Genomic DNA, 288,358 nt, shown 5'->3' with positions numbered 1-288,358 from the left:
AGGTTCCTCTATTTTGTAATAGTGGAATTTGTGTGTTACAGCGTTTGCTGCTGGAAAGTTTATCGATGAATAGAATACCTCTGTCTGCCGATATTCATGGGACTCTACCACGGAAATGACTGTACCACCTCGTGATGTCAGTCCGTTTTCTATAAGTTTAAGAGTTATAGTTTTTCTTATGTTGACCGGAATGAGTATAGCATTCGGGTCAGTCTGTAGGAGACTCATGTCATCCTCTAGACGTCGAGCTGCTGTTCTAGCTTCCTCCCTCTCTTCTTCACTTTCCCCCATTCTACTGGCAGAAAGGTTTTTGTTGCAGATCAAGTTTCAAGGAAACAAAGATTAGGTGCACAATATTTTGGAACACTGTATCCTTCAACGTTGACTAAACCAAAAACTATACATAGGAATCTCTTCCTTTTTTTTTTAAATTATATTTTTATTGCAGAGTTATAAACCACAGGATAAAATTAAACAGCCAGTGCACTTGTGGGCTCCCCCCGTCCAATGATAGTTCACAGTTGTACACAGCCATTCAGCCCGCATCCCGGAGGCCGGGCGGCATATCACATCGCTCGAAAGGAACACATCACAGTGTACGTCCCATTGGGACCCTGGCGGAAGGTCGTTTTGCGTATCTGCTTTTACCCCCCCCACCCGCAACAACATTCCCGTCAGCCATCTCCGTGGAAATCAACGTAATCGCCCCTACCGGGGCCTGCTCTAGGCTATACGGGCCTGCGTACCAGGCCGTTCCACCCAATCAGTCTACCCACCACTCAATATCCCCCGTCCCAGTAGTTCCAAGGCCTCATCCAGCAACCCTCCGATGGCTTCCGGCCCTCCCCAAACCCCCCTACAACCAACCCCCCCAAAGCCCCCCCCCCTCTGGCAACTGCTAAGGTGTGTGCTTCGCTCTATTGAACTGGATGGGTCCACTACAGTGCGTAGTTCCATACTTCTGTGTTCGCCCCGCGGTGTCCGGCGGCTTAGTTCTCGCCGTCCTCATCCTCAACCAAAGCATCACGCAAAGCCTGTACCACTAACTCCCATGCACGCGCCGCATCCAGTGCCTTCTCATTCCCCAACTTTACTGCTTGCTTCATCCGGAGCACGCTCTCGCAGTCAGACCACCGCAGCAACTCATTCTTCCATCTACGCAGTGAGGGACCTCCCCTGGACTTCCAGTGCCATGATATTTCCCTTTGTGCCAATATCAGACCCAGATCTATGAATTTACTTGTCACCTTGGTGTGCTTAGTATGCGGGAACCAGAGCAATAGGCACGCCGCCATGTCGAATTCTACCTCCCTGTCAGTCACTTCATTCAGGAGTTCCCCTACCTCCGCCCAATAGGTTCCCAGTTGTGGACACCCCCAAAACAAGTGGTCCATGTCCGCCCCTAGGGACGAACACCGGGGGCAACAGGCATCCGGCACCCGAAAGTACCGCTGTAGTTTCTCTGGAGTTAAATAGGCCCTATGGAGCACATAGAAATGGACCTGCTGAAAGCGCGCGTTCCTAGTGCCCTTCCACGTGCGTCGCAGGATATGGCCCCATGCCGTATCCGGTATGGGCCGGCCGACGCTCACCTCCCATTTAGCTTTGAGCCCATGGAGTGGTTCCAGCCCTTCGTTTAGCATCCTATTATGGAGGCACGTCACGGCTTTGAATGTACCAGCCGCCATTACCACATATTGGCACGCCATAGTCGTCGCAGGTTCCAGGAGTCCCTCTTTCCAGTGCTTTTGTACGGCAGCCACAACTGCCGCATGTAGGAGGAAGCCCCCCTCAGGCAGTCCGAACTGGTCCCGGAGCACTTCGAACGGCGCCAACGCCCCATCTATGTACAAGTCCCCCACCACCTGCAACCCCGCCTCCTCCCAATCCAACAACGGGGACCAATCTCCTCCGTGCGGCAAAGCCGTCAACATCCCGATCGGGATCTCCGGGGCATAAGGCCGCGACGCCCTCGCTCTCCGAAGGCTCCTCTGCCAGCACAGCCGGAGCGTCCGCTCCTCCATGGTGAGGGCCCGTAACTCGAGCCGTTGCTGCATGATGATGTATGACAGCACGTGGCGCTGTATCCCCCGATCCCGGTCTTCCTCCGGACCCCGGAACACCCTGGCTACGTTCTGCGTAAGGACCTGCAACTGCGCCGCTAGATAATACAGCTCAAGGTCGGGCACGGCCATGCCCCCTTCCAGCTTGGGGCGAAGTAGCGTGCTCAGGGCTATTCTGCGGCGGCCATGCCCCCATAGAAAGCCAGTAATCATTGACCGCAGTTCCCTAAACACCCCCTGGGGAATCCAGACAGGCAGCGTACGGAAATAATAGAGGAAGCGGGGGAGCGCCACCATTTTCAACAGTGCTATCCTGCCCAGGACTGTCAGCGGGAGGGTCGACCAGAAAGACAAGCTGCCCCGCAGTGCCCGGACACAACGGCCAATGTTACCCTCCAGTAGGTCAGCAGCCGAGTGGTAAATGCGGACACCCAAGTAGGTGATGCAAGAGGGTTCCCATGCTACACCCAAGTCGCTGCTAGGGGCTGGCGATCCCGCTCTCAGCGGAAACACGCAAGTCTTCGCCCAATTGACCTTAAGGCCCGACAGCCGGCCGAACTCGGACAACAGATCCATCGCTCCAACCAGTGCCCCCGAGGTGTCAGCTAGATACAGGAGCAAGTCATCCGCATAGAGCGATATATAATGCCATTGCCCATCACTCGCTATCCCCGCATATCGGTCGCCTGACCTCGCATGGACCGCCAAGGGTTCCATCGCCAGGGCAAACAACAGAGGGGAGAGAGAGCATCCCTGTCGTGTTCCCCTGCCCACCGGATACGCTGCAGATACCAGGCCGCCCAATCGAACTCTCGCCGTCGCCGAGGTATACAAGACCCTCGTCCACCTTCGAAACCCGTCGCCCATGCCAAACCTCTCCAGCACTCCATCCAAGAAAGGCCATTCCAAGCTATCGAAGGCCTTCTCGATATCCACGGACAGAACCGCCGGCACTCCCTCCCCATCCAAGATGGCGTCCATTATTCCCACCAGGCGGCGGATATTCATCGCTGTGCTCCTCGCGGGTATAAACCCGGCCTGATCCCTGTGCACCAGGCCCGTCATGTGCGGGGCCAGTCTAGTGGCTAGGATGCGACTCAGGATCTTATAGTCCTCTAGCGTCTCCGGCCGAAGCCGCCATGTTGGTATTACTGAGCGCTCCCTCTGCCACTGAATATGCACCAATAGGGGGTTATGATCGGATATAGTCCTAGCAAGGTACTCCGCATGGGTAATCAATGGGGCTAGGGAGCCCCCGCAAAGCACCGAATCGATCCTGACATGTAGATCATGGAGAGCGGAATAAAAGGAGTAATCCCTGGTTCCCCTGTGCCTCTCCCTCCAGACATCCAGCAACCCCCACCGTTCTTGCCAGTCCTTCCTGTGCGCGGCCAGCCTGCGCACAGGAGAGTCTACTAGGGGGGGATGGGACCTATCCAGAGCCACATCCGTAATCGAGTTGAAGTCCCCCCCTAGCACTATCGGACCCACCAGGAAAGAGGCCAAGGACCCCGAGAGGCTATCAAAGTATCGGCCTTGGTCAGTGTTCGGTGCATAAACACAACAGAAAACCACATCCCGTCCATATAACCTCCCCTCCACCGCTACAAACCTGCCATCCGGATCTACTACCTGATTCAGCACTTGAAAGGGTATCCCCGCCCTCACCCAGATCAGGACCCCCCTAGCATACGCTGAGTAAGTGGTGCCAAAAACCTGGCCCCGCCATCTTTTCTGCAAGGCAGCGCACTCTTTTTTGGTGAGATGAGTCTCCTGGAGCATAGCTATCTGAACCCCCCTGCGTACCAGGTATGCATGTACTTTGTGACGTTTCACCATAGTCCGCAGCCCCCGGACATTCCACGTTAGGCATTTCAAATTAGGTAATGTCCCCATTCCAATTCCGTACAGTCCGAATCAAATAACAACGGTCCATGACCCCCCCAATGCAGTTGCCCCCCCCAAACAGTCCCAAAACTGAAACATTCCCCAAACCCCACTCCCCAGGACAGAGCACACGAACCCAATGGCCGCCCCCATCCAAACCTTGATCCAACTTCTCACACACTTACCCTGTGGTCTCCACCACAGTCGACCTTAAGGGCCTAGGGGGGGTGAGTCGCCGCCGACCCCAGCTAGCGGAGCCCGCGTCCCGCACTACATCCCCTCCGAAACACACAGCTCCCCCACCCGGCAACCCGCCCCCCAGCAACAGGATATCACCCTACCATGAAGTCCAGATCTAGTCCCAATTCTATCTCAGCCGCAGAAAATATCATCCGAAGTCTGTGGGGTTACTTTCGGCCCCTTCTGGCTCTCCGCCTCCGAAAGTTCCTCTCCTGTTCTGCTGCCTTCCCCTCCCGAGTCCGTTTCGGCCCGTTCACTGTTCTGTTGCGACCCTGTAATGGCCGCCGTCGCTGCAAGTGCATCCCTCTTCTCCGCCGCCATTTGAGCCTCCCGTTTCTCCCGCTGGCGCCTGTTGCGGGACCTGATGCGTTGTGACTGCCGCACCCGGGGCTGCTTGGGTTGGTCTCGCCGACTTTGGTGCGTCCTGTCCGTCCCCGCTCTGTACGACTCAAGCCATTGCCAGACTTCGTCCGGAGTCTGGAAAAAGTGTGTGGTGCCATCCATGATAATCCACAGCTTGGCCGGGTAGAGCAAGGAGTACTGGATGCCTTCCTCCCTGAGCTTCTTCTTCACAGCAAGGAACGATGCCCTGTCCTTCTGGACCGCCTGCGTATAATCCGGAAAGATCGTTACCTTGCTGTTCTCCACCTCATAAGGGCCCGACATCCTGGCTCGCTGGATGAGGAGATCTCGGTCCTTATAGTGGAGGAGCCGCACCACCATCGGTCGGGGGGGGCGGCCAAGCCCCGGCGGGCGGGCGGGCACCCGGTGAGCTCGCTCCAGAGTGAAAAATGGAGTAAGCCCCTCCGGCGCCACCACAGTGCGGAACCAGTTCTCCATGTAGGCCACCGCATCCTCCCCCTCAATCCGTTCCGGCAGGCCTACGACCCGCACGTTGTTCCGCCTATTGCGGCCTTCGGCATCCTCCGCCCTCCGCTCCAGAGTGTCCAGTCGGGCCAAAATGTCTGTGATCCTGTGCTCCGCGGTCACCACTGATGGCTTTAGGTCCAGCAACAGTTGGTCATGATCCTTGACCCGATCCGCCAGCTTCGCGTGATCCGCGCGTAGCAGCCCCAGGCCCGTGGCCACCTGGGCAATGTCATTGTGCAATGCCTCCTTGGTGGAGGTGATCGCCTCAAGGATGGCATCCAAGCGCCGGTTCAGCCGCTGTTCCTGGTCAAGCTCCGGGGAGGGACTCTCACTCAGCCGGGTCGATGTCGCCGAGTCCCCCTCGCGGCTCCCGGGCATCGGCCCTCCGATCGCCGCCATGTCAGGGCACTGCGTCACAAGTCCGGTCACCCGTCCTGCGGGTACGACCGTGGGTCCGTGCCGGCCACCGGGCACCGGGCAGTGCTATGTCCCCGCCGACGGTCTCAGGAACAATGGCCAGGCGGACGAGCTCCGTTCCGTCACCCCCCTTGGGCCTGTGGGGGGAGGATGAGTCCCAGGGCGGTGGCCGACGAGCGCCCCTGATCTTCTGGGTGAATCGGGCAGCGTCCCCTGGTCTCAGGGCATCGCGCCGCCCATCCTAGTGCGTCGGGCAGCCGGGTGCAGGGTCCCTCGCTACTTGGCGACAGCCGGACTCAGGGCCGAAGTTCGGGACCGTCCGACCTCCTCGCCGCCATTTTCTTCACACCCCGGGCTACACCTCGGCCGCCTCCTTCCTCGATCTCCTCGGGGCCAGCAGTCCCCCAGCGACTCTCCGATTACGTCCAGCTGTCCCCTTACACTTCAGAGGGCAGGAACGTCGTCTCCGGGTCGCCTAGGGTCCCGAAAAACAGGAGAATTAGCGGGATTCCGCGCGGAGCTGCGAGCTCACGCCGCCATCCCGATCGGCGTCCAAGCCACGCCCCCATAGGAATCTCTTCCTACTAAGTTCCGGTGGATTTTAACCTCTTACCCACTCCAGACGTCTTTTGGAGTATTTAGGGGAAAAAGGGTCTGTGTGAAAAAGCACGACTGAGTTACTCTAACGTCTTGCGTTAGATTTATCGCCTTACCAAACGTTGGGCGCCATGTAGTGTAGTTCCTATATTCCCAATAGGCTCTGCGCATTGGAATAATATATTCAGCAGTGTAGACGTAGGACTGAGGTCGACTAGGTCTCTACTGACTATATTAGACTTAAGGTTTGCCAGCTAGCTCAGAGGTCACTAGAAACTTTCTCGAATAAACGAGGAGGAGTTTAACCTCCCTGGATAGACAAGAAGGGATTAGCTTCTGACAACCATATAACATGGCAACTTTACTCCCTCAGAATAAGAGTGTATCTCTAGAGTCGTGTGAAAACAGTAGACAGCTACTTCACTCAGTCAATCGTGCGTACTTAGTTTCACCAGAGTGCAGAGAAAAGAGAGACAGGCGTTTTCAATAAAAGGTGGAATTTATTGAGCAGTCTTCTTTCTCATGCAAGAGAAATGAATTGCCATAATTGCAATACTTAATGTAAAGTAAAGTGCGTACAGTAAAAGGAGTATTATAAAATAATACTGTAAAAGCATTGATATGGTTTCTTAGCCATAAGATACTTTAAAATGGATAAAATATATACATACATATATACATTGACTAATCGTACTCAACTGGTGCTTCTAACTACGCCTACCCGGGTGTACCTGACCTAAGCCTAATACGTGGGAAGGAGTAAGTAAGTAGCAGTTTAAGTTAAGTTGGTTTTGCCAAGAATCTGACTCAAGAATTCTCTTTAAGAGTTAAGTCAGCTCCATACCTGGGTGATAGAATGCAGGAGGTCTGGTATCTCTCTTTCAGGACTCGATATCCTAGCAGCCCGCGAAGGCGGCTGAGAACACCGGAGCTGGATTTCTCGGCAGGAGAAAAGACAGCGTCTCTCTCAGTGCATCAAAAGGGAGGGGCAGCGTCCGTGGGCTCTTGCATCAGCTGGGCTCTCGGGAAAGTAGATAGCTGCTCGGCTCCAAAACCACCACCGTGTGTTTGCTTAAGGCAACGTTGGTATATTTATACCTGAAAGGTGCCGAGTTTGACGTAAGGTTTGGACATAAGACGTCAATAAAGATGTCACTAAGAACTGACTGTTCCTTTAGTGTTCGCAGGAGATCAATGACAAATCAAAACAAAAGCAAATGGGGATTTCCCAGGTTGCTGGAGGTTTGGTGTGTCGAAAGAACTTGTTGTGCTCTCTAGGAATCTAAGGAAGTAGCTTTGCCGTGCTTTGGACTGCAAGGGCTATTTACTAAATATGGATCTGATTCTTATGCCATTATAGGGATATTATTGATTATAGCCGTACAAGGGCATACAATAGCAAAATTGATTTAGGTTCCTAGATAAAAACGCAATACTGTAAAATAAAAGGGGTGCAGATTGTGAATCTGTTTACCCAGCAACCCCCAACTCAACAAGGAACATAAACAGAATTACCTTGCCTTTGTAGGTACTCGCACCTGATCACTCAAATCCAAATACCTTACAGACTGGAAACTTGCAATTGAAGACAAGATAGTTAGCAAACGCTCAAAGACTTACAAACTATGGATGGGACAGGTCTAGAGACCCCAATAGCAAAAATGACTGAATAATTACTTGGGATTCCTGTTTATGCCAAAGAGGCCCGTGCCAATGTGCTTCATTATTAGCATCCTTTATCTTAAACTAGTCTATAAATCAGTATTTTGTGTTATACCTTCTGTGGTGCAGCTTTTCCTTGGCATTCAAACTGTGCAAATGGTTGAGTTTGGGTGAACAAGGACATTCACAAGGAGTACTGAGCAGCACACAAGCCATCATAAGATCCCACCTGAAGATGATGCAGGTGTGCAAAAAATATGATAAAGACTTTCTAGCAATTTACAGGCAACCATAAAAATGTCAAGATAATTCTGAAAATTGATGGGCCTGCTGCCGAGAGATCTGAGTTTTGTCTAGTGGAAGTTTTGATTCATGATAAAGTAGCGGAGGAGGTTAAAATTAGGGGTGGGTGGAATTTGCGTATTTGCGCTATGCAAAGCTCAGCAAAACGGTAAATAATCTCTGCGAGCACACAGAGTTGGCAAACACGCGGAATTGCTTGTTCTGCCCATTCGCGTTTCTTTTTTCCTGTTAGCAAATGCTGTTTGCATGCTCGTTGGGAAATATCTTGCAAACACGCATTTTGAAAGCGCAAACAAGCAAAAAAATCCACAAAGCCACGGATTGTGGAGTTTTGGGCAATTCCGTGTTCTCCAAAGAAAGCGAAATTCCCCAAATTCTGCAAATTCCACAAGCGGAACAGAATTTACCGCCCAGGCCTAGTTGAAATGCCTGATGCAAAGAAGCTGGTGAACCATGCAGATCACAAATTGCATGCCATGTAAATAGTTCAGTGCATTACTGCTTCTGTCAGACAGCCCCTTTTGTTACTTGTAGTTTATAAGTTTAAATCCCAATATAGAACAATGAGCTATTAACTATCAAAGAGCTGCGTTTTCATTCTTTGCAATGGCAGAAAACCTGTGACAAACCACCGAGCGAATGAGTAACATAGCTTTTGATTGTAAGAACTTAAGGGTGTTTTTGAACATTAAAGAAAAAAAGAAAAAAATCAGCCTTAAATTTACAAAATCAGCATCAAGAAGAATAACCTTTAATCAAGTTTTACTTGCAGATAAGTTGAAACAAAACACAGAACAAGGCACGGTAGGGCAGCCTTTTCAAAGGGAGTTCCGCGTATACTAAAATAGATGCTTTGATCTTATATTGTCATAGAAAACAGTTCAAGAAACGTTTGCCTTTGCCCAAGTAGCTCACTCACCGTGGGGGTTCCTTCTGTTTGCTTTGACTTTCCTGCTGCCAATTACCCCTTATGCTAAGGAAGCGCCACTAATGAGTAACAGTTCTTATGTATTTAAAAGGCATCGACCCACTGCACTTGTTAGTCACACATCCAAGAGGACACACAGGAATTGTAGGCACCTCTCTAAAGAAAACAGCAAAAGCAATAATGTTGTTTTTATTTTACACACGCAGTGTGCTTTAACATGAATAGCAATGCATTTTGGAACCCAAGAGCAGCAGCAGGGCTATAAAAATGACTTCAATGCTGAATATAATGAACACAGAGATTTGCACTCCAGAAAAGAACGCATAACCCATCAGTGTACACAGTTAGACTCTCAGCTGAAACAGCTTTCCCAGGGCACAGAACAATACAAGGTATGACCCTAGGATTATGATCTGGATGTGTGCAATGTGTATCACAGGCAAGCAATTCTCAGAATGCTTGCTGTGTAGATTCAGGTTTCTGTTCTACATCCGTTCTCACTTGAACATTTGGAGATTCTCGTGCATTCCAAGGTATGCTGTTTTTATAAGCGAACAAATGTAAATGTTCAAAACTCGAATTCGCCGCCTGGTGTGGAATCGCAATAAAACTATTGAAAGTAGAACAGAAAATTGTGTAACCCTTTCGGATTTTTTTAAAATGTGGCTTTTTGACATTTGCAACCTTCACAGATGTAGTGTCTTACTAATGTGTTGCATAACCCTTCATTTACTAATGGGGGAAACCTCTAAGCCAATATGTGTTGTAGTCTCATTGAAATAGCCTCATTAAAAGGTATTTAGATGTATAAACTGGAGATCGGATTAAACTATGGCCATTATTGTTTGACCCTGGCAGAGTGAGCAATTTAAATTTGAATTGGATAATACATGATAGAACATACCCTTAAAAGAAATGTAACAAAAATATTAGGAAAACATCCAAATCTATAAAAGATACATTAATGCATATGTAAAAACAATATTTGTTTCTCTATATAAATAAGACCAGTACAGGGGATTCACGAGTTAAACTTTTCCAACATAACACAGACCCGCAACACCATAATGTTACAAAAAAAACAAGTGTTCTTTTGCTTGTAGTGGAAGCATTCCCACACAAAAGTGGAGAAAACTTTACTTTGCAAGACTTGAAAGCACACCAATCAATGTATGAATATGCTTTGGGGACAAATACCATAAATGACAGTGTATTTGTATTCATCATTTTTATGTCTAGAAAAGTGAAAGTTTTTTCTTCAGTGAAGCTTTCTACTTGTTTTTCGGACAAAATGAAGCTCTGGCTTCCAATTGCAAGCAAGTATCCTTTATACCACAGCAGTGGAGTTTTATATCATGATGCGCAGTTTTTAGTGTAAATCCCATGCGCTGGAGTGGTCTTGGTGGCTGTTATGCAGGAAACTGAAGCAGTGGCAGCAGCCTGTAGATGTATAAAGCCGATGTGGGATGGCGGAGAGGACTTAATTTTTTTTTTTTTTTAAACGTGAGGGCATGCCCAATATGGTGTTTGCATCATCTTTGGGATTCTAATCCCAGTGGCCATTTGACTTGACAGTGAAAAACACCATCATTAGATGTAATGTGAAAGCTCTCAACCTTCTCATTGCTTCTGATATCAATTCTCACTATTACTGCTTCTGATGGCTATTAGACCCTGGATTCTTTTGCATTCCTCAGCTTCTAAAAAGGTCTCTACTTCCCCAACAAGAGCAGTGATGTTTGAGATTGAACTGCCTTTATTATAATCTATATTCCACCAACTTTTTAATGCCTATAGATCTATTCAGGAAGTGTTTTTTAACCATATTTGTCCAATTTGCATATTTCCCATTAACGTTTTCCATAAGCAAAGATATCAAAGAATGTGTCCCTATCATGTTTATGTTGAATAAAGCTTTTACATTTTTTCCCCACAGACTATCCATGATCAAATTTGACGAGAATATCGCAAAATTAAAAATGTGAGTAGTAAAGATTTACAATGGCATGTGGGCTTTTCTTTAAGTATTCATGTTAATCACAGCTCATGAAGGAGATGTGATTAACATGAACACTTAAAGAAAAGCACACTGGGCTTGAGGCTTGGGACACTTTCTGCATTTTGCGGTGTGGGGAAGATTGTGGGATTTTGTTTAAGTATTCATGTTAATCACAGCTCGCGGATGAGCTGTGACTAACATGAATACTTAAACAAAAGCCCAAAATCTTCCCCACACCGCAAAATGCAGAAAGTGTCCCAAGCCCCAAACCTCAAGCCCCATGCCAGCCTTACCTGCACTACTGACTCACGTTGGCAAAACGGCATCGAGAAAGTGCCTGTTATCACAACGCTCACTTTTTAAATTGTCCACGCTCCACAAACGGGAGTACATGCTCACAGGAAGAGAGGTGCGCACGTGCCCACCTTATTGAGAACAGTGTTCAGAACCATACACTTTATTCTTTGCAGACAGCCAAATACTCAGTGATTGCAGAGCAAAATATCTGTGTGCCATATCATGAAGCTCCTGAAATAGAACTTTAAATCCTAGATTTCCTATTGGAATATTAAAATACCATCAAGGGCCTGATGTAGATCTTGGTGGAGGGGAACACTCTGTCACAAAAGTGACGTGTATCTCGTCCGCCGTATTACAATCCCATTATGTCCCATGGAGATCGTAATCTGACGGATGGTATATCCGTCATGATTGTGAAGGAGTATTCCATCTGTCGAGATTTAAATAAGGACCTCTGGTATTATTAATTTTGATTTTACTGTTTTTCACCTGTAAGCAGCTTATCTAAATCATACACCTACCTCACACGTGTGAACCTTTCAGATCAGGAATATTTTCAAAAAATATTTGGGAGGAATGCATTTTTCCACATTAACTTCTATTGAAGCAGAGGCCTCTTCAGACAGCAGACAGCTAAATAAACGTCATTTTTGGCTGAAATAATTGGGAGTCTCTCGCCTGAATTGGGTCTGTTGTATGTTACATTTGAACATTTGTACATGCACTTACTTTCAAATGCCTCACATGTGTTGCATTCCCATTACAAGATGGCTACCACCCTACAATTCCTTTTTTCTTCATAGGCAGCTAAAATAAAGATCTCCTTTCCACTTTTTATCAGGCCACCTGTTGAATTGTGCATCATCTCTAATATTCAGCCTGTAGCTAGATAAACAGCAGAGGTATTGCACTTATTTGCTGGCCATTGGATACAAAGAAGAGATTTTGTAATATTTGACCAGCATATAGGTAAATGTTCATTTTCTTCTATTTAATATCTAGAAAAGTAATTGGGTAAATGTCAATCAGGGGTAAAGAAACCCCACTATGCACTGGAAATCCATATGTCTACTTTCTTTTACACTGATGATGTGATATTATTGGATATTTTTACAATTGAGCCATAGGCTTAGATTTGATGCACTAAATACAGATACAGTTGACACTAATCTATTTGAGAAGAACACAAATAACCAAGTTTGGCATACTGAATGTAATGCTAACTAAGACTTGGTCTCTTTTAAACTCAATATTGTCACGGGATATCATCAATATTTGGGGATTCTCATAGAAGACAGGTGTTTATGGCAAAATTTGATTGCATCCTAAAAATTCACCTCCTCTTCTGAAATGGGCACTCTTTTGTGGGTTAATCACAGTTATGGTGGACACAAACGTTTGATTTTAAAAAAATGAATAATGCCTAAGTCCTGTAGTCTCTTGTTAAAGGAGCTGAGGGCTTGTTTTGTATTCTAACCATTTGATGTTGGCAATGTGGAATGACCATTGGGCCATGTGCTTAACAGCTCAGGTGCTAGCCATGTGCTGTCACTGAGATATTTTATGAATGTTTCTAGCATCTTGTATTTCACAGGGTGCAAATCTTGATCAGAGCAGAAGAGTTGCTTGAGCATTCCACAGGTTTGTTTGCTATGATGCTTACACAGTTGGGATTCACGGAGAGGTTTTTTGAACCCTATTTGAAGATGCTAAAAGGCACTGAAAACCTTGCAGGTTGTGTTCATTATTAATTTCCTGGACGCCTCCATCCTTTACTTATAAATTACAGATCCTGGCGGTTTTTTAAGGATCATGAGAGCCAAAAGCCCAAGCATGGGACAGAAAAGCTGTTATGAGAGAGCTGGGTTTGAATTTCCTTCTGGTATCCTTCCCTTCAGCTGAGGCAATTTTCTTCTCAAACTGCTCTCTGCAGCTCATCTTCTGCTCAATCTGTTTTTTCTTGGGTGTTTTGAAGAGACAAACCTCAGGGTGCATATCATGATCCTGGTTTCTGTGCAGCACCAGCACGGAAGTGGTCTGTTCATTTCTTTTTCACGTCTTCGGTGCATTTTTTAACTCAAACAATCACTGAGTTAGTGCATGTTTTGCTCACAGCAAAGCTTGGTAACAAAAAGAGCCAATTATTGTCGGAGCTGCATCATGATCCTGTTTTCTGCACTGCACCCATACAGGGGATATCTGTGCACTTCTTAATTGAGTCTTCAGCACACCCATTAACTCTAAAATTCTCTGAGTTAATGCATACGCTGCAGACAGCAGAACCTGGAAACACAGAAGCTAAATGAAGTTCAAGGTCAAACATTTAAGATTCCTTGCATAGCAGGTTCTTGGCATGGTATCCTAAAATAGGAGAAGCAGGTATGTAAATCTGACACTGAAACCCTCACATGTCATTATCTATTGTCTGACTATGCAATTATGTTGAGCTGTTCTTCTTGACTTGCGTCAGTGATTCATCAATGATAGGGAACTGAAAAGGAAGAGAACATTTTAAATCTACTTATGAACTCAACAAATGCAAGAGTTTGAGAGCTATTAAAAACATTCTTTATCTGTTATTACAATTTTTTATACCAGCATTTCATATAGGTATAAGTATTGTATTTTTGAGACTTTTAAAATATATTTTTTATGTAGCTATGGGGTTGCTTTACAAGTAGCTTCTCTCACTGTAGATATATGGAAATATGAATTTAGAATGTGATTATTGTATCTTTTTACTCAAAAAATTGAGCACTGTCATCTTGTAAGTTATTGGTTTTAAATATGCTAACATTTTAATAAATATAAACACATTTCACAAATTCCTGTTAAATTCAAATATATTATGTACTGTATAATAAATATCTCCAGTTTAACATTACTGTTGGACCTTCTCTATGATGAGAAAAGTCCCAGCCAGTAACTCATCTGCATCTGCTATAAATGAATCATTTGTTTAGTAAACGTCTGGTGCTATGAATCCCCTAGCATTCTTTATGATACACATCTAATTTATATGTTTTGCAATTTAAATGTTATTAGAATTTCTATATATTACAGTACCGTGAGAAATGGGGTTGTTGGTTGAGGGGGATGAAACCCTACTCATGAAACAGTCACAATCCTTGTCAGGTTAAACCACAAACAAATCACAAAATAGACCTATCCATCTGCTAGTTTGAGGCAAAAGAAGTCCGATTTAACTTAGAGGCAATGTAAAGTATGTATACAGTACTTAAACAGTAATATAATAAAAATACAACAGAAGAAAAATCCTGCGCTAAATTAGAAAAAAGTAAAATGTTATAAATTATTTGACACCAAAGGGACAAAAATCTATAGAACCCAAGTTATTATTTCTTAATAGTTTTTAATGAAAACTAGTGTCTAAAAGCTCCACCCCTTAGATATCTAGTCATGCAACACTGCAAAACCAGGGCAAAGCCGAAAGTTATGGCTGACCGTGATGGAGCACGGTTCGGATACACAAGGTAGATTGAGCTCAGTCTCCTCCTACCTTCAAACTTAGAACACATTTTAAATAAAAATGTCTGAGAAGGTGATGCTCTGCGGAGCAATGCAGCCGGCAGTGTCCGAAGAGGAGGCATAGTTATCAGAGAGCCGTTGGACAAAGTTGTGGTGAAGATTTCTACGTTTGGCCTTACTCGGGTTTGTGGAAGTGGAAAATCTCTGGTGGAATAAAGCTTCAGGCTATATTCAATGAGGACACTGCAAGGCCAGATCACACTTCTGAGGTGAGCAGCTGAACAGGGTTTTCTGCTGGAGAGAATAACTTTGCAGGAGCAAGCAGAAGCTACTGCAAAGTCAGGCGTCTAGTGATGCAGCATGGGCAGATCAGCAAACAGGTAGTTCACAGTCTTCTGTCAGTTCTCAGAGCATTTTTTGGCAGAAATGTTTTAAGTTCCAAGTTTTGGATTTAGCTATCTGGCCAGCTTTTAGTACCACTTCCAAGGGTCTAGGACTGAAGGTGTACCACTTGGAGGATCAGGACTCACTCAGTCTGGGTCGAGATTCAGTTTAAAAATAGTTGGAACTATTTCTGTCCCTGAGACTGAATGAGGAAGCCAGTCAACCAGTCCTTGGAATCACGCTAGTGGTCCTGGGTTCAAGCAGAAAAGCAGGTCTCAAGCAGCAGGGCAGTCCACTTCAGCCACAAGGCAGGCTTTAGGCAGCAGGGAGGTCCTCTTGGCGTGCACATTAAGTCTCCTGAAGCACACACAGGCCACAGGCAGAGGACAGTCCTATGAGAGTACTTTGCAGGTCAAGAAGTAAACTGAAGAGTGTATCTGAGGGTCCTAATTTTATACCTGGTGCCAGCTTTGAAGTGGAGGAACCTTCTGCAGTCCCCCCGAAATGGTGTTGGATTTTCCTATCTCCCTGACAAGACTCCACTGGGTCTGGGGGTGACAAAAAGCTAGTTGAAGTTCTTTGTATGTGTGATGAGGCAGCTTCTTTTAAGTGTAGGTGGGGTTGTTCACATCTCCGCCTCCTCATTCTAGCAGGATGGCCTATCATGCCAACAAACAGTACCCATATTGCATGACAGAGGAATACACAAAGACCAACTTCCAACTACATCTAGTTAAGTGACCATCGAAATAGGCTTAGGCACAAAGGGCCATATGTAGGTAATTTGCAAATACCGACTCCTTAATACCGAATCATACCGAATCGGTATTAAGAATGAGGTAAACGTGATGTAGGTAAAAATTCGTTAAACATTACCGATTCGTTGCAAATCGGTATTAAATACCGATTGTGAACAGATCGGTAATAAAAATACATACCGAAAGGCTATTACCGAATCGGTGTTACCGAATCCACACCCAAAATCGGAAATACCGATTCGGTAATTTAAAAAATAGCGTTTTGGTGAATCAGCCAATCCTGATACACCCATTTACTTCCCAAACAGGAAGTTGCCACACCCAGCCAGGTGCACAGGGCCTGGAGCTCACTGTGAGGCAGGCAGGCAGGCAGGAGAGCTGAGGAGCCAGCAGCAACACAGCCAAGAAAAAAAAAAGATAAACCACTGAACAAGCATTGAAATGGCAAGCCAGGACAAGGAGAAGGAGGGAGGTGAAAGAAAAAGAAAACTCAAGTTCAGCGACAAGGAGCTTGAGATCCTGATCGAGGATGTCACCCAAGAGTACCACAAGCTGTTTGGAGCCCAGTCCCACCAAGTGCCAGACGCACAGAAGAGGCAAATATGGAGTGGCATTCGGGACAAGATCAATGCCATAGGTGTGACCCTGCGCACCATAGAGGACATCAGAAAGAGGTGGTACGACCTCAGAAAAACAGCAAAACAGAGGATGGCAGAGAGACATAGGCTGGCAGGGAAAACTGGAGGAGGAAAAAATCGAGCCCCAGTACCAACACCACTGGAACAGATGGTGGAGTCCACCATCCAGCGGGAGAGTGTGAGTGGCATAGGAGACGCAGACAGCTCCGCCAGAGCAGCTAGAAAACAAGGTAAGAAGCATGCCCAGCATGCTGCCCTACCCCCTCCCCAACCCCAACCCCCATAGTGGTAAAAGTGCTCCCACTCCACACCATGTCTTACTGCTTACATGCAATGCATTCTGGGTGATGTAGTCAGTGTGAAATCATGATCAGGACTGTCAGGGCAGCTAACACAATAGCATGGTAATAGAATTGGATAGGTCAGGATAACCACTGCGCACTGTTGGCATGTACTTTAATGCAATGGCATTGCAGACAGAGTATTGAGAATATTTACATTTGTGTCATTTCAGGCGAGTCATCTCGCAGTGCAGCTGAGGGCAGCAGAGGCAGGTCAGCCAGGCCAGAGGGGAGTGAACAGGATGAAGACAGCATGCCTGCAGGGAACACCAGCACTGCGCCATCGCAGCCAGCCAATCCTCCACCACAGACATCACCACAGCGCCAGGGAGGGCCGCAATCCCCTCTCACTCAGTCACCACTGCGACGATCACCAACACCACCACCACCACCACAGTCAGGCAGGAGGTGAACACCCTCCAGCAGATGGAGGTGTCGGAGGAGGAGGGCAGCCAGCGCGAACAAAGTCCTATCGTAGAGAGATCAAACAGGGAGCGGGCTGGTTCTGCATCCGAGGGTGCGAACATCTCATCACAACGCCGCAGGGCAAGGCCGGACAGTCCAGTGGCATTTGAGCAGGGTGACAGTGTGTTTGCTGGGCTGGAAGGCAACATGCTGAAGGTCCAGCGCCTGCAATGGAGGGGAGATGAAGTCATTACGCAGGGAGGTGGCAAACATTAACAGACATATGTACAAGATGGAGAAGGGTATCAGTGCCATAGGGGAGAATATGTCTGCAGGGATGGAGAGGGTAGCAACCTCGGTGGACAACCTCTGCAGCCAGCTGGAGCAGGACCGTGTTGGCATGCGCCGACAGAGACTGAGACTCCAGGACTATACCAAGTCGGTAAACCGGCTGGCTACTACGACATCACTGATGTGTCGCCGGTCCATCGCCATGCAGGAGGAGATGGCGCATTGCAGCAGGGATGTGGCCAGGGGGATGGTGTCCATGACCTCAGTGCTAGAGCTCATGCAGAATGCTAAGGCCTCAAATATGGAAGGGGGGGGACAGTGAGGAGGCTACCAGCCGTGGTAGCATTACACCCTCACCCACCGAGTGCAGGAGGCATAGTGGACGTAATGTCCCAGCACAGGAACGGTCCAACTCACAAGTCTGTGTCGATGGGGAACATGCACGTGCAGCACGGGGACGCAAGAAGTGAAGGACACTGGCTGGCCACATGCATGTGATGGGTGATGTAACCTATGTCCAATTGGACAATGCTCACAATGCTGGAGGTGTGCCAAATAAACACCTCTACATGTAATTTGAATTGCCTCAGTGTCGTTACTCACTCAGAAAAAGTGTGATGTCATCTCTGCCCGTCTATGTCTCCCATCATGTTCAATAGCAGCACCAGCCGCGCTGGGCTCTGGCTGAGGGTTGTCCTCGTCCTCGTCCTCTGACTCAGTTAGTTCCACTGCAGTTCCTTTTTTAGTGGCCAGATTGTGTAGCATTGCACACGTAGCAATAATCTTGCAACATTTGATGGGGCTGTACAGACGCGCACCTCCTGTTTTGTGGAGGCAACGGAATCTGCTTTTGAGCAAACCAAAAGTGCGCTCCACCACGTTGCGTGTGCTCCTATGTGCCACATTGTATCTCCTCTCCCTTCGGGTGGTTGGGTTCAGATATGGTGTGAGGAGATACGGCCGGAGGGCATATGCGCTGTCACCTATGAAGAGAAGTAAGTGGCATTGATTGGTGTGACCAACAGCTTGTGGCAGGGTGTACATCAGGGTGTGTGACATTTACTTACCTAGTATGTATCCGTCAGCAAATTCACCAGCAAGCAGACGTGTATGTATGCCACTGTTCCTGAAGATGTAAGCATCGTGGGTACTCCCGGGGTATTTTGCCACGATGTCTGTTATAATGTGTTTGGCATTGCAGATCACCTGCACATTGATTGAGTGGGTGGATTTGCGGTTCCTGTAAATGTATTCACTTGCTGCAGGTGGGTAGATGGGAATGTGGGTCCCATCGATGCAGCCGATCATGTGAGGGAAGTGGGCAAGTTGATAGAACTCCAGCTTGGTTCTCTGCAGCTCCGCCTGCGTACTGGGGATAGATATGTAATGTTCCATTCTGTCCATCATGGCGTCTAGGAAGGTGTTGAAGAACCGGGATAGGCAGCTCTGTGATACTCCACCCACTGCTGCTATCACACCCTGGAAACTTCCTGATGCAAGGAGGTGCAGGCAGCAGAGTACCTGGACATGGGTGGGGATTGCGTGGGCCCTTGGCGTCTGATGCTCCAGATAGGGTGTTAGGTCCCGTATTAGCTCCAGGATGGTGTCTGGGTGCAATCTGTATCTCTCGTGTATTTCTGCGTCTGTCAACTGGAACAGAGTGATGCGTACTCTGTACACCTGCTCCTCACGTCTCCAGATCCTCATTCCTGCTGCTCTCAGGCGTAGCCGCCTTGCTATGAGATAGAGGCCTGCCATTGTGTTCACACTGATGCATTTTGGGTCTGTTTATATAGACTCCTCCTGATTACCACATGCTCCTGAAACGTGGTAATTACCGATTCGTTATTACCCATTTTGGCCAAAATCGGTATTACCGGGGTTTGCTACATAGCATATTTGGGGTTTTTACCGATTCGTTTCTACCGATTCGATATTCATTGTTTCGGTAATTCCAAGTCGGTAACTTATGGTTTTTACTGATTCGTTATTATCGAATCTATTCGGTATTACCTACATCTCACATGGCTACATATTTGTCGGTAACACCGAAAATGACCCTTTTTCGGTGTTACCGATCGGTATTTGGCCACCTACATATGGCCCAAAATGGTTAAGACAAAGAAATAGCAACTTTCCAAAAGGTTTACATGTCCTAGTAGAGAAAACTCCAACATTTGTGTTCACTGCTGCAAGGCCTAACTCTCACCTAGGATAACATTGGACTACCTTATTACATTTAATGAGTGGTAAGGTTTGTGTAGGAGCAGGTAGGAATTTCATGTTTGGTGTCTGAATAATTGTAATTTAAAACACTTTAATGGCAAAATCAGATTTTAACACCTTTGCTGCGGGGCTAATTCCCCTGTGGTGCTGAGGGGGAGGGGGTGTGCGCACAGCGCCACGATGCTTGTGACGAGCTCGGCTCGTCACGCTGCACGGTGGCACTGTGCTGATGACGAGCTGAGCTCGTCATGACCTCGCCCATTTTTCAGAACGCTCAGCACAGCGGGGGAATTAGCCCCGCATGTGAGCGCTGCACGTGTCATGACGACCTCAGCTCATCATCAGCACACGGCCACAGTGCCTCATGATGAGCTGAGCTCATCATGAGCACGCAAGGAGTTAAGACACAATTCTGAAAATGCCACTTTTGTAAAGCTTTAAGAAAAACAGAGCACGCTTCTCGTGCTCAATACAGTCGCACTGCGAAAAGCGGGAAATGTCCCTTATGTAACCAGTTTCTCCAACTGCTCTTCAGTAAACAGATGACACCATATGTTAATCCAATTTCTTTAAATAAACTTCTTCATATCATCACTACGGAGACGGTGTAGTTGTGCCTGCATACATTTATTCGACTTTTAAACACCAGCTGTATGCCTGTATTTGGCATTGTACAATGGTACGTCTTTCACAGGTGAATCCATTATGGAGTGGATACAATATCTATTAACCCAATGCATTTCGAGCCGTTTACGCTCTTCATCAGGGGTTTCTATAAAAGATTAAAGAGACAACTTAATTTGCATAGGCATAGAAAAGACTAAACAAATGAAATAAAATACAACGAAATATCTCACATGATCCCAACCCATAATGCCCATCCACTTTTTCAGAAAAAACCCAATATACTCCTGTGCCAAGTATAGCGCTCAAATCTTCCCCCTGTTACTGCAACAAAATAACATTTAACCCTCCAGCTCTTAATTACAAATCTCAAAACCAAAATACCCCACAACAGTTTGCAATTAAATTAATTGTGCCGTGTATGTACCTAAACTCTTCTATTTATGTCTGACTAATCGTAAACCCACTCTTCCCTACCTTTTCTTATGCCCTAATTTTCACTTCTGTGCCTTTAAACAAATGCTTCTCTGTATCCGATTCCAACACTGACAGCGCTCTATCAGTGCACTGAATACCTTAACAATACTTGCACCCACCTTTTCTCACTGTATCCTTCACTCGTAATTGAAACCAATTCCTTCTCTGTGCCGTCGCCATCAGTACCTGCTATTTACTGCCTTCCTTAGACTCCACCCATGTGACCACCCCCAACCGTTAATGTACCTATCCCGTGACTATTTCCCACGCAAAACTTCCTTTCACCAAACTAAAACCTACAACTACCACAATGCACCTTGCCCTCCTGTGTTCAAAGCTACCCAAACTAGATATAACTCTTCCCACACTGCTGTTTATCCTAAAGAAACCAAAAATATATCAAAAATGATGAGAAAAGTGTGTGTACTATACATCAATATACAAAAACCATTACATGTATTAACTGAATATTCACTGGACGCTTTCTACATCCCATCGCAAGGAGAACTCTGTTGGCCAGAAGAGATTTACTCACCGTCAGTAGCCGCGAGGACTCCTGCCTGCTAGCACTTTTTGCTTGCTAGCTCTTTCAGCCTTCTAAACTCCTTGCCTCCTTTCACCCTTCTCCTCTGAAAGCGGGGACCGCGAGAGGAGTGGAGGTGGTGGATCAAACCTCAAGTACAAAACCGGAGCGGGGCTGCTGTGGCGCGGGATGCTGTTTTTGAAATAAAATACTCAGAGGAGCTTTCTACATCCCATTGCAAGGAGAACTCTGTTGGCCAGAAGAGTTTTACTCACCGTCAGTAGCCGCGAGGACTCCTGCCTGCTAGCACCTTTTGCTTGCTAGCGCTTTCAGCCTTCTAAACTCCTTGCCACCTTTCACCCTTCTCCTCTGAAAGCGGGGACCGCGGACTGCCTACTACAACATCCATCAGGCAGTGCGGTCCCGCGGGAGGAGTGGAGGGGGTGGATCAAACCGCAAGTACAAAACCAGAGCGGGGCTGACGCAGTGCGGGACGCGCGGACGAAGCCCGGGCCTAGGGTGGGCCCGTCTGTGCCCGTTTGAGGTCAGGCTGGGCCTGTCCTCTTGGTTTTTCGCAATTACTGAATGATGCATTTAAATCGGACTTATCCAATATTGTATCTATCTGAAACTATTTAAATTCATTTTGTACTTGTAACATCTAGATTAGCAGTACTAGCAGTGACTGTATATACTTTCATTGAAATAGGGAGCTGACTCTTACTTATTTATTTCTCAAAGAGATAAGAAAAGTAAACGTAACCTATACCCACGAATATAGCTCACATCCCCTCAAATATGGAAAAGAGGGAATTACCCAGCCCAAAGTTGACGCACGGAAAAAGACCCAATATTGATTCCCAACAAACCCTCTTGGGCTATCTCGACGGAGGGGTGGGGGCTCTAGATAAGCAAATTATCTCTGTGGTAGAATCTCTCGAAGTTGTCTCGACTAAACAAGGATTAGGAATGTCCTGAGGTCTCAATAAATTCTAGACAATCGACCACCAAAAAAAGTTTATCAAATGGGTGTATCCAACATATAGCAGCCAGCATAGTTGCAAGTGATACAGATTCTTTATTGCAACCTTTACAAAAGAAATACAAATCTCCTATACTTGAAGGGAATACTGCTGTTCATGTAACTTCAATCGAGAGTAGTCCAATAATTAATCTAGAAAATACACCTTGTAAACCAAATTTAACCAAACAGGGGAAGATTAAAAGGGGTCCAAGAAAGCAGCCCCTAAAAGATAGAGCAAGGAACAGGAAACCCTCTGACCCACATAATGAGAATGGCCAGAGTCTAACCGTGCTGATCGAAAGATTGGACTTATATCTTAGAGTTAGACTGGATCAGATGGACCAGGGACTATCTTCCATCGAAAAACATTTCGAAGCTGCCAAAGAACAACATGACTCCAGATCCCTATTACAGGGCCCAGGGCGCCCATGCGTCGGTTTGCACCCGATAACAGGGGTCCCTATTGCCCATGCCGTAACTTGTCAACTCCCTCAGGCTAAAAATGCACCTCTAATAGTTGCATCCCCTCTCAACTCAGCGACACGTAAAACAATGAGAGAGCGGTCCCAAAATTCTGAAATTTCATCTCTATCAATATCCACTATCCCAAGAGGACCTGCCCTCGAGCCTAGATTTACCGATTATCAGGGTTCAAGTTTCCATCCTCCTTGCCCTTATCAAACCTATAATCATACCTGAGAGAATCCTATATTAGAGAAGCCTCAATGATCTGCCCCCCGCAGCTACACCACAGATTATTGTGTTGGCTAACGTTCCAAAAAATGACGCACCGGGTCCAGAAGGCTGGGAAACACTTAGAAACAAAGCGCTCTATCTCTTGAATAGGAGAACAGGTATAAATGAACCCCTATTTCGAGAATTTAAGTTGGCCAGAAGGGTTCAGTCGCTGGGTATGCGAGGCAAGGTTTTTGCAGGGGATTTAATAGTTTTAGCCTTTAGATCTCCACAGCTGGTTAATAGAATTCTACAGGAGATTGGGACCCAAGGCCTAGAAGCAGCTGAAATTACCATCTTGCCACTTGGTTTTTTCTATCCACCAACAAACAGGACCTACATGGCCCAGGGGGCGGGAACAAACCGATCTATTATGAATCCTTTTTACGGTATAGTACCAAGTAATAGATTTGATGTTCTCTCGGGAATGGCAGAGACTGACTGGACCTCAAACGTAATAAACCTTAAAAGCCACAAGAGGTAAAAGTTTATCCTAGAAGGCCAATACATAATCGAGCACTTTATATATCTTCCCCCAAAGCGCCGACTAAGCTAGATACTATTGAGAGCAATAAAATTATAGTGACAAATAAAAGGATTACGGTAATAAACCAGGAGATAGGTAATCCCACGTTCCATGACACAGCAGTTTGTAATAGTGGGAACATTCCTCAATCTGAGAAAACCCCCTCGACTCCCCAATTTGGGTGACCTGGTGGCAAGCCCCAGATTAACATACTTTATTGGAACATTGCTGGCCTCCGTTCAAAGGTGGTGAATGAAACCTGAGTAACCTTTGTACAAAACTTTAATATTCTTTGTTTCAAAGAGACGTGGGTTACCACCCCAATTCATATAGAGGGCTATAAAACATATTTCTCGCCTCCATTACCATCACCGTCTGGAAGAGCGAAAGGTGGTATGTCTATTCACATTTCAAACCTGGTAGAAAAAAAGGAGACTATAATAGTTAAACTAGAACCTAACTTTCAAATACTCAGCTTACATATGAACAGAGATGATATTTTTCTTCTTGTTAATTTCTATATTAACCTACCACAGGGAGAACTGGTAACTGTAATTCAATCCATTTTTGCTTCCCTGCAGGAGTTAACTAACCAGACAATGAAAGAGGTTGTAATTGTTTGAGGAGGTGATTTTAATCAACAACTGTGTAGAAACAGTCACCTGAATATATGTGGTCTAGTGGATGAGAACGAACACTCATTACATCATTTCTTGCAGACAACGATAGGAGATTGTCTAAATGAAACCATCTTTAGCTTAGGCCTAGGCCTGGCTAGTGTTGAGATATAAAATGCTATGAACACATAATTGGCCCACTATGTACCATATAACTGTATACGCATATGAATAACCATATAGTATCACGCAATATATGTATGCTTTACGATTGATTCATGCAGGCCTATTTAGACCTATTGATATAACTGTGGCCATCTTGTTTAGTTTCCCTGTGTTCATGTACTGCTTCCAAGAAGTCACGTGAGTTAGTCCTTGGTACTAAACCATGTTGAATTGCTTAGCCTGCTTCTCTGATCTTTTGTGTGTAGCTCAGGGAAACCTAAGGTCACACCTGCCCCTCTTGTGGGATGCTTGCATTCTAGCAGAGCCCGTTCCTGTACTCCCCGGGCTCTAGATAGACAAGAGGGCACCTCACCGTCCTGCCCCCGGAATAGCTCCGGCTTAGCTACTAACAATCAATGGTGCCTTATATGGGTCTTCCTGCTGGCTCACTGACAACTTGTATTCTTCCTTGTAGGGTGTTAACCTGAATGTGTGAAAACGTATATATGCTTTGCATCACTTGTATTTAGGCAGTCTCCTCTGCGCACCTCCATGGGTCGTGTAGACCGAGGCTCCCCTGACAGGGCTTGCATTTGATTGAATAAACGATTCAACCTTCTCCATTGCCGACTGCCTTATTATTCTTTTATGTTATATGGACTCTTGGTAAGTATAGTCCGGCCTTGTAAAATTTCGATTCCTTCAGCTAGTACAATGACAAACTTTCTTGCCATGCCGATTCCAACTTTTAACAGCAGAGGTAGTTCAAGCACAATAGATTTTATATTAATTTCCCATAAAGCTGAATTGTGTGTAATGCAGTGTACGACCCATGATAATGCTATGAGTGACCACCAACCTAATAGCCTTAGTAACAAAGGTAACAGTTTAACAGGAGCGCACAGCGTGTGTAAGTAAGTCAAGTTGCAAATGTTATTGGTGCTCAAAGTGGACAAGAGTCTGTTACCAAGACTCTCATTAGTAGCCGGAAAGTGGCTAATACCAGCAAAAAAGATTCACCAAGCACTCAAATGTTCAATCACAGTCCACAATAGTAAGGTGAATAAGTTTCTTCAGATTTCTTCTTTTTATTCCATCATCCAATGAAAATGAAATTCTTAGTACAGCCAACACGTGTTTCGTCTTAGTCAGTCTTTGACATTCAGACTTCTTCAGGGCTGCAAGTAATTACAATAACCTATGTTTAGGTTACAATAATAAATTATCTAATACATCATCAAGAGTACACAAGTACAAATCCATAGGCTATTAACTGATTCTCAAAAAAGTCACCGAATAACAAGTGAGGCAGAAAGTCGTAAAGCTAGAAGCAGTACCTATTACCAAGAGTGAAAAACTGAATCACCCAAGTGTGACAGAACAACTAGCCTAATTGGCAGTACTAAAGTATGACAACCATAGTAGAACAAAGTAGAACAAAGTAAGTCAATATATATGGAGTAAAATCTTACCCCTAGAGTTTCAGTATTCCATAACCATCGGCGTAAATAATTCTTCTCATCTGTCTGTATAAAACTTAAACACCCCGATCACAAGCCATTCTCATGGGATCAATAATAAGTAAGGAGGCCAAACGTTAATAAAACTCACCCACAAGCAGTAATATATATCTTGTAGCACGTATAAACAATGTCTTCATCAGGTATATAACATATGGGTTGTAAGTTCGAACACCACGTAAATCAGCCAGTAACTGCAAATAAGACGTAACAGTAAGTGACCACACAACTCTCTGGTGGTAACACTATCCCACCATAACTCAGCGATCTCAACCAATGCCTTACCTATCAGTTTAGCAGGTGGAGTGCTCCAAGGTTCGAATTGTAAGTAAATATATCAGTCCATCAACTGCAAAAAAGTAAATATCTAAGTCTCAGTAATCATGTATATTCATGAATCATAACTACAAAACGCAGTATTCTAGTCCAGTCTTCATATAAACTATACAAATTAAGAACAATATTTTACCTGGTATCAGTGGTATCCGGCAATCAGTATTTCCGCGTGCTACGTGGGCGCCATCTTGTAATGCCTATAAATAGTATTTGAAACACGCGCCATCTTGAAGTGATAGTATCGTCCAAAGTACCAAGTATCCCAATAAAGAAATCAACTACAAAGTGAATCAATAACACCAACGCCACATTTGACTAGAAAAACATTTCTCTATTACCTCATTCTCTATTATATATTCATGTCTGCAAGATCGAGTCTGTAAGTTAAAAGGGCTGATAACGCGCGCCATCTTAGAATGGCAAAGTCGTCCCAATAAACCCATTTAAACTGACGCTGTCACCACTGAAAATACAACTGGTAACACCAACTCCACCTACAAATTATTTTGTATCCCTAATAATTCGTCATTAGACATGCGGTCACTAAACAGAGACGAGTCTCGTTCCTTATACATACGAGAGCGTCTCCTACGTGTAAATTTCTTTCTCATACCCTCACAATTACAACAAGTATCGTATATTGTCAATATTGACTAATAAACGAAACTAACAAAGAAATAGGACCACACTGTTTCTTTTGTCATAATACCCCAGTCTGAATGGCTAATTTCGGGGTGAGAGTAATACAACTGAAACCACTTGCTGGCTACTAATGAGAGTCTTGGTAACAGACTCTTGTCCACTTTGAGCACCAATAACATTTGCAACTTGACTTACTTACACACGCTGTGCGCTCCTGTTAAACTGTTACCTTTGTTGTTTGGTTGTTTTAGTTTGGGAGCAGCCGCATAAGTGAGAATGAACCCGAGATAAAGAAGCAGAACAATTGTTTGATAATTTAGTGGCAGGCGGATCTATAGGAGCCGCCATGGGACCCCCAAAGGAGACTAAGAAGGAAGGCCTGAGAGCCAAGTTTGTGAAGCTTGAATCCCTCAAACGTACAGAACTTAATAAATGGTGGAATGCGGCAACATTGAGACAATATTTAAAACTGAATAGGATTCCCCGTGGGCTGAGGTCTCAGATCATACCTACGTATGAAGATCTTGAGCCTGATCTTTACCAAACTTGGGAAAAAGAACTTAACAATAGTTCTAGAAATCTCATTAATATCTTGATAGAGAATGCTGAAAGGAAAATAGCCAAGCTACTAGTTGAGATTCAAAAGGTCAAAGATGAGATTAAGGAGATGAACCTTCCCGAGGCTACTATTAAAAATTACCCTACCTTGGACGAGAAATTAAATGAATTACAAACAGACATTAAGCAAAGGAAGGCTAGAAAGCTTAAACGTGTTGAGCGTGATTACCGCTCTGGGCGTGTGTATACCTTTGCAAGAAAATTCGATTATCTGATGACCAAGACTCCTTCTAGTAAACAAAAGAGTAGCACCGCATCCGCTAGTGACAGTGACCTTGGCTCTAGTAATATTTCAAGTAGTGATAATGAAGACACTCCTGAATCTTCAGCCCTTCCCACACCTGAGAATAATTTTTTAGAAGAAGTGTGCAGACTGCGCCGTGGGAACAGGGATTCAGAAAGGAATCGGGAGTCAAATGTACAAAAACCAGGAGAGGGGGGAGAGGTAGGAGGAGGACAGGGAGGAAGGGTAGGGGTGAGACTGAGATCCTGGAAACCCTAGCTGTAGGAGATGATGCTGGTATTGAGGATATTGAAATTGTGAACCTGTCTTCATTTGAATTGTCTGATGACATGAAGAGTTTACTTGGTAAAGGGATGGGATTTTGTCCTATGACTGTGACTGATTGGTACGTAACTAAAATCGATCTATTTAGATTTGTCAGGAGACTTAAACTAAAGAAATTTTTTGTGAATGTACCAGAAAAAAGCAAACCTGAAAGAATTAAACCACTGAGTAACATCACTATTCAAGAATTGAAAGAGACTCAATTATTACTCTCACTTACTGAAAAGGAAGATGACACGGTAACTCTTTACAAATTGTTGGATGACCTGGAGGTTGATAGATTTTTAAGTGAGGGGAGTGGTTTGAAAGTAAAATCAAAATGGACACCTAAAATCTCATCTGGTAGCACGATTGATGCTTTTTTTAAAGCAGTAAACTTGGACATTGACAAACTTATTGATACGAAATGCTCTAATAGGCTCATGAGATATAAGGACAATCTTACATCTGGTGAAAGGGTGGCACTTAAGGAACTTATGAGCAATTCAGAGCTTACCATACGTAAAGCCGATAAAGGCGGAAATGTGGTGGTTCTTAACACTGTTGACTACAATGAGGAGATTTACTCATAGCTTAATAATGTTAAGTATTTTTAGAAATTACACTGTAATCCCATGCAAGCTCTGGTTAAGACTATTAATGATCAACTTAAGACCTGGTATGATCTTACACTCTTGGATTACGAGGAGTATCTGTATTTACAGGTTGTAGCACCTAAAGCACCATGTATGTACACATTGCCAAAAATTCATAAGTCCAGAACTAATCCGCCTGGAAGACCTATTATTTCAGGTATTGGAGGGCCTACAGAGCGTCTCTCCCAATACGTGGATACTTTTTTACAGACTTATGTTAGAAATTTACCTTCATTTATTGAAGATACTAAGCATGTTTTAAACTTGATGTGTGATCTGACATGGGATGAGAGGATGATATTAGTGACGTTAGACGTCGTATCACTTTATACTAATATTGACCATGAGTTAGGAATCCATGCATTAGACTTCTTTCTTAGTAACAGAGCAGCAGAGTTTTATGATCACAATCAGATGATTCTAACAATGACGAAAATGGTTCTTGATAACAATGTATTTCTTTTTGATGGTAAATGGTTTAGACAACGCCTTGGTACTGCGATGGGTTCCAGATTTGCTCCGTCCTTTGCGAACCTCTTCATGGGGTGGTTCGAGGCGGAGAGGATCTGGGGCCCATCGGGTACTAAATGGATGCAACATATTCACTACTGGGGGCGTTATATTGATGATTGCCTGTTAATCTGGACGGGTACAATTGATGAACTCAAAGGTTTCTTTGATTATTTGAATGATAACAGGCTAAATTTAGAATTCATAACTCACTACGATACCCACAGCATCACGTTCTTGGACATTGAACTGTATATTGAGGATGGTAAACTGTGTAGTCGTATGTATCGAAAGCCTACCAGTTGTAATGCAGTTTTACATGCTAGAAGTTGCCATCCTTCGAGTCAAATTAATGCCATACCCTATGGCGAAATGGTGAGGGCAAGACGTAACTGCTCCAATGACAGTGATTTTGAATCTAACCTCACAGATTTATCTAAGAGGTTTCTTAAACGTGGCTACCAGAGCAAAACTGTTGAGAATGCGGCATTAAGGGCTAAAAAACCTAAGAGATCTAATACTTTAAGTAAAAGAACCTGTGAGAATACCATAAAGGATATGAAAATTCGATTCATTACGAACTTTAGTACTGATAGTGCCAAATTGTACAGTATTACGAATAGACACTGGCATTTATTGAGCATGGACCAAGATATATTGCCGTTTGTTGGAGACAGACCTGAATTAACCTTTAGAAAGGGACGTACTCTGTCAAATTGTATTAGTCCTAGTTACCCTGTGACAAAAAAATGAACCTGATTGGCTAACTGTAACATCTAAAGGTTTTTATAAATGCGGTAGGTGCAGTTCGTGCAGATGGGCCAAACCTAAAGTAAAAGCTTTCAACTACAATGGGACTGGCGAATACTGTATAAATATGTTCATCAATTGCGATACTACTTTTGTAGTTTATGTCATAGTGTGTTCCTGCGGGCAGATCTATGTTGGGAGCACTATCAGGAAACTGAGAGAAAGGATGGTTGAGCACTTTAGAGCTCTTAAAACAGGAGACACTCGCTATCCCGTAGCTTCTCACATGGTCAGAAACTATCAAGAAAAAGACAAACATGTGTTCACTTACCATGGGATTGATCATGTTTAACGTGACCCAAGGGGCGGTAATAGACAATTACAATTGCGACGCAGAGAGGTCATGTGGTTAATGAAATTGAAAGCTGTTGAACTGGGTTTAAATATTGACCACGAATTTGAATATTACTTAGGACATGAATGATGATTATCATGGTGATCTGGTCCTTTTATTCCGATCTCTTCAGAATGCTTATTAGATTTATTAATCTGTGAAATGTATATTGATGTAAAAATGTTTACTGTATTCTTTGTTTTATCTTATTTTATCTTATTTACTCCCTTACACTATTTCCTCTTGCTTATCTTTTCCCTGACTTTTGGTTTCAGTTGTATTACTCTCACCCCGAAATTAGCCATTCAGACTGGGGTATTATGACAAAAGAAACAGTGTGGTCTTATTTGTTTGTTAGTTGCGTTTATTTGTCAATATTTACAATATACGATACTTGTTGTAATTGTGAGGGTATGAGAAAGAAATTTACACATAGGAGACGCTCTCGTATGTATAAGGAACGAGACTCGTCTCTGTTTAGTGACCGCATGCCTAATGACGAATTATTAGGGATACGAATTAATTTGTAGGTGGAGTTGGTGTTACCAGTTGTAATTTCAGTGGTGACAGCGTCAGTTTAAATGGGTTTATTGGGAGTACTTTGCCATTCTAAGATGGCGCGTGTTATCAGCCCTTTTAACTTAGACTCGATCTTACAGACTCGATCTTACAGACATGAATATATAATAGAGAATGAGGTAATAGAGAAATGTTTTTCTAGTCAAATGTGGCACTGGTGTTATTGATTCACTTTGTAGTTGATTTCTTTATTGGGATACTTGGTACTTTGGACGATACTATCACTTCAAGATGGCGCGCGTTTCAAATACTATTTATAGCCATTACAAGATGGCGCCCGCATAGCACGCGGAAATACTGATTGCCGGATACCACTGATACCAGGTAAAATATCGTTCCTAATTTGTATAGTTTATATGAAGACTGGACTAGAATACTGCGTTTTGTAGTTATGATTCATGAATATACATGATTACTGAGACTTAGATATTTACTTTTTTGCAGTTGAGGGACTGATATATTTACTTACAAATCGAACATTGGAGCACTCCACCTGCTATACTGATAGGTAAAAATTAGAAAAAACAATTTGATGGACAGCATGTAGATCAATGTCTTACATTCACCCCAATACAATGATCTGGGCCTAAATCCATCTTTTTTTGCACTCCACACCACCCTGGGTTAGATAATGGCTTTATGCAAATCAGCTCTGACCCTGTGCCCCATGGGAACAGTCCAGTCCGAACTACACAGCCATATCTTTCCCAGACCGGAATCAAGCACCGAGGACCGGACCGGTTTCGAGGTAATACCTCTCATCAGCCCGGCTAGCTTGACTCCAGTGGTGTGGAGGCTCTGGGACCCACGTCTGAGCTACCCCAGTACACTCAGGGAGAAAATTACAAAAAACAATTTGATGGACAGAATGTAGATCAATGTCTTACATTCACCCCAGTACAATGATCTGGGCCTAAATCCATCGTTTTTTGCACTCCACACCACCCTGGGTTAGATAATGGCTTTATGCAAATCAGCTCTGACACTGTGCCCCATGGGAACAGTCCAGTTCGAACTACACAGCCATATCTTTGCCAGACTGGAATCAAGCATCCGAGGACCGGACCGGTTTCGAGGTAACACCTCTCATCAGCCCGGCTAGCTTGACTCCAGTGGTGTGGAGGCTCTGGGACCCACGTCTGAGCTACCCCAGTACACTCAGGGAGAAAATTACAAAAAACAATTTGATGGACAGAATGTAGATCAATGTCTTACATTCACCCCAGTACAATGATCGGGGCCTAAATCCATCGTTTTTTGCACTCCACACCACCCTGGGTTAGATAATGGCTTTATGCAAATCAGCTCTGACCCTGTGCCCCATGGGAACAGTCCAGTCCGAACTACACAGCCATATCTTTCCCAGACCGGAATCAAGCATCCGAGGACCGGACCGTTTTGAGGTAACACCTCTCATCAGCCCGGCTAGCTTGACTCCAGTGGTGTGGAGGCTCTGGGACCCACGTCTGAGCTACCCCAGTACACTCAGGGAGTAAATTATAAAAAACAATTTGATGGACAGAATGTAGATCAATGTCTTACATTCACCCCAGTACAATGATCTGGGCCTAAATCCATCGTTTTTTGCACTCCACACCATCCTGGGTTAGATAATGGCTTTTTGCAAATCAGCTGTGACCCTGTGCCCCATGGGAACAGTCCAGTCCGAACTACACAGCCATATCTTTCCCAGACCGGAATCAAGCATCCGAGGACCGGACCAGTTTCGAGGTAACACCTCTCATCAGCCCGGCTAGCTTGACTCCAGTGGTGTGGAGGCTCTGGGACCCACGTCTGAGCTACCCCAGTACACTCAGGGAGAAAATTACAAAAAACAATTTGATGGACAGAATGTAGATCAATGTCTTACATTCACCCCAGTACAATGATCTGGGCCTAAATCCATCGTTTTTTGCACTCCACACCACCCTGGGTTAGATAATGGCTTTATGCAAATCAGCTCTGACCCTGTGCCCCATGGGAACAGTCCAGTCCGAACTACACAGCCATATCTTTCCCAGACCGGAATCAAGCATCCGAGGACCGGACCGGTTTCGAGGTAACACCTCTCATCAGCCCGGCTAGCTTGACTCCAGTGGTGTGGACATGGCTTTTGTAGTTCGGACTGGACTGTTCCCATGGGGCACAGGGTCAGAGCTGATTTGCATATCGCCATTGTCTAACCCATGGTGGTGTGGAGTGCAAAAAAACGATGGATTTGGGCCCAGATCTTTGGACTGGGTTGAGTGTGTGACATTGATCCACATTCGGTCCATCACCTGTTGTTTTTGCATATTCCGCCCTAAGTGCGCTGGGGATGCCCAGACGTGGGTCCCAGGCACTCCACACCACTGGAGTCAAGCTAGCCGGGCTGATGAGAGGTGTTACCTCGAAACCGGTCCGGTCCTCGGATGCTTGATTCCGTTCTGGGAAGGACATGGCTTTTGTAGTTCGGACTGGACGGTTCCCATGGGGCACAGGGTCAGAGCTGATTTTCATATCGCCATTGTCTAACCCAGGGTGGTGTGGAGTGCAAAAAAACGATGGATTTGGGCCCAGATCTTTGGACTGGGTTGAGTGTGTGACATTGATTCACATTCGGTCCATCACCTGTTGTTTTTGCATATTCCGCCCTAAGTGCGCTGGGGATGCCCAGACGTGGGTCCCAGGCACTCCACACCACTAGAGTCAAGCTAGCCGGGCTGATGAGAGGTGTTACCTCGAAACCGGTCCGGTCCTCGGATGCTTGATTCCGTTCTGGGAAGGACATGGTTTTTGTAGTTCGGACTGGACTGTTCCCATGGAGCACAGGGTCAGAGCTGATTTGCATATCGCCATTGTCTAACCCAGGGTGGTGTGGAGTGCAAAAAAACGATGGATTTGGGCCCAGATCTTCGGACTGGGTTGAGTGTGTGACATTGATCCACATTCGGTCCATCACCTGTTGTTTTTGCATATTCCGCCCTAAGTGCGCTGGGGATGCCGAGACGTGGGTCCCAGGCACTCCACACCACTGGAGTCAAGCTAGCCGGGCTGATGAGAGGTGTTACCTCGAAACCGGTCTGGTCCTCGGATGCTTGATTCCATTCTGGGAAGGACATGGCTTTTGTAGTTCCGACTGGACTGTTCCCATGGGGCACAGGGTCAGAGCTGATTTGCATATCGCCATTGTCTCACCCAGGGTGGTGTGGAGTGCAAAAAAACGATGGATTTGGGCCCAGATCTTTGGACTGGGTTGAGTGTGTGACATTGATTCACATTCGGTCCATCACCTGTTGTTTTTGCATATTCCGCCCTAAGTGCGCTGGGGATGCCCAGACGTGGGTCCCAGGCACTCCACACCACTAGAGTCAAGCTAGCCGGGCTGATGAGAGGTGTTACCTCGAAACCGGTCCGGTCCTGGGATGCTTGATTCCGTTCTGGGAAGGACATGGCTTTTGTAGTTCGGACTGGACTGTTCCCATGGGGCACAGGGTCAGAGCTGATTTGCATATCGCCATTGTCTAACCCAGGGTGGTGTGGAGTGCAAAAAAACGATGGATTTGGGCCCAGATCTTCGGACTGGGTTGAGTGTGTGACATTGATCCACATTCGGTCCATCACCTGCTGTTTTTGCATATTCCGCCCTAAGTGCGCTGGGGATGCCGAGACGTGGGTCCCAGGCACTCCACACCACTGGAGTCAAGCTAGCCGGGCTGATGAGAGGTGTTACCTCGAAACCGGTCTGGTCCTCGGATGCTTGATTCCATTCTGGGAAGGACATGGCTTTTGTAGTTCCGACTGGACTGTTCCCATGGGGCACAGGGTCAGAGCTGATTTGCATATCGCCATTGTCTAACCCAGGGTGGTGTGGAGTGCAAAAAAACGATGGATTTGGGCCCAGATCTTTGGACTGAGTTGAGTGTGTGACATTGATCCACATTCGGTCCATCACCTGTTGTTTTTGCATACTGATAGGTAAGGCATTGGTTGAGATCGCTGAGTTATGGTGGGATAGTGTTACCACCAGAGAGCTGTGTGGTCACTTACTGTTACGTCTTATTTGCAGTTACTGGCTGATTTACGTGGTGTTCGAACTTACTACCCATATGTTATATACCTGATGAAGACATTGTTTATACGTGCTACAAGATATATATTACTGCTTGTGGGTGAGTTTTATTAACGTTTGGCCTCCTTACTTATTATTGATCCCATGAGAATGGCTTGTGATCGGGGTGTTTAAATTTTATTCAGACAGATGAGAAGAATTATTTACGCCGATGTTTATGGAATACTGAAACTCTAGGGGTATGATTTTACTCCATATATATTGACTTACTTTGTTCTACTATGGGTGTCATACTTTAGTACTGCCGATTAGGCTAGTTGTTCTGTCACACTTGGGTGATTCAGTTTTTCACTCTTGGTAATAGGTACTGCTTCTAGCTTTACGACTTTCTGCCTCACTTGTTATTCGGTGACTTTTTTGAGAATCAGTTAATAGCCTATGGATTTGTACTTGTGTACTCTTGATGATGTATTAGATTATTTATTATTGTAACCTAAACATAGGTTATTGTAATTACTTGCAGCCCTGAAGAAGTCTGAATGTTAAAGACTGACTAAGACGAAACACGTGTTGGCTGTACTAAGAATTTCATTTTCATTGGATGATGGAATAAAAAGAAGAAATCTGAAGAAACTTATTCACCTTACTATTGTGGACTGTGATTGAACATTTGAGTGCTTGGTGAATCTTTTTTGCTAATAGCCTTAGTATACAGCTCCAGTGGAAGTTAGATAAATTTAATATTGTCAAGACCTTAGCCCAAAACACATTGACATTAGATAGGTTAAATGGCTTTGCATTAAAATGGGTTAAAGTGGACCCGGTAGATATTACTACAAAAGTAATTAAAACAACTTGACCAGGGATTGAAAAATGCCTAGATCCTGATAAGATATAAAAACAATAAAAGAAGTTTTGTTTGTCAAACTAAAAAATAGACGCCCAAAAAGGAGAGGTTGGTTTAATAATACTTGCACAAAGGCTCAAACCAAACTTAAAATTGCATTACAAAACCCCAAACGGGATCCTTTACAAATTGCTACTCTTAGAAAAGAATACAACCAAGTCATAAAAACTAGGAAAACGGAACTGAAAAATGAGCTGTGGGAGCAACTCCACAAATCGAGCACTCTTAGAGATAGTGCTGCCTTTTGGGCAGTTATTAAATCTCCTTTTCTCTCCGATTCTAGACAGATTCCTAAAATGGATGTTGCAATTGACGAAAAAACCTGGACTGATCATTTTGCTTCTAGTTTTGGTCTTCCCCCAAAGGCCCTTGAAGCAGACCAAGGTCATAACATTAAGGATCCACAACTGGACAGACAACCCTATTCTATAGCTCTTGATATTACCCATGGCAAGGTGGTCTTTGCACTCCAGGCCAGCAGAAATGGAAAGGCCCCAGGCCCCGATGGGGTTTACATTGACTTTTTCAAATTTAATCCCAAACTGTGGTCCCCAATTCTAACTAGAGTCCTGCAGGCATCATGTGTGGTTGGACTTGAGGACTCATGGTCGGAATCTATATTGGTTCCCATCTTTTAAAAAAGGGGACCGCCAACTTCCCTCATGCTACCGACCGATATCTCTGTTGGATTCTCTTGGAGAAGTTGCGGGCCGAGTCATTCTCGAACGTCTTCAGGAGAGGGCGGAAGACAAGAGAATCCTATCAGACATACAATTCGGGTTTTGGGAGGGCCTTGGGACCACCGAACAAGCACTAAACTTAACTTTACTGATGGGTAAATATATCAGCGCTAAGGGCGGGGCTTTACATCTAGTCTATGTTGACTTGTCCGCAGCATTCGATTGTGTCAGTCATTCGAAACTATGGTTAATCTTAACGGAAATTGGGGTGGACCAGCCTCTTGTTGACTTCCTTCGCAAGCTATATTCAGATGCCACAGCCAGAGTGAGGTATGGAGTGGGGGGGAACTAACAGCGTCATTCGGGGTAGAGAAGGGGGTCAGACAGGGCTGTGTCCTGGCTGCCTTCTTATTTACACTCTACACCAATGGTCTAGAGCGGGCCATGGTGAAGGGATGCCAGGACCTTCCTACCATAAATAAACACCCAATAATGGCCCTGCTCTACGTCGATGACACTGTTATACTATCACGTACCCCTGTAGAATTGCAACATGCTCTTGTAAGATACAATTCATTTATGACCAACCTTGATCTGAACATCAATGTCAAGAAAACATTTGTTATGAACTCCAACCCTGGAACAAAGAAATTCAAGTCCATCTTTTTAAATAATGTCAAATTAGAGAGGACCAACACATATCCATATTTGGGAATAGTAATTGACCATAAAATCTCCTAGAGACAGGCCATCGAGTCCAGGAAATTGCTTTTTATGAGGACGACCCTGGCGTTGGTAAATTTTGCACGAAGGTTGGGCAAAAGACCGCCGGTAGAACTTATTGAGATATATAAGGCCAAATGTATAGCCGTTGCCATTTACGGCGCTGGGGTATGGGGTTACGCAAAGATAGATTATTTGCAGAGGCTAGAAAATTAATTTCTAAGGTACCTTCTTGCCGTTCCCCAAGGTACGTCATCTTTCTCGTGCCACCTGGAATTGGGTCTTCCTTATTTGACAGATATTGTCAAAATTCAACCCTTTCTCCTATGGCACAGAATCTGGACGTCAGACAAAACAACCTTCTCCCAAGGGTTTTTACAGGATTGTATCTCCTTAGACTATGCACATAAAATTGGGTGGATCGATTATGTTAAGACCTTCTTGCATGATCTGGGTATGAAAAAATATTTCTATTCTCCTCCCCTAATCATAGAGCTGTCAAGAAAGGCATTTAAATTGCAGGGCTTAATACACTTAGAACAACTGCAATTAGCCCAAGAAGCCACTAAATCGTCAGCCCAACATTCGCTGCAAATCCAAACCACTCTGACAATTCAACTGTACCTAACCTTTAAGCTCTCTGGCTACGAAAGATGTCTACTAATAAGGTTTAGGCTGAATACGATCTATCGTCTAGTAACCTTTCCAAAAATAAACAACTGGGACACAGAATTACCACTCTGCCCATGTGATGATGTTTCCATCCAATCCACAAAACATACTTTTTATTTGGCAAATTCTATATTGATCAAAGAAGGTTATTGTTGATCCCAATGTTAAAAACCATGGGTCTCAGAAGATGTAGACCTGCACTTATCTCCTTACAAAAACTGTAGGAGGAGTGCAAAACGAAAATAATAGTTAAATTTCTAAAACTCATTGTGAGACATAGATCAAATCTAGAGTAGAATTGATCATATCACCTGTGATGTTTTTACACTGTTTTTAAAATATTGTCTAACTATATTGGATGAAGTGTAATATTTTAATGATTTTTTTCTATTTAACTTTTTATTGAGCTCAGTATCTCTTTTATACAACCTGTCATTTGAAAAATATTCTATGTACTTTTATGGTTTTGCATTAATTGAAAACCGAACAAAGAAACTTTTGATTTGATTTGAAGTGTACATTATAAAAAAACTCAAAACTCAGTTTCCATAAATCAACTTGAATTGTTCTCAAAGTATTCAATGATGTAATTAGAATTCCGCTCCATGTCTTTGTCCATCTCTGAGGTGATACTCTTGTTTCATCAATATTCAACTTGCTCAAATTTTAATCCTTTGCGGGTGCAAACTCAGAAAGGGCGATCAATTGCAAAGCCAAACGTCAGGTGTGAGTGCACTCCTTCCCTTGATTAGAAACGTCGCTAGAACTTCTTTAGTGGGTGCGTGCGAACAGGAGCCGTGGATCGCCCATTACCACAGCAAATGTGAAAACATTAAGCAAAACAGAGCACGCTTCTCGTGCTCTATACTGTCGCACTGCGAAAAGTGGGAAATGTCCCTTATGTAACCAGTTTCTCTAACTGCTCTTCAGTTAACAGATGACACCATATGTTAATCCAATTTCTTCATTGGATATCATCACTATGGAGATGGTGTGGTTGCGCCTGCATACTTTTATTCAACTTTTAAAAAGTCAAATAAAACAGCTGACAGCTGACCCTTGTGTATTACTCCCAGGCAGGATCACAATAGAGGGCGTAGATGGTGGCAGGATGGGCCATCCTGGCTTAATGGGGTGAAGCAATCACATACCACAATTGCACTTGAGTGCACTGGCTCAGCTCACATACAAAGGACTTCACACTAGCCTTTTGTGCTCACAGACAGACTGGGACCTAGGCAGGGACTTCAGACACCTTTCTAGGGGTAAACTCCAGAAGTTTATGCAACTTCAAAGTGGCCACTGGGTATAAAAAGGGGACCTTGCACCTACTCTTCCGTACTGTTGTGTACCTGTGGAAACTAAGAAAAAGGCCGCCTTGCTGACTGACCTCCTGTTCTGAGCTTGAGTGCTATGATAAGCTCTAGAGACCTCTCTGCAACTACCTAGCTGACCTGCTGCAACTAGACCTGCAACAGGAGCAGCCAATGGCCTGCTGGCTTTGGCTGGAGAGAGTATTTGTTCCCCAAGAGGTGCCTCTCGGGTCCTGGGCCTCTTGTGTGGTTTCAGATGAGCTCATCCTTGAAGAAAAGAGGAAATCCTGAAGATTTGGTCTGTTTGTGGCCCCGAAGAAGCCTGAGTGCATCAAGATCTTGCCATCCATGTCAAACGCTAAAAACTAAGCTTCAATGAACCAAATTGTTCATGCTCCATCCACCACCAACAAAGACTGGCAACACAAGATCTGCACTTTGCTCTACAGCATATACAGCCACCAGTGACCACCAATGTGAATATCCAGCAATGACTGTCTGCAACAACGGACACAATCTTTGTACTACAGTGTCGACTGTCCGTGACACCCAGCCTTCTCTTTGCCCCACAGCATCAGATATAGCAAAGCTCTCTCTACTCTCCCTGTTCCTCGCGTCCTCCTCCACCACAAACTGAACTTTTTGTACAGGACTTTAGAAGGTAACTATTCCAGCAGAATGAATATGGTTCTTGTATTCAGGCCACACTCCATTGTGGTCGGCCTGAACTTGCGACTTTCACCTGGTCTCACACAACCAAGTAACTGTGCATGGCACTTTTTGCTTTTAGGCACTTTACTTAACTTAAATCTTTGAAATTGCATATCTCCAGGTCTACTGAATGGAGTTTTGTCATTTTCACTTTATTACTGTTTGAATGCTGCATGAATACTTTACACAAACTGGACTGCTTTTGTGCCAAGCTACCAGGTGGTTAAGCACAGGTTAATTTAGTGACTGTTTGAGGTTCACCCACAGAAACATTGCGGCTGTTGCAAGATAAGGGCTCATGTCCTCTCAACAACAATCCAATTTCTCACAGAAAGCATAGCAAACCTGCACACTTTTTAAACATATACAAACAGGGGAACCCTGGGGTGCATGGCTCTTCACCAGGTAATTCTACCCTGAAGCCTTTAGCAATCCCAAACTTTGAATAAAATAAACATTGTCCTCGCATTTCTGTGAGGAAAATGTCTACCACAATGTTCTACTAATCAGCATTCCATAAGTCTCCTGATAAAAATGGTACCTCACATGTGTGGGTAGGCCTAGTGCCCACGACAGGACAGCGCCCAAACGCAACATAGACACTTTTTTGCACTGAAAACGGACACTTTTTTTTGCAATGTGGCTAGCTGTTGATTTTGAGCCCTAGCTCAGCTGGCAACTAAGAAATCCTAGCATACCTGCTAATTTTTTTTTTAAACTAGACAACCAGGGAAATCCAGAAGTCAATTTAATGTATGGCTCTCACCAGGTAGTTTTTAGCCAGAAGCCTTTGCAAACCTCACACTTTGACTAAAAAAACACAAACATTCTTCACAGTTCTGTGAGAAAAACTTCTGGAATCTGTGGGTAGCCCCGAATTTCCTACCACCCAGTGAGTCTCACCAGAAAATTTTAGAAGAAGTCTATGCAAACCTCGAACTTTGACTCAAAGACACTTCTCTTTGTGAGGAAAACCTCTGGGGAGCCACATTTCCTACAACCCTGCATTTGCCTAAGTCTCTTGATAAAATTGATACTTCACTTGTATGGGGAGGCCTAGTGGCCACGACAGGAAGGGCCCAAAACCCAACATAGGCAATTCACATTTCTGCACTGAAAACAGATCCTTTAATTACAATGTGGGTAGCTATGGATTTTGGGTCCTAGCTCAGAGAGAAACCAGGGAAAAACTAGCAAACATACACATTTTTAGAAACAATACAACCAGGGGTGCATGACATGAGGCTCTGACCCGCTACTTTTATCCAGAAGCCTCTGCAAACCTAAAACTTTTACAAGATCACACATTTTCCTTATTTTGCATTTCTGTGAGGAAATCAACTGGATTCTGCTGGAAGCTATACATTTCCCACATGTCTCCAGATAAGAAGGGTGCCTCACTTGCGTGGGTAGGCAAGGAGGCCACCTCACAAAAGGCACTAAAGATCTGTGTTTAGAGATCAGTGATAGAGGTACCTGCAGTATTTGGGCGTACCCCACCAAAACCAATGGAAACCTCCAACCATTCACATTTTTAAGAGCAAACACCCAGGAGATTACAAGGGGGGATGTCTTGCATTGATCCCACAAGATGTTCCTACCCATAATGCACTGCAAACCTCAAACTTTGCCTAAAATCATAAAATTTCCTTACTTTTCGACGAGTAGACTTTCATTAACCTTGGTTTGATCTATTCCTATCGGGGTAACAGGGCCCTGCAACATAGTGGGCCATAGTTTCTATAGGCACAAGTGGGGTAATGCTGGTTGGTATGACTTTTGTGGATGCCTGCGGTTTCTGGATCATTTTAGGCAAAGCGGGAGGTTTGCAGGGCACAGGGGTAGGAAAACCTTGTGGGATCAATGCAAGGCACACAACACAGGAATCTCCTGTGTTTACTTTTCAAATATGTGTATGGTTTGTAGACTCCCATTGGTGGTGACTGAGCACCGCCGTAAATACAGCAGCTACCCCTATTGCTGATCTCTACACGCATGCATGTGGAGTACCGGTCTTATGAGGAAACGCACCATTCACAGCCCACACACAAGACCAGGCACAGGCCCAATCAACACATCATTGCACCCACATCAACATAATACCACCATTCAAGGGCTTATCACATTCATACACCACAGTGCATAATCCTCAATCAAAACAGCCTCTCACACAGTCATCAACCAAGTTAAAAAAAACACACTACAAGCAAACTTCTATAAACACATATGCCCAGACATGTTGATGGTTCAACTGGTCTCGATGTGGAGGCTGCACAGTTCATCTCTGATTTATCCTCTCTCGACGTGCACCAAAAAGTCAGGGGGCCTACACATGTTGCAGGGCACACACTTGATCTCATCCTTACTAATTCAGCACACTTGACCTGTGACTCCTCTAAACCTCTACTTTGGACCAATTACTCACAATTTTTTTTTAGATGCCCACAGTAGAAATGAGTAAAATCATTACTAAAACCTTTAGACCTGCTACTTGGCATGGGTATAGGATCACCCCTGGCTCTTTCATAAATTAATTTGAATCTTCTATCCCTTTTGAAGACTCAGAGGTTGATCAACCTCTATTAGAGTACCATAGAGCCCTAAATCTGACTCTTGATAAGACTGCGCCCCTAAAAACCTGTGCTACTCCTAATCATAGCTTGCATGTGCCCTGATACACTACAGAACCAAGAGCTGAAAAAGATACCTACTAAAAAGTGGAGAGACGCTTGCATTATACGAACATCATACCAGACAAGGAGATCTATAGAGCTTCCTTAACTGTGTATAATTGACACATTAAAAAAAGATATTACATTTCCAATTGAATTGAGCAGGCAGGGAACTCGGTTAAAGAACTAGTCAATGTTCTTAGTGCTTTAACTTGCCCACCAGCTTACTCCCAAGAAGTACATGCATCACAAGCACTATGTGACTCATTAGCTAATTTCTTTGAGGAGAAAATCAATGTGATACATAAAAAAATTCCCAGGGGCACCTGTTCGATAATGAAATACTTCTTTATCGAACAGGTGCCCCTGCAAGTGAGAGGGGGGAACCGCACTCTGAAACTCAGGCAAAAAGAATCTAGACACATAATTAGCATGTGCACTAAATATCCTAAAGGGCACAATATGGATGAGGAGATGGCCAAACACCTGCATGACACCAAATAAATAGTTAGTGCCATTTTGCACCCTATGCTTTATGTGAAATAGATGTGTGAACTGCTTGACAGAAATGTAATACAGCATCATTTGTACAGATTAATGTGTAATGTTCACATTTTGAAATGCTTCTTGTACATATCTTTCTAATTTCTGTCTTTTTCTACTTCTCTCTTCTCTCTATCACAGGATATAAGGGAGGGACTATGCCTCAGGACTGCGGCACTGCCACCTTAATCCTGTTTACCGTTGTCTCCCTATGTATTTCACATTTACTTTTTTTTGCACTGTGTATTTACATAAGTCTGGTTATTTATTGATTACTCTGCGATGTGCAGTTTATTTCTGGTTTTTCTGTGAATATGTGACAGGATGGAAATTCCTATATAGAGATAAGGCACTAACAAGCCTAAACAACATGACTCACTTTGAGCTGTTATTATCTCTTTTACCGATAGTCTTAATGGTAGAGAGACAAAATATCGAAATTAAAATATTGATATACAATAATATCGATGTTTTAATTTCGATGGTATAGAATATCGATGTGCAAAATATCGATAGACAGAATATCGTTTTTATGGTATGTATGTTACTAATATCGAAATTTACTAATATCGAAATTTTGTTTAGTGTTATGTATTTTATTATGTTTGTTAAATATGTTTTTTAATGTATGTTTGAAAATTAGTAATTTTGTTTACATTTTGCGTTTTAGTATCAGAGCGGGTTGTGGGTTTATAGGGGAATAGGGTGGAAAGTTATTTGATAATAAATAATTAATTAATATATGTATTTAAATATTTGTAATTAATACTTATTTGGTAATGAATTAATATTAATTAGTTAATAAAATTAATTAGAGTTAATGTACTAATATATTTAATTGTTTTTTATTGTTAATTCATATTGAATTGGTAATTAATTAATATTAATTAGTTACAATACTTAGAGTTAATGTGCTAATATATTTAATTTTTGGTTATTGTTAATTAATAATTAATTGGTAATTAATTAATATTAATTAGTTAATTAAATTAATTACAGTTAATGTGTTAATATATTAAATTTTTTGTTATTGTTGATTATTAATTATTTGGTAATTACATAATATTAATTATTTAATTAAATTAATTAGAGTTAATGTGCTAATATATATATATATTTTTGTTATTGTTAAATAATAATTAATTGGTAAATAATAATTATTAAGTGATTAAATGATGTGATTTATTTATGTGTAGTGGGTTGTGTGTTTATAGGGGAATAGGGTGTGATATAATTAAATGTAATTAATTAAAGAGATTGTATTTATTTATTGTTATTTATTGTTAAATAATTGGTAATTAATGTGTGTTAATTGGTTCATTTATAATTACATCAATTTAATAATAATTGTTATTAACTGATTAATTGATATTTATATAAATTTTTTTTTTGTATGTGTACTGTGTTGTGTGTTAAAGGGGGAGTAGTGTGTGAAGTAATTTTTACCCTCATTCTATCCAACACTTTCCCTACTGTTGCACCCTCTGGAGTGGGAATAGTAATTTTTACCGCTACCCTATCCAACACTTTCCCTACTGTTGCACCCCCTGGAGTGGGAATAGTAATTTAAACCCCTACGCTATCCAACGCTTTCCCTACTGTTGCACCCTCTGGAGTGGGAATAGTAATTTTTACCCCTACGCTATCCAATGCTTTCCCTACTGTTGCACCCTCTGGAGTGGGAATAGTAATTTAAACCCTTACGCTATCCAACGCTTTCCCTACTGTTGCACCCCCTGGAGTGGGAATAGTAATTTTTACCCCTACGCTATCCAACGCTTTCCCTACTGTTGCACCCTCTGGAGTCGGAATAGTAAATTTCACCCCTACGCTTTCCAACATTTTCCCTACTGTTGCACCCTCTGGAGTGGGAATAGTAATTTTTACCCCTACACTATCCAACGCTTTCCCTACTGTTGCACCCTCTGGAGTGGGAATAGTAATTTTTAACCCTACGCTATCCAACGCTTTCCCTACTGTTGCACCCTCTAGAGTGGGAATAGTAATTTTTACCCCTACGCTATCCAATGCTTTCCCTACTGTTGCACCCTCTGGAGTGGGAATAGTAATTTTTACCCTTACGCTATCCAACGTTTTCCCTACTGTTGCACCCTCTGAAGTGGGAATAATAATTTTTATCCCTATGCTATCCAACATTTTCCCTACTGTTGCACCCTCTGGAGTGGAAATAGTAAGTTTTACCCCTACGCTATCCAAAGCTTTCCCTACTGTTGCACCCTCTGGAGTGGGAATAGTAATTTTTACCCTTACGCTATCCAACGTTTTCCCTACTGTTGCACCCTCTGGAGTGGGAATAGTAATTTTTAACCCTACGCTATCCAACGCTTTCCCTACTGTTGCCCCCTCTAGAGTGGGAACAGTAATTTAAACTCCTACGCTATCCAACGCTTTCCTTACTGTTGCACCCTCTGGAGTGGAAATAGTAATTTAAACCCCTACGCTATCCAACGCTTTCCCTACTGTTGCACCCTCTGGAGTGGGAATAGTAATTTATACCCCTACGCTATCCAACGCTTTCCCTACTGTTGCACCCTCTGGAGTGGGAATAGTAATTTAAACCCTACGCTATCCAACTCTTTCCCTACTGTTGCACCCTCTGGAGTGGGAATAGTAATTTGTACCCCTACGCTACCAAAACCCTTTTCCTACTGTTGCAATATGTGGAGTAAGTATATATATTAGTTTATATGTAGACTTTTTAATTTATTTTAAATGTGTATGTATCAGTCAATATTTTTTAAATATGTTTTAATGTTTCTATTTAATATTTGTAAAATTATATGTATTTTTAATTTATTTTTACATTATTAATACATTTAAAAAAACGATATTTTTAATTTCGATATTTTTGTACAACAATATTTTTTTCGATATTTTTGTACTTACCTTTATGAAGATATAACCCCAATATTTTTGATGTCGATATTTTTGTGTTGATATTTTTGTATGTAGATATTCTGTCTGTCGATATTATGTCATAGATTCAGTCTTAATATTCATGAGTACCAGATGTTTCCATTTTGTAACAGCACATATATGATACTCTCTTTATTAACTGTCTAGATCATGCTAAAACGAACTGTTTATGAAATATTGGGCGATGAACTACGTTAACCAAAATGCATTGCGGCAAACAATTCTCTCCCGCTGATGCATTTTCATTATGATCTGTTGCACCCTCTGGAGTCGGAATAGTAAATTTCACCCCTACGCTATCCAACATTTTCCCTACTGTTGCACCCTCTGGAGTGGGTATAGTAATTTTTACCCCTACGCTATCCAACGCTTTCCCTACTGTTGCACCCTCTGGAGTGGGAATAGTCATTTTTAACCCTACGCTATCCAACGCTTTCCCTACTGTTGCACCCTCTAGAGTGGGAATAGTAATTTTTACCCCTACGCTATCCAATGCTTTCCCTACTGTTGCACCCTCTGGAGTGGGAATAGTAATTTTTACCCTTACGCTATCCAACGTTTTCCCTACTGTTGCACCCTCTGAAGTGGGAATAATAATTTTTACCCCTATGCTATCCAACACTTTCCCTACTGTTGCACCCTCTGGAGTGGAAATAGTAAGTTTTACCCCTACGCTATCCAATGCTTTCCCTACTGTTGCACCCTCTGGAGTGGGAATAGTAATTTTTACCCTTACGCTATCCAACGTTTTCCCTACTGTTGCACCCTCTGGAGTGGGGATAGTAATTTTTAACCCTACGCTATCCAACGCTTTCCCTACTGTTGCACTCTCTAGAGTGGGAATAGTAATTTTTACCCCTACGCTATCCAATGCTTTCCCTACTGTTGCACCCTCTGGAGTGGGAATAGTAATTTCTACCCTTATGCTATCCAACGTTTTCCCTACTGTTGCACCCTCTGAAGTGGGAATAATAATTTTTACCCCTATGCTATTCAACGCTTTCCCTACTGTTGCACCCTCTGGAGTGGAAATAGTAAGTTTTACCCCTACGCTATCCAACGCTTTCCCTACTGTTGCACCCTCTGGAGTGGGAATAGTAATTTAAACCCCTACGCTATCCAACGCTTTCCTTACTGTTGCACCCTCTGGAGTGGAAATAGTAATTTAAACCCCTACGCTGTCCAACGCTTTCCCTACTGTTGCACCCTCTGGAGTGGGAATAGTAATTTATACCCCTACGCTATCCAACGCTTTCCCTACTGTTGCACCCTCTGGAGTGGGAATAGTAATTTAAACCCCTACGCTATCCAACGCTTTCCTTACTGTTGCACCCTCTGGAGTGGAAATAGTAATTTAAACCCCTACGCTGTCCAACGCTTTCCCTACTGTTGCACCCTCTGGAGTGGGAATAGTAATTTATACCCCTACGCTATCCAACGCTTTCCCTACTGTTGCACCCTCTGGAGTGGGAATAGTAATTTAAACCCTACGCTATCCAACTCTTTCCCTACTGTTGCACCCCCTGGAGTGGGAATAGTAATTTGTACCCCTACGCTACCAAAACCCTTTTCCTACTGTTGCAATATGCGGAGTAAGTATATATATTAATTTATATGTAGACTTTTTAATTTATTTTAAATATGTATGTATCAGTCATTATGTTTTTTAATATGTTTTAATGTTTCTATTTAATATTTGTAAAATTATATGTATTTTTAATTTATTTTTACATTATTAATACATTTAAAAAAACGATATTGTTAATTTCGATATTTTTGTACAACAATATTTTTTTTCAATATTTTTGTACTTACCTTTATGAAGATATAACTCCAATATTTTTGATGTCGATATTTTTGTGTTGATATTTTTGTATGTAGATATTCTGTCTGTCGATATTATGTCATAGATTCAGTCTTAATATTCATGAGTACCAGATGTTTCCATTTTGTAACAGCACATATGTGATACTCTCTTTATTAACTGTCTAGATCATGCTAAAACGAACTGTTTATGAAATATTGGGCGATGAACTACGTTACCCAAAATGCATTGCGGCGAACAATTCTCTCCCGCTGATGCATTTTCATTATGATCTTAGTTCTTTTACAGACCGAGTGCAATCTTTTTAGATGTATACATTTACTCTTTGTTTCAGTACATGTTGATTGATACTATGTATTTTACATTTACTATATGACTTGAGTCTGTATACTCAATGATGGCGCCCGTTTTTACTATTCCAGTCCGCTTTTCATGAATGCACTTTTTCTTGTACTGTTACGAGAGTTGTTAAAATGGAGTAACTTTATTTGTCCAAATTGTGTGAACAAGCGCTCTTGAAGTGTCACGTTTATGACTTCAATAAACCAAGATTATTTGACTTAAGGGACGGCCTTTTGTGTGTTATTTGACCTGAGTGCTCGATGGAACCCCGTGTTTTTTGTGATATTTAATACCGGCTGCTCCACCGGCAAACGAGCCACCCCTACGAGGACGAGGGATCCCCCTGAGGAGCACCTAGCTTGTGTGATATATTTATATATGCGCGTGTTTACATTTTTAAAAGGAAGTGTATTTGTTGTATTTGTTAAAATATACATTTAATTATATTTTTTATAAATTATAGTCAGTATTTAATTTTTGTTTATTTTAATATTTTAAATTATATATATTTTAAAATCGATATTCAATACAACTATATTATTGTAAACAATATTTTTTTTAGATATTTTTGTACTTACCTTTTTATATTTTTGTATTCTATATTTTTCCATCTAGTTTTTTCCATCTATATTTTTGTGGCCGATACTCTGTCAGTGGGCCCATGGAATGTGTGCAAGAAGGAGTCTGGCGGGGCAAAGGTGTCAGGAAAGTTTCGGTACTCTAAGGCAGTTTTGAGGCATGCTGCGCCAGTGTTGTTTGATGAATTGAACGTGTGTGTCATTTTGAAGAGAGCTGTGAACGTGGAGTGTTGAAACTGGCACTTTCTGGTTGGCTGAGACAATGCCTTAGCCACGCAGAACCTACCACTCAAGTCAGGAGCGGGCTATAACACTCACTGTATAACTGGGCTCACCCTTGGGTACCTTGGCACTGAGCAGTCAGACTTATCACAGAGGCAGTGTGTTGGAACAGATCTCCCACACAATATATACACTGAGCGAAACAAAAGAGGCTTCACATGTGGTGTATGTAAATAAAGTTTATAATCAAAACACACATTAATTAACACAACATGAATATCATATATCTGTAGAAATTGTATTAGACCGGGAAATATTACCAGCAGTAATAGGCTCAACCATGGTAAAATTACATCAGTACTATGCTCATTTGGGGAACATACTACTTTATTCTTCATTACCCTTATGCTGTGCCACTAATTGTCAAATCCAGACCCACCCTGGCAATTATTAAAATTCAGTACCAGACTATTATAGCGTGCACCCCAGGTCGCAATGCTATCAGACGTATGTATATACATAGAATTACAACACTTGTAAGCAGCACTATGGGCCGAGGCCGCACGAATAAAGCCAATGTCAAACGTGTTCAACTGTTGGCAAGAAATCAACTTGTAAAGCAACACCACCGGGCGGTACAGTAAATCTCGGCCAGTCAGCAGGCAGTCACTCCCTCACACACATACACCCACTTGGCACCGATAAGTGATGCAATGGATATCAGGCTAGTTCATATTGAACGCACTTGCACACAGACGCACACAGCACCGTAATGCAGTGTCAACAATATCCACAAGCTCAATGGATAGCACACTGTAGACCCCCAACTCATCTTACTTCCTTATGCCCACGGGTTGCAAATAACCAGCCATCTCTTGGATACTCGACCACTCCCAAACGAAGGCACACTTATTAACGGTCCCCGGGAAGGAAGTGGGGGTAGATAGCACAGCTAATTAGGAGACAGTCATCAAATGGGAATTGGCCCCCACTTGGGAAGTTAACCCACAGAATGCAAAGCAGAAGTGAGCAAAGGGCGATAGATGGTCACTCAAAAGGGTTCCACAATGTGCCATCCAGCACGAGCCCAGTTCTGTGAAGCACAGGAGGGGTCACTTAGTCTCTTGACCCGCTTATGATCGCTCTTTGCAGCATTCCTTCTACCCAGTCAATCGCTTTCACTGCCCAGGCCCGTTGAGGCAATACTACCTGGCAACATAATGTCGTCAGGGGGAATGAACCAGTGGGGACTTCTCAGAAGAAAGAGGCAACCTGTATGGCATACATCAATCAGAGTCACTCTAGGGCAATCTAGGGACAACGTCTGGTGCAAGATGATACGAGTCACACCAGACAATTCGGGTCACACACAATGAACAGCTGCAAATTCCGTACATCCCTGGAAATGAGGCACAAAGTCTGGTGCACAATGTTATCAGTCGAAACAGAAAATTCTGGTCACATACTCAGGAGCAAGTTTAGCAATGCTACACAATCAACGTAGCTGACCATGCTAGACCCCACAACCGATTAATTTACTCACCACCATCAAGACGCTTAGGCATATTGAGGTCCCCATGATGCAGGGACCCTAACCAATTGATGCGGACACTGCTTTTGGTGCTCCACACAAGGCAATCCGGTCTGCAGGCCCAGTTCTTAGTTTCAAGCTAATGCCACTCTACCAGTTAGGATACAGCAGACTATGTGGGCACTCATAGGTTCACTGTTCTCCTGGCTTTACAGGTAGAGGGTGTGGGTCCCTCGTGGGAGGTCTTTGATGTCCCTGAGACCTGCACAAAAGAACAGGGGGCAAGCCAACAGGCCCTTTGGAGAACACACTTCAGGGTGACACACAGCAGCAGAAAGTCAGCCCAGGACCCACTATTCAGGAAGGGCACACAGTCTCTTTCAATGGCAGTACTCCTCCTTGTGAATAACAACATTCTCAGGCAAAGTGCACCACACTGTTCCACATTCTCCTGTTCTGCGTCCCCACAAGTGTATCTCTGCCCTGCTAATGTAAGGCACCAGTAGTTATACTGTAGTGTGCCTTTGACGTTGGATGTGGTTCAGAGAGTTTCTCTTTGAGCCACAGATGTCTCCCCTAAATTTCATTCCTGTCTGCTATGAGGCCAAGGAATTTAGATCTTACTCTTTAGTGGGGTCATGATCTGACTCCGAGAGGCCAAGTGTTAAAACGTCTCCCTCCAATTCATCCTGCTCAATGGCAGAGGCTTGTTGTTCCAGTTGCATGCCCAGCATTTAGAGCTGACATTGCGGTATTCACATTTTCTCCCCCAACCTCCAGTGTGGAGTTGAACTAAAAGGCATACACAGAGTTTTAGAGCACAGAAATGCCCACTTCTTAGTAGGCAACTATAGAATATTGCAGCTGTAATGCACTCAAGAAACTAGTTTCAATAATGTGATCAATTGAACAATTCGATCCCAAAAGTAGAACAAATGTGTGTGCAACGGGTAAGAGGCCCTGCAAGCCGTCTATATAACAATGAAACAAAACCCAGATAGCTATCTGGGGATACCCAATGCACTACAGGGGTGTCGCAAAGTGCGCTTCAATAACAGTTGCCCAGTGACTTTAATGCCTGTTACACAAAATATACATAATTAACAGTAGTTTTCTTCATTAAAACAATAAATCCAATGAATCCAACGCTCCAAACTCCAAATGAAGAAAATTTGCGAGTAGATTTATTCACAGTCTTCACAAAAAGTTTCACAAAATCAGGAAGAAGATGCTTTCAATCAGCATAAGTGGTCATTAAAAATCCCAATGCATTTCGGGCTGTTTAAGGGAAGCCCTTCATCAGGGGTATCTGTCAAGCATTGAAAACATAATGAACATGAATATTTAAAACAATGTATGATGGGCTTACAATTAAGGGGAGAACGAGCTATACAGGTTATCATGCCAAACACATGAGTGTGCAAACCGATAAAAGTGGAAGAGTTAAAAATTCGTAGAAGACACCAACCCATAAAAATACGGACTGTAAAGTATGGTAAAAAGTGAGGATTGAGAAACCCAGTGTGGTCATCATAATGTGATGAACTTCATCACCAAGCGTCAGGAAAAATAAAGAAAGAACAGTGAAGAAGGACAACGTCACGTCAATCAACCTACCTAAGAAAACGAGATATAACAAGCGCCTAAATGAAGGCCTGAATTCTAACTGATTGCTGGCCCAATGTCTACAACAAGAGATGAAACATGGTGTCACATGCTTGAAAATGAAGGTCCGTCGTGTAAAAAAGCAGAATGAACCAGCCTATTTTACTTCAATCCTGAATGAAGGAAACTGAATCCACAAATGTGAGGGCAACAACGTGTCCTACAAACCATACCCTAAAAAAATTAACCACAGTAAGATAAAATGTACACTAACTTTGCATGTGTTATGTGTGTAACGCAACTTATCAGAATACACTCACCACGAGATTGCACCCACGAAGACATCATCAATGCAATAACCTATAAGAAATATGTAACCTGAACAACATTGAAACAGAAGTTATGCATGGAGAATGAGTACAGGACCTGGGTTTGTTACCATGCCAGTTCACGATAATAAGAAATTAAATACTGACTACTAACAGAATCAAGAAAATGTTTAGAACAATAAGGACTGTTTTAAAATAATCTTTATAAAGCACTGAAAACACCAGCATATTAATGTGAGCACAGTAGATACAAAGCGAGTGGAGAAGACATTGTACTTGATTTTGGGAAATGAAGTGCCACGAAAATGATTGATGAATGGGAACGGTAGAAGTCCGTTTTTAATGCCAGTGCAGAGCTCTTCTCGCACACCTGAAAAAAATAATTCGTCATTATTGATTATGGGCGGGAAAATAAGAGAGAGGATGCCGAGATCATTCAAAAAAACTTCACTTGTACCAGAACTTACGTCACCAGGCCCCAGCTGGTCCATGTGGGACGAGGGGATAGTGCGGATTGCAGATGACAGTGTGGCCAAGTCACCACCTTCATGCATATTCTTTGGGAGTGTGAACAGATTTAAAAGTATTGGAGGAGGATACATGTGGTCATGAGATTTGGCCTTCACAAAGATATCCGCACAGAGATTAAGAGATGTTTGCTTAGACAGGGGCAGACAGACTATGGGTCACCCTTGGAGCCGCTGTCGCAAAGAGAGACATCGCCCAGCAACGGGGGGGGGGGGGGGGGGGGGGGGATGTCATCCCCTACTCTTGCCACGTGGAAAAGAAATCTTGATTGGTGCATGTTTAGGGAGAAAACTGTCTATGTGGCAGGAGGCTGCCCCCAAAAATGGTCCCGCATGTGGGCCAAATGGAGTACCTACAGGGGAAGTATATGTGTCGCACCGACAGCTCCCATTGACGACAAACCTGTATCCCCTTAATATTTTTCCCAACCCATGTGCTGTATTACTGTAACTGCCTAGATTCCCAAATGAATTGCCGTATCAATCAATACCTTGTGTTTTTCCATGTGAAATGCCGATTGCTTGTGTATGTTATAAAAATCAATAAAACGATATTAGAAAAAAATTGTAACAACACTATGTCTCACAGGGACGAGCTGAAAGATAGTGGTAAACAGTCAGCAGGTTTTATGCCTTTAAAATCAATTGCACCTGCGGCAAAAAATTCCCCTCATGAAGTACTAGTTAAATTAAAGCTCAAGTCCATAATGGTCCTAAAGCAGGGCAGGTAAATGTGCTGCCTACCCAAACGAAGAAGCAGCCTAGAATTAACTGTGTACACCAGGTGGTAGATACTCTGTGGGAAATATTCAAGTGTAATAAGCTCTCAAATGATAGTGATACTTTGTTATCTGTCTGGTGAACTGCAAGTAACTCAAGCGAATCAAAGCTTTTTGACATCTCATCACCTAAGACTGGGGCCAAGAGGAAATGTGAGAGTTTACGATCGTCTATGTTAGTGTTATCCAACAATAGGAGTATTCCATTTGGTTCAGGGATATGTGGTGGGGAACAGGTATCGGAGGTTCACCCAATTCTAGTCCCTTTGAAAAGTAAAACCATAAATAATCAACATGGTTTGCAGAACATTGATCAAATAGATAATTTGATGAACTCTGCAGACCTCTCATTCCTTGATAAATATGACGTTTCACCTATACCTGATGAGCTATCTTCTATTGGTAAAAGTGTTGATAATAAGGGTGCTGTTAAATACAATGAATGCTATAACAACTGCACTTAATTTCCATTTAAATGAACTTGAACTACAGGTGGAAATTCTAAACACTTTAGCAGTCCACGTGGCCGGCATTGACACAAAACTACAAAATCTGACAAGTTTGGGGGTTAAGGCTCAAATGGAGGTTAACGATCAGTTATTAAGATGCACATGTTCTCATATTTTAGATAAGGTGTCCGATCTCCCTACAATAGTAGGATCACTTATGGATGAAGTTAGAAAACAGTTGGGAATTCATTTCCAGATAGAACACTAGTTTGTCATAACAACTTGGGAGACTGTGTGCCTTTTGTGAATATGAAGCAGCAACATCCGTAGGTAGATTTGAGTCATGAAAAATACTAGGGTGCCAGAGGAGTCTGGTGAGGTACCAGATGTCTGTCTGGGCTTAGTCACGCAAATTGATGAATGTCATGCTCCTCAGGGAAATAAGAAAAACAAGTCGATTGAGATTAAACCCCATGTCCAAGCTCTGGAGATAGTTTCTGGGGTTGTCCCCCACCATGAGGGCAAGAAAAAGGTCAAGAAGTCAGTCGTTCCAGTAGTTACAGCAGTAAAACCCAGGGACTGCTGTCCCATTTTTTATCAAGTTAATCAAGCTAATAAGAAATGCCTAGTTCAGGACTGTGCCCAAGAAGGTACGGAACCTGTAGGAAGGTAGGATCTGACTGCATAGTTACCCTCATTTTTTCCTGGTGTTTTGCTGGTTTCTGACTAGTTTTACTGGGATCCTGCTAATTAGGAGCCCAGTGTATCTGCTTTCTCGCTAAAATGTTGTGCTATGTACTTTACACTCCAGATTGGATACTGGGTTACCCTTGTCAGTCCCTAGTATATGGTACACATGTACCCAGTCAATCAATCAGGGAATAGTAAACACGCTACTCACCCACGAGTGTTTCAAGGGGCTGAGGGGGAGTCCGCTAATCTGTTTAGCCAAAGAGCCAGGTCTTGAGGGTCTCCCTGAAGGTGTTCAGGGGGGGGGTGCGTCTGATGTCTGCCGGTAGCTCGTTCCAGGTCTTGGCTGCAATGTGAGAGAAGGATCTTCTACCTGCTGGCTCTGTGGATGCATGGGGTTTCGGTCAGTGCCAGGTTGGAAGATCAGAGGTTTCTTTTGGGTACGTGGAAATTGATTCTGTTGTTGAGGTATTTAGGTCCGCTGTTGTGTAGGCCTTTGTAGGCGTGATTGAGGATTTTGAAAGTGACTCTTTTCTCCACAGGGAGCCAGTGGAGACTTCGTAGGTGTTGGCTGATGTGTTTTTTGTCTGGAATGCCAAGGAGGAGTCTGGCGGCGGTGTTCTATATTGTTGGAGTTTGCGGAGTAGGGACTTGTTAATGCCGGTGTAAAATATGTTTCCATGGTCCAGTCTGCCGGTGATAAGTGTGTGTGTGACTGTCTTCCTTGACTCAGGGGGGATCCACTTGAAGGTTTTGCGGAGGATGCGGAGGGTGTTGAAGCAGCTGGAGGTGACGGTATTGACCTGTCGGTTCATCAGTCGATTACGATGCTGAGGTTATTGGCGTGGTCTGAGGGGGTACGTGAGCTTCCGAGGGCAGTCGGCCACCAGGTGCTGTCCCATGCAGAAGGGGTGGTATAGAGTACGAGGACTTCTGGCTTCTCAGCTTTGAGCTTCAGGCAGCTATTGGTCATCCAGACTGCAACGTCTTGCATTCCTTTCTGGAAGTTGAGTTTGGCAGGGGTGGGGTCTTTGGTGAGGGAGAAGATGAGCTGGGTGTCGTCGGCGTAGGATACAATGTTGAGGCAGTGTTGTCGGAAAATGGCTGCGAGGGGGGCCATGTAGATGTTGAAGAGGTTGGGGCTCAGTGATGAACCCTGGGACTACGCAGGTGTTTTTCGTGAGGTCGGAGAGGAAGGGTGGTAGTCTGATCCTTTGGCTTCTTCTGGTGAAGAATGATCGGATCCTATCCAGGGCTGTTCCTTGTATGCCTGCGTCATGTAGTCTGGCGACTAGTGTGCGGTGGGAGACGATGTCGAAGGCCGCTGGTAGGTCGAGTAGAATGAGGGCTGAGGAAATAGAAATTTTCAGGTATCCAGTGTGTCCCCCACTCGCACCCTATCCATGCACCCATGTTCCATGTATGTCGTGTAATTCCTTTCCCGTGCCTGCCATGAACACGCATATGCATTTGCGTCCAACGTTAACATGTCATCTACCAAGCCCTCCATGAATGAAACTATAATTCAGCTTCAAAGCCTATGTTTCCAATGCATTTACGTGGTGCACTTTTAAATAACGCGAAGCACACGTTTTCCACGTTTTTCTGGCTCAGTCGAGCCAGGCCCTTAATTGAGGCTCCGAGTCTCTTCTGTCTCAGAAAGCTGTAGTTTAGGTATGCATCCCTGACCTCTGCCTTACTTCCTGCCCAGCGAAGCGGTGCCCGGCTCGGCCTGGCCTGCCTGCCAAGACAGTATTTTGCCTACAGTTATCTGCTCAGCCTCCGCAAAAACACATTCCAGTCTAGTGAAATAGGTAAACATATTCCCGGCTGCAGAGCAAAGGGCCCGGCCTTCCTGTCTCCTTGCAAGTAATTTACTGTACTCGTTACCATGGTAGGCCCATGGCCCCGCGCATTGCACCAAGACACATATGCACCCACTAGCATTCAGTATTGAACGGCCTCTGCCCGAGAGACCTTTAGCTTCAGACAACACATCCTCCAAACACACGATATCAGATATGCTATAGGTGCAGGTCGTTCTGACATCCCAGACACCAAGACTCTTCTACTAGAGCTAAAGTCAAGCCCCCCAGCTCTCCCCAGTTACACGTCATGTTCAGTTGCGCACGCACACAGGGTAAAGGTTTCTGCTGACCCTGCAGAATTTCTCTATGCATCCACCCACCTATGACACTTCTGTGACTTCTGTGACGTTTCCAGTACACACCTCTGTGTACGCCCCTTACACGCCTTCTTTTACGCCCATGTGTCCTTATCTCTCTCTTTTCACTTGTTACGCCTACTGTATTCATTTCAATTATACAGTTTTACTATATATAATGTGTGATGATAATAAAATGTTGAATATCCCTTCCTGAACCTTAGTGGTGATGGAATCCGATGTCCAGTATCTCGAGATGCTTAATTAAAGCCCGTATGACTCAGATATCACGCACTCTGCCTCTCATTTTATTGAGCTATCCTTATTGTCATTTAATGTATAGAAAAATAGTCCCGGTCATTTTATTTACCACATAAACTGGCGCCCGAATAGGGACCCCTCCCCTTCATCACGCGCCAGCGATGTAACGCAGGCCCCTGACCCCTTCTACAGCCGTGACGGACTCCTGTGCACACCTGCGGGTTTTCCTGCTAACTCCCTCAGGCCCACGGAGGAGACGGAGACTGCGATCTGGCATCCAGACGAGGCGGTGAGGAATGCGGAGAGTCCCGACCAGAGCCCAAGCCGAGAGAGCAAGGTCCGAGGTATCCGGAGGCCCACCTGTTCCGAAGCGCATGCGTAGTAGTCGTACCAGTCCAGTCCAGTCCAGTATCAAGTTTCCGAGGCCTTCAGTTTTGCTTCCCGGTGAGTACCGTTGTTGGGAACGCATCTAGACGGGTTCATTAATTTGTGCCCGGTCAAGACGGGTCTGGGTACACAGACCCGGTCCAGACGTGTTCACTTAGGTGGATACGGTATGACGTGTCTCTTTATGGGGCCTGTATGTCTGTACTGTTTTAGCAGTGCATCTAGTAATCCAGTATTCTAGTATTGTATCTCGAGATTTCAGAATTTATGTTTTTTCTATGTATCAGGTAGTATAAGTCTGAAATGGTTTAATGTGTCTAATGTCGTGGTATGAATGATTGTTTGCTATTCATTACTGTGTTTATTGTGTTCACGTTCAAGTAAGTTCAAATATGCCGCTGTTTTTGAAATTACTTCAGATAGGAACTAGGAAAGGGATACTCGAAGAAGCAGTTCCCGTCCCGCCTAGGGACACTCCCGGACATTTTATGTACCAGAAACATGGCGTAGATGCCATACTGTACTTAGACTTATGGGTTGATTATACAAAGGATCTGGAAGAGAAATATAGATGGCCTGTCTCAGGGACATGGGATGCTGAATGCATCATGAGAGTAGAAGAAGCACTATGGAAAAAGAAAGCCAGACAATCCCAGAAAGATGCCATAGAATTGTGGCGTAAAGAAGCGCATAGAAGAACAGAGAAAGAAATTAGGAAAGCAGAGAAAAGTAGAGAAGACTCTGAAAAAGCTAGAGAAAGAGAGCTACTAGAAGAAGGTGAATGAGTTAGAGCAGAACAGTTAGACAGACAAAGAAATGCCCTTATTACAGGTCTGTATCCTGTTCTCGCCGAGGGCATACCCAAGGCGACCCCGGAAGTACCCAGTAACTTGCCGCCACCATTGGTCCCGACTAAACTCCGTCATAAACAGACCGCAGCGGATATTTTCCTTTCTTCCTACTTAGATGACACTGTTCCAGAATATGCAAACAGAACTCCTCCTCCAAATATTAATCCTCACATCCCTGTTCAAGACTCAATTCCCCCCACTGTCTCTCCTGCCACTGCTCCTGCCACTGGTCCTGGCAATCCTTTTACTACACCTGTAACCCAGGACCAACCTACATTACCTACACCTACTTTACCAGCTACATTACCACCAGTAACAGCACAGCCAGTAATGGTTGACGATCACACTTCAGGAGGAGCAGTAGGAGGTCTCCCTATCACCCCGCCTCAAGTAAAACGAACCACACTCAGAGAAGGAGCATTACAACGCACACCAAAAGTAACTACATACGCAGCCCTTAAACAGCACCTTACTGATTGCAGATATGATCCAGTACCTGGCGAAGACCAGATGATCCTATATTCAATACGTTTGCGACGGGTTACAAACTATTTGACTATTTTTCCAGATATGAGAGAACATTTAGATAACATATATCATTTTATCAGAACTGGAGAGAGACCAGAAAGTATTCACGAGGCCATGGCACACAACAAGGTGGAGACGCAAAATATGTTCTTACAGTTTTTGATAAATTGTTTGATAAGGGAACAAGATCAGCCAGGTAAAAACAAAGAAGAGATGAAAGTCCTGCTAAAATGGAGTGACAACATAGCTGATGGTAAACATAGTAAACAAGGTTGTATAGAATCCATGTACAGAAAGATTCGTAAAGAAATTCTAGACATACACGCAAGGGAAAAAGCAGCAAGAGAAGCCGAGAAAGCGGATGAAGAGGTCTCAGAAGACGATGATATAGAAACTGCGAGTGCAGATAGAATAGCGTATGTAGGTAGGGCGAACCCCTTTGACAGACCCATACGCCCAGAATGCAAGAAACGTTTTCTTTCTCCCATACCAGAACAATGTTCTCTTGAGCATCTATTCCAAGCCACCGATAAAGTACTGAAACAACGAATAGGTTATAGTGAACTTAGTACCATGCATGAACAGGAACTAGCCCGGTCAGCAGTTCAATGGGCTAGCAATTCTAGTGTATATAAAGATGATTCAGTAGCGCAAACATTTTTGAGTTTTTCCCCAGACGAACAGCGATTAGCTGGTATGTACATGATTCAACATCTCATTACATTGTATGAGAGTCAGCATTCTGATCCAGGTCCCCTATATAATATATTGGAAGAGTTACTCCTAAAGAGATGGAGAGGCCTAGGTACCGATTTAATTAATGTCATTCTAGAACAACGACACAAATACAGAACTTTCCCTTACGAGAAGTTCATCCCGTCCGGAAGACAGACGGTACACTTGAACGAGTATTTGTCTACACCCCCTTAACCAAAATGGAATTATTGGAAATGAAAAAATTAGTGCCCTGTCACGATAAAGATCCAGCAGGGTTTCACCGTGAATTAAAAGACATGCTCCGTATGGGGGAGTATACGTATCCCGATATTATTAAAATGTTGAAAGTTCTGTTGCCCGCAGGGATTTACGAAAAACTGAAAGAAAAAGAATGGGAGGTGGGAGAGAAAAAGATTGATTGGGCAGAATTAGAAAACGAAGAAAATACGCGAATCCCTGGTACTGGTCTTGGGGAAAAAGCTAAAGGATTACCAGAATTATTAGTACAGGTCCTGCCGAGGTTATTGACAACTAAAAAGGAAGACTGGGATGCAATCTCAGCCTGCAAACAGAAACAAGACGAAGACACTAGTGATTTTTATTCAAGATTCGAGAAATGTTTCATAATTAATAGCGGCCTCAAGACAAGTAGTGAATCATACCCACATCTTTTTGTGACCAAATTAGTAGAGAATTCCCTACCACAAGTTAAAAATAGAGTACTGAAAGTCGAGAGTACATGGCAAGCAAATAGCCCTTCTCAGATGTTAACAAATGTTACAGTACCACCAGAACCGAAATAGAGAGGAACACGAACATGAACAGAGACGTATTAAAGATACGAAAATGAAAGTACTAGTTGCTCAGTCCGTCCCAGCTGACGGTCAGAAGAAGGGTATGGCACCGTCAGGTCATTCTGCAGCTCCTGTTAAAGGGAACTGCAACTACTATAAACAGCCAGGTCACTATATAAACGAATGTACTGTTTTAAAATACAATATTGCTACAGGCAGGACGAAAGAAAGACCGCGTCCCCCTAGACAAGAACATGTTCCACAACATAGTCCACAGAACACGCAACCTCCACAGAATGCACAACAGACAGTAGCTGTACCACAGCCCCAACCCATCGCTGCCACGCAACATGTCACGCAACAAATGTACCAGTATGCACAGTCAGATTACCCCGATTATCAGCAGTACTCATGAAACAGCCTAGAGAGGGAGGTTGGCTTGCCCCTTATCGAGGTTCCTGTAGATCAAGAGGGTCCCTATGTACATAGTCAGGTATTAGGGAAAGACAGAACATTTTTGATTGACACAGGGGCGAGCAGAACTACCATCAGTCATGACAAGGTTCCAGAGGCACCCCTCTCAGGCTCACAGAATGTTTCCCTGGGATTTTCAGGAAAGCCTATTGTTAACGAAGTGTCAAAGCCAGTTTCCCTAGAAGTTGGTCCATTGTCTCGTACTACAGTCTTGTTACTTACGAAATCATGCCCGGAAAATCTGCTTGGCATAAAAACGTTGAAAGCACTAGGAGCAGTGATTTGTTGTTCTCCGGAAGGAGTGAGATTGTTTTTACGTGATTTTAAAGGACATTATGTGTTAAGAGATTTTGATCCACGATTACAGAATGTACCACAGCATTTATGGGCGCAAGGTCCAACTGATGTTGGTTGCATGCATATTACACCTTATCGTGTTACTCTCAAACAAGGAGTTGTACTGCCTCGAATCCGACAATACAAGTTGCCACCTGAGGCTGTAGCAGCCTTGCTGAAAATTATTGACGAGCTCATTGCTCAAGGAGTGGTTGTAGAAACTGACTCCAATGTATGTAATTCTCCAATTATCCCGAATCTTAAACGAACTGACCCTAATGCACCACCGGTCTACAGACTGGTGATCGACCTTCGAGAACTAAATAAATGCATCATACCCCAGTACCCAGTGGTCCCAGATATTTCTTCCTTATTGACTGCCATTGATTCCGAAGCAGCGTTCTTTACTGTTATCGATCTCAAGAACGCCTTCTTTAGTGCCCCCATTCATCCGGAAAGCCAGTACCTTTTCGGATTCTGTTTAAATGGCCGAAGCTTCAAAATTACATGTGCACCTCAAGGGTTCACGGAAAGTCCTAGTATCTACAGCCAAGCCCTGAAACGACAACTAGACAGTATTCACATGCCAACTGACACTGCCCTACTCCAATATGTTGATGATCTGTTAATTACAGCACGAACAGAACGTGATTGCGAACGTGCATCACTGACAGTCTTGTATTTTCTGGCCGAAAAAGGGCATAAAGTGTCCCCTTCGAAGCTACAATTCTGTGCCCAGCAAGTGGTATACCTTGGACACTTGCTGTCCAAGAGGGGTAGACAGTTGACACCAGACCGCATCCAGTTAATTGCACATCTTCCACAACCCAAGACACAAAAGGAAGTACGGGCCTTCATTGGCCTCACTTCTTACTGTAGACAATGGATTCCCCAGTATGCATATCTAGCCAAGCCACTCATACAGTTGACAACACAGGAGGCAGTGACTTCGACTGTCCTCCCTTGGACTCAGGAACATACACTAGCTTTTGATGAATTGAAGAAAGCCCTATGTCAAGCACCAGTTTTAGCGACCCCATGTTACAGCAAACCTTTTACACTTTTTGTCACTGAACACAATGGCACAGCATTATCTGTTCTCACACAAGATCAAGCAGGAAAACACAAGCCTTGTGCTTATTTTTCTAGTACATTGGATCCAGTAGCCCAGGCTTTGCCTGCGTGCCTAAAATCAGTTGCAGCAACAGCTCTAGCTATCAGACAAAGCGATTCCATAGTATTAGGACATCCCCTGACAGTACAAGTTCCACACTCCGTGGAAGTTCTCCTGAACCGGACACAGACTCAGCACTTGACCATAGCGAGACTGACAGGTTATGAACTGACACTGTTTCAGCCACACATAGAGATCAGACGTTGCAACACCTTGAACCCTGCCACATTGTTACCCTCAAGTACAACTGACCCTACACCACATGACTGCGTGGAAGTCATTAATACCGTAACAAAACCCAGACAAGACTTGACAGACATTGCATTGCCCGACCCAGACCTGACACTTTACGTGGATGGTTCATGTATGAGAACAAGTACAGGAGAGTTAGTGGCCGCATATGCAGTGACCACTGAAACTGAAGTCATAGAAACACATCGTATTGACACACTGTCTGCTCAAGCAGCAGAGCTCATCGCTCTGACCCAAGCCTGCATACGAGCCAAGAACCTGAAAGTAAACATATACACAGATTCACAGTACGCATTCAGAGTCGTACACGACTTCGGTATTCTCTGGCAAGAGAGAGGTTTCCTGACCTCCCACGGTGCCAAGATCCAGCATGGTCCCCTCATTCAAGCTCTATTAGAAGCAATACACTTGCCTACAGCCATAGCCATCATGAAGTGCAAAGCACATACTAAAGTTACTGACACTATTTCCCAGGGTAACGACCTGGCAGATCGAACAGCCAAACTCACAGCTCAGACTCAAACAGACATACCGACTAACACGACAAAGACTGAAGCATCTCTACTGACGCATTGCATGACAGTCAGGGATCCCACACAAGATGTACTCGACATACAGACACATGCCACTCCAGATGAAATCAAGAAATGGACTGAACAAGGAGGGGTCCAGACAGATCAGGGATGGATGACGAAGGGAAGAGCCACTTGGTTTCTCCCCGACTCTATGGTTCAAGTTATCATTAATACAGCACATAGTCCAGCACACTTAGGAGAAAAAGCCATGCTAGACAGCATCCAGAATATTTGGTTCAACAAGCATTTACGTGCAGCAGCAAAACAGAAAGTGCGTACCTGTATGATCTGTTGTCAGTTCAATCCAGGCAAAGGTATCCCCGTGGAACAAGGTGGATTTCATCCTCCTGACCATCCTTTCGAAGTCCTCCAGATGGATTATATCCAGATGGACAGATGCCGAGGATTCAAGTATGTCCTCGTAGTTGTATGTGCCCTTTCCAGATGGACAGAAGCGTACCCAGTCCCAGATTACACTGCCGTGACCACTGCCAAACAGTTGGTCCGTGAATTCTTCCCGCGATACGGCTTGCCCTGTGTCGTGTACTCTGATAATGGACAGCCATTCTCGTCCGAACTCATGAAACAGGTATCACTCCTGTTAGGGTACCAGTGGAAATTTCACTGCGTACGACACCCCGAAGCAGCTGGTCTCGTTGAGAGACATAATCAAACTCTGAAAACACGGTTAGCGAAGGTCTGTGCTGAAAAAGGAGTAGATTGGATGGTAGCCCTGCCGGTTGCCCTCTTTTACATGCGGATGGTAGCCCATTCCAGAACCGGATTGTCTCCTTATGAGATTGTTTTCGGTCGTCCCCCCAATATGTGGGGTACGCCTATGCCTCGTAAGATTACTGATGTTGATAGTAACATGCTGACAGATTACCTGGCTTCCTTGATGTCTGCACTACTCTCTTGTCGTTCACAGGTCGCGGCTGCCTTCCCGGACAACACCCAAGTGAAACTGCATGAAATCGTTCCCGGTGACCTGGTATTGGTCCGCAACTTTGACCGCTCAAGCCCTCTGGAGCCCAGGTGGAAGGAACCGAAACTGGTGTTGATGACGACGCGGACCGCTGTGAAGATTGAGGGAAGGAAAGGGTGGCTACATTCCAGCCACATCAAGCGCTTTCATGGACTGTGTCCAAAGACATTTCCCAAGGACTGCCCCGATTCTGACTCTAAACTCCCCCTGTTAGAGAAAACTCCACAACAGGAGTATAAAACCAAGTTGAGGTCTAGTAAGTCAGACAGCGTTTAATTGTTTAAGTCCCCCTCGGGTGAAGCGGTTAGACAGGTTTCTGACATGTATAAGATAGACCCAAATAGTCAGAGAGATAGGCGAATCGAAAAGAGAGAAAAATATTGCAAAAACCTGCACAGCAGATGCGTCATTACTATAATTTTTATGTTTGTTCTGAGTATATCGATTGTATGCATTAGTTTAATGCTACATGTTTTCTTTCCTCCTCTTGGTTCCCATGTACATTCTTCTTTCAATGACACTATAGAGCACACCTTTAGTGATCTGCCCCCTCACGAACTATCCTATCGTCTAGCACTGCGCAACAACACTTTTATCCGTATGTTACACCATTCTCACCAGACCAGCAATGCCACAAATTGCTGGGTATGTGGCCGACTCCCACCCTATCAGAAATACAAGGGAGCTCTGCCCCTCTTTCCCTACCCGTTTACACATAATGGTTCGTGCGGAGCATGGTTTGCTTTAATGTCCTCCCTAGACAGTAAGTCCACGGTTTCCCAAGGCAATTGGATATGGGGGAACCTGAATACAGACATGAACAAAGTATGTTTCCCAGACAAAGAAGGTCTTCCCCAAAGGACAGGGACCGATCTAGAAAATGAAGTGTATGGATTAGGTAATTTTACCCTTAACCTCATGATTCTGAACGTCCAGTCCGAGACTAATTCGGACTTGCCGTTTATAACAGTTTTACCAGTAAAGGGCGAATTATGCGTTAGAAAAAAGGTTCAGTACATCTAGGACACAGTGATTGTAATACTGTGGTCGAATTCAGTGATAAAGGAAAGTCTACTTTCAAAGCTTCCCGCCATTCCTATTTTATATGTGGTCAGACAGCTTATGTACGTCTGCCATTAGATTGGGATGGAACATGTTATATCGCATTCCTATTGCCACCTGTTTTTCTAGCCCCATCCGATTATCATCAAAATTCACATCTTGTGCATGTAAGACATAAGAGAGACCTTCCTCCTGTTATCGATTATTCTGAGTCAGCATGGGACCAGTATAAGGATTATATTGAAGGATACTTCTGGTTCATAGGTCCCGTCCAGAACAGTAAGATAATACGAAGACTAACCAGAACCCTTGAAGCAGTAGTGAATGAAACTACTTTTGCTTTAGGTAACCTGACCGAAGAGCAGTCTGCTATGAGGCTTGCTGTTCTTCAAAACCGCCTTGTCCTTGTCGTCATCCTGGCCGATAGGGGCGGAGCTTGTAGATTGATCGGATCCAGTTGTTGTATTTTCATTCCTAATAATGCACCGTCAGTATATAAAGCAATAACAAGGCTTCATAACATAGCTCACCAGATGCACCAGAATCCAGACACCTGGACATGGTCCGGTTGGCTCTGGAGTGTGATATCCGCCTGGGGATGGAAAGTACTGTCATTCCTAGGAATAATACTGCTTATAGTATTCAGTTGTTGTCTCTGTCTGCAATGTGGGCCAGCGATTTGCGGCTTGTGCGCCACAGCTTGTATTCCCCGTCCAAGTTCACGTTCCCGTTCCAGAATGAAAAAAGACGAGCAAATGATGTTATACGAACAGATATATGGTCTCATGAAAATAGACATATTCTAAAGGGTGTAGTAGGGGGAGAAGGAGGGAATGAGGAAATAGAAATTTTCAGGTATCCAGTGTGTCCCCCACTCGCACCCTATCCATGCACCCATGTTCCATGTATGTCGTGTAATTCCTTTCCCGTGCCTGCCATGAAGACGCATATGCATTTGCGTCCAACGTTAACATGTCATCTACCAAGCCCTCCATGAATGAAACTATAATTCAGCTTCAAAGCCTATGTTTCCAATGCATTTACATGGTGCACTTTTAAATAACGCAAAGCACACGTTTTCCACGTTTTTCTGGCTCAGTCGAGCCAGGCCCTTAATTGAGGCTCCGAGTCTCTTCTGTCTCAGAAAGCTGTAGTTTAGGTATGCATCCCTGACCTCTGCCTTACTTCCTGCCCAGCGAAGCGGTGCCCAACTCGGCCTGGCCTGCCTGCCAAGACAGTATTTTGCCTACAGTTATCTGCTCAGCCTCCGCAAAAACACATTCCAGTCTAGTGAAATAGGTAAACATATTCCCGGCTGCAGAGCAAAGGGCCCGGCCTTCCTGTCTCCTTGCAAGTAATTTACTGTACTCGTTACCATGGTAGGCCCATGGCCCCGCGCATTGCACCAAGACACGTATGCACCCACTAGCATTCAGTATTGAACGGCCTCTGTCCGAGAGACCTTTAGCTTCAGACAACACATCCTCCAAACACACAATATCAGATATGCTATAGGTGCAGGTCGTTCTGACATCCCAGACACCAAGACTCTTCTACTAGAGCTAAAGTCAAGCCCCCCAGCTCTCCCCAGTTACACGTCATGTTCAGTTGCGCACGCACACAGGGTAAAGGTTTCTGCTGACCCTGCAGAATTTCTCTATGCATCCACCCACCTATGACACTTCTGTGACTTCTGTGACGTTTCCAGTACACACCTCCGTGTACGCCCCTTACACGCCTTCTTTTACGCCCATGTGTCCTTATCTCTCTCTTTTCACTTGTTACGCCTACTGTATTCATTTCAATTATACAGTTTTACTATATATAATGTGTGATGTTAATAAAATGTTGAATATCCCTTCCTGAACCTTAGTGGTGATGGAATCCGATGTCCAGTATCTCGAGATGCTTAATTAAAGCCCGTATGACTCAGATATCACGGACTCTGCCTCTCATTTTATTGAGCTATCCTTATTGTCATTTAATGTATAGAAAAATAGTCCCGGTAATTTTATTTACCACAGGGCTGCCGAGTGGCCTTGGTCCATGAGGGTGCAGATGCCATCTTTGGCGGCGAGTAGGGTGGTCTCTGTGCTGTGGTTGCTTAGGAATCCAGATTGGGACGGGTCTAGGACAGCGTTCTCTTCAATCAATTGTGTCAGTTTCCTGTTGACTGTTTTCTCTGCAACATTGGCTGTGAAGGGGAGGAGCGAGATGGGCCGATAGTTCATGAGGTCAGTGGGGTCAGCTGTGGGCTTCTTGAGCAGAAGTCTGTCTTCTGAGCACTTCCAGTCATCTGTAAAGGTGCCCCTTTTTTGAAGGTGGTGTTGATGTTGTAGTTGTAGTTTGGGTGCGATGGCAGCCGCAGCTCTGTGGTGAATGTGAGGGGGCAGGGGTCGGTGGGGGCCCCCAAGAGCATGCTTTTCATGCTCAAGGCGGTGTCTACGACCGTGATCGTTGTCCAGTTGGAGATGGTGGACTGGCTGCTGTTTCTGGGGGGTGAGGGGCCGTCTGTGGTGACTGGTGGATGGTCGATGAAGTTGTCTTAGAGGTTTTTGATATTGATGTGAAAATAGGTTCCAAGCTTGTCGCAGAGGTCTTGGGATGGGATGGGGTGATCTCTGTGGCTTCGCTTCATGGGTTGGTGAATTCTTGAATGACACTGAAAAGTTTCTTGGAGTTGGAGGAGTTGGCCAGGATTTTGTTATGGTTGGCTCTGATCTGGTTGTGGTAGTCCGTAATGGCATCCTTGTAAGTGGTGTGATTTTCGGTTGTCTTGGTTTTTCTCCAGTTCTTCTCCAGGCATCTGCAGGTGCGTCTGGCTTCTTGGAGAGCGGTAGTGAACCTGGCAGCTTTCCTGGGGCATTGTCTGCCGGGGTTGCATAGGGCCAAGCTCGTCTCGGCAGTTGGAGATCCAGGTGTGGAGTTCTCTGGCTGCGCCGTTTGCGTAGTTTGCGTCAGGTGCCCAGGTGTGGTTGTCTTGGGTGAGGGTGGAGTTAAGTTGCTCGTCGGTAACCTTGCTCCAGTTCCTTCGTGGTGGGCGTGGGGCTGGTTTGGGTGCCTTGGGTTTGTGGATGGCGAAGTGTACACAGTGGTGGTTGGTCCATGGCAGCTGTATTGTGTGGCTGAATTGGACGCTGTTTCCTGCCCTGAAGATGGGTTTGAGTGTGTGTCCTGCTCTGTGGGTCAGTGCGCTGGCGAGGTTGTCACGAAGGATAGTGGAGTTGGGGTTGCTTGGGTCGTTGAGGTGGAAGTTCAGGTCTCCAAAGAGAATGTAGTTTGTTGAGTAGATGGCATGGGGTGCGATGAAGTTGGTGATGGTGGTGGCGAAGGGTGTTTTGAGGCCGGGGGTCTGTAGACGAGGGTTCCTCGGAGTGTAGCTTTGGGGGTGGTCTGGATCTGGAAGTGCAGGCGTTCAGCGGAGGAGAAGTTTTCGCTGGAGGTGATGAGGCGGAGGGTGCTCTTGTGGGCGACAGCAAGGCCTCGACCTGAGTGGTTGGGACAGTTTTTCCTCTGGATCTTGTATCCATCTGGGATGGTGGTGCTAATGTCGGGGGCGCAGGATGCGTTGGTCCAGGTCTCTGTGAAGAAGGCAATGTCGGGCAAGAGAGAGTTGAGTAGGTTCCAGATTTCCTTGGCCTGTTTGTGTATGGAGCGTACGTTGAGGAGGATGCATTTTAGGGTGTTGCCTGTTCTGGCGTCGGTGGTGTTGGAGGCCGGGGTGGTGGTGAGGATCTGGCGGCAGTGGAGGCAGGAGAACTGGGCGTGGGTCGTGTTCAGTGAGGCCTGTTGGCATTCTCCAAGTCTTTCAGGGTTGAGTGCAAGGGGGTTGGTGGTGTCGTAGCGATCGGTAGTGGGAGGTCCAGGGTTCCTGATGCTGGCAGTGGTCCGGTCATGGACGGGCGCAGACAGGCTTGCCTTTGGGGAGCCTATTGCGCTTCCGCTGTGCATCGGCTGCCATTAAGTAGGGGAAGTGGGAGGGAGGAGAGGCTGGGAGGCGGGAGCAGGGAAATTCCGGGTGGGAAGGGCCACAGGGGCAGCAGTGGGAAAAGGCGAAAGGAACAGGCAGGCACAAGAAAATAAAAACAGTGGTGGAATTAGAGCAAGACACAGATGGGCACAATAACAGTGGCACAACAGGGACAAATTAAGAAATTAAAAATGGCTGAGAAAGGTTACGGTGGTTGCAGGCAGTCTGGTGGTTGCAGGCAGTCTGGTCCCAGTCAGAGCAGCCAGCAGGTGCAGGAGCGGGCGGCAGCCTTGATCCTCCCAAGAAAGAGGTCAGGGTCTGGAGGCAAGAGACATCACAGCAGAGCTGTGGGGAAAGAGTGGACCTAGACCAAGGGTATAGGTATTCCAGAGGCCTCCCATGGGATGAAGCATGTGTTATGCCACCCTAAAGATGCCATGCAAAATAGAACTACAGGCCTACTATTGCAGCCTGTGTAAGATGGTGCATGCACCACTTACTTTAGATATAGGTTTACTATATCTACAGGTCACTACACTTAAAACCTATAAGTCACCCCTATATCAGGCCTTGGCAATCCTGAAGGCAGGGTGCTGGGTTTTACATGAGTGGGTGCCCCTGCATGAGCAGAGAACACCTGCAGCCTGCATAGACCATTCTCCCTGGTTGTCAGTGACGCAGCCGACATATAGGTAGAGGTGTATTATATGCTTGAGTAAAATGCTATGCAACAAACCATGCCGTGTTTGTTATCAAACACCTTGGAATCATACCGCCATACCGGTAACCGGTGTGGGAGGTATGATTCCACCTCTCAGAAGCAAGCTTCGCGGGTCGCTGGTCTTCTCTGTACCAGCCTTCTCGACCCCAAAAGCACAAAATGGTTGCTGCCGAATAGAGTCACATTTCTGCCCTCCTGCTGATGAGCCACACTCGAGCAGAGGAAGACAGCACAATAGGCATCCTGTCATAGGGAGGTGTGACCACCTCCCAGACAGGATTTAGTGTATGGAGATGGTTGGGTGCACTTTCAAAGTGCATGAAAGTTTGCCCGAGGGGCACGTTTGGTGTCCCTGTGCTTAGTCCAGGTCAAACTAGTCCTGGGAGCCGTTGGCTTCTGCTCTGGTGCAAAACTGGACAAATGACTTCCCACTGGCCTGACCCTCCCATGGGAGTGTCCCCTGAATCTGTCCAACGCTATCCAGTGGGTACAACAGGACTTACCAGGCTGTAGAAACCAAGATTTAATGTGGACAAGATTCTGAACAAGAAACAACTGACTTTCAACTGTCTAGACACTCTGGACTTCGCTGGACTTCGACTGGGCCCAACTTTGTCTCCCTCTCTTTCCAAAGCATTGTCTGTGCCCATGCACCATACAGGCTCTGTGCAGGACCTGTGGAGCATCAATGACAACTGCGTTTGCAGGCACCATAACGCAACTGACTGGTCTGCTGATCCTGAGCTCCTGCAGACTCCAAAGGCTCCAGCAACACAGGAGGTGGGTTTTTATGTTCCTTGAGGTTTAGCTGTCCTCTCATCAAGTTTGAGGCCAATATCCCTCGTGGGGACAGCATAACCCGAACCCCTGTGAACTGTGTACTTTTGCAAGTACATATGCTTTTTGGTGTTCCCCAACTTTGTGAGTTGGGCTGTCAATAGCCTCAACCACTGTGCACATTTCATATGCAGAACTTTGGCCTCCTCACACTCTCTGCCCTGCGAGCTGTTGTTTTGTGAAACTGCTAGAGGTCCCCATGCTACTCCTGTGCCTTCGGCCTGTGGGTCCATTTGAGGGACAACACTGATTTTCCTGGGCTCCCCTGGTTGCTCCAGGCCTGCCCTGACTCCTCTTGCTTTGGAGAGTCCTCTGGTTCTTGCTGGACCAGACTGTGACCTTCCTCGACCTTCTTCGTGGGTTGCCAATGCCAAGATTTTTTGGTGCTCCCGCTGGACACCGACCCCTCAGCACTCGACATCTTTCATGGGACAGCTCGTATCCGGCTCCTGGTTGTCCTCAATGTCTCCTAGTCCCTGCAGAGGTAGAGTCAAGGTCTCCTTCTTCACACCTGAAGCATCCGACATTGGTAGGCATTCGTCTACCGAGCCCCTGGTCACTCCTGAGTGACCTAGACTCTGTCCCCTCTGCTTTCAGATACCTCCCTTCAAGAATCCACCTGTGGGTTCCACCAAGAACGTTTCTTCTTTCTAGCAGTGGCATTTCCTTGAAGACTCCCTTTGAGAAAGACAGCAGTTTGTGACGCCACTTCAGCCCTATGCACCCGGCCTGTCTGGGATACGTAACTCTGGTACTTTGGTATCTATGGGTGGGTTGGCTCTCCAACCTTCTATGTTCCAAAGGGTTTTCTCGTAATCCACTGGGAAGGGTCCTTAAACTTTAAAACTGCAACCGTGACTGTCCCATTGAATTGTATGTAGCACGCTGTCATGTTCTCACACTGCACCCGTCCTCTGTGGGGTCCCTACTTACTCACCTTGGGTGGTTCCTTGGGGTCCTAGCAACTCTACATCCTCTTCACTCTAGTCGTGGTTCTTATACCACTATTTTAGTAGATTGTTTGGTCTCTCCCGGGAGCCCACTGTGTATTAGTGCAACTTACCATTGTTTTGGTGCTACAGTATTGCGTGCTTTATGTTTATCTGTGTATAGCAGTTACTGTGAGGTATTTAAGGTGTGTTATAATAATAAATATATATTCTTATAACTACTGTGTGGTTCTCCATTCATTTAACCAATCCACTAAGGTTGCATTCTGGTTAAACAAGATGCTTAATATTCCTTCAAAACTAAGCCTGAAGGCTCCTCTCCACAGCTACCACTTGGATAGCTTTCTAAGGTTATGTTTGACCTCTCTAATCACCATAAGGGTTGTTTGGACCGGTGGAAGGTACCCACTTTAATCAGTGGACATCATATACCAGGCCAACTTCTCATAGAACCTCCCTCTGATTTGTTGAAGCATCTAAGTTGTGAGGCTCAGGCATCTGCAGATGGTAGAACAGAGGAAGTTTTTCCTGCCAACGGTATAATGAAGACTGATACAGTAGGCATTTAATAAGGGAGAGGGGATTGTGCAGGGCAGTAAGCCCCAGGGAACTTTGCCCCCATCCCAGATAATTCACATTCCGAATAGGTCATGTGCAGCTGAAATGATGAAGCCCATTGTCACTCAGAGTCTAACACCATTTAAAGTATTTTCAAATATCACTTTAGTTAAATACCGCAAACCAGTCCCATTAAGTTCTTTAGGGTGTAGACAAGATAATAGTAACTGCAATTGGGGAAAAAAGCTAGTACTGCATCCCCTGTGATAGTCTTAACCAGAGCTTAATATTGAAAATAATGTAAACCATTCCTGAATTATCATGATTAGAACTGCTGATTTGGTGTCGGTACAGTTTAAACAAATACAACCAAACTCTTTTTGTGAGTCCACTATTACAACTTAGGCCAAATTTGAAATTGTGACCAAAATATTAGACTCAAGTTTGTATTTTAGGGAATGTGGAATTATGGTTGAGAAATGGACCCCGTTAGATTATTCCCTGATTCTAGAGGCATTGGCCCCTAAAGTGGAAAAGGAAAAAATACTGGCTGAAAATAGTAAACCAAATCCAGTACTTAGATGTGCAACAGGTCCATCAGCTAACCAGTCTTGCAATACAGGCCTGCTGATTACCAACTCACAGTCAGGTAGTCAAATTTGTGAGTGGCTATCCAAAAATAATGTGCGAATGGGGGATTGGTCCTGGCTTCCCACTACCCTTGCGAATGTGCATCAAGGCGATGGAAGTTGAAAGTTTTTAGCTGCAGATGTTAAAGCTGTGCAATTACGACTATGCTCTTGGAAAGTACATGGGCTGATCCATCTACTGTCTGACCCTGATACAGTATTATTTTAAACATCTTTTACAATTGTATTACTTCAAGAGACATGGAGAGAACAAATGACTCCTCCACTTGGGTTCAATGAGTATAGTCTCAGGGCAATGCTCACCAATAAATTAGGCTGTGCAAAGTGTGGGCTCTAGTTCCTCATTGCCGCCAACCTAAATTCAGAAGTGGAAGTGGTAGGTTTTGATTTGGACTGGTTATAATGCCTTGTGTTCTATAATACTTAGTCTAATTATACTTAACGTATATCTGAGTGCAAGGAAAAATAAATCTGAAGCTGTATGTCTTGTGAGATATCTTAAGTACATTAATAATCCAGCACCTTGAAACTGGCCTTATAGGGGCAGATGTATCAAAGCAATTTTTTGTCGCAAACGCTGCGATTCGCAAAAAAAGCAGCGTTTGCGACTAAAAATTTGCTAAACGGTATGTATGAAGGAAATTGCATATCAAAATTAAGGAATCGCAACATTTGCAATTCCTTCATTTTGCGTAAGCATTCAATGAATCGCAAATTGCGATTCCTTAAATGCTATGCATCAAGCATTAAATTACCACCAACTTCAAGTTGGTGGTAATTTGCGATTTCTTTCACAAATGCACTTTTTGGCATTTGTGAAGGTGCCATATGGTGCACATACATGCCCTTAGGGCATGTATGTGCGCCATACGCGCACACCTGTAGATTTCAGGTGTGCATCAGGGTGTCCTTAGGACACCCTTGCACCATTGAAATTATTCTCAATTTGCGAATCCCAAATTGAGAATAACTTCACATTCATTCCTATGGGCCTCCTGGCCCATAGAAATGAATGGAAAATTATTCCTTAATTGCGATTAGCAATTTGCTAATCGCAATTAATTAAGGAACTTTAAGAAATCGCTAAAAAATTGAGATTTTTTATATACATACCATTTTGCAATTCTCAAATAGCGATTCTCAAAAAATCGCTATTTGAGAATCACAATAGGTATTTTGATACATCTGCCCCCATAGTCTCTGGTGATTTTAATTTGCATCTGATTCCGTTTCAATCAGTAAATGGCAAGACTTACGTAATCGCAAAAGAGAGTTGTGATATAAAGCCCCAGGCTGGGTTTCATTTGTTAAAAGAAAAATCTAGGCTCATTCCATCATTTAAAAGTTCAAAACGAGGATCAATTATTGCCTATACGTTTATTTCATATAACCTAGGAAAAAAATTTGTTTAAATATACGGTAATCCCTCAGTTCGAAAGTGATCACAATCCTCAGATAGTAAAATTTAATTCTTTAGTAAATGCAACCCTAGACCTAATAAACTTCCCAACTAAGCCCACTCCTCATATATTATTCAGTGCAAGCTGGGGGATGCCAATATGACCAACAAATGGGACTTCATAACAACATCCCTGGTGGGGAAGTTTGAAGTCACTTAGAAGCTACAATTGAAGCGACTTTGCGTTATTGTCTTTTCGCGATCGGTCCGAACGCCTGCATGTACCCCTTACTGGTGACTTTCTTTTTGTGACTCTCACTAAGAAGTACCGTAGGTAGTAGCAGAGGCATTATTACAATTGAGGCCACATTGCTTTACTGCTTTTCGCGATTGCTATGAACGCCTACATGCATTTCTTACTTTGCTAGTTTTCTTTGGTATTGTAGAAATGCTTAAAACCGAGGGATTTTCTTGTATACTTAGCCGCTGGTTGTACGTCCTAGTTGGCCTCATTTCCAGACATGACCATATTTGACAGATGTAGCGCTTGATATCTGCTCACTTGTGCCAGCATTACATTAGTCGACATGACAGTTTGAGGGACTCTCCCCTGCCTATATGAACATAATGAGAGCAGAGAGGGAGGCGTTTCTACTGTCCTAGTAAATGACAAAAATGTGACATTCCACAGTAATTTCATGAGTTTATTTGAACCAAGGGAGCGGGCGGTCTGGATTGAAAGTGCTCACTTATGGTGCCTGAGGGTATCATCGAGAATCATGTGATAGAAAAGTATGCCATGAGCAAGTGTATCATTGACTTCACTATTTTTTATTACAGAGCGGGCCCCCTTCCCTGAGTAGTTACCAGGTAGAGGTGAGGTTGACACCCAACAGTTGTGGGTAAGTGCATATACTGTATGCACTATATGGATAATTTTGAAAACACATGGGGTTTCACTCCAGCCGTGCCTTTTCAAGAGAGGCCTTGTGTGTGGTGAATTATGAGTGTTGGGACTAGCATTGCTTTAATATATGCATATTGTTTTGCAGGTAACCGATAATCTGTTCCACTGATGCCAAGTTGGATATTATCGGTGGCGTATATGAACTGTTTAATTTGATATATATCACTTTTTGGTTTTTCACTCTTTGAGCAGCAGCTTTATATATTTCTTGTTCAATTGGTCCTGAGGAATGCCCCGATACTGTTAGATCCTTGTGAGGGCAGAAACATGTATACCTAATCCATCGCTTAACATTTGACCTTTTCAATTATTAACACACTGCTTTTTAACCATGACAGGGGCACTCTGAGAATGAAGATGGTATGGAGCTCCCTTAGTCGTTTTTAACACACTTTTTTCGTATTATTTAGTGCTGCACTGTTCATTCCTTGTTTAGAAACCCTCTTCATTCAGCAAGAATATATGTCTATGGGTTTCATGGTGTACTCTGCGGAGTCATTAGCCATCCTCTAGTTTGGAAAACAGCTTATGGTATCTTAGTCAATTTCCTAGACTGAGTACCCGAGCGAGAGGGGGCCAGACCCAAATGATGATACCTCACAACTTGTGAATGGTGGGTTTTGGCAATGGAGTTCTCTCCTCCCCTAATGAGGTGGCTGTCATCCTAACCTGTTGACATATTTTCATCCTAGCTGGTCTCTTTTCTTTGCTCATTTTTCACCTCTCTTCCTAGACCCAAGGGTGTCAAACGCTTTTTCATAGGCCTCAAACTCTGTCTCTTCTGGTGTGAAGAGTGTCCCTGGCCTGTCCAGATTAGATCTCCCCTGGCATATGAGGAATAGCCTGCTGCCAGCATCTGTCCTTTCCATCACTGCTGCAGTCTGCAGATCTCAGGCTGCGATATGTGCGTCTCTTGTAGGAGTGCTATGTGAGTTTTGTGGCGTTTAAGGTACGCATAGATGTTGTATCTGCATGACAATTAATTCAGCCCCCGGACATTCCAGGTGGTTACGTTGGTATGTGGCATACTGCAAGAGAGGAGTGTAGAATTGCGTGTGCCCAACCAGACACTTCCGTATATACACTCACAAGCTGTATACATAGCCAGTAGGAATCCAACACAGCATGTACAATTTGATGTCATAAGGAGCTCTTTTGCTGGTTATGTCCTGCCTGAATAGCAGCCCTCTTTTGTACAGGATTAAGGACTAGGATTAGGCTGTCATCCTAACCTGTTGACATATTTTCATCCTAGCTGGTCTCTTTTCTTAGCTCATTTTTCACCTCTCTTCCTAGACCCTAGGTGTTGTGTGGTATTTGAATTTGCAGTCCAACAGCACATGAAACCAAATAATCAACTAAGATTTTCAAACATATGGTACACTTCTAAGCTACTTAAGTTAAAAAAATCCCCTAATAGAGCTGTTTGGGGCACCTATGCTCACAGATTCCATGAATCCTACACTGTCTATAAAGAAAATATGAAGCTACTGGCTGGATGTAGAGAAGCTGTACAAGACTAAGAAACTCTTCTCCCAGATCATCTTTGCGGAGCGCAGCAAACAGGTACCCCATTCCAGGGTGTCAAACGCTTTTTTTGAGATCTAACACCAGGCACAAGCTCACCCTAGCATAGTGAGCCACTCTGAAGAACCGGCGGAGGTTTAAAGACGTGCTTCGAGTTGGCAAACACCCATTTTGGTCCGTGTGGACCAAGTTCTGAACCAGCGGGGCCAGCCTACACGCCAGCAGCTTGGCCAAGAGCTTATAATCCATATTTAGGTATGAAAGCGGGCAGTATGAACCCAACAGCTCTGCGTTCCTGTTTGGCTTTGGCAGCAACACCAGCAGTGACGCAGCGTATCCGTCAGGGTCCCATACTCCAGTGTGCCGCTAAAAATGGAGAGAAGCTGCGGTGCCAGTGCTTGCTGATATGCCTTTAATATTCGTCCGGGAAGCCGTCCGGCCCTGGAGCCTTACCCGTAGCTAACAATCGTATCGCTTTCTGCAGCTCCAGCAAAATGATCGGTTCATTCAATTCCCTACGCTGGTCGGCGGTGATTCACGGCAGGGGTAGTGGGGAAAGAAAGGAGTCAAGCTCCTCAGCAGTCACGCAACGCACTGATATGTATACCTTGGTGTAATGAGACACAGATTTCTTGTGTACATCATATTGTTTGGTAAGTATTTGCCCAGTGGCTGACAGCAAGTGCAGTATAGGTGTCTGCGCGTGCTCCTGACAGATCATAAGCACAAGCAGCCAGCCCACCCTATCAGCTGTGGCATGCATGTGTGCTGCTTGCGAAGTGTAATTTAGGCATTGCAACCTCTCCAGTCCCTCCATGTGCCTCTGTCTCTGCATGTCTATTGCCAGCTGCTTGTCTCCACAGCTGGGGATTCAGACTCTATTCTAGTGAGGGTGCGCTTGATGCAGCTTTTCTGGTCATCAAGCTGTTTTTAATGGACCAGTTTAAACCCAGACAATGCTCTCTGACGGCAGCCTTACCTGCATCCCATAGTATCCCTGTGTCTGTGACGGAGCCAGTGTTATCGTCAGAATACCTGCCTATTGCCTCGTCTACTGCCTGCCTGAAGGAGGGGTCCTCCATTGCCAGGGGCTGCAGTCTCCCGAGACGGGTGGTGGGTCCCCCTTCTTCGCCCCCCTAGCCGTAGCATGTGGGGAATGCGGTCTGAATGCGTTTTACCAATGTAATCTGCTGAAGCGCACTGCGTCAGCACCTGCTGGGAAGCAACAAAGCAGTCGATACGGGTATGCAGACCATGCGGGTGGGAGTACAAGGAGTAAAGGCACGACTACCGGTTGAGTGCCCTCCATACATCAGACAGCTCCCAGCGGCGCAGCCACTCACCCAACCCTTGCGCATTAGACACTGCATTAGTATGCGTCAGTGGAGGGTAGGACCTGTCAATGGTGGTGTCTAGAACTGTGTTAAAATTGCTGCCGAGCAGCCATAGCACATCGCACCAGCGTGATAATATGTCAGATAGTGTGGCCCAGAAGGCGTTCTGGTTCGTGCTCGGGCATAAATGGAGCCTAAAACTATGGCACTTCCCATTAAGTCTCCCTCTAGACAAGACAGGCCTGTCATAGGCCTCAATCTCTGTCTGTTCTGGTGTGAAGAGTGTCCCTGGCCTGTCCAGATTAGATCTCCCCTGGCATATGAGGAATAGCCTGCTGCCAGCACCTGTCCTTTCCATCACTGCTGCAGTCTGCAGATCTCAGGCTGCGATATGTGCGTCTCTTGTAGGAGTGCTATGTGAGTTTTGTGGCGTTTAAGGTACGCATAGATGTTGTATCTGCATGGCAGTTAATTCAGCCCCCGGACATTCCAGGTGGTTACATTGGTATGTGGCATACTGCAAGAGAGGAGTGTAGAATTGCGCGTGCCCAACCAGACACTTCCGTATATACACTCACAAGCTGTATACATAGCCAGTAGAGATCCAACACAGCATGTACAATTTGATGTCATAAGGAGCTCTTTTGCTGGTTATGTACAGCCTGAATAGCAGCCCTCTTTTGTACAGGATTAAGGACTCATCAATGGCTATATTTTATCCTGGAGAATAAATCTCTGGAAACCTGGCAGACAAAAATTCCATGACGGTAGAATTTCAAAAACCCTGTCAAAGTTTATATGGTCCCAGGGCAACAAAGCTGAATTATCTTTAAAATTCTGCATATGCTGCAATAGCAAATATTGATCTCTACTTATGTATGGTACAAAGATAGGTACTACTCAAACCGTGTGAGTAGACCATGGGACTGAAAGCTTGGTTTGGGCTCTATCCGTACTTTGAGTGAAAGGCCCATACATTTCATCAACTCCTCAAGTGAACAGGGAGTCCACCAGTGTGCCCTAGAATAAGGTCCTACAGTGCATACATGCTCCCTCATTTATCGTTCTGCGTGCCAATTTGTTTGTTACACAATTTCCTCTAGGAAGTCAGCATCCAAAAAGAGATGGATGCACTCTGCAAAATAATTGGTGTATCGACTTAACATACAGCTCCTGCAGTGATCGAGGGAATTTGGGGCTGCCTTAAATTAAGGGGCTGCCATGAGAGCAATCCGTCTGTGCTTGCTGCCAAACGTACCAGCTCTCTGGATTGGTCTACCCTGCTATGGTTGCTCCGCTTCACAGACGGTGCTTGTGATGAGATATGAAGACTTGCATGACTGTGTTTCTCAGAATTGTTGGAAGACAAGTCATCTGATGGAACTCCGCATACTGAAAGATTGCTACTGGATTTTGCTCCATTTTCCTCTTCCCTCAGATGCTATCTCAGTATCTGATCCTGCCACAGACCTGTCTTCCATAACTGGAGTTAAGGCCTGAGCAACAGGCATCCACCAAGATGCCATCTCTGCTGACTGTCTAAAACCTTAATTTCTAAAACACTGTCCTGCGTAGAAGGCAGAAGTATGGTTCTAAATCAGTCGGTGACTGTGTGCATCTGTGATATGTATGCAACAGTCAAATAACTAAAAAAACACTTTGATGCAACTGCACATTCTCCAAAGACACTAAAAAAAGACAAAGTATTACTTCCCCTTGCCACATAAACAGTCCCACAACATACTTCAAACTACAAGGGATGATCCAACGTCATCCACTGTTAATTTATTAGGGCACTTGTCATGTAGCAGAGACAATTCTAGATGGGACCATCCATGCCGTCACTTTGATGAGATCGAGGAAACTTTTCCAGGTTCACAAAATACCTCTGAACCAACAAATGACTGTGGGTGAAGGGACGTATACGGTTTCCCTCACCTGAATCTCAAAACACCGGAGCGTGATACGCGGTACTAGGGGATCTCACACAATTCTATTGTGAGGTTTTGTCTAAGATCTACAAACTACTCGAAGTGAAAATAAAAACGCCTGTACATATAACTAGCTAACCAACAAAGCAACTAGGAACTCTAACCACCCCGAGAGAGAGAGAGGAAAACTCTCTTCACGACTTTGGAGGATTATTGTTGTGCGCCTTTGGTGTAAAACTTCACTTGCCCTGAAGAAACTCCCTGGTAGGGAGTGAAACGCGTTGGCTGATTTTGTTGCAAATTGCACGGTGACTGCTTTTAAAATGAACAATGTCAAATAAAGAACTTTTCTATATATTCAGAATTGACATCTTTTTTGGACTTCTTCCTTGTTCGCCCCCCATTGAAAATCAAACATAGTACCTGTGATCTGGAAAACACAGCGACGCCAATTAGCAGCTGACGTCGGGGGTGGCGGCACAGAACCTTACAAACCTTTGGAACTGGGTCTTAGGTGCGGCATTGTAAGGTCCGCTGCTTGAATCCTTATGTTTAAAAAAAAACATATTTGAGTAAGACGGGCTGAACACTAGGCTTAGGAACAACAATAAGTACCCAACATTAGCAAATGTGAGATTTAACAACTGTCTCAAAGTGCACTGGCATTACATATCGACAGAAGGGGTGGAGAGGGATAAAGTGGAAGCAATTCCATTAGCAAAGCCAAAAGGCTGCTAGCTATTGCTAGACCTATTTATCAATGCATGTTTTGTCATGGAAATGAAAACGTTGACTGCTGCGGGAGCTGCTTGGCCATTGCTAGTTTAAAAATAATTTCCTGAAGGCAAAAATCTCAAAAAGCACGCATCAATATAGCAGCCCATGCAACTTTTTGCACAGTTGTGCTTCTAGTTCAAATTCACTGTGATGTCATTCACAGTGAAGTTAGCCAACAGAAGAAGTATCCAGAGTCATTCTCCCATGATGCACTGTATGGAAGAATAATGTCAGTGACACAACAGACCAATGGTGCGCTTCTGATAAACCCCCTACTAATATTTGTTTTCAATGTGTGTTTTCCTCTGGGGGGGCATAATCGACCACCCAGAAAAACACACTTTTCTAAGAATAAAATACATGGGCCAAACAAAAGTTGACACGTAATGTAGGATGGCAAACCCTGTAATAAATGTTCTTTTTAAATGTGTATTTTCCCCTGTGGGGGTTGGGGGCAATTAGCCCCCGCACGCAAAATACACATTTAAAAAAAATATTTTTGGGCCCAAGTGCAGACCACCTAACAATTTTATTTTTCATTTTTACTTTTTCAAAAATGTATGCCCCAGGGCCGTAGAAAGGAAACTGTTTCAGGGAGACATCAATGGATAGGGGAGGCTCTCCCCTTTTTGACGATGCCTCTCTGAATAGTGGGGAGGCATTGGGGATGGAAAAACCGGACTGGAGTAGGAGACCTGCTGGCTTCTCTGCGTCTGGTGGGGAAACTGTGATGTCAGCATGTCTCAAAGTGCACTGGCATTACATATCGACGGAAGGGGTGGGGAGGGATAAAGTGGAAGCAGTTCAAGTATGCCACCACCCTTTAAAAGAAAAAAAAGGAATCTTCCACTCCCAAGTGTAGACCAATGGCCGATAAAGGCACTGGAGAGGTAGAGCTGCTGTCAGCCTTTGGCATGCTCCTGCACTTATAGGTTTAAAAGGAGAAACGTGAATGTCTACTGTCCTGAACAGCATGCATGCAAACTGGGAAAGTATGAAAGCATTGTGGGTTTTATTTACAAGCCCCTTACGCCGCCGTTGAGTCACAGTTTAAAAGGAGAGATGTTTTTATTTCACCTAACTTTTCCAACATTGAATGCGTGCTGTCCTTTACAACATCAATGCAAACTGGGAAAGTCTGAAAGCATTGTTTTTGAACTGGCAGTGTAAAGATTGCAAGTGCCGAGAGAGGAGCAGCATCATGTCCTAGTAGTTGTGAGGATGTCCTGCTTACCCCCTGTCACTCAATGCAGGGCTTAACATTGACTACCATGATGCATTGCATGCGATATTTGCAAAACTTCTCCCTCGGGTCATGGCGCAACATAGAGCAGAGCAGCCATAAAATGAATTTGTTTAACCCAATAGGTATCTGAGTAAGTGCTTAATTTTCATGTAGTACAGCTCAGAAACAGTCAGCAAGGTTTGTCATTTTTTGTTTCTGAGCATTCTAAAAGTAATGCACTAACTCTGAGAAATATTGGGTTCATTTCATTCACTTCAACCCCGCAGGTGCACAAACAGGTGCTAAACTGAGTGCAATGCAATCATCATAGGGCCCCTCATTTGTCACAACAAAACTGGTTTAGCAACCTTTACCGTAATGTAGAGAAGGTCCATGCTCTATACAACCCTTCCCGAACAATGCTCCACCCCAGCATTCTTTGCATGACAACTCTCATCAACTGAAACCTGCTTTGGATGGTTTCCAGTAAGCTTGGATTGTGTATGGTGCTGCACCTATGCCCCTAAGGTTTCCAGGAGGAGTGTAACAAACTGTAGCTACTGTAGTACATCGACCTATATAGCTTGTGGGAGAGACGGTCAACATTCTTGTGTAGACCATGGCAACACTTTTAACAACAGTCACTGCATGAAATAGTGAATGTCATTGGAAATCATTTAAAATTAGAGAAAGTGATAGTTAAAAGGCCAACCAACTTTAGCTAAAATACCCTTACCTTTATAAAGCCCAGATTAAATAAAATGAGATACATATATAAAATAAACTGTTAAAAGACAGACCAAGTGTGAAAGTGTACAGTTGCGGGCCGTTTGCTGACTGACCTGCAAGTTGGATGCCATGTATGCAAAACATTCACCTATGTTGAGCTTGTTGGATAAATGTCAGATGAGTTCAATTTGTTCTCACTGGTGGTGGAGCCATGATGCCATGGGCCTTAGTGCAGGCAATGAAAATGAGCCCCTCTGCCACCTTGGTTGTATGTTGGTAAGAGTCAGCCATGATTTAGGGTTCTATGGACCCCTCACAGTCTTGTGTCCCAATAACACTACACCTCCTGCATTAATCATAGCTAAATCTTTGTGCAGCAAGCAGTGTTATAAATCCCATTTTCTGACTTGGCTTAATTTCAAATATAATAACTATCCCACCCTCTGTGTCTCCAATAAGTGGACGTGTTCCACATTTCCTGAATGCAGTGTCTTTCCAGCAGGGGTACTCACCAATAACCACACCACTCACAGAGCTTAGTATTACACATCTTTATTCTGCTGCATGCAACTGCAAACTCATCATTCCAAGGCAAGCTTTCTTGGCATTGCACTTTGACACCTACAACACAACCCCACTGAGTCTGGTAGAAGCCAAAAAGGTTCTGTTCTAAAATATCGTAAGACACTACATCTCCTCCTTTGTCAATTTTTTTTTTTTAAATCATCAAACACATATATATGCATTTGGCAAAGTTAGCATGGGGTGAATCTCGTTGGCAACAACTTAGGGATGCAAGTTCAGTAAAGGATGCCAACCTATTTTGGTCTCTAGTCACTAGGGGCAGTAAAATCGGGCACGCCCCCACCACCTGATTACATTCCTGCCCAAGTATGGTATGATCGTTTTCGGAAGCTCTATTAAACCCTGGAGGGCTTGACCATGGAGGTGTTGCCTCAGCTCATTGGATACTATGCAGACAAGGAGCTCTTTTCCTTAGGTGAAATTAAGGCCGCAATAGGTAGAATAGTGCCGTCCAAGGCAGCAGGTCCAGACAGTATACCGGGTCTGTTCGAAGCCATCTGATATTCTTAATTGGGCCCGCTATATTCTTCTACGGCAAACGCAATAGCTAAAGGTACCCCAGTCCCCGGGTCATGGAAAGGAGCAGAGGTGGTTCCAGTTTATAACAAGCATTTACAATGCAATAGGTCTCGCAGCATTAAAGTTTGAGTTATTGGCATTGCGTATGACAATGCGTTGCATAAAATATTTAGCAAACTTTGAATTGGTGAGCAGTGAGAGTGTGTGCAAGAGTATGCTGTTGCTCACAGCTGTTATTATTCACAGAGCTCTGATGATGCACCTCACGCACGGGGCTGACGCAGTTACTATTCACACAGCTCTGATGATGCACCTCAGGCACCGGCTCACAGCTGTTATTATTCACACAGCTCTGATGATGCACCTCACGCACGGGGCTGACGCAGTTATTATTCACACAGCTCTGATAATGCACCTCAGGCACGGGCTCACAGCTGTTATTATTCACACAGCTCTGATGATGCACCTCACGCACGGGGCTCACAGCTGTTATTATTCACACAGCTCTGATGATGCACCTCACGCACGGGCTCACAGCTGTTATTATTCAAACAGCTCTGATGATGCACCTCACGCATGGGGCTGACACAGTTATTATTCACACAGCACTGATGATGCACCTCAGCACGGGGCTGACGCAGGTATTATTCACACAGCTCTGATGATGCACCTCAGCACGGGGCTGACACAGTTATTATTCACACAGCTCTGATGATGCACCTCAGCAGAGGGCTGCCAGCAGTTGTTATTCACACAGCTCTGATGATGCACCTCAGGCATGGGGCTCACAGCTGGTATTATTCACACAGCTTTTATGATGCACCTCAGACACGGGGCTGACGCAGTTATTATTCACACAGCTCTGTTGATGCACTTCAGCACAGGGCTCACAGCTGTTATTATTCACACAGCTCTGATGATGCACCTCAGGCACGGGGCTCACAGCTGTTATTATTCACACAGCTCTGATGATGCACCTCACGCACGGGCTCACAGCTGTTATTATTCACACAGCTCTGATGATGCACCTTAGTCACGGGCTCACAGCTGTTGTTATTCACACAGCTCTGATGATGTACCTCACGCACGGGGCTGACGCAGTTATTATTTACACAGCTCTGATGATGCACCTCAGGCATGGGGCTGACGCAGTTATTATTTACACAGCTCTGATGATGCACCTCACGCACGGGGCTGACGCAGTTTTTATTTACACAGCTCTGATGATGCACATCAGGCATGGGGCTCACAGCTGTTATTATTCACACAGCTCTGATGTCAGTGTAAAGTTCAAGCTAGGCCAGCCTTGTTTCAAAGCTACCCTCTAGAACTGCTACGAGTGACAACCTTGAAATGCAATCGTCCATGCGTACACCGGAAGGGTCGGGCTGGCCACATTTCTTTCGGAGGGTGGTTATAACTTTCTATTGGGAATGAAGTGGACAGGGAGAGTCTTTCGGGAACTCATAACAAATGGCCATATTTAGGCACAGCGCTGCGCGGAGGGGCATGTTCGGAAAGCAGGTGCGGTCACTGCAGAGGGGCAGCTGTGGGGGAGGTGCTGGGGAGGGAGAGGGCGGGTGGGAGGCGGCTCCTCTCAGAAACACACATGCTGTCTGTGTGTGTAGTGGACAGAGCGAGGAGAGCCGAGTGCTGGCCGAGAGTGGTGCAGGCGCCGTGGACCCACCGAGAGGGGTGTGCGAATGGTGTACCGAGCTGTGCCCCTGACACACGGCCCGGGACTCCTCCGGACTTACTACCGCAGGAGTCGGGTGGCTCCCGGCACTTCTGTGTGCGAGGCACTGGTTCCAAGGGAGGAAGGGTCTGAGAGCATCCAAACAACCGCAGCACCGGGAGGAGGCGAGCGGTCTCCTGGGACGGGAGAGCCAGGATCACACACCCAGGTGAGTGAGCGCCGAGCACTGCTTTACCTCGCAGAGCAGCAAAACGAGACCTATCGTGGTCCAGGGAACCCCGTGCTTCTCATCCTTGCTTTACCACCTGTTGCGCAATAGGTAGTAACTCTGCTCACCCTCCACCTCTTTGTGACGGGTGCTCGTTGTGGTAAGAAATGGCACCAGATAATTACAAAGTATGCATTAATAGTGGCAGGCCGTGGTACAGCCTACTTCAAGACTCTGGCGTTGTAGGGGGGCGGCGGTGGGGGGGCTTGGTGCGCTCGTGTGTGTGTGTTCGCACCTGTGTGTATGTATGCGGCGGCGGGGGGGGTTGTCTCTGTATGTGTGCATCCGTGTATGTGCGCTTGTGTGTGTGTGTTTCTGAGTGTGCGCATGTGTGTGTGAAAGCAGGGGGATGTGCAGCTGTGTGTGTGTGTGGGAGCTTTCCAGGAGACAGGAGATGGCCTCAGTGTGCGTGTTCTGGCCCGCGCAGCCCGCTCTGATACGCTTTTGGAAGAAGCGTGTGGCCATCTCTTGTCTCCTCGAAAGCTGCGTCGCTCACAATAGGTCTCCTCTGGCGAGACCGCGTTTTCGCGCGGTTAACGCCACGAGACCTAAAAAGGCAGCCAAAGATGACCCCTCAGATTACAGGCCCATAAGCCTCATAGATGGCCTTCAGAAGGTCTTCAGCAGAGTTCTGCTGCAGAGGATCCAGCTGTGGGCAGACAATAATGCTAGTCCATCTCAGTTCCAGGCCGGCTTTACGGCCAGGACGGGGACTATCGATCAGGCATTCCGGCTCCAACTCATCTACTGGAAAGAGGTGGTGATTGGCAAAGGCAGTATATACCTATTATTTATTGACTTAAAACTACCTATGACCTTGTTCCTAGGAATAAATTATGGTTGGTTCTAAAAGATATTTAGACCCCACCCTTTATTTTTGACCTTATTGTTAGGCTGCATGAAGATACTTATGCGCAGATCCGGTGGGGGACGCAGGGACAGCTGACTGACCACATTTGTGTTAACAGAAGAGTTCCACAGGGTTTTGTTCTGGCCCCTACCCTTTTTCCCTCTATATGAATGGAGTGGTTAGCTTTCTGCGAGATGATCCAGCAGATGCACCAGCCCTGGGGAGGGATAAGGTTCCGACTCTCTTGTTCGCTGTTGCTGTCAAAGACTCCAATGGGGTTGCAGACTGCAGAGTCTTCTGAATAGGGTCCAACTTTTCTGCGAAACAAGAGGGCTGGTATTAACACCTCAAAAACAAAATGTATGGCCTTCAATTCCCACAAGTCCCATGGAGGCAGCCCTTTGCTTGGTGGAACACTCTTAGAAAGAGTGATCACCTTTGATTGTCTTGGTATCCGCCTTGCAGACAATATGTTTTGAAAACAACATCTCACAAAGATGCCTACAAGTTATAAAAGGGTAGAAGGATCATTTCAGAAGGAAACCGGTCGCGCCAGCCCTTCACGTCTACGCAGCAAAAGCAGTTAGTACAGCATTGTATTGAGCTGAGCTGTGAGGATTTAAGAAGACCCACGACTTCTGAAGATCAGAGCATAAATTCCTTAGGGAGCTAGTGATGATGCCCAAATATGTTCCCCCCACCCCCCTTATTCTCGTTATGGGCAAACAATCTATTGGCGATGAAGCAATACTTCGGCCATTGCTTTTTTGGGCTCGCATTAGGCGAACCCCTGAGCTTCTGCCTTACGCAGAAGCCCTATCTGAGGTCATCAGGCTAGACACAAGTAGCAAAATGGGTTGGATTTCTAACACTAGGAAAATGATGTCAGCCATAGGGCTCTGAGCTCACTGGGACAATCAGTACCCACTTAGAAAAGAAGAACTCAAGCGTCTTTACTTGGAATGGGTGGACCAACAAGAATCTTGCAAATAAAATTTGGGGAGACTTACTGCAGGCTTTTACCTTCATAAGCAGCAACGATATTTAGAGCCTTTTTTAAATATAATCCAGGTCCCATGGGACAGGCTCTTATATATCCATTTCAGGTCTGGAAAACTTCCTGTCTATGTAATTACAGCTAACTGGCATGCACGCAATCCAACCCCTAAGGACTGTCCATGCTGCAAGGCTCCAGTAGAAAGTGGTGCCCTCGTTATGTTTGCATGTTAGGCATATTCCGTACTGAGGACGAAGTGGTTAACACCGATTTGCCGACAACTGAACACCCAGGAGCATCGTGTTGCCCTGTGTATTCTTAGATCAGACCCAAAACTGCTTTTTGCCTGCAGTGTGGCCAAGTTCTTAAGCCAAGAATATTTTTGGAGGGGGTGGATCTGCACACCTGTATACGAACAAATAGATATTCTTTTTAACACCTTCGATCGTTTTTGCGTGCACTCTAGTGTGTAGGGTGTGTGCCCAACTCCCTATGTGGTAACAAATATGTAATTATGAGCCCAAGGAAAACCAACGACTGCTAGAGGCACAGCAATTGGGCCTGGGGGCCTTTAGATATTCAAAGCATACATTTAAGTCTCTAGTTCTGTTATGTTAACAAATCACATTTATTTTTAACGTTTGCATTATCATCAAAATCATGTAACAAAGAGGTACATTATTTAGCATCTATATATTGCGCATGCATGAATGATTGAAAATATTCACTTATCATATTCCCAAATCACATACTTTTTGTACTAAAAAATAAATCTCATATATGTAAATACACAAAATTAATGTCCAGAATCCCAATGCATTTCGGGTTACAAAATCAACCCTTCGTCAGGGGATTTATAATGTGTAGATGAAGGTACAAATTTCTTGCAAATGTCAGCGTCCTGTAGTGCAGGTTCTACGGGATCTATAAGACAGCAACGAAGAGAAACTGTATCCAATACTCACATTGGTAATACAATATTAAATATAAAAAGAACTGGGGAGTGCCACTGAGAGAGAGTCCCTTAAAGAAGGAAACTTGTGGTTAAATAGTGACAAATAAAACCTTCCAGTGAGGAAAAAAGGGTGGTGCAGCTTACAAGTGATAATGATGTGGGACCGAGTTAAATTAGGTGAGTTTGGTGCAAAAGTTAAAAGGGCCCAGAGGAATAGGAACTTATGATGTGAGTGAAGATTTGACCGTAAAGCCCCAAACAAGATTCTAAGTGAAAGGCTATATGGTGAATGAAAACATACTTGTACTCTCGCTATAATGCGCTTAAATCGTATTTTCCAAAGTAGTTTCTTGTGATAATGCTCGTACCAATCCTTAAACCTGAACGAAAAACGAGCAAGAATAAGTTGCCCGAAGGTATAAAATGTAAAGAAATCACCGTGCACTGAGGGATGTTTTGTGCTGCTTACCGCCTACGTTGCCAAAAGGCCAAGCCGCTACGAACCGCTGGGTAGTGGACAATCTGTAATAATACATACACCATAGGTGTAAAGTAAAAACCCAAAAGTATAGGCATTACTGAATAGATTTTACATGTCGGACAGTAGTCCGTTCACCGACCTGTAACTGTCGACGCCGACACTCTGATTCACACGGTAGACGCGAGTCCGCCCATCAAGTCACGTGGTGTGGAACTCGCCGGTTTGTAAAGAACAAAAACTGGAAACAGAAAGAGGACTTTCTGTTGTGGAAAAAACCACAGCCTATGTTCACCCTGGCACTTATGTGATTCTAAAGGATAAACAGAACAAACTCTTGGGGTAAATACTAGAAACGCTAATTGTCCAAAGTGTAGGAAAGATCCTAAAGGATAAGAAAAAAGCCTAAATAGAAATGCAGCTCCAATCTATTCGAGTACCTCAAAACGATAGAGTGACATGTGGAGCCTGTAATCTAACATGCCATGAAAAAGGTATACTACCCTAATAATTAAACTGAAAAAAGAGTGAAACCTCGGTGATTGATCTAGTAGAAAAGTGCTTAAGCGTGCAAAAGCATGCAATTAAAGTTCATGCATGAATAGACCAGTGTGGGATGAATCCCAGTGTACTCCCTTACAATCTTGAAAAAACATTTCTGCCTTTAAAGAAAACATAATAATTCATAGTGGTCATTGAGACCTGCAGGAAAAACAGTTCCTAACAACTTTATCCAATGGGTTTCTCTCCTAGCCAGGATAGTATTGAATTCTATGCCTGGAGTGCGTTCAATTCGTTCTAGAACTGTGTATCTCAATTGGGGAATGGTGTGTTTTGCTTCTACCCAATGTTTGGCTAGTGGAGAGGTGGTATTTTGGTTCCTAATGCGACTCTTGTGTTCCACTATTCTTATCTTAATCTTCCTGCTGGTTCGTCCCACATAAACCAACCCGCATGGGCATTTAATCGCGTATACCACTCCTTCTGTAGTACAGTCTGCATTGTGTCTTAGTTTTATGCTTTGGCCTGTATGTGGATGCATGAATTGATCGCCAATGATAACATTACCACATTGTCTGCAGTTATAACATTTCATCATCCCTCTTACTTTTAATCTACCACTTCTCTTGGAAGGTTTCAAAAATTCTCTCAAATTTTTTGTCCTTGTGTGTGCAAATAGTGGAAAACCATGAAATACTGTTAGAAAGTCTGGTTCATTCTCAATAAGTTCCCAGCGGTTTCTGATAATGGATTTGATCTGAGAAGTTTGCACTGAGTTTTTGATTACAAATACTTCTCGTTTCATTGGGGTCTTAACTTTAGGTGTTAAAAGTTCATCACAGGTTATTTGCGATAAGGTTTGAACAGCTTCGTTGAGTATTACATCCGGATACCCACGCTCCTTATACTCTTGTGTTTGTCTTTGGATTTCTCGTTGACATTGATCTTCATCTGATGTAATCCTCTTGATGCGCATCATCTGTGATATAGGAAGATGTTTTTCCAAACTGTATGGATGAGCACTCGTAAAAAAGAGAGCATTGTTGAAGTCTCTGGGTTTCCTGTATACAGATGTTTCTAAACCATTCCTAGTTTTCCTTATCTCAATATCCAAAAAGTGGATTTTATCCTTATCAATGTCGTGAGTGAATTTTATTCTGGGATTCAGCTTGTTCAATTTGTTGATGCTGTCTTCCAATAATTCTTTGGTACCTGTCCAGATGACCAAGATGTCATCAATGTACCGTAAAAATACTGCTGCATGTTTTTGCCAGACTGGATTCGATGTGATAAATTGGTCCTCAAAGTAAGCCATGTAGGTATTCGCATATGATGAGGCTCCTGGAAATCCCATCACGGTTCCAGTGCGTTGGATGTAGAATTTATCCTGCCAACAAAAGTAACTGTTGTAGAGGGCAAAATGTAATAATTCTAGGAGTAAAATGGCTTTGGAGTGATCAATTTCTGAGTGCAGTAACCGCCATTCCACTGCCTCCAAACGTTCCTCGTGTGCAATGGATGTATATAATGTGACAACGTCGATATATACAGTTACTTTTGTTGGCAGGATAAATTCTACATCCAACGCACTGGAAGGTTTTATTTGTCACTATTTAACGGCAAGTTTCCTTCTTTAAGGGACTCTCTCTCAGTGGCACTCCCCAGTTCTTTTTATATTGAATATTGTATTACCAATGTGAGTATTGGATACAGTTTCTCTCCGTTGCTGTCTTATAGATCCCGTAGAACCTGCACTACAGGAAACTGACATTTGCAAGAAATTTGTACCTTCATCTACACATTATAAATCCCCTGACGAAGGGTTGATTTTGTAACCCGAAATGCATTGGGATTCTGGACATTAATTTTGTGTATTTACATATATGAGATTTATTTTTTAGTACAAAAAGTATGTGATTTGGGAATATAAGTGAATATTTTCAATCATTCATGCATGCGCAATATATAGATGCTAAATAATGTACCTCTTTGTTACATGATTTTGATGATGATGCAAACGTTAAAAATAAATGTGATTTGTTAACATAGCAGAACTAGAGACTTAAATGTATGCTTTGAATCTTTAACCCCTTGTCTGCTGATGACGGAACCGCTCCGTCATCAGCTGCGGTGGCGCTGTGCTGATGACGGAGCGGTTCTGTCATGGCCCGCTCGGAGCGCCTGGGTGGCGTGAAATCCGCGCCTGGGCTGAGCGTTCCATTGAGCGGGGCGGGCCATGACGGAACCGCTCCGTCATAAGCACAGCGCCACCGATGCTGGTGACGGAGCGGTTCCGTCACCAGCATGCGGCCGCCCCGCCCCCTTAGCACTGCGGCGGAATAGCGGCGGCAGTGAAGGGGTTAAAGGCCCCCGGCCCAATAGCTGTGCCTCTAGCAGTCCTAGGTATTCCTTGGGCTCATAATTACAAGTTCTTAAGCCAAGCATGGCTAATAAGAAGAAAGTCCCAGGCAGGTGTGCGGCAGACCCCAACAGCATGAGACCCACATGTAGCTGTTGTTGGGCTCTTAAGATGGCAATTCAAGGCTTATTTATACACCTTGCACATGCAAATATCTCCATCTGCTCCATTACGCTAGGAATTGCTTCTTGAGGGTTTATCGTGTAAAGGATCAGGTCGTCCGCATATAAGGCTAATTTGATTTCCAACTCACCAAAACTAAAGGGAGAGATTGAGGTGTCCGCCCTGAGCCAATTGGGAAAAGGTTTATTATACAAATCAGACAAGAGCAGGGACATGGGGCAACCCTGGCTTGTGCCTCTTGTAATGCTAAACCCATCTGTTAAGTCCCCATTCACCAGCACCTTTGCCCTAGGGCTTAGGTATAAATTTTGCACCGTCTTGACCAGGTTTTTTCGGGAAGCAAAAACTCTTTAAATTCGCCCACAGATATGTCCAGTTCACTTGATCCAAAGCTTTGACAGCATCTATTGCAACTATAGTTAATGGAACCTTTCTAGTTTCTGCCATATCTATAGCCACCATTGTCTGGAACGTTAACTTGTTGAGCTGTCTCCCTGGTATAAACCCCCTCTGGTCTGAGTGGACAACCCCCTTTATAACCTTAGCAACCTGTGATTCCACTATGCTTGAGTATACCTTAAAATCTATATTTAATAAAAATATGGGTCTATATGAATCAAATGTCTGCGGATCTTTATTTGGCTTTAAAATTAGCGTAAATGTAGCTTCTAGGTAGGTAGATATTTGCTCATTTAAACATATTTTATTAAACATAGTTTTTAGAATTGGCACCAGTCTGTCCAAAATACATAAATACAACTCCACCAGCAAACCATTTGGTCCTGCTGCCTTCCCCCTTGCCATTTTTTTACACTGTACCCTTACTACCAGGGTTGGACTGGCCGTAGCGGGCACCGGGCAATTCCCCGGTGAGCCGCCAGGATGGCTATAACATCTCCCCCTCTCCCTCCTTCACCCTCTCTTTATCACGTTGCAGTGCCTTGGAACGCGAGTCCCTTTCCATGGACAGCGCTACTATTACCTCTATTTGTTGATTTTGTGCACTCCTGTGCCTTACCCGCTTCTCCGATCAAAAATTCAAGCTGGGCTTCTCACCACAGCACTCACCGCAACTCTTCCTGGGCTTTTCCGCCTCCCTTGCTGGCCAGTGTCTTGTTCTGACACTGCCTCCCCCGGCCCGGAATCCAACCAACGCAGAGGCTGACCTCATCCTCCTCCAGAGGTCTGCTACACACCTCCATATCCCCAGCTGACTCTCGTGTACTGACCCATGTAAACGGCAGTAAGAATTCTTTTCTTTGGGGGGCGGAGCTTGCTGGCTCTGATGGCGGTCACGTAATTCCCGAGCTTTGTGCCGCCGCCATTATAATCCTTTCATTATCCTGCATCGGCTGTCTCTATTGTCTCTATTACAGCAGAAAAGCACCAGCTGGCACCAGCCATACTCCGGAGTGCAGCGGGGTCGAATCGAGGGCCCTGTGGGCGTTTAACATGGCCGGCGCCTGAGGAGACCCGACCGCGATCGAGGCCTCTGATCAGCGAACTTGCGTGTGCCGGACGGCGGGAGACGTGCTACGGCCAGGGGGAGCTGGCCTGGTCCGGCAGACATCGCATCCTTGGAGCTTGGGGTGGAGAAAGTCACGATCCAAGGGGAGGTGAGGCACTCGGCACCCGGGGCATCACCGCAGCTTCCCTCCTCTTACTCCAGCCCCCCCACCCCTGGTTCAACCTCACTTTCTGGAGGCCCCGATCCTTTGGAGGCCCCTGCACACACACGCCCATAGAGCAAAAGGAAAGAGGCATCCCCAGCACTTTCACGCCATCTGCCCGTTCAGCTCCTCACCAGTGGCACCCCCCTGGAGTCAAGTACATTGGCAAGACACGATTCCTGATACTGCTGCAGTGATAAAGTACCCCTCCTCTACATCTGTGCAGTGGACTTTCATCGCCTTGAAGCGCGACGTATTGCTTGGGCTTGAAGACGGATTTTGGCGCGCACACCATCCCACGGCAGGCACTGGTCCTGGCCTGCCATACGCCCCCCAATGGCGCAGTGAGTGGTCTCCGATCAGATTGCGGAAAACACGTGGGGAGTCGGCCTTGCTGACCGGGCCCTGAGGACGCTCGTGGAGGAGGCGTTGCCCCCGGTCCACTGGTGGGGGCCTCTTTCTTCTGCTGGACGCCCTGCGTAAGCCCTGCATTTGCCCTGAGATCTAGGGTATGCCAATAAACTGCCAGGAGTGGGTCTCTACTGGACGCAGCGCGTGCCGTGACACTCGGAGTGTCCCCCACTATCAGACGACGTGCGCATCCCCCCTGACCTTCTGGTACTGGCCCCAGGAACACCCCCAGACCAGACGCCATTATGGGGAAAGAGGACAAGACTCAGAGTAAACTCCCCTTTGAGAATCGCCGAACCAAGCCCTCTGAAACCCAAAAGATGTACCAGGCCCACCAAGCGGGAGACGCAGAGACCTCGGTCTACTCCGATATTAAAACCATGCTGCTATCTATGGAGAATGGCCTGCAAGACAGTATGGCCTCTATAGGCACTAAAATAGATGCCCTCATTGACCGTATGGACCGCATTGCAGAACAGGTGGACAAGCATGCGGAGCGCCTAGACATGTCCGAGCGGCGCTTAACGGAGGTAGAGGAGGCCCAAACGGAACTTGACAATGAGCGCAAGAAAATGGGCAAGCCACTGCAAGTTATACAAGATAAGGCGGAGGATTTGGAGGCCCGCTCGAGATGCTCCAACATATGGATCACGGGGGTTTCAGTGACGACGCCAACTGGCAACATGGAAAAGTTTGTTGAGAAACTCCTGGTCACACTACTGGGAGACAATGCCTTCTCCCCAATGTTCATTGTGGAGTGGGCACACCGCTCGCTGAGCCCTCGCCCACGCCCGGGAGCCCCGCCACGGCCCATCATTGCCAAGCTCTTGAATTACAGAGACAGGGACACGGCCCTCCGTCTAGCCTGAGACAAGAAGCAACTGCAATACGAAGGATCTGAAATCTCCCTATACCCAGACTTTACAGCCAAAGTGCAGGAGGAGCGCAGGCACTTCGCTCCATACAAGAACAGCTTCGCGACCTTGGGCTCGATTATGCCATGTTGTACCCTGCAAAACTGAGAATTAACTGGCAAGGCCACTCACATATATTTACCGACCCCAAAACTCTACAGCAGGTCCTGAAGGTGTGGTCCAAGGAACATCGGAAAGACACCAGCAGCCAAGCGGAAGGTGAAGGGAATCAGAGTTGGCTCGACAATCAGGACTGAAATGGCCAGACAACAAACTAGTTGCGTTTCAAGATGCGCTTACTTGCCTTGATCACCAGAACTGTGCCATGCCCGGAACTGGAATAGTGGCTGGCACTCTGTATGCTCCCATGCTGAGGTGGACAGAGCAACTTTGATTTGGAGTGGGCGACTAGCTTGAACCTACTGTTGGTGAGATTATTCTGTTACGCACGTTATGCATAATCCAAGCCTATGGGGTGTACAGTCAATATGCTTATTGTGATTATGATTGGTGCAAGGGGTATACGTAAGGGCGATGGCTCGTAATATACGCTTCTGGCCTGCGGGAAAACTCAGTTTAATTGGTGCTAGACTGTTCCTATTAGCCGTAGCAAAGATGTTAGGCGGTGGTATCCTGAAGGTGTGGTCCAGGGAACATCGGAAAGACACCAGCAGCCAAGCGGAAGGTGAAGGGAATCAGAGTTGGCTCGACGATCAGGACTGAAATGGCCAGACAATGAACTAGTTGCGTTTCAAGATGCGCTTACTTGCCTTGATCACCAGAACTGTGCCATGCCCGGAACTGGAATAGTGGCTGGCACTACGCATGCTTCAATGCTGAGGTGGACAGAGCAACTTTGATTTGGAGTGGGCGACCAGCTTGAACCTACTGTTAGTGTGATTATTCAGTTACACACGTTATGCATAATCCAAGCCTATGGGGTGTACAGTCAATATGCTTATTGTGATTATGATTGGTGTGAGGGGTATGCGTAAGGGCGTAAGGGTGATGGCTCGTAATGTACGCTTCTGGCCTGCGGGAAAACTCAGTTTAATTGGTGCTAGACTGTTCCTATTAGCTGTAGCAAAGATGTTAGGCGATGGTATACGGGCCAGGTATCTGGAAAGTACTGTACTCAGTTTCCTTACTGACTGCCCGGCAACCTTGGCCCCCGAACTGTATGCTCTTTCAGTCCCTATGGGGGTTTCTAGTTAGTTACCAGGGTTGGGAGGGAGGGAGGACAGGGTTCAACCATGCAAGGCCGTGTTGGGGTTGGTCTGCTGTGGGTGGGGGGGTAGAGGGACTTTGGGGAGGGAATGTTCAATTCTCAATAGGGGAATGTTCTATCTGACTTCTGACACTTTACGCGTATCAGGCACATGCGTGATATTCACACTTAAGGTATCCCACGACTTTTTGAACTGGCTGACCTGACTACTGAGGTTGCATCTCTACATGTTCCTTGTGTCACGGATCCCCCCCTGTAGAGGAGGATGTTTATCCACAGGAGCAAAGATGAATGTCCCACACACTTCCAGACAGCAACGACCCAAGCGAGAAGAGATAACTCGCTCAAAGTCAGTTGCTACCAAAAAGTGTGGGGGTAATTTTCCCAGGGAGTATACCACTCTCCCCCAGCAAGGACGATGTAGCTGCAGTCTCGATGGCAGGAGATGGCTGGAAAATAAACGTACAACAATACTAACCTCACCAGTAGTTTACAGGGTTAATACATAAGTGTTCAACATAGCATTCCAAGTCAGGGCTTTAAGCTAGTAGTCAGTTCAATAGCCAGGAGGTACAGAAGGGAACCTGGATAACTACCAGCAAGGATATCTCCAAGGAAGAATGTACACAATTCCAGTCCTGCTCCTAAACTTAAGACAGAACAAGACTGGGCCACACGAGCAGCTGTTGACAAGCGTGTATCACTTATGGAGCTAAAGACAAAGTGACACGGCAAACTCCCACTTCCAGCTCATAAACTTAAGACAGAGCGGAGTGAGGAACAAATAACACACAACACAAACAATACCCACAATACACACATGACGTCCGACTCTTAAACTTATGACGGAGCGGAGCTGGTGTACATACAACAATACAATGCAAGAAAGACGTACAAGTGTTCCACTCGTAAACTGAAGCCGGAGTGGAGCGCATAAACAAACACACACGGAATCCCTACGTTCACTCTGCAATTAAACGCCAGAGAGGAACGGCGAGAAAATCAGGGCTGAAGCGCCAGTCTCACTATCAGAAACGGGGAGTGATTGACCGGCAGGTAAACAATGCGGAAGGGAGTGAAAGGCACCGAGGAAGGAGGTGCCAGGAAAGGAGAAGTCGGGTGAAAGCAAGGCTTCTGAAAAGGGCGGGAGGTTCAGGTAATGGGAAGGATACGGGTAAGGAAAAGGAATACCGGGAACCTAACAGGGAATCAAGGGCAAATACCACAAGTTCAGAAAAGGAGCAAAACGGGAACGTGAAGGCAGACAGTATCCAAGAACGCTATGGGAACCTCACGGAGCAGGACGCTGAGTAGAGGGGGCGTGGTCACTAACCAAGCAGTAAGCCAAGCAAGGATTCGTGGGTGAAACTCTCTTTTCTGCTAGTTAGGGAGCATCTCAAAATACTGTAACATAATGCAGTAAGAGATATAGGGAATGTCACAAAATGATCTCAGGGGTACAATAACGAATGTGGAAAGGAACACTCTACGCAGCCCTGAATGAATGAATGAATGAATTTGGATTTCTAGAGCGCAACATAGCTGCCCTGAGGCGTCCAAGCGCTAAGCATACCAACTGAGGTTAAAATCAGGAAAAGGAAGTGACAGCTCCACTATTTATGTAGTGAACAAGAGCGTTTTCAGCTGTTTTCGGAAGGAGAGGATGTCGGGATTAGATCTTAGATGCTGAGGAAGGGCATTCCACCTCTTGGCTATGTTGTAAGAGAAAGAGCGGCCTCCGGACCATGATTTCTTTATTTGCTGCATAATGGCTAGATTTGCAGAGGTGGAGCGCAGCTGTCTGGTGGGGAGATAGGGTGTGATGAGAGGGAGATTAATTGCCGGGCCTCGAGACCAGAAGGTCTGGTGAGCAATGCAGAGTGATTTGAAGTTTACTCTTTCCTTTACGGGAAGCCAGTGCAGTTTCCTTAGTCCGGACTTTACTGAGGATCTGCGGGGGATTTGTAAAAGCGTTCGTGCTGCACAGTTCTGTATTAGTTGCAGTTTGCGTAAAGTGAAGTCAGGAGCTCCGAGATACAATGCATTTCCATAGTCCAGCCGTGATTGGATCAGGCCCAGAACCACGGTTTTTCTTGCTTCAAAGGGGAGTAGAGGTAAGATTTTCCTGATGACTCTCAGGATGCCGAAACAGATGGCAGATAGTTTTATTGCCTGTTGATCGAAAGACAGGGACCTGTCGAGCCAGACACCGAGGCTCTTAATGGCGCCTTTGGGAACAGGGGCAGGACCTAAACTGGAAGGCCAGAGAGTGTCTATGGAAGATGGTGTAGTGTGACCCAGGAGCATGAGCTCGGTCTTGTCTCCATTAAGTTTGAGACAAGACTTGGTCATCCAGCTCTTGACCCTCTCCAGGCAACCAGCAAGATCTACACTCGCCGGAGGTCCCCCTGCCTGTGCCAAGGAGACCACCAGCTGAGTATCGTCCGCGTAGGTAACGATCTCAATACCATACGGACGGACGATCTCAGCCAGTGGCCTCATGTAGACGTTAAATAGCGTTGGGCTCAATGATGATCCCTGCGGGACTCCGCATCCCAGAGGCTTGCTAGAGGAGGTGACATTGCCCTCATACACCTGGAAATATCTGTCACTCAGGTAGAACCTGAACCACTCCAGAGCTCTGTCAGATATTCCAGTGTCCAGGAGATGCTGCAGAAGGATACCGTGGTTAACGGTATCGAATGCCGCGCTCAGATTGAGGAGGATGATTGCCACCGATCCTCCCCGATCTACAATTCTCCTGGACTCCTCTGTGACTGCCAGCAGTGCCGTCTCGGTCCCATGCTTGGGGCGGAAGCCAGTCTGGTAGGGGTCGAGCAGTTGGTTTTGCTCGGGAAAAGTTGTTAGTAAGCTGTTTATATATTTCTCCAAGATTTTGGCTGCCCAGGGCAACAAGGAGATCGGGCGGAAGTTGTTGAGGTTCTTAGTGTCCAGATTAGGTTTTTTGACAAGAGCCCTCACCATAGCCTGCTTCCACGCTACTGGGACTATGCTGGTAGAGATCGAGGTGTTGAGTACTCCGAGTAGTGTGGGAAGAATGGTTTGAATAGCAGAGACTAGAACATATGGGGGTGCTGGGTCTCTAGGGGAGCCTGACTTCACCTGGTGCATGAGGGAGGTAAGGTGATCCACCTCCAACTGGGGGAATTCCGCCAGCACCGGAGGGCGGTTGGAAGTATTTTCTTGAGGGGGGCATGAAGATGCTTTAGTCAAAGCAGTCTGTTTTGTGGATTGAAAGGAAGAGTATATGAGATTAATTTTCTGGGAAAAGAAGTTGGCCAGATCTTCAAAGCGGAGCTGAGGGTTCTCAATTATAAGAGGGGGTGTGGGGAGGGTGGTGAGGCTTTTTACTATTTTGTAGATCTCTTTCGAGCTGGAGCTGGCCTCTGCGATCCGGTTTGAATAGTATAGGGATTGCACACTTTTTATGTCTTTTTTGTATGTCCTGATGGCCTCTCTATAGATAGTTTTGTCTGCTTCCGCATATCCCAGTCGCCATTTACGTTCCAGTCTCTTACAAAAACGCTTTTTCTCCCGTAGTTCATTAGAGTACCAGGGAGCTGAGATTCTGGAGGACTGTCTGTCTTTGAGCCCTGAGAAATCTACGTTGAACACTCATGAATGTGGTCAGATCTGACCACCCCTGACAGTTCTCCCCCCCCAAGGCCCCCCTCCCGGGGCCGGGTTTCAAGGGATGCAATCGGTGGAACCTCCTTATCAATCTAGGAGCATGTACATCCTCAGCAGGTTCCCAAGTTCTGTCTTCTGGGGGATACCCAACCCAGTTTACCAGATATTGGAGTTTTCCTCTCTGTCTTCTAGAGTCTAGGATCTGTTGTACTTCGAATTCTTCCTCGCCTTCGATCACTACAGGAGGAGGAGGTTGTTCGGGTTTTAGCAGGGGAATGTATTTCTTGAGTAGGGAACAATAAAAAACAGGGTGAATCTTGATGTGTGAGGGTAACTGCAATTTGAGAGTCACTGGGGTTATGACCTTGTTAATTGGATAGGGACCTATGAAGCGAGGCTGTAATTTCTTGGACCCAGGAAGTCTGAGATTTTTGGTGAATAACCATACTTTTTCACCCACGTTATACTGTGGTTCCTCTCTGCGATGTTTGTCTGCCTGATATTTCATGTTTTCTTTGGGTTTGTTCAATTCTTGAATGGCATTTTCCCATACCATCTTTATGTGTTGATGGTGTTCTTTTAATGCAGGAATTTTTTCAAGATCGTTTGGGAAAGGAATAGGGAGGAACCCTGGATGTTGTCCATGATTGAAATAAAAAGGGGACACTCCTATGGCTGAATGTGTTGAATTGTTGTATGCAAACTCTGCCAATGGTAAGGCTTCCAACCAAGTGGAAGGTAAACTGGTCAGGAGGCAACGTAAATATTGTTCTAGTGTCTGATTAGTCCTCTCAGTTTGTTCATCCGTCTGGGGATGATAGGCTGTGGACAATCTGTGATCCATTTGTAACACTGAACACACTCCTCTCCAAAATTTGGAAACAAATTGAGGGCCCCTATCCGAAAATATAACTGCTGGAGTGCCATGTAAGCAAATTACCTGCTCTAGGAAGATGTGTACCAATTCTTGTGACGATGGTATCTTTTTTCAGAGGGACAAAATGGGCCATTTTGGACAGCATGTCAACTACTACCAGTATGGTATTGTATCCTTTACTACTGGGCAGTTCGGTGATAAAATCCATACTTATGGTATGGCACGGTTTAGGCGGAGCTGGTATGACTTTTAACAACCCTGTGGGGGCGCAATGGGAAGACTTTTGCCTAGCACACACTGAACAAGCTTTAACATAAGTCGTTGTGTCTTTGATAATATGATTCCACCAGAACCATCTCTGACATAAACTAACCGTTTTGGCTGTTCCTGGATGTCCTGCATGCACACTATTGTGACACCATTCTAGGACTTGAGTTTGTAAGGGGGGAAAGGTTATGTACAATCGGTTATCATGGAAATATAATCCTTCTTTGACTGTATTCAACGGATTCTTCATCCAATCTTGTTTGTTGATCAAGGCGTATTGTTCTCTTAGGATATCCAAAAAGGACTTGGAGTGATGTATTTCTGCTCCAATAATTTTATGTTCTGGGATTATAGGAGGTGTGCTGTTCGTATGCTCTATGCTAGAGTTGTTAATTCTTGAGAGAGCATCGGCCTTGCCATGTTGGGCTGCAGGTCTATAGGTGATTATAAAATCATATTCACTAAAGAAGGACACCCAACGCATATGTCTTGGTGTAAGGACTTTGGCAGATTTGAAGAACTGCAAATTCCGATGGTCAGAAAATATTGTGATGACATGTGGAGATCCTAATAGATAATGTCTCCATTCCTGAAAGGATAGTTTTCTTAGGATCCATAAGAATCCCTTGAGGAGATATTACATAACCCAAAAAATCGATGGTATCAGTGTGAAAGGTGGTTTTATCCAACTTGGCAAACAACAAATTCTCGTGCACTTTTATCAACACTCTCTTGACGTGTACAACATGTTCTTCTTCCGTTTGAGAATATATTAAAATATCATCAATGTACACGATGACGAAAACATAAAGACATTCTCGTAGTACTTCGTTGATGAAGTATTGAAACGCTGCTGGCGCGTTACATAACCCGAAGGGCATGACACAGTACTCATATAATCCGAATTTAGTGCGAAACGCGGTTTTCCACTCGTCTCCTGATTTAATTCGAATTAAGTGATAGGCTCCTCTTAAGTCTATTTTTGTGAAAATTGATGCTCCTCGCACTTGATCCACCAAGACAGGGATGAGTGGCAATGGGTATTTGCTCTTTATTGTAATCTTGTTCAATGCCCGGTAATCCAGGCATGCTCTCAAGCCACCCTCCCGTTTCGGGATGAAAAACAAAGGCGAGGACACCGGGGAGGTTGCATGTCTGATGAACCCTTTTTGTAACATGTCGTCCAGATAGATTTTTAAGTATTCGGTTTCGGCAGAAGTCAGCGCGTATATCCTACTGTTAGGAAGTTCGGCCCCAGGTAGCAAGTCAATGCTGCAGTCGTATGTACGATGTGCGAGTAACTTAGTGGCTTCTTCCTCATTGAATACTGCATGGAATTCTGCATAGATGTCAGGTATCCTCGACGCCACCGCTAAGGACTGGACTGTGCAACACAAAGGGTGTAAGCTGTCACTGGCTTCTTGATAGCAATGAGTCATGCAGTAAGGTGATTTCAACGTCACTGTCCTTTCTATCCAATCAATCGTTGGATTATGGGTTTGCAGCCAGGGCACTCCTAATATCGCTCCAAAATTAGGAGTGTCTATCAAGTCAAAGATTATATGTTCTGAATGCCCATTACCACATACCAAGAGAAGGGGAGGTGTTTGATGACTAATCAACCCTGATGAAAGTTCAGAACCATCCACAGACTTGACGGGTCCGGGTTTATTTTTTGTCACGAAGGGTATGTTCATCTTATGGGCTAACTGTATGTCGAGGAAATTTCCAGTTGCTCCGGAGTCTAGAAGTAGAGACATATTATGTCTATCTTGATTGCTGACCACGAGGGTGATATTCAATAGAAAATGTTTCACGGGTCTCATCAATGTCTTTTGATTTTGAGAGATCAAGCTTGGTAGTTTTTCTGAACACTGGCAATCTTCTTAGGAGTATTAGAAGGACGGTTGGGACAGTCTCTGGTGTAATGGCCACTCTTGCCACAATATAAACACAAGTTGTTCTTCCTTCTTCTAGATTTTTCTTCACTGGGATAGGACCTCTCACTCCACCGATTTGCATGGGTTCAGGCATGTCCTTCATCTCCTTCTTGTCGGGTCTCTGTATGACCAACTTGGGGAATCCGATACAAGTTTTTTTTCCTCGTCTCTCTTGTAGTCTATAGTTCAGCTTGACCGTAAGCACAATAAATGAGGGACAATCTTCAGGAGGGTTAACTATTTGTGCCAGTATGTCCTTCAACTCATCAGACAATCCTCTATAGAATAACCATGTTCTCTTGTCTTCAGGCCAGTATGTTTCGGCCAATAACCAGTTAAACTCTGTTATATATGTGAGATCTTTGGACCCCTGTTTTAGATTAAGTAGGGCATTGTCACTGGCTTGCATATATGTGTGTTTGGAAAAAAGACTTCTAAACTTGAGCTGAAAATCGTTGTAATTATATAACAGGGGATCATCATTTTCCACCAGAGGGACAGCCCATTCTGAAGCGTTTCCTCCTAAATAAGAAATAATGAATGCTACTTTTGTGGCATTGTCTGGGAAGGCAGCCGGCTTGCACTTAAACTGTAGATGACACTGCGTCATGAAACTGTTAAACTTTGCACTGTCTCCTGTGAATCTCTCTGGCATGGCTAAGGGAACAGGACTAGGTGTATGGACAGTGACTTGGACAGGAGGGACTAAGTTTGAAGCCTCAACAGGTGAACTGACCATAGGCGTTTGCACAGAAAACTGGGTTGGTTGAATATAATTTCTCTTGGGCACTGCACCTGCACTAGTCCCACCCACAGCCCCTGTCTCTTGTGCTTGTAAGTGGGTTACTTCTCCCTGTAACTTCAGGTTTTCTGTTCGCAACATGGCGACTTCCTGTTGTAAGCTTGTTACCACTGCACTGATCTCTTCCATTGAAGGGGTATGTTCAGTAATACCCGTACTTGGGTCTGTATTCATCTTTGCTCGGGTGGAATATATACTTGGGCTTGGCTTTCTGTCATGGATCCCCCCCCCTGTAGAGGAGGATGTTTATCCAAAGGAGCAAAGATGAATGTCCCACACACTTCCAGACAGCAACGACCCAAGCGAGAATAGATAACTCGCTCAAAGTCAGTTGCTACCAAAAAGTGTGGGGGGAATTTTCCCAGGGAGTATACCACTCTCCCCCAGCAAGGACGATGAAGCTGCAGTCTCGATGGCAGGAGATGGCTGGAAAATAAACGTACAACAATACTAACCTCACCAGTAGTTTACAGGGTTAATACATAAGTGTTCAACATAGCATTCCACTTACCTCACACGGTGAGCGCCAGGGCTTTAAGCTAGTAGTCAATTCAATAACCAGGAGGTACAGAAGGGAACCTGGATAACTACCAGCAAGGATATCTCCAAGGAAGAATGTACACAATTCCAGTCCTGCTCCTAAACTTAAGACAGAACAAGACTGGGCGACACGAGCAGCTGTTGACAAGCTCGTATCACTTATAGAGCTAAAGACAAAGTGACACGGCAAACTCCCACTTCCAGCTCATAAACTTGAGACAGAGCGGAGTGAGGAACAAATAACACACAACACAAACAATACCCACAAGACACACTCCACGTCCGACTCTTAAACTTATGACGGAGCGGAGCGGGTGTACATACAACAATACAATGCAAGAAAGATGTACAAGTGTTCGACTCGTAAACTGAAGCCGGAGTGGAGCGCATAAACAAACACACATGGAATCCCTCCGTTCACTCTGCAATTAAACGCCAGAGAGGAACGGCGAGAAAATCAGGGCTGAAGCGCCAGTCTCACTATCAGAAACGGGGAGTGATTGACCGGCAGGTAAACAATGTGGAAGGGAGTGAAAGGCACCGAGGAAGGAGGTGCCGGGAAAGGAGAAGCCGGTTGAAAGCAAGGTTTCTGAAAAGGGCGGGAGGTTCAGGTAATGGGAAGGATTCGGGTACGGAAAAGGAATACCGGGAACCAAACAGGGAATCAAGGGCAAATACCACAAGTTCAGAAAAGGAGCAAAACGGGAACCCGAAGGCAGACAGGATCCAAGAACGCTACGGGAACCTCACGGAGCAGGACGCTGAGTAGAGGGGAGTGTGGTCACTAATCAGGCTGTAAGCCAAGCAAGGATTCGCGGGTGAAACTCTCTTTTCTGCTAGTTAGGGAGCGTCTCAAAATACTGTAACATAATGCAGTAAGAGATTTAGGGAATGTCACAAAAAGATCTCAGGGGTACAATAACGAATGCGGAAAGGAGCACTCTATGCAGCCCTGAGGAATCTACGTTGAACACTCATGAATGTGGTCAGATCCGACCACCCCTAACATCCAGACTCAAGGCACTCACATGGAACGTCCGTGGCCTAAATGACCACCGAAAAGTTAGGAAAGCTATCAGTTACCTACAGCGTCAACATATAGATGTGGCTCGACTCCAGGAAACTCATCTCCCTATGACCAGTCCTATGCTGCGTTGTAGGGGCATAGAGGGTAATATTGCTGCCGCAGGCTTCACTTCGCACGCCAGGGGTGTATTGACTTGGGTGAGTCCGAAATCTAAACTAACTTTACGAACCCTAGCAGCAGATACTGAGGGTAGATTTGTCATATCAAAGTGCACTGGACAAGGTCTGGATTTAGTCATTATAAACACATATGGCCCCAACTATGACTCACCTGAATTCTATCAGACCCTTGCTGCCAAGGCTAAACAATATGACCCGAACTGCCTTCTGTGGGGGGGAGATCTCAATCTCATCCTGAACTCCGAGCTGGACAGGTCAGCTGGCCCTCATCGTAAACCTCCGGCTGCCGCTTTGGAGTTACAGAGATTGATGACGTGTTTGGGATTGAATGACGTGTGGCGTTCCCGAAATCCACAACAGGGGGGCTACACCCACTACTCTGCTTACCATGATATCCACACTAGGATAGATTACTGGCTTGCTCCTTCCTCCAGGTTGGGACAAATCAGGGACTTCAGAGTGCTACCTAGAACCCTGTCGGATTACTCGCCGGTTCTGCTGGAGATACGTATTCCGGGAAAAGCTATTCCGACATTCCCATGGTGATTCCCACCATACTCCCTACTGGACCCGGTGTTCAGAGGAGACCTTGCTGAGGCGACAGATGTTTTCTTTGAAGCTAACGTGGGCTCTGAGGACAGTTTCCAAGTGATATGGGAGGCATTTAATGTATATATAAGTGGCGTAGCAATGTCCAAACATTCTGGAATACTTAAGTCCATTAGACAGAGACTAGCTGACCTTGAGAGACAGCTGGCCGACCTGGAGGGCAGAAATAACAACGGGGGAAGGTAGAGTAAAAAGATAGGATTCCTACTCCACAGGTACTGATAATTAAACAAAGAGAATCCTACTTCCAGTGTGCACCCCAGGGTGGGGGACACTCAGTGTTGTGTAAAATACCCCTCACACACCAACAGGCCCCTTGGTGTCATGCTTCATCATCGGGGTCTTCGCACCCCGCTAAAGGGATGCGGCACGCTGCGACCTGCGACTACGCGGGAGCGTTAACAAGGTTGATTATGTGTGGTGTGTGTCAAGTGCAAGTGAGGAGATGTATGTGAGTGAAGGGTGTGGTGAAAAATTAAAAAGTACCTGGCTAGTGGGTGGTGTGAAAAAAACTTTAATCAGAACCCCTAGCTGGTGCTATTAAAAAGGTGTGCAAAAAGACGAGGTCAGTTGTCTTAATTATGGACAAAACCTCTGGTGTGCGTCGACATGTTTCGGAACTGGTGTTCCTTCTTCAGGACGGGGCACAACTTCCCAACCCTACTCACGTATTTCTATATGAAAGTGTTATCTAAAAAAAAAATTTTTATTTGAAAAGTGATAACGATTTCCCGGAGGCTAACAATGTGCCTACAGCGGTATTTTTCGGTTCATGCAGTTGCATGCCTCGTAATCACTGTTGTGAATAGCATCATGAGCATATCCTGAACATCAAGGTAGGTAGGTGGATCCACAATGAAATCCGCCTGAATTGGCCTCCTTCTACCACCCTGTGCTGCTCCGCTGTCAATGACGCTCATGCTCATGCTCATGATGCTATTCACAACAGTGATTACGAGGCATGCAACTGCATGAACCAAAAAATACCACTGTAGGCACATTGCCCTGTGCTGCTCCGCTGTCATTGACAGCGGAGCAGCACAGGGTGGTAGAAGGAGGCCAATTCAGGCGGATTTCATTGTGGATCCACCTACCTACCTTGATGTTCAGGATATGCTCATGATGCTATTCACAACAGTGATTATGAGGCATGCAACTGCATGAACCGAAAAATACCGCTGTAGGCACATTGTTAGCCTCCGGGAAATCGTTATCACTTTTCAAATAAAAATTTTTTTTTTAGATAACACTTTCATATAGAAATACATGAGTAGGGTTGGGAAGTTGTGCCCCGTCCTGAAGAAGGAACACCAGTTCCGAAACATGTCGACGCACACCAGAGGTTTTGTCCATAATTAAGACAACTGACCTCGTCTTTTTGCACACCTTTTTAATAGCACCAGCTAGGGGTTCTGATTAAAGTTTTTTTCACACCACCCACTAGCCAGGTACTTTTTAATTTTTCACCACACCCTTCACTCACATACATCCCCTCACTTGCACTTGACACACACCACACATAGTCAACCTTGTTAACGCTCCCGCGTAGTCGCAGGCCGCAGCGTGCCGCATCCCTTTAGCGGGGTGCGAAGACCCCGATGATGAAGCATGACACCAAGGGGCCTGTTGGTGTGTGAGGGGTATTTTACACGACCTGGAGGGCAAACAGAGCAGACTAGTGGATAGCTCGATAGGCGATGAAATTAAGATGCTGCTTGCTGAATATCACGAGGAGGCCGACAGGGAAATCAGGTATATGGGGAAATACGCCACAGCTAGGGTGTACATGGAGAGCGAAAGACCCAGTGCTGTTCTTGCCAGGATATTGGGAGGGCAGAGAGGGCGTCAACATATCATAGAGGTGAAGTCCACGGACAGAGAGGTCCTCACTGACGAAACTGACATAGCGAAGGCATTCAAGGCTTACTATGCTGAACTGTATACATCAAAGTGCGGGGACTTAGAGGATGACATACGTGACTATCTTGGACACATTGAAATTTTCACACTGACAAACATGCACAGGGAATTTCTTATGCTCCCGATAGAGAAAGACGAAATACTGGAGGCTTTATCCACTATGAAATCAGGCAGCGCACCGGGCGCTGACGGCCTCACAGCGGGCTTCTACAAATTTTTTAAAGATCAACTGCTCCCCCACCTCTCTGCTCTCTTTGACGATATTTGTGTGGAGGGCAGCATGCCCCAATCCATGAGGGAGGCACTCCTGGTTACTATATTGAAGCCAGGCAAGCCTCAGGATGAGTGTAGCTCTTACAGGCCTTTATCTCTGCTGAATGTCGATGCTAAACTATTTGCCAAAGTATTGGCCACTCGACTGGCGCTCCTTCCACCTAAGCTGGTGGCTCCGGAACAAGCTGGCTTTATCCCTAACAGGAACCTGGTATACAATATACGGACGGTATTGGGCACGATACAACATGTGCGACAGGCCAGGGAAGCACTAGCAGTGTTCCTCGATATGGAAAAGGCCTTCGATTCAGTAGAGTGGTCTTTATGCGGCTAGTGCTGCTACGTATGGGCCTAGGACAGCCTTTCCTGCAGATGGTAGGAGCACTATACAATCAGCCGAGGTCTCGGCTCCGAATGGGCGACTTGGTTACTGACTCCTTTCCCATCAGTAAAGGCACCAGGCAGGGGTGCCTGCTTTCGCCCCTTCTTTATGCCCTGGTTGCAGAACCACTAGCATGTGCCCTTCGGGAGTACCACGGAAACGAGGGCATAGGCTTTCCAGGATACAAGATTATAGTGTCAATGTACGCAGACGACACCCTCCTATATGTCCGAGACCCGGATAATAACCTATCCTCTGTACTTAGAGAGGTGGTCCGATTTGGGGCTCTGTCGGGCTTGAAGGTCAATTGGTCAAAGTCTCTGGCCTTCCCCGTGACTCCAACTATGCAGCGCACAACTATGGAGTACCCACTACAGTGGACCACTAACACGGCCAGGTATTTGGGGGTCCAACTTCACACTGATGCGGAGATCCTATTCAGAGCTAACTACGGCACTGCCTTTAGCAGACTAAAAGATGACATTGCGGCCTGGTGTAAACTCCCGCTCTCCCTAATGGGACGAATATCCATAATGAAAATGGTCGTGCTACCCAGGTTTTTATTTCTATTTACTACTATTCCGATAGTCCTCCACAAATCTTTTTTCCTACGCCTGCAAGCAATTAATGATTAAACTAGCCTGGGCGGTTGGACCACCACCTGCCAAATGGACACTACTCACGTTGCCCTACGCCATGGGGAGTCTGGGGGCTCCGGACCTAGAATTATACTACAGAGTGGCTCAGGCTGCTCATCTGCATACCTGGATACACGGAGACCGCGACACTCCACATGTGCGCATGGAAACACTCTTTGCCAGCCCTCTCTCGCTTCCGCATACTATCTTCTAACTGACAGATCGTAGGACTGGAGTACTGGACTCAATCACTGCCACCAACCACGCCTGGCACAGCCTTCTGCAGGCTCAAGATGGTGCTCTGCTATACACCCCTGTTATGCCGGTGGACTGTGCACGGTGGCTGCCCCCTCTCCGGGAGAAAGGGGTGCTCCTTGCTTTGCAGAAGCTGAACATCAAAGTTGCGGGCGACTTGTTCAGCGATGGGGTGGCCAAGACTTGGGAGCAGATAGCAGGCGACTGCGAGGCGCCGCCGCTTATAACACGTTTCCAGTTTCATAGGGTTCGCTGCGCTCTATCTGACTTATTAGGCGTAGACATGGCAGAGCCTCCGGAAGTTCCGGAACTCACTTACGTCATAAAGGCCGACTCTCCCCAAAAACTATTATCCAACCTGTACAAGTTATCTCAGGCGCACAAAGAGCACACATACACTAAGGCACGACTGGCATGGCAGACTGACCTGCAAACTGTCCTTGATGACGATATGTGGCGGTACTGCTGCACTAACACTAGGACACTCTCCCTCAATGGCCGACATAGACTGGTTCACTTTAAGTTCCTTATCAGAGTGTACTATACTCCGGCTAGACTATGCAGGTATGGCCTCCGACAGTCTGCGGACTGTGAGAGATGCCATCCCCCTGATGCGGGCTTTTTACACCTCGCATGGCAATGCCCTGGCATGTGGAACTTCTGGGAAAAGGTCTTTGCTGATATCAGTAACATAGCGGAGATTGACCTTGCGCCTGACCCCTTGGTAGCATTACTAGGATATACCAAAAAACTCCCTAGGGCGACGTGGAGACTGGTGGGCGTGGGCCTGCTCATAGCCCGCAGGGTTGTTGCATGCTGCTGGATGAGGGGCCCCATGTCTACACCCAAGCTTTGGGCGCATGACATGTTGTATTGCTGCACGCAGTCGGAGAACTACAGTGAACTCCTGCCCCCCACTAGCAGGCCTAAAAACTTCTGGGGGCTGTACCAGACATACCTGGCTAATAAAGGGGCCACTTGCTCTGCAGAAGAATCCTAGGGTCACTGTGAGTGTTCTGGGTAAGGAGTAATCTACCTGGGATGCTGGGAAACTGATTTATCTAGATATCACGGGGCATGTACATTCTCTTCTTTGATTGTGAAGAACTGTCTATTATGTTGATGCTTACATCATTCTATTTATTTCTTTGAAGCGCCGCGTGCCCGGCTTCGGGTTGTTGGCTAAATGGCTGTGTATACACCTGAGTGAAGGAAGTAAAGCAATTTGCAGTGCTGCCATGTGAACGAAGTCAGATTTGCGGGAGGGGGGACTTAGAATTGTACTTTTTATTTGCACACTGTTATTCTCGTGAAAAACTTTAAAAACAAATAAAATTTTAAAAAAATTAAAAAAATCTTTTCTTTAGAGGCCCGTCCTGTTTAATTATCTCCGTATTATCTGTTTTTGTCCATCTCGTTTTACATCTTTTCCTGGCTGAATCTTTGTTTAAAGATTGCACTTAATTCAGCTCATGCCTCACACTGCTCAGGGAGCTCCCACGACCGGCGTCAGCCTGCCGCCATGTTTCCCCCCTTACGCAATTTCCTATTCCTGTCCAGCAAGCTCCAATTTTTTTTTATTTAGTCTTGCGGAACTCAGACTTGTCTGCAGTCAAAATCAGGCCTGATCAGTCAGTAAGCGACACTCTTGAGTGAGAGCTTTATCATGTACCTTTCGTGTAGCTCTGAAAATTGATTTTCATTGCTATCGTTGAATGTATTTACAATCAGCTTTATGACATGTCGAATGACATCTTGGAAAAGTTCAGCAGTTGACGGCACACTAAAATGGAGTCTTTTATATCAAAATAAACTGACATGTGTAGAATAGGTTGTAATATACCTGCAAATTTCTTTGAGTTCCAACTGATGATAACCATTATTTAAATCAAGATGAGGGAAAACCTTTGCACCATTTAGTTGAGTCATCATGTCAGCAATATGTGGACCTGGATAACTCACTCATTCAGTTGCCTAGTTTGCATGGTGCTTATCAACGCATATGCATACAGCTCCTCCAGTGGCCTTTTTGGGCACTACCACAATGGGAAAAAACCCATGACATTGGACACCCTGACTACTCGATAATGTTGTTTTCAAGTATTGACTTAATTTCCTGTTTAAACAGCTTATTGTCAATGAAAAGCAACTCATATATGTCTCTGAGCAAGAGGACGGGAAACAACCTTTACAACGCAACTTTTACAACGCACTACCATTACAATGAAACTTTTACAATGCAACATCCATTACAACGCATGCATTTACAACGCAACCATTACAATGCATGACACTACAACGCACACCACTGCAATGCATGCCATTACAACGCAGTCATTACAACGCATACCATTACAACGCATAGCATTACAACACATAGTACCCTTACACTGTCTTTCTACTCAACACCAGGTCAGCGGTCAAGCACCACCATGAGCTGTTCGTCTTACTCGACTCCGAGAAATCTGACCTACTGCTCCTGACCGAAACCTGGTACTGTGATACTTCCCTCCCCGTTCTCCTGGCCACCCTACCCCCCTCCTATGTGGCCCTGCGAGCCGACCGGCCGGCAGGCAAGGCAGGCGGTGGGGTCGCCCTGATCGCTCGGTCGGAGTTGAACTTCCAATCACTTCCCTCCCCCCCCATTCCCCCTGCTGACTTCCTGGTAGTCCGCTCTCTTTCATTTCCCCCCCCCCATCACCTGCCTATTAATGTACCGGCCTCCTCAGCCCTCGCCCTCATTCTTGCCGGCCTTTCAAGACCTGTTGGCCAACTTGGCGGTCAACTACGCCTCGGTCTTGGTGCTAGGGGACTTCAATTACTGGCCCTCTGACCCACACGAGTGCTCAGCCTCAAAAGAATTTACAGATTGCCTTTCGTCCCTCAATTTCGTGTCGCACATATCCGTCCCCACTCATTCCCATGGGCACACACTGGACCAGGTCTGGTCCCTCAACCTCCCCGTGGCCTCGGCTACCGTCTCGCCGTGCCCATGGTCCGACCATGCCCTCATTTCCTTCTCTATTCCCCGTAACGTGATGCCTAAAACTCCGCATGCCAAAAAAACCTGGGCACGGAACTGGAATAGACTGGATTATCCCTCCTTGACCTCCATGCTCCGCGACTCTACCCCTACGCTTGTTGGTTTACCATCTGCCTCTCAAGCCAAGGCCATTAACACCTGGCTGGCTGAAGGCTGCGACTCAGTGGCGCCCCTACGCCGCATCTCCATCCGCCGACCAAAGGACTCTAATAGATGGTTCAATGGCCACCTAAAAGATCTCAAACTGAGCGCCCGACGGGCAGAGAGGCAATGGAGGAAAAATTACAGTCCCTTCTCAAAAACCCACTTTATATCAACACTGGACAAATATAAAACAGCAATCCTGGCTGCTAAGACCACCTACTTCTCGTCAAAAATTACCTCTGCTGAAAATAAACCCAGGGAAATCTTCGGCATAGTGAATGACCTGGCATTCTCAGACCGAACCTCGCCCAATATCCCTCCCTCCCAGTCTCTCTGCGACCAGCTTAACACTTACTTCTTAGATAAAATAGCAACCATCAAGATCAATATCCCTCCACCCTCTTCTGCCTTCGTCGATCCCTCCCCCCCTCCCCTCCCCTACCCTCTTACCTCCATCCCCCCCCTCACTCAGGACTCTTTTCTAGAGATACTCCCTAAAGTGAAGTCGGGGTCTCCCGCGGACGTCTGCCCAGCACGAGTCCTGCAGCAAATCTACTCCAGCTGTCCTGACCCCCCCATTGCCTTCCTCAACAGCTCCCTGGCACAGGGCGTAGTGCCCTCTGCACTCAAGGCAGCTACCATAGTGCCTATCCTGAAAAAACCTGGTGCTGACTCTTCTATCTTGGCCAACTATCGCCCCATCTCCCTGCTACCCTTTCTGGGCAAGGTGATGGAACGCCACGTTACCGCGGTGCTCAGCGCCCATGTTGAGGCAAATGGGGGACTGGCATCCCGCCAAGCCGGGTTCCGTCCCAGGCATTCGACCGAATCAGTCGTGGTCTCAGTCTTGGACAAACTCAGAAAGGGTATGGATGAAAACAAACACCAGGCACTGGTCCTCCTTGATCTCTCCGCCGCCTTTGACACGGTGGACCACACCATCTTACTTACCCGTGTCAAGGCGGCCGGCATCGGGGGATCAGCTTTGATCTGGCTCTCCTCCTTTCTGAGGGAACGCACTCAGGCGGTCCGGCTAGGCGACTTCACGGCCACTCCCCTCCCTGTCACCTGTGGTGTTCCCCAGGGATCCTCTCTCTCCCCCTTACTTTTCAACCTTTATATCTTTCCTCTCATCTTCGCACTACAGCAGCTGGAGGTCACCGTCTATAATTACGCGGATGACCTCCAGCTCATCTTTGATCTGTCCCCTTCTCCTCTCTCGGTCTCTAATTTCCAGTCAACTATGACATTCATCAGGGACTGGATGAACCACAACCACCTTAAGCTGAACCCGGATAAAACCGAGCTGGTTCTCACTGGTGGTTCGTCCAGTCCCTGGAACTCTCTCTTCTGGCCCCCCTCTCTTGGCTCTGCACCGACCCCCTCCACCACGGTCAAAACACTTGGTGTTAAAATAAACAGCCAACTCACCCTCCATTCACAAATCAGTTCCGTGGTGTCCTCCTGCTTCCTCTCTCTCCGCACTATCCGCACTGTCTCCCGCTTCTTTTCCCCCAGGCACTTAAGATCATCATGGCCGCACTTGTGATATCGAAACTGGACTACGCAAACGCTCTTTACCACGGTATCCCTGCGTACAGTTTGCGTAAACTCCAGACTATCCAGAACCAAGCAGCCCGGCTGGTGTACGGCCTCCCTCGTTATCACCACTCCACCCCTCTTCTCAGGGAGCTTCACTGGCTCCCTATAAAGGAACGGGCCCTCTTCAAGATCGGCTGCATGGTCTTCCAGGCCCGCCAGGGCACTGCCCCCGCCTTTATCTCCTCATTAATCAAGTCTTATGCACCTGCAAGAGAACTTCGGTCTTCCTCCAAGTCCCTCCTCCAGATCCCTCGCTTCACTCGCAAAAAGTGGGGCGGGGCCAATTTCTCCACCCTGGCTCCAACCTTCTGGAACTCACTTCCTGACCACCTCCGCTCTGCCACTCAGTATCTCCCCTTTCGCAGAGATCTGAAAACGTTCCTCTTCAGCCAGGCCTTCCCCACTTAAACTCCCCCAATATCCCCTTCATTTCTCCCTGGTCTTTTCCCCCTCAGTTGCTGATCCCCCCAGCGCCAAGAAACCGCAAGGTGTACGCTGCGCTCTAGAAATATTTTAAATTAGAAATTAGAAATTAGAAATTACACTATCCAACACTTACCCTACTGTTGCACCCCCTGGAGTTAGAATAGTAATTTTTACCCCTACACTATCCAACACTTACCCTACTGTTGCACCCCCTGGAGTTAGAATAGTAATTTTAAACCCTACACTATCCAACACATACCCTACTGTTGCACCCCCTGGAGTTAGAATAGTAATTTTTAACCCCTACACTATCCAACACTTACCCTACTGTTGCACCCCCTGGAGTTAGAATAGTAATTTTAACCCCTACACTATCCAACACTTACCCTACTGTTGCACCCCCTGGAGTTAGAATAGTAATTTTTACCCCTACACTATCCAATACTTACCTTACATGCAATGTAATGTTATGCGTTGTAATGGTATGCGTTGTAAATGTAGTATGCGTTTGTAACGACCGGATTTTTGGACCAGATAGAATCAGCTCACCAAGACACCACTAACCCAGCCGAAATGTAACCACCTCCCTCCTTAGGATCTATTGACAACAGGTATCTATGTTTCCTACCTAAGGATGGGGAATTAGCAATATACAAGCTTAGATCTTCTAAAATACCACACTCATACAATATAGTCTCCCGACCACATGGGCCCAGACTGTGGGTATAAACACTGTGTCCTCCCAGTGCTCTCACTATTACACAAGCCACAATCCTGTGGGTATATACATCGACCTCAGTCAATGCTCTCATTAACGCCGCTTTCCCTAGAGGCGATCTCATTACACACCGGTTTCCCCCCGGTGCTCTCATTAACGGCACTTTACAACGACAATCACTTTCCTATAAATACCTTTAGCTCTTCATGTTGGGGAATCTCTCACTATCCACTAGAGGTACAATACTACAATATTATGGATCACACAAGAATGGCCGAATTACACGGTGTACAACTTATTCCCTATTTCAAGAGCTCCTCTCTCCCTCATTATTCAGTTACCATTTACCTGGACGGGAGTTGCAACCGTTCACATAACAGCATCTGACTAGAAGAAAGGCTAACTTTACTATAGGAGAACAAGACATACACACTGTTTCATTAAGAACTGGGGTATCTTTATTAATCAATAATATCAACAATATAATACTATACTATAACATATAGCCTGAAAAGGAAAAGGAAAGGTTAGAATGTGTGTGCATGCTAATAAGAAAGGGTCGACGTCACCTTATTAATATGAAGTCTGGACTCAGCAGTCATCTGGGTTCCCTTCTCGTCTGTGCCTTGGCTCGTCTTAGGGTCACACCTCTGCAGTCACGGATACACGTCTGCACCGCTATGCTCTGTCTCCTTCGCTTCTCTCCAAGTCACTGGAGCCTTCCTCTTATCAGCTGCTTTCTCTCTGGCTGTTCTGCACTACTCCTCTCTCCTCTCAATCACGGACTGTCTTCACTTCTCAGCTTCGATCTTATAACTCAGTTCCTGCCACTCTGGTATTCGTTCTCTCAACTAACTGCTTCACTCTGTATGCTCTGATCTTAATGTCAAAGCTCGCCAGCTGCTCCAACTAAAATAACGTCAATCTTTCTAAGAGAATATCAGCTTCTCGGTCTTTCTCGGACTTCAAAATGGCGACTGTCTGCCTTGAAATAATTAATTGCATTGATGCTAACGACTAGCTGCCACCTACAGACTGACTGACTCACTGCCTCATGCTTTCGCTAATATGGAAGCTTGTCCCTTCATGGAAAGTTACGGCCAGTAACCTGCCGCCCACCAAATTCTTGTACCTCCCCGTACCAAGGACACGTTCTCAGCCGGCCGGCCTGATGTTATGTCTTCGACACAGAAAAAAATACAGTCTTTCGATAAGGGCCAGCCTGAGCCGGTTCTCTCCAAGCAAACAACACCTCGTAACTAAAACATTACATTTGACCTAGAAGCATCTCAAGCTGCCGGGGCAGAAAGAAAGATGGAGTCTCTCCCGTTTGAGGCCTACAAGGCCCGAAATAAGCCTAACTCCATCGGAAATATACTAGCACTCTTATAAAAGGACGGATTACTACTCATACTAAGGAATCTATCCCTTAACATAGATTTATAAGCCCTAAACTAAAGAGAAGGGTATGGAATTGTATCACACGCCTTGTAAATAGGCCCTATCTAAGGTTCTAGTCCTCCTATTAGAATGATAGCAGACTAAAGTCACCTCCAATCACCTTCACTCAAGAAAAGGGGCAAAAAAGTCAGTTAGAACTCTTCACCATTGACTTTAGGCTACTAATCATTCGCTAAATGGAACTAACATCCGTAAACAAAACTAACTGATCTATTTCTTAATACCACATCTACAGGTCTGGAGTAAAGAAGGAATGCACTGAATAAAGCAGAAAATAGCTATTAAAATGCAAATAGTAATCAGGATACCCCCTAATATCTGTCGTAAAGAATGTAAGTCAGGCAACCAATTGAAGAGCCAGTCAAACCAGCCCTGGTCAATCTGTTTTCTAACTTCTTTGGTCAAATCATGAAGTTTGTCAATATGAGCCTGAATGGATCTGGTATGATCTGATAGATTGAAACAGCAAAGGCCCTCAAAGTCAGAACAGTCGTGTCCATGTTTGAGCAAAAGATAGTCGATGGCAGCCCGGATCTGCAAAATAGCTATGCGTTCACTCTGGGCGTCTAGTAACATGTCATATAAAATTGTAGAAGTATGATTGATAGATTTAACCATCCAACAGGCCATCTTCCCAATGGACTTGCGTTATAGACTGCTAAGGCAGGGACACTTATGATTGAAAAGCTAAGCTAAGATATTCAGATTCAGAAAATAAATGTAGTGTAGAGTCACAATCATCATGTAACATTACAGCATCACGAACAACACGGGAATGCATATTAGGATGTGAAGAAAACATCAATAAGCTCAGTCTAGTGATGTCACAAGGTCCTCCAGAAATGTTTGCGGGAATGTAGGGCCAGGACGTATTACCACAAGAGAAAAGCCAACCAGAAGGTAAAAGCATTGTACGATAATGACGAGGGGTAACTACTAAACTCTTGCAGGTCATATTATTTTTAACAGAAGTACATGATTTCGGGGATCTTCGGGAACAATAAGTTTGTTCATGAGCTGAAAAAGAAGTGGCACCTTTCAATTTTAAACGCACACATTCAGTAATTGCATTGGGATCGCAGGTAAGGAAAACACATAAATCACCCTGTGTGATATTATACGTAATTATCTGGGAATGAATCGGGGGTGTTGGATCTGAAAGCACAGTACATAAAGGACAGTATTCGTGCGTGGCAAAGTCTCCAAGAATAATATTAGGACGGGCATTTGATATATTAAAAATATGGGCCAAAGTCTCCAACGAAGCAGGGACAGCAACCAAACAGGTCGCTAGTATATCAGTCACCGAACGCATCGGTGTTAAACAGAAATGTGGGGAGTTAGTGACCCTTCGGGCTAAGGTAGTCCAAAAGTTAGATGATGAATCCCACGCAGCAAAGAAACGCGGTACTCGGGTTATCGAATCAACCAAAGTCTGTGGGTTCCCTCCTTTCCCGACGTAGCAGGCCAAAAGGAGTCCAACGCCGGCACATCCTGCAACAGCAGTCCAGAGAGTGATCTGAAAGAAAGTCAAATACAGGGATTATTCATTCCCATAAATAACATTTGTCAGCCGGGACAGCTTCCCAGCTATCTTTCCCTGGTCTCATGACAAGAATTGTATTATCATGACCGGTTGCAATAACTTCAGCTTGTTCAGGGGGATTTTTAGGCGATTGCACCCACACTCTCGCTCCTGGATTATCTGTGGAGCCAAAACATTGTTGTCCTCGTACAGTTAGCAAAGTTGGGGCAGTGCCTTTCTGAATCTCACCACTGAAAACAGGCATGATTAGCAACTGAGAAGTTCGGTCAGTTTTATGAATCGGTAAATCAACCTTACTGCTATTCAGCAGGAGCACCTTAATCTCTCCCTGATAATCACTGTCAATGACTCCTCCGAGTACTTGAATGCCTTTTAAGGCCAGGCCCGATCTAGGGGCAATCAGTCCAAATTTCCAGTTGGTATACAGACACCAACACCAGTTTCAATGATAACTCGATCTCTGCTTTATATGGTAATGTCATTCATGGCATGCAGGTCCAAGACTGCGGAACCTGGGGTTGCTCTGCATGGAGCTAATGCTCCAGGGGAAATTTCCCAATACATTACAGTATTGCCAATGGTGTTTGGCTTTGCATCAATAGCTGGAGGAAATAAACGCATTAATGGAGATTCAGCATTCAACAAAGGACGATTATTCAAAATCAACAGTGCCTGAAACAAATAATCTCTCCAATTTATATATTTACTGTCAGTTAATTTATGGAGTTGCTCTTTTAGCAAACCATTCATTCTTTCAATAAGGCCTGATGCCTGTGGATAATATGGTATATGAAACACCCATTCAATGTTATTCTCCACACAAAATTCCTGCACCAATCTTTCCTTGAAATGGGATGCATTATCAGATTGAATTTGAAATGGAACACCATAATAGAGCATAATCAATTCCAATGTTTTAGTGGTATTCACTTGGGTAGCTCGATTACAGGGAAAGGCCACTAAAAGGCCACTGTATGTATCAACAATGGTGCAAATATATTGGCAATTTTTACTCATAGGGAGTGGACCAATATAATCAATCTGCCAAATTTGAGCGGGTAATTTTCCTCGGTGTAAATGTCCTTTAACAATTTGGGGTACTTTTCGCTGTCTAGAATGTTGACAGATACGACAATGCAATATGGTATCTTTAATCAAATTTAAAGGAATATAAATTCCTCGATCAGCAGCCCACCTGCTAGTGGCTCTCTCTCCAAAATGTCCTGCTTTCTGGTGGGCCCATTTCACCAATCCCGCCAAATGAGAATCTTGCATGTCCACCACTGCCTCAGCAATTTTAGATTTCTCATCTGCAATGTTATGAAAGAATTTGTCAAGGGAGTCTATTGGTGTATGAGCATCCACATGAAAGATTGTCACAGTACTTTGTGGGAGCATTTCCCAAATTTCTTGCCATAATTCTTTACCCCAAAGTTCTTTAGAATGCAATTCCCAATTATGAGAATGCCAGGTTGGTAACCAAACCACCAGTCCATTAGCAGTGGACCAGGAATCAGTAAAAAGATGACATGTACCGGGTAACTCCTGTTTTAAAACTTGGTAAACAGCATATAATTCAGCAAATTGACTACTCTTTCCTTCACCAGTTGTACTCAGCAATTTTTGTGTGATGGGATTATAGGACACTGCCTTCCAATGCCTTTTCTCTCCTATGTACCTCGCTGAACCATCCGTAAACCACACATGGTTTCTGTCCTCCGCGGACAGATCATCAAATGGCTTACCCCATTTAACAGGGGATTCCTGTACTACAGATATGGAGCAATCACTCCCAGTCTCAAGCGATGGCGCCTGCGCCACTTGCTCATGTAATGATGCCACACCTTTCGGTCCCACACGTGCCCTGTCTTGTATGTACCATTTCCTCTTAATCACACTCGCCTCTTGAGCATGTCCAATTCGATGAGTTTTCGGCAAACTCAAAACCCACTGCTTTATAGGAATCTCAGGTCTCAAAATCACATCATGCCCCAACGTCAATTGCTCGGTATCCACCAGAGCCCAATAACATGCAAGTAATTGTTTCTCAAAAGGTGTATAATGCTCACCAGCATCAGGTAACTTTTCAGTCCAAAAACCTAATGGTACTTTATTTCTGCCTTGTTTTTGCCACAAACTCCAATTTGCATAAAGACCTTGCATGGACACATTCAAATCCACATCACCGTCACGCACGGGCCACAAATCCAAAGTATACTGAATCGCTTCTTTCGCCAAATCAAACGCATCCTGCTGCAGTTTACTCCATTACAACACATTCTTTTTACGAGTAACTTTGTATAAAGGGGCCAATATCTGACTCAAATGTGGGATATTTTGACGCCAAAAGCCAAATAAACCAATAAAGCTTTCAGCTTCTTTTCTGTTTCTTGGAACTGCAAAATCAAGAATTTTCTGTTTTACCTGTGGAATCACCTCTCTATGACCTTTATGCCAATTAATGCCTAAAAATTTCACACTTTGTGATGGACCTTGCAATTTGTCGGGATTGATTTCCCAACCTTTTTCGCGTAAATGATCAATAACTTGATCTAACTGGGTTTGAACTTGATCTTGTGTCTCACCTTGAATCAAAATATCATCAATATAATGACACATCTGAATTAGTGGATTTACCGGTACCTCAGATAAATGTTCCGCCACCAGCCGGTGACTGTTGGACTTTGCCTGCAGGGCAGGTTCACCCCTAGACTTTTTGCCTTATTTGTGACCCTGTGTCAGTGATTTTTGGGTCTCTGCGCACTTTCCCCTGGGTCCCAGAGTGAAAGTGCGTGCGTGTAGCATGGCTGGCCTGCCCTCCCATAGGAATGCATGGGGAATATGTGTGTCCCTGGTAGTTCCTGATGCGTGGGGAGTGCAGGCTCGAGTTTGGTATGCTTAAACTCGTGAGAGGGAATGCTGCAAGATGGTGTCTGCGGCATGTATGTGTCTAGAAGGGAAGTGCTACTTCTGGACATTGAGATATGTGTGCAGTGAGGGTGCTGGAGCGTGATTGGCTGGAGCTGGCTGGCATGCCAGGCTCCAGGAAGTCTGGATGGGTCTGCCCGGTGGTGAGTGGGAGATTAGCATGAGTGATGTGTGGGAGGAGTGTACCTGTGTCCTGGATGGGCTGGGTTTTCCCCACACAATGCTGGCTCCGCCCCCCTGTGGTGTGTCTAATAACCCTAGCCTCCCCAGTGAAAGGAATGGGTGGTTGGGCCATCAAGAGTGCTCCAGAACCAGCTGCGACTGGTTTTCCCCCCACCCTGCACCCTGAAACAAAGGATTTGTCAGTATAAGAAGGGGCTGTGTCCCCACTGAAAATGTTCTACCTTTGGATCCTGCCAGAGGGGGCTGTGGCTGCTGCTGGGGCCAGAGGACCGCCACTTGGGGAGTCTCCCTGCCTGGAGACCCAGTGTGCTGGCTCTTGGCCCAGCCTTGCCCCCCTGCCCCTTGAAAGGACTTTTGCTGGGCTTGTTGGCCCCTAGCGCCTGGGAGCGCTTTTGATTGCTGTTTAGCGCTTAAGAGCGCTTTATTGTGCCTGCAGCGCTTGGGAGCGCTGTGGTCACCCCTCTAGCGCTGGGAGCGCTTGGTCTGCAGAGGCCGGTGCCCACCCGGCATTGTCCGCCCCGAGCGAGGGCCACCGCGCTCCTTAATTGAATTGGAGGCCGGTGCCCACCCGGCATTGTCCCCGGATCACCGCCGCAGCCCAGGAGTGTGCTGCCCCCGCCGGGCCGCCGCGCTGCCTACCGCGACCCGGAAGTGCTGGGTCGGCGGACCAATCGCTGCGCGGCCCGGGAGAAGCCGACCGGAAGTCCCGCCCCGCTGCCGCGACCCGGAAGTCAGGCAGGCCGGGGGCAATACAGAGAGGCAACCGGAAGCCGACGGGAGGCCACCCCGCGCTCCGGTGGAAAGAGAAGCCGGCGTCTTCCCGTTTCCTCCCCAGGCTCCCAAAGAGAGGGAGAGCCCAGGGAGGAGTATCCAGAGAGCCCCGAGGAGCGGGAGCTCTCGAAGAGCAGAGCCTGCCACGTCGTGCCTGGGACACCAGGACGAGAGGAGAGGAGCCCCGCCCGCAGCCCAGCTGATCAGCCGGTGAGTGCGAGGGCGGGTTCGGTGTGTCCTGCGAGTGGCCCCAGTGAGGGAGGGCCGCTCCCCTGAGAGGAGCCCGTTCAGCATTCCTTTTGAGCCACGAGGTGCCCCGGGGGCACCAGTTGAGTTAGAGCCCAGCGAGGCTCTTGGCAAGCATCATCCCTTTGGGTCCCCAGAGAGAGGGACCCCACAGCCCAGCGAGGCTGCACCTTTTGTTGCTGGAGCCCTGAGAGGCTCAGCAGCCCCCTTACTTGTGTAAGAGCCCTGAGAGGCTCACCAGTGCCACAGTGGTGGTTCTTTGAGCCCAGAGAGGCTCCAACGTTGCCCTAACTTTCCCTGCTCCAGTTGCCCAGCACTTTGTGGGCAACTGCCACGTTTAGGCCCTGACATTGGGACACCGGGACAGTCACAGGTGGTGACTTGTGAGTTTGGCGCAATTGTATTTTCTCTGCACCTCTGAATGTATTGTTTATGCGTCATGTGCCTTTACACCTCTGAATGAATGTCATGCATTGCATCATGTGTTTTGCTTTTACACCCCTACAGGTAGTGTGACATGTAGGTGGTTGTTTTCTCCCTAGTACAGGTGGTGCTAGAGAGGTCCTGTTACCAGTGATTACTGGTTGTATGCTCTACTTTTATATTGTGTGCTACAAGTGCTATTTTTGAAAGTATTATTTCTAAAAGTGCTGATACCCTTGACAGTGGTCCAAGTGGCCCTGTCCTGTACAAATATCCCTTGTAAATTCCGCCCGTGCCTGTTGGCACAGTGTAACAAGATGTCTGTTTTACCTGATGTATATTTATTATAATACAAAGGCTATTTTCATATAACCTTGTGTGGAGTTTTCCTTTGTGGTGGGCCTTTGGTTGTTGTTGCTGGGGTGCGTGCGCAAATGCTTAACCTACATCGCCTCAGAGTTTAGCCTTGACTGCTCGCGCCACGTTACCTAGAGGGCGAGTGGGGGTTGCCTTGGTGTGTGACTCCCTTGCCCTGACTCTTAGAAATGGCGATCCCTGACTGACCTCGACGCGAGTCTTGGCCGGCCAGGGTCCCGTTTCTAACATTGGCGGCAAGCGGTGGGATAAGGATTTGTGTTTGCGTTGTACCACAGTGGCAACTGGCCACTACAAAGCTCTGCATTTTAGATGACCACATTTTTGGGGAGTATTGTGTTTTTGCTGAAATTCCATTGTTTCTTCTTCTGAAAGGTATCATTGTGCAATTGTGTCCAGTACATTTGTTCCCCTGCCCCGCGCCCAGAGTTTGGTACCTGTGTCACGTGTGGTCAGGTTGAGGAATCAGGGGTGGTAGAAACTGCCTTACCAGTCCGAGGGGGGGGTTGTGTGTGAATGAATGGTGTGTGGCACTAGGCAAGTGAGTGTGTGTTCTCTGAGAGAGGGAACTTGCCGAACCTTTGTGAATTGTGTACTCCTGTGTAAGCTCAGACCCCTAGGTTCCCTGTGTAATCTTTTCACTAGAACGTCCACCAGAATGGAGCCTGCTTTTGATTTCTGTGATCTGTTTGGATACAGTATGGGAGAGTTGGTAAGGTTCTGTGGAGAGAGAGGCATAGGAGTGGATGAGTCAGATACTCAGTCTGAACTTAGGAGCAGCCTGATCCTATGGCAAAAGGGTCAGTGGGATCTTGCGCGCAGTGAGGAAAGGGCCCGGGTCTCACACCATGAGGGTGGTGGGTCTGTGGGGAGCCCTGAAGATTCAGAAGAGGAGGAAGAAGATGATAGCACAGGGACGCCAGCAGAGAGCGAGTACCCCCTAGATAGGGAGTCCCTTGCTGGGTCCAGTGTCAGATGTAGCCCCCCATCCCTTTCCCTGTCCCCAGAGGAGTGGGTGGATAGGAGAGAAGAGAGGGAGCACCAGCTGGCCATGGAGAAGCTCAGGTTAGAGCATGCCTGGAAGATGGCGCAGCTGGGTGTGAATGAGCGGATTGCAGAGGCTGAGAGGGCCTTGGCCAGGGAGAAGATAGCCCTAGAGTGTAGGTTATCCCCTGACCGCAGTCTTAAGTTTTCTGGATCCCCCAGGGAGGGTGGAGTCCAGTGGTGGCAGCTTTTTAAGTGTTGGTGTTGACAGTCCCACTCCCAGTTCCCAGGGTATGGTTCCTGTTTCTCCAGAGGAGGAGAATAGGTTGAAGTTTAGGAACCTTAGAAAACCGCCTCACCAGGAATGGAAGTATTTTGTGGATGACTGTTCAGATGCAATGTGGGACTGGCTGAAGGCTAACTTGAACTATGAGGTGGATGATGAGGTGGACAGTGTGGTAAATATGTTCCTCAAAGAGCAGTTGCTCAGTGTTGTCTGTCCAGAGTTGCGTCAGCACCTGCTGAAGTTGAAGTGTTTTAGTCCTTGGGGCCTTGCAAAGGAAGCAGAGCGCTGGGAGAGTGCCAGAGGTTCTGTAGAGTCATTAGAAAGTGAGTCCAACAGTAGTGGTACAGGGAGCTTCCAGCCCAGCGTGGTGGAAGAGGCTCAGTGTAGCCCAGCTAGGTCCCAGTATAGTGAGAAGGATGGAGGGGCTGACTGCCTGGCTCAGTGGAGCAGGAGTCAGTGGGTGGCTGAGAGCACCCAGAGGCCCGAAGCCCTGTCTCAGAACTTGGGTGGTTTCTTGAGGGAACACCAGGTTAGGGACCTAGGCTGTCCTGTTAGTACACTTGAGGAGGATCTCCTAGTGTCTAGGGAACCTGGAGTGTCTGTAACTAGAGCTCCAGGGGTTCCAGTGTCCGGCAGTGTCGCTCCAGTTGGGAGGGCACAGAAGTCAGAAGCGAGGAGTGATTGGGGGATGAGTTTCCCAGTGGATGCACCAGTGGACCAGAGACTAGCCAGTTGGGCTAGATCTTCTTGGGTGGACCCGGGTGGCGCCACTTTTGTGCTGGGGGATCTTGGCGCACTGTCAGGTGGGCAGGAGGCGGGAGATCTGCACCAGGCAGACAGTCACACGACACATGGGCCATGTGTCAGCCTCAGGGGGATTGCGTGTGAGTCCCCAGAAGTCCTGGAGTGCCAGGCAATTATTCCACCAAAGGTTTTAGACCGGAAGTTGGGAGGCCAGGTTCAGGTTCGGCCTGACCTGAAGGGTAGGACGACTGTAATCAGTGTCCTGACCGGTTCTTCCAGAGGAACTTCTCCAGTTGGGAGAGGGCAGACCTCTGGAAGGGGGTGCAGAGGGTGGGAAAGCCCACCTCTGACCCCGGCGCAACCTGAGGGGTTAAACCCTGGGTTGAAGTGGCGTTGTAAGGGTACCCCTCGCAGGAGGAGGAGGAACCCTGGAAGAAGAGGTAAGGGGAGGAGAGCCTTCCCTGAGACTCCTGGTCTGCCTGAGGTTGTAGACCAAAGGCTGGTGAACCAGTGGCAGTCTAGTCCTGTCTTGCAGACAGGGAGAGTGGAGAATGGACACTATGTGCCAGGGGTTACTACCCCCCGCTCTGCGAATTGGCAAGGACCGGTGGCACCTGGGTGGCCCAGGGCCTGGTCCTGGCCGCGGACAGCTGAGGAGTACCAGTGGGGTAGCCCAGTTGGTCCTTACAGTAGCTTTAGAAGGAACCCTAGGGGTTCACCGTGGCATAGAACAGGAGGGTGTCCCGGCAGTGGCGGGCCTGCGTCCGTGTTCTATCGCCCCAAGCAGGGAAGTCCATCACGGTGGTGATTGTTCTCCCCTGCGTTTTGGCTGGAAGGGGGTTGTGTTGGACTTGGCCCGCAAGGCAGGTTCACCCCTAGACTTTTTGCCTTATTTGTGACCCTGTGTCAGTGATTTTTGGGTCTCTGTGCACTTTCCCCTGGGTCCCAGAGTGAAAGTGCGTGCGTGTAGCATGGCTGGCCTGCCCTCCCATAGGAATGCATGGGGAATATGTGTGTCCCTGGTAGTTCCTGATGCGTGGGGAGTGCAGGCTCGAGTTTGGTATGCTTAAACTCGTGAGAGTGAATGCTGCAAGATGGTGTCTGCGGCATGTATGTGTCTAGAAGGGAAGTGCTACTTCTGGACATTGAGATATGTGTGCAGTGAGGGTGCTGGAGCATGATTGGCTGGAGCTGGCTGGCATGCCAGGCTCCAGGAAGTCTGGACGGGTCTGCCCGGTGGTGAGTGGGAGATTAGCATGAGTGATGTGTGGGAGGAGTGTACCTGTGTCCTGGATGGGCTGGGTTTTCCCCACACAATGCTGGCTCCGCCCCCCTGTGGTGTGTCTAATGACCCTAGCCTCCCCAGTGAAAGGAATGGGTGGTTGGGCCATCAAGAGTGCTCCAGAACCAGCTGCGACTGGTTTTCCCCCCACCCTGCACCCTGAAACAAAGGATTTGTCAGTATAAGAAGGGGCTGTGTCCCCACTGAAAATGTTCTACCTTTGGATCCTGCCAGAGGGGGCTGTGGCTGCTGCTGGGGCCAGAGGACCGCCACTTGGGGAGTCTCCCTGCCTGGAGACCCAGTGTGCTGGCTCTTGGCCCAGCCTTGCCCCCCTGCCCCTTGAAAGGACTTTTGCTGGGCTTGTTGGCCCCTAGCGCCTGGGAGCGCTTTTGATTGCTGTTTAGCGCTTAAGAGCGCTTTATTGTGCCTGCAGCGCTTGGGAGCGCTGTGGTCACCCCTCTAGCGCTGGGAGCGCTTGGTCTGCAGAGGCCGGTGCCCACCCGGCATTGTCCGCCCCGAGCGAGGGCCACCGCGCTCCTTAATTGAATTGGAGGCCGGTGCCCACCCGGCATTGTCCCCGGATCACCGCCGCAGCCCAGGAGTGTGCTGCCCCCGCCGGGCCGCCGCGCTGCCTACCGCGACCCGGAAGTGCTGGGTCGGCGGGCCAATCGCTGCGCGGCCCGGGAGAAGCCGACCGGAAGTCCCGCCCCGCTGCCGCGACCCGGAAGTCAGGCAGGCCGGGGGCAAGACAGAGAGGCAACCGGAAGCGGACGGGAGGCCACCCCACGCTCCGGTGGAAAGAGAAGCCGGCGTCTTCCCGTTTCCTCCCCAGGCTCCCAAAGAGAGGGAGAGCCCAGGGAGGATTATCCAGAGAGCCCCGAGGAGCGGGAGCTCTCGAAGAGCAGAGCCTGCCACGTCGTGCCTGGGACACCGGGACGAGAGGAGAGGAGCCCCGCCCGCAGCCCAGCTGATCAGCCGGTGAGTGCGAGGGCGGGTTCGGTGTGTCCTGCGAGTGGCCCCAGTGAGGGAGGGCCGCTCCCCTGAGAGGAGCCCGTTCAGCATTCCTTTTGAGCCACGAGGTGCCCCGGGGGCACCAGTTGAGTTAGAGCCCAGCGAGGCTCTTGGCAAGCATCATCCCTTTGGGTCCCTAGAGAGAGGGACCCCACAGCCCAGCGAGGCTGCACCTTTTGTTGCTGGAGCCCTGAGAGGCTCAGCAGCCCCCTTACTTGTGTAAGAGCCCTGAGAGGCTCACCAGTGCCACAGTGGTGGTTCTTTGAGCCCAGAGAGGCTCCAACATTGCCCTAACTTTCCCTGCTCCAGTTGCCCAGCACTTTGTGGGCAACTGCCACGTTTAGGCCCTGACATTGGGACACCGGGACAGTCACAGGTGGTGACTTGTGAGTTTGGCGCAATTGTATTTTCTCTGCACCTCTGAATGTATTGTTTATGCGTCATGTGCCTTTACACCTCTGAATGAATGTCATGCATTGCATCATGTGTTTTGCTTTTACACCCCTACAGGTAGTGTGACATGTAGGTGGTTGTTTTCTCCCTAGTACAGGTGGTGCTAGAGAGGTCCTGTTACCAGTGATTACTGGTTGTATGCTCTACTTTTATATTGTGTGCTACAAGTGCTATTTTTGAAAGTATTATTTCTAAAAGTGCTGATACCCTTGACAGTGGTCCAAGTGGCCCTGTCCTGTACAAATATCCCTTGTAAATTCCGCCCGTGCCTGTTGGCACAGTGTAACAAGATGTCTGTTTTATCTGATGTATATTTATTATAATACAAAGGCTATTTTCATATAACCTTGTGTGGAGTTTTCCTTTGTGGTGGGCCTTTGGTTGTTGTTGCTGGGGTGCGTGCGCAAATGCTTAACCTACATCGCCTCCGAGTTTAGCCTTGACTGCTCGCGCCACATTACCTAGAGGGCGAGTGGGGGTTGCCTTGGTGTGTGACTCCCTTGCCCTGACTCTTAGAAATGGCGATCCCTGACTGACCTCGACGCGAGTCTTGGCCGGCCAGGGTCCCGTTTCTAACAGTGACAAATCGTAGGACTATGTACATAGCCTTGGGGAAGACTTCTAAACGTCAATTGACGTCCATTCCATGTAAAACTGAATTGTTCCTGACACTCAGGGGCAATTGGGATTGAAAAGAAAGCATTGGCAATATCAATAGATGCATACTATGTTCCTGGATGCTTTTGAATTCTCTCAATTAAAGTAATTATGTCTGGTACTGCAACAGTCAAAGGAGGTGTATGTTTATTCAATTTGCGGTAATCAACAGTCATACGCCAAGAATTATCACTCTTACGTATGGGCCAAACGGGATTATTCCAAGCAGAAGTAACCGGAGTTATAACTCCTGCATCCACCAAGTCTTGAATTGTAGCACTGATTTCTTCATGGCGACCTGGGATACGATATTGATTTTGGGAAACAACCTGTGTAGCCTGGGGAATTTTTATAGGGGGCATTCTTAAGCGACCAACTCGTACAGGTCTGGATGATATATAACTTTTACTTCCAAATTGATAACAGCCGTCATCTAAATGCAATGTCATTCCTTTCAAAATGTCAATTCCAATTATGTATTCCAAAAGTGGCACAACTAAAACAGAATATTCTTTTTGGGGAATGCTACCTATTTTCATTTCAAGTGTGGTTTGCACTGCTGGAGTTTCCTTTCCACCTAAACCAGTAATTGTAAAAAATTGACCTTTAAATTTCTTTGATTTTCCATGAATAAGAGTGGCCTCCGCTCCTGTATCTACCAATGCTCGGGCCCTTTGGATATTATGATGTTTCCAAAAAATTTCAATATCTACATAGGGTCTATTGTCTCTTTGAGCCCACCTGCGTACTGGAGCTTGACCTATTTCCTAGTCATTTTTATTATGTTCTGATAACCAAGACAAGTCAGGGTAAATGCTCTCATATTTCTTGGACGATAAAATGTCATGTTCATATCCATCCCCATTACGAAATGGATTCTTGTCATCTGCATGGCACTGTGAATTTCGATCGGAAAATCTGTGTCGATCCTCCCTTCTCCTCATCTCGGGGGACTGATCCCTTTCATCCCTATATCTGCTGTGAACACGATCATCTCTCCCCCTTTCTCTTTCCCCCTCTCGCCCTCTCTCTTTTTCACGCCGACACATCACGTTCATGCTGTTGTCCATCACGACGATCAGAATCATCACGATGTCTATCATCTCCACTGTCATCAGAATATTCACGATCACAATCATTCTTTCGCACACGTCGGGCACCCTCCTTCCGATCCAAACCACGCTTGCGAAACATTTCCCACAAGCGATTATTAGGTTCACCATCAATGTCTTCTCTCTTCACGCCATCATCCAACAGGGCAAGAAACATATCACGTCTAGTGAACTTATAATTTCCAGCAGTACGACCTTCAGGTCTGGACTGCCTCTCAGGTTTAAGCCATTCGCCCAGCTCACCAAGCTGACGCACAGACTCAAGCACCATAGACAATGCGTTGCCAGTCTGATTAATCAACAAAGTCATCATAACTTGCTTATAAGCAACAGGAGAAGAACGGATAATGCGATTACGCACAGAAGATGTCAACAAACCATCTAACAACCTGTCAGATGTACTCAGAAAAATCGCAGTTTTCATCACCTCCTCTTTCAGCCGTTGTGCCGCATCGCGCAAAGTGTACCATGGCTTGTCATTCAGAGGCCGGTCAGATTCAGTAGGGTATTTGTGATTACAACCATCAGTCGCTAACTGAAGCAGACTAATTTGACCAACATCATTATAATTTCGGAAATTATCTTGTACAGTGGAATCAGAACTCAAAGAACAAAATTTCAAGGCATCTCCTGCATCTAACATGATACCCGCAGCGCCCAATTCATAAAGGCGTACCATCCACGTAAGCAAGGCCTCACTGGGCCGTTGCCGAAATCGTTGCAAAATGTCACTAACTTCCGGTTGCGTAAAATCTTCTAAACTATCCAAAGGAATACCATTTGGATTACCAGGAGCTTGCTGTAACTTTCGTCGAAAAACTGGATGCGCAGAAACCTCAGGACGAGCATCAGAAGAAGCCCGATCCACAGATTTAGAGGGACAATCAGAATGAGAAATGTCATCGGAATGGAAAGAGCGACCACGGTCGCCGTAATCATCATATTTGTCACAAGAATTAGATTTACAGTCACGTCCGGTGCGAGAAGACTCGCGCTTGTCAGACTCCTCAGCCGAGGAACCAGAATCATTCGAGTCCAAGACATTACCATCCCATTCATCAGGATTCCAATCCAGTACGGCTTTCGCCACGACCAGACGCACCTTCCGTTTACAAACACGACCACGACGATTCTTATATTTGTATTTTGCGATTCGAACAGCAGCCCTTTCGGCTATTGTCTAATAAGTCTCAAGTTTGTCGGCAAGCAATTTATTTTGACATCGTAAAAGAGTATGAGCATTCTGCACTTCAACAAACTTTTCCTCCATATCCGCATATTGTCTCTGCAATTTCGAAAATTTCTCATGTAAAATCCTGTACGCAGTTAAAACAATCCAACCTCTGTGTCCCAAAATAGGAAGCTCCTCACCCTTCACTACTGGCGCTTTTTGCAAACAAGTAATAACATTAGCTGGCTCCGCCAGCTCCAAACAAGGACTCCAATTTTCACTCAAACCAGTAGAATCGGCCCACTCGTAAGGCGTTGATTCCAAGCCGGGAATTTCAATAGGCAATTTGAAAGTAGATTTCGACCTTCTCAAAAACATTTTGACAAACCAAAAAGATATATACAACTATAAACAAATAATATACAAAATAAACTCCGTACGAGCCGAGTGCAAACCAACAAGATAAAAACAATACAACGCACACAGGCTTCGTAAACAGTTCGTGACGCCAGATGTAACGACCGGATTTTCGGACCAGATAGAATCAGCTCACCAAGACACCACTAACCCAGCCGAAACGTAACCACCTCCCTCCTTAGGACCTATTTACAACAGGTATCTATGTTTCCTACCCAAGGATGGGGAATTAGCAATATACAAGCTTAGATCTTCTAAAATACCACACTCATACAATATAGTCTCGCGACCACATGGGCCCAGACTAATCTACTCTGGGGCAGTTCTGATTACTTACCATTACACACTGGCTACAACCAGTGCTCTCGCAAGCCACAATCCTGTGGGTATAAACACTGTGTCCTCCCAGTGCTCTCACTATTACACAAGCCACAATCCTGTGGGTATACACATCGACCTCAGTCAATGCTCTCATTAACGCTGCTTTCCCTAGAGGCAATCTCATTACACACCGGTTTCCCCCCGGTGCTCTCATTAACGCCACTTTACAACGGCGATCACTTTCCTATAAATACCTTTAGCTCTTCATGTTGGGGAATCTCTCACTATCCACTAGAGGTACAATACTACAATATTATAGATCACACAAGAATGGCCGAATTACACGGTGTACAACTTATTCCCTATTTCAAGAGCTCCTCTCTCCCTCATTATTCAGTTACCATTTACCTGGACAGGAGTTGCATCCGTTCACATAACAGCATCTGACTAGAAGAAAGGCTAACTTTACTATAGGAGAACAAGACATACACACTGGTTCATTAAGAACTGGGGTATCTTTATTAATCAATAATATCAACAATATAATACTATACTATAACATATAGCCTGAAAAGGAAAGGTTAGAATGTGTGTGCACGCTAATAAGAAAGGGTCGACGTCACCTTATTAATATGAAGTCTGGACTCAGCAGTCATATGGGTTCCCTTCTCGTCTGTGCCTTGGCTCGTCTTAGGGTCACACCTCTGCAGTCACGGATACAAATCTGCACCTCTATGCTCTGTCTCCTTTGCTTCCCTCCAAGTCACTGGAACCTTCCTCTTATCAGCTGCTTTCTCTCTCGCTGTTCTGCACTACTCCTCTCTCCTCTCAATCACGGACTGTCTTCACTTCTCAGCTTTGATCTTATAACTCAGTTCCTACCACTCTGGTATTCGTTCTCTCAACTAACTGCTTCACTCTGTATGCTCTGATCTTAATGTCAAAGCTCGCCAGCTGCTCCAACTAAAATAAATTCAATCTTTCTAAGAGAATATCAGCTTCTCGGTCTTTCTCGGACTTCAAAATGGCGACTGTCTGCCTTGAAATAATTAATTGCATTGATGCTAACGACTAGCTGCCGCCGACAGACTGACTGACTCACTGCCTCATGCTTTCGCTAATATGGAAGCTTGTCCCTTCATGGAAATTTACGGCCAGTAACCTGCCGCCCACCAAATTCTTGTACCTCCCCGTACCAAGGACACGTTCTCAGCCGGCCGGCCTGATGTTATGTCTTCGACACGGAGAAAAATACAGTCTTTCGATAAGGGCCAGCCTGAGCCGGTTCTCTCCAAGCGAACAACACCTCGTAACTAAAACATTACATTTGACCTGGAAGCATCTCAAGCTGCCGGGGCAGAAAGAAAGATGGAGTCTCTCCCGTTTGAAATAAGCCTAACTCCATCGGAAATATACTAGCACTCTTATAAAAGGACAGATTACTACTCATACTAAGGAATCTATCCCTTAACATAGATTTATAAGCCCTAAACTAAAGAGAAGGGTATGGAATTGTATCAAACGCTTTGTAAATAGGCCCTATCTAAGGTTCTAGTCCTCCTATTAGAATGATAGCAGACTAAAGTCACCTCCAATCACCTTCACTCAAGAAAAGGGGCAAAAAAGTTGGTTAGAACAGCGTTGTAGTGGAATGCGTTGTAAAGGTAGTTTCAAAGAATTCGTCGTAATGGCATGCGTTGTAATGGTATGCGTTGTAATGGATGTTGCGGTGTAAAAATTGCGTTGTAAAGGTAGTCGTTGTAAAGGTATGCGTTGTAACGTCATACATCCCAAGAGGACGGACATTGTCATCAATGTGTAACTTTACTTTCATAGTCTTTAGCGTTTCCAAACCATGAAACAATAAAAGGAATTGACTTATTATTGTGTGGTGAGCATTCAGGTTGTAATTCACAGATGTCAGTCCCATACCAGCAGTCGTATTGAAACTGGGTAGACAGGCACTTCCTGCTGCACCTTGAATCACATGGATGGGTGCTTGCACCTCTGTTTTCTTGTGTTTCAATGTCACTACAGATGATCTTCGACTTTATAAGGGCATCAATGCATCCCAAGTGTACACTTTGGTTTTTGATGGCATAAGGTGAGGTGATGAGAACAATTTATGATATTTATCGATGCACCACTTTTGATGAGGAAAGGCATTGAACAGTATTTTATATTTAATGTTATTTTAGGGCAATGTTTGTATGACTTTGGTGCTTTGGCATGTCGTCTTTTCTTCGACTGACATTTTTCCCTGCATGTGGTCAGTCAGATCAATGCTTTTTTCTCTGACGTAAACATTGACATGGCATAACCGTCTGCCTTGCTATCACTGGATACTGAGGCGGACAAACCATTTGACGATGATGTAGATGGCAAATGACTTTGTTCAGTGTCAGTTTGCCTCAATTGATGTCACTGCTTGGCCTTGTGGGGTTTCACAGAACGGTGCCTTCGGAATGTTATGGCAGCCATTTTGTCTTTGTGCCATGACTCTCTTCCCTAATGCTTTGCCTTACAAACTGTCACATAATGGTTGTCTTTCCCACAGCCTTTACATATCATTCCAATTGCGGGACATTTGCCGTCATGTGGAAATGAAAATCCACATCTAAAACATAACTTCTTTTTACATGTAGAAAGTACTTTGTGTCCTTCAATCTTTTGTTTTGGTTTACTTTCTATGCTCATGACTGATTCACGTTGGGTACCTCGGGCCTCCATGTCAGTGGCTTGTCTTTCAGCATGCTTCTCAGCTCTGGCAGTCATCAACACTTGCTCTAGACTGAGACTTTCTCCCAGGATTCATCATCTGAATGAATCTGACAAGCATCCATCAATAACTCTAAGTCAAATAGATCCTCATCATTAAATTCAATGAACTTACAGTGTATCAAGTCTCTACAAAAATTCATCAATGATTTCACCAATTCTTTGGCATTCTTGATTGAAAAAACATCTTTGTTAATCAATGTTTGGTTCTGGATTGAATTTTAGATTCAGTGTTTCTGTAATCTGACAATATGTAGTATCTTTGTCAGTTCACAGCATTTTCTTTATGACTTTTTTACACCATCACCAGCAAGAGTTTTGAGATACTGGATAATCTTTTGTTATCAGTCTCTTCAAGTACATCAATGAAATCATTAAATGTCTGTATCCATGCAAACCATCCTTTGCCAATAATTTTGGCAGTATTGAAAGGTAGTGGTGGTTTCAGGAATGAAGCAGCATTTTAGACCTGTGTGGAATGTATTCACATGCGGGTCGATCCTTGTGACTTGTCTTAGACAACTCATCTGTGAGACCTTGCGATATGCTGGTCTTCTATTCATCTGTTATCATAGCTGGAAAGGAGACTTTCTTTGCAGTCATCCAAAAACCTTTACTATTCGGAGAGTCACTCTCGGCTCCTTATTTTCCGAAGACCTGTGCAGTTGTTCTGAGCCCCACTCTGCAACTTTGTGAGTAAGCCACTTTGGGTATGGATGGCTCGGTATGCACAATCTGAACACTTCTCCTTGAGTCACCTTCACCGAGTGCAGTAGTATGAGGACTCTTTCAAGGTATTCAGCAAGCCATGTTTCTTTTGTCTAAATGTTAATTTGGTTTTTGTAATACCTGGTTGATCTCCAGCTTGCAGCTCTCATTTCACAGAGTTAACACTCAGTATAATGTACAATGTTATCTTGGGTAGCAGCAAGGTACCTTTATGCATATCTTGACCATCAGGTTCTCCACCAACATAGTGTAAAATCTTTGCAACACTTCCTTTATCTTCATGTGCTTCGCAGCAGCTGGAGTAGTGCTTCAACTGCATGTGCATGAAGTGTAGACTCCGATCTTCGACAGCAACACACGTGGCATGCACAAACAGTTTGCTTGGGCCATGGCAAACTCACTGGGAGAGCAGGGTCATTCTTCAGGTTACTTATCTCTAGCTCTTTGCCATTTATATAATCATTCCAGCTGGGATACCCGCCAACAACCATGCCACACACTGAACTTAAAGTTACATATCTTTATTCTGCTGCATGTAACTGTGAACTCAACTTTTGAAAACAAGCTTTCATGGCCGTGCACTATGATAACGACTTCACAACTCTACAGAGTCAATTTAGAACTAATTGGGTTCTGATGTAAAATGTAGCAAGACGCTACACAGATGTCAAATACCAGTGCCTGATTTGACAAGTCTTTATAGTGGTTTTTGCACCTGAGAACCTACTGTGAATGGTTTCATTCCCTTTATTCTTCTTTCAATGTCCTAAAGATAGAGCGGCCTAATCCACAAAAGTAAATTTACACTTTTTTTTAAACTTCTTTTTATTAGGTAAATTTACACTTTTGTGTAACTTTACTCTTTATTTGGTACTAGCAGCCCGCCCCAGCGTTGCCTGGGGCAGAAAGGGGCTGGGGGCAGCATTTTAATCCTTTGTGCACCCCCCGCGACATTGCCCAGCCCGCTGCGTGACTGGAGAATGCGCAGTGTCCACTCTGCCCCTATTTCCCTGTCAGGCCCTTACTGGACAAAAGCAGCTTTTAGTCATCAGTGAGGTCAACTGCGCGCCCCTTCTGCACTCTTAGTTGGCAATGGCGCCTCAAATGGTGAAAGGCCCGTCAGTGGCGCTACAGCCTCAGGTGGCACCTGCGCGTCGAAGGTGAAAGCCCTGTGAGACACTTGGCACTAAACAGAGAGGCGAATCCTTCAGATGCCGTTCTGAAGCTGCACGTCCCGGCTTCAGTCTGTTGTGCTGGGCGAGCCCAGTGTTCGGCATATTTACACACGCCAGCCTTGATGGAGGAATTCCTCTCACGGCCTCCCACCAGCGCGTGTAATCCCACGTACTTCAGTACGCCGGCGAAGGCCCTTGTCCCAAAGCTTCAGGTAATCCCTCCAGATGCACTGCGCAGTCGAGTGTGAGTGTGCCTCGCGCCTTGAGCCTCCCGCCCCGGCTTTGTAAAACCTCCCCCCCCCCAGGTCCTGACTTACCTCATCCGCTGCTCCTCCCCGCGCTGCCAATGCTCCTCCGCTTCTCACCGCTCCGAATATCCTCCCGGCGCTCATGTTCTCCCTCTTCCTGTTGCTGGTGAACTCCGCTCCTCCCCTCACGCAGACGCTCCTCCCGGCGCTCATGCTACTCCCCTCACGCATACGTCCCGGCCGGCGCTACTTGCAAGGGACTACTTTATTTTTATTTGTAAATATTTTAAACAACGTTTTATTTTTATTTTTATGTAGCCTATGTCCTTCTGCTTGCCCTAAGGTTTTCTAAGATGTCTTGGGTGTTCAGATTGGTGGTGTAGTTTTCGAGTTTACCTGGCTCAAAGGTGCAAGTTCTCTCTTTATAATAGTAGTATAGATTCACTAACTATGGGTTTAATATTACTCATACTAATGTTATGACTGTGGAGACTGTACTCATGGTGGAAACCCCTCACTTAAAAAGATAGGCCTGTCCTATCTTTTTATTTGCGAAGCATTCCACACACATAACATTTCTATTAGTAGAATTAAACTAGTAGTTTGTGAATACCAAGTGAAGAGTAAACTTACACAAAAGTGTAGACAGAGGCCCTTATTTCAAGTTCAGAGGAAAACCCATCACTGTACGTAAAGGCTGTTTGCATATGATCCTCATATTTTAAGATGTGTAGTCATTTTTTGCTCTCACTAGCTGCCTTCTACAAGTGCAATATTTATGCAAAGGCATACCTAGTCTACGTTTTTCCTGTCTGTTCATGCCTCTTTGTCCTTTAAAGTCATGAATAATCCTGTATTCTTGTTAAGTAAACCTTTACTAACGTCTTCAGTTGTTAGCTACCTGAAGCTCAAGAAAAGTGTCTTTACTGCACCTTTAGCGAACTCATTTTCCTTTTGAGTGAGCATATAAACCTTTGAGACTAAGGCAAACATGCTGGGGACAACTGCCTCAGTTCCCTAAAGACCACTTCAAAAACTACTAAAGACTTAGGGGCATATTTTCAAGACCTTTGAGCCGCTAGCGCTTCACTTTTCATGACGCTCCATATTTACTTATATTTTCATAGTAAAGGCATGCATAGTAATGCACATACATATATGTTCATTTTAAACTAATTTATTTATTTATATATATGTTTGTATATATTACACACACAATGATGTGTGTGGAAATATATAAAAACATATATCTACAAATATATATATGTATAATTTTATACAAATGTATATACATATATATATACACACACACACATATAAAAACTATATATATATATATCTATATATCTATCTATATATCTATATCGATATATCTATATATCTATATTTATCTATATCTATCTATCTATCTTTATATATATATATATATATATATATATATTACCTACTGGCGGTCGCCAGTAGGTAGTTATAGTTAGGATTTTTTTCAATGTTAAATCTCAAAATTCTATTTGGAATAACTTTGGCGCCGGTTGACGAATCTGCCTCAAAAGTTCCTCAAAATGGCCTCGCGGTGTTCCGGTCCTTCCCTGAAAGTTCGGGGGGGATTCGTCAAGCGGGGGCCGAGATAAAAGGGGGGTCCCAAAACGCGTTTTCCCCATGTTAATTTCCATAGGGCGGTCGATTTCACTTTTAGCCCGAACGGCTGAATGGATTTCCACCAAACTTGGCAAAATTGTAGGGACTGGTAGCCCGATGTGCCTTTGCTATGTCTCAAGATATGTCCTCCAGTGGATTTTGAGTAATTAAGGTTCAAAAAAATATATATATCTATAGCCGCGCACCGGTACGCGCACCGGGCGCTTACCGCGACTTGCGCGCAGAAAGCTAATTGGCTCTGGGGTGTCTGTAAACATTCTAAACAGTCCGGAGCGGCCGCCATCTTGTGTCTCGGTAGGATCGAGACACGAGAGGTGGCCAAAACAAAGAGGGAAATGACCATAAGGGGGCAGAGTAGACCCCCCTTGACCCCCTAGGTTTGATGTGGGGGCCATAAAAGGGCCCCGCGGAGCAAAAAAAAAATAAAAAAAAATTTTGATTTTCGCGGGGTGAGCGCCCGGTACGCGCACCGGTACGCGCACCGGTAAGCGTACCGGGGAGCGTACCATGGGGAAAAAGAATGACAGTTTTAAAAGTAGCTGTTTAAAAAAAAATGTTTTGTTGTTTTTTTATACATACACATACATATATATAAATGCATATGCATATATATATATGCATATATGTGTATATGTGTGCGTGTAGAGAGAGGTAGAGAGGTAGAGGTGTAGAGGTAGAGAGGTAGAGAGGTAGCGGTAGAGAGGTAGAGATTAGTAGAGAGAGAAGAAGAGAGAGGTAGAGAGGTAGAGAGTAGAGAGTGAGTAATAGAGAGTAGAGAGTGAGTAGTAGAGAGTAGTAGAGAGCAGTAGAGAGAGTAACAGAGAGTGAGTAGTAGAGAGTAGTAGAGTGAATAGTAGAGTGAGTAGTAGAGAGTAGTAAAAGTAATTTACAATCGTTCGGAATATCGGTGTTTGGGCAGATATGATCCAGGGACCCCCAGTATGCAAGGGGAATTAGTCCCCCCTCTACAAACGCGCCAGTGGCCTGCATTGCAGAGAGGTGTAACAAGGGTGTGGCCTCCTTACACTTCTCTGCAATGCAGCTCCCTCGCGCATACTGGAGGCTCCTGGTGGACCAGTTGACCCCAGGGACCCCCAGTATGCAAGGGGAATTAGTTCCCCCTCTGCAAACGCGGCAGTGGGCTGCGTTGCAGAGAGGTGTAACAAGGGGCATAGTCTCATTACACCTCTGCAATGCAGCCCCTGGCGCATACTGGAGGTTCCAGGTGGGCTAATTGGCCCCCAGGGGCCCCCAGTATGCAAGGGGAATTAGTTCCCGCTCTTCAAACATGCACGGGGGCTGCGTTGCAGAGAGGTGTAAAAAGGGTTGTGGCTTCATTACACCTCTCTGCAATGCAGTCCCCTGGCTCATACTGGAGATTCCTGGTGGGCTTTCAGGTCTTATATAGTTAGGAATTAGCATTAAAAAAACCTTTGAAATTCACTGAAAAAACCATAGGTTTCACACCAGTTATAGTTAGGAATTAGCATTTAAAAAACCTTTGAAATTCACTGAAAAAACCATAGGTTTCACACCAGTTATAGTTAGGAATTAGCATTTAAAAAACCTATTAAATTCACTGACAAAACCATAGATTTCACACCATTTATAGTTAGCTGGAAATTTTACTGACATAAAACCATTGAAATTCCCACGTTATAGTTAGTTGGACTCACTATAACTTGCGCGCCTGTAATGCACTGCTGATGACGTCACATATTACATCACTCATGACATGGTCAGTGACATCACTCATGACATCACTAATGACACCATCCTTGTGACAGAGTGACAGACCTAATTTCAGTGTAATGTAACGCTTGAAACACATATTCAAAAATAGAAACAAACATTTTCAAAAAAATGGAGATACCCAAACCAGTAACAACAACCAATTCAGTAATTCCACCATCTATATACACATCCACTCATTCACCAACAGTTCTATATAGTCACTCATATATATACTCACTCATCATATGTAGTGATACACCTATACATCCTGTTACACATCAGCAGTCATCCAAAAATTACTCACACACATACTCACACATGCAAATAAACTATTGAACATCCATTTATTTGCATATACATTTATACACACACTACCACCTTACTTCTAAGGAAACTTACCCATACTTACTCTCTTAAACAATCACTTATAGAAACACATACTTATTTAAACAGGAACTCCTACAATCTCTCACTATATATACTATACTCACTTATATACATCAATACTCACATATACTAGATTAAAACATATGTCGTTACTAATGAAGACACTAGTGAGACAGTCATTCACCCACTAACACACACATATACACACTCATCCACCCATACAGTCCTGCACATATGCTGTCTTCAAAACACATACAAACAGTGAGTCAGTCACCAACCCCTGCAGCCACTTATACACAAAGAGAAACACTGATACAAACATTTAAATATTTAAACAATACTCGCTAATATATGTATTCACTAAGATACACTTAATAAGCCAGTTACCCAACCAATTTTTTTTAAAAAAAACATCCATTTACACACTTATTTAAACATTTATTCTTCCATCGACCTTTACAAATACATATATAAAACAAATTTATTTTTCAGAAAGACACACATTCACTGGATGGTGTCATCAGTGATGTCATGAGTGATGTCACTGACCATGTCATGAGTGATGTAATATGTGACGTCATCAGCAGTGCATTACAGGCGCGCAAGTTATAGTGAGTCCAACTAACTATAACGTGGGAATTTCAATGGTTTTATGTCAGTAAAATTTCCAGCTAACTATAAATGGTGTGAAATCTATGGTTTTGTCAGTGAATTTAATAGGTTTTTTAAATGCTAATTCCTAACTATAACTGGTGTGAAACCTATGGTTTTTTCAGTGAATATATATATATATATGAATATATATATTCACGGAGAAAAACTAAAGGTTACAGGGACGTTATAGTTAGGCTGACAATTTACTTGTACAAAATCAGAGAAATTCAGCCGTTATAGTTAGCTGAGCTAACTATAACTTGCACCCCCGCAGTGCACTGCTTATGCCCTCACATATTACATCACTCATGACATGGTCAGTGACATCACTGATGACATCACTCATCACATCTCAAATGATATCACTGATGACATCATCCAGTGACTGTGAGTGTTTCTAAAAGGTTTATGAGTGTTACAAATATAAATTAAGGAGTATTTATGAAACAGTGGGTGTATCAGTACCTGCATTGATAATTTCGTAGGAACTTGACTGACTGTATAAGTGAGAGATTAGGTATCTCAATGGATGTATGGGTCACTGATTACATTGTCTGATTGTCTGTATCAGCTTGTCAGTTGTTGTGTAAGTGGCTGCATGGGTTGGTTTGTAGCTACATGAGTGGCAGTGTGGTTTATTGGTCAGTTGCCTGAGTACCTGTAAGGGTGCATAAGTGTCTATGTGGGTGGGTGAGAGGGAATGTGACTACTTGCATGGATGAGTGACTGCGTGAGTCAGTGGGTGTATGGGTTAATGAGTGTAAGGGAAGGGTTGTATAAATGACTGAGTGTGTCTATGGCTGTATCGGTGAGTAAATGGATGTGTATAAGGGTGAGTAAGTGGATATGTGAAAGGTAGTATATGTAAGTTTTTGAGTATACCAGTCACTGTATGTGTTAGTGAGGGATTGTGGTAGTAGCTGTATGGATTAGTGAATGGGTGTATGAGTGTCTGTTTGGGTCAATGATTATATGTTGGCATCTGTATGAATAAGTGAGTGGTTATGTTTATAACTTTACAGGTGAGTAAATGGGTATCTGATTGACTCTGTAGGTGAGTGAGTAGATGTGTGATTAGCTCTATGAGTGACTGACAGTGTGTGAGTGGCTGTATGAGTGGATATATCAGTGGCTGTATTAGTGAGTGAGTGGGTGTATGAGTGACTGTATGGATGACTGAGTGGATGTGTGTGTAGACCTATGAATCAGTGAGTGGGTATGTATGTACTGGTATGGGTGTTTCAATGGTTTAGAGAATGGTGGTGTGGAAGTTGGAGTAGGCGTTTGAATGGTTAAATGGAGGTGTGAGTGGATGTGTCAGAGATTCTGTGGATGATGTCATCAGTGATATCATTTGAGATGTCATCAGTGATGTCACTGACCATGTCATCAGTGATGTAATATGTGAGGTCATAAGCAGTGAATTGCGGGGACGCGAGTTATAATTAGCTCAGCTAACTAGAATAGCTGAATTTCTCTGGTTTTATATGGTGAAATATCAGTCTAACTATAACACTTCTGTACCTTTGTATTTTTCTGTGAATTTCTAAGGTTTTTTAAATCCTACTTCATAACTATACCAGCCCTGTATCCTTTGTTTTTTCAGTGAATATATATGTGTGTGTGTGTATGTATATATATATATATATATATATATATATATATTACCTACTGGCGGTCGCCAGTAGGTATATATAGTTAGGATTTTTTCTCTATGGGACTTTTGAAAATTCTATGTCTAATAACTTTGGCGTTTGTGGTCGGAATCGGCTGAAATTTTCAGGAAAATGGCACATTTTGTTTCTGAGCAGCCCCTAATAATGTGGGGGGGTTTCGTCAAGGGGGGGCCGAGAAAAAAGGGGATCCCAAAACGCGTTTTTCCCATTCATTTTTCCATAGGGCTTTTGGCCTCACTTTTAGCTCGAACGGCTGAATGGATTTGCACGAAACTTGGCAAAATTGTAGGGACTGTTAGCCCGATGTGCCTTTGCTGGGTCTCAATATATGTGCTCCAGTGGATTTTGAGAAATTAACATTTTAAAATACAGATATATCTGTGACAGCGTCCCGGGTAGCGCTCCGGTTCGCGTACTTTTCGTGTTACGGAACTTTGCGAAGCGAAGCTGATTGGCTCTCCGGTGTCTGTCAACATTCTAAACAGTCCGGAACGGCCGCCATCTTGTCTCTCTGTAGAATCAAGAGACAAGAGGAGGAGAAAAAACGAAGGGGGAATTTAATGAAAGGGGGCAAGGTAGACCCCTCTTGACCCCCTAGGAATGATGTTGGGGTCATTAAAGGGTCCCTTGGGGCAAATAAAAAAAAATTGATTTTTCGCGGTAGAAGCGCTTCCCGGTTCCCGAACCGGGTAGCGAAACGGGAATTCGCCATTTTGTGTTTCGTTTTAATTAAATTACAAGATGGAGGAAAAACAATGTGAGAAATGGGTATAGGGGGGTACGGGAGACGTATCCTGACCCCCTATGTTTTCTGAGGGTGGCTGAGGATGCTCATATGTTATGTTATGTTATGTTATGCATTTTGTAAAGCGCAAACAGCTGCCCCAGCAACGGGGCGTCCCGGCGCTAGAACCATATCATAACCAGCTGAGTAAAAGAAAAAAAGGAGACCTTCAGGGGGGGAAAGAGATGAGTTTTGATAGCTTTGCGGAAAGCTAATAGGTTGTCGATGCAACGAATGTGGAGGGGAAGGGAGTTCCATAACTTAGCCCCTAGCAGTCTGAAAGAGCGTCATATGTTGATACATGTCTTCCAGCGGCTGCGCGCGAGCGTTTTTTTTTTTTTTTTGCTGCGTGACGTCTGCTAACGTTCGATTCGAAGGAAATCAGGAAGTGTTGACCGCCATTTTGTCACTGCGAGTAAATATATTGTTAAAAATAATTGTTATAAATTAATCCGTATTGATAAACATTGTCTGCGCCATCTTACCTTTTTTCCAATGCCACACTTTTGTCGTGCACGGCAGCCATTTTAGATGCCTTGACCAGACCCACTCTCTGCACGCCGCCGATCCTCAGCATGGCTCCCCACCGTCACAAGCATCTCCCCCATGCACTGGTCACCCCCGCTCTCTCTCTCATGCATGGGCCATAAACCTCCCGCCATTTGCGCTGCTCTTCCCTGAGAATCACACCCTGTGCCCGCCCGACACCTCCCTTTCACCCTATTCACTACCACACCCTCTGACACTCCTCTTCCTCTGTGTCTGATTGTCCAGGCCGGTCCCAGGCTATCACCTAGCCCTGCGGATGTCGTTTATGGCCCCAACTGTAAAGAATCACCCCTCTTCAAAGGAGTTAGAGTAGATCAAGGCCCCCACCCCATGAGCTCCGTCACACCACACGCGTTCCTACTATCTGATAACGATCCTGTATTGTGATTGGGGAGGGGATTCTCACTAAGCAAACCGGGGAGCGTACTTTGGTGAAAAAAAAAATTTGAAAAAGATAAACATTTTGAATGATCAGAGGTAGGGTAGCTCTGAAAAGAGCTATTGGGTTCTGTGGCTAATTTAGGTACCTACAAGTAGGTTCCAATGCACACTTTTAAATAAAGGACGAATATTCTATTCCCTTCATCGGAGAAGTGCACACCATCTCTTCTGTAGATGTGTTGAAAGTTGGAACGCAAGTTTTATATATATATATATATATATATATATATATATATATATATATATATATATATATATATATATATATATATATATATATATATTCACTGAATAAAACATGGGTTATAGACCATATATAGTTAGGAATTAGCATTTACAAAACCTTATTTTACTCACACAAAACCATTGAAATTTCATATATAGTTAGTTGCACTAACTATATATCGCGCACCCGCAATCCACTGCTGATGATGTCACATATTACATCATTCTTGACATGGTCAGTGACATCACTGATGACATCACTGATGACATCTCAAATGACATCACTGATGACATCACTGATGACAACATCCAGTGACTGTATGTTTCTGTAAAGTTAAAATATGTCTTACATATTGAAGAATGAGTGGATGTATAAGTGTCTGGATGAAGGATTTAGTAGGTGCATGACTGACTGTATGAGTGAGTGATTAAATGTGTCTCATTGAGTGCATGGGTTAGTGACTAAACTGTCTTAAATTGTGCATAATTATGTCTGTTGTTCTGTAAACTGCTGCATGTGTTGATCAGTAGCTATATGAGCAACTATATGGGTTATTGATTGTTTGCCCAAGTATTTGTATGGGAGACTGAGTGTGTGTGTGGGTGGCTGGGAGGTGTATGACTCTGTGCATTGATGTGTGAGCAGTTGATTCACTAGATGTATGGGTTCAAAAGTGCATGTGGAAACAGCTGTATGAGCGGTTGACTGTGTGCATGAGTGTATTGGTGAGTGAATGGATATCTCAGTGCTACATGTCAAAGTAAGTACATATGTAAAACACAGTACATGTGAGAGTTGACATATATAAATAACTGTGCATAAGAGCCAGTGAATGTGTGAGTGGCTGTATGGATCATTGTGAACTTGTATTAGGGATTGTATAAGAGAGTAAATATGTGTTAGTATATGTTTGAATAAGTAAGGTGTGTATAACTGTATAGTTGAGGAAATGGAGGTGTGATTGATTCTTTGCATGACTGACTAGGTGTGTGAGTAACTCCATGGATGAGTAACAGTCTGTGAGTGTCTGTTTACACGGATTGTAGCTAAGGTTATATTAGAGTCTGAAGAGGTTCATCGTATTATCACATGAATGATATCATCAGTGATGTGATCAGTAATGTCAAATGAGATGTCATCAGTGATGTCATCAGTGATGTCATTTGAGATGTCATCAGTGATGTCATCAGTGATGTCATTTGAGATGTCCTCAGTGATGCCATCAGTGATGTCATTTGAGATGTCATCAGTGATGTCATCAGTGATGTCACTGACCATGTCATGAATGATGTAATATGTGACATCATCAGCAGTGGATTGCGGGTGCGTGATATATAGTTAGTGCAACTAACTATATATGAAATTTCAATGGTTTTGTGTGAGTAAAATAAGGTTTTGTAAATGCTAATTCCTAACTATATATGGTCTATAACCCATGGTTTTTTCAGTGAATTTTCAAGGTTTTGTAAATGCTAATTCCTAACTATATATGGTCTATAACCTATGGTTTTTTCAGTGAATTTCAATGGTTTTTTAATAGCAAATATCAAAAGCTTTAAAATGTCAAGTACGTGGTAGGTAAAAACATTTTCGTGTTTTAAAGATGGCTCTGGGCAACCGTGGAACTCGGACGCTTGACTGCTAGGGCATGGGCCCCATTCCCAAAAGAGTCACCTCAGCCTTGAAGATTCTACAACAGTCACCGGGACCCCCGACTCCCGTAGACTTCCGGTGGGGAGCGACTGCCATGATTGCTCGCGGAATGGCCACGACGTAGCCACGAGATGGTGGTGCTCTCATGCTGACGCCAGCTTCAGTCTGAAACATCCAAAAACACTGTAGACTACCAATTCGATCAGTTCCGGTGGAGCCCCAACGTGACCCGGTAGAGAAGAACTTGCCCTCCCCTCTTTGACTGATGGTTCTTGTTGCCTGTCCCTTCTGTTGTCATTTAACAGAACTTTTTGGACTGCTGAAAGGGGTTGTGTTCCGACCGCTGGTTGGTGGAGACATTTTGACTATATTCTGGACCTGCGTTGTCGCGTAATGCGTCATATGACGCGCCGCGTTAGCGCACCCGGAAGTGCTCCGGTGTGCGAGGCGCAGCTTCCCGGAAGCGATCCAGGGCGCGGCGCGCAGTGTGTAACGTAACCATAACAGGTCATGTGACTTGTTAATAAAACTTTTCATTGGTTCATTTTACTTTTGTTTTTCTAATGATGGAAGGCTTGGTCATATGGCCTAAAAATAGCACTTTTCATTGCTTTCGAACATTTTTTTTTCCCAAATGATGAAAGCCCCACCTTTTTTTTTCTCACTCTGACTTGTAAAGCAAAGGACCCAGATGCATTTACAGTTTATCACTAACAATGTTCCAGGCTAATGTATTTTCCCGGGAAATTTACAACTGTCCTGCAAGTAAAATATTCCTATTCCGAGAAAAAGGGCGTTTCTTCGTCCCATGAGGGAGCCGTTGAACAAAAGAGGCTCGGCCTGCTGTCTTAGTCGCTGATAGGCATGAATATCGGATTCTTATCGATCACTTTATGTTGCAGGAGTGGAAAACACAACATCCCTTTACCATTTATCTTTACTGCGTTCCTGCGTATTATACCTTTTAACCGTCATGTAATCGGGCTGCTTTATTTTACTTGCCTTTTACTGATTCGAAAACAGTGGCTATTATTCAAAACTTTACCAATCTAGGTACTACAACCATGTTTTGTTTCAAAAACCTTTATTGTGAAAATGTCAGTATACAAATACGGGCCTATAACCACGTGGGCCGGCCACGGAGCAAACTGGAATCGTATATGATGAGGGAACATTTACACTGTAGAAGAACGTAACGGGCGAGCCATTAGGTTGCAAGAACTAAGGTGGACGTACATTTTATAATTAAAGTACGACAGGGCCAGTTACAATAAAATTATCTAGATATACATTTGCGGGCAAGTACCATGGGTGACGTTAATTCGAACTTTCAATAGTACAGTAATCAATAACACATCAGAACTTAATATCAATAGGGATGTCCAAATGTTCAATCAGTACCCGTCCCCACCCGCCACGTGCTTCAAAACTGCATACGTATCTCGTGATATCAAGGTTGGGCAACCAGTACACAACAAGGAGTTACGAGTCCCATTTATACCGGCGCCATTTTGGGCGAGGCCGGGCAGGTCCAGGATATAGTCAAAATGTCTCCACCAACCAGCGGTCGGACCAGAACCCCTTTCGGCAGTTCAAAAAGGTTCCGTTAACACCTTAGCTGCGTGTAAACATTCCTCCCCAGTGCTGCGCTGTCCATTGGAACCAGTGCTGAATGGACGTCCAATGGTCGTGCGCAGCACTGGGGAGGAAACGCTGCTGACGACCATTGGCCGTCAGCAGCACTTAAGGGGTTAAATGACAACAGAAGAGATAGGCAACAAGAACAATCAGTCAAAAGAGGGGACGCTTTCGGGAATGGGGCCCATGCCCTAGCAGGCAAGCGTCCGAGTTCCAAGGTGTCCCAGGGCTATTTTAGTGGACCAGGCCCAAATCCAAAGAGCCGGCCGCCATTTTGAGAGTCCTGTGGCAGCCGCCTATCGCTGCACCGCAAGAGTGGGCGCAATTCAGCTGGATGGCGGGTGAGGCACCGTGCCGCAAGAGCGGGCGGAACTCAGCTGGATGGCGGGTGAGGCACTGTGCCGCAAGAGCGGGCGGAACTCAGCTGGACGGCGAGTGAAACGCTAAGAGGCGCCCCACTGCAGATGAGGTGCCTCCACCTGGGGAGGCGGGAGAGGCCCGTTTGCGCCGCCTCCAACGCCGTCTTTCGGCGCAGCAATGTAGGATGGCCACACCAGTGCGGCAACTTGCTGAACACCACCTCGGTGCCATCCGGATCTCGGCACGTTGTGCTGCCTTCGGCCTACTGTAGCAGCAAGTGCAGGCACAACTCAGCTGGACGGCGAGTGAAACGCTAAGGGGCGCCCCACTGCAGATGAGGTGCCTCCACCTGGGGAGGCGAGAGAGGCCTGTTCGCGCTGCCTCCCCCCCCACGCCCCCGGGCACCCCATGCCGACTTTCGGCGCAGCATTGTAGGATGGCCACACCAGTGCGGCAACTTGCTGGACACTACCTCGGTGCCATCCGGATCTCGGCGCGTTGTGCTGCATTCGGCCTACTGTAGCAGCAAGTGCGGGCGCAACTCAGCTGGACGGCGAGTGAAACACTAAGGGGCGCCCCACTGTAGATGAGGTGCCTCCACCTAGGGAGGCGGGAGAGGCCCGTTCGCCCCACCTCCCCCCCCCCCGGGGCACCCCACGCCGTCTTTCGGCGCAGCATTGTAGGATGGCCATACCAGTGCAACTTGCTGGACACCACCTCGGTGCCATCCGGATCTCGGCGCGTTGTGCTGCCTTCGGCCTATTCGCACATCGGTCTGCTACTGACGCCGCCTCACAGGCCAATGGATTTTGTAGGCTTTTTATAGCCCAAAGCTGCATAACAGGTCATGTGACTTGTTTATAAAACTTTTCATTGGTTCATTTTACTTTTGGTTTCCTAATGATGGAAGGCTTGATCTTATGACCTAAAAATAACACTTTTCATAGGATTGAAACATTTTTTTTCCCGAATGATGAAAGCCCCACCTTTTTTTTTCTCAGCAGTCCAAAAAGGTTCCGTTAGATGACAACAGAGGGGACAGGCAACAAGAACCATCAGTCAAAAGAGGGGAGGGCAAGTTCTTCCCTACCGGGTCACGTTGGGGCTCCACCGGAAGTCATCGAATTGGTAGTCTGGATGTTTCAGACTGAAGCTGGCGTCAGCATGAGAGCACCACCATCTCGTAGCTCCGTCGTGGCCATTCCGCAAGCAATCATGGCAGCCGCTCCCCACCGGAAGCCTGCGGGAGTCGGGGGCCCGATGACTTTTGTAGAATCTTCAAGGCTGAGGGGATGCTTTCGAGAATGGGGCCCAAACCCTAGCAGGCAAATGTCCGAGTTCAAATGTGTCCCAGAGCCATTTTAGTGGACCAGGCCCAAATCCGAAGAGCCGGACACCATTTTAAGAGTCCTGTGGCAGCCGCCTATCGCTGCATCGCCGCACCGCAAAAGTGGGCGCAACTCAGCTGAATGGCGGATGAGGCACAGTACCGCAAAAGCGGGCGCTAAACAGCTGAATGGCGACTGAAACGCTAAAGGGCGCCCCACTGCAGCAGAGGAGCCTCCACCTGGGGAGGCGGGGGAGGCCCGTTCACGCTGCCTCCCCCCCCCCCGGGGCGCCCCACGCCGTTTTTCGGCGCAGCATTGTAGGATGGCCAGACCAGTGCGGCAACTTACTGGACACCACCTGGGTGCCGTCTGGATCTCGGCGCGTTGTGCTGCCTTCGGCCTATTCGCACAACGGACCGCTACTGACGCCACCTCACAGGCCGACGGATTTTGCCGACTAAAAGACAGACCAAAGCAGCCCATTGTTGCTTTGAGATGGATGTTGCAGCAGGCTGCCATGTAAATAGTTGTTTAATTTTTTTTTTTTTTAACGTGTTTACTTTGTTGGAGCGTTGTATATATTTATAAGTTATTTAAGTGTTATAATCCTACTACTTTGTTGGAGTGCTATATATTTTTCATGTGACACATAATTGTGAAGACTTTGATGTACAAAAAGGCATCCCTGGAATCTTCCGCTTCAGGCTCGGTCCCACACACCCTTACAGTGAGAATCCAATGCTTCCAAGCGACTTCCTGGTATCTTCATGCGTGAGCATTTTAAACACTGGTTGTCCTTTTACTGGAGTCAACTGCAGTAGATCTCCAAAAACAATAATGTGTTTTCCTCCAAATAACACATCATACTCTGTTCTAAGAATTTCTTGCATTCTCAAATGCACAAAAGCAAGCATTAGAGTTGAGACCATGCTTACTTCATCAATGATAAGAAGTTTCATTTTCTTCAGGACTCTGGAAACTTCAGAACACGCATCTCCAGATAGCTTGTTGTAATGCAATTTATTATCATGCTACACTGGCAGCATCAGTAAATGATGTAGAGTAAGCCCTTTAATGTTATGTGCTGCCAGTCCAGTTGGAGCGGTTACAACACAAGACAGCAGGGATTCAGTCCTTTTCTGCAAATAAGTTGCAATGGCTTTAATCAGAAAACTTTTTCCTGTTCCCGCTTCCCCACTTACGTACAGTCGACAGGCTTAAATGATGTACATGAGCACTCTTTTTTCTCATGTCTGAATCTATGTTCTATCTGTTCTGTGACTTCGTCATATATCATTTTCTGCTCAACGTTTAGTTGCTTTACCAAATCTTTTAAGTTAACTACATCCTCTTGAGCTTGTTCCATAGCTCTTTCCACCTCATCTATGGCAGTTGCAGCTTCATTTTGGATAATTGGTCCTCCTAGTGGATCCTGACTCAATGAAGTAGAACTCTGACTATCTTTAGAACTGTCTCTAGCAATCTCTTCAGCAATTGTGGTTTCTTGCTCTATTTCTTCGTTCAACATTTGCAGATAATTTGGAAAAACAGGGCATTCTATGGTATCCTTGGTTGCATTATAAGAGTCTTCATAACAGAGAAAATCTCCAAGTAGTTCCTCTTCTGTACGCCATGGCTTAAAGAGTTGCAAAAGAGCTAAATAGTAAAATTCTCTTTTGTCTGGAGATTCGCAACTCAATTTTCGATGATTAATCAAATGGCCTTTTCTCTGCTTCACTAGACATCCTTCATACCCAATGACAGCATATTTCCATTATTGATATCTTCTGTGATGTTCCTCTTATAACTGTAGTTTTGCAGAACTTCATACAAACAAGTGTTCTCAAGGTGAGTACTTCTATTTGGATAGTATGTATCCAACATGTTTGTCTTCAAAATATCTGTACTGTTTGGTTCTTTCTCCGCCAAATATTCAATTTCTTGTACAGATTTCAAAACTCGGTTTCGTGTTGCAGCAAGACCTAGACTCACCCAAATTATTGTTCTAGACTTGCTGATGATACTTGCTGACGATAACCGAGACTTGCTGATGATAACCGATCAGAACATTTATATGCTCCAGTTTCTCGATGCGACAACATCTTCAGACTGAAACTGTATAATTTTTTACTTATACTATTTTCTTGTGAAATGTCTTCCCACATTTCCTTCAGTTCAGTCCTTTCTTTTTTTGTGATGTAAGACGTCACATATCGAGCCACAGCAATAGAGTTCTCAGCAACGAACTCAATATCCATGTTAGCATTCCACATGGATAAAATCACTGGGTTGTAGTCGTTGATGTACTTGGACTCTTCGTTTCCTTTTAATTTGTATGTATTTTTTGGTGATTTTCTTGTCACAGTATGTCGCAGAGAAGACATCAAATTATTTACTCTTCCTTTAGAAATTACTGGTCGTGGAAACGCGAAACAACATTTCGTGTAGATTTTCTTCTTGTTTTTAAATTTTCGACGACAGTACTTTCCACAACAATGAGATTGAAAACGTAAAACTTGTTGCCTTAAACTGTTTTGTTCAGTAGTTTTTGGAACAGCACATGTTGAATATTCTTCAATGAAACTCATCACTGTGTCATCCGAATCAGTTCCAAACTTGGGTGCATCTTTAATCCATAACAACATATGTATGTGAGGAGGACCTCTCGCTTGATACTCCTTCCTTCAAAAGAAATCCAAAACCTCTCCAAGGGGAGGATTTTTTTTTTGTTGGTAATAAAAGACATCATAGCTTCAAATCTATGATTAAAGCAGGGGGGCGTGGCCGAGCGCGAAGCGAGATGGCCGCTTAGGCTGTGAGCTCCGCTCGCCACGGCATTAATCCTGGAATTATCCTGCCTTCCCCCGCTTGCACCAGCTTGGCGCTGATCTTCTGCGGCGTCGGAAGGTCCGGGGAGTAACTGGCTGAAACCTTGGAGCTCGACGAGACCGGCATCCCCCTTCTTTGCTCTCCACCGCTTGAGCCGTGACCGAGTCGGGCAGCTTACAGAGGGGCCGGATGCGGACGCCGGCTGTAGATGGTACCGGAGACCGCGGCTGTGCAGGCCGGGACGTCCGGAGGTCCGACATGCTTCAGATGGCATTGGAGCCAAACAGATGAGCGCGGAGACCGAGCGCAACACCAGAAACAGACGCACACATTGGGGAGTCCACTATATCGGCTTGTGAGGTCGTCCCTTTGTTCTCGAAGCTGCTTGTACAGCTTGACTAATCGGAGGTGGGACGCCATTTTGGAGCAGACCTTGCGTTGTGTAACTTGTTTTTTGGAGCAAGCCCTGTGCTTTGTGTGTCCTGGATCTCAGTGGTACGGGGATCGGTAATCCTGCATTGTCTATCCTGAGCATCACGACCCCGTACCATGAAGCGCGACTATCGCCGGCGTCTCCCATGGAATGCTCGAGGTTTAAATGCCCTGCCTGCGGCCGTGGTGGACATGGTGAAATGTATCCCATGACTATGTGCTTTGTCGGCCCCTTTTTGATGCATCCCCTAGGAGCTTTTTGGTTGGGGGGCACCGCGTCAACATCTGGCGCTGTCTTGTGAGGACGCTACTTTGCGGGGGTATGCGCTTGGTCTGTCCTCGCGGGATGGAGCCCTCGATTCAACACATCCTGATTGCATTGGACTCCCTCCGTGCTGCTTGGGTAAGGGGAACCGAAGACCTTGGTAGACGGCTGGACGCCATTATAGCTTCGCCGATGGATGAGAGCCCTGCTGATCGGACGGTGAGTGGGGCCACAGACAGCGTTATGCAGGAGATGGGAGAAGTGACTATGCCTTCACGGGTGGTCCTATGGGGGACCCTGGCCAGCAATGGAGGTGGCTTCGGACTGCCCGACTGCTTGAGTGTGACTTTGGGACTTGAACCTGTGCTGCAGGCGGATCGCTTTCACGGAATGGCTCCTGTGACCATCGAATCTGATTTGCCCTTATTGTGTTGCGACTTGGTGAGGTGGCCTGGTACTTTGCTGATGTTCTTACACGTTTGGAAATATTGGTTTCTCAGCCTCTGGATGGCGAGATCACCCGTGCGGCCGGTTCTGCCTTGCTTGCCTTGCCACCCTGATCTTTTGAAGTACTGCATTACTAACTTTCAGTGGCCACGCTTAGATGGAAGGGTTAAAATGGGTCAGGGGTGACCCCTCCTTCTGTGTTATGAGGACGGATCCCCGGACGTCTAGTGTGTTGACCTTGCCTAATGCTTTATGTAGCGGCCCGCTATTGCCTGTTAACAAGCTGGCTTCACTATGATCGACCCTGAGTTATTTTGTGCGAGTGGGGGGTTCCAGTGGCTACGTCTCGACGGAAGGGTCAAGCTGAGACAGGGGTGAACTCCTCCTCTATGCATCGCAGGACAGATGCCCGGTCACCCATCATGATGTGGACGCTTTGCTGACCTATACTGCGACGCCGCCATTGCTTGTCGACCTGTTAGTTTGTTTGTGGTCGCGCCTGAGCTGCTTGGTGCGGGTGGGGTGGGGCGGGAGTCTGGTTGTGTTGACTTTCCCCCGTCTTTTCCCTTATGTGGGTATTTCTGGGGCGACAGGCACGTTAGTTGGGGGGGAGGGCCGTAGCCTCTTCGACGTGCAGGGTGGGGGGGGCTGGGGCTTGATTTTCGTTTCTTTTTGTTTCTATGGCCTCTCTTTTTTCTTGTTCTTTCTCTTGTATCTCTTCTTCTTTCTTATATAACTTGGGTCAGACGGGGGATCTGAGTTTGGTTCTTTCCGGGACGATTTTTTGCGCTTTGCGTCTATGTCTTTATTGCATGGTTTATTGATTCTATGGCTAAGATATCGATTTTAATGCATAGTTACTGCATTATTGCATATTCTGCTTTTCCTTCCCTCCTATACTTCTGCTTGAGGGCGCATATCCTGTCTACGAATTGTCCCACGTAATATATGCCTTTATGTAGGTTGTCGGATCCTTTTATTGATGCTATAGAATGAACCCTCTTACATCCTAGTATACCATAGACAATGCTAGATCGCAACTCCTGAGATGATATATTGATTGGGCAGGCGCTAACTGGGGCGACATGCACTTCCGCGCTAGTGTAACCTGTTTGTAATGACCTACGCCAGTATTATGATAACGCTGTTTCACTTGTGGATACCCTGCTATGTGGCTCGCCCTCTCAGCTACCCGGTCTGAGTTTAGGACGATTCGCCAAAATTACAAAATGAAACCCTCTTTATCCTTTTCCAGTAGTTCCTTGCCAGTACATCGTAGTGTTGTTATTTCTGTCATTTATTGCAGCGCAAGGTACCTTGGAATGTTTTACAGTGTCATAGCGGCCGGCCCGCAGTGGTTGTAGGCAGACGCTGTGTACTTTGTTTACGATAAATAAAGGTTTTCAAAAAAAAAAAAAAATCTATGATTAAAATATCTGCAAACATTCACTGGATCCAAAGAACACAGTTCTCCAGGTGTTTTCAATTCTATATTTTGTATGTTTCCATTTGCCTCTCGTAGAAATTGAAGTAAGTCGTCCCATGCATACTCAGCACAGTTAAGAGTGAGGAACCATGTAGGAGTTCCTAAGTTTCTTAGCATACATTTCAATTCCCCATTACGGCGGAACCAATACTCGTTTGTTCCACACTGACATGCCATGAGATTGATTAGCTGAGATTCCAAAATACTGTCTTGCAAATTGACTTTCTCCATAAAGTCCCTCGCCGAAACATTTTGCAGATGAGCTCCACTTTTCAGTATATGATTAACTGCATAAGAAAGCCCAGACAAATCACTTTCATACAGTAGATGAAACAAATACGGAATGCATTGACGAAAACTTAGATCTTCAGCATATAATCTTAAAGTCCGGTATTCAGCTGCAGGAATTTGAACTGGTCGATCGTCATATCGTCCACCTCGACCTGTTGGAAATAAATGTGGAAAACAACGAGCTTCCAAACTTTCTTCCCATACACTTATAGGACTTCCTTTTGCTGCTTTCATTTGAAACAAGTCAATTGCATTCCCCATTACTTCTTTGGAATGCAAAGGATGAACAGTTTAATGTTCATATATTTCTTCACTTCTGGAACATCAACTTTTTCAATTTGTCATCTTCTGTAGCGGTTTCCTCTGCTCCAACACTTACATCTTTGTAGTACTCATTGTTTTTGACCAAATACAACGTTGCCTTTTTGACTTTCCTAACATCCACTAAATCTTGCCAGATTTTCTTACTCTTTGTCGGAACCCCATTAACTAGAATAACCAGAGGATCCTCTTCTACTCTTTCTACACCAATTGTATCAATATTTTTCCTGACATCTAGAGGCAAATAAACAACTCTTCCCTTTAATCCTCTTTGTAAATCTGTAGGAGGTAATTTCCCTATCTTAGGCGCCGTGCGAACAATAGCTTGAAAAGGATGGACACATTGAATCAAAATTGATTCATAAGTATTTAAATCCATCAATTCAGTAGGAATATCTATCAACTGAAGATTATTATGAACAGCTCTAGCAGGCATTCTATTTTCATTTAATTTTTTCAAACAATAAGTACAAATACATTGATCAAAACTCAAATCGAAAGAATTCTCCACCAACAAATAACTTACAAAATCCTTCCATTCACTATTATTTTCCAATTCACATTTTGCATACAAATCAACTAACCTAGTCTGAATCTTATAATGAGACCGTCGACAACACACACAAGTTAAATTAGGCCTTTTACTTGATTTCACCTTAAACTTGGTAATTTCCTCGTCAAACTTTTCTATACTTGAAATCTGTACATTGTCTTCCACATTACCATCCATTACTATATCCATTTCTACACTGTCCTCTTTGTTCCCAAAATAACAAAACTCAATTTCTTCACAAATAGTCTTCACATCTACTTCAGATCCATGCAAAAGAGCACTGTTTAACTGTTTAAGCTTAAGTGCTGGACTTTTTGCATAATACAACCTTCTTACTAATTTCCTCACCTTATTATGATGCACTGCTAACATCCTAAAATGGTGAAAAACACTCTGACATACTTTTCTAGAAAGACATGCCAGTGAATGCCCATGCAAACCTGTGTTTTCTCTCACTCTGCAAGGATCTAACTCTTGCAAGATCTTCACTTTCTGTTTTACACTTATCTTACTACATGTACGTAAGAAAACTTCATCTGCTAACACCTCTAACACCTCTTCTGCATCTCTAGACAGAAGTTTCTCTTTTTCCAACAACCATCTTTCACCTCATATGCTCGACCACTGGTGTCAACTGCATGCACCAAATCATTTTCCCGAAAGTAACTCTCCTCATTAAAAAATGGCTCAGAACTTGAACTATGCATTAATTCTCCAGAAAATACTTCACAAAAATTAGTCCGATTAATTATTCTTCTCCATCTACTGTTCGATTTGAAAACATCAATTGCCTTGTTAAGTATCCTAATTCTATTGATTACTAAAATAAATATTTTTTTCTTAACTTCAAAAGCCTGATCAACAATCTTCTCTACACCTTTCTTTTAAAAAGCAGCTCTCTGTTTACCTTTCTTTTCATTTTTTAGCAAAATTAAAACTACCTTATTGCGAAACATTCATCTACGAATGTCCCTAAATACATTTTGCCTTCTATTGCTATCCATACTCTTCTCTCCTGCTCCAGTAGAGACATTCTTTGAGGGCCTCTCCTTCCTTTTCAAATTTGCTCTCTCCTTCTGGATCTTCACATTAACGTTAACATTTGTTTTTGTTCTACATCTGTTGTGAAAAAAAGACTTAGTAGTCTTACCAGGAACTTTTTTGGTGTTTTTTGAAGTATTTGTTGTAGAGGATTCCTTTAATTCCATTGCTGATTTTGTTCTATTCCGTATAGTATTTTTTCTTCTCCTTTGCCTTGACGGCATTTTTGCTTACTTTTCAAATGTTGATTTCAATCTGTGGTAAAGAAAAAAATAACACATTATAGACCACTATTAGCAAACAACAAAGCAATGACAATAAGCAAACAATATAAACACTAATTTGCAACATATCTAAGTTTATACCACAGCAACTATATAACTAGGAGTAAGACAAAGAAAAACAGCTAGAGGGAGTAACACAAAAACACAGAGAGACTCAGACAAAGAAACAGGTAGAGGGAGTAAAACATACAAAAGGACTAAGACAAAGACAGTGTATTATATGTTGAAAGACAGAAAAAGGATGTAATAGGGAGAGGGAGTAAGTCAGAAAAAGGATGTAACAGGGTGTAAAACAGAGAGAGGGTGTAACACAGAGACAGGATATTACAAAAGTAGGTCAGACAATTCATGAAGTATTACCAAAATGATTATATTATAAAATGAGACTTATAGTATACTGTGCAACTTTTTTGTGTTACATAGTAAGTTTGCACAAAGTTACTACCTTTCTCCCACTATATTATCTCCTATGTGTATTTTACATCTCTTTTTCATCATAAGGGAATGGGATAGACTACCCATGATCCCCTAGGACTTCTCAGGGGTGCTTAAAGGATCTGTTTCTGCTTTCCTGACAGACTATGTTATGGATTCCATATACCACAATAACTTCTATAACAACATGCAAGATATCTACAGAGGAGACGGTGTACATTAAATTTAAGTCTCTGCTTCGGTACCTACATGTAGGTACTTAAATAAAAAATAAAAAACAACAAAAAGCACATTTCTTTAAAACAGCTACTTTTTTTTAAAACTGTCATTCTTTTTCCCCATGGTACGCTCCCCGGTCCGCTCCCCGGTGCGCTTACCGGGCGCTCCCCCCGCGACAATCGAAATGTTTTTGTTTTTTTTCCCCGCGGGGCCCTTTCTTGGCCCCCACATTAAACCTAGGGGGTCAGGGGGGGGTCTACTCTGCCCCCTTATGGTCAATTCCCCCTTTGTTTTTGCCACCACTTGTGTCTCGATCCTACCGAGACACAAGATGGCGGCCGCTCTGGACTGTTTGGAATGTTTACAGACACCCGAGAGCCAATCAGCTTTCCGCACGCAAGTCGCGTAGCGCGCCCGGTATGCGCCCGGTGCGCGTACCGGGGCGCTGCCATAGATATATATATTTTTTTTTAACCTAAATTACTCACAATCCACTGTAGCACATATCTTGAGACATAGCAAAGGCACATCGGGCTACCAGTCCCTACAATTTTGCCAAGTTTGGTGGAAATCCATTCAGCCGTTCGGGCTAAAAGTGAGTTCGACCACCCTGTGGAAATTAACATGGGGAAAACACGTTTTGGGACCCCCCTTTTATCTCGGCCCCCACTTGACAAATCCCCCCAAACTTTCAGGGAAGGACCGGAGCTCCGCGAGGCAAATTTGTTGACATTTTCAGGCAGACTCGTCAACCGACGCCAAAGTGTTTCACAATAGAATTTTGAGATTTTGCATTGAAAAAATCCTAACTATAACTACCTACTGGCGACCGCCAGTAGGTAATATCTATATATATATAGACTCGAAACGCGTTATGCCTAAACTTTTACCTTGAATAAAATATATAGACTCGAAACGCGTTATGCCTAAACTTTTACCTTGAATAAAATCCATTTGGACGAGTATTGCTGGTGTGGCCTGGATTGCGTCGCAGAAGCAGCGCGTGATGTTGTATGCATTGCAGAGGAGTGTCTGACACACTTCAGGACCAGGCCCACGATCCGCGAGGGTGAGGCGCCCGTTTGTCAGGACAAGGACAGAAGCGAGGAGCTTTTCTTAAGGGTGCCCCCCGGCTGCAACAAGTGACAGGAGACTAACCTGATGGATGAGGCCACCATGTGAGGCCCGCCTTGGTCGGGCGAATGGAATCTGATGCAGCTAGGGTATGCGGAAGAATTTTTCTCTGAAGCACGGCTTACTCGACGCTTGAAAAGACCTGCTACATCAATGGTCCCAAAATCATACAAGCACAACGTGGCCGAGACATGGAAATTTTCCCTTTTATTGCGTGATTCGCACTCGGCGCACAGAGTGTTTAGTGGAGTTTTGCCAATACCTACACTGGAGCCCGGTAATGTGGATGGGACAGGTGAGGAGGATTCTGGTAATTGCAGTCTCAAAGAACTGAACAAATGAGACTAGGCTGCAAAGGTAACCTTACATGAATGAATATTGTGCAAAGCGTTACTATGAACAATTGAACAAGGAAGGTACTAACCTCTGCAGCAGAGACAAACTGTGGAAATTAAAACCATCATGAACTTTGATGCCTGTCCCCTTTAAACCGGAACATTAAAGACTGTGGTCCCTCTTCAGTGTTTTAAGCTACGTTTTTTTTAAAATCAGTAACGAACCCATTGCTGGAGCTGTTGGCATTTGATGAAGAGTCAAGAGACTCGAAACGCGTCGTGCCTAAACTTTTACCTTGAATAAAATCCATTTGGACGAGTATTGCTGGTGTGGCCTGGATTGCGTCGCAGAAGCAGCGCGTGATGTTGTATGCATATATATATATATATATATATATATATATTTTTTTTTTTATAGTCCAGGAAGGGTCCTTCTGGGATCCTACTCCTTTAGTGGTGGCGAGTTATTTGGCGAACCCAAATGGCGAACAGTTTCCAATTCAAATCCACAATTTGCCCATAAGCAAAACGCGCACTTGGAAGTATTTCTGCTGAATTTTATTATCAGAAAACGCTACGCCTGTAATTTACTTTTGTTTGAATTCTGGTTACCCAGTGTATGGAAGTATTTACAAACAGAGGAACAGACTGTTTATCTTTTATTTTTTTACCTTCTAGCGCTGAACAGAATACCCGAGTGGTGAAACCTCTCATAAATCTGACAAGTTCTTTCTAGCGACATTCTCGTTAAATGAGGGATAAACTGGCATAGGACAGAAAGAATCAATTTTTGTTAATGGCAATATGGTAAAAAAGTACAGATATGGTTGTAATGTATAATTTATACCTGATCACATTGTGTTTTTACCACTGCAAAATGGCGGACATTTTTACCTATTATGTCATGTGACCTTACCCCTTCACCTCATTAATGTTTACTTTATTTATACATGCCGAGAATGTCACAATGGTTATCGTATGATCAAGACACATCCTGTGTCGAAACGCGTAGCGTTTTCTGAGAATAAAATTCAGCAGAAATACTTTCGAGTGTGCATTTTGTTTATGGGCAAATTGTGGATTTGAATATATATATATATATATATATATATATATATGACTTGTGAACAAGGGAATTCAGTTCCCGAAACGCGTCGAGTGCGTTGTGAATAAACACAAGTTGTTGAACAGAGCTGTTGGCCTGGACGTCCTTCTTTGGGAGACTGTGCGAACACGATTGTTTGGAATATATATATATATATATATATATATATATATATATATATATATATATATATATATATATATATATATATATATATATATATATATACATATATATATATATAAATGATTATATATATCAATTCAAACGGCAACTCTTCTTTAAAGTAACCCAACGGACACAGAGGGGATGGTGTGGAAGATCGGTTTACTGCAAACATCAACAGGCATAATGCATTTCAACGCTACGGTCTTCGTCAGATGCCATTCAAAACGGTAATGGGTTCCACGCTCATTTAAAACTCCTTGGCTCCTTCTTTGAAGTGGAGTGCAGCTGGCCCCATCACAAACAAAGTCTTTTTTTTGTAGTCTAATACCTTTGACTACATCATCCAGAAGTCTCTGGATGGGTTCTAGATGCCGATGGGGCTCTTTTATTACAGCTGTTGAATGCCTTGTAGAGGTGGGTGCTGTGTTCCCAAATACTCCAATACTGTACGTTCAAATCTCCCTCACGTCCCCCAAACGCTTCGCCTCTTCAAAACTTCTTCCAGCGCTGGTCTTAGAAAACGTAGAACAGTGCCTGTTTTCCTCCGTCAATTCCGGGATGCCTTTAGTGCAAAAGACCAATTTGCTGGGTAGGTTTCCTGAGGCGGTCCGAAGTACTTCCGATACCTTGGCTAACTTCGATGTCACCAGAACACCCTCGGGCTCTTAGGAACAGGTCCTTTCACACGCTCCTGGTGTGCATGCTGAAACATCAATTCAAACAGCAACTTTTCTTTAAAGTAACCCAAAGGACACAGAGGGGATGGTGTGGAAGATCGGTTTACTGCAAACATCAACAGGCATAATGCATTTCGACGCTACGGTCTTCGTCAGATGCCATTCAAAACGGAAATGGGTTCCACCCTCATTCGCCTGCATCGAAGATGTCTCACAACAGGTAGGTTGTTCTGCTTTCAATCTTTATTGAGGAGTTTCAACTGAAGCAGCCACCGACCTAACCACAGTGCATATCACTCTCCAGCCTGACGCGTTTAATGTTCGGCAACACTTCTTCAGAGGCCATGAGTAAAAGAAGCTTCGGATAGGCGTTTTTTGAAGTCACCATATTCATTCACTAATCACGCCCATCTGGGCGTGGCCGCTCCTGCGGCATCATGGTAGTCGTAGTGTCTCGTTTTTTTCAAGTGAGTTGCTTTGCCTCGCTTCCCAATATTAAAATTAAAGTTAATCCCAAGTGGGTCGTGATGTCGGGTTTAAGCTTCGCTGAAAACTTTGTGTCCCCCAGTAATCAGCACCTGCTCCTTGAGCGGCGGTGTTGTTTGACGTCGTCGCAGGGGTGCTGTTACCAGCACCGGGACATCTCCACGGCTCAGGCAAGCCATACCAAATCCAACACAAAGTCGCCTGCATCAAAGATGTCTCACAACAGGTAGGTTGTTCTGCTTTCAATCTTTTTATTGAGGGGTTTCAACTGAAGCAGCCACCGACCTAACCACAGTGCATTTCACTCTCCAGCCTGACGCGTTTCATGTTCGGCAACACTTCTTCAGAGGCCATGAGTAAAAGAAGGTTCGGTTAGGCATTTTTTGAAGTCACCGCATTCATTCACTAATCACGCCCATCTGGGCGTGGCCGCTCCTGCGGCATCATGGTAGTCGTAGTGTCTTGTTTTTCTCAAGTGAGTTGCTTTGTCTTGCTTCCCAATATTAAAATTAAAGTTAATCCCAAGTGGGTTGTGATGTCGGGTTTAAGCTTCGCTGAAAACTTTGTTTCCCCCAGTAATCAGCACCTGCTCCTTCAGCGGCGGCGCCGTTTGACGTCGTCGCAGGGGTGCTGTTACCAGCACCGGGACATCTCCACGGCTCAGGCAAGCCGTACCAAATCCAACACAAAGTCGCCTGCATCGAAGATGTCTCACAACAGGTAGGTTGTTCTGCTTTCAATCTTTATTGAGGGGTTTCAACTGAAGCAGCCACCGACCTAACCACAGTGCATATCACTCTCCAGCCTGACGCGTTTCATGTTCGGCAACACTTCTTCAGAGGCCATGAGCAAAAGAAGCTTTGGTTAGGCGTTTTTTGAAGTCACGACATTCATTCACTAATCACGCCCATCTGGGCGCGGCCGCTCCTGCGGCATCATGGTAGTTGTAGTGTCTCGTTTTTTTCAAGTGAGTTGCTTTGCCTCGCTTCCCAATATTAAAATTAAAGTTGATTTTTGGGGCCTTGGGGGTCCTTGTGGGACCCCCTGAACAGGCCTAGGGGGTCAGTAACCTCCAGTATGCGCCAGGGGGCTGCCTTGCAGAGACGTGTAAAGAGACCACGCCCCTTTTCACAACACTCTGCAACGCAGCTCCGTGGCGCTTACTGGAGGTACCTGAAGAGCTACTTGGGCCCCAGGTACCCCCAGTATTCAAGGGTTAATTACTTCCCCCTCTGCAAACGCGCAAGTGGGCGCGTTTGCAGAGTGGTGCAGGGAGGGGGCGGGGCATGAGGTGAGGATTGCACCACTGTGCAAACGCACCCCCTGGCATGTTTGCACAGGGGGAACTAATTCCCCTTGAATACTGGGGGTCCCTGGGGGCCAACTAGCCCACCAGGAACCTCCACTATGTGCCAGGGGGCTGCGTTGCAGAGAGGTGTAAAAAGGGGCATGGCTTCTTTACACGTCTCTGCAAGGCAGCCCCCTGGCGAATACTGGAGGTTACTGACCCCCTAGGCCTGCTCAGGGGGTCCCACAAGGACCCCCAAGGCCCCCCCAATTTTTTTTTTTAAAGAAAAATCCCAGGATACGCGTAGGGTACCCTTCCGATCCCAAAAACAAAACATTAAGGCAACACTCTGCAAACGCGACTCCTGGCGCGTTTGCAGAGGGAGAAATAATTCCCCTTGAATACTGGGGTCCCTGGGGACCAAGTAGCCCACCACGAATCTCCAGTATGCGCCAGGGGGCTGCCTTGCAGAGGCGTGTAAAGTGGCCACGCCCCTTTTTACACCTCTCTGCAACGCAGCCCCCTGGCGCATACTGGAGGTTCCGGGTGGGCTAGTTGGCCCCCAGGGACTCCAAGTATTCAAGGGGAATTAGTTCCCCCTCTGCAAATGCGCCAGGGGGCTGCCTTGCAGAGATATGTAAAGAGGCCACCCCCCTTTTTACACCTCTCTGCAACGCAGCCCCCTGGCACATACTGGAGGTTCCTGGTGGGCTAGTTGGCCCCCAGGGACCACCAGTATGCAAGTGAAATTAGTTCCCCCTCTGCAAACGCACCGGGGGGCTGCCTTGTAGAGATGTGTAAAAAGGGGCAGGCCTCATTACACCTCTCTGCAACGCAGCCCCCTGGCGCATACTGGAGGTTCCTGGTGGGCTAGTTGGCCCCCAGGGACCACCAGTATGCAAGGGAAATTAGTTCCCCCTCTGCAAACACGCCACAGGGCGTGTTTGCACACATGTGTCCTCAGGCCCCGCCCCCTTCGTTCACTATTGAGCGAAAAATAATCCTCTAAAATCAACCGTAGTACGGATTCCGATATACTCACCTGTTATCACGAGAGACCTCAGTGCTGCATCTTTGCGCCCAGGACGGACCTTGAAAAGGTAATGTAACCATACTTACAGTAACTTGAATTTCCTTCCATAGGCTAACATTCACATGTTTTACTTGGAAATTCTTCTAAGTGTGGAGTTTTGGAACTTTTAAAAATTCCTCTAAAATCAGCCGAACTACGAATTACGATTTACTCACCTTTTATCAAGAGAGACCTCAGTGCTGCATCTTTCAGCCCACTACTGATCCTGAAAAGTAATTCGAATCGTAGTTACAGTAACTTGAATTTCCTTCCATAGGCTAACATTGACTGGTTTCACATGGAAATGTTTCTAAGTGTGGAGTTTTGGAAGTTTAAAAAATTCCTGTAACATCAGCCGAACTACGAATTCTGATTTACTCACCTGTTATCATGAGAGACATCAGTGCTGCATCTTTGAGCCCAGGACGGACCCTGAAAAGTAAATGTAACCATACTTACAGTAACTTGAATTTTCTTCCATAGGCTAACATTGACATGTTTTACTTGGAAATTCTTCTAAGTGTGGAGTTTTGAAACTTTAAAAAATTCCTCTAAAATCAGCTGAACTACGAATTCCGATTTACTCACCTGTTATCAAGAGAGACCTCAGTGCTGCACCTTTCAGCCCACTACTGATTCTGAAAATTAATTCTAATCGTAGTTACAGTAACTTGAATTTCCTTCTATAGGGAAACATTGACATGTTTTACTTGGAAATTCTTCTAAGTGTGGAGTTTTGGAACTTAAAAAAGTTCTTCCAAAATCAGTCAAACTACAAATTGCGATTTACTCACCTGTTATCAGGAGAGACCTCAGTGTTGCATCTTTTAGCCCACTACTGATCCTGAAAACAGATTCTAATCGTTGTTACAGTAACTTGAATTTCCTTCCATAGGCTAACATTGACTTGTTTCACTTAGAAATTTGTCCAAGTGTGAAGTTTTGGAACTTAAAAAAATTCTTCCAAAATCAGCTGAACTACAAATTCCGATTTACTAAGCTGTTTTGAGGAGAGACCTCAGTGCTGCATCTTTCAGCTCACTACTGTTCCTTAAAAAATTAAATTTAACTGTACTTACCAGTAACTTGAATTTTCTTCATTAGGATATCATTGCCTGCTATATAAAATATATATAAATTAAAGAAATATAAAAAAAATTACAATTTCAATATTTTTTAAAACATTTATTTTTCAAAATAAAATATCTAAAATTACATAATTAAAAATAATGTAGTAAATCAGTATAAAAAATATAACAATTAATACATTTAAAAATGATCATTTACAAAACCTTTGAAATTCACTGAAAAAACCATAGGTTTCGCCCGCATTATAGTTAAAAATTAGCATTTAAAAAACCCTAGAAATTCACTGAAAAAACCATAGGTTTCATACACGTTATAGTTAAAAATTAGCATTTAAAAAACCTTAGAATTTCACTGAAAAACCATAGGTTTCACACACGTTATAGTTAGCTGGACATTTCACTCATACAAAACCATTGAAATTCCCCCGTTATAGTTAACTATAACTCGCGCGCCCGCAATGCACTGCTGATGACGTCACATATTAAATCACTCGTGACATGGTCAGTGACATCACTCATGACATCACTCATGACATCTCAACTGACATCACTGATGACATCATCCTTGTGAAAGAGTGACAGACCTCCTCTCAGTGTAATAACGTAATATAACCCTTGATACACACATTAAAAAATAGTAACTAAAATTTTCAAAAAAAATGGAAATACAAGTCAAGTCAAATAGCCTTTATTTCGATAAAAACATATCTTAAAAAGCATTACATAACACAGTAAAAAACAATCACAAGGATAAAAAAGACACACAACATCAATAAAATAGATAAAAGGTTCTAACAAAGTGACCATCATTAAACAATTTCATTTAGCCTTTTGAATCTTATCATCCAAGCCCAACTTAGAAACTTAGCCATGCCGCACACGAACAAAGGCCGAGTATCGGACTTCAGAATACGCATTGCGGCTATGTGTTGTATGGTGCTCAGCTCCTTGCACAATGGTTTCAACCACCTCAATCGCGGAAGTTTGTAGGCCGGGCATTTGAATAGGAAGTGGGCAACAGACTCAACCCTAAGCACACAGAATGGGCAAAAAGGGGAAGTTTGGGTTGGGATTTTCCAGCAGGCAGTCAATTCACCCACTGACAGCATACCTATTCTGAACTTAAAATACAAGGCCCTATCTTTGGATTTTGAGATTAAATCAAGGTAGGGTTCACGGAGGGGCACGTCCTTAATCATGAGGAACTCACTGGTTGCTCTGCAGTGGTTGGGGTCAGTGCTGCTCTTCACAGCTACCCAGTTCTAATAGATATTCTTAAGGACAGACTTTGGAGGGGCAGATCTAATTAACCAAGCCTCCCCGAGCCCCAGCTCCCCAAGCAAGAATTTAACGTCCCTAAGCCACCTGATTTTAGACCAGCCAGACAATGACAATACCTCCTTCAAGCCTTCCGCATAACTGGCTAGTTCTGGCACCCTTCACAGACGGGTCCAAAGTAATAGGGGACGGAGCGTTGCCTGATCTTTAATAGAGCGGCATCCCAAATCTAAAAGCAGAAGGAGCGTTGGGGTACTCTGAGGGAGAGCCATTAGGTCCCTCAAAAATGTGTTCTCTGAGCCAGAAAGCTGGTCAACATTATGGGTTCCCCAGAGCTCTACCCCATAAAGTGATGCACTGACACCTTTCTCCTTATATATATCTAGCACAGGGGCAATGGGTTTAAAAGAGGACGACTGCTGTTCTTTAAGAAGAGCCCCCACCACCCTTTTGTGACTTAATAACAACTTCTGAAGGTGGGAGTTCCACCTCATAATATCGGTTAAACGTATACCCAGATAGTCAAATTCCTTTACCCTTTCCAGTACAGGTACCCGGCCAAGCCTTTTGGGGGGGTTCAAAATCAAATACTTTGTCAAATACTTTGTCTTTTCTGTGTTAATCAGTAACCCTCTACTTACACAGAAAGATTGGAAACTGTCCAAAAGCCTCTGTAGATCCACGGGGGATTTGGAGATTAAAAGGGTGCTTTATTTGGGATTAAGGATTTGATCACACTCTCCACTTCCTTACCAGTAAAGGTGAGATACTCAGGCAATCCAGAGGGGCCCATAGGAGAAAAGTTGGTCTGCCCTGCCCTTGGATCCAGGTTGGTAGAGTAGAGGAGGGAGAAGTGACTAAACCATGCCTCCTCTGGTATATTACATGTTATAAGGGTATCGAGTGGCCTATTCCTAGCTCTTACTAGGTCCCAAAAACCCTTGGAGTCCCTCCCTGCACTAGCCTCCTTCAGGTTACGCCAGAACAAGTCCTCCCACTCATTCTTGGCTTAGTTAACAGCATGCCTATACTCCTTTCTTGCAACCTGAATCAGCTCTGGTCCCTTAAGTTTTACTGCTTCCAACAGTGCCCTTTTTGCCCGCCGACATTTCGTTGAGTACCAGCCCGGAATGCCCTCATATCTCCGGCACTCTCTCGCTGGAGGACCCCGGCTGCGAATTAAGAATAACTCTCCCAGGGCATTGATAGTGTCACAAAACAGCAGGGAAACCTCCGGAGGGTGCAAGGTGGCGGTCTCCAACCTGGTCACGGCATTTGCCAAAAGTACCCCTATAGTCTGGACCTTCCCTTCATCCATGGCAACCTTGCACCATTTCAGACGCCTCCCGCAATTTGAGGGATGTACTTCCCCAGTTGTGCGCTGCACAGATGGTTCCTGCAGGCCTTTTGATGCCGACCACAAAGGGGTCAGGATCAAAGATAGAGGGTTATGGTCGCTATCCATAGTGGGTAAAACTTACTTATCTCGCATATGGGGCCAAAGTTTAAAATCTAGGAGAATGCAATCGATTCTTGACGAATGGTCTACCCTGTTGAACGTATGTGCTCCACAAGGGTCTGAAATTGATCTACCATTCACCGCCCTTAGCCCATATTGCATGGTGAGAGCATTGAGCTGGATTGCCTGTTTGGACCACCTCTTTATAGGCGCTATTGTTAGGGAAGGAAAACCCCTCTTGGCATCCTCCTCTAAGATACCCAAAATGTCATTTGTCGCAAGGGGCTCAAAGGTCCAGTTAAAGTCCCCGGCAACCATAACATGCATATCGTGAGAGCACTGACTAAGTTCATCTTTGAGCCCAGATAGAATTGGAGAAAGAATGCCCCCTTTTGTGCCTCTAGCATAGATGTTAAATATCTCCAGGGTAGGCCCTCTCTTAGGCCCCCTAATTGATAATCTCATTAGGTCAGGAGACTTGATTTCTCTGAGCTTAATTTGACACCCCAGGGAAATGCTGACCCAAATAAGAAGGCTTCCTGAAGGGCGACCCCTCCCCGCAGGGGGGGAGATTGCAGGAACAAAATACGTGGAATATCCAACCTTGTAGCAGGGCTCCAAGCACCAGGTCTCTTGGAAAATACATATCCCAAAAGACTCAATAAAGATGTTCCAGTCTGGGAGATCAAGGTTTCTAGAGATACCCGCTATGTTCTAGCTAACAATCTTTACATTACTGTGTGCTAAGTCTAGCTCCACTGGAGGCTGCTGTCGAGATATGTTAGTACCAGAACCAGTTTCCAGAGGTGAGCCCTTCGTCTCAGCTAGCATGCAATAGTCTCATGGTGGGGAACAGACAGGTGCAGACTTATTCACAGGGCAAAGGGAAGGAGAGGGAGTGAACTCAAGAGGATACAGATGGTTATGTAATTCACACTGCTCAAACACCCTACAACTCACAGATGTATTGGTTGCAGCAGGTAACACCTTGGGTAGATGGTGGGCGTCAAGTCAACAATCCCACACTGGCCAATTGATGCCTAGAAACTATATTTAACAAAGAAGGGAGGTAGAGTACAACGTAGAATTCTTACTCCACGGGCACTGATAAATAAACAAGAAGAATCCTACTACCAGTGTGAAACAGGAAAAAGGGGGGAACACTCAGTGTTGTGTAAAATACCCCTCACACACCAACAGGCCCCTGTTGGTGTGTGAGGGGTATTTTACACAACACTGAGTGTTCCCCCCTTTTTCCTGTTTCACACTGGTAGTAGGATTCTTCTTGTTTATTTATCAATTGATGCCTAGGCCTGAATTCAGCAAGAACGGCTATGTGGGGTGGAAATCATGATGATAATGCCCTCTCTCCCATTGCCCCCAGATTGGTGGGCTAACAAGATGGTTGTTTACTGGATAGGAGTGGAAATAGCTGAGGTCGTGGGTGCTAATTCCCAAACTACCCTGGCTAGAATGATAGTTGCAGATATACCTTGCTACCCTAGCATACCTGAAATTAACCAGGATGCAATCACCCCTCGTGTCCTTAGGCCTACTCCCTACCCAGCTAACCCGTCTCACATGGAGAACCCGCCCATCAAGTGAACTAGGCAGCGGTCTATTTTCCCTTAACCAGAACATGGTTTTATTTTTCAATTTGCCATACGATTTGATTTTACCCCCCTTCAGTTGTGGAACTCCGGTGAGCACTGCTACATATGGCTGGCAATCAGGAGGTAGGTTGACATGGGGAAAGTTTAATTGGGGAGGGTTAATAGCTCCCTTCTCTACCGGGACCATCACTTTAGGTGGAACAGATATATTACCATTCTGACCCCCACTACCCCCCACGCTGTTAGCAGTGCCTTTGTTCTTAGCAGGTCGACTTTGGGGGGGACCCTGTGTCCCTTTATTCAGGGTCAGACTGGGGTTCGAGCTCAGTGGGGCAGTGGGGCAAGTGATACCACCCTCGATGTTAACTCCGGCGCTCACATATACCCCAGGCACTACCCCTGATGCAATGGGTGCTCTCGTCTCTGCGGGAGAAGAATCCACCTGCTGACTTACATTAATTCTAGAGTCAATCTCCCGGTTTTTGGAATGTAATTTTATTATGGACTTGAGTGAAAAGAAATTGTCGAGCTTGGCTTGCTCAAATCTATCTAGCCTCTCCGACAAGACTTTCACTCTTTCAATTACCGGGAGTATCAGGGATTTCATTATTTTCTCGATTTGGGTGATAGAGGGGAATTCAAGTGACGTGCTGTCTAAGGAAGTAGGCTGTACATTGGTATACCCCTGCTCAGATGGAGTACTTGTCAACTGACCACCAGTGGATGAGATCCCTTGTAACTCTGACTGAGTCTGCCTCGTCCCGACCCCCAACCCTGAAGATTTCACACAACCCCTAGAGCAATTGCCTCTGGGCTTCTTAGGCGGTTTTAGGTGGTTACCCCTATGGAGACTTATAGTTTTTTTCCTCTTAAGGGGCGCTGCTCTGACTATATTAATGGGCGCTACATCTGGTTGGACAGGGGGACTCTCAGAGTGGATAGAGATACTCAAGAGGCTCTGGGGGCTCAATCGGCAACCGTTCAGGTTGGGTGGCCGGGGGCCTTCGAAGTTCAAGGGCATTAAGTCTATCCAGACTGGCCCTAATGGCACCAGATCTAAGTTGGTCAGCACTGGGAGAACCTGAATCAGAGAGCTCAGCTGTATGTACCAGGGAAATTGCTAGAGCCAGGGGCCCAATGGAGGAGCGTTTGTAGTTAAGCGGCTCGAGAGAGAGACGGTGTTCCGTAATGGCAATCTCTTTCTCGATAACTGAAAAAGCTCAAGTGATAAACTGGTCCTTGGTGTCGCTTATATAACCACCCCTGCCCCTCCCGGACTTCCCAGAATGAGTTGTCATTGGTATAGGAAAGAACACAGGAAAGAACACTAGCTGATAAGTGCACCAAACAGCTGGACAAGCAGAATAAAATAACAGCAAGGAAAACAGACAGAAAACCTAATAATGTCCAAACGTAAGGGGGGTGGCCCAGCCCAGCCACGACCGGCCCGGACAGCCACAGGCTTCTCCCGGAGTATGCCGATTTAAAGCGCCTCCGGGCGCGGGAGATGGCATGTGCGGCTTCTCCCGCTAGGGACCCTGGGAACAGCAGTCCTCCACTCTGCAGACGCGATGATTAAAAATGTGGCGGTGGGAGGGCTGCAGGGCAGGAATTCAGGTAAGCATCCAGCGTGACAAAGTGCCCCAAATAAAAGTGTAGACACACCCACTCCACCGGGAGTATGATGATTTTAAAGCGCCTCCGGGCATGGGAGATGGCGTGTGCGGCTTTTGCCGCTGGGGACCCTGGGAACAGCAGTCCTCCACTCTGCAGCCGCGATGATTACAAATGCGGCGGCGGCAGGGCTGCAGGGCAGGAATTCAGGTAAGCGTCCAGTGTGACAAAGTGCCCCAAATTAAAGTGTAGAAATACCAATTCCAGTTAGAACAAGCTATTCAGTATTTCTAAAATCTACATACTCATCCAGTCATTCACTAGCAGTTCTATGTAGGCACTAATACATGTACTCACTCATCATATATACTTATACACCTATACATCTTATTACACACCGACACTCATCTATAGAGTTACTCATACACAAACTGACACATGCAAATAAACTATCAAACATCCATTTGCTTGAATATACAGCTATACACCCATCACTACACCTACTTCTACAGAATCGTACACATACTTACTCTCTTAAACAATCACTTATAGAAACACATACTTATTTATACAGGAACTATTACAATCTCTCGATCTCACATATACTCACTTATATACATCACTTTTATACATCAATACTCACATATACTAGTTTAAAACATATGTAGTTACTCATAAAGATACTATTGAGACAGTGATTCACTCACTGATACACCCATACACACACTCATCCACCCCTACAGTCCTGCACACATGCTGTCTTCAAAACACATACAAACAGTGAGTCACCCATTCATGCATCTATGTGGTAAGTAATACCCCCCACTAAACCATACAGACACTCATACTGATACTCTAAAAACCAACTAATAACCCATATCGACACTCATGTAGCTAGTCACCAACCCATGCAGCAACTTATACACAAAGTGAGGCACTGATACAGTTATTTACATATTTAAACATTACTCGCTAATACATGTATTCACTAAGATACACTTAATAAGTCAGTTATAAAATCATTGTTACAAAACATCCATTTAGACACCTATTTACACATTTATTCTTCCATCGATCTTTAGATATACATATATTTTTTTCAGAAAGACACACATTCATAGGATGATGTCATCAGTGATGTCATCAGTGATGTCATTTGAGATGTCATCAGTGATGTCATGAGTGATGTCACTGACCATGTCATGAGTGATGTAATATGTGACTTCATCAGCAGTGAATTGCGGGCGCGCGAGTTATAGTTAACTATTACGGGGGAATTTCAATGGTTTTGTATGAGGGAAATGTCCAGCTAACTATAACATGTGTGAAACCTATGGTTTTTTTCAGTGAATTTCTAAGGTTTTTTCAGTGAATATATATATATACATATATACATCCAGGGCGTAATCAGTTTTTCAGCACGATAATAGTATGCTATAAATGTTCAGTTGATCTACTCTCATTGCTTGCAAAACGTAAAAAGCAAAATGTTAATTGTAAATAGCGCGATTCATCGTTCCAAGATGGCGCTTTCATTTGACCCTTTGAACCTTCCTTTGTTTCAATGACTTTTGCCTTATTTGTTGCTGCACTGCCGACGCCAGCTGACACTGACGAAGGCAAGTGCTGAAACGCGTCTGACTTTATTCTTTTGCGCCAAATAAACCTACTTGGTTTACACCTGCTGGGAGTGCCGTCTTGTTGCTTTCTGCTGCCGGTCCTCGGTAGCAGAGTTGCGGAGCTCTAAATACATATATACATATATACATATATATATACAACCCACAGCATCACTCACCTGGGAGCCACTGGTGCATCCTGGGATTCGGAGTCCGCAGATTTGCTCGGACTGGTTACAACTTTCACCTGAGGATTTTGTTGCTGAGGGGCGGAGCAGACACTCGCACCTATCATAGTGCAGTTTGATGCATTTAACTGCAGAGCGTCATGACTTTCTTTCATCCACCGCAGGCGCTGACGAAGGCCAATCCGGCCGAAATGCATTCGCCATTCATTTTGAATTAAGCGGTGCTGCACTCTAATCCCCGCTGTGGCTTCTGCTTCTTTATTTCGAGAAGGTGCTTGCTTCATATTTCTACGCGTGTCCCAGAAGCGAGTCTCAGAAGCCCCCCCATCAGAAGTGGCCCGGAGAATCTGGTTCCTGCTCCGGCTGTTGCTTGTTTCTTCAAGGTTGAAAATCTTCTGGCCCGCCGGCAGTCCGAGTAGGCGTCACAGCGAGACATTTTCTCAGCCCGGGCGGGTTGCATTGCCTTCCCGCTCACGCCATTCTACACTCGGACCTATGGTTGATGAAGTTAAGGGGACTAGAGGCGGCATCATTAGTTCCATTTTGCGGGTTTCCAGAACGTTGTGCAGAGCACCTTACCCCCCTGTTATTATCTTGAATTACCCCAAGAACGACCCACAGCATCACTCACCTGGGAGCCACTGGTGCATCCTGGGATTCGGAGTCCGCTGATTTGCTCGGACTGGTCACAACTTTCACCTGAGGATTTAGTTGCTGAGGGGCGGAGCAGACACTCGCACCTATCATAGTGTGGTTTGGTGCATTTAACTGCAGAGCGTCAGGACTTCCTTTCATCCACCGCAGGCGCTGACGAAGGCCAATCCGGCCGAAATGCATTCGCCATTCATTTTGAATTAAACAGTGCTGCACTCTAATCCCCGCTGTGGCTTCTGCTTCTTTATTTTGAGAAGGTGCTTGCTTCATATTTCTACGCGTGTCCCAGAAGCGCGTCTCAGAAGCCCCCCCATCAGAAGTGGCCCGGAGAATCTGGTTCCTGCTCCGGCTGTTGCTTGTTTCTTCAAGGTTGAAAATCTCCTGGCCCGCCGGCAGTCCGAGTAGGCGTCACAGCGAGACATTTTCTCAGCCTGGGTGGGTTGCATTGCCTTCCCGCTCACGCCATTCTACACTCGAACCTATGGTTGATGAAGTTAAGGGGACTAGAGGCGGCATCATTAGTTCCATTTTGCGGGTTTCCAGAACGTTGTGCAGAGCACCTTACCCCCCTGCTATTATCTTGAATTACCCCAAGAACGACCCAGAGCATCACTCACCTGGGAGCCACTGGTGCATCCTGGGATTCGGAGTCCGCAGATTTGCTCGGACTGGTTACAACTTTCACCTGAGGATTTTGTTGCTGAGGGGCGGAGCAGACACTCGCACCTATCATAGTGCGGTTTGGTGCATTTAACTGCAGAGCGTCAGGACTTCCTTTCATCCACCGCAGGCGCTGACGAAGGCCAATCCGGCCGAAATGCATTCGCCATTATTTTGAATTAAACGGTGCTGCACTCTAATCCCCGCTGAGGCTTCTGCTTCTTTATTTCGAGAAGGTGCTTGCTTCATATTTCTACGCGTGTCCTAGAAGCGCGTCTCAGAAGCCCCCCCATCAGAAGTGGCCCGGAGAATCTGGTTCCTGCTCCGGCTGTTGCTTGTTTCTTCAAGGTTGAAAATCTCCTGGCCCGCCGGCAGTCCGAGTAGGCGTCACAGCGAGACATTTTCTCAGCCCGAACGGGTTGCATTGCCTTCCCGCTCACGCCATTCTACACTCGGACCTATGGTTGATGAAGTTAAGGGGACTAGAGGCCGCATCATTAGTTCCATTTTGCGGGTTTCCAGAACGTTGTGCAGAGCACCTTACCCCCCTGCTATTATCTTGAATTACCCCAAGAATGACCCACAGCATCACTCACCTGGGAGCCACTGGTGCATCCTGGGATTCGGAGTCTGCAGATTTGCTCGGACTGGTTACAACTTTCACCTGAGGATTTTGTTGCTGAGGGGCGGAGCAGACACTCGCACCTATCATAGTGCAGTTTGGTGCATTTAACTGCAGAGCGTCATGACTTCCTTTCATCCACCGCAGGCGCTGACGAAGGCCAATCCGGCCGAAATGCATTCGCCATTCATTTTGAATTAAACGGTGCTGCACTCTAATCCCCGCTGTGGCTTCTGCTTCTTTATTTTGAGAAGGTGCTTGCTTCATATTTCTACGCGTGTCCTAGAAGCGTGTCTCAGAAGCCCCCCCATCAGAAGTGGCCCGGAGAATCTGGTTCCTGCTCCGGCTGTTGCTTGTTTCTTCAAGGTTGAAAATCTCCTGGCCCGCCGGCAGTCCGAGTAGGCGTCACAGCGAGACATTTTCTCAGCCCGGGCGGGTTGCATTGCCTTCCCGCTCACGCCATTCTACACTCGGACCTATGGTTGATGAAGTTAAGGGGACTAGAGGCCGCATCATTAGTTCCATTTTGCGGGTTTCCAGAACGTTGTGCAGAGCACCTTACCCCCCTGCTATTATCTTGAATTACCCCAAGAACGACCCACAGCATCACCCACCTGGGAGCCACTGGTGCGCCCAGGGATTCGGAGTCCGCAGATTTTCTCGGACTGGTTACAACCTTCACCTGAGGATTTTGTTGCTGAGGGGCGGAGCAGACACTCGCACCTATCATAGTGCGTTTGGTGCATTTAACTGCAGAGCATCAGGACTTCCTTTCATCCACCGCAGGCGCTGACGAAGGCCAATGCGGCCGAAATGCATTCGCCATTCATTTTGAATTAAACGGTGCTGCACTCTAATCCCCTCTAAGGCTTCTGCTTCTTTATTTTGAGAAGGTGCTTGCTTCATATTTCTACGCGTGTCCCAGAAGCGCGTCTCAGAAGCCCCCCCATCAGAAGTGGCCCGGAGAATCTGGTTCCTGCTCCGGCTGTTGCTTGTTTCTTCAAGGTTGAAAATCTCCTGGCCCGCCGGCAGTCCGAGTAGGCGTCACAGCGAGACATTTTCTCAGCCCGGGCGGGTTGCATTGCCTTCCCGCTCACGCCATTCTACACTCGGACCTATGGTTGATGAAGTTAAGGGGACTAGAGGTGGCATCATTAGTTCCATTTTGCGGGTTTCCAGAACGTTGTGCAGAGCACCTTACCCCCCTGTTATTATCTTGAATTACCCCAAGAACGACCCACAGCATCACTCACCTGGGAGCCACTGGTGCATCCTGGGATTCGGAGTCCGCTGATTTGCTCGGACTGGTTACAACTTTCACCTGAGGATTTAGTTGCTGAGGGGCGGAGCAGACACTCGCACCTATCATAGTGCGGAATGGTGCATTTAACTGCAGAGCGTCAGGACTTCCTTTCATCTACCGCAGGCGCTGACGAAGGCCAATACGGCCGAAATGTATTCGCCATTCATTTTGAATTAAACAGTGCTGCACTCTAATTCCCGCTGTGGCTTCTGCTTCTTTATTTTGAGAAGGTGCTTGCTTCATATTTCTACGCGTGTCCCAGAAGCACGTCTCAGAAGCCCCCCCATCAGAAGTGGCCCGGAGAATCTGGTTCCTGCTCCGGCTGTTGCTTGTTTCTTCAAGGTTGAAAATCTCCTGGCCCGCCGGCAGTCCGATAGGCATCACAGCGAGACATTTTCTCAGCCTGGGCGGGTTGCATTGCCTTCCCGCTCACGCCATTCTACACTCGAACCTATGGTTGATGAAGTTAAGGGGACTAGAGGCGGCATCCTTAGTTCCATTTTGCGGGTTTCCAGAACGTTGTGCAGAGCACCTTACCCCCTGCTATTATCTTGAATTACCCCAAGAACGGCCCACAGCATCACTCACCTGGGAGCCACTGGTGCATCCTGGGATTCGGAGTCCGCAGATTTGCTCGGACTGGTTGCAACTTTCACCTGAGGATTTTGTTGCTGAGGGGCGGAGCAGACACTCGCACCTATCATAGTGCGGTTCGGTGCATTTAACTGCAGAGCGTCAGGACTTCCTTTCATCCACCGCAGGCGCAGACGAATGCCAATCCGGCCGAAATGCATTCGCCATTATTTTGAATTAAACGGTGCTGCACTCTAATCCCCGCTGAGGCTTCTGCTTCTTTATTTCGAGAAGGTGCTTGCTTCATATTTCTACGCGTGTCCTAGAAGCGCGTCTCAGAAGCCCCCCCATCAGAAGTGGCCCGGAGAATCTGGTTCCTGCTCCGGCTGTTGCTTGTTTCTTCAAGGTTGAAAATCTCCTGGCCCGCCGGCAGTCCGAGTAGGCGTCACAGCGAGACATTTTCTCAGCCCGGGCGGGTTGCATTGTCTTCCCGCTCACGCCATTCTACACTCGGACCTATGGTTGATGAAGTAAAGGGGACTAGAGGCGGCATCATTAATTCCATTTTGCGGGTTTCCTGAACGTTGTGCAGAGCACCTTACCCCCCTGCTATTATCTTGAATTACCCAAGAACGACCCACAGCATCACTCACCTGGGAGCCACTGGTGCATCCTGGGATTCGGAGTCCGCAGATTTGCTCGGACTGGTTACAACTTTCACCTGAGGATTTTGTTGCTGAGGGGCGGAGCAGACACTCGCACCTATCATAGTGTGGTTTGGTGCATTTAACTGCAGAGCGTCAGGACTTCCTTTCATCCACCGCAGGCGCTGACGAAGGCCAATACGGCCAAAATGCATTCGCCATTCATTTTGAATTAAACGGTGCTGCACTCTAATCCCCGCTGAGGCTTCTGCTTCTTTATTTCGAGAAGGTGCTTGCTTCACATTTCTACGCGTGTCCCAGGAGTGTGTTTCAGAAGCCCTCCATCAGAAGTGGCCCGGAGAATCTGGTTCCTGCTCCGGCTGTTGCTTGTTTCTTCAAGGTTGAAAATCTCCTGGCCCGCCGGCAGTCTGAGTAGGCGTCACAGCGAGACATTTTCTCAGCCCGAACGGGTTGCATTGCCTTCCCGCTTACGCCATTCTACACTCGGACCTATGGTTGATGAAGTTAAGGGGACTATAGGCGGCATCATTAGTTCCATTTTGCGGGTTTCCAGAACGTTGTGCAGAGCACCTTACCCCCCTGCTATTATCTTGAATTACCCCAAGAATGACCCACAGCATCACTCACCTGGGAGCCACTGGTGCATCCTGGGATTCGGAGTCCTCAGATTTGCTCGGACTGGTTACAACTTTCACCTGAGGATTTTGTTGCTGAGGGGCGGAGCAGACACTCGCACCTATCATAGTGCAGTTTGGTGCATTTAACTGCAGAGCGTCATGACTTCCTTTCATCCACCGCAGGCGCTGACGAAGGCCAATCCGGCCGAAATGCATTCGCCATTCATTTTGAATTAAACGGTGCTGCACTCTAATCCCCGCTGTGGCTTCTGCTTCTTTATTTTGAGAAGGTGCTTGCTTCATATTTCTACGCGTGTCCTAGAAGCGTGTCTCAGAAGCCCCCCCATCAGAAGTGGCCCGGAGAATCTGGTTCCTGCTCCGGCTGTTGCTTGTTTCTTCAAGGTTGAAAATCTCCTGGCCCGCCGGCAGTCCGAGTAGGCGTCACAGCGAGACATTTTCTCAGCCCGGGCGGGTTGCATTGCCTTCCCGCTCACGCCATTCTACACTCGGACCTATGGTTGATGAAGTTAAGGGGACTAGAGGCCGCATCATTAGTTCCATTTTGCGGGTTTCCAGAACGTTGTGCAGAGCACCTTACCCCCCTGCTATTATCTTGAATTACCCCAAGAACGACCCACAGCATCACCCACCTGGGAGCCACTGGTGCACCCAGGGATTCGGAGTCCGCAGATTTTCTCGGACTGGTTACAACCTTCACCTGAGGATTTTGTTGCTGAGGGGCGGAGCAGACACTCGCACCTATCATAGTGCGTTTGGTGCATTTAACTGCAGAGCATCAGGACTTCCTTTCATCCACCGCAGGCGCTGACGAAGGCCAATGCGGCCGAAATGCATTCGCCATTCATTTTGAATTAAACGGTGCTGCACTCTAATCCCCTCTAAGGCTTCTGCTTCTTTATTTTGAGAAGGTGCTTGCTTCATATTTCTACGCGTGTCCCAGAAGCGCGTCTCAGAAGCCCCCCCATCAGAAGTGGCCCGGAGAATCTGGTTCCTGCTCCGGCTGTTGCTTGTTTCTTCAAGGTTGAAAATCTCCTGGCCCGCCGGCAGTCCGAGTAGGCGTCACAGCGAGACATTTTCTCAGCCCGGGCGGGTTGCATTGCCTTCCCGCTCACGCCATTCTACACTCGTACCTATGGTTGATGAAGTTAAGGGGACTAGAGGTGGCATCATTAGTTCCATTTTGCGGGTTTCCAGAACGTTGTGCAGAGCACCTTACCCCCCTTGTATTATCTTGAATTACCCCAAGAACGACCCACAGCATCACTCACCTGGGAGCCACTGGTGCATCCTAGTATTCGGAGTCCGCTGATTTGCTCGGACTGGTTACAACTTTCACCTGAGGATTTAGTTGCTGAGGGGCGGAGCAGACACTCGCACCTATCATAGTGCGGAATGGTGCATTTAACTGCAGAGCGTCAGGACTTCCTTTCATCCACCGCAGGCGCTGACGAAGGCCAATCCGGCCGAAATGCATTCGCCATTCATTTTGAATTAAACAGTGCTGCACTCTAATTCCCGCTGTGGCTTCTGCTTCTTTATTTTGAGAAGGTGCTTGCTTCATATTTCTACGCGTGTCCCAGAAGCGCGTCTCAGAAGCCCCCCCATCAGAAGTGGCCCGGAGAATCTGGTTCCTGCTCCGGCTGTTCCTTGTTTCTTCAAGGTTGAAAATCTCCTGGCCCGCCGGCAGTCCGAGTAGGCATCACAGCGAGACATTTTCTCAGCCTGGGCGGGTTGCATTGCCTTCCCGCTCACGCCATTCTACACTCGAACCTATGGTTGATGAAGTTAAGGGGACTAGAGGCGGCATCCTTAGTTCCATTTTGCGGGTTTCCAGAACGTTGTGCAGAGCACCTTACCCCCTGCTATTATCTTGAATTACCCCAAGAACGACCCACAGCATCACTCACCTGGGAGCCACTGGTGCATCCTGGGATTCGGAGTCCGCAGATTTGCTCGGACTGGTTGCAACTTTCACCTGAGGATTTTGTTGCTGAGGGGCGGAGCAGACACTCGCACCTATCATAGTGCGGTTCGGTGCATTTAACTGCAGAGCGTCAGGACTTCCTTTCATCCACCGCAGGTGCTGACGAAGGCCAATCCGGCCGAAATGCATTCGCCATTATTTTGAATTAAACGGTGCTGCACTCTAATCCCCGCTGAGGCTTCTGCTTCTTTATTTCGAGAAGGTGCTTGCTTCATATTTCTACGCGTGTCCTAGAAGCGCGTCTCAGAAGCCCCCCCATCAGAAGTGGCCCGGAGAATCTGGTTCCTGCTCCGGCTGTTGCTTGTTTCTTCAAGGTTGAAAATCTCCTGGCCCGCCGGCAGTCCGAGTAGGCGTCACAGCGAGACATTTTCTCAGCCCGGGCGGGTTGCATTGTCTTCCCGCTCACGCCATTCTACACTCGGACCTATGGTTGATGAAGTAAAGGGGACTAGAGGCGGCATCATTAATTCCATTTTGCGGGTTTCCTGAACGTTGTGCAGAGCACCTTACCCCCCTGCTATTATCTTGAATTACCCAAGAACGACCCACAGCATCACTCACCTGGGAGCCACTGGTGCATCCTGGGATTCGGAGTCCGCAGATTTGCTCGGACTGGTTACAACTTTCACCTGAGGATTTTGTTGCTGAGGGGCGGAGCAGACACTCGCACCTATCATAGTGTGGTTTGGTGCATTTAACTGCAGAGCGTCAGGACTTCCTTTCATCCACCGCAGGCGCTGACGAAGGCCAATACGGCCAAAATGCATTCGCCATTCATTTTGAATTAAACGGTGCTGCACTCTAATCCCCGCTGAGGCTTCTGCTTCTTTATTTCGAGAAGGTGCTTGCTTCACATTTCTACGCGTGTCCCAGGAGTGTGTTTCAGAAGCCCTCCATCAGAAGTGGCCCGGAGAATCTGGTTCCTGCTCCGGCTGTTGCTTGTTTCTTCAAGGTTGAAAATCTCCTGGCCCGCCGGCAGTCTGAGTAGGCGTCACAGCGAGACATTTTCTCAGCCCGAACGGGTTGCATTGCCTTCCCGCTTACGCCATTCTACACTCGGACCTATGGTTGATGAAGTTAAGGGGACTATAGGCGGCATCATTAGTTCCATTTTGCGGGTTTCCAGAACGTTGTGCAGAGCACCTTACCCCCCTGCTAATATCTTGAATTACCCCAAGAACGACCCACAGCATCACTCACCTGGGAGCCACTGGTGCATCCTGGGATTCGGAGTCCGCAGATTTGCTCGGACTGGTTACAACTTTCACCTGAGGATTTTGTTGCTGAGGGGCGGGGCAGACACTCGCACCTATCATAGTGCAGTTTGGTGCATTTAACTGCAGAGCGTCATGACTTCCTTTCATCCACCGCAGGCGCTGACGAAGGCGAATCCGGCCGAAATGCATTCGCCATTCATTTTGAATTAAACGGTGCTGCACTCTAATCCCCGCTGTGGCTTCTGCTTCTTTATTTCGAGAAGGTGCTTGCTTCATATTTCTACGCGTGTCCTAGAAGCGCGTCTCAGAAGCCCCCCCATCAGAAGTGGCCCGGAGAATCTGGTTCCTGCTCCGGCTGTTGCTTGTTTCTTCAAGGTTGAAAATCTCCTGGCCCGCCGGCAGTCCGAGTAGGCGTCACAGCGAGACATTTTCTCAGCCCGGGCGGGTTGCATTGCCTTCCCGCTCACGCCATTCTACACTCGGACCTATGGTTGATGAAGTTAAGGGGACTAGAGGTGGCATCATTAGTTCCATTTTGCGGGTTTCCAGAACGTTGTGCAGAGCACCTTACCCCCCTGTTATTATCTTGAATTACCCCAAGAACGACCCACAGCATCACTCACCTGGGAGCCACTGGTGCATCCTGGGATTCGGAGTCCGCTGATTTGCTCGGACTGGTTACAACTTTCACCTGAGGATTTAGTTGCTGAGGGGCGGAGCAGACACTCGCACCTATCATAGTGCGGAATGGTGCATTTAACTGCAGAGCGTCAGGACTTCCTTTCATCCACCGCAGGCGCTGACGAAGGCCAATCCGGCCGAAATGCATTCGCCATTCATTTTGAATTAAACAGTGCTGCACTCTAATTCCCGCTGTGGCTTCTGCTTCTTTATTTTGAGAAGGTGCTTGCTTCATATTTCTACGCGTGTCCCAGAAGCGCGTCTCAGAAGCCCCCCCATCAGAAGTGGCCCGGAGAATCTGGTTCCTGCTCCGGCTGTTGCTTGTTTCTTCAAGGTTGAAAATCTCCTGGCCCGCCGGCAGTCCGAGTAGGCATCACAGCGAGACATTTTCTCAGCCTGGGCGGGTTGCATTGCCTTCCCGCTCACGCCATTCTACACTCGAACCTATGGTTGATGAAGTTAAGGGGACTAGAGGCGGCATCCTTAGTTCCATTTTGCGGGTTTCCAGAACGTTGTGCAGAGCACCTTACCCCCTGCTATTATCTTGAATTACCCCAAGAACGACCCACAGCATCACTCACCTGGGAGCCACTGGTGCATCCTGGGATTCGGAGTCCGCAGATTTGCTCGGACTGGTTGCAACTTTCACCTGAGGATTTTGTTGCTGAGGGGCGGAGCAGACACTCGCACCTATCATAGTGCGGTTCGGTGCATTTAACTGCAGAGCGTCAGGACTTCCTTTCATCCACCGCAGGCGCTGACGAAGGCCAATCCGGCCGAAATGCATTCGCCATTATTTTGAATTAAACGGTGCTGCACTCTAATCCCCGCTGAGGCTTCTGCTTCTTTATTTCGAGAAGGTGCTTGCTTCATATTTCTACGCGTGTCCTAGAAGCGCGTCTCAGAAGCCCCCCCATCAGAAGTGGCCCGGAGAATCTGGTTCCTGCTCCGGCTGTTGCTTGTTTCTTCAAGGTTGAAAATCTCCTGGCCCGCCGGCAGTCCGAGTAGGCGTCACAGCGAGACATTTTCTCAGCCCGGGCGGGTTGCATTGTCTTCCCGCTCACGCCATTCTACACTCGGACCTATGGTTGATGAAGTAAAGGGGACTAGAGGCGGCATCATTAATTCCATTTTGCGGGTTTCCTGAACGTTGTGCAGAGCACCTTACCCCCCTGCTATTATCTTGAATTACCCAAGAACGACCCACAGCATCACTCACCTGGGAGCCACTGGTGCATCCTGGGATTCGGAGTCCGCAGATTTGCTCGGACTGGTTACAACTTTCACCTGAGGATTTTGTTGCTGAGGGGCGGAGCAGACACTCGCACCTATCATAGTGTGGTTTGGTGCATTTAACTGCAGAGCGTCAGGACTTCCTTTCATCCACCGCAGGCGCTGACGAAGGCCAATACGGCCAAAATGCATTCGCCATTCATTTTGAATTAAACGGTGCTGCACTCTAATCCCCGCTGAGGCTTCTGCTTCTTTATTTCGAGAAGGTGCTTGCTTCACATTTCTACGCGTGTCCCAGGAGTGTGTTTCAGAAGCCCTCCATCAGAAGTGGCCCGGAGAATCTGGTTCCTGCTCCGGCTGTTGCTTGTTTCTTCAAGGTTGAAAATCTCCTGGCCCGCCGGCAGTCTGAGTAGGCGTCACAGCGAGACATTTTCTCAGCCCGAACGGGTTGCATTGCCTTCCCGCTTACGCCATTCTACACTCGGACCTATGGTTGATGAAGTTAAGGGGACTATAGGCGGCATCATTAGTTCCATTTTGCGGGTTTCCAGAACGTTGTGCAGAGCACCTTACCCCCCTGCTATTATCTTGAATTACCCCAAGAATGACCCACAGCATCACTCACCTGGGAGCCACTGGTGCATCCTGGGATTCGGAGTCCTCAGATTTGCTCGGACTGGTTACAACTTTCACCTGAGGATTTTGTTGCTGAGGGGCGGAGCAGACACTCGCACCTATCATAGTGCAGTTTGGTGCATTTAACTGCAGAGCGTCATGACTTCCTTTCATCCACCGCAGGCGCTGACGAAGGCCAATCCGGCCGAAATGCATTCGCCATTCATTTTGAATTAAACGGTGCTGCACTCTAATCCCCGCTGTGGCTTCTGCTTCTTTATTTTGAGAAGGTGCTTGCTTCATATTTCTACGCGTGTCCTAGAAGCGTGTCTCAGAAGCCCCCCCATCAGAAGTGGCCCGGAGAATCTGGTTCCTGCTCCGGCTGTTGCTTGTTTCTTCAAGGTTGAAAATCTCCTGGCCCGCCGGCAGTCCGAGTAGGCGTCACAGCGAGACATTTTCTCAGCCCGGGCGGGTTGCATTGCCTTCCCGCTCACGCCATTCTACACTCGGACCTATGGTTGATGAAGTTAAGGGGACTAGAGGCCGCATCATTAGTTCCATTTTGCGGGTTTCCAGAACGTTGTGCAGAGCACCTTACCCCCCTGCTATTATCTTGAATTACCCCAAGAACGACCCACAGCATCACCCACCTGGGAGCCACTGGTGCACCCAGGGATTCGGAGTCCGCAGATTTTCTCGGACTGGTTACAACCTTCACCTGAGGATTTTGTTGCTGAGGGGCGGAGCAGGCACTCGCACCTATCATAGTGCGTTTGGTGCATTTAACTGCAGAGCATCAGGACTTCCTTTCATCCACCGCAGGCGCTGACGAAGGCCAATGCGGCCGAAATGCATTCGCCATTCATTTTGAATTAAACGGTGCTGCACTCTAATCCCCTCTAAGGCTTCTGCTTCTTTATTTTGAGAAGGTGCTTGCTTCATATTTCTACGCGTGTCCCAGAAGCGCGTCTCAGAAGCCCCCCCATCAGAAGTGGCCCGGAGAATCTGGTTCCTGCTCCGGCTGTTGCTTGTTTCTTCAAGGTTGAAAATCTCCTGGCCCGCCGGCAGTTCGAGTAGGCGTCACAGCGAGACATTTTCTCAGCCCGGGCGGGTTGCATTGCCTTCCCGCTCACGCCATTCTACACTCGTACCTATGGTTGATGAAGTTAAGGGGACTAGAGGTGGCATCATTAGTTCCATTTTGCGGGTTTCCAGAACGTTGTGCAGAGCACCTTACCCCCCTGTTATTATCTTGAATTACCCCAAGAACGACCCACAGCATCACTCACCTGGGAGCCACTGGTGCATCCTGGGATTCGGAGTCCGCTGATTTGCTCGGACTGGTTACAACTTTCACCTGAGGATTTAGTTGCTGAGGGGCGGAGCAGACACTCGCACCTATCATAGTGCGGAATGGTGCATTTAACTGCAGAGCGTCAGGACTTCCTTTCATCCACCGCAGGCGCTGACGAAGGCCAATCCGGCCGAAATGCATTCGCCATTCATTTTGAATTAAACAGTGCTGCACTCTAATTCCCGCTGTGGCTTCTGCTTCTTTATTTTGAGAAGGTGCTTGCTTCATATTTCTACGCGTGTCCCAGAAGCGCGTCTCAGAAGCCCCCCCCATCAGAAGTGGCCCGGAGAATCTGGTTCCTGCTCCGGCTGTTGCTTGTTTCTTCAAGGTTGAAAATCTCCTGGCCCGCCGGCAGTCCGAGTAGGCATCACAGCGAGACATTTTCTCAGCCTGGGCGGGTTGCATTGCCTTCCCGCTCACGCCATTCTACACTCGAACCTATGGTTGATGAAGTTAAGGGGACTAGAGGCGGCATCCTTAGTTCCATTTTGCGGGTTTCCAGAACGTTGTGCAGAGCACCTTACCCCCTGCTATTATCTTGAATTACCCCAAGAACGACCCACAGCATCACTCACCTGGGAGCCACTGGTGCATCCTGGGATTCGGAGTCCGCAGATTTGCTCGGACTGGTTGCAACTTTCACCTGAGGATTTTGTTGCTGAGGGGCGGAGCAGACACTCGCACCTATCATAGTGCGGTTCGGTGCATTTAACTGCAGAGCGTCAGGACTTCCTTTCATCCACCGCAGGCGCTGACGAAGGCCAATCCGGCCGAAATGCATTCGCCATTATTTTGAATTAAACGGTGCTGCACTCTAATCCCCGCTGAGGCTTCTGCTTCTTTATTTCGAGAAGGTGCTTGCTTCATATTTCTACGCGTGTCCTAGAAGCGCGTCTCAGAAGCCCCCCCATCAGAAGTGGCCCGGAGAATCTGGTTCCTGCTCCGGCTGTTGCTTGTTTCTTCAAGGTTGAAAATCTCCTGGCCCGCCGGCAGTCCGAGTAGGCGTCACAGCGAGACATTTTCTCAGCCCGGGCGGGTTGCATTGTCTTCCCGCTCACGCCATTCTACACTCGGACCTATGGTTGATGAAGTAAAGGGGACTAGAGGCGGCATCATTAATTCCACTTTGCGGGTTTCCTGAACGTTGTGCAGAGCACCTTACCCCCCTGCTATTATCTTGAATTACCCAAGAACGACCCACAGCATCACTCACCTGGGAGCCACTGGTGCATCCTGGGATTCGGAGTCCGCAGATTTGCTCGGACTGGTTACAACTTTCACCTGAGGATTTTGTTGCTGAGGGGCGGAGCAGACACTCGCACCTATCATAGTGTGGTTTGGTGCATTTAACTGCAGAGCGTCAGGACTTCCTTTCATCCACCGCAGGCGCTGACGAAGGCCAATACGGCCAAAATGCATTCGCCATTCATTTTGAATTAAACGGTGCTGCACTCTAATCCCCGCTGAGGCTTCTGCTTCTTTATTTCGAGAAGGTGCTTGCTTCACATTTCTACGCGTGTCCCAGGAGTGTGTTTCAGAAGCCCTCCATCAGAAGTGGCCCGGAGAATCTGGTTCCTGCTCCGGCTGTTGCTTGTTTCTTCAAGGTTGAAAATCTCCTGGCCCGCCGGCAGTCTGAGTAGGCGTCACAGCGAGACATTTTCTCAGCCCGAACGGGTTGCATTGCCTTCCCGCTTACGCCATTCTACACTCGGACCTATGGTTGATGAAGTTAAGGGGACTATAGGCGGCATCATTAGTTCCATTTTGCGGGTTTCCAGAACGTTGTGCAGAGCACCTTACCCCCCTGCTAATATCTTGAATTACCCCAAGAACGACCCACAGCATCACTCACCTGGGAGCCACTGGTGCATCCTGGGATTCGGAGTCCGCAGATTTGCTCGGACTGGTTACAACTTTCACCTGAGGATTTTGTTGCTGAGGGGCGGGGCAGACACTCGCACCTATCATAGTGCAGTTTGGTGCATTTAACTGCAGAGCGTCATGACTTCCTTTCATCCACCGCAGGCGCTGACGAAGGCGAATCCGGCCGAAATGCATTCGCCATTCATTTTGAATTAAACGGTGCTGCACTCTAATCCCCGCTGTGGCTTCTGCTTCTTTATTTCGAGAAGGTGCTTGCTTCATATTTCTACGCGTGTCCTAGAAGCGCGTCTCAGAAGCCCCCCCATCAGAAGTGGCCCGGAGAATCTGGTTCCTGCTCCGGCTGTTGCTTGTTTCTTCGAGGTTGAAAATCTCCTGGCCCGCCGGCAGTCCGAGTAGGCGTCACAGCGAGACATTTTCTCAGCCCGGGCGGGTTGCATTGCCTTCCCGCTCACGCCATTCTACACTCGGACCTATCGTTGATGAAGTTAAGGGGACTAGAGGCCGCATCATTAGTTCCATTTTGCGGGTTTCCAGAACGTTGTGCAGAGCACCTTACCCCCCTGCTATTATCTTGAATTACCCCAAGAATGACCCACAGCATCACTCACCTGGGAGCCACTGGTGCATCCTGGGATTCGGAGTCTGCAGATTTGCTCGGACTGGTTACAACTTTCACCTGAGGATTTTGTTGCTGAGGGGCGGAGCAGACACTCGCACCTATCATAGTGCAGTTTGGTGCATTTAACTGCAGAGCGTCATGACTTCCTTTCATCCACCGCAGGCGCTGACGAAGGCCAATCCGGCCGAAATGCATTCGCCATTCATTTTGAATTAAACGGTGCTGCACTCTAATCCCCGCTGTGGCTTCTGCTTCTTTATTTTGAGAAGGTGCTTGCTTCATATTTCTACGCGTGTCCTAGAAGCGTGTCTCAGAAGCCCCCCCATCAGAAGTGGCCCGGAGAATCTGGTTCCTGCTCCGGCTGTTGCTTGTTTCTTCAAGGTTGAAAATCTCCTGGCCCGCCGGCAGTCCGAGTAGGCGTCACAGCGAGACATTTTCTCAGCCCGGGCGGGTTGCATTGCCTTCCCGCTCACGCCATTCTACACTCGGACCTATGGTTGATGAAGTTAAGGGGACTAGAGGCCGCATCATTAGTTCCATTTTGCGGGTTTCCAGAACGTTGTGCAGAGCACCTTACCCCCCTGCTATTATCTTGAATTACCCCAAGAACGACCCACAGCATCACCCACCTGGGAGCCACTGGTGCACCCAGGGATTCGGAGTCCGCAGATTTTCTCGGACTGGTTACAACCTTCACCTGAGGATTTTGTTGCTGAGGGGCGGAGCAGACACTCGCACCTATCATAGTGCGTTTGGTGCATTTAACTGCAGAGCATCAGGACTTCCTTTCATCCACCGCAGGCGCTGACGAAGGCCAATGCGGCCGAAATGCATTCGCCATTCATTTTGAATTAAACGGTGCTGCACTCTAATCCCCTCTAAGGCTTCTGCTTCTTTATTTTGAGAAGGTGCTTGCTTCATATTTCTACGCGTGTCCCAGAAGCGCGTCTCAGAAGCCCCCCCATCAGAAGTGGCCCGGAGAATCTGGTTCCTGCTCCGGCTGTTGCTTGTTTCTTCAAGGTTGAAAATCTCCTGGCCCGCCGGCAGTCCGAGTAGGCGTCACAGCGAGACATTTTCTCAGCCCGGGCGGGTTGCATTGCCTTCCCGCTCACGCCATTCTACACTCGGACCTATGGTTGATGAAGTTAAGGGGACTAGAGGTGGCATCATTAGTTCCATTTTGCGGGTTTCCAGAACGTTGTGCAGAGCACCTTACCCCCCTGTTATTATCTTGAATTACCCCAAGAACGACCCACAGCATCACTCACCTGGGAGCCACTGGTGCATCCTGGGATTCGGAGTCCGCTGATTTGCTCGGACTGGTTACAACTTTCACCTGAGGATTTAGTTGCTGAGGGGCGGAGCAGACACTCGCACCTATCATAGTGCGGAATGGTGCATTTAACTGCAGAGCGTCAGGACTTCCTTTCATCCACCGCAGGCGCTGACGAAGGCCAATCCGGCCGAAATGCATTCGCCATTCATTTTGAATTAAACAGTGCTGCACTCTAATTCCCGCTGTGGCTTCTGCTTCTTTATTTTGAGAAGGTGCTTGCTTCATATTTCTACGCGTGTCCCAGAAGCGCGTCTCAGAAGCCCCCCCATCAGAAGTGGCCCGGAGAATCTGGTTCCTGCTCCGGCTGTTGCTTGTTTCTTCAAGGTTGAAAATCTCCTGGCCCGCCGGCAGTCCGAGTAGGCATCACAGCGAGACATTTTCTCAGCCTGGGCGGGTTGCATTGCCTTCCCGCTCACGCCATTCTACACTCGAACCTATGGTTGATGAAGTTAAGGGGACTAGAGGCGGCATCCTTAGTTCCATTTTGCGGGTTTCCAGAACGTTGTGCAGAGCACCTTACCCCCTGCTATTATCTTGAATTACCCCAAGAACGACCCACAGCATCACTCACCTGGGAGCCACTGGTGCATCCTGGGATTCGGAGTCCGCAGATTTGCTCGGACTGGTTGCAACTTTCACCTGAGGATTTTGTTGCTGAGGGGCGGAGCAGACACTCGCACCTATCATAGTGCGGTTCGGTGCATTTAACTGCAGAGCGTCAGGACTTCCTTTCATCCACCGCAGGCGCTGACGAAGGCCAATCCGGCCGAAATGCATTCGCCATTATTTTGAATTAAACGGTGCTGCACTCTAATCCCCGCTGAGGCTTCTGCTTCTTTATTTCGAGAAGGTGCTTGCTTCATATTTCTACGCGTGTCCTAGAAGCGCGTCTCAGAAGCCCCCCCATCAGAAGTGGCCCGGAGAATCTGGTTCCTGCTCCGGCTGTTGCTTGTTTCTTCAAGGTTGAAAATCTCCTGGCCCGCCGGCAGTCCGAGTAGGCGTCACAGCGAGACATTTTCTCAGCCCGGGCGGGTTGCATTGTCTTCCCGCTCACGCCATTCTACACTCGGACCTATGGTTGATGAAGTAAAGGGGACTAGAGGCGGCATCATTAATTCCATTTTGCGGGTTTCCTGAACGTTGTGCAGAGCACCTTACCCCCCTGCTATTATCTTGAATTACCCAAGAACGACCCACAGCATCACTCACCTGGGAGCCACTGGTGCATCCTGGGATTCGGAGTCCGCAGATTTGCTCGGACTGGTTACAACTTTCACCTGAGGATTTTGTTGCTGAGGGGCGGAGCAGACACTCGCACCTATCATAGTGTGGTTTGGTGCATTTAACTGCAGAGCGTCAGGACTTCCTTTCATCCACCGCAGGCGCTGACGAAGGCCAATACGGCCAAAATGCATTCGCCATTCATTTTGAATTAAACGGTGCTGCACTCTAATCCCCGCTGAGGCTTCTGCTTCTTTATTTCGAGAAGGTGCTTGCTTCACATTTCTACGCGTGTCCCAGGAGTGTGTTTCAGAAGCCCTCCATCAGAAGTGGCCCGGAGAATCTGGTTCCTGCTCCGGCTGTTGCTTGTTTCTTCAAGGTTGAAAATCTCCTGGCCCGCCGGCAGTCTGAGTAGGCGTCACAGCGAGACATTTTCTCAGCCCGAACGGGTTGCATTGCCTTCCCGCTTACGCCATTCTACACTCGGACCTATGGTTGATGAAGTTAAGGGGACTATAGGCGGCATCATTAGTTCCATTTTGCGGGTTTCCAGAACGTTGTGCAGAGCACCTTACCCCCCTGCTATTATCTTGAATTACCCCAAGAATGACCCACAGCATCACTCACCTGGGAGCCACTGGTGCATCCTGGGATTCGGAGTCCTCAGATTTGCTCGGACTGGTTACAACTTTCACCTGAGGATTTTGTTGCTGAGGGGCGGAGCAGACACTCGCACCTATCATAGTGCAGTTTGGTGCATTTAACTGCAGAGCGTCATGACTTCCTTTCATCCACCGCAGGCGCTGACGAAGGCCAATCCGGCCGAAATGCATTCGCCATTCATTTTGAATTAAACGGTGCTGCACTCTAATCCCCGCTGTGGCTTCTGCTTCTTTATTTTGAGAAGGTGCTTGCTTCATATTTCTACGCGTGTCCTAGAAGCGTGTCTCAGAAGCCCCCCCATCAGAAGTGGCCCGGAGAATCTGGTTCCTGCTCCGGCTGTTGCTTGTTTCTTCAAGGTTGAAAATCTCCTGGCCCGCCGGCAGTCCGAGTAGGCGTCACAGCGAGACATTTTCTCAGCCCGGGCGGGTTGCATTGCCTTCCCGCTCACGCCATTCTACACTCGGACCTATGGTTGATGAAGTTAAGGGGACTAGAGGCCGCATCATTAGTTCCATTTTGCGGGTTTCCAGAACGTTGTGCAGAGCACCTTACCCCCCTGCTATTATCTTGAATTACCCCAAGAACGACCCACAGCATCACCCACCTGGGAGCCACTGGTGCACCCAGGGATTCGGAGTCCGCAGATTTTCTCGGACTGGTTACAACCTTCACCTGAGGATTTTGTTGCTGAGGGGCGGAGCAGACACTCGCACCTATCATAGTGCGTTTGGTGCATTTAACTGCAGAGCATCAGGACTTCCTTTCATCCACCGCAGGCGCTGACGAAGGCCAATGCGGCCGAAATGCATTTGCCATTCATTTTGAATTAAACGGTGCTGCACTCTAATCCCCTCTAAGGCTTCTGCTTCTTTATTTTGAGAAGGTGCTTGCTTCATATTTCTACGCGTGTCCCAGAAGCGCGTCTCAGAAGCCCCCCCATCAGAAGTGGCCCGGAGAATCTGGTTCCTGCTCCGGCTGTTGCTTGTTTCTTCAAGGTTGAAAATCTCCTGGCCCGCCGGCAGTTCGAGTAGGCGTCACAGCGAGACATTTTCTCAGCCCGGGCGGGTTGCATTGCCTTCCCGCTCACGCCATTCTACACTCGTACCTATGGTTGATGAAGTTAAGGGGACTAGAGGTGGCATCATTAGTTCCATTTTGCGGGTTTCCAGAACGTTGTGCAGAGCACCTTACCCCCCTGTTATTATCTTGAATTACCCCAAGAACGACCCACAGCATCACTCACCTGGGAGCCACTGGTGCATCCTGGGATTCGGAGTCCGCTGATTTGCTCGGACTGGTTACAACTTTCACCTGAGGATTTAGTTGCTGAGGGGCGGAGCAGACACTCGCACCTATCATAGTGCGGAATGGTGCATTTAACTGCAGAGCGTCAGGACTTCCTTTCATCCACCGCAGGCGCTGACGAAGGCCAATCCGGCCGAAATGCATTCGCCATTCATTTTGAATTAAACAGTGCTGCACTCTAATTCCCGCTGTGGCTTCTGCTTCTTTATTTTGAGAAGGTGCTTGCTTCATATTTCTACGCGTGTCCCAGAAGCGCGTCTCAGAAGCCCCCCCCATCAGAAGTGGCCCGGAGAATCTGGTTCCTGCTCCGGCTGTTGCTTGTTTCTTCAAGGTTGAAAATCTCCTGGCCCGCCGGCAGTCCGAGTAGGCATCACAGCGAGACATTTTCTCAGCCTGGGCGGGTTGCATTGCCTTCCCGCTCACGCCATTCTACACTCGAACCTATGGTTGATGAAGTTAAGGGGACTAGAGGCGGCATCCTTAGTTCCATTTTGCGGGTTTCCAGAACGTTGTGCAGAGCACCTTACCCCCTGCTATTATCTTGAATTACCCCAAGAACGACCCACAGCATCACTCACCTGGGAGCCACTGGTGCATCCTGGGATTCGGAGTCCGCAGATTTGCTCGGACTGGTTGCAACTTTCACCTGAGGATTTTGTTGCTGAGGGGCGGAGCAGACACTCGCACCTATCATAGTGCGGTTCGGTGCATTTAACTGCAGAGCGTCAGGACTTCCTTTCATCCACCGCAGGCGCTGACGAAGGCCAATCCGGCCGAAATGCATTCGCCATTATTTTGAATTAAACGGTGCTGCACTCTAATCCCCGCTGAGGCTTCTGCTTCTTTATTTCGAGAAGGTGCTTGCTTCATATTTCTACGCGTGTCCTAGAAGCGCGTCTCAGAAGCCCCCCCATCAGAAGTGGCCCGGAGAATCTGGTTCCTGCTCCGGCTGTTGCTTGTTTCTTCAAGGTTGAAAATCTCCTGGCCCGCCGGCAGTCCGAGTAGGCGTCACAGCGAGACATTTTCTCAGCCCGGGGGGGTTGCATTGTCTTCCCGCTCACGCCATTCTACACTCGGACCTATGGTTGATGAAGTAAAGGGGACTAGAGGCGGCATCATTAATTCCACTTTGCGGGTTTCCTGAACGTTGTGCAGAGCACCTTACCCCCCTGCTATTATCTTGAATTACCCAAGAACGACCCACAGCATCACTCACCTGGGAGCCACTGGTGCATCCTGGGATTCGGAGTCCGCAGATTTGCTCGGACTGGTTACAACTTTCACCTGAGGATTTTGTTGCTGAGGGGCGGAGCAGACACTCGCACCTATCATAGTGTGGTTTGGTGCATTTAACTGCAGAGCGTCAGGACTTCCTTTCATCCACCGCAGGCGCTGACGAAGGCCAATACGGCCAAAATGCATTCGCCATTCATTTTGAATTAAACGGTGCTGCACTCTAATCCCCGCTGAGGCTTCTGCTTCTTTATTTCGAGAAGGTGCTTGCTTCACATTTCTACGCGTGTCCCAGGAGTGTGTTTCAGAAGCCCTCCATCAGAAGTGGCCCGGAGAATCTGGTTCCTGCTCCGGCTGTTGCTTGTTTCTTCAAGGTTGAAAATCTCCTGGCCCGCCGGCAGTCTGAGTAGGCGTCACAGCGAGACATTTTCTCAGCCCGAACGGGTTGCATTGCCTTCCCGCTTACGCCATTCTACACTCGGACCTATGGTTGATGAAGTTAAGGGGACTATAGGCGGCATCATTAGTTCCATTTTGCGGGTTTCCAGAACGTTGTGCAGAGCACCTTACCCCCCTGCTAATATCTTGAATTACCCCAAGAACGACCCACAGCATCACTCACCTGGGAGCCACTGGTGCATCCTGGGATTCGGAGTCCGCAGATTTGCTCGGACTGGTTACAACTTTCACCTGAGGATTTTGTTGCTGAGGGGCGGGGCAGACACTCGCACCTATCATAGTGCAGTTTGGTGCATTTAACTGCAGAGCGTCATGACTTCCTTTCATCCACCGCAGGCGCTGACGAAGGCGAATCCGGCCGAAATGCATTCGCCATTCATTTTGAATTAAACGGTGCTGCACTCTAATCCCCGCTGTGGCTTCTGCTTCTTTATTTCGAGAAGGTGCTTGCTTCATATTTCTACGCGTGTCCTAGAAGCGCGTCTCAGAAGCCCCCCCATCAGAAGTGGCCCGGAGAATCTGGTTCCTGCTCCGGCTGTTGCTTGTTTCTTCAAGGTTGAAAATCTCCTGGCCCGCCGGCAGTCCGAGTAGGCGTCACAGCGAGACATTTTCTCAGCCCGGGCGGGTTGCATTGCCTTCCCGCTCACGCCATTCTACACTCGGACCTATGGTTGATGAAGTTAAGGGGACTAGAGGTGGCATCATTAGTTCCATTTTGCGGGTTTCCAGAACGTTGTGCAGAGCACCTTACCCCCCTGTTATTATCTTGAATTACCCCAAGAACGACCCACAGCATCACTCACCTGGGAGCCACTGGTGCATCCTGGGATTCGGAGTCCGCTGATTTGCTCGGACTGGTTACAACTTTCACCTGAGGATTTAGTTGCTGAGGGGCGGAGCAGACACTCGCACCTATCATAGTGCGGAATGGTGCATTTAACTGCAGAGCGTCAGGACTTCCTTTCATCCACCGCAGGCGCTGACGAAGGCCAATCCGGCCGAAATGCATTCGCCATTCATTTTGAATTAAACAGTGCTGCACTCTAATTCCCGCTGTGGCTTCTGCTTCTTTATTTTGAGAAGGTGCTTGCTTCATATTTCTACGCGTGTCCCAGAAGCGCGTCTCAGAAGCCCCCCCATCAGAAGTGGCCCGGAGAATCTGGTTCCTGCTCCGGCTGTTGCTTGTTTCTTCAAGGTTGAAAATCTCCTGGCCCGCCGGCAGTCCGAGTAGGCATCACAGCGAGACATTTTCTCAGCCTGGGCGGGTTGCATTGCCTTCCCGCTCACGCCATTCTACACTCGAACCTATGGTTGATGAAGTTAAGGGGACTAGAGGCGGCATCCTTAGTTCCATTTTGCGGGTTTCCAGAACGTTGTGCAGAGCACCTTACCCCCTGCTATTATCTTGAATTACCCCAAGAACGACCCACAGCATCACTCACCTGGGAGCCACTGGTGCATCCTGGGATTCGGAGTCCGCAGATTTGCCCGGACTGGTTGCAACTTTCACCTGAGGATTTTGTTGCTGAGGGGCGGAGCAGACACTCGCACCTATCATAGTGCGGTTCGGTGCATTTAACTGCAGAGCGTCAGGACTTCCTTTCATCCACCGCAGGCGCTGACGAAGGCCAATCCGGCCGAAATGCATTCGCCATTATTTTGAATTAAACGGTGCTGCACTCTAATCCCCGCTGAGGCTTCTGCTTCTTTATTTCGAGAAGGTGCTTGCTTCATATTTCTACGCGTGTCCTAGAAGCGCGTCTCAGAAGCCCCCCCATCAGAAGTGGCCCGGAGAATCTGGTTCCTGCTCCGGCTGTTGCTTGTTTCTTCAAGGTTGAAAATCTCCTGGCCCGCCGGCAGTCCGAGTAGGCGTCACAGCGAGACATTTTCTCAGCCCGGGCGGGTTGCATTGTCTTCCCGCTCACGCCATTCTACACTCGGACCTATGGTTGATGAAGTAAAGGGGACTAGAGGCGGCATCATTAATTCCATTTTGCGGGTTTCCTGAACGTTGTGCAGAGCACCTTACCCCCCTGCTATTATCTTGAATTACCCAAGAACGACCCACAGCATCACTCACCTGGGAGCCACTGGTGCATCCTGGGATTCGGAGTCCGCAGATTTGCTCGGACTGGTTACAACTTTCACCTGAGGATTTTGTTGCTGAGGGGCGGAGCAGACACTCGCACCTATCATAGTGTGGTTTGGTGCATTTAACTGCAGAGCGTCAGGACTTCCTTTCATCCACCGCAGGCGCTGACGAAGGCCAATACGGCCAAAATGCATTCGCCATTCATTTTGAATTAAACGGTGCTGCACTCTAATCCCCGCTGAGGCTTCTGCTTCTTTATTTCGAGAAGGTGCTTGCTTCACATTTCTACGCGTGTCCCAGGAGTGTGTTTCAGAAGCCCTCCATCAGAAGTGGCCCGGAGAATCTGGTTCCTGCTCCGGCTGTTGCTTGTTTCTTCAAGGTTGAAAATCTCCTGGCCCGCCGGCAGTCTGAGTAGGCGTCACAGCGAGACATTTTCTCAGCCCGAACGGGTTGCATTGCCTTCCCGCTTACGCCATTCTACACTCGGACCTATGGTTGATGAAGTTAAGGGGACTATAGGCGGCATCATTAGTTCCATTTTGCGGGTTTCCAGAACGTTGTGCAGAGCACCTTACCCCCCTGCTATTATCTTGAATTACCCCAAGAATGACCCACAGCATCACTCACCTGGGAGCCACTGGTGCATCCTGGGATTCGGAGTCCTCAGATTTGCTCGGACTGGTTACAACTTTCACCTGAGGATTTTGTTGCTGAGGGGCGGAGCAGACACTCGCACCTATCATAGTGCAGTTTGGTGCATTTAACTGCAGAGCGTCATGACTTCCTTTCATCCACCGCAGGCGCTGACGAAGGCCAATCCGGCCGAAATGCATTCGCCATTCATTTTGAATTAAACGGTGCTGCACTCTAATCCCCGCTGTGGCTTCTGCTTCTTTATTTTGAGAAGGTGCTTGCTTCATATTTCTACGCGTGTCCTAGAAGCGTGTCTCAGAAGCCCCCCCATCAGAAGTGGCCCGGAGAATCTGGTTCCTGCTCCGGCTGTTGCTTGTTTCTTCAAGGTTGAAAATCTCCTGGCCCGCCGGCAGTCCGAGTAGGCGTCACAGCGAGACATTTTCTCAGCCCGGGCGGGTTGCATTGCCTTCCCGCTCACGCCATTCTACACTCGGACCTATGGTTGATGAAGTTAAGGGGACTAGAGGCCGCATCATTAGTTCCATTTTGCGGGTTTCCAGAACGTTGTGCAGAGCACCTTACCCCCCTGCTATTATCTTGAATTACCCCAAGAACGACCCACAGCATCACCCACCTGGGAGCCACTGGTGCACCCAGGGATTCGGAGTCCGCAGATTTTCTCGGACTGGTTACAACCTTCACCTGAGGATTTTGTTGCTGAGGGGCGGAGCAGACACTCGCACCTATCATAGTGCGTTTGGTGCATTTAACTGCAGAGCATCAGGACTTCCTTTCATCCACCGCAGGCGCTGACGAAGGCCAATGCGGCCGAAATGCATTCGCCATTCATTTTGAATTAAACGGTGCTGCACTCTAATCCCCTCTAAGGCTTCTGCTTCTTTATTTTGAGAAGGTGCTTGCTTCATATTTCTACGCGTGTCCCAGAAGCGCGTCTCAGAAGCCCCCCCATCAGAAGTGGCCCGGAGAATCTGGTTCCTGCTCCGGCTGTTGCTTGTTTCTTCAAGGTTGAAAATCTCCTGGCCCGCCGGCAGTTCGAGTAGGCGTCACAGCGAGACATTTTCTCAGCCCGGGCGGGTTGCATTGCCTTCCCGCTCACGCCATTCTACACTCGTACCTATGGTTGATGAAGTTAAGGGGACTAGAGGTGGCATCATTAGTTCCATTTTGCGGGTTTCCAGAACGTTGTGCAGAGCACCTTACCCCCCTGTTATTATCTTGAATTACCCCAAGAACGACCCACAGCATCACTCACCTGGGAGCCACTGGTGCATCCTGGGATTCGGAGTCCGCTGATTTGCTCGGACTGGTTACAACTTTCACCTGAGGATTTAGTTGCTGAGGGGCGGAGCAGACACTCGCACCTATCATAGTGCGGAATGGTGCATTTAACTGCAGAGCGTCAGGACTTCCTTTCATCCACCGCAGGCGCTGACGAAGGCCAATCCGGCCGAAATGCATTCGCCATTCATTTTGAATTAAACAGTGCTGCACTCTAATTCCCGCTGTGGCTTCTGCTTCTTTATTTTGAGAAGGTGCTTGCTTCATATTTCTACGCGTGTCCCAGAAGCGCGTCTCAGAAGCCCCCCCCATCAGAAGTGGCCCGGAGAATCTGGTTCCTGCTCCGGCTGTTGCTTGTTTCTTCAAGGTTGAAAATCTCCTGGCCCGCCGGCAGTCCGAGTAGGCATCACAGCGAGACATTTTCTCAGCCTGGGCGGGTTGCATTGCCTTCCCGCTCACGCCATTCTACACTCGAACCTATGGTTGATGAAGTTAAGGGGACTAGAGGCGGCATCCTTAGTTCCATTTTGCGGGTTTCCAGAACGTTGTGCAGAGCACCTTACCCCCTGCTATTATCTTGAATTACCCCAAGAACGACCCACAGCATCACTCACCTGGGAGCCACTGGTGCATCCTGGGATTCGGAGTCCGCAGATTTGCTCGGACTGGTTGCAACTTTCACCTGAGGATTTTGTTGCTGAGGGGCGGAGCAGACACTCGCACCTATCATAGTGCGGTTCGGTGCATTTAACTGCAGAGCGTCAGGACTTCCTTTCATCCACCGCAGGCGCTGACGAAGGCCAATCCGGCCGAAATGCATTCGCCATTATTTTGAATTAAACGGTGCTGCACTCTAATCCCCGCTGAGGCTTCTGCTTCTTTATTTCGAGAAGGTGCTTGCTTCATATTTCTACGCGTGTCCTAGAAGCGCGTCTCAGAAGCCCCCCCATCAGAAGTGGCCCGGAGAATCTGGTTCCTGCTCCGGCTGTTGCTTGTTTCTTCAAGGTTGAAAATCTCCTGGCCCGCCGGCAGTCCGAGTAGGCGTCACAGCGAGACATTTTCTCAGCCCGGGCGGGTTGCATTGTCTTCCCGCTCACGCCATTCTACACTCGGACCTATGGTTGATGAAGTAAAGGGGACTAGAGGCGGCATCATTAATTCCACTTTGCGGGTTTCCTGAACGTTGTGCAGAGCACCTTACCCCCCTGCTATTATCTTGAATTACCCAAGAACGACCCACAGCATCACTCACCTGGGAGCCACTGGTGCATCCTGGGATTCGGAGTCCGCAGATTTGCTCGGACTGGTTACAACTTTCACCTGAGGATTTTGTTGCTGAGGGGCGGAGCAGACACTCGCACCTATCATAGTGTGGTTTGGTGCATTTAACTGCAGAGCGTCAGGACTTCCTTTCATCCACCGCAGGCGCTGACGAAGGCCAATACGGCCAAAATGCATTCGCCATTCATTTTGAATTAAACGGTGCTGCACTCTAATCCCCGCTGAGGCTTCTGCTTCTTTATTTCGAGAAGGTGCTTGCTTCACATTTCTACGCGTGTCCCAGGAGTGTGTTTCAGAAGCCCTCCATCAGAAGTGGCCCGGAGAATCTGGTTCCTGCTCCGGCTGTTGCTTGTTTCTTCAAGGTTGAAAATCTCCTGGCCCGCCGGCAGTCTGAGTAGGCGTCACAGCGAGACATTTTCTCAGCCCGAACGGGTTGCATTGCCTTCCCGCTTACGCCATTCTACACTCGGACCTATGGTTGATGAAGTTAAGGGGACTATAGGCGGCATCATTAGTTCCATTTTGCGGGTTTCCAGAACGTTGTGCAGAGCACCTTACCCCCCTGCTAATATCTTGAATTACCCCAAGAACGACCCACAGCATCACTCACCTGGGAGCCACTGGTGCATCCTGGGATTCGGAGTCCGCAGATTTGCTCGGACTGGTTACAACTTTCACCTGAGGATTTTGTTGCTGAGGGGCGGGGCAGACACTCGCACCTATCATAGTGCAGTTTGGTGCATTTAACTGCAGAGCGTCATGACTTCCTTTCATCCACCGCAGGCGCTGACGAAGGCGAATCCGGCCGAAATGCATTCGCCATTCATTTTGAATTAAACGGTGCTGCACTCTAATCCCCGCTGTGGCTTCTGCTTCTTTATTTCGAGAAGGTGCTTGCTTCATATTTCTACGCGTGTCCTAGAAGCGCGTCTCAGAAGCCCCCCCATCAGAAGTGGCCCGGAGAATCTGGTTCCTGCTCCGGCTGTTGCTTGTTTCTTCGAGGTTGAAAATCTCCTGGCCCGCCGGCAGTCCGAGTAGGCGTCACAGCGAGACATTTTCTCAGCCCGGGCGGGTTGCATTGCCTTCCCGCTCACGCCATTCTACACTCGGACCTATCGTTGATGAAGTTAAGGGGACTAGAGGCCGCATCATTAGTTCCATTTTGCGGGTTTCCAGAACGTTGTGCAGAGCACCTTACCCCCCTGCTATTATCTTGAATTACCCCAAGAATGACCCACAGCATCACTCACCTGGGAGCCACTGGTGCATCCTGGGATTCGGAGTCTGCAGATTTGCTCGGACTGGTTACAACTTTCACCTGAGGATTTTGTTGCTGAGGGGCGGAGCAGACACTCGCACCTATCATAGTGCAGTTTGGTGCATTTAACTGCAGAGCGTCATGACTTCCTTTCATCCACCGCAGGCGCTGACGAAGGCCAATCCGGCCGAAATGCATTCGCCATTCATTTTGAATTAAACGGTGCCGCACTCTAATCCCCGCTGTGGCTTCTGCTTCTTTATTTTGAGAAGGTGCTTGCTTCATATTTCTACGCGTGTCCTAGAAGCGTGTCTCAGAAGCCCCCCCATCAGAAGTGGCCCGGAGAATCTGGTTCCTGCTCCGGCTGTTGCTTGTTTCTTCAAGGTTGAAAATCTCCTGGCCCGCCGGCAGTCCGAGTAGGCGTCACAGCGAGACATTTTCTCAGCCCGGGCGGGTTGCATTGCCTTCCCGCTCACGCCATTCTACACTCGGACCTATGGTTGATGAAGTTAAGGGGACTAGAGGCCGCATCATTAGTTCCATTTTGCGGGTTTCCAGAACGTTGTGCAGAGCACCTTACCCCCCTGCTATTATCTTGAATTACCCCAAGAACGACCCACAGCATCACCCACCTGGGAGCCACTGGTGCACCCAGGGATTCGGAGTCCGCAGATTTTCTCGGACTGGTTACAACCTTCACCTGAGGATTTTGTTGCTGAGGGGCGGAGCAGACACTCGCACCTATCATAGTGCGTTTGGTGCATTTAACTGCAGAGCATCAGGACTTCCTTTCATCCACCGCAGGCGCTGACGAAGGCCAATGCGGCCGAAATGCATTCGCCATTCATTTTGAATTAAACGGTGCTGCACTCTAATCCCCTCTAAGGCTTCTGCTTCTTTATTTTGAGAAGGTGCTTGCTTCATATTTCTACGCGTGTCCCAGAAGCGCGTCTCAGAAGCCCCCCCATCAGAAGTGGCCCGGAGAATCTGGTTCCTGCTCCGGCTGTTGCTTGTTTCTTCAAGGTTGAAAATCTCCTGGCCCGCCGGCAGTCCGAGTAGGCGTCACAGCGAGACATTTTCTCAGCCCGGGCGGGTTGCATTGCCTTCCCGCTCACGCCATTCTACACTCGGACCTATGGTTGATGAAGTTAAGGGGACTAGAGGTGGCATCATTAGTTCCATTTTGCGGGTTTCCAGAACGTTGTGCAGAGCACCTTACCCCCCTGTTATTATCTTGAATTACCCCAAGAACGACCCACAGCATCACTCACCTGGGAGCCACTGGTGCATCCTGGGATTCGGAGTCCGCTGATTTGCTCGGACTGGTTACAACTTTCACCTGAGGATTTAGTTGCTGAGGGACGGAGCAGACACTCGCACCTATCATAGTGCGGAATGGTGCATTTAACTGCAGAGCGTCAGGACTTCCTTTCATCCACCGCAGGCGCTGACGAAGGCCAATCCGGCCGAAATGCATTCGCCATTCATTTTGAATTAAACAGTGCTGCACTCTAATTCCCGCTGTGGCTTCTGCTTCTTTATTTTGAGAAGGTGCTTGCTTCATAATTCTACGCATGTCCCAGAAGCTCGTCTCAGAAGCCCCCCCATCAGAAGTGGCCCGGAGAATCTGGTTCCTGCTCCGGCTGTTGCTTGTTTCTTCAAGGTTGAAAATCTCCTGGCCCGCCGGCAGTCCGAGTAGGCATCACAGCGAGACATTTTCTCAGCCTGGGCGGGTTGCATTGCCTTCCCGCTCACGCCATTCTACACTCGAACCTATGGTTGATGAAGTTAAGGGGACTAGAGGCGGCATCCTTAGTTCCATTTTGCGGGTTTCCAGAACGTTGTGCAGAGCACCTTACCCCCTGCTATTATCTTGAATTACCCCAAGAACGACCCACAGCATCACTCACCTGGGAGCCACTGGTGCATCCTGGGATTCGGAGTCCGCAGATTTGCTCGGACTGGTTGCAACTTTCACCTGAGGATTTTGTTGCTGAGGGGCAGAGCAGACACTCGCACCTATCATAGTGCGGTTCGGTGCATTTAACTGCAGAGCGTCAGGACTTCCTTTCATCCACCGCAGGCGCTGACGAAGGCCAATCCGGCCGAAATGCATTCGCCATTATTTTGAATTAAACGGTGCTGCACTCTAATCCCCGCTGAGGCTTCTGCTTCTTTATTTCGAGAAGGTGCTTGCTTCATATTTCTACGCGTGTCCTAGAAGCGCGTCTCAGAAGCCCCCCCATCAGAAGTGGCCCGGAGAATCTGGTTCCTGCTCCGGCTGTTGCTTGTTTCTTCAAGGTTGAAAATCTCCTGGCCCGCCGGCAGTCCGAGTAGGCGTCACAGCGAGACATTTTCTCAGCCCGGGCGGGTTGCATTGTCTTCCCGCTCACGCCATTCTACACTCGGACCTATGGTTGATGAAGTAAAGGGGACTAGAGGCGGCATCATTAATTCCATTTTGCGGGTTTCCTGAACGTTGTGCAGAGCACCTTACCCCCCTGCTATTATCTTGAATTACCCAAGAACGACCCACAGCATCACTCACCTGGGAGCCACTGGTGCATCCAGGGATTCGGAGTCCGCAGATTTGCTCGGACTGGTTACAACTTTCACCTGAGGATTTTGTTGCTGAGGGGCGGAGCAGACACTCGCACCTATCATAGTGTGGTTTGGTGCATTTAACTGCAGAGCGTCAGGACTTCCTTTCATCCACCGCAGGCGCTGACGAAGGCCAATACGGCCAAAATGCATTCGCCATTCATTTTGAATTAAACGGTGCTGCACTCTAATCCCCGCTGAGGCTTCTGCTTCTTTATTTCGAGAAGGTGCTTGCTTCACATTTCTACGCGTGTCCCAGGAGTGTGTTTCAGAAGCCCTCCATCAGAAGTGGCCTGGAGAATCTGGTTCCTGCTCCGGCTGTTGCTTGTTTCTTCAAGGTTGAAAATCTCCTGGCCCGCCGGCAGTCTGAGTAGGCGTCACAGCGAGACATTTTCTCAGCCCGAACGGGTTGCATTGCCTTCCCGCTTACGCCATTCTACACTCGGACCTATGGTTGATGAAGTTAAGGGGACTATAGGCGGCATCATTAGTTCCATTTTGCGGGTTTCCAGAACGTTGTGCAGAGCACCTTACCCCCCTGCTATTATCTTGAATTACCCCAAGAATGACCCACAGCATCACTCACCTGGGAGCCACTGGTGCATCCTGGGATTCGGAGTCCTCAGATTTGCTCGGACTGGTTACAACTTTCACCTGAGGATTTTGTTGCTGAGGGGCGGAGCAGACACTCGCACCTATCATAGTGCAGTTTGGTGCATTTAACTGCAGAGCGTCATGACTTCCTTTCATCCACCGCAGGCGCTGACGAAGGCCAATCTGGCCGAAATGCATTCGCCATTCATTTTGAATTAAACGGTGCTGCACTCTAATCCCCGCTGTGGCTTCTGCTTCTTTATTTTGAGAAGGTGCTTGCTTCATATTTCTACGCGTGTCCTAGAAGCGTGTCTCAGAAGCCCCCCCATCAGAAGTGGCCCGGAGAATCTGGTGCCTGCTCCGGCTGTTGCTTGTTTCTTCAAGGTTGAAAATCTCCTGGCCCGCCGGCAGTCCGAGTAGGCGTCACAGCGAGACATTTTCTCAGCCCGGGCGGGTTGCATTGCCTTCCCGCTCACGCCATTCTACACTCGGACCTATGGTTGATGAAGTTAAGGGGACTAGAGGCCGCATCATTAGTTCCATTTTGCGGGTTTCCAGAACGTTGTGCAGAGCACCTTACCCCCCTGCTATTATCTTGAATTACCCCAAGAACGACCCACAGCATCACCCACCTGGGAGCCACTGGTGCACCCAGGGATTCGGAGTCCGCAGATTTTCTCGGACTGGTTACAACCTTCACCTGAGGATTTTGTTGCTGAGGGGCGGAGCAGACACTCGCACCTATCATAGTGCGTTTGGTGCATTTAACTGCAGAGCATCAGGACTTCCTTTCATCCACCGCAGGCGCTGACGAAGGCCAATGCGGCCGAAATGCATTCGCCATTCATTTTGAATTAAACGGTGCTGCACTCTAATCCCCTCTAAGGCTTCTGCTTCTTTATTTTGAGAAGGTGCTTGCTTCATATTTCTACGCGTGTCCCAGAAGCGCGTCTCAGAAGCCCCCCCATCAGAAGTGGCCCGGAGAATCTGGTTCCTGCTCCGGCTGTTGCTTGTTTCTTCAAGGTTGAAAATCTCCTGGCCCGCCGGCAGTCCGAGTAGGCGTCACAGCGAGACATTTTCTCAGCCCGGGCGGGTTGCATTGCCTTCCCGCTCACGCCATTCTACACTCGTACCTATGGTTGATGAAGTTAAGGGGACTAGAGGTGGCATCATTAGTTCCATTTTGCGGGTTTCCAGAACGTTGTGCAGAGCACCTTACCCCCCTGTTATTATCTTGAATTACCCCAAGAACGACCCACAGCATCACTCACCTGGGAGCCACTGGTGCATCCTGGGATTCGGAGTCCGCTGATTTGCTCGGACTGGTTACAACTTTCACCTGAGGATTTAGTTGCTGAGGGGCGGAGCAGACACTCGCACCTATCATAGTGCGGAATGGTGCATTTAACTGCAGAGCGTCAGGACTTCCTTTCATCCACCGCAGGCGCTGACGAAGGCCAATCCGGCCGAAATGCATTCGCCATTCATTTTGAATTAAACAGTGCTGCACTCTAATTCCCGCTGTGGCTTCTGCTTCTTTATTTTGAGAAGGTGCTTGCTTCATATTTCTACGCGTGTCCCAGAAGCGCGTCTCAGAAGCCCCCCCATCAGAAGTGGCCCGGAGAATCTGGTTCCTGCTCCGGCTGTTGCTTGTTTCTTCAAGGTTGAAAATCTCCTGGCCCGCCGGCAGTCCGAGTAGGCATCACAGCGAGACATTTTCTCAGCCTGGGCGGGTTGCATTGCCTTCCCGCTCACGCCATTCTACACTCGAACCTATGGTTGATGAAGTTAAGGGGACTAGAGGCGGCATCCTTAGTTCCATTTTGCGGGTTTCCAGAACGTTGTGCAGAGCACCTTACCCCCTGCTATTATCTTGAATTACCCCAAGAACGACCCACAGCATCACTCACCTGGGAGCCACTGGTGCATCCTGGGATTCGGAGTCCGCAGATTTGCTCGGACTGGTTGCAACTTTCACCTGAGGATTTTGTTGCTGAGGGGCGGAGCAGACACTCGCACCTATCATAGTGCGGTTCGGTGCATTTAACTGCAGAGCGTCAGGACTTCCTTTCATCCACCGCAGGCGCTGACGAAGGCCAATCCGGCCGAAATGCATTCGCCATTATTTTGAATTAAACGGTGCTGCACTCTAATCCCCGCTGAGGCTTCTGCTTCTTTATTTCGAGAAGGTGCTTGCTTCATATTTCTACGCGTGTCCTAGAAGCGCGTCTCAGAAGCCCCCCCATCAGAAGTGGCCCGGAGAATCTGGTTCCTGCTCCGGCTGTTGCTTGTTTCTTCAAGGTTGAAAATCTCCTGGCCCGCCGGCAGTCCGAGTAGGCGTCACAGCGAGACATTTTCTCAGCCCGGGCGGGTTGCATTGTCTTCCCGCTCACGCCATTCTACACTCGGACCTATGGTTGATGAAGTAAAGGGGACTAGAGGCGGCATCATTAATTCCATTTTGCGGGTTTCCTGAACGTTGTGCAGAGCACCTTACCCCCCTGCTATTATCTTGAATTACCCAAGAACGACCCACAGCATCACTCACCTGGGAGCCACTGGTGCATCCTGGGATTCGGAGTCCGCAGATTTGCTCGGACTGGTTACAACTTTCACCTGAGGATTTAGTTGCTGAGGGGCGGAGCAGACACTCGCACCTATCATAGTGCGGTTTGGTGCATTTAACTGCAGAGCGTCAGGACTTCCTTTCATCCACCGCAGGCGCTGACGAAGGCCAATCTGGCCGAAATGCATTCGCCATTCATTTTGAATTAAACAGTGCTGCACTCTAATCCCCGCTGTGGCTTCTGCTTCTTTATTTTGAGAAGGTGCTTGCTTCATATTTCTACGCGTGTCCCAGAAGCGCGTCTCAGAAGCCCCCCCATCAGAAGTGGCCCGGAGAATCTGGTTCCTGCTCCGGCTGTTGCTTGTTTCTTCAAGGTTGAAAATCTCCTGGCCCGCCGGCAGTCCGAGTAGGCGTCACAGCGAGACATTTTCTCAGCCTGGGCGGGTTGCATTGCCTTCCCGCTCACGCCATTCTACACTCGAACCTATGGTTGATGAAGTTAAGGGGACTAGAGGCGGCATCATTAGTTCCATTTTGCGGGTTTCCAGAACGTTGTGCAGAGCACCTTACCCCCCTGCTATTATCTTGAATTACCCCAAGAACGACCCACAGCATCACTCACCTGGGAGCCACTGGTGCATCCTGGGATTCGGAGTCCGCAGATTTGCTCGGACTGGTTACAACTTTCACCTGAGGAATTTGTTGCTGAGGGGCGGAGCAGACACTCGCACCTATCATAGTGCGGTTTGGTGCATTTAACTGCAGAGCGTCAGGACTTCCTTTCATCCACCGCAGGCGCTGACGAAGGCCAATCCGGCCGAAATGCATTCGCCATTATTTTGAATTAAACGGTGCTGCACTCTAATCCCCGCTGAGGCTTCTGCTTCTTTATTTCGAGAAGGTGCTTGCTTCATATTTCTACGCGTGTCCTAGAAGCGCGTCTCAGAAGCCCCCCCATCAGAAGTGGCCCGGAGAATCTGGTTCCTGCTCCGGCTGTTGCTTGTTTCTTCAAGGTTGAAAATCTCCTGGCCCGCCGGTAGTCCGAGTAGGCGGCACAGCGAGACATTTTCTCAGCCCGGGCGGGTTGCATTGTCTTCCCACTCACACCATTCTACACTCGGACCTATGGTTGATGAAGTTAAGGGGACTAGAGGCGGCATCATTAGTTCCATTTTGCGGGTTTCCTGAACGTTGTGCAGAGCACCTTACCCCCCTGCTATTATCTTGAATTACCCAAGAACGACCCACAGCATCACTCACCTGGGAGCCACTGGTGCATCCTGGGATTCGGAGTCCGCAGATTTGCTCGGACTGGTTACAACTTTCACCTGAGGATTTTGTTGCTGAGGGGCGGAGCAGACACTCGCACCTATCATAGTGCGGTTTGGTGCATTTAACTGCAGAGCGTCAGGACTTCCTTTCATCCACCGCAGGCGCTGACGAAGGCCAATACGGCCAAAATGCATTCGCCATTCAATTTGAATTAAACGGTGCTGCACTCTAATCCCCGCTGAGGCTTCTGCATCTTTATTTCGAGAAGGTGCTTGCTTCACATTTCTACGCGTGTCCCAGAAGTGCGTTTCAGAAGCCCTCCATCAGAAGTGGCCCGGAGAATCTGGTTCCTGCTCTGGCTGTTGCTTGTTTCTTCAAGGTTGAAAATGTCCTGGCCCGCCGGCAGTCCGAGTAGGCGTCACAGCGAGACATTTTCTCAGCCCGAACGGGTTGCATTGCCTTCCCGCTCACGCCATTCTACACTCGGACCTATGGTTGATGAAGTTAAGGGGACTATAGGCGGCATCATTAGTTCCATTTTGCGGGTTTCCAGAACGTTGTGCAGAGCACCTTACCCCCCTGCTAATATCTTGAATTACCCCAAGAACGACCCACAGCATCACTCACCTGGGAGCCACTGATGCATCCTGGGATTCGGAGTCCGCAGATTTGCTCGGACTGGTTACAACTTTCACCTGAGGATTTTGTTGCTGAGGGGCGGGGCAGACACTCGCACCTATCATAGTGCAGTTTGGTGCATTTAACTTCAGAGCGTCATGACTTCCTTTCATCCACCGCAGGCGCTGACGAAGGCCAATCCGGCCGAAATGCATTCGCCATTCATTTTGAATTAAACGTTGCTGTACTCTAATCCCCGCTGTGGCTTCTGCTTCTTTATTTCGAGAAAGTGCTTGCTTCATATTTCTACGCGTGTCCCAGAAGCGCGTCTCAGAAGCCCCCCCATCAGAAGTGGCCCGGAGAATCTGGTTCCTGCTCCGGCTGTTGCTTGTTTCTTCAAGGTTGAAAATCTTCTGGCCCGCCGGCAGTCCGAGTAGGCGTCACAGCGAGACATTTTCTCAGCCCGGGCGGGTTGCATTGCCTTCCCGCTCAGGCCATTCTACACTCAGACCTATAGTTGATGAAGTTAAGGGGACTAGAGGCCGCATCATTAGTTCCATTTTGTGGGTTTCCAGAACGTTGTGCAGAGCATCTTACCCCCCTGCTATTATCTTGAATTACCCCAAGAACGACCCACAGCATCACCCACCTGGGAGCCACTGGTGCACCCTGGGATTCGGAGTCCGCAGATTTGCTCGGACTGGTTACAACCTTCACCTGAGGATTTTGTTGCTGAGGGGCGGAGCAGACACTCGCACCTATCATAGTGCGGTTTGGTGCATTTAACTGCAGAGCGTCAGGACTTCCTTTCATCCACCGCAGGCGCTGACGAAGGCCAATCCGGCCGAAATGCATTCGCCATTCATTTTGAATTAAACAGTGCTGCACTCTAATCCCCTCTGAGGCTTTTGCTTCTTTATTTCGAGAAGGTGCTTGCTTCATATTTCTACGCGTGTCCCAGAAGCGCGTCTCAGAAGCCCCCCCATCAGAAGTGGCCCGGAGAATCTGGTTCCTGCTCCGGCTGTTGCTTGTTTCTTCAAGGTTGAAAATCTCCTGGCCCGCCGGCAGTCCGAGTAGGCGTCACAGCGAGACATTTTCTCAGCCCGGGCGGGTTGCATTGCCTTCCCGCTCACGCCATTCTACACTCGGACCTATGGTTGATGAGGTTAAGGGGACTAGAGGCGGCATCATTAGTTCCATTTTGCGGGTTTCCAGAACGTTGTGCAGAGCACCTTACCCCCCTGTTATTATCTTGAATTACCCCAAGAACGACCCACAGCATCACTCACCTGGGAGCCACTGGTGCATCCTGGGATTCGGAGTCCGCTGATTTGCTCGGACTGGTTACAACTTTCACCTGAGGATTTAGTTGCTGAGGGGCGGAGCAGACACTCGCACCTATCATAGTGCGGTTTGGTGCATTTAACTGCAGAGCGTCAGGACTTCCTTTCATCCACCGCAGGCGCTGACGAAGGCAAATCCGGCCGAAATGCATTCGCCATTCATTTTGAATTAAACGGTGCTGCACTCTAATCCCCGCTGAGGCTTCTGCTTCTTTATTTCGAGAAGGTGCTCCCTTCATATATATATATATATATATATATATATATATATGAAGGGAGCAAAATATATATATATATATATATATATATATATAAATATATATATATTGTACAACGCAAAACTCCCAGATCACGGGTTTAGAAATGAGAGCACTCCAAGCCAATACGGCGTAGGTTCGCCAAGTCTTTTATTAATCAAAGACCTCCACATCGATCAGTCTACAAACGCGTTTCGGCGTTGCCGCCTTCGTCAGTGTAAACTGACACTGTTTTAAAATTACATTTAAATCAGAAGCCGTGATCATCATCAGTCACGTGTTCTACATCCATAAACATAAACATAAAAAACGGTACTTGAAATAATTAATTCATTACTTTCGCGGCGGCCATCTTTTAACGGATAATCTACTATTTTTCATATGTACATTTATAAGTAGAATGAGAGAACCAATTCATTATTCAACATAATTAGAACATGAAATCACATTTCATCCAATTTTTGTCCTCTATACTTATATACACATGCATAGATGGCATTTATGCCGCAGGTACCTATGTGTGTGATTTTCATACCCAACTCTTCGTGAAAATCACATCAGTTCACAGCTCCGTTTTCCAATAACAGAATTTTGGGTCACCAAAGAAAATGTCACAGTTAAATTATTTACAATCTAGCCCTGAAAAAAAAAAAAAAAATATATATATATATATATATATATATATAAATATATATATATATATATATATATATATATATATATATATATATATATATATATATATATATATATATATCAATTTGTTTTTTCGCGTGCACACAAAAAGGTTCCTGGCACTCCCAGCTCCGTTTTCCAATAACGACAACTACTCCAAATGTGCTCGCTGTTATTTTATTGTCATAACAGTGCCTCCAGCAACACTCCTCAACGCTTTTCGCGGCACACGCCGCTTTATCACGAGATGTTTTGACAAAGTGTTAGGTATATATACATATTTCTTCCACGATTTTGCTCCTTCCTTCTCCCTTGTCTTGTCACTGGATGATGTCATCAGAGATGTCATCAGTGATGTCATTTGAGATGTCATCAGTGATGTCATCAGTGTTGTAACTGACCATGTCATGAATGATGTAATATGTGACATCATCAGCAGTGGATTGCGGGTGCGCGATATATAGTTAGTGCAACTAACTATATATGGAATTTCAATGGTTTTGTGTGAGTAAAATAAGGTTTTGTAAATGCGAATTCCTAACTATATATGGTCTATAACCTATGGTTTTTTCAGTGAATTTTCAAGGTTTTGTAAATGCTAATTCCTAACTATATATGGTCTATAACCTATGGTTTTTTCAGTGAATTTCAATGGTTTTTTAATAGCAAATATCAAAAGCTTTTTTGTGGAAAATGACGAAAATTAGGTATACATAAGCGGCGTTCATTTATGTTCACCACAGCCACTGTTGAAAGTAAAGTGAAAGTGAAAGTCGCGAAACAGTGGCCAAGCCATTTAGTCCCTTTTAGGCCCCATCATGCACGTAAGTAACAGCCATTTTGTGTGTCATGGCCTCTCTGCCCACTGCCAATAGCCTATGATTGTTCGGAATTTGTTCTCTTTGGGTGATTCTCTATTAACAAATAAGCACAGAGTCGCAATACTCTGTTTAGTTTTTGCAGATAGAGAAGGATAGGTAGTGCAGACTTTTGTCCCCTTTGTAACCCGTCATGCCTATCTCAATGTGAATGTGTTGTGTGCACCCCACGCAAAGAAAACAACCTTTTTTTTTTATTTGCCCCGCTTGGCCCTTTTAAAGACATTCTTTAGTCTAATTACGTTGGCCTCTATTGTATGTATTTTTTTTTTATTTTTTTTTATTTTTTCGCTCCCGGTCGGCGAACCGGGTAGCTTAGCGTTACCTCAATTTGGTGCTGCGACTCGGTCCGCGAACCGGTAAACGTTCTTTATGGCTGAGATACCCGCCACCCCCTCTCAACACAATCCCCAAAGGAAGGGAAACCGGAAACAGTTCTGAAGTTTTTGGAAGAGGGAGGGAGTGACCCTCCCGGCCGTATTTATTAAAATATGAAACAAAATTAAAACATTAAATCAACAGTTTCATATTAATGTACAATTTCATTACCACATTGCGATGTTTGGCTAACCTTAACAGATTCTCTAATACAAAGGTTCTCCTAGCCGAACTAACATCCTACAAAACATTTACTTGAACTTTTGAAATTGTACATCCTAACGTTTAAGGGCCAACGGCAAGGTCGTAACCGGTGTCAAGATCCCTAAACCAGAAATATCCCCGTCACTTGTGAGGGGCGACCGCACAGAGGCGTACCTCAAGTGCAACTACCAATTTCCCTTGACTTGACGGGGGCCCCAATAAAACTCGACGCCACTTAAAGGTCGTCCGAGGACTCGTGTGAGGTATCTAGAAGGTAGCGTAGACCCCCCCCCAAACCCCACACAACTTACCACATCTGCCGTCGCAGACGTCCTGGCCCCGGGAAATTCCCCAGGAGGGGGCTGTAACCCCTCCTACCCAGGAAGGGGCCTTGACCGCCTTTCCTTTTCTTTCGGCGACCCATCCTTAGAAGGGACCGCCTCCCCGTTGAGGGGCCAATGGCCACCTCCCCCGAGCGCTCCCATCCGTGTTGGGTGACGCCCACTCATAGGGATCTTCCAATTAGTGCTCACCGATCATGACCTTACCGCCCGACCAAAATAAATACGACAATGCTAACTAACTTACTAAACTACAAAGACATTGGCTACTACAACTGTCTTAAAAGCATGCTTACCAATGAACACTAAAGTAGAATTTCTTTATTCGCGAAACACAACCCAAATCGACCATTCTTTATTACGTACTCAAAATCATCACGATAATACCACAACCTGTAAACGAAAATCAGAGTTATCCATCAATTTTATTCAAAAACCACTTGCTGTCCTCAGGGGCTGGTGGGTGGGTCAAAATTGGCTCTTCGTTCCGTCTCGAGCTCACGTGCAGCGAGGAGGTGCAGCTTCAGAGCACAAGAACAAGAGGATGCCTTCTGGTCTTGCTTCTCCTTTTATCCGTCTTCAGGGCGGGCGTAAACCCGCCCCTGCCTGCCCCAAGGGCGTGGCCAGCCGCGTCAGTGTCTAGGCCAGCCCACTCTAGGGCGGGAAAACGCGCGCCCCGGCTACGCCGCTTCGGGCATACCAGCCGAGACTCGCTTCCCGCCCAAGATGGCTTCCCGGGGGGATCGTGGTACTCCGCCATACGTTCGGGGGGACCGAGTGGTCGCCCCTTTCCATATGGCTGAGATACCCGCCACCCCCTCTCAACACAATCCCCAAAGGAGGGGAAACCGGAAACAGTTCTGAAGTTTTTGGAAGAGGGAGGGAGTGACCCTCCCGGCCGTATTTATTAAAATATGAAACAAAATTAAAACATTAAATCAACAGTTTCATATTAATGTACAATTTCATTACCACATTGCGATGTTTGGCTAACCTTAACAGATTCTCTAATACAAAGGTTCTCCTAGCCGAACTAACATCCTACAAAACATTTACTTGAACTTTTGAAATTGTACATCCTAACGTTTAAGGGCCAACGGCAAGGTCGTAACCGGTGTCAAGATCCCTAAACCAGAAATATCCCCGTCACTTGTGAGGGGCGACCGCACAGAGGCGTACCTCAAGTGCAACTACCAATTTCCCTTGACTTGACGGGGGCCCCAATAAAACTCGACGCCACTTAAAGGTCGTCCGAGGACTCGTGTGAGGTATCTAGAAGGTAGCGTAGACCCCCCCCAAACCCCACACAACTTACCACATCTGCCGTCGCAGACGTCCTGGCCCCGGGAAATTCCCCAGGAGGGGGCTGTAACCCCTCCTACCCAGGAAGGGGCCTTGACCGCCTTTCCTTTTCTTTCGGCGACCCATCCTTAGAAGGGACCGCCTCCCCGTTGAGGGGCCAATGGCCACCTCCCCCGAGCGCTCCCATCCGTGTTGGGTGACGCCCACTCATAGGGATCTTCCAATTAGTGCTCACCGATCATGACCTTACCGCCACAGGCCGGATAGTTGACCGGCTATCCGGACCCCCCACAAAACTCCTACCTAAAGGTCATATTATAACGTTTTTAGCCATGCTAAGAAGTCTCCTATGAGTAACTCATTCCCCACCCGAGACAAATGCACACCATCCCCCAAATACATACTGTCATCATTAATACACCCATGCGAAATATAATGCAGTGTTTTGGAACGGAACAACCTACTCATTTTGTTATTAAGCTTTCTAACAGAATGATTCAAAGCGGGAATAGAAATAGCCCCCCGCCACACCTTTCGTGGTATCATATGGGACCACGCAATTGTGCACCCTGGAACTCTCCTCGCTAACCAACTTACAGTGGAAAGCATCGCCTCAAGGAGAAGTCGTCTACCAGTGGTGACCAAATCATTGCCCCCAAGATGTACTATGACTACAGACGGCGGTGACCTCGTCCGCCCTAACAAACCCTCGAAAAATGATTGAAACTGGTCAATACAGAGACCGCCTCTTCCGTAGAAGGACACCCTGTACCCGTATTCCCCAGCTACGTGAATCATGTCACCTGCCTTGAATACGTCCGCGGCACGCCTCACGTATGAGTGGCCCACGACCCACACCTCCTTTTTCACAGCCGGTGATGTCTGACCGCTGGCCCGGTGTTGGGTCGACTGCATAGTCCGCCCCGCCTCGTAGGCTTGCGCAACTGAAAACCAAACAAAAACAAGAAGCGTGAGTACATCGTTACAGCTTCACAACATGTGCAACCGCACATACCTTTTATAACAATTGGAGGACCAACGCCCCACCCGTTTCACTTGTTCCACATTCAGACCCCTGGCTGTAGCTTCTGTAGCAGCACCTATCCGAAAGGAATGGGTCCCAAACTCGCCCGGGTTCAAGCCCGCAGCGGCAATCGACATCGCAAGCACCCGCTGAAACTGAAATTTTGTCAGTGGGGTGGCGTCCGCGTGTCTCAACAAGGTCCCCCCCCATGATGCCACCCTTCGTGCTAGGTAATCTTCTAAACACTTTACCGGACACATGGAGGACCCGGGAATCCTGCGTATGATTATGCAGTCACCCATCCCACATTGATCGGTCTTGGACCTGACAAATGAGACAGTCATTGTCTCCCCTCTGATCTGAACGTGCTCCTGGCACAAACCTCCTGTCACGTCCTGTTTGTTCCTCGCCACTAGTTCGCTTACCCGCATCGCCCCATGAAATGCCAGCGTAAAAGCGGCTCGGAACAACACTGTCTCAAACTGAGAAGAACATGTAGCAGGGAGTGTGGATAACAACTGGGCCAACCTATCCAAACCTATCGGGCGCCTCTCATCTACTCTGCGACCCTCAAGGCGTTGCCACCCACGTAGCGCTTTCTGTACAACGAAAGACGCTGTCGGGTCCTGGATCCCATGAGCCCTAGCAACAAAGGAAATGGCAGCCCGATGCCTCTGAGCCGTGGCCACCGATTTCCCAGCTAGATGTAAAGACATCAGAAAATTCACCACCCCTTCCTCGTGACCCCAAAGCCCCTCTCTATCAGTCCCCAAAAAGGCTAAATAGGACCGGAACGCCCCTTCATATGCCTTCCTCGTCCTGGGTGCTAAACTCTCTCCCACGAGGTGACGAAGTTCGGGGCACCGAGAGACCAGAGAGCTTCGGGAAAGGGTGCCGGCTCCGGGTCCGCTGTGGGAAGAAAACCCGAGAAAGCCTGCATATGAAAACGAGACAGTGCATCAGCCGCCTGGTTCATTACCCCCGGGACATGTCTTGCTCTGAATAGCACATTCAATTGCATACACAGTAAAACAATTTCTTTGAGCAGTCTCAAAATCAATTTGCATCGTGCTGCCTGGCTATTGATACACTCGACCACAGTCATATTGTCAGACCAAAATACCACAGAGTGATCTTTGAACCCTTCGGGCCAAGTTCTCAGGGCCACCAAAATGGGGAAAAGTTCCAGGAAAGCGATGTTACTTGTCAGTCCATTGTCATGCCACCATGCCGGCCACTTTTGTGCCGACCATCTTGTGCCGAAGATGGCACCAAAACCTATGCTCCCTGCTGAATCTGTCCATAGCCCCAGCTCCTCAGAGGACACGGCCGGTTTGTTCCAGACGACTCGACCATTGAAATCCGCCAGAAATGCCAACCAAATGCGCATGAGTACAACAAAGAAGGGCTTAGACTCACCTACAGTAAAGCAGAGTCTGAGAATAGAATGAACAAAAAAAGTGCTAGTACTGAGTCTTAATACAAAATTACAATTGTATCCAAAGCCAATAAATATTGAATTATCAGCCGATGACTGGAATTAATCCATCATTATTTATTTTAGTTTTGGTAGAAAATTATTTTTAGGAAACACAACACACCATTTACAAACCTTGTTTTATATATACATGTGTGACAGAAAGAAATTTACAAGACACCAAACACCATTTTTAGACAATAGACAAAAAATGAACACATTTCAATCAAGACACAACCGTTCTTCATATACATTCACACTCCTTCAACTCCATAACGAAAAAACATATGGCACAAGACAACAACCAAAGAAATAGAAGGTGGGTCAATAGCAAAGTGCAGAACCAATCACAATGTTAGAAACACAAGTATTGTTACAGATACTGAATATCAAACAACTATACCAAAAATGCAATTATTTAGACCCAAGAGCAAACATAAGATAAAAAAATGACAAGGTCGACGCGTTTCGAATCGGATCCTTTGTCCGATTCTCATCAGGACCAGATCGTCAAATCTGAAAAAAGGAAAAACATTTCCTTTAGTATTTAGTAAAACTAGGAAGGAGAAAAGCGACAAATGGGCCTGCACGGGCTCCTACCTGAGTGTGAGGATAATTGCAATGCAGACAGTAGAGGAAGTCTGTAGACACAGAATTAAACAACATGAGGACACAGATATTCCCTGCAGTCAGATTAGACACAAAACGGGGAAGATTATTTGTCTTAAAGTACCTGCATGCGCTATAAATGCAGGCGTGGGTCCAGGAAGACTTGTGGTGCTCGTTCGAGTTTTAACTGATGTGCATCGTAATTGTTGGAATTTCTAAGAAGAGAATGCACATATGGAGTATCGATCAGCGTGACGTCTACCAAGAAGTATATTGGGCACTTATACAGACAGAAGTGACAGCGTCTTACCTGTCACAAAGGAAGGGTTGCGTGCGGCCCAGGTTTGATTGCAAAGACGGATCAAAAGCGGGAATATTCACCGCGGGCTGGAGGAAAGGAAAGGATGTATTTAATGTGGGGTCACAGCATAGAAGGCGGGTAAATCCTGCTTTTCCGGGAGTGGGCTTACCGTCAGAGAGTCACGCCAGGATGTTGGTGCGGGCCGCTTAAAGATACAAGGGCAGCAACAATCGGCGGCCGGAGTTTAATCAGGAACGAGGCGGGGGCGATCGCGTTCACCGCGGGCTGGAAGCAGAAAGGAGTTGGTTTAATAAGCGTGTCCCAGGCCCGACAATTCAAAAGGGAGCAGAACTCACAGCATGGGAAGGAGATTACCTGTAATCAGACTCGCCAGGCGTGTTGCACGGGTCGCTCACGAAGCCGAGGGCGCCATCAGTCAGAGGCGGTAACCGGCTCCTGCGTGTGGATGGTAATAACGTGGCGGCTCATAGGCCAATGCAAGTCATGTGATGCCTACTGTGATTGTGGGAGTTGTAGTTCTAATGCATACAAGGTTTTAAAGAGCTCTAGAAATTTCAGATAATTCGTTTAAACCGTTATCAACCGTATTAAATTTCAAGATGAGAGTTGCCTCACGCTGACAAAGTTTTGTTTCCAAATCGCCTCCCCTATAATCCATTTCCAATTTGCACAATACAGTCCATTTGAGATCATGTTCAGTGTGACCCTCTTTACTCCAGTGATCCACTAGCGGGGCATTGGTCACAGATCGTCTTATCCTAGATTTGTGTTGGCTGACACGCTGACGAATTTCCTGAGTGGTTTTGCCCACATATAGTTTCTGGCAGGGGCAAAGGATCCCATAAACAACATTTCTAGTCTTACAATTAGTAAATGTTGTATGTTTCCAGTGTGTACCATTATAAGAAAATAAGTCACCTTCAATGGTCTTGTCGCAGCAGACACATGTTCCACATTTGTGGTGGCCACGGACTGGTGCCAATCCCAGTAAATTGCGTAGAGTGGCTGGTTCCTTTGTAGGTAACGAGGCTCGAACCAAAGCATTGCCAATGCTACTTTCTTTTTTGAAGGCTATCAGAGGTGGTTGAGATAGGCTCTCTTCAAGATTCTTCACTAGATGCCAATTCTGGTTAATTTTCTTCCTGAGTTGATTCGCCTGTGGGCAGAATGTAGTCACGCAGACTATTCTTTCCAAAGGCCGTTTTACCTGTTTGTCCAAAAGAACTTCACGCGGCATCCACCAGGCCCTGCGCATTGCATTTTTAACAAGTTTTTTCGGGTATCCCCGAGCCATAAGGCGTTCCAATAGCTTTTCAGCGTGTCCAAAATATTCCTCCTTCACTGTGCAGTTCCGCCTGATTCGGAGGAATTGGCCAAGTGGAAGGTTTTGACGGAGGCTGCGTGGATGATTACTGGTGTAGTGTAATGCCCGGTTTCGATCAGTTTCTTTTCTGAATAATGTTGTTGCCAATGTGCCATTAAGTGCATAAACTTTGACATCCAAGAACGTAATCTGGTGTGCATTGGAACTGATGGTAAATTTGATATCTCTGGTGCGTCCGTTTAGCCAATTAAGGAAAACCATAAGTTCTTCCTCAGTGCCATTCCATATAAAAAAAAAAAATGCGCATGTCCTGGCGGACCTCAGACGAGAGCCTTGTGCGATGATGGCCCTCCTTCAGGCCGACCATGGCTTGTGCAATCGAACGGGAAAAGGGGCGGGCCATTGGTATAACCCTCAGGGCAAAATTCAACTGTCCAACTACCTGCTGCAATTGATGCAGCTTAACCTTAGATGCACATATACACATTTGCAGGGCTGCCCTGAACTTTAGCACTTTGTCAGCTGGTAAACGAAAACAACCTTCTCCGGAATCTAACTCGATCCCCAGAAACTCGAGGCAAGTCGAAGGACCCACAGTCTTACCTGGTGCCAATGGCACGCCAAACTGATTCATTAAGACACAAAATTCGGCCAAGGCCTGACCACATTCCGGATCCCCGGCTGCCCCCAGGAACAAAAAATCATCGAGGTAATGCATTACATGTTGGAAACCCGTCTTCTTTGTGAAGACCCATTGTAAAAAACTACTGAATTTTTCGAAATAGGCACAAGATATAGAGCACCCCATCGGCATACACCTATCCATGTAATATTGACCCTGAAACATGAAACCCAGGAGACGCTGATCGTCTGGATGTACCGGGAGCAACCGGAACGCTGACTCGATATCCGATTTTGCCATCAGCGCCCCGGGCCCCAGGCGATTCAAAATGGCTACGGCCTCATCGAAGGATGCGTACCGCACCGAACACACTTCCGGGTCTATCGCTTCGTTTACAGAAAGACCACGTGGAGCTGATAAATTATGTATCAGCCGGAACTCACCCGGGTCCTTCTTGGGGACCACTCCTAAAGGAGAACAAACAAAGTTATGCACCGGGGGTACACTAAACGGGCCGGCGACCCGACCTCGAGTAACCTCCTTCCGGATCTTATCCTGTACCACGGTCGTATGCTGCAGGACCGAAACCTGATTTTTACATTTCTCCACACCCTGAAAGTCCCCTACTGGGATGCGGAAACCATAAGAAAACCCGTTCCGCAACACCCCAGCAGAAGTACGATCCGGGTATTCACTGAGCCAGGGAATCATTGCCAAGGTATCAATCGGGGTAGGTAAAGGCGCCCCTCGGACTATGTTAGACCTGTTTGGCGCCTCCTCTACCCCCGTTATCACCCGTTTTGGCTCTGCACGTGGACTCAGGATGGGGTGATTGCCCACACCCACTACATTTGTGTCTAAATTTGCACGATCCCTGGGGCCTAGTACATTTACCCCTGTTGAAATTCCAACAAACCCCCCTTTTTCCTGTATTGCCGGCAGGCCTCGAGTAATTGTCGGTACCCGCACCTGATCGAAAGGGCGTCCCCGCATACTGGCGGGAGGATTCGCCAACGTTACTCCCCACCAATGGCACTTTCAACATACCAGTCTCCTTCATTTTATCCCATGACACAGAATCATAACAATCCCAAGTTAAGCTTTTATCATGTTCTTTAGCCTTTCTAAAAAGATTATCATAGCAGAACCAATGATTACCCTCGTGTGATATCGAGTACCCCATGATTCGTGACTGATAAGTCGGCAATTCGGGTAGCAACTCGAGCCTTCGTTCCCCCAAGATCGACGTAAAAAACCCCCCACGCTTTGCCCCAATTGCCAATGTTTTCATTTACCTTAAAGGCGGCCATTTTTGCGCGCCAAACACTCGGATGCATGAGGTCCTTCTGGCCCTTAACATGCTCCACCTCATAGTGATCAGTAAGCAACGAGAAGATGTTTACATATTCCCCTGCCCAAATCTTCTCTTTTATAGGCAAAGGAACATGTTGACCCAACTTTTCCCTACGAGAGGGTGCTGACTCGTCCCTCGCAATCGGCAATGGCCGCTTACCTGAACTGGACGCTGCCTCTGCGGTCGAATTCGTCCCCTGTGGCTTGTCTACTGCTGCAGCCGGCGTGGACACCTTTGCTGCTTCCCGTTTCTCACGCAGTTGCTTTATCAGCACCTGTGCGTCGACAGCCGTGGCGCCCTCGCTACCTTCACCCAACCACGCTGCTAGTTGTGCTGCCAGCTCGGGCGGCATATCTTCCCTAGACACGGGGGTGACCACAACGGGAATCGGATTCCCTTCCTCTGGCACGGGAGTGGGTGCCTCGAGCGGGGCACTAGGACCTGGGATGTCTCCCCCAGCTGCTCCCCTCCTGGGCCTCTTGTTTTTTCCTCCCGGGGCTGCTCCCGCCAAAGGACGTTTCGGCCCCCCTTCCTCGTCTTTATCCATCCGTCTCTTTAGGTCGGTCACCTCCTTCATGAGAACGCGCAGCATCTGGTCAGTAGTCATGCGCTTTCCCGCCTTCTTCGGCATTCTCCAACTGAGTATCTGAAAAACAAACAAGAACGATTACAACGCTCAAAATTGGCTCTTCGTTCCGTCTCGAGCTCACGTGCAGCGAGGAGGTGCAGCTTCAGAGCACAAGAACAAGAGGATGCCTACTGGTCTTGCTTCTCCTTTTATCCGTCTTCAGGGCGGGCGTAAACCCGCCCCTGCCTGCCCCAAGGGCGTGGCCAGCCGTGTCAGTGTCTAGGCCAGCCCACTCTAGGGCGGGAAAACGCGCGCCCCGGCTACGCCGCTTCGGGCATACCAGCCGAGACTCGCTTCCCGCCCAAGATGGCTTCCCGGGGGGATCGTGGTACTCCGCCATACGTTCGGGGGGACCGAGTGGTCGCCCCTTTCCATTTGCGCAACTGCCGCGTTAGAAAACAACATCGTGACGCGTCGCGTAAGCGTGATGTATCGCGTTGTCGCGTAATGCGTCTTATGACGCGCCGCGTTAGCGCACCCGGAAGTGTTCCGGAGTGCGAACCGAGGCACGAAGCGCAGCGCCCCGGAAGTGATCCGAGGCGCGGCGCGGAGCGCGTAACGTAAGCATAACAGGTCATGTGACTTGTTTATAAAACTTTTCATTGGTTCATTTTACTTTTAGTTTCCTAATGATGGAAGGCTTGCTCATATGACCTTCAAATAACACTTTTCATTGGTTTAGAACATTTTTTTTCCCAAATGATGAAAGTCCCACCTTTTTTCCTCACTCTGACTTTCATTTTTATGAGAGAAAGACCTACATTGACTACCTTACAAATGGCTTCAATGATTGCTGCAGCTGGTGGACCCCCACCACCACCACCACCACCTGCTAGGAAGAGAGGACCACCTTCTCAGGTCATCCTCCAACAAGAGGAGGAAGAAGAGGAAGAGGAGCAAGAGACTGGGATGTTTTTACCTGAACAGCCAAGGAGGTCCCATGTCAAACCAAATTATATATGGCAATTTTTTTCTTTTCCCCAGGGACAAAAAAAGGTTAATGCCCGGTATGTTACCTGCCTGATTTGTAAAAATGAACTGTCCAGAGGAACAGAAAAAAAATACAGTTATGGTAAATATACCATGCATCGCCATATGGAAAGGTGGCACCCTATCAACTACAGTGCTGCTCAAGCACGTGATCTGGTGGATAACCCCCGACCTGTGGCCAGTACATCCACCAATGAAGAGGCAGTGACGGGACCAGAGGCAAGCGACATGGTCCCAAATATTCAAATGAAAATTGGGAGCATAAAACATGTCTGTATTCATTGTGGACAACTCATTTGCTACAGAGAGAGTAGCATAAATGTAATCAATTTAGCTATTGATAATCATCAATGTCCCAAACGCCCCCGAAAATAAATTATCTGTTTTTTTTGTTGCTCCTGTTGAGCCCTTCATAACGAATCATTTTCATTTCCCCCCCCCCAAAAAACAAAAAAAATATAAAACCGTTCAAAAATAATAAAAAAAAGTTCTTTTCAGAACTACCTCCCCTTTATAAGAATTTGCTAGAATGTTTAGCACTCAGACAACCTCTATTTCTTTTGGTTCGCTTCCCGGTTCGCGCGCCCGTACGCGAACCGGAAGCGAACTCAAATTTTTTTTTTTTTTTTTAAAAAAGAGAAAATAAATTGAGAGTAATATTAAAGGAAAGACAGTTAGAGGGAGTAACACAGAGATACTGTTTAAAGAGGGACTGAGAAAAGGAGTGGAAGAAGTAGAGTAAGTAAGTAATAGAGAAATGAATGAAGTAAGTAGCAAAGGCAGAAAACTGAGGGTTAAACAAATGAAGCAGTGGAACTAATAGAAGTTAAATGTGATAGAAACGTAACGAAAAGAGTACAAAACATTTACCTTATAATTGTCGTTAACTTAGTTACTTGTTATTTTTATACTTTCAATCTGTGAAAAAAAGAACAAACATTTGAAAAATATTAAAACATGTATTTTAAAATTAGAAAAGACAAGGGAAAAGATTGACAATCATCCAATTTTACAAAAAAATACAGTTAGAGGCCTCCACTTCTCTATGCCCCCTACACAGTCCTAAATATATACATTTTAAACTGACGGTATCTTGTTGAAGATGAAGTGAGGCCTATCTTGCAACATGGTGCATCTTTTGCACTGCTGCTGTGTCACAAAAGTGACGGAACAGCGGCCCAAAAGAGGCGCACGGCCATCATAAATCTACCCCTAACATTTTTAATGATTGTTTCTAGATGCTGATAAGGTGTGGCCTATCCACAGATTTGTTTCAGGTGAGTCCAACTCAGAGTTACAGATGAAATTTAAGTTATTGAAGAGTACAGAGGAGATAATACATGAGCAGGCCTACCAACGAAGTGAGTCATGTCCACTGCACTCTTGAACAAACGTCAGACCTCCTCTATCTCCTTGAACAGGCCTAAATCTCATCTACACAATGTGATTCGTAATGTTGTGAAACACAGGTAATGTAATTGAAAAACGTGCAATTTTTTTTGCTCATTCCACAATCACATCACTTGTGTTTTTCCTTTGCTTAGGTATCTCATTGTGCAGATATAGTCTAGCATATCCAAGAGTACGGAGAAGGTGAGGACTGTATGCAACAGAGCAATGTACATTACTCATCTCCCTTGACACTTACAGAAGCCTCATTTGTTCCATGCCTCCTACACAGTTCTCAATGTATATCATGAATACAAAAAGTACAGAATTAATTATACATGTTAAATGGTTTATTTTCGCTGTTCTCAGAATGTATCAAATTTCACTAAAAACAGTGATTTGAAGGTATTCATCATATAACAGCAGGGAAAAAAAACACAATCAAAATGATTGTGTTTAAAAAAACCATATAGCATAACCAATCAGAAATCTGTACTCCTTAAAAGTAACTTACTTTCCATGACGTCAAAGGATGTCCTATGAACAGCTTATACTCTGTTGTGCTGCTATTATTTTCAGCCTGCCACTTTCTGAAAGAAAAGCTCCATCGTTTTGAGAAATATGTTACATACAATAAATGACTTCTCGCTCTCTACCGCACATTTCCTCAAGGCCAAATTGTGAAAGAGCCATTTATAACTCTTGGAATTCTTCTAAGCAAATCCCGTCATTTTCGTTTTCCGCAACTTTTAGAAAGAAAACGTTCAAGATCACTTTCACAATCCTGTACTAGTAATATCTCACTCTTCTTGCTTACTCATGTTCCACATTTCCACATTTAACTTTTGACTCTATACTACACTTATCCACAAGGCTATATAGTGTAGGAGCCATTAGAACGTCTTGAAATTCCTCAGAACAAATCCCGAGATTCTTTCCCTAAAATTTTGGTTTTAAAAACACCAGGTAAGAATTTTTAAGGTCAAAAGGCAATTTTCTTTTGAAAATTAAAACAGAATCATTGCAGAATGACCAGCCGTTTCTAGACTTTAAATAAGCTGTGTAATGTCCTGATGTTGTTGAAGGACCGTCATGATATATAATTGCTGCAGTTACAAAAGTCCTTCCTGATATTGACAACTGCGAAGCCACAAAATTTTTAATTAAAGTTGTCAATTTTGTTCCATCAGGCCTACATCGTTGGAACATTAAAATGACATACTGGCCATATGTTCGTATAAATAATGTGGACAGCATTGCTGACTTACATTGGCTACACTCCATGTTGTGATCGGCTGATTTTACTAGCTTAATAAAGGACACTGATTTACTGTCTGGCAAAGTTAAATATATAAATCTTTCTGAGTCTACACTACTAGTACTTGATAGCCTACAGTTCTCGCAGTCATGCTGCCATTGATAAGAAAGGCCAAACAGGTGATCTACATCTACACCTTCATCTTGTAATACATCAAGCATATACATTAAAAACTCTTGACAATCTTGCTGAATATTTTGAGAGAATTGCGTTTGACCTGAACATTTGTCTAACAGATTTCGAATTTCAGACACACTTTCGATTTTTGTTCTATCAGTGCTACATTTCTCTAACACAGAATTCAGCAAGCAGCAAAAACTTTGATCCGAATTGATCACAATCTGTTCTTTTAAAGTTTCTAGAGAAAAGACAACATTAACCACTACATTAGCATAGCAGTTGACACAGAACTGTTTTCAAATTGAAAACCAACAACATCTTCAACAGAATCCTTTTTCTTTCTGCTTATAATTTCAGGTTCATCGACTTTTTGTCTTTTTGCTACAACCTCCCGACTATTGGTCACATTTCTTCCTTTCCGGCCTACCACACGTTTCTCAAACAAAGGATATTGAGGCAAATGTGGCGCATACTCTTTTCTTAACCTATTGTATTCCTTAACACAATCTAGATCCGCACAAATGTTTGTGATATCACACTCAATCAAGTACAATCCCGATAAAGTTCTAACTCGTGACAATGCCACATATGCCATACCCTCCTTGAACACAGAACTGCCAATATTCACCAATGCACTGTCTACACTTAAACCTTGCGATTTATGGATTGTCACCGCATATGCCAAGCAAACAGGAAATTGCTTACGGCGAACATATAAGTCTTTTACAAGCAAAAACCTAGCAGAGCAATGACCAATTAGCTGTACTTCCTCAATGCCATCAAATTTAATTTTTAAAAATTCAATTCCATCTCTATTTCTGTATTTCTCAAAATCAACAACATTACCCATTGATCCATTTACCAGACCTCTTTCAACATGTACATTCCTTCTTAAAATTATACGACAATTTAAGCACACATTCAGAGTCTTTTCAAAACCTGCAGTTTTAGATATAGTCTTCTCTAATGAATCCAATTTAGATTTCAAATTCTCAGACAAAATAATTGTTGCTCCCATATGCTCTACTCTGTCAATAGCTTCCAGTTTCACAATCTCTTGGTTCTCTAAATGCAACATTTTGTTGTTGAAGATGGCACATTCTGCAAGAGTTGGCATCAAACATATTCCAGATTTCTTCTCAGTAATTTTCCGAAAAATATTCTCAGGTACAACGTCTTCTTCTGGATACAAATTTGACAGTAATCGTGCATGTAAAGCTTCTTTCCCATGCTTGGTCACTTTTCCAATTCTAACATCTTGTAGAATATTCTTATAATCTTCATCCTTCGCTTGACGCATATTTTCCCGCAGTTCAGCATAATTGAAGTTTAACCATATATTGGCGTTGCCAATACTCCCTAGACACTTCCTGGTATCTTCATGTGTGAGCATTTTGAACACAGGTTGTCCTTTCACTGGTGTCAGCTGTAGAAGATCACCGAAAACAATGATGTGTTTGCCACCAAATAACACATCATACTCTGTTTTAAGAACTTCTTGCATTCTCAAATGCACAAAGGCAAGCATGACATTGGAAATCATGCTTACTTCATCAATGATAAGAAGTTTCATCTTCTTCAGGACTCTAGATACTTCACAACAAGCATCTCCCGATAACTTGTGGTATTGTAATTTGTTATCATGCTCCACTGGCAGCATCAGTAGCCAATGCAAAGTAATACCTTTAATGTTATGTGCTGCCAGTCCAGTTGGAGTGGTGACAACACAAGACAGCAATGACTCAGTCCTTTTCTGCAAATAACATGAAATTGCTTTAATGAGGAAACTTTTTCCAGTTCCCGCTTCTCCACTCACGTACAGTCGGACAGTCTTCAACGGCGTACATGAGCACTCTTTCTTCTCATGACTTAATCCACGATCAATTTGGTTGGTAACTTCGTCATATATTTTCCTCTGCTCAACGTTGAGTTGTCTTTCCAAGTCTTCTAAGTTAACCGCATCTTCCTGAGCATGTGCCATGGCTCTTTCCACTTCAATCATAGCAGTGGCAGCTTCATTTTCGATAACTGGTCCTCCTAGTGGATCCTGACTCAATGAAACAGAACTCTGACTGTCCTGAGAACTGTCTCTAGCAATCTCGGCTGCAATCGTTGCTTCCTGCTCGATTTCCGCATTCAACATTTCTAGATATTTGGGAAAAACAGGACATTCTATGGTCTCTTTGGCTGCATTGAAAGAGTCTTCGTAACAGAGGAAATCTCCAAGCAGTTCCTCTTCTGCACGCCAAGGTTTGAAAAGTTGCAAAAGAGCTAAATAGAAAAACTCTTTTCTTTCAGGAGATTCACCACTCAATTTTCGATGATTTACCAATTGGCATTTTCTTTGCTTGACCAGACATCCCTCATTACAGCATACACTCCTTTATCAATATCTTCTTTGATGTTCCTTTTGAATATGTAGTTTTTGCAGAACCTCATACAGACAAACATTCTCGAGGTGACTGCTTCTATTTGGATAATATGTATTCAACATGTTGTTCTTCAAAATATCTGTACTGCTTGGCTCCTTTTCTGCCAAATACTCAATTTCCCGTACAGGTTTCAGAACTCGATTACGCGTTGCAGCAAGACCAAGACTCGCCCAAATGATACTCCTGGATTTGGCATAAAGACTTGCTGAAGACAACCGGTCAGAACATTCGTAAGCTCCGATTTCTCGATGCGACAACATCTTCAGACTGAAACTGTACAACTTCTTACTGAGGCTCTTTTCATGGGAAATGTCCTCCCACATATCCTTCAATTCTGTCTTTTCTTTTTTGGTGATGTAAGATGTCACATACCGAGCCACAGCCATACAGTTATCAGTCACAAACTGTACATCCATGTTAGCATTCCACATGGACAAAATCACTGGGTTGTAGTCATTGATATACTTGGACTCTTCGTTCCTTTTCAAATTGTATGTATTTTTGGGTGATTTCCTCGTCACATTATGTCGCAGAGAAGACATCAAATTGTTCACTCTTCCTTTAGATATCACCAATCGTGGAAATCCAAAACGACATTTTGTATAGTACTTGTTCTTGTTTCTGAATTTACGATGACAGTACTTTCCACAACGATGGCTTTGAAACCGTAAAACTTGTTCTCTTAGACTTTTGTCTTCCTTTGTCTTTGGAACAGCACATGTAGAAAACTGTTCTATGAAACTCATCACTAAGTCATCTGGATCTGTTCCAAATTTGGGAGCATCTTTGATCCACAGCAGCATATGTATATGAGGAGCACCTCTTGCTTGGTACTCCTTTCTTCAGAAGAAATCCAACACCTCTCCAAGAGGTGGACTTTTCTTGTTCATGATGAAAGACATCATAGCTTCAAATCTATGATTGAAGATCCTGCATACATTCACTGGATCCAAAGAGCACAGTTCTCCGGGTGTCTTGAATTCGATATTTTCAATGTTTCCATTTGCCTCTCGTGGAAATTCAAGTAAGTCTTCCCAGCCATACTCGACACAGCTGAGAGTGAGGAACCATGTGGGAGTTCCTAAGTTCCTCAGCATACATTTCAAATCACCATGACGACGGTACCAGTACTCATTAGTACCACACTGACACGCCATGAGATTAATCAGGTTAGAATCCAAAATACTATCTTGCACATTGACTTTATCCATAAAGTCACTTGCCGAGATGTTTTGCATCTGTACACCACTTTCCAAGATGTGGTTCACTGCATATGACAGTCCAGACAGATCGCTTTCAAACAGTAGATGAAACAAATAGGGAATGCTTTGACGAAACCTAGGATCTTCTGCATACAATCGTAAAGTCCGGTATTCAGAAGCAGGAATTTGAACAGGTCGCTCATCATATCTTCCTCCTTGACCTGTTGGAAATAGCTGTGGGAAACACCGAGCTTCCAAACTTTCCTCCCAAACACTAATGGGACTCACTTTGGCTTGTTTCATTTGAAACAACTCAATAGCATTCCCCATGACTTCCTTAGAATGCAAAGGATGAACACTATAATGTTAATATATTTCTTCATTTTTAGAGGGTTCTATTTTTTCAATTTGACCAGCACACAAATCGCTATCCTCTTCTTCACTTACTTCCTCTTCTGCAACAAATACATTCTTGTAGTACTTATTGTTTTTCTTCAAATACAATGTTGCCTTTTTGACTTTCCTAACATCCACTAAATCTTGTCATATTTTCTTACTCTTTGTCGGAACCCCATTAACTAAGATAACCAGAGGTTCCTCTTCCACTTTCTCTACTCCAATTGTATTAATATTTTTTTTAAATCTAGAGGCAAATAAGCAACTCTTTCCTTTAATCCTCTCTGTAAATCTGATGGAGGCAATTTCCCTGTCTTTGGCTCCATTCTTACAATAGCCTGAAAGGGATGCACACTTTGAATCAAAATAGATTCATAAGTATTTAAATCCTTCAATTCAGAAGGAATGTCAACCAATTCCATATTATTATGAACCGCTCTAGCAGGCATCCGGTTTTAATTTAATTTGTTACAACAATAAGTACACACACGTTGATCCAAACACAAATCAAAACAATTTTCTACCATCAAGTATGTTGCAAAATCCTTCCATTCACTATTATTTTCGCTTTCACTTTTCGCATATAAATCCACTAACTTAGTCTGATTCTTATAATAAGTGCATCGACAACACACACAAGTGAAATTAGGCCTCTCACTTGATTTCACCTGAAACGTGGCAATTTCCTTTTGAAAATTATCTGTACTGGAAACCTGTAAACTAGCTTCCACATTACCTTATTCTTCTGGGTCAATTTCAACATTCTCCTCTTTACTTGTAAAGTAACAAAACTCAATTTCTTCACAAATATTCTTCACATCTACTTCAGAACCATGCAAAAGAGCAGTGCATAATTGTTTAAGCATAATTGCTGGACTCTTACCATAATACAACATTCTAACTAATTTCCTCACTTTACTATGATGCACTGCTAGCATCCTGAAATGATGAAAAACACTCTGGCATACTCTCCTGGAAAGACAAGCCAGTGAATGACCATGCAAACCTGTCACTTCTCTCACTCTGCAAGGATCTAATTCTTGCAACAATTTTATTTTCTGTTTTAAACTTTTCTTATTAAATGTCCGTACAAAATCACAAAGAAAATTGATGGAATCCTGTCGCACACTGCAAATAGAACTACACTTCCAGGTATACACTGGTCCCTTAGGACGTCTCCCTAAAACTTCATTACCTAACACCTCTTCTGCCCCTGTTGACACAAGTTTTTCTTTTTCAACAGGACAACCATCTTTCACCTCATAAGCTTGACCACTAGTGTCAACTGCATGCACCAATTCATTGTCCTGAAAGTAACTCTCCTCATTGAAAAATGCCTCACAACTTGAACTATGCATCCATTCTCCTGAGAAAACTTCACAAAAATTACTACGATTAACTACTCTCTTCCATCTACTATTTGATTTGAAATCATAAATTACCTTGTTTAGTTTCCTAATTCTATTGATTACCAAAATAAATAACTTTCGCTTAATTTCAAAAGCCTGATCAATAATTTTCTCTACATTTTTCTTTCTCTTATAAAAAGCCACTTTCTGTTGACCTTTCTTTAAATTTTTAACAAATTGCCAATTATCCTGTTGCGGAACATTCATCTACGAATGTCCCTAAGCTGATGTTTCCTTCTACTGCCATGCACAGAGTTATCTTCTGCTCTACCAGTAACATTTTTGATTGTCCTTTCCTTTCCGTTTAAATTGGCTCTCTTTTTCTGGACTAAAACTTGTTCTGTAGTTATACTTTTGTTTCTACAAATGTTTCTAAGGAATGATTTTGTTCTCTTACCCTGAGCTTTTTTCGTGACTTGACGAGATTTTATTGTAGAGGACTGCTGCAAGCATTTAGTAATCTGCTGTCTTTGTCGTTTTGTAGCCTTTTGGATTCTATCCTTAGACGGCATTGTCTAATTTCGAAATGATCTGCAGTTGAATCTGTGGTAAAATATAATAAAAAATTTTATTAACCACTATTACCAAACAGTAAATCAATAACAGTAAGGATTTGATTCAGCAATGCCATAAAGATGATTCAGTGAAATCTTCTTAATTTTACTGTGTTAGTTTTACAGGGCTTTCATGCAAATGACTGCCCACCCTGCAACAAAACGCCCACATGAAACCTGACGCACGTTAGATTGTATACTTACCTGCAATAATCCATATGCCAGTCTTTAGGTCCCTCCACCCTGCCCCTCCCCCTCCCTGCCTCCCTGCCCCACCGTAACTCCCTCCACGGCCCGCGGCTGCTATCTTGCAACATGGTACATCTTGTAAATCACTGCGGCATTATAAAAGTGACGCAACAGCAGCACAAAAGAGGCGCACAGCCATCATAAATCTGCCCCTAACACTTTAAATGATTGATTGAGGATGACGATAAGGTGTGGACTATCTAGAGGTTTGTTTGAGGTGAGGCCTACTCAGGGTTGCAGATGAAATTTAGGCTTGTTGAAGAGTACAGAGGTGATAATACATGTACAGGCCTACCAATGAAGTGAATCATGTCCACTGCACTCTTGAACAAAGGCCAGACCTTCTCTGTCTCCCTGAACATGCCTAAACCTCATCTGCACAATGTGATTCGTAATGTTAGGAAACACAAGTGATGTAATTGAAAAACGTGCAAATATTTTTGCACATTTAACAATCACATAACCTGTATTTCTTCAGCTGAGTTATCTCATTGTGCAGATGTAGTCTACGTCCTATGTAGAAGCACACCCTATCAATACTTAAATTAGCCAAGCACACATGGGGGCGTATTTACAAGGACCTTGCACCACGGGGAAATGTCTTAAATTAAAATGGGAAAAATAACATCAAAGGGACTCAAAGGCCTTGTAAATATGCCCCAAACAACCTATGAAACACTAGCAGTACATATCAAGAAACCTAATTGATTTCAAAAAACGTTTTTAAACCTTTTATGTAAAACAATTATATACCTACATTCATGGGGAACTGACTTAAAATGCCCTAATACACATGAAAGCGTTTTTTTAAGGCCCTTGCACCTTTTTTTCCATCACTTTTAACATGGCTATGTAACTCAAACAATCAAAATCAAAATTTGCCAAGCACACATGGGGGCGTATTTACAAGGACCTTGCACCACGGGAAAATTTACTACAAATGGCCAAACACACATGGGGACGTATTTACAAGGCCCTTGCACCAGGGGGAAGTGACTTGAAATGGCCAAGCACACATGGGGACGTATTTACAAGGACCTTGCACCAGGGGGAAGTGACTTGAAATGGCCAAGCACACATGAGAGCGTATTTACAAGGCCCTGGCCTTGCACCAGAGGAAAGTGACTTGAAATGGCCAAGCACACATAACGGCGTATTTACAAAGAACTTGCACCAGAGAGAAGTGACTTAAAATTGCAAAGTACACATGAGGACATATTTAGAACACCGTTTCCCCAGGGGGAAGTGACTTAAAATGACCAAGCACACATAGGGGTGTATTTACAAGGCCCTTGCACCACTTATACATGTACACAGTGGAGCACCATGGGGCAAAAACAACACAGATGCATCATGCATCTGTTCCGCAAAAGCGACGCATTGCAGGAGTCACATCGCAAGTAAATAAATTCTCATAAATTTTAAAAGCATTCCTTTTCCTTAAAAACGATTTTCTGGTCATAATTTGAAAACACAGCACAGCTCCTATGTACAACCACACCTTGTCAGTACTAATATTTCACATTATCACCAATTACAATTTGTAAAAGAAGCAAAATCTTCTTGGAAAACATAACGCAAACACTTGACACAAAACATCATTTAAAATGCACAGCTGGCTTCCTTATTTTCTCCAAAAAGCATACTAGTCTCTTTCTAAAGTAAAGGAACCATATCTCACCTTAGCAAATGCTTTTTGAATTTCAAAACAGTCTCAGAAACACACCAATTTTACAAAAGCAGAGCAAAAGGTATGCACTCCAGAGGCTGGAACCAACAAAGGCACAGAAATGCTGATATTCATGACACATATCTCTCATGTCACCCAATCAAAACTCTTCCCTCACTTTTTTCAAATCAACACCCTTCCCCCCTCTGCCCTTTCTGCCCGTTTCCCATAGCAACTACCTCCTGCCAGACCTCTCATGTTTACAAGTTCACACAACAATGTTTCAAATGAACTCTGAACTCTCAGTACATCTGCTAATCCACTGCAGTGTTTCTTAAAATCATTTTTTATTAACCATTCAAATTACATCTTTCAAAGAACACATCCATGCACCCTAACTTTCTGTTTTCAGCAATGGAAATCCACCAATCACTCCTAATGAATCATTAGCATTCAAACTCCACAGTTTTTTTCTTTACAAACTCCTCTATTTCAACTGCCATTTCATTCCCACACTTCATCTGACTGCAGCAGAACCTCCTCTCGCCATGTTTTCTGTCTGGATTCTAGGACATAGCTACATCCACTGGGCTCACAGGTATGCTGATAACAGAAATTTACACAACCTCAATTTACAAAATGTGGAAATCAAATGGATTCAGCAAAGAGGATTGAGATGTCACCAATTGATACCATTGGTGAAAACCTTTTTGCATTTGCCAAACCCTGACCTCATTATAGTGCACTGTGGAGGAAATGATTTGGGCACTTTGACTGGGGTAGGTCTGGAAATGCTCTTAAAGGACACCTTTGAGCAATTGATGGCACTTTTTCCTCAAACTGCCTTGGTATATTCCAATATATGCCAAAGACAAAAAAGGAGGTGGTCCAATCAATTTTGTCCACAAATTGAGAAATCGAGGAAGCATGTAAATAAGTCTGTTTCAGCTTACATGAGAGACCATGGAATGGGCTGCATCTACAACAATAACTTGCGTTACTACATGCAAGATATCTACAGAGGAGATGGCGTGCACTTCTCAGATGAGGGGAACAGAGTTTTCATACAAAATTTAAGACTGTGTATTGGTACTTACTTATAAGTACCTAGAACTTACACAGAACCCAAAAGCTCTTTTCAGAGCTACCTTAACTATAATTACTCTTGAAAAATTTCGAATGTACCTTTTTTCAATAATTTTCACTTATGTTTGCTTCCCGGTTCGCTACCCGGTTCGCGTACCGGCAGTTAACCACGCGAAAAATTAAAAAAATATATATTTTTTTCTCGCACATATGGGAATCCTCAGCCACCCTCAGTAAACCTAGGGGGTCAGGATACGTCTACCGTGCCCCCTTCTACCCATTCTGAACATTATTTACCCTCCATCTTGTATCTCAATTCAACCGAAACACAAAATGGAGGACTCCCGTAACGCTGCAGGTTCGCGTACCGGGGCACGCACTGAGAAGCGCTCGCTTAAAAAAGGTGGGAAAGTAATTTACAGAAAAACCACTGGAGGCACTTTCACCAAATATACATTAGCTCATATTACATACCAATCCCTACCATTTTCACAAATTTGGTTGGAATTCCATTTAGCCATTTAGCTTGTAGACCTCTCTAAATTCCCTGAAGTAAATTACTTCACAAAACACATCTGAAGTATTGGAATTGACAACCAATTAAAATGTTACTTTCATTTTCTACTTTTTTTACCTGACATTTGATTGATTATGTACCTGAATATATATAAAGAAAGAGAGAAAACACAGCCATTTTTACTACTACTTCCTGAAGTACATTGCAAGAACATTTTTCACTGACAACTTAAACTTGTTTTTAAAAGGTAAGATGTTATTTTATAAATTTGTCCGGAGAACTATGTTATGCAATTTAAATTAATTTGGAAAACATTTTCAGATAGTTATATACAATCCCTCTGTAAGAGTTAGACATTGAGAAAGGCTTGTTTATTATAATTTTGGATTGATTTACGTTTCTGTGTTATAATTATGAATTTACTTAGTCTTTTTCGCAGGCACTTTTTAATAGTACTACTTCACTCCTGAAACCATACAGTGCCCATAGATAACTTCTCTGTTATAAACTCACAAGTACCTGTCTGAACTTAAACCCAACATTGCCCTATCTCTACTGATATATTTATTTTTTATGCAAATTTCAGCACAAAAATGGAAAGAGAACAGAACGTTTCCTTTGAAATTGCCCTAGAGATGAACAATGAGGAAATCATTGAACGCATTGACTTGGAATTCATGGACGATTCACGAGACCAAGAACTTCTACAATGTGTAGAATCTGTGGATTTGTTACTTCATTATGAGGACGACAAAATGTGGGAAGTTATGTTCACTCAACAAGAGGACATTTCGGACAGTCAAATGTTAGACAGTCTATTAAATTTTGAAAAAGAATCAGAAAAATAAATTTATATTTAATAATCAAAAATTGTTCGAGTCTTTAATAATTTTTATATGTAATTCATAAACTAGGGCCAAATTGATTATAATGTAAAGTCAGACTCATAGTATACTGTGCAACTTTTTTATGTTACACAATAATTTTGCTCATAGTTACTTCCTTTCTCCAACTATATTATCTCCAATGTGTATTTAACATCTCTTTATCATCTCCTGCCTCCATATTGTTTCTACTTTCCTGACACACTATGGTATGAATTCCATATTCCACAATAACTTCTGAAACAACATGCAAGATATCTACAAAGGAGACGGTGTATATTAATTTTTTGACTCTGCATTGGTACCTACATATTGCTACTTAAATAAAAAAACAAAAAAAACCCAACAAAACGAACAATCAATAAACATACAATATTTAAAAAGTCTATCATTCTTGTTTCCTCATAGTACGCTCCCCGGACCGCTTTCCGTTGCGCGTACCGGGTGCACCCCACGGAAAAAAAATGTTTTTTTCCCCCGCGGGGCCCTTTTAAAGCCTTCACATCAAACCTAGGGGGTCAGGGAGGATCTACTATTCCCCCTTATGGTCATTTCCCCCTTTGTTTTGGCCTCCTCTTGTCTCTCGATCCTACCGAGAGACAAGATGGTGGCCGCTCCGGACTGTTTAGAATGTTGACAGACACCGGAGAGCCAATCAGCTTCGCTTTTCGAAGTTCCGTTACGCGTCAGGTACGCGAACCGGAGCGCTACCCGGAGCGCTGTCACAGATATATATATTTTTTTGAACGTTAATTTATCAAAATCCACTGGAGCACATATATTGAGACCTAGCAAAGGCACATCGGGCTAACAGTCCCTACAATTTTGCCAAGTTTCGTGCAAATCCATTCAACCGTTCGAGCTAAAAGTGAGGCCAACCGCCCTATGGAAATTAACATCGGAAAAGCGCGTTTTGGGACCCCCCTTTTTTCTCAGCCCCCCCTTGACAAAACCCCCCCAAATTTTCAGGGGCTGCTCAGAAACAAAATGTTCAATTTTCCTGAAAATTTCAGCTAATTCCGTCCACAAACGCCAAAGTTATTAGACATAGAATTTTCAAAAATCCCATAGAGAAAAAATCCTAACTATATATACCTACTGGCGACCGCCAGTAGGTAATATATATATATATATATATATATATAAACAAGGTCCTGCAATGTGACTCCTCACACATCCATCAGGTACAGATCTCCATAACACCAAGAAGTTAATTCAAAAGTGGCTTTATTCTTCCCTCGCCATCGGCATGACGCGTTTCTGCCGTCAAAAAACGGCCTTGATCACATGGCTTCAAATGACCAATGGGGGTGTTTATATACTGTGCTCATAAAAGTAGAAACAATAACATCGGGTCACATGGGTAAGGGACATAGAAAAAATACTTGTCTGCTCATATGCACTGAGTACAAGCTCAATCAAACAAATTATAATATATAAACACACATGAGCTCCTTCTAAACAATGTAAATTCATAATATTGAAAATATATCATCATAGATAAGCATTGTAAATCCGATCGAATTTGCATATCGGAAAAATAAAGTGCAAGTGCATAATTGAGCTCAATGTGAACTGTGTGATGGTTAGGGAGTATGTACAAAGGAGTGCAAAAAATGGATTCATTATTTATACTAAAATAGGTATTATACAAGTCATGACGTATGTGCGAATTACTGATATCATGTCCCTGAGTGATGAAAAAAACCCCATAGGATGTTATTGAAAAACAGTGCTCAAGTGCTCTAAAGTGCATGAAATACTCGCAGTATGTACATATATGTAATGATTTGCTCCAAATCACAACAAAAGATGTCATGTATCATAATGTACCTGCGCTAGTGCTATCAACCAAACACAGTTAAAAACATTTATAAGGCATTGCCGCTGATGCTGTGAGATCACTATAGCCATAGTGACTAAGTAACAACAATTAATGTTTCAATAGGGAAAACAATTTTTTCGATAAGACTCAGACAGAAAATATATATACAAATGAACTGAAACTTGGTATGCTATGCATTTAGAAAAGGGAGAAACACTCCAAAAGACAGAATTACACAGGTCAGGGGAAAGGGAGGCATATAACAAGGCCCTTTTCAGATAATTGCATGACAGGGTGATGTTATCAAGTTTACAAGAAAACTTGTAAATCTTCCCCCCTGTTTAGCCCATTTGGTATTCTGGTTTTTAAGAGTACAATGTATTTGCTCTCAAGTTGTCTCAATATTTTCTCACGATCCCCACCCCGGATGTTCTTGGGGACGGAGTCAATGACAAAGTAGGTAAGGTGATTCAAGTTTTTGGCATGTACAAGTTCAAAGTGCCGGGCAACAGGGTAATTTGCTTCAGAGTTAACTATTGCCCTGAGGTGCTGTAATATGCGATTGAATACCTGTAACTTAGTACTGCCCACATACTTAAGCTTACACGAGCACTCTAATACATAGACAGCATGATCTGTGCGACAGGTATACAGTTCTCTGATCGGTGTAGGCATGGGATTAAATGGAGACTGAAATTCCACTGTGTTCACCCCGAACTTGCACGCTCTGCATGAAATGCATTTGTGAAAGCCTCTTTTATTGGAAACCCACACCTTACTCTCATTCACCTCTGGACTAGTTCTCACTAAACAATCTCTCATCGAGGGTCCTCTCCTAAAAATGATAGAGGGTTCTGTAGGTAGTAAAGGTGACAAATTGATGTCTGTGTGGAGTATGGGCCAATGTTTTTTAAGAATCCCCCTTATTTTTTTCTCCTCAGTGTTGAAGGTAGTGATTAAACTAACAGTATTGATGTCATGTTTAGGGAGACTTTCTGCCTCAACGCTCACATTTGCAATGGATTCTCCCAAAAATGCCTCTCGGTTGGTACTATTGGCCTTATCTTTAGCTGCCAAAAGATCATCCATAAGGTAACCACGCTTTACGCTTTACATAATATATATATATATATATATATATATATATATATATATATATATATATATATATATATATATATATATAAACACATACACACACACATTTCCTTAAAATACCACAACCCCTCAACCCCTACTAGCCCTAAACCCTAAAATACCCTTATCCCCCAAAATCCCCACCCACCCTAAAACCTAAAATTACCCTTGCCCCTCAAAATCCCTACCCACCCTTGAAACTAAAATTACCCTTGCCACCCCAAAACCTATACCCACCCTAACCCCCAAATTACCCTTGCCACCACAAAACGCAGAACCACCCTAAACCCTAAGATTACCGTTGCCTCCCCAAAATCCATACCAACCCGATTGTTAAAATTACCCATGCCACCCCAAAACCCATACCTACCCTGAACCCTAAATGTACCCTGCCATCCCAAAAACCACACCCACCCTAAAACCTAAAATGATCCTTCGCCACCGCAAAACCCATACCCACCCTAAAACCTAAAATTACCCTTGCCACCCCAAAACCCATACCTACCCTAAACCCTAGAATTAACCTAGCCATCCAAAAACTCACATCCACCCTAAACCATAAAATGGCCCTTGCCCCCCAAAACCCATACCCTCCCTAAACCCTAAAATTACCCTTGCCCCCAAAAACCCATACCCTCCCTAAACCCTAAAATTACCCTTGTCCCCTGAAATCCCCACCCACCCTAAAACCTAAAATTACCCTTAACACCCCAAAACCCATACCTACCCTAAACCCTAGAATTACCCTAGTCATCCAAAAACTCACATCCACCCTAAACCATAAAATGGCCCTTGCCCCCCAAAACCCATACCCTCCCTAAACCCTAAAATTACCCTTGCCCCCAAAAGCCCATACCCTCCCTAAACCCTAAAATTACCCTTGTCCCCAGAAATCCCCACCCATCCTAAAACCTAAAATTACCCTTGCCACCCCAAAACCTATACCCACCCTAAACCCTAAAATTACCCATGAAACCCCAAAACCCATAGCCACCCTAAATCCTAAGATTACCCTTGCCTCCCCAAAATTCATACCCACCCAAACCTTAAAATTACCCTGAACCCTAAATGTATATTGCCATCCCAAAAACCATACCCACCCTAAAACCTAAAATTACCCATGCCACCCCAAAACTCCTACCCATCCTAAAACCTAAAATTTACCTTGCCACCCCAAAACCCATACCCACCCTAAAACCTAAAATTACCCTTGCCACCTAAAAACCCATACCTACCCTAAACCCTCAAATTTCCCTAGCCATCCAAAAACTCACATCCACACTAAACTCTAATATTACCCTTGTCCCCCAAAAACCCATACCCTCCCTACTCCCTAAAATTACCCCTGCCACCCCAAAACCCATACCCACCCTAAACCCTATCATTACCCTTGCCGCCCCCAAAACCCATACTAACCCTAAACCCTTAAATTACCATAGCCACCCCAAAACCAATACTCACTCTAATTCCTAAATTTACCCTTGCCACCCCAAAACCCATACCCACCCTAAAACCTAAAATTACCCTTGCCATCCAAAACCTCACATCCACCCTAAACCCTAAAATGACCCTTGCCACCCCAAAACCCATACTCACCCTAAACTCTATCATTACCCTTGCCGCCCCAAAACCCATACTAACCCTAAACCCTTAAATTACCCTTGCCACCCAAAAAGCTATACTCACTCTAATTCCTAAAATGGCCCGTGCCACCCCAAAACCCATACTCACCCTAAACCCTATCATTACCCTTGCCGCCCCAAAACCCATTCTAACCCTAAACCCTTAAATTACCCTTGCCACCCAAAAGCTATAATCACTCTAATTCCTAAAATTAGCCTTGCCACCGCAAAACCTAAAATTACCATTTCCACCCATGAAACCATACCTACCCTAAACTCTAAAAACCCAAACTTTCCTAATATTTACATTTGAAAGGCATATCCCTTTACCATTCATGCCTTTACAACAAAATTAGTTGTAAAGGCATGCGTTGTAAAGGCATATGCGTGGTACTAAATTGCGTTGTGGCGGTCGTGCATTGTAACAGCATTTGCGTTGTTACAACCACGTTGTTATTGTAACGCGTTGTAATGACTGGATTGTAATGGTTGTTCCCCGCAGCAGAATTATCATTGAAATTAAGCATATGCTGCAATAGCAAAAACTGATCTCTACTCATGCACGGTGTGAAGATTGATGTTACCCAATCCATGAGAGTAGACCGGTAGGACTGCAAGCTTGGTTTCTGCTCTGTTCATACTTTAAGTGTAACACACATAACTTTCTTCAGCTCCTCAAGTGAAGTGGTAGTCCACCAGTGTGCCCTAGAATGAGACAATATAGTGCCTCAAAGGCCAACCCCTGAAACACACAAATCTCTGGTGGCCTAGTAGGAATCCTGCTTGTAGATCACTGCTAGCCACGGAAAGGAAACTGTTTCAGGAAGAGGCATTGAAGGAAAGGGTAGGCTCTCCTCTTTTCAACAATGCCCCTCTGAAATGTGGGGAGGCATTAGAGATAGACAAAAACAGACTAGAGTGCGAGAGAGCTCTTACATGCTGCCTCCTCTGCGTCTGGTGGGGAAACTGTGTAATCAGCATGCCTTGCAGGGCATTGCCATAACAGATGGATGGAAGGGGTGACGAAGGATGAAGCAGAAGCAATTCCACTTTGCTGCCACCCTTTAAAAAAAGGGAATCCTCCACTCCCAAGTGTAGACCAATGGCCAACAAAGGCACTGGGAAGGTAGAGATAGCGTCAGCCATTGGCAGATGCCTGCACTTATTAGCTTAACAGGAGAAATGTGAATGAGTACTGTCCCATACAGCACACATGCAAACTGGGAAAGTATGGAAGCAAGTCAAGTCATGAAGCTTTATTCGGTGCATAAAAAATGACCATAAAAGCACAAAATACATACAATGCATAGTAATTACAGTTATTTACAAAATAAAAGAAAACTACCATAATATAACAGACACAATAATTTCAAAGTACATGCTTTTCCTAACCTTTACAGATCGGATTAAAAACGTTGCAGTTAAAAAACAGACATCGACATATAGCAAGTTAAAAATAATACTCTTAGCCTGCATAACTGTACGCACGCCATATTTAAGAAATAGCGGTTTTAAATAGGTTGTACGAAAATTCATATACAGTTTGCAGATCAAGAGAAAGGGCACAGTGCTTTGTCTAGATACACAATCACACATACATGGCCCTTGCGGGTGCTTTCTAATGGTAGGCAGAGCTACTAAATGGTGTGCTACACCGAACCTCAGCCTGGTTAGCACAAATTTGTGTGATGGCCTTGTGACCCATATTAAATAAAGGGGGAAGCCTTCGGCAATGGTATAGCTATTATAAAATTTAACAGTTGATAAAGATCCATTAGCCACAGTTCTCTTTCTTACTGAAAAGGCCAAGAATTTAGATTTCAGCTCGGATTTTGGGATTAGAGCCGCTGCACTGGGGTCAGCAAGGACATTTAGATTAAAAATTTCGAAGAAACAACTAATCACATATTGTAGCCAAGGTATTTTAGAGTATTTGTCCAGTCGGAGACAGCCCTCCATGATCGATCTAGTGAAAGATTTTTCCTCCTGAAGCCAAATTGACTGCCAGATCATAAGTGGCCTCAGGGATAATTGATTGATCAAAAAGTTGGTGTCTGTCTCCCTATGGATTAACTCGGTAGATGCAGAAGTTGGCAACGACAGGAGCTTTTTTAAAAAGGAATTTTCCTCCTGCTGCAATTTATGTTCACATCTATGCCCCCATATTCTGGCTCCATATAGTGCAATTGTGACACACCTGGCTTGATAGATTTTGAGCATGTCATTTATACTTCGGTCCCCAACCTTTTGAGCAAATCTGAAAACCCCATGTGCGTTTTTTGCCATTTTAATACGAATGTTTTTAAATTCATTGGACCACGATCTATCATTGGAAAAGGTTATACCAAGATAACAGAATGTGTCCGCCTGACGCACCTTATCTTTATCAATAAAAAACAATTGGTTGCTTTACTTTTAGACCCACAGGTCATGGTAAATGTTTTCCCCTTAATAATTATTAATTTCCTATAATTAATAAAGGTGGAAAATCTATTAATCAAACGCTGTAGACCTAACGGTGTTCTAGAGAGCAGAACAGCGTCATCGGCGTATAGTAACACCGGCACTGGGGGACCATTTATCATGGGGGCATCTGCTTTAACACTTTTTAAAATCTTGTCGATTCCATTAATAAATAAAATAAAAAGAAGGGGGGCCAATACACAGCCCTGTCTAATCCCTCTTCCGACTCCAAATTTTGGGGTGCATTCCCCATTAATGCCGAAATGTACAGAGGTTGTTAATTTCATATACAGACTGGCCAGGAAATAGATTATTCCCTTTGGTGCTCCTAACTGTAACAGGGTTGGCCATAAAATAGAATGGTCAACCATGTCAAAGGCACTACTGAGGTCGGCGAAGCAGAGGTGGAGTGACCCTGGTTTGGCTTCGGTATAAATCCCGATCAATAGATCGAGGTTTAAGCACTGCTCAAGTGTGCCCCGGCCCTTTCTAAATCCAAGCTGGCTAACAGCGAGGATTCCCTCTTCCTCGGCCCATTTCTCTAACCTTGCTAGCATAACTCAACTCATAATCTTGACTGAGGAGTCAAGAAGAGAAATCGGGCGATAATTTTTCCCCTCGGACCTACTTCCCTTTTTATGTATCGGAACAATGATTGATACCCCCATGTTTCCTGGGACTCGGTACATACTGCTGCATTAAAAACAATGGCCAGAAGAGGGCTCTACAACTCCGGCACTGCTTTATAGACATCGAGGTGTACTCCATCGGGTCCTTGGACTTCCCCCCCTTACTTGCCCGTATGCCAAGTTCTACCTCGCTGACTGATATCCAGAGGTAGGATTTCCCACCCTCTCAGGTCTGTATCCGTTTGACGATTGGAATCAAAAATCTCTGAAAAATGGGCTATCCAGTCATCACTCAGGACATTAGATGTTAACTGTGGTAAATTTTCATCCTTAAGGAAGGGAGAGTTCACAGTAGCCCAGAACAGGGTATTATTAGAGCACTCAGCAGCCTGGTTGAGAGAATCCCACGCCATCTGCTGTAGCTCACTCTTCCTTTGCTTTAAGGCAGATTTATATTCTCGTCTTAAATTAATGACAGAGTCGGAGTACCTGGGCTTTTTGGCTAGAGCGTGTTTTAATTCAGTTAGTAGCCTGGTACAAAAGTGGTCAAACCAGGCCGGTTTATTTTGACGCTGGCCCCCTATGAATTTAGTAAACCTAACCTCAATAGATTTATTAATGTCATTAAAAGCAGATAAAACCAGTTTATGGTCAGTACATTTATCAAGTATGAGAGAGATTTCGCCCATACAATTCCTGACAATTGAGCCGGTTAATTTGGTAGCTTTTCCGCCTACCCACCTTAAACGAACTTCATGGGGTTCCAAATTTGAAACTATAGTACCCACATTGACAAAATGGTTACTCCATAAAGTAATTCTCAGAATTATACAATTATGGTCACTTAAGGTAGATATTTCAATCTTAGGGGAGGCACAACAAGATGTAACATTAGAAGAGACGATCACATGGTCAACAACTGAGCTGGAGCACCAATTCTTAAATGTAGGGATGATTTGGCCATTTTCATCTTTTGGGAACCTCAGGATTTCAAGGTCATAACATCCCAAAAAGTTATTTAATGCCTCTCCATACCAATTATGGCCAAAGTGTAAATCGTCCATGCCAGTATTGTCAATAAATCCACACATTTTCCCAGTTGGCATTTCACATAGTGGAGTATTGAAGTCACCAACCCAGATAAAATCGAAAGAAACATTTACATCTGAAATTAAATTCTCGACAGTACTAGCCAGTTCATCAACAACTGCTACCCTAGAGCTATCGAAAATGTTATTGTAATAGTTTACCAGAAGAATGTTATGATCACGACCCTCTAATAACCAAAGGATCTGTGCAGTGCACCTACAGTGATATACCTTTTTACAATAATCGGGCGTTTAATAGAAACTAGAATTAATAAACCGCCTTTTGCTCTACCTGGCCACTCCCCTGTGCCAGCAAGTTATAAGAGACAAAACCTTCTTCCCTACACCAAGTTTCCTGGAAACAATGAATATCGTAGCTATTAATAAAGCTAGACCAGCCCAAAACATTCCCCTTTGATTTGAGTCCAGCAATGTTCCAGCTGGTAATGATTACCCCATTACCCCTGTACAGGCCCTGTCCGATGGTAAGGATACAGTAGATCTGTCTATTTCATCTGATTTGCCATTAGGCAAACCCTCACATTCAATTGACAGGTTAAAATTCCCAGAACTAATTGACGTGGAAACTGTAGGGCTTTCTGTTATTCCAATTGCTGGGGGGTCAATGATCTCACACCGGGACAATCGATTACCCGGATTAAGTGAATCATTGCAGTCCAAGCTACTTAAGGCATGGAAGCGATTTTGTAATGGGATAACTAAATCAGGTCTAAGAAAGGGTGAGGGCGGCATCGAATTATAGGAAACAATAGGGGTTACATTACTTAAATGACTATAGAAGAAGCCAAGCGGGCGTACACATACACCATTTTCAACTAGCGGTAAGGAAGCCGCTCTAAGCAGAACTGTAGCAACATGTTGGGGGTGCTTAAAATTGATGATAACACAGTCCCCCGAACTGGTCTTCCTAGAATCACCAATCCAGTTGACCCTTCTAGTTGTTAATATATCATTTGTATAGGGGATTGGGAACCCACAGCTTTTGTGTAACCATGAGACGGCTTTATTCTTGAGAGAGTCATGGGATTCCTGTTGGGACTGGCTTGAATGGGAATCAGCCGGGGGAACATTGTTTAAAACAATCACATAGGGGGCGCATTCTCAGGGGAGATTAATAAAACGTCTCATCCTCACTCCCGTCCACCCCCCTTCATTTTCACCTCCTGTAAGTACTTTATTTCCCTGACTCACTTGGTTTCCCTTGCTCACTTGGTTTCCCTGACTCACTTGGTTTCCCTGACTTGCTTTGGGTAATTGGGCTGGTATAGCCATATGGTTTACACCAGTCCCCCCCTCAGATGGTAATATTACTTCCTTACTTACACTACTTATATTGTTTCCCGTTTTAGTGACCTTCTTGGTTTCGGTCTGGGAAACATGCATCTTTAGAAGGCCACCCAGTCTAGTTACTTCGTTAGAAACCTGGTCTAATTTGGCTACTAGTGGTTTAATAATCGTTTCCATTTTGGCTTCAATAATGCTAACCAGTAAATTGAATTGCTCGGGGTTCAAAGTGGTCGTCCCTTCCCTTTCTGAGGCCTCAATTCCCACTATAATTTTAGAAGGTATATCCATTTTTATAATTTTCCTATTGCACCCCCTTTTGCTAGGAAGCTTCCTGCACGCCCTTACTACTCTGCGCACCGGAGAAGGACTTTGAGAAATCTCGGAGGGATCGTCATCTAGCACAACCTGACTAAGTGCTGGCGAAACTGGGATTTCATTGATGATTTCATTGTTAATAAAACAACGTCAAATGCAAAGGAACATCAACGAAATTAGTCTCTTTTAATCTTAATGTATACGCAATATACTAGTTTGTTCCTGTTGATATGCCGACGCGTTTCGAGTCGGGCCAAGAAGGTTCCCGAACTCTCATCAGGGCCTTATGAACAATCTGTGTGGGATGTGAAAGAAACATTGAAAATAATCAACTTAGGTTGGGAGAGCCATATATCTCTTGTCTATCTTGTGCCATCTATTGAATCATACCTGTATTTTTGGGTCAGAAGAGAAGCGTAGTGTTCTCAAAATTACGACTGAACGCAGCGGTTTCCTTCAAGTGAGACATGTAACCATATAGTGGTTGTCCCTATTGTGACAAATTGTGAAGTTGATTTTCTTCCGAAATAAGAAAATAATAAGTGTGGCTTTTGTATTGTTTATAATTTAACTGTCTTTCAGATGTGTTGTAGTTTAATTTGTGATCATAAAAAAAGTATTTGTTTTGTTTGAAATGTACATATATGTGGTAAATGTTTCATATTGAATGTGTATATTTTTCTGCTTTAAATACGCATGAAATTTTGCAAAAAATAAAATCAAGTGATTGGTACAAACTAAGGTACCTGACTAAACATAATTAAATATCCGTTTGGTCTCTGTTGAATTAACCACGTAAAATTAACAGGGAGGTTGCAGGCAGTTGTTCTTTTTTCTCTGATTTACATAAGGTCCAGCCTGCTCCTGTCCCGTTAAGGACCTAACTCCCTTGGGTTTTCAAAGTGATGTCAGTAGCAGCGGAGGGGTTTCAAGGAGCTCTGCACAAGCCCCAGCCACAAGAGAACAGCCCCAGCCACAGGTAAAGAGGTCCGAGCAGCATATGGAAGCATTGTGGGGCTTATTTACAAGCCCCTTACCTCACTGTTGAGTTACAGTTTAAATGTAGAAATATTTTATTTCACCTACCTTTTTCAACATTGAATGTGTGCTGTCCTTTACAGCATCGATGCAAACTGGGAACGTCTGAAAGCATTGTTTTTGAACTGGCAGTGTAAAGATTGCAAGTGCAGGGAGAGGAACAACATCATGCCCTAGTAGTTGTGAGGATGTCCTGCTTATCCCCTTTCACACAATGCAGTGCTGCATCATTGAGCACAGAGCCTGTTATATTGGCGCTCAGGCATACACTTAATTCGTTATCCCAATATTTCTCTGAGTAAGTGCTTAATTGTCATGTAGTACAACTCAGAAACAGTCAAAGGGGGTTATCTAATTCTGTTTCTGTAAAAGTAATGCACTAACTTTGAGAAATATTGAGTTGAATTAAATCACTCCATCCCCGGTAGGAGCACAAACAGGTGCTAAACTGAGTGCAATGCAATCATCGTAGGACTCCTGGGGAGATACCAATGCACGCACTCCTTTGTCACAACCAAACTGGTTTAGCAACATTTACCGTAATGTAGAGAAGGTCCATGCACTATACAACCCTTTCGGAGCAATGCTCCACCCCAACATTCTTTGCATGACAACTCTCATCAACTATAACCTGCTTTGGATGGTTTCCAGTAAGCTTGGATTGTGTCTGGTGCTGCACCTATGCTCCTAAGGTTTCCAGGAGGAGTGTAACAAACTCTAGCTACTGTAGTACATCGACCAATATAGCTCGTGGGAGAGACGGTCAACATTCTTGTGTAGATCATGGCAACACTTCTAACAACAGTCACTGCATGAAATAGTGAATGTCATTGGAAATCATTTAAAATTAGAGAAAGTGATAGTTAAAATGCCAACCAACTCTACCCAAAATACCCTTACCTTTATAGAACCAGATTAAATAAAATGAGGAACAACAAATAAACTGTTAAAAGACAGACCAAGTATAAAAGTGTACAGTTGCGGGCTGTTTGCTGACTGACCTGCAAGTTGGATGCCATGTATGCAAAATATTCACCTATGTTGAGTTTGTTGAAAAGATGTCAGATGAGTTTAATTTGTTCTAACTGGTGGTGGAGCAATGATGCCATGGGCCTTAGTGCAGGCAATGAAAATGAGCCCCTCTGCCACCTTGGTTGTATGTTGGTAAGAGTCAGCCATGATTTAGGGTTCTATGGACCCCTCACAATCTTGTGTCCCAATAACACTACACCTCCTGCATTAATCATAGCTAAATCTTTGTGCAGAAAGCAGTGCAACAACTCCCATGTTCTGCCTTGACTCAATTTCAAATATAATAACTATCCCACCCTCTGTGTCTCCAATAAATGGGCTTGTTCCACATTTCCTGATTGTAGTGTCCTTCCACCCGGGGTACCCACCAATAACCACACCACTCACGGAGCTTAGAATTACCCATCTTTATTCTGCTGCATGTAACTGCAAAGTCATCATTCTAAAACAAGCTTTCTAGGCATTGCGCTTTGACACCTACTTCACAACTCTACAGAATCTGTTAGAAGCCAAAAAGGTCCCATTCTAAAATATCGTAAGACACTACATTTCTCCCTTTGGTAAATAAAAAAATAAACATTTTTACAAATCACCAAATACATATATATGCAATCACATTTCTTCAATCAACCTTATTGGCACTTTAATCATTCAGCTTGATCCGGTTATTGGAAGCTGGGAGGTGCAATCTTTTTACTAAATGTAAGATCCCTCCCAAAACATCACATACAACTCTGGGATTTGATACATAGCATCAAACCAGAGATCTGTTTCATTACTGAAACCTGGCTTAAACCCCACACCATTCCCACTATCACCTTAGGAATACCGATGGGGTACAAAATTCTGCGCCAGGACCGACTGGAGAAAGTAGGAGGCGGGACCGCCATCATATATAAAGACACTCTGAATATCAGTATACTAGAACAAGTAATGTTACCTACTATGGAAGTAGTGATTTTCCATCTAAAAGCTAACTCTAAGGTACACTGGAAAGGAGCACTAGTATACCGCCCCCCCGGACCTAATGCTGTTTTTTCCCTAGCCCTGCCTGAACTCTTAGCTCCTTACATTAAAACTAATGAAAATTTTATCCTACTTGGAGATTTTAATTTTCATATTGATGCTGCAGACCACCCTGATACAACGGCACTTCTGACAGACCTTGCCTTGCTGGGCCTACACCTTCGTAACACTGGCCCTACTCATATAGGCGGCCACACCCTGGACTTAATTTTCACTTCACTCCCCAACGTCTACTGTCATCCTCCCAATTACATCTCCTGGTCTGATCACAAAATAGTAGACTTTACTTTCCTGCATCTACCTGAGTCCACCAATCCCCCTATTACAGAGCCCGTCAAACATAGACCATGGCATAAAGTCACTCCTGTCAGATTTGCACAAGTTTGGAAGCAGCCAATATTTTTAAACACGGATGACAATGAGACATCCCTCTCTAAATTCAATTCTACTCTGATGACAGCCATCAACACACTAGCTCCCCAGAAAACTGTTAAACAGCCAACCACTGCTAAGAAGGAAACATGGTACACTGAGGCCCTCAAAGTGGAAAAGCAGGGGTGTAGAAGATTGGAAAAGCTGTGGAGACGGACACGTAAGGAAGAAGATATGGACCGATACCTGGCAGCCATGACCACTTATTATAAAAATATAAAAAAAGCGAGGAAATTCAGTCTTACCTCCCAAATATCAGAGGCAGGCAACTCTACTCGAGAGCTATTCAAAATTATACAGGCCTTCACTAATCCAGTAATGTGTGAGAGTCCGGATATTTTTACCCAAGATCTTTGTAACAAAATCTCTCAATTTTTCGAGGATAAAATTGAGGGGATATATCAAAAAATTCTGAAAGTCACAGGTCCTTTAGAGACTGAGATTTCTGAAACCTCCCCAATGGTGACCCATGGGAATACCCTTCATACAATCCCTGAAATAACTCTACCTGATCTGATTATACTTATCAACAAAATGAAAACCGGCTCCCCCACTGATTTGATCCCTGCTAAAATGATTTCTCCTCTGACGGAATCATTAGGCCCCACTATTCAAAAACTAATGAATCTCTCCTTTGCCGAAGGACAACTCCCACAACCCTGGAAAGAAGCGGTAGTGAACCCTATATGCAAAAATACCACTCTACCTTGGTCAGAACTCTCCAACCTCCGCCCCATTTCCCTCCTCCCTTTTATTAGCAAACTGGCTGAGAAACACGTTAATACCATCATCTCCAGCTTTATCGAGGCAACAGGGGGCCTGGACCAATCACAATCTGGGTTCAGGCCCAACCACAGCACTGAATCGGCCCTCCTCTCGGTGACTGATAACATCAAAATGTCCCAGGATAGAGGGGGATCCATGATTTTAGTGCTGTTGGACCTGTCTGCGGCCTTTGATACCGTGTCTCATGACATCCTTCTCAGCCGTTTGCAGGGAGTGGGGATTGGAGGCTCAGCACTATCTTGGCTGGAGAGTTTCCTTTCCGGGAGGTCGCAATCTATCAGCCTAGGTCCCTATCGCTCCATCTCGAGGGAACTCACGAAGGGGGTGCCACAGGGCTCATGTCTCAGCCCTACATTGTTTAATGTATACGTGGCCCCCCTTGCTGAGATTGTGCGGAAGTATGGGTTCACACCTGTTTCCTACGCTGATGACACCCAGCTTCTCTACCCTTTCAGCTCCCTTGGCCCTAGAGTCATGAAAAACTTTGCTGAGGGTATGAGAGCAGTGTCACATTGGATGGCAGCAAATTGCCTCCAATGCAACGTTGCAAAAACAGAGGTTATGCTCTTCGGCAAAGCAAGCCTACTGTGGTCCCCAGATTGGTGGCCGCTGGATTTGGGTCCAATTCCTACATCAAAGCCTCATGTCAAAAACTTAGGGGTAAAAATTGATCAAAAATTGACCCTTAAGGAACATGCCAACTATATTGCAGGAAGTGCTTCCACACTATTGGCCTTCTAAGATGAGTCTTCCCATATCTTCCGGATACCTATAAGAAGACACTCGTACAGGCTCTGATTACTAGCCGCCTGGACTACTGCAACGGCCTGCTGACATTAGCAAATGCAGATGCAGTAGGCCGTTTGCAGGTAGTTCAGAATACTGCAGCCAGACTGGTCATGAGTGCACCGGCTAGGACTCCCTCTAAGCCATTGTTGGAGGAGTTGCATTGGCTCCCTATACGGCAGCATATCAGTTTCAAGATATGCTGTACGGTCCACAAGTGCTTGTATGGGGATAGCCCTAAAAAGCTTTCCCAATCTCTTGAGCCGTATCAACCCAGCCGATCACTCCGTTCAAGCAATCAAGCTCTTTTGAAACCCCCTGCAACAAAAAGATCCAGACAGGGAGACCGTGCATTTTCCTCAGTTGGCCCTGCCTTATGGAATAAACTTCCTACAGACTTGAGAATGACCACCAGCCATCTGTCCTTTAGAAAGGCACTAAAAACTCTTCTCTTTCAGGAAGCATTTCAGACTCTTTAACCATCTCCCACTGACTCTGACAATGTTCTGACCGGCAAAGCACGGAGATACCCTTACGGGATTGATTCCTGCGCTATATAAGATACTAAATAAATAAATAAATAAATAAATCTTCACTGTCAGAGCTCTTCAAAGACAGTGAAGAAGTGACAGCAGTCACTGGGTTCTCAGGCTCAATCTTTCTTTCACCAACTGGAACAGAAGACCAATGAATCAAAGGTCAAAAGTGAGAAGAGTCTCTGGTAACAGACTGCTGGGCAGTCACCATATGACTCTAGGTGGACACAACATGGGAAGGTGCAGAATCATCTGGAGCATCTGATTTTCTATTTTGCAGTTGGCAGGCGATCACTAGATCTCTTTTCTTAAATTAAATGTTCTTTGCAATTTGCCTCTTTTCAACATATGCTTTTATCTTTTCTTCATTAACATAGTCCTTAATTCGAGTAGTATTAACACCTCTTTTTTTTGTTTGGTCCATTGAGGTACCTTGATTGTCAATGCTCCCCCGAAGAAGAGAAGTGTGGCTCACTGGTTAGAGGAGGCAGACCTGGAAGCAGAGGTCAGCCCGGGACCAAGGTTCAATTCCCCGCTCGGTGGGGTCTTGAGTCCTAAAATGTCCATGGACTCGACAATTCCCGCTCCGGTGCCTGCTCGATTCACGGGTTCACACTCTGCGACTCTGGGCAATAGCTTGCTTAATCTCCACAACGGCCCCTCGCGGCGGGATGCCTGGCTTTCACCTTGTGGATACCCTGCTGGGGTATCTCACAGGGGAATACCAGGACGGGTTCCCTAAGCAAGCGCCTTGATGCCTTCGGGTGATACGTGCGCTATATAAATCACAATACATTTACATACATTTACATTACATCAAAGTCACAAGACTTTCACATGTTGTCAACTGAGAAGTTGAAAGAATGGCTCAAAGAGTGATATTTATCATAGTTTGAAAATTGAACCTCTCAAGATTTTCACGCTATACTGATTTCTTTAGCTTACTCATAAAATGATCAATGAGACCTGTGGCCAGAAAGGTGTACTCTTCTGATGCTTTATGTTCTGATGCTCCTGCAAATCCTTGAATCTACTGAGTACCTTCTGTTTGGGACAACCTTCTACTGGCACATACCACAATATGCCTTTGAGCATGGGATTGTCCGCTGTGCCATGCCATGATAGTGCCTAACCCGAGGGGGATAGCGTCAACAACAACCTTTAAGTGCAGCTTTGGATTGAAATAGGCTATTTCAGTAGCAATTTCAATGGCTTGTTAGATTTTCTTGAAACTTCCCTCACATTCCTGTGACCACGTGAATGAAACATTTTTCTTTGAAAACTCTTGTAAGGGAGCACTTATGGTTGCAAAGTTTCTCATGTGTCTTGAACAGTAACTGGCCATGCCGAGAAATTAACATATCATAGAAACATCTTGTAGGGGGTCAGCATTAGACAGAGCTTGGTCTTATGTTGGATCGGGTGTCATACCCCCTATAAAAATTTTAATTCAGTCATGTGGAACTCACACTTGTGTGCATTCAAAATCAGGCCTGCATCAGTCAGTAAGTGGCACACTTGTGTGAGAGCTTTATCATGCATCTTTTGTGTAGCTCCGAAAATCAATATGTCATTGCTATAGTTGAATGCATTCACAACTAGTTGTATGACACGTCGAATGACATCTTGGAAAATTTCTGCAGTAGGAGGCACACAAAAACTGAGTCTTTTACATCAAAATAAACCTACATGTGTAGAAAAGGTTGTAATATACCTGCAATCTTCTTCGAGTTCCAACTGAAGATAATCTTTATTTAAATAAAGATGAGAGAAAACCTTTGCACCATTTAATTGAGTTATCATTTCAGCAATATGTTGACCTGGATGCCGCTCTCGTTGGAGTTGCCTTTTTCCCATGGTGCATATCAACGCATATGCATACAGTTTTTCAGTGTCCTTTTGGGCACTACCACTATTGGAGAAACCCATGGCATCTAACTAGTTGAATGCTCGATAATGTTGTGTTTAAGTAATTACTTAAATTCCTTTTCAAAAGCCTATAGTGAATAAAAAGCTACTTGTGTATGTCTCTGAGCAAGAGAACGGGCATCATCATCAATGTGTAACTTTATTTTCATAGTCTTTAGCTTTCCTAAACCATGAAACAATGAAGGAAATTGACTTACTATTTTGTGGTGAGCATTCAGGTTGTAATTCACAGAAACCAGTCCAATATCTGCAGTGGTACTGAAACTGAGCAGACAGGCACTGTACCTTGGAGCACTTGGATGGGCGCGTGTACCTCAGTTTTCTTGTGTTTTGATGTCACTACCTATGAACCTTGATTTTTATGGCGTGGATGCAGCCCAAGTGTACACTTTGGTTTTCAATGTCATAAATCTAGGAAATGGAGACAATTCATGAGTTTCATTGATGCACCACTGTCGATGAAAGTTATGGAGCAGTCATTTTTTTAAATGTTATTATTGGTCAATGTTTGTATGACTTTGGTGCCTTCGCTTGTTGACTTTTCTTTGACTGACATTTTTCCTCGCATGCGGCCAGTCAGACATACACTTTGTTCTCTGAAGTAAACATTGACATGGTACAACCGTCTGCCTCACTATCATTGGATACTGAGGCGGACAATCTGTTTGACAATGTTTTAAATGGCAATTAACTTCCTTCAGTTTTAATTTGCCCCAATTGATGACGCTGCTTGACCTTGTTGGGCTGTGTCAACCGTTGCCTTTGGAATGTTATGCCAGCCATTTTGTCTTTGCGCCATGACGCACTTGTTTTTTCCTTCACTTTACAAACTGTCACAAAATGGTTCTCTTTCTCACACCCAATACATATCTTTCCAATGGTAGGACATTTAACTTCATGTGGAAACGAAAATCCACATCTAAAACATAACTTATTTTTACTTGTAGATGGCAGTTTGTGTCCTCCAATCTTTTGTTCTTGGTTTACTTTTTATGCTCATGACTGATACATTTTGGGTACATCAGACCTCCATGTGGGTGGATTGTCTTTCAGGATGCAGCTTGGCTCTGGCATCAACCCTTTCTCCAGACTGAAAGTTTTTCTCAGCATTCGGTGACTGAATGAATCTGACAAGCATCCATGAATAACTCTAAGTCGCATAGCTTTCTTATCATTAAATTTATTGAACTTACAGTGTTTGATGAGCGTATCCAGTTTTTACACAAATTCAACAATGGTTTCACCAACTCTTTGACATTCTTGGCTGAAAATATATCTTTTGGTTTTAATGTTTGTGATTAACTTTTTAGATTCAGCACTTCTTTAAACTGATAATATATAGTTTCTTTGTCAGTTCACAGCATTATTTTTATGACTTTTTTTACACCATCACTACCAAGACTTTTGAGATACTGGATAATCTTTTTGTTATCAGTCTCTTCAAGTGCATCAAGAAAATAAATACATGTCTATATCCACGCAAACCATCTATTGCCAATATTTTTAGCAGTATCAAAAGGTTGCGGGGGTTTCAGGAATGCAGCAGCATTGTAGACCTATATGGAATGTACTCACATGCAGGTGGATCCTTGTGGCTTGTCTTAGACAACTTATTTGTGAGACTTTGTGACATGCTGGCCTTCTATTTATCTTTTAATATAGCTGGAAACGTGACTTTCTTTACAGCCATCCAAAAACCTTTACTATTCTGAGAGCCGCTCTCAGCTCCTTATTTTCCGAAGACCTGTGAAGTTGTTCTGAGCCACACTCGGCAACTTTGTGAATAAGCCACTTTGGGAATGGACGGCTCGGTATGCACAACCTGAACACTTCTCCATGAGGCACCCTCACCAAGTGTTGTAGTATGAGGACTCTTTCAAGGCATTCAGCAAGTCATGTTCCTTTTGTCAAAATGTCAATTTGCTTTTTGTAATACCTGGTTGATCTCCAGCTTGCAGCTCTTCTGTTCGCAGCGTTAGCACTCCGTATAATGTACAACATTATCTTGGGTAGCAGCAAGGTACCTTTATGCATATCTTGACCATCAGGTTCTCCATCATCACTGTGCAAATTCTTTGCAGCACTTCCTTTGCCTTCATGTGCTTTACTTTTTTCTAAAGAGAGTGGTCCCCAGACAAAAAATAACTGAAAGTTGAAAGACAATAAATATAGACCCAATCAGTACTATATTGTAGAGATCTGTCCAGCCTGACAGATATTTATTGTGCAATCAATTAAATATTTACAAAGAGTAAACATAAAGCAGTTTTAAGTGGGATACAAGCCTGTGTCCAACTTTAGCAAGAAAGACATACAACTTAAAGTGAGGGCTTCAAGCAAGGGAAAATGTTTGTTTTAGCACATTTTTCATAGAATAAACAGAATATACGGTAGACACCATTACACGAAAATTAGGACATTTTAAACAAGCTTATATGGTGTACACCTTGTATGCTTATTTAAAATGTCCTTATTTTTTCAATATCTTTATTCTGCTGCATGTAACTGTAAACTCAACATTCTAAAACAAGCATTCATGGCATTCAACTCTGACAACTAACTCACAACTCTACAGAGTCAGTTTGGAACTAAATAGATTCCATTCTAAAATGTAGCAAGACATTAGACCGCTGTCAAATATCCTAGCCTGATTTAACACATCTTTAAAGTGGTGTTTGCACCTGAGAGCCCACTGTGAATGTTTTCATTACCTTTCTTCTTCTTTCAATGTCCTAGAGATAGAAGGCCTGATCCACACAAGTAAATGTACACTTTTTGGCAGTATCGAAAGGTAGGTTTGGTTTCAGGAATGTGGCAGTGTTGTAGACCAGTGTGTAATGTATTCACACGGGGTGGATCATTGTGACTTGTCTTAGACAACTCATCTCTGCGACCTTGGGACATGCTGGCCTCCTATTCATCTTTAATTATAGCTGGAAACGTGACTTTCTTTGAAGCCATCTGAAAACTTTAACTATTCCGAGATTTGCTCTTGGGTCCTAATTTTCCCTCAAATGGCAGAGATCTGTTATTCCAGTTGCACGCCCAAGTTTTATAGCTGTTGCTGCGGAATTCCCAGATGTGCTCCCCCAACCTCCAGTGTGGACTGGGGGTTGAAATAAAAGGCACAAAATAAGTTTTAAATCAGAGAAATGCCCACTTCATATTAGTGGCATTTCTAAGCTCTTAGTGAAAAAACCACCTTTACCACCAGAGAGGGTTTGTTATTGCAAATCCAATCATAGGAAACATGATGAGGCTGCTACACTGAAATCTACTATTGCGACTTGAAGTATTCCCTCATGTTACCTATGGGTAGAACAAACCTCATAGGAAGAGAAAACACACCCGGGTATTCTCCACTACCTGGGAAGGCCCATGTGTACCTGCCCTGCCTTTCACCTACCACCTGCTTCACCTCTTAAGACTTACCTTAGGTGTACTCTAGTGGTAGTGAAAGGTATCCTCAGGAAGGGCCAGAGGTTTAGATAGGCCAACATGAGCACAAGTGCAATTCCAGACACACAGACCTGTAATGGCCTGGTTTGACACATGTTCGAAAACACACTATAGCCGGGAGCATGCACACACTGGACTGCAATTGCAGGCTTGTGAGATGTTTAGAAACATCAGGTAAACACCATTTTATAACCTTTTGTAAAAAGGGTGCACACACTTTAACGCTGCCTTTACAGTGGGAAAGTGCCCTGATGCCTAAGGCCACTACAAGAGAACCAAAGCAAACACAAGGAGATGAAGGTCGGAGTGCTGAAACTTTTCACACACTCACCCCCAGTCACACATCTGGGTTGAATCCATCATTGTTCTTTAACTCACTTCGCCACCCCAGTTCAGGCACAGCTATATGCAAATCAGTTTTGATCCTGTGCCTCATGGGAACAGTCCAGCCCGAACTGCCAAGCCATGTCTTCCCTGGACCGGAAACAAGCATTCTGGGACCGGTTTTTGGGCTAACAGCCCTCATCAGCTAGGCTAGCTTGAATCCAATGGCAAAGTGAGCAAGAGGCCCTTGTCTGGGCAGAATCACTGACATAACCTCGACAGACCGAATATCGACTAGACAAAATATCGATGACAAATTATCGACTCCCAAAACAAGAAATAACAAATATATCGAAACAACAATATCCATTAAAAAAATTATCGACTACCACATTATCGACCAACTATATTATCGCATGTAAAAAACATCGACCAGCAATCCTTAACATTAAACACCGTCAAAATATCGACCATCACTATATAGAATACTATAATATCGAAAAAAAATATTATCGACTTTACAAAATACATACAAAATACGCTTTCTAATTAAAAAAACATATTATGCAGTCTAACCCGCCAGAGGGTGCTTCTTTCCTGTGTCCGTTTAGAGCCTCACAGGCAGGCTCCTATCGTTCATCACAAATAATATCAAGCAAGCTTCTCACGTTGGAGTTATGTTCTCACACAACCCTTGAAAATAACACAACCTGGGCCTCTTTAAACAAGGAATTCAGTCTTTCTTTCTCAACAGAGCAAGCACATGTTCAAGGCGTTCAATCCAGTGTCTCGCTCAGTATCCCAGAAGCGCATCTAACAGTCATTCGTGGAACAGGTCTGTACCCTATCACTCAAGTCTTTCCCTGACTCCTACCATATTCACCTGGGGTACCGTGTTGTTTACTGGGCCGCAGGTTGTATCGAGCATGGCCAGGCACTTCTTGATCAGAGAACAAAACAGAGGATGATAAATCCGGTGAAACAGGGGTCCTGCGAGCCTCTGGTTCGACTGTAGGAACAACAGAATCTGGGGCAATCACTTGTGCTGATGACAGAGCCCCTTCCGAGCCTCAAACACCGTCTCCAATTTCCTGGGCATCAGAAAAAGGGACAAAACGAGGAACTCGCTCACCTTCCTGGGTCAGGACCCCTTTCTGGATTCGCTGATCATAGGGAAGCGGGAGGGGTCGTTTTTTCAGATATGACACATGGATCCAGTGTTGCTTGCCGTTCACTTTTACAGCCGTCCGCGTGGCCAACAAGACTTGAGATGGTTCAGACCAACGGGGATACAAGCTGGACTTTCACTGATAATTACGGACCAGAACCCACTGTCCTGGCTCCAAGCGATGTCCGGGACCCTCCGGCAGGGGCTGCAAGACTGCTGAGACCCGTTGATTAATGGAACTAAGATCTTTAGTCAAAGCATACAGATAGTCTGTCAACATAGGATACTCTATATAACAAAATGTTCTGGGTCTCGGGACACCCCAAACATTAGCAGGATGCCCAAAAATGACCTCATACAGAGATAAGCCAGAACGAGAATGTGGGGTAACCCGTATTGACATTAATGCCAATGGTAGAGCATCTGGCCACTTCAATCCGGTACTTTCTTGAACTTTTTCTAATTTGAGCTTCAGTATTCCATTATACTTCTCGACCCACCCAGCGGACTGGGGGTGTCGAGCCGCATGGAATTTCTGTTTAATCTGTAGTCCATTACAAATGTGACTGATGAATTCTGCATTAAAATGTTTTCTGTTATCACTCCTGATCACCCGAGGCAATCCATGGCGTGGGAAGTATTCCTTTACCAACGCCTTTGCTGTTGCCAAAGCAGTATTTTCTTTGGTCGGGTAGGCTTCCACCCATTTACTGAAAGCGCACACCACAACCAGGATATACTTTAAATTATTTACGCACTCCAGCTGGATATAATCCATTTGGAGCACCTCAAAAGGCAAAGATTGTGGTGCAAAGTTTCCACTCAGAACAGGCTCCCTGCCCCCAGGATTATGTCGTAAGCAAACCATGCAATATTGCACCAAATGAGCAGCGGTCTTCGGAATATTGGGATTGTACCATACAGGACCTAATAATGCACAGATACCCTTTGCCACAATATGAGCTGAACCATGTGCCATTGTCACCACCGCATTCACTAATGCATTAGGCAACAACCACTGTTGTTTTTCTGTCAAATCAATCCAACAATCATCTGCATCTAATTTCCCCACTTTCTCTTTCCAGTGAGCCAGCTCAATAGGGGTAGCTTCTTTCTGTATTTCTCGGACACTCTCCATGGTGTTATTAAACATCTCTGTTTTAGCCACCCACCTAGCAGAGCTAGTCACAAACATTGAGGTCAATTTGGATTTTGCAGTTTCCTTAGCTACTTGATCAGCAAAGGCATTACCTTCACTCACTTCATCAACCACTGCCTTCTGTGCACTGCATTTAACTACAGCCACCATTTCTTGTAAAGTCAATGCTGTCAGCAATCGCAAAATCAAGGGGCCATGCTGTATTCGCTGACCATGGGAAGTGAGAAAACCTCTTTCGGCCCAAAGTCGGCCAAAACTATGAGCCACAGGGAAGGCGTATTGGCTGTCGGTGTAAATATTTACTCTCAATCCTTCACTTAGCTCACAGGCCCGAAGCAATGCCACTAACTCAGCTGCCTGTGCTGATTGATAGGGTGCTCAAGAAGCTTTAACTACAGTGTGAAGAGTAGTTATCGCATATGCAGCAGTTGTTGTGCCATCTGGTAATTTGAAACAAGAGCCATCGACATACAACTAGCCTTGAGGGTCAGATAGAGAATTGTCTGTCAGGTCTACCCATCCCTTCGTTTCTTCCTCCGTCCGAAATATACAATCATGAACATCATTAATATTTTCCTTCGAAGGGAGGGGTAGTAATGTAGCAGGGTTCAGAGTGGCACATCGTTTAATCGTAATGTCAGGACCAAACAAAGTCAATTTGTTCCCTGTAAGACGCGCACTTGTAAGGTGCTGGGTCTTTGTTTTGTTCAATATTGTATCCACAGCGTGGGGTACCATCACTGTGAGATCAGTATTCAGCACGGGCCCTTCCGACTGTCGAATAGCCACTGCAACCACAGCAGTAGCCCTTAAACAGCTAGGGAGAGCTCTGGCGACATTATCTAACACCGCTGAGAAATAGGAACAAAGTCTCTGCTTACCACCAAAGCCTTCTGTTAACACAGAAAGCGAGCAACGGTCCACCTCGTGTACATAAAGAACAAAAGGTTTTCGGTAGTCAGGGGTACAAAAAACGGGTGCAGAGCAAAGAGCAGATTTCAAGAGTAAAAAGCATTTTGGCAAGCATCAGTCCAGGGTAACGGTTCATGCACATCTTTAGTGGTTAAATACAGGAGAGGTTTAGTGAGAAGAGAAAAATTAGGGATACATTGGCGACAAAAAGAAGTTATGCCGAGAAATGCATGACATCACGCTGAGTACGAGGTACAGACATATTAAAAGGCGTTAGTCTCCTCCCCTCTTTCGACAGTAGATCCTATTTCATGATGAAAGATAGGATGGACCTCTCGCATAGGGTGCTGAGAGTCCCATGACGAAAATTTTTGGTGCATCCGCTCTCGATAACTTAATAAAATCTTAACATTTTTGTACACTTCCTCTGATCTGAGGTCAGTCTTATGAGCCCTATCCCCAATATCATACATCACTTGGGGGGCCATCCCTCATGCAAAACACTGTTCCCATAAAGTAAGAAGACATGTGGCCATGTGTTTCAGGGCATGTTGCTGCATAACAGGCTCAAAGTCTCAGAGCGGGCTTCATATATCAGTTATAGTATAAATGGTATAGAGACAAAATATCGAGTATTAATTATCGACTAGACATAATATCAAGTAAAAAATATAGAATAGACAAAATATCGACTAGACATAATATAGACAACAAAAATATCGAATTTACGGTAAGTTAATATAAATTTTTAATTTTTGTGTAATATAACTCTGTAGCGGGTTGTGGGTTATAATTAATTAAATATGTTATTTTATTTATTGGTATTTATTCTGAATTAATTGTTAATTAATTATTAATTGGTAATTAATTAAAAAAGAATTGGTAATTAATTTTAATTGATTAATTGATAAATATGTTAATTTTAGTAATTTATTTTCTGTAGCGGGTTGTGGGTTTATAGGAGAATAGGGTGGGAAGTAATTTATTTATAATTAATTAAATATGTTATTTTATTTATTGGTATTTATTTAGAATTAATTGTTAATTAATGATTACTTGGTAATTAATTAAAATATTGGTAATTAATTTTAATTGATTAATTGATAAATATGTTGATTTTAGTAATTTATTTTCTGTCGCAGGTTGTGGGTTTATAGGGGAATAGGGTGGGAAGTAATTTAATTATAATTAATTAAATATGTTAATTTATTTATTGGTATTTATTTAGAATTCATTGTTAATTAATTATTAATTGGTGATTAATTAAAATATAATTGGTAATTTATTGTAATTGATTAATTGATAAATATGTTACCTTTATTCCATTATTTTCTGTAGTGGGTTGTGTGTTTATAGGGGAATAGCTTGGGAAGTAATTTAATTGTAAGTAATTACATTTTTGAAATATTTTGTGTCTAATTTTTATTTATTTTTATATTGTAAATTAATGTATTGGTAATTGGTAAATACTTAGTATTAGTAGGTCATTTGTATTAATATTTAATTTTTATTTGTAATTTTAATTGATTAGGTATTATGTTTTATAAAATTGTAAAATATTTTAATTATTTTGTAATTGGTAATAAAATGTATGTGATTTATATTTATATATGAAGTATTTACTTTCCCTACTATTGCACTCACTGGAGTGGGAATAGTAATTTTTACCCCTACGCTATCCAAAGCTTAGCCTACTGTTGCACTCACTGGAGTGGGAACAGTAATTTTTAACCCTACACTATCCAACGCTTTCCCTACTGTTGCACTCTCTGGAGTTGGAATGGTAATTTTTACCCCTACGCTATCCAACGCTTTCCCTACTGTTGAACTCACTGGAGTGGAAATAGTAATTTTTACTCCTACGCTATCCAACACTTTCTCTACTATGCACTCACTGGAGTGGGAATAGTAATTTTTATCCCTACGCTATCCAACGCTTTCCCTACTGTTGCACTCACTGGAGTGGGAATAGTAATTTTTATCCCTACGCTATCCAACGCTTTCCCTACTGTTGCACTCACTGGAGTGGGAATAGTAATGTTTACCCCTACGCTATCCAACGCTTTCACTACTGTTGCACTTACTGGAGTGGGAACAGTAATTTTTACTCCTACGATATTCAACCCTTCCCTACTGTTGCACTCTCTGGAGTGGGAATAGTTATTTTTACCCCTACGCTATCCAATGCTTTCCCTACCGTTGCGCTCTCTGGAGTGGGAATACTAATTTTTACCCCTACGCTATCCAGCGCTTTCCCTGCTGTTGCTCTCTCTGGAGTGGTAATAGTAATTTTTACCCTCTTACTATCCAACGCTTGCCCTACTGTTGCACTTTCTGGAGTTGGAATAGTAATTTTTACCTCTACGCTATCCAACGCTTTCCCTACTGTTGCACTCACTGGAGTGAGAATAGTAATTTTTACCCCTATGCTATCCAACGCTTTCCCTACTGTTGCGCTCTCCGGAGTGGGAATAGTCATTTTTAATCTTACGCTATCCAGCGCTTTCCCTACTGTTGCGCTCTCTGGAGTGGGAATAGTAATTTTTACCCCTACGCTATCCAACGCTTTCCCTACTGTTGAACTCACTGGAGTGGAAATAGTAATTTTTACTCCTACGCTATCCAACACTTTCTCTACTATGCACTCACTGGAGTGGGAATAGTAATTTTTACCCCTACGCTATCCAACGCTTTCCCTACTGATGCACTCCCTGGAGTTGGAATAGTAATTTTTACCCCTACGCTATCCAACGCTTTCTCTACTGTTGCACTCACTGGAGTGGGAATAGTAATTTTTACTCCTACGCTATCCAACACTTTCCCTACTGTTGCAATCACTGGAGAGGGAATAGTAATTTTTACCCCTACGCTTCCAACGCTTTCCCTACTGTTGCACTCTCTGGAGTTGGAACAGTAATGTTTACCCCTACGCTATCCAACGCTTTCACTACTGTTGCACTTACTGGAGTGGGAACAGTAATTTTTACTCCTACGATATTCAACCCTTCCCTACTGTTGCACTCTCTGGAGTGGGAATAGTTATTTTTACCCCTACGCTATCCAATGCTTTCCCTACCGTTGCGCTCTCTGGAGTGGGAATACTAATTTTTACCCCTACGCTATCCAGCGCTTTCCCTGCTGTTGCTCTCTCTGGAGTGGTAATAGTAATTTTTACCCTCTTACTATCCAACGCTTGCCCTACTGTTGCACTTTCTGTAGTTGGAATAGTAATTTTTACCTCTACGCTATCCAACGCTTTCCCTACTGTTGCACTCACTGGAGTGAGAATAGTAATTTTTACCCCTATGCTATCCAACGCTTTGCCTACTGTTGCGCTCTCCGGAGTGGGAATAGTCATTTTTAATCTTACGCAGCCAGCGCTTTCCCTACTGTTGCGCTCTCTGGAGTGGGAATAGTAATTTTTATCCCTACGCTATCCAACGCTTTTCCTACTGTTGCACTCTCTGGAGTGTGAATAGTAAATTTAACCCTCTCGCTATCCTGCGGAAAAAATATTGTATATGTTTTGTTAATAATATGTATATATATATATATATATATATATATATACATATTCTACAGCAAAACGCTCCTGCTGGCAACCCCTCGTCTTTGGCTGGGGTGGCTCAATCCGGCGGAGCAGCCGGCAGCAATATCGGACTACGAACACCATGAGGCTGCGGGAGCGCCAAGCCTACTACGGCAGGTGTTTGAAATATAAACTGAGCGTGTGTAGCGCGAAGTTTTCATTTCTTCCTGCTGCCACTGAGGAAAGGAGGTAATATCCTGAAACGCGTCTGGCCTTTGTCAAAAGAGATGCCTGTGCTATGAGCGAGATGACTGCTGGCAAGTTGTTCGATTAAAGAAAGCACTTCAATCATTGATCTTCCGTGTGGTTTCCTCCTTTGTGCTTCCTGAAATGACGGATTTATACGGCTTGCACGGCTGGTGAGGTTAACCCACTGCTGAGAAGCGGGCCCGTTCTGGCTTCAGTGAGAGGCTGGAACAGTCGGGTGGAAGAGGTGCAAGTTCCTGTTCAGGGCGGGAGCCTGCATCAGTGTGATTGGACTTCTGAAAAGCAGGGCAGCCACGGCTTTGCAGACAGGACATCAACTCACAGGAGTTTTATTTTGGGACAATTGAGAGTGAAAAGCGCACCCACTTGGGGGTTATGACACACGGACTACGAACACCATGAGGCTGCGGGAGCGCCACGCCTACTACCACAGGTGTTTGAAATATAAACTGAGCGTGTGTAGCGCGAACTTTTCATTTCTTCCTGCTGCCACTGAGGAAAGGAGGTAATACCCTGAAACGCGTCTGGCCTTTGTCAAAAGAGATGCCTGTGCTATGAGCGAGATGACTGCTGGCAAGTTGTTTGATTAAAGAAAGCACTTCAATCATTGATCTTCCGTGTGGTTTCCTCCTTTGTGCTTCCTGAAATGACGGATATATATATATATTCACTGAAAAAAACATAGGTTTCACACCAGTTATAGTTAGGAATTATCATTAAAAAAACCTATTAAATTCACTGAAAAAACCATAGGTTTCACACCAGTTATAGTTACCTGGAAATTTTACTGACATAAAACCATTGAAATTACACGTTATAGTTAGTTGGACTCACTATAACTTGCGCGTGCAATGCACTGCTGATGACGTCACATATTACATCACTCATGACATGGTCAGTGACATCACTCATGACATCACTGATGAGGCCATCCAGTGAATGTGTGTATTTTTAAAAAATAAATATGTGTTATATATGTATATGTAAAAGTTGCTTGTAGAATAAATGTTTTAATAAGAGTTTACATGGATGTTTTTTTTTAAATTGATTGGTTAACTTGCTTATTAAGTGTATCTTAGTGAATACATCTATTAACAAGTAATGTTTAAATATTTAAATATATGTATTTGTGTTTCACTTTGTGTATAAGTGGCTGCATGGGTTGGTGATTAGCTACATGTGTGTGTATATGGGTTATTAGATGTTTGTTTTAATATCATTATGAGTGTCTATATGGTTTGGTGGGGGTATTCCTTAGCACATAGATGCATGAGTGACTGACTCTCTGCTTGTATGTGTTTTGAAGACAGCATATGTGCAGGACTGTATGGGTGGATGAGTGTGTATATGTGTGTGTTAGTGAGTGAATGACAGTCTCACTAGAGTCTTTATCAGTAACTACATATGACTTAATCTGCTATATGTGAATATTGATGTATATGAGTGAATATATGTGAGAGTGAGGGATTGTAAGAGTTCCTGTTTAAATAAGTATGTTTTTCTCTAAATGATTGTTTAAGAGAGTAAGTATGTGTAAGTTTCCTTAGAAGTAAGGTGGTAGTGTGTGTATAGCTGTATATACAAATAAATGGATGTTCAATAGTTTATTTGCATGTGTGAGTATGTGTGAGAGTATCTTTTGGATGACTGTCGGTGTGTAACAGGATGTATAGGTGTATCACTACATATGATGAGTGAGTATATGTATGAGTGACTATATAGAACTGTTGGCCAATGAGTGGATGTGTATATAGATGGTGGAATTATTGAATTGGTTGTTGTAACTGGTATGGGTATCTCAATTTTTTTAAAAATGTTTCTATTTTGGAATATGTGTTTCCAGGGTTACATTACAGTGAAAGGAGGTCTGTCACTCTGTCACAAGAATGGTCTCATCAGTAATGTCATGAGTGATGTCACTGACCATGTCATGAATGATGTAATACGTGACGTCATCAGCAGTGCATTGCACGCGCAAGTTATAGTGAGTTCAACTAACTATAACGTGTAATTTCAATGGTTTTATGTCAGTAAAATTTCCAGGTAACTATAACTGGTGTGAAACCTATGGTTTTTTCAGTGAATTTAATAGGTTTTTTTAATGCTAATTCCTAACTATAACTGGTGTGAAACTTATGGTTTATTCAGTGAATTTCAATGGTTTTTTAATTGCAAATATTTATAGGTATAAAAAGTGTAAAATTTTTAAACGAATTTTATATTGTATAAATATGTTATTTTTTTTATTTTTTTTAAATTTTAGACCCCGAGGCGCTCCCGGGGCGCGTACCGGTGAGCGTCCCGATAGTGCTATTGCCGCGAACGAAAACCACATCGTGATGTATTGCGTAGCCGCCACGCCACGCCTTGCGTCGCAAGACACGTATCGCGTAGCCGCGAGATGCGTCTTATGACGCACCGCGTAAGCGCCCGAGCGTATACGATCGCGCAACGTAAGCGCCCCGACGCGCTTACGCTACGCCCCACCCATTTCTCTCACTATTGATTTGCACTTGGAGAGAGCAAGAGGTGTTCTGTGTATTTTCCTGATCTACAGCAATGGCTGCAAGAGAGTCATCCAGCAGTGATTCAGATGCTTTTTTGCCTGAAGACCCTCCTCTCCAGAAAAAAAAGAACCACTTCATCTGGAAATTTTATGACATCCCTGAAGGACAAAAAAAAGTTAATGCTGGTAAAGTAACCTGCAAAATATGTGGCAGTATTTTATCCAGAGTCAATCCTCTAAAAAAATATAGCTTTGGAAATGCCAATTTAATTAGGCCTGTCAAAAGAAGACACCCAAATAATTATTCCAGGGAGAGTGTCAGGGAGCTGGCACGGAATTTACCAAGAGATGGCGGCAGCAGCTCCACTGGTGGAGCAACACCTTCAGGAACAACACGTGAAGGAATGGTCCCTAACGTACAGCCGGTCTTTGCAGGCATTAAATTTCTGTGCGTGAACTGTGACGAACTGCTCTGTTATGGGGAGCAGAGCGTTGAACTCATTGCTATAAAGAGACAGGAACACCGCTGCTCTCCCAGACCCTAAATTTTCACATTTTTTTGCTCCTGTTGAGCAGATTTTGAATCCCTGTTTTTGTTATTCCCCTGAAAAAAATCCCAAAAATATATAAAATCGTTTTAAAAAGTATAAAAAAAATATAAAACAACAAAAACAAAAAAAAAGTTCTTTTCAGAACTACCTCCAATTTATAAAAAAATGCTATTTAAAAAAAAAAAGGTGTAATTCTTTTTTCTCCATGGTACGCTCCCCGGTACGCGTACCGGGCGCTCCCCCCGCGAAAATCGAAAAATTTTATTTGTCCTACGGGACCCTTTTTTTGCCCCCACATCAAACCTAGGGGTCAGGGGGGGTGTACCCTGCCCCCTTTTGCTCATTTCCCCCCTTGATTTTTGCCACCTCTTATGTCTCGATCCTACCGAGACACAAGATGGCGGCCGCTCCGGACTTTTTCGAATGTTTACAGACACCAGTGAGCCAATCAGCTTTCCGTGTGCAAGTCGCGTGGCGCGCCCGGTGCGCTCCCCAGTGCGCGTCCCGGGGCGCGCCAATAGATATATATATTTTTTTGAACCTAAATTACTCAAAATCTACTGGAGCACATATCTTGAGACATAGCAAAGGCACATCGGGCTACCAGTCCCTACAATTTTGCCAAGTTTGATGGAAATCCATTCAGCCGTTCGGGCTAAAAGTGAAATCGACCGCCCTATGGAAATTAACATGGGGAAAACGCGTTTTGGGACCCCCCTTTTTTCTCGGCCCCCGCTTGACGCATCCCCCCCCCCCAAACTTTCAGGGAAGGACTGGAACTCAACGAGGCCATTTTGAGGAAATTTTCAGGCAGATTCCTCAACCGGCACCAAAGTTATTCCAAATAGAATTTTGAGATTTAACATTGAAAAAAATCCTAACTATAACCACCTACTGGCGACCGCCAGTAGGTAATATATATATATATATATATATATCCAAAACAGAAGAGTTGCCCCAACACGAAGAAGCTACACATTCGGAGCTTTCACCTTTTATTTGGGAATTGCCGGAACCTGCCACCAGTCCATCAAAACACAATGAGCGCCAGACGCGTTTCGAGCACAACAGCTCTTGTTCACTGGCATGCACTCTCAGGCAGCAGAAAATGGAAGGCGCGCCACAAACCAAGCTTAAATGTCCTGCCCCTGTGGGCGTGTCTGATGTTGCATCTTGGTCAATGTAGTCTGCCTTATAATCCATACCCCAGTGGGCTCCGTCTGCCTGTATGTTCCCATGTGGGGGTGTTCCGATACAAACAGGCACAAGTTCCGCCCATACTGCATCCCCAAACCGGACTCCAAATATCACCAGCGTCTGAATGTTCGCGACCCTGTGAACCTGCTTTAGTCGGCAGTGGGGCTCCTTCTCGGCCTGAGCGAGCCGTAAATATCCAAAACAGAAGAGTTGCCCCAACACGAAGAAGCCACACATTCGGAGCTTTCACCTTTTATTTGGGAATTGCCGGAACCTGCCACCAGTCCATCAAAACACAATGAGCGCCAGACGCGTTTCGAGCACAACAGCTCTTGTTCACTGGCATGCACTCTCAGGCAGCAGAAAATGGAAGGCGCGCCACAAACCAAGCTTAAATGTCCTGCCCCTGTGGGCGTGTCTGATGTTGCATCTTGGTCAATGTAGTCTGCCTTATAATCCATACCCCAGTGGGCTCCGTCTGCCTGTATGTTCCCATGTGGGGGTGTTCCGATACAAACAGGCACAAGTTCCGCCCATACTGCATCCCCAAACCGGACTCCAAATATCACCAGCGTCTGAATGTTCGCGACCCTGTGAACCTGCTTTAGTCGGCAGTGGGGCTCCTTCTCGGCCTGAGCGAGCCGTATATATCCAAAACAGAAGAGTTGCCCCAACACGAAGAAGCCACACATTCGGAGCTTTCACCTTTTATTTGGGAATTGCCGGAACCTGCCACCAGTCCATCAAAACACAATGAGCGCCAGACGCGGTTCGAGCACAACAGCTCTTGTTCACTGGCATGCACTCTCAGGCAGCAGAAAATGGAAGGCGCGCCACAAACCAAGCTTAAATGTCCTGCCCCTGTGGGCGTGTCTGATGTTGCATCTTGGTCAATGTAGTCTGCCTTATAATCCATACCCCAGTGGGCTCCGTCTGCCTGTATGTTCCCATGTGGGGGTGTTCCGATACAAACAGGCACAAGTTCCGCCCATACTACATCCCCAAACCGGACTCCAAATATCACCAGCGTCTGAATGTTCGCGACCCTGTGAACCTGCTTTAGCGGCAGTGGGGCTCCTTCTCGGCCTGAGCGAGCCGTATATATCCAAAACAGAAGAGTTGCCCCAACACGAAGAAGCCACACATTCGGAGCTTTCACCTTTTATTTGGGAATTGCCGGAACCTGCCACCAGTCCATCAAAACACAATGAGCGCCAGACGCGTTTCGAGCACAACAGCTCTTGTTCACTGGCATGCACTCTCAGGCAGCAGAAAATGGAAGGCGCGCCACAAACCAAGCTTAAATGTCCTGCCCCTGTGGGCGTGTCTGATGTTGCATCTTGGTCAATGTAGTCTGCCTTATAATCCATACCCCAGTGGGCTCCGTCTGCCTGTATGTTCCCATGTGGGGGTGTTCCGATACAAACAGGCACAAGTTCCGCCCATACTGCATCCCCAAACCGGACTCCAAATATCACCAGCGTCTGAATGTTCGCGACCCTGTGAACCTGCTTTAGTCGGCAGTGGGGCTCCTTCTCGGCCTGAGCGAGCCGTATATATCCAAAACAGAAGAGTTGCCCCAACACGAAGAAGCCACACATTCGGAGCTTTCACCTTTTATTTGGGAATTGCCGGAACCTGCCACCAGTCCATCAAAACACAATGAGCGCCAGACGCGTTCCGAGCACAACAGCTCTTGTTCACTGGCATGCACTCTCAGGCAGCAGAAAATGGAAGGCGCGCCACAAACCAAGCTTAAATGTCCTGCCCCTGTGGGTGTGTCTGATGTTGCATCTTGGTCAATGTAGTCTGCCTTATAATCCATACCCCAGTGGGCTCCGTCTGCCTGTATGTTCCCATGTGGGGGTGTTCCGATACAAACAGGCACAAGTTCCGCCCATACTGCATCCACGTACAAGTCCAACAAAGTTGAATTTATTGCTCCATAAATCAACGTGACGCGTTTCTCGCTCCACAGAGCGCTTGCTCTCACTCTGTGGAGCGCGAAACGAGTCACTTTGATTTATGGAGCAATAAATTCAACTTTATTGGACTTGTACGTGGATTGTGGTTTGTACTATTGACGCCCGAGTGCTCGTTAAGGAACGCCGTTGGGATAAGGATATATATATATGTGATCAAGGCCTCTGTGAAGGCCGAAACGTCATGCTGTGGTGTGCCGCTTCCTCGAGGGAATAAAATTTATCGCTCACCTGCACCTGAGGTCTCCTCTCTTCTTCCTGCGCAGCGGTATCCAGTACAGGGCTCCGGGCGAGAGGTAGCAGGGATTGTTACATATATATATATATATATATTCACTGAAAAAACCACAGGTTATAGACCATATATAGTTAGGAATTAGCATTTACAAAACCTTATTTTACTCGCACAAAACCATAGAAATTCGCATATATAGTTAGTTGCAATAACTATATATCGCGCACCCGCAATCCACTGCTGATGATGTCACATATTACATCATTCATGACATGGTCAGTGACATCACTGATGATATAGCAAAAGCTGTCAAATGTCAAGTACGTGGTAGGTAAAAACATTTTCGTGTTTATGCACGCTGATGTGCTTTGAACGCTGCCCCCCCCCCCTCTTTTCTCTTAGGAGTGCTCTCTCTTTGCAGATAGTGAAGGGTAGTTAACGCATGCCTTTGCCCCCGTTGTAATCCGTCGTGCCTGCTTCTCTCTCTATTTGATTGATTGTTATCCAAGCATTTACTGTTTTAGAATTGGTTCTCTTTGGTTCATTCTCTATTTACAAACAAGCACAGAGTCGCAATACTCTGTTTAGTCTTTGCAGATAGTGAAAAATCGTTTAAAAAAACAAAAGGAATCAAGCAAAATCAGTAGGCCACTAATGGGATCTCTTTTTGACCTCGCTAAAATAGAAACATTAAGACCAACCCCTCATGAGAAATACGAAACTAGTGAGATGAACTTAGCTCCACACCATGATGGCTGCAAGACAGCTCGGCTCCGCCACCCACCCCACCCAAAATAACGACAAACCCTATGCAAATATTATAAATATATACAACACACCAGCAAAGTAACAGGGTAAAACGTTTTATTAAATAACTATATACATGGCAGCCTGCTGCAACATCGATCCAAATGCCTTTTGGTGACTCTTCCATTGTGAACATTGTCCCACAATCCGTTTGACCTGAAACGATTACACAAATAAAACATTTGTGAGTTTTAAATTTCCGGAGAAGTATAATTCACCAATAGCTTTCTCTGTAGATCTTTTTCCATTTACAATCCCAGTTCCATCACCCGCCCAGGATATCACTACTGTTAGTTGTCATTGTTGCTTCGGTTTTAATTAAAAAAAATTTAAGGTGTTTACTGTTTTTGTTGCGATGTATATATTTATAAGTTATTAAAGTGTTATAATCCTACTAATTTTTTATCGATTATTTCTCTTTGAGATATTCCCTGTCTACAAACAGAGAAGAATAGAAATATTCTGTCTCCCTTTGCAGATAGTGAAGGATAGGTAATGCGGACTTTTGTCCCCCGTTGTAATCCGTCATGCCTGTTTTTCTCCCCACTGATTGATTGATTGGCTGGACATTTATTGTTCAAGGAATAGTTCTTTCGAGGTATTCTCTGTTTGCAAATAACGTGGAATAGAAATATTCTGTCTAGTCTTTGCAAGTAGTGAAGGGTGGGTAATGCGGACCTTTGTCCCCCGTTGTAATCTGTCATGCCCATCTACTCCCCACTGATTGAGAAACTAGTTCCACCCGGACCATTTATTAGAGGTACATCATCTGACTCAACCGGAGAGTAGCCCTAATAAAGAAGACATATGTAAAATACGAAGTAATCACTGTATCCTGTTAAACAGAAACTTTAGCATGAAACACACTTGAAAAGGAAGGGAAAGAAATCAAACAAAATCAGTAGGCCACTGATGAGTTTTTGACTTCGCTAGAAATAAGAAACATGAAAGTGGTGAAAGAAGCCAAGGTTGACGTTACGGCAGCCACGAGGTAGCTAGGCTCTGCCACCCCCCCACTGCTCCAAGCATGTCTGTCCCACCGCCCGCCACGCCCAATAACGGTAACATGAAATAAATACAAATCAGCAGATACCTACCCCCATTCCGGAAACTCCTGAAGTGCAACAGGGCCACGGTTATGCCCATCCGGAAGTTGATGCCTCGACACGTGCAGGGCGGGGCCCGGCTAACCACCATCAGCCGTGGGGTGGATGGCCCGAAATGTTATGGTCTTCCGATTCTCTTCTTCTGCCGCCTTCAAGGCCACGGGGGGGATGTCTTGCCTCTGCCTCCGACCCCCCCCCCCTCTTATCGCCTGGTCCGGACATCACGGATATCAACGCCAGGTGTCGCCAGCACCCTGTATCCTGGACTCGTTGTTGACGGGGACACTGGCCTACCGCACGACGCGTTTGCTGAATACTGTAAAGGTGTTCCTACACTTGGCGACGTGCTCGCTGCCTTGAATTCCTGGCTTGAGTCCATGAAGTTTCAGTCCGCCAGGCCGGAGGGTGTTCTTCTAGACGGGCTCGCTGGACCACTTCCCACGTGTGCTTGATATGAGCTCCCCGTTCGGGCCTGAAGCGGCGCCCTGCAGGCCACGGGGGGGATGTCTTGCCTCTGCCTCCGACCCCCCCCCCCCTCTCTTATCGCCTGGTCCGGACATCACGGATATCAACGCCAGGTGTCGGCATGGGGTGCGCTGGGAGGGAGAGGCGGCTCGAACGAGCCTCTCCCACCCCCACAGGTGGGGGCCCCTCAGCACCCCCAACGCTCCACTCACCCAACAAAAGGTCTCGTCCACTATTGCGAGGCAATGATGCTCCGCTCACCCAGCGGGGGTCTCGTCCACTGTTGCGGTGCAACAGCGCTTCTGAGTTCAACTAGAAAATGAGTCCTGCGTCCAGAAACGTTCTCCTCAACTTTGAAGATTCTATAAGAGCCACGGGGGCCCCCGACCCCCGATGGGGAATGACTGCCATGATCACCCACGGAACGACCACGACGTAGCCGCGGGAAGTCGGCGCCCTCATGCCGGCGCCGGCCTCAGTCTTGAAATGACCAAAATCCTGCAAGACTACCAACTTGATCAGTTCCGGTGGGACACCAGTATGACCCGGTAGGAGAGATTGTTGCCTCCCACCCCACTTTGACTGATGGTTCATGTCGGCAGTCCCCTCTGCTACCCTTCAACGAAAACTTTTGGACTGCTGAAAGAGGTCCCGGTCCAACCACGAGTTGGTGGAGACATTTTGACTATACTTGGACCTTCCTGACCTCACCCAAAATGGCGCCGGTACAAATGAAACTCTCAACTCCTTGTTGTGCCCCGATTGCTCAGCCTTGATATCATGAGATATGTATGCAGTTTTCAGCACATGAATTGATATGGGATAAGACTGATTATATGTTCAGACAATGAATTGATCCGGGATGGGTATTGATTATACGTTCGAACAATTAATTGACATGGGACGGGTACTGATTACACGTTCGGACAATGAATTGATATTAAGTTCTAATGCATCATTGATTACTGTATTTATTGAAGGTTCGAGTTGTCGACACTTTTGGTACTTGCTCACAATGAATTATCGATATGATTTTGTTGCACTTGTCGCACTTTTTACTGATTATATGTTCGGACAATGAATTGATCCGGGATGGGTATTGATTATACGTTCGAACAATGAATTGACATGGGACGGGTACTGATTACACGTTCGGACAATGAATTGATATTAAGTTCTAATGCATCATTGATTACTGTATTTATTGAAGGTTCGAATTGTCGACACTTTTGGTACTTGCTCACAATGAATTATCAATATGATTTTGTTGCACTTGTCGCACTTTTTACTATGAAATCAACGACCACTGACTCTGTTATGTTTTCCACAAATAAATACCCCCCCCCCCACCCATTTACAGTTCCAGCCTGCTCCGTGGCCGGCCCACAGAGTTGTAGGCCCGTATTTGGGCACCAACATTTTTATTAAAGGTTTTTGAAAAAGCAAACGTAGTTGTAATGCGTAGATTGGTAAGTTTCGAATAAATGGCCACTGTTTCCGATTTAAAAAAAAAAAAAAAAAAAACAGGTGAAATGAAGCAGCTTAATTAGTTAAGGGTTAAAAAGTATAGTACGCAGAAACATTGAAAATATGAATGGTCCAGGTTTGTTGTGTGTTTTTCATTTTTGTACAGCATAAAGCAATCGATAAAGATCCTGGTATTTAACCTCTACTTTATATGCTACCTGTATCAGGGAAGTTGTTTTAAATGCCCCTAAGCCAACCCGAAGGAATGTCACCTGGCCCCCCTAGTACGAACGAAAACGACCCCGTACCACTGTAGGTTATCTTTCTTCCTCAAAAATTACTTTCTAGGACGTTTTGGACATTGATGATTTTCATATGATCTATTTATTAAAGTAATACTCATCTCTCCGCATGAAATTAATTTTCCACATGCTACACAAGTCAATCTCATCTGCCCAAAGTTCTTTTGCAGATTTGAGACCGTTTCCCTTGCCTCTGACTCACTTATTGCTAATTCATTGGTGGATGTTTTTGCCGGTCGGGGGTTATCCACCAAATCTCGAAGTTGTGCTTTAGAATAATTAAGAGGGTGCCACCTCTCCATGTGCCGATGCATGGTATGATTACCATAGCTATATTTTTTTCAGTCCCTCTCGAGAGTTTTTTTTTTACAGATGAGGCAGGTAACGAACCTGGCATTAACTTTCTTTTCATGAGAAGGAAAAGAAAAAAATTGCCAGATAAAATTCACTTTCATATGGGACGTTCTTGGCATTTCTTTCAGAAATTTTTACATCACTGTGTCATTTCTTTGTCTATCCTGGTTAAAGCAATGTCATGTAAATAGTTGTTTAAAAAGTTTTTTTTTTAACGTGTTTACTTTGTTGGAGCGTTGTATATATTTATAAGTTATTAAAGTGTTATAATCCTACTACTTTGTTGGAGTGCTATATATTTTTAATGTGACACATAATTGTGAAGACTTTGATGTACAAAAAGGCATCCCTGGAATCTTCCGCTTCAGGCTCGGTCCCACACACCCTCACAGTGAGAATACCCTCCCCAATCACAATACAGGATCGTTATCAGATAGTAGGAACGCGTCCGGTGTGACGGATCTCATCGGGTGGGGGCCTTGATCTACTGTAACTCCTTTGAACAGGGGTGATTCTTTACAGTTGGGGCCATAAACTACATCCGCAGGGCTAGGTGATAGCCTGTGACCGGCCTGGACAATCAGACACAGAGAAAGAGGAGTGTCAGAGGGTGAGGTAGTGAATAGGGTGAAAGGGAGGTGTCGGGCGGGCACAGGGTGTGATACTCAGGGAAGAGCAGCGCAGATGGGGGGAGGTTTATGGCCCATGCATGAGAGAGAGAGCAGGGGTGACCAGTGCGTGGGGGAGATGCTTGCGAGGGTGGGGAGCCATGCTGAGGATCGGCGGCGTATGGCTGCCGGGCACGACAAAAGTGTGGCATTGGAAAAAAAGCAAGATGGCGCAGACAATGTTTATCAATATGGATTAATTTATAACAATTATTTTTAACAATATATTTACTCGCAGTGTCAAAATGGCGGTCAACACTTCTGATTTCCTTCGAATCGAACGTTAACAGAAGTCAAGCGGCAAAAAAAAAAAAAAACGCTCACGCGCAACCGCTGGAAGACAAGTATCAACATATATGAGCCTCCTCAACCACCCTCAGAAAACATAGGAGGTCAGGATACGTCTCCCATACCCCCTTATACCCATTTCTCACATTGTTTTTCCTCCATCTTGTAATTTAATTAAAACGAAACACAAAATGGCGAATTCATGTTTCGCTATCAGTTTGCGACCCGGTTCGCGAACCGAGAAGCGCTTCTACCGCGAAAAATCATTTTTTTTTATTTGCCCCACGGGACCCTTTAATAACCCCAACATCATTCCTAGGGGGTCAAGAGGAGTCTACCTTGCCCCCTTTCATTAAATTCCCCCTTCGTTTTTCTCCTCCTCTTGTCTCTCGATCCTACCGAGAGACAAGATGGCGGCCGCACCGGACTGTTTACAATGTTGACAGACACCGGAGAGCCAATCAGCTTCGCTTTGCAAAGCTCCGTTACGCAAAAAGTACGCGATCTGGAGCGCTATCCGGGACGCTGTCACAGATATATAAATTTTTTTAAACATTAATTTCTCAAAATCCACTGGAGCACATATATTGAGACCCAGCAAAGGCACATCGGGCTAACAGTCCCTACAATTTTGCCAAGTTTCGTGTAAATCCATTCAGCCGTTCGAGCTAAAAGTGAGGCCAAACGCCCTATGGAATAATGAATGGGAAAAACGCGTTTTGGGACCCCCCTTTTTTCTCGGCCCCCCCTTGACGAAACCCCCCAAATTTTCAGGGGCTGCTCAGAAACAAAATGTGCCATTTTCCTGAACATTTCAGCCGATTCCGTCCACAAACGCCAAAGTTATTAGACATAGAATTTTCAAAAGTTCCATAGAGAAAAAACCCTAACTATATATACCTACTGGCGACCGCCAGTAGGTAATATATGTATATATTTATATATATATATATATATATATATATATATATATATATATGGATCAATTTCTGTTTCCAGTTGAGACCACAGAAGTAACGGACCACCACACGGCTTGCAGAGTGTCACAGCGAGCTTTTATTATCCATTTTCAGCAGCAGTTCAGGTAGGCATGACGCGTTTCGGGCAGGGACTGCCCTTGATCACATAACGGAAATGCAGTTAGTGTCACTTTAAATAGAGCACACACTCATTTTTTCCTTCATGATAACACCACGTGTTCTAAATACTAAACATAGAAAACGGACTTTAAAGTGTAGGGTGTTTGACATGTGCACAGAAAAGTTGGTAGCTTTGCGAGTATGGCTTTAAACTTTTAGCAGCATATTTTGTATTGCACATAAAACATAGAATATTTCCATTTTAGTTCGAATTGCAACGAACGTTTATGACCGCATAAATGCGTTATGACTTGAGCAAATTTAGACTAGCAGCATAATATTTTGAAAAAACATAATACAACTAGAACAGATACATATATACATAGTAATTCAATTCATCATACCATTGCAACCAATAAATAACATATAGATATGTTAAAATAGTAAAAAAGACCTTAAATAAATGAGAGGTCAATTAATGATTATATTTACATAAATAAATATTATGTTTAAAATAGTTGTGCAAATGGCAATTCACCAAACAAATGGCTATACTAGTAATGTAGCTAGTTTGTGAGTTAATGTTTAAACTGTCTCATTAAAATGTCACATTTTCGTGTCACGTTGCTTTAAATCAGAACGTACTGTTTATAAAGTGCTGATGCTAAGCTAATGCAAAAAAAGGGTAGTACCACTGCCCTTAAGCCACTGGTTCATCCTGAAAAAATTGGACGACCAGATGTAGTAAAGGCAAAGCTCCAATTATAAAGTGCTGAGTGATATAAGTGCAACCAAAGCAATGTAGAAAGGTTTAAAAACTAGTGATACTGGAGAGAGATATAAAATGTCAGGTTCAGTAAAGGTCGCTCAGGGACATTAATCAAATAGTCATTAAATCATCTGTTATAATCGTTACAGGGTACTGGCGATGGAATGGACCCAAGTGACCTATCTAACAAGATAAGTGGATGGGGTAATGGACAGGATGCAGTAGTTCAAATTATAGGAAGGTGTGCATGTCCTCCCTATCGTTAAGGCCGTTAGGATGCTTGGAATCAAGATTAAGAATGTATCTTGTCTCTAACTGCCTTAGGGCCTTGTCCCTGTCCCCACCTCGCTTGGGTGCTGGCGCCTGATCAATTACAAAGTAAGTAAGACAATTTACGTCTTTATTGTGGCTAACTTTAAAATGTCTGGCTACCGGGTAAGCCGGGTCATTATGGATGATGGCACGAATGTGTTGCAGGATACGCATATATACAGGATTTTTTGTACTGCCGACATAACGTAAGCCGCAAGTACAAGTGAGTACGTATATAGCGTACTCAGTGCGGCAGTCATATTTACCCCTGATAGATTGTACATTGGTTTTGAACGGGGTGTTGTAGGTGGCAGTGTTGGCTCCAAAGTTACATGCCCTACAGGTAGCACATTTACGAAAACCGTTACTGGAGGGCATCCAAGTTTTTATACTAGTGGACCCAGTGGAGATCTCTTTAGATAAGAGATTCCCCATATTTTTTGATTTTCTGAATGTCACGCTAGGATGTTCTAATAACGTGGTTTTCAGAATAGGGTCTGTAAGGACTATGGGCCAATTTTTACTCATGATGTTCCGTATTTTGCGTTCCTGTCTACTATAGGTGGTGATTAATCTTGGGGAACTGTTTTCCTCTGCTGTGCAAGCGTCTGACTCAATGGTGCTTGGTAACAGGGTGGATCTAGGTCTATCATTTGTTTTGTTCATGGCTTTGTCAAGAATCTCCTCGCTATACCCTCTTGCTCGCATGCGTTCCAAACTTAGCTGACTACAAATGTTAAATTGTTCAGGCGTGCTGCAGATGCGTTTAAGACGCAGCAGTTCACCATAGGGTATGCTGGCTATTAAGTGGCGCGGATGGGCACTAGATGCGTGTAATATTGCATTCCCAGCAGATGGTTTTCTATATGCTGTGGTAGTCAGTGTCTCATCTGTTATCTGTATCTGGACATACAGATACAGATATATATATATATGTTTTAAAATTGATTATTATTATTTTTTTAAAGTTACATTAATTATTTGTTAATTTTAAGTTTATATAAGTATTTTAAGTATGTTTAAATTAATTATATTTATTATTATATTACTTTTAAATTACTTTAAGATATTTAAAAAATTCGATATTTTGACTGTCTATATTTTTTCCTATCGATATTTTGGAGTCAATATTTTTGTACTTACCTGTTTGTAGATAGGAAGTCGAAATTCTGGCATTCTATATTTTCACCTCAATATTTTTGCAAGTCGATATTTTGACTGTCGATATTATGTCAGTGATCCAGTATAAATTGGCTGTCGCATCCACTGGGATGACTGATTTTCAATCATCTGTTTCTCATTTACTCCTACAGTCGAACGAGTAAACAATTTTTGGGTGTCCAAATCCCCCGGAGCACGAGACGGAGTTGAAACAGCTAAGGATGGGGTTTTGCTCGTGGAATGGGAAGCCCACGCAAGGGTAGGGGGAGACAAAACAGCTGTGGCCCTCGAGCTCCAGAGAAGGACCATATATGGCACACATGATTAGTTCAAAGCTTAACTATTTATTACTGAGAAGGTCAGGAGGGGTGACTCCCTTTCATCTTGGTGCCCGGGAGTGTAGGCACGGCGCTTCCAGGAATGCGCTTATCGCACCCAAAGCCAGATGCGACCTTGAGTCTCAGGACAGCCGAGTAGACAGCCTACCTTCAGCTGCTCCCAGTAATTCAGATGAACTGGGGCTTGACAACTGCTGGAGACTAACACGTAATCACAGCTAAGTATGGGCACATTTTGCGAATTTGCGGTTCGTGAACTCGGAAAGAAATCTGCAAATTCGACGATTTCCCCACGAAATCGTGGATTTTTTTGCAATTGCGCTATTAGTGTGGGCCTAAATTCGTTCCGCTCACGGGATTTGTGGATTTTTATGTAATTTCGCGGTCCGCGAATCTCGCGAAATCGCAGAAAAATCCACGAATCCGCGAGTGGGACGAATTTTCCATGAAGCACTTACAGGGTTACAGCAGCAGGTGCCCAAGTTGAAGCTAATTTCTTTGTAACCATTTACAAAAGGGTTACAAAGAAATTAACTTCAACTTGGGCACTTGCTGTAACCCTGTAAGTGCTTCCTGAGCGGCGCCTCATTGCCTACTTGCAACTACTCTCTGACCCTGCTCTGATCCTCAAAGCAGGTTCAGAGAATAGTTACAATTAGGCAACGAGGCTCCTGTCACAAAAATTAAACCTCAGCAGAAAACACTTACAGATATAAATAAAGCAGGTGCCCGAGTTGAAACTCAAATTCAGTAACGCATTATAATCAGCCCAAGAATTTAGTGACCACGGTCTATGCTAGGCAGGTGTGCTTTCTCCCCAAATCTACCATCTACAAATAGCTGTAATCCGTGATGGAGGTCTAGGCATCCACGAGTTTCTCGAGCACAATCCCCCTGTACTTCCAGTGACCAAGAGGCTGCTTTCTCCTCATCTGCTGCTCTGATCGGTCTCTTACCTTTTATAAACAAGAGGCATGTGAACTCGCACAGAAGCCCAGCCCCACACACACTAGGCTATGCAACCTCTTTCCGCCCTTTCCCCCACTGTGATGGACAGCTCACTCGAGGGACCTCAACACCTATGGGCGCAGTGGCAAAGTTACAGACACACGTGGTGACTGGACAACTCTTCTGGGCCTTTATGCAGCTGTAGTATAGGAAAAGCACGATACATTTACCCAATGAGGTAGCACTTACTGCTTTCTCCTCATCTGCTGTTCTGATTGGTCTCAGACCCTTTATAAACAAGAGGCATGTGAACTCGCACAGAAGCCCGGCCCCACACACACTAGGCTATGCAACCTCTTCCCGCCCTTTCCCCCACTGTGATGGACAGCTCACTCGAGGGACCTCGGCGCCTATGGGCACGGTGGCAAAGTTACAGACACACGTAGTGACTGGACAACTCTTCTGGGCCTTTACGCAGCTGTAGTGTAGGAAAAGCACTATATATTTACCCAACGAGGTAGCACTTCCTGCTTTCTCCTCATCTGCTGCTCTGATCAGTCTCTGACCCTTTCTAAACAAGAGGCATGTGAATTCGCACAGAAGCCCGGCCCCACACACACTAGGCTATGCAACCTCTTCCCGCCCTTTCCCCCACTGTGATGGACAGCTCACTCAAGGGACCTCGGCGCCTATGGGCTCGGTGGCAAAGTTACAGACACACGTGGTGACTGGACAACTCTTCTGGGCCTTTACGCAGCTGTAGTGTAGGAAAAGCACAATAAATTTACCCAACGAGGTAGCATTTACTGATTAGCCAGTAGAAAGTACTCCAGTTGAGTATAGTGCAATTGCAAAAAAATCTGCGATTTTGCGAACCACGAATTCGCAAAATTGCCCATACTTAATACTAAGCATTAAATTACAAATATAAAATCTCCTATAGCTGTAAGTAGATTTGGTAACACCCACACATCACTTTTCACCCCTAGTGGAACCTGAACCCCACACTCACAATATATCCCACCCATACCAGATGCAACATCACACTACATAGCAGGCCTACTGGTTTTGTCCCCATATTACTATATATATATTACCTACCGGTGGTTGCCAGTAGGTAGTTATAGTTAGGACCGAGATTCCATAGGAAGAGCATTTTTAGTTTTGCTTATAAGCTTGTTCATATCAGCTCCTATGTTGGAAGTTTGGGGGTGATTGGTCAAAGGGGGGGCCCAGAAAAGTTTTCTCCATGGTAATTTATATAGTAATCTTTAGACAAGGCTACAGGTCGAGCGGGTGAACGGAATTACTCCAAATTTGGCAGGGAGAAGGGTATTGGTCTAGAAAGCACGCTTTTGTTTAATTGGTGTAAATCCGTTCAGTAGTTTTTGAGACATATCAAAATTTACAGATATCGATATTTGGGAATTCAGCCATCTGATTGGCTAAGGCGTTATGAGCACAAGCTTGCTGCTGATTGGCTGCAAGCGGTTGTAACTAGGAAGTCTTGGCTGCTATTTTGTGATTCAGTTGAAGCAAGTAAGAGGAAAAAAGGGTGAAAAAAGTGGGAAAGAGGAGGGTAAGAGCACTGTAACCTCTATGGGGTGTTTAGGGTGTGCTACAGAGGGGGTGCGAAGCAAAGTATTCACCCCTATCGGTGTGAAAGTGCTGGGCTACGGAAATTAAGTGAGGTATTGCCTAGAGTGTGATGCTGCTAAGGTGAGGTTGTGCGGGACTCCGGGATTAAAGCGTGAGCCCAAACTGTGTGTCTTATGCTGTGAAGTCATGTGCCCTGGCCGCTGCAGTACAGCTGTAGAAGTAGTGTCAGCGTGTGTTTATACCTACTAGGATGAACTACTGACCCGTACTGGTCTGAAAGTCCTGTGGTACGGAAAACATGTGAGGTATTGTCTAGATTCTCAATGAATTAGGAAGTGTTGGCCGCCATTTTGTGATTCCGTTAAAGCAAGTAAGGGGAAAACAGGGCCGAAAACATAGAAAAGAGGAGGGTAGGAGCACTGTAACCTCTGTGAGGTGTTTAGGGTGTGCTATTTAGGGGTTGCGAAGCGGACTACTCATACTACCGGTCTGAAAGTGCTGGGCTACGGAAATTAAGTGACGTATTGCCTAGAGGCTGATGCTGCTAAGGTGAGCTTGTGCGAGACTCGGGGATTAGTGTGAGCATGTGTTTATATCTGGTAAGATGAACTACTGACTCGTACAGGTCTGAAAGTCCTGGGGTATGGAATATATGTGAGGTCCTGTCTAGAGTCTCATGCTGCTAAGCTGAGCTGCTGGCAGACTCGGGGATGAAAGCGTGAGCCCAAACTGTGTATCATATGCTATGAAGTCATGTGCTCTAAGTGCTGAGCCATACCTGTCCAAGTAGCGTGAGCATGTAGTTTTAACTACTTGGATGAACTTTTGTTTCAAACATTGTAGCTTGTGTATGGTGCTTAGGGGGTGTTATACATGGAGTGCAAAGGTAAATTTGCGCCTATCAAATCAATTCTGTATTTGTGAAGTGCTAATTACTCACTCCTACGGGTCTGATGGCGCTGGTGGCGTAAGCTGAGCTGCTGACAGACTCAGGGTAAAGCAGTTGAACTACTGACCCCTACCGGTCTGAAAGTGTGGGGTACGGAAATTAAGTTAGGTATGGGCTAGAGTGTCATGCTGTTAAATTGAGGTGCTGCTGGATTCGGGGATGAAACTGTGAGCCTAAACTGTGTGTGCTATGCTGTGAAGTCATGTGCTCTGGGCGCTATGCCACACCTGTCCAACTTGTATATGGTGCTTAGGTGGTGTTGTATAGGGAGTGCGAAGGTAAATCAATACGGTATGTGTAAAGCGCAAACTACTCACCCCTATGGGTGAGTAGAGCCGGGGATCAAAGCAAGAGCTCTGTGCTGCAAAGTGAGATGGTCTGGCCGCTGCTCCACAGCTGTGTGGAGAATACATTTTGGCAACGGCCAGGGAGTTGCCGTTATCTGGCCCTAAAATAGCGGGCCTAAGTTGTAAGTTATAGGGTGGCTCAAGTCAAGTCAAGTCAAAACAAGCTTTATTCGATTGCATTTAAAATCATAAAAGCAACAAAACAACATATATTTAAAAAATTGGGTGGCTCTACAAAGAGCCCTTGTGTTCATTAGTTGGAGCTACATATAAGTGTGGATGCACAGCTTCAAGTTATTCAGGAAAACTCGATTTCCCTGATCTTTAAAGTGTACTCCATCACTTCTGTAGATATCCGCCATATCAAAACGTATGTTTTTGCTGTAGATGGACCCCATTGTGCGGTCTCTGAGGTATACAGACACAGCTTTGTTGACTTTCTTCCGAGATTTTTCAATCTGAGGACAAAATTGTTTGGACCATTTCCACTTCTGTCTTTGGCATATATTGAAATATACAAAGACAGTTTGAGGCAAAAGTAATAGTCAATGTGCCTAGGTCGTTTCCACCACAGTGCACAACCACTAGGTCAGGGTGTTGGAGGTGCAAACAGGTTTTAACCAAAGGCAACAATTGGTGCCACTTCAATCCTCTCTGTCCAAACCATTTAATGTCCACATTTTGTAAACCGAGGTCTAAGTCAATATGTCTCTGTTCTGCATACCTCTTGCACCAGAAAACATAGCTATGTCCTACGATCCACACTAGCAGTTTGAAGGTATGGCTGGAAGGTATGGAAAGATGTCTGTAGCTCATGCAGTTCCTTCATAGAATAAGGGATATGTTTAAAGATGGGGAACTAGTTTCTTTTCACATACAAAATGGTACCTGACTGGGAGATGAAAAGCATTGTTTTTTAAAAGTAGGGCGCACATTCGTTTTGTGGAAAAGCATCTTTGTGATTGGTTAAGAAAAAGCAGTTTGAACTTGGAGTGCATATTATAGGATAATATTTGATCAACTCAAGTACACCTGCTACTTGCATTTGGAATATAGTGTTCGAACTTAAAACAATTGTGAACTTTTAACCTGCACGTGCCGTTAAATGTTCGAGAAAATTTTGCAAAAAAATATCGTTAGGTTTAAAAAAATTGATGAACTTTTAACCTCCACGTGTTGTTGAATGTTCTAGAAAGTGTGTGTTTTCTCCAAGTTAATTTCCATAGGCAACTTTAGACATGGCTACAGATTGAACAGGTGAACGCAATTACCCCAAATTTGGCAGGGAGAAGGGGTTTGGTCTAGAAAGCACGCTTTTGTTTATTTGGTGCAAATCCATTCAGTAGTTTTTGAGAAATAACGAAATACAGATATCGTATTTGGGAATTCTGCCATCTGATTGGCTGAGGCTTTACAAGCACAAGTTTGCTGCTTATTGGCTTCAAGCGGTGTAAGCGGTTGCAACTAGGAGGTGTTGGCCGCCATTTTGTGATTTCGTTAAAGAGAGTAAGGGCAAAAAAGGGCAAAAACAAGTTGGAAAGGTGGGTTGGAGCACTGAAACCTCTGTGGGGGAGTGCAAAGCAAAGTAGTCACTGTTACTGGTCTGAAAGTGCGGTGTTGCTCAAAGTGACATGTTGCTGATATAATATGGTGCTACACTCTGGTATTAAACCGAGAGCCTAAACTGTGAGGTCATTGCTGTAAAGTGATGTGGTCTGGTCTTTGTAGCATACGTGTGCAAGTAGAGTTAGTAGGCATTTATACCATCAGGGAGTGGGAAGCAAACTACTGACCGTTATCATGCGTTTATTCTATACCGGAAGTGGGAAGTGAAGTATTCACGCCTACTGGTGTGAAGATTTCGGGATGAAACTGAGGTGATTGATGTAAAGGGATGGGCTCTGGGTGCTGTAGTATATGTGTGCAAGTAGTGTTAGTAGGCGTTTATACCATACAGGGAGTGGGAAGAGAACTACTGACCGCTACTGTGTGTTGATAGTATATCGGAAGTGGGAAGTGAAGTACTCACGCCTACTGGTGTGAAGACTTGGGGATGCAACCGAGGTAATTTCTGTAGAGGGATGGGCTTTGGGCGCTGTAGTATACGTGTGCAAGTAGTGTTAGTAGGCCTTTATACCATACAGGGAGTGGGAAGCGATCTACTGACCGGTACCGTACGTTTATACTATACCGGAAGTGGAAAACAAAGAACTCACGCCTACCTGTGTGAAGATTCGGGGATCAAACCAAGCTGATTGGTGTAAATTAATGGGCTCTGGGCACTGAAGGATACTAGCCCCTGTAGTATAAGTGTGTAAGGAGTGTAAGTATGCGTTTATAGAAAATAGGGAGTGGGAAGCGAATTACTCACACATACTGGTGTGAAGACTCGGGATTAAACCGTGAGCCTAAATTATGAGCTCATTGCTGTAAGGTGATGTGCTCTGGGTGCTGTAGCATACCTGTGGAAGTAGTGTCAGTTTGCATTTACACAATACAGGGAGTGGGAAGCGAACTACTCACCCCTACCGGTGTCAAGACTCGTGGATGAAACTATGATCTTATTGCTGTAAAGTCACGTGCTCTGTGTAGTATTCCAATGTAAGTCATAGTAGAATGTTAGTATGTAATTCTACTAGAATCTAAGTATGCAATGTTAGAATATAGGGCTGTCATGAAGGGATCCTTGCAGAGTTTGTACACAGTGCTGGAGAAGACGGTTGCCTTACTGTCTGCTCCTGTTGGTGGCTGTTTCAGGTGTCTTGTTTTCCTGTAATAAATCTACTTATCGGTTCCACTGCTGTCTGCCTCTTCTCTACATAAATTTGGTGACAAGCTGGAGAAGGTAAAAAGAAGGCAGCACTCACCAATATTTCAAAGTTGCTTGCTTTGTGCTGAAGACCTGTTTTCTTCGTGTAGCTATTGTTACTCATGCCAGGGTCGTCGGCTCATTGAACTATGTCCTCCGACTTCTGGTAGGATTTATATTTTTAGATTTTGCGCTTCCTCTGCTTCTTCACTACATTCTGGTCGCTGTACTACACATGTGTAAGTAGTGTTAGTATGCGTTTATACTAACAAATGCATCATGGTCCTAGGGAGGGTGACCTCTCAGGCGCAGCTCATACATTGTCCCAGGGTGTGCATTTGCGGGACATTTATGTTTGCTATTAGAGGGCAGGTGCATGGCTTCCACCCTGTGATAGCGAATCCTTGTTTGACTACTTGAAGCGAGAGGAGAAAAACCTTGTATCAGTTTAATAGAGGGGATGCGGATGGTAAAAAGGGAGAGAAAAAAAAACCAAAAGAAAAAAAGGGGGGTCTCACCCGTTCATTTAAATGAGGCCCGTGTTCCGTGGCCAATCCAGTTATTATATTGCGGGGTCTCTGTAGGACTGGGGATCTTAGTGTGACATGTAAATTAGGCGTGGAAGGGCACAGAGACGTTTTGCAGCCTAGGGGACTGCTACCTTCCCGGGTATTGTTTACTAATTGTTCAGGGGGTTTGAGGCCCACTGAAGTCCGGGGATCGCTACACTCGGGGCTTTACTTACATTTGCAGGGTGGGTCTCGGCAGTCCCTGAAGCCTCGGTGGTCCTAGGCAGTGCCTTATTGGTTCTGTAATCACACGGGCAGTACTCATGGTGTTATAAAGTGATACACTCATAGAACTCTTGCAGTTTTAGAATTACCCAGGCTTCATTTGTGTAATAGTCAGTTAGATTATGTTTGGTAGGTGCACTGTAATATTACAAAGGTTTGCCATCATAATCTCCTATAAACAGT

This window comes from Lissotriton vulgaris, chromosome 10 (assembly GCF_964263255.1).
Source record: "Lissotriton vulgaris chromosome 10, aLisVul1.2, whole genome shotgun sequence".
Classification (NCBI taxonomy): Eukaryota; Metazoa; Chordata; class Amphibia; order Caudata; family Salamandridae; genus Lissotriton; species Lissotriton vulgaris.
Note: the sequence above shows the minus strand (reverse complement) of the source record.